This window comes from Aulonocara sp. 'chitande type north' Nkhata Bay, linkage group LG3 (assembly GCF_057382095.1).
Source record: "Aulonocara sp. 'chitande type north' Nkhata Bay isolate Kocher_YH1m ecotype deep benthic linkage group LG3, A_spYH_male_GT1.1, whole genome shotgun sequence".
In the NCBI taxonomy this organism is placed as follows: Eukaryota; Metazoa; Chordata; class Actinopteri; order Cichliformes; family Cichlidae; genus Aulonocara; species Aulonocara sp. 'chitande type north' Nkhata Bay.
Genome location: NC_141346.1, coordinates 37,475,210 through 37,743,604, shown reverse-complemented (window position 1 = coordinate 37,743,604; position 268,395 = coordinate 37,475,210). Strand labels below are relative to the sequence as shown.

General features: G+C 40.4%; 17 protein-coding genes and 1 non-coding gene across 22 annotated transcripts in view; 8 read left to right on the top strand and 10 right to left on the bottom strand.

Annotated features, from left to right (window-relative positions):
• LOC147335483 (protein mono-ADP-ribosyltransferase PARP14-like) overlaps positions 1-7,316 on the bottom strand; it is a 25,843-nt gene extending 18,527 nt beyond the window's left edge. Inside the window, exons 1-7 of the mRNA XM_086279494.1 lie at positions 7,239-7,316; positions 6,918-7,154; positions 6,333-6,557; positions 6,128-6,182; positions 5,819-5,965; positions 292-354; positions 35-211 (exon numbers count right to left, since the gene is read on the bottom strand). Of these exons, the coding sequence (XP_086135620.1) occupies positions 35-211; positions 292-354; positions 5,819-5,965; positions 6,128-6,182; positions 6,333-6,557; positions 6,918-7,154; positions 7,239-7,316 (982 nt within the window). The remainder of the gene's footprint in view (positions 1-34; positions 212-291; positions 355-5,818; positions 5,966-6,127; positions 6,183-6,332; positions 6,558-6,917; positions 7,155-7,238) is intronic.
• Positions 7,317-34,345: 27,029 nt separating this feature from the next.
• LOC147335482 (alpha-2-macroglobulin-like) lies at positions 34,346-69,806 on the bottom strand. The gene is made up of 37 exons (XM_086279481.1): positions 69,760-69,806; positions 64,205-64,290; positions 63,875-64,055; positions 63,542-63,698; positions 62,176-62,228; positions 61,808-61,828; positions 56,271-56,436; positions 56,095-56,179; positions 55,886-56,009; positions 54,942-55,056; positions 54,704-54,816; positions 54,453-54,620; positions 53,978-54,205; positions 53,405-53,468; positions 53,112-53,257; positions 45,884-46,033; positions 42,768-42,902; positions 42,335-42,425; positions 42,073-42,178; positions 41,517-41,742; positions 40,551-40,677; positions 40,267-40,388; positions 40,126-40,177; positions 38,995-39,078; positions 38,456-38,632; positions 38,294-38,369; positions 37,926-38,082; positions 37,760-37,834; positions 36,910-37,072; positions 36,650-36,837; positions 36,268-36,480; positions 35,385-35,506; positions 35,170-35,260; positions 35,002-35,070; positions 34,813-34,918; positions 34,611-34,652; positions 34,346-34,427 (listed from the first exon to the last, which is right to left on the bottom strand). The coding sequence occupies exons 2-37, from the start codon at positions 64,282-64,284 to the stop codon at positions 34,423-34,425; spliced, it is 4,278 nt and encodes a 1,425-aa protein (XP_086135607.1). The 5' UTR covers positions 64,285-64,290; positions 69,760-69,806; the 3' UTR covers positions 34,346-34,422.
• A 5,532-nt stretch (positions 69,807-75,338) lies between these two features.
• LOC147335481 (protein mono-ADP-ribosyltransferase PARP14-like) lies at positions 75,339-91,936 on the bottom strand. Of its 4 annotated transcripts, none has more exons than XM_086287506.1 (14): positions 91,765-91,936; positions 91,567-91,715; positions 86,467-87,981; positions 86,146-86,382; positions 85,591-85,815; positions 85,451-85,505; positions 85,142-85,288; positions 81,402-81,464; positions 81,132-81,317; positions 80,835-81,011; positions 80,108-80,722; positions 79,149-79,285; positions 77,911-78,091; positions 75,339-75,880 (listed from the first exon to the last, which is right to left on the bottom strand). In XM_086287506.1, exons 1-14 carry the CDS (start codon positions 91,934-91,936, stop codon positions 75,588-75,590), a joined length of 4,152 nt encoding a protein of 1,383 aa, XP_086143632.1. In that variant the 3' UTR covers positions 75,339-75,587. The 4 variants fall into 4 exon arrangements, with proteins under 4 accessions (XP_086143632.1, XP_086143633.1, XP_086143634.1 ...); XM_086287507.1 differs by having other exon boundaries at positions 80,108-80,749; positions 91,567-91,691; XM_086287508.1 differs by having other exon boundaries at positions 91,567-91,691.
• Positions 91,937-98,408: 6,472 nt separating this feature from the next.
• On the bottom strand, positions 98,409-112,267 carry LOC147335480 (protein mono-ADP-ribosyltransferase PARP14-like). The gene is made up of 14 exons (XM_086287505.1): positions 112,047-112,267; positions 111,829-111,953; positions 108,658-110,172; positions 108,337-108,573; positions 107,875-108,099; positions 107,670-107,724; positions 107,362-107,508; positions 106,621-106,683; positions 106,360-106,536; positions 106,052-106,228; positions 105,326-105,940; positions 104,120-104,256; positions 99,272-99,452; positions 98,409-98,829 (listed from the first exon to the last, which is right to left on the bottom strand). Exons 1-14 carry the CDS (start codon positions 112,216-112,218, stop codon positions 98,537-98,539), a joined length of 4,119 nt encoding a protein of 1,372 aa, XP_086143631.1. The 5' UTR covers positions 112,219-112,267; the 3' UTR covers positions 98,409-98,536.
• A 3,233-nt stretch (positions 112,268-115,500) lies between these two features.
• On the bottom strand, positions 115,501-122,256 carry LOC147335479 (uncharacterized). Its single transcript, XM_086279469.1, has 7 exons — positions 122,082-122,256; positions 118,993-120,066; positions 118,850-118,901; positions 117,734-118,282; positions 117,135-117,271; positions 116,871-117,051; positions 115,501-116,421 (listed from the first exon to the last, which is right to left on the bottom strand). The coding sequence occupies exons 2-7, from the start codon at positions 120,001-120,003 to the stop codon at positions 116,138-116,140; spliced, it is 2,214 nt and encodes a 737-aa protein (XP_086135595.1). The 5' UTR covers positions 120,004-120,066; positions 122,082-122,256; the 3' UTR covers positions 115,501-116,137.
• Positions 122,257-124,537: 2,281 nt separating this feature from the next.
• On the bottom strand, positions 124,538-133,784 carry LOC147335478 (uncharacterized). Its single transcript, XM_086279443.1, has 11 exons — positions 133,551-133,784; positions 133,161-133,288; positions 130,138-131,670; positions 129,811-130,047; positions 129,454-129,678; positions 128,865-128,919; positions 128,564-128,707; positions 125,846-125,908; positions 125,572-125,748; positions 125,312-125,494; positions 124,538-125,228 (listed from the first exon to the last, which is right to left on the bottom strand). The coding sequence occupies exons 1-11, from the start codon at positions 133,720-133,722 to the stop codon at positions 124,882-124,884; spliced, it is 3,264 nt and encodes a 1,087-aa protein (XP_086135569.1). The 5' UTR covers positions 133,723-133,784; the 3' UTR covers positions 124,538-124,881.
• Positions 133,785-134,875: 1,091 nt separating this feature from the next.
• LOC147335477 (uncharacterized) lies at positions 134,876-140,112 on the bottom strand. Its single transcript, XM_086279456.1, has 8 exons — positions 139,896-140,112; positions 139,670-139,782; positions 137,587-138,934; positions 137,360-137,494; positions 137,110-137,172; positions 136,830-137,006; positions 136,570-136,752; positions 134,876-136,481 (listed from the first exon to the last, which is right to left on the bottom strand). The coding sequence occupies exons 1-8, from the start codon at positions 140,065-140,067 to the stop codon at positions 136,258-136,260; spliced, it is 2,415 nt and encodes an 804-aa protein (XP_086135582.1). The 5' UTR covers positions 140,068-140,112; the 3' UTR covers positions 134,876-136,257.
• A 6,905-nt stretch (positions 140,113-147,017) lies between these two features.
• Positions 147,018-148,624, top strand: LOC147335476 (C-X-C motif chemokine 11-1-like). Its single transcript, XM_086287503.1, has 4 exons — positions 147,018-147,205; positions 147,364-147,469; positions 147,575-147,649; positions 147,997-148,624. The coding sequence occupies exons 1-4, from the start codon at positions 147,139-147,141 to the stop codon at positions 148,067-148,069; spliced, it is 321 nt and encodes a 106-aa protein (XP_086143629.1). The 5' UTR covers positions 147,018-147,138; the 3' UTR covers positions 148,070-148,624.
• Positions 148,625-150,929: 2,305 nt separating this feature from the next.
• On the top strand, positions 150,930-152,592 carry LOC147335475 (C-X-C motif chemokine 11-1-like). The gene is made up of 4 exons (XM_086287502.1): positions 150,930-151,116; positions 151,268-151,373; positions 151,479-151,553; positions 151,975-152,592. The coding sequence occupies exons 1-4, from the start codon at positions 151,050-151,052 to the stop codon at positions 152,054-152,056; spliced, it is 330 nt and encodes a 109-aa protein (XP_086143628.1). The 5' UTR covers positions 150,930-151,049; the 3' UTR covers positions 152,057-152,592.
• A 3,213-nt stretch (positions 152,593-155,805) lies between these two features.
• Positions 155,806-157,415, top strand: LOC147335474 (C-X-C motif chemokine 11-1-like). The gene is made up of 4 exons (XM_086287501.1): positions 155,806-155,992; positions 156,151-156,256; positions 156,362-156,436; positions 156,784-157,415. The coding sequence occupies exons 1-4, from the start codon at positions 155,926-155,928 to the stop codon at positions 156,854-156,856; spliced, it is 321 nt and encodes a 106-aa protein (XP_086143627.1). The 5' UTR covers positions 155,806-155,925; the 3' UTR covers positions 156,857-157,415.
• A 2,317-nt stretch (positions 157,416-159,732) lies between these two features.
• On the top strand, positions 159,733-161,275 carry LOC147335473 (C-X-C motif chemokine 11-1-like). Its single transcript, XM_086287500.1, has 4 exons — positions 159,733-159,907; positions 160,054-160,159; positions 160,265-160,339; positions 160,761-161,275. The coding sequence occupies exons 1-4, from the start codon at positions 159,841-159,843 to the stop codon at positions 160,840-160,842; spliced, it is 330 nt and encodes a 109-aa protein (XP_086143626.1). The 5' UTR covers positions 159,733-159,840; the 3' UTR covers positions 160,843-161,275.
• A 3,301-nt stretch (positions 161,276-164,576) lies between these two features.
• LOC147335472 (growth-regulated alpha protein-like) lies at positions 164,577-165,907 on the top strand. The gene is made up of 4 exons (XM_086287498.1): positions 164,577-164,766; positions 164,925-165,030; positions 165,136-165,210; positions 165,522-165,907. The coding sequence occupies exons 1-4, from the start codon at positions 164,700-164,702 to the stop codon at positions 165,592-165,594; spliced, it is 321 nt and encodes a 106-aa protein (XP_086143624.1). The 5' UTR covers positions 164,577-164,699; the 3' UTR covers positions 165,595-165,907.
• Positions 165,908-180,317: 14,410 nt separating this feature from the next.
• Positions 180,318-181,497, top strand: LOC147335471 (permeability factor 2-like). The gene is made up of 4 exons (XM_086287499.1): positions 180,318-180,384; positions 180,531-180,639; positions 180,745-180,819; positions 181,238-181,497. The coding sequence occupies exons 1-4, from the start codon at positions 180,318-180,320 to the stop codon at positions 181,317-181,319; spliced, it is 333 nt and encodes a 110-aa protein (XP_086143625.1). The 3' UTR covers positions 181,320-181,497.
• A 15,652-nt stretch (positions 181,498-197,149) lies between these two features.
• Positions 197,150-200,308, top strand: cxcl19 (chemokine (C-X-C motif) ligand 19). Its single transcript, XM_086287497.1, has 3 exons — positions 197,150-197,272; positions 198,371-198,506; positions 199,759-200,308. Exons 1-3 carry the CDS (start codon positions 197,221-197,223, stop codon positions 199,877-199,879), a joined length of 309 nt encoding a protein of 102 aa, XP_086143623.1. The 5' UTR covers positions 197,150-197,220; the 3' UTR covers positions 199,880-200,308.
• Positions 200,309-201,516: 1,208 nt separating this feature from the next.
• Positions 201,517-206,279, bottom strand: trmt10b (tRNA methyltransferase 10B). 2 transcript variants are annotated; one of them, XM_086279423.1, is made up of 9 exons: positions 206,237-206,279; positions 205,841-205,987; positions 204,652-204,760; positions 204,422-204,552; positions 204,160-204,312; positions 203,866-203,944; positions 202,848-202,915; positions 202,633-202,756; positions 201,517-202,547 (listed from the first exon to the last, which is right to left on the bottom strand). In XM_086279423.1, the coding sequence occupies exons 2-9, from the start codon at positions 205,982-205,984 to the stop codon at positions 202,423-202,425; spliced, it is 933 nt and encodes a 310-aa protein (XP_086135549.1). In that variant the 5' UTR covers positions 205,985-205,987; positions 206,237-206,279; the 3' UTR covers positions 201,517-202,422. The 2 variants fall into 2 exon arrangements, with proteins under 2 accessions (XP_086135549.1, XP_086135558.1); XM_086279432.1 differs by lacking the exon at positions 206,237-206,279 and adding an exon at positions 206,184-206,228.
• A 2,130-nt stretch (positions 206,280-208,409) lies between these two features.
• Positions 208,410-208,625, top strand: LOC147335468 (small nucleolar RNA U3). The gene has a single exon (XR_015128670.1). It is a non-coding gene; the product is annotated as a small nucleolar RNA U3 (small nucleolar RNA).
• Positions 208,626-211,427: 2,802 nt separating this feature from the next.
• Positions 211,428-217,316, bottom strand: LOC147335467 (Fc receptor-like protein 5). Its single transcript, XM_086279411.1, has 13 exons — positions 217,243-217,316; positions 216,730-216,762; positions 215,933-216,202; positions 215,564-215,833; positions 214,906-215,178; positions 214,014-214,280; positions 213,292-213,591; positions 212,882-213,139; positions 212,413-212,661; positions 212,131-212,238; positions 211,968-212,030; positions 211,758-211,808; positions 211,428-211,685 (listed from the first exon to the last, which is right to left on the bottom strand). Exons 1-13 carry the CDS (start codon positions 217,277-217,279, stop codon positions 211,594-211,596), a joined length of 2,271 nt encoding a protein of 756 aa, XP_086135537.1. The 5' UTR covers positions 217,280-217,316; the 3' UTR covers positions 211,428-211,593.
• A 10,379-nt stretch (positions 217,317-227,695) lies between these two features.
• On the bottom strand, positions 227,696-245,490 carry LOC147335466 (Fc receptor-like protein 5). Its single transcript, XM_086286075.1, has 14 exons — positions 245,472-245,490; positions 244,195-244,227; positions 241,937-242,203; positions 241,565-241,837; positions 240,975-241,247; positions 238,678-238,944; positions 233,075-233,365; positions 232,025-232,282; positions 231,522-231,770; positions 231,240-231,347; positions 231,074-231,139; positions 230,864-230,914; positions 230,726-230,791; positions 227,696-227,966 (listed from the first exon to the last, which is right to left on the bottom strand). The coding sequence occupies exons 1-14, from the start codon at positions 245,488-245,490 to the stop codon at positions 227,899-227,901; spliced, it is 2,289 nt and encodes a 762-aa protein (XP_086142201.1). The 3' UTR covers positions 227,696-227,898.
• Positions 245,491-268,395: the final 22,905 nt, after the last annotated feature.

Genomic DNA, 268,395 nt, shown 5'->3' with positions numbered 1-268,395 from the left:
CAGAATAAATAGAAATGCTAAACAAGATACTTACCAGCACACATGGCAGGAATTGCCACTGAACTGTAATTATACGATTCACAATAGTAAATAATATCACATACAAGTTGTTCAATGAGGACTTCATCCTGTTTTCCATGCATGTGAAAAATAGCTTTACAGGGGAAGTTTCCAGGCTGGGTCACATAAATGTCTCCTCGATTTACTTTTGCTACACAGAAAGTGGGAGAGGAATGATTAGTGAGAGGCAGATAAGATGAGAATTTAAGTAACTGCTTTTCTTTTTCTCACCTGCTTTTAGCTCGGCTTCCACCTCTGGTCCAGCTCTAGTTAAGATGTCTTTGCATACTCCATCTATAGAAGATGAGAAATCATAAAAATATACATTAAAGCATAGCTGGACTGGCCATCGGGCATTTTTCGGTAACGGTATAAACACTGAAAAGTGGTGGGTTGACCAGATGCTGGGAGATGTGTAAAAATAACTCAGTTGTTTGGTGGTGGCTATGGCGGAGCTGCCACAGATTCAGTAACATTAGCAAGTGGTGGAGGCCAGCAGGTGCAACACGCTGGCAGGTGGATGACGGAAAGGCAGGAGGAGCAGAGACCCGAGGCGCGAAGGAATAAATGATGTCACGACCATAACTAGACTGGCCATCGGGCATACCGGGCATTTGCTCGGTGGCCCGATGACAGTGTAAACAATGAAAGGTGGTGGATTGGCCAGATGCTGGCTGGTGTGTAAAAATAACTCAGTTGTTTGGTGGTGGCATCGTGGAGCTTCCACAGATTCAGTAACATTAACAAGTGGTGGAGGCCAGATGAGGGAGAGGGGAGGCAGGAGGAGGAGAGACCCAAGGCGGCCGCTGGTCCGAGTGTCAGGTGAACTGAACTTCAGGTAAGAAGTTATGACCTTCAGTCTATCTGGGTCAGATATAAACCAAGTTTAGGTGGAGTTTATTTTCGTTATGCTGACTTTTTACAGTCAGTTACAATAACTCGTACTGTGTACTAGCTAGCATGACGGAGTTTATATACAGCTGGGCGGGTGCTATGACGTTAATGATGTTGAACTTGTTTTATCTTATTTTATTTATAAGGTTAGTTATTAGAGTTTCCAACCGTCCCCTAAAAAATGGAATCGTCTGGTATTCAGAGAAGCTGAAGAAGAAGAGCTGCCTCTTCTTTTCTACTATTTCTACTTCAATCATGAAACTGATCAATGATCAGCTGATCGGCTTTTCTCTCGTTTGTTTATCGCCCACTTCGCGCCAGAAAGAGGAAACCGACAGATGTCACGCTAAACAACAGCAGCACTTTTAAGCTTGATCAGCTGTGGTTAGAATTTATTTAATATTACTTTCTAGTATCAGCTGATGTTTGCTGGAGCCACAGCTGTAAAAGCTGCTGGTCATGATGTCGGTTTGGTTATGTGGTGAGAGGGAAACATGAAGATGAAACCAGGAGATGTCCTTACTGAATCATCAGAGCTGAACAGGTGATGGAGAAACAGGTTTTCCTTTTAGGTGACATGAATGAGTTGAAGGGAAGTTATGAACTGTTTCTGAGAAATAACACCAGGATCCTTTTCTATGTAGCTGACACCTGGTAACTGTGCAGGGGCGGGTCTAGCAAAGTTTTGCCAGGGGGGCAGGTAGGGCATTAACAGGGAAAGGGGGGCACAAAGAAATACTTTTCTTTCTTATTCTCATTTGAAATATTTAGCTTTTAACAAATAATTATCTGAATCTTACAACAAACGTTTTCATCTGATGTAAACTGTATAGAAATCCATTATTGTACATACTAATTTTTTTTAAGGTCCTATCATAATTTCTTCAGAAGTAGCTAAGTACTGTATATGATGCCAGTATTTTCCCACATTTTCTAGATACTGTACCAGTACTGTGTCTAAAATGCCATCAAAAAGTCAATTAAGTTTTATTCTTTCTCACCAGTCTTTCTCCTTTCACTTTTTAAAGGTTAGAAAAAATATTTTGCCCTGCCATGGTGTTTTTGATGTGGCAAATGAATGGTTTATGAAAATATATCTAAATCTGTCATTAGTAATCAGTAATGATCATGTCTCACCTCTAGTCTTCTCTGTCTTAATTTCAGGTTTTCACCATGTGTTGTAGATAGTTCAGGAGGTTAACTCGACCAAGCAGTCTACTTTTGGGTACTGTTTAGAATACCAGAATAGGGAGGATGGTGTAGGTTTAAGTTTATTAGACTGATACATATATACCAACAAGACAGTGTATATCACTGTGACAACAGTATGTTTTCATTCAAAGGCTTTATGGTTTTTCCTATAATACCTGGTGGGCCGGTCTCTAGTCAAAATTCCCGGGCTGATTGTTTGTCCCAGTCCAGCCCTGCATTAAAGGACTTACAGTCTGTCAGTGACGGCAATTTTGTGAAGCTACATGCTAATCTTGTGCTACTTTTAGCATGCAAACACGGCTAATCAGCACCAGAACTGAGTTATTCTGAATCATATACAGTCAGGTCCATATACAGCGGCTTGCAAAAGTATTCGGCCCCCTTGAACTTTTCCACATTTTGTCACATTACAGCCACAAACATGAATCAATTTTATTGGAATTGCACGTGAAAGACCAACACAAAGTGGTGTACACATGTGAAGTGGAACGAAAATCATACATGATTCCAAACATTTTTTACAAATAAATAACTGAAAAGTGGGGTGTGAGTAATTATTCAGCCCCCTGAGTCAATACTTTGTAGAACCACCTTTTGCTGCAATTACAGCTGCCAGTCTTTTAGGCTATGTCTCTACCAGGTTTTCTTCCAGGATTGCCCTGTATTTGGCTCCATCCATCTTCCCATCAACTCTGACCAGCTTCCCTGTCCCTGCTGAAGAGAAGCACCCCCAGAGCATGATGCTGCCACCACCATATTTGACAGTGGGGATGGTGTGTTCAGAGTGATGTGCAGTGTTAGTTTTCCGCCACACATAGTGCTTTGCATTTTGGCCAAAACGTTCCATTTTGGTCTCATCTGACCAGAGCACCTTCTTCCACATGTTTCCTGGGTCCCCCACATGGTTTTTTAAATACTTGGTTGCAAATCTTTTGCAGTCAATTACAGCCTGAAATCTGGAACACATAGACATCACCAAACGCTGGGTTTCATCCCTGGTGATGCTCTGCCAGGCCTCTACTGCAACCGTCGTCAGTTCCTGCTTGTTCTTGGGGCATTTTCCCTTCTTCAGCGTTTTGTCTTCAGCAAGTGAAATGCATTCTCAATCGGATTCCGGTCAGGTGATTGACTTGGTCATTGCAAAACAGTCCACTTCTTTCCCTTCAAAAACTCTTTGGTTGCTTTTGCAGTATGCTTTGGGTCATTGTCCACCTGCACTGTAAAGCGCCGCCCAATGAGTTCTGAAGCATTTGGCTTAATATGAGCAGATAATATTGCCTGAAACACTTCAGAATTCATCGTGCTGCTTTTGTCAGCAGTCACATCATCAATAAACAAGAGAGCCAGTTCCACTGGCAGCTATACATGCCCACGCCATGACACTTCCACCACCATGCTTCACTGATGAGGTGGTATGCTTAGGATCATGCACAGTTCCTTTCCGTCTCCATACTCTTCTCTTCCCATCTCTCTGGTACAAGTTGATCTTGGTCTTGTCTGTCCATAGGATGTTGTTCCAGAACTGTGAAGGCTTTTTTAGATGTCATTTGGCACCTTAACCATTATCTGGCCTTCCTGTTTTGGGGCCTCACCAATGGTTTACATCTTGTGGTGAACCCTCTGTATTCACACTGGTGGAGTCTTCTCTTGATTGTTGACTTTGACACACATACACCTACCTTCTGGAGAGTGTTCTTGATCTGGCCAACTGTTGTGAAGGGTGTTTCCTTCACCAGGGAAAGGATTCTTCGGTCATCCACCACAGTTGTTTTCCGTGGTCTTCCGGGTCTTTTGGTGTTGCCCAGCGCACCGGCATGTTCCTTCTTTTTGAGAATGTTCCAAACAGTTGTTTTGGCCACGCCTAATGTTTTTGCTATCTATCTGATGGGTTTGTTTTGTTTGTTTCAGCCCAATGATGGGTTGCTTCACCAATAGTGACAGCTCTTTGGATCTCATCTTGACAGTTGACAGCAACAGATTCCAAATGTAAATAGCACACGTGAAAATGAACTCTGGACCTGTTATCTGCTCATTGTAATTGGGATAATGAGGGAATAACATACACCTGGCCACGGAACAGCTGAGAAGTCAATTGTCCCATTACACTGGTCCCTTAACAAGTGGGAGGCACATATGCAAACTGTTGTAATTCCTACACCGTTCACCTGATTTGGATGTAACTACCCTGAAATAAAAGTTGACAGTCTGCAGTCAAAGCACATCTTATCCCTTTCATTTGAAATCCATTGTGGTGGTGTATAGAGTCAAAAATGTTAGAATAGTGTTGATGTCCCAATATTTATGGACCTGACTGTACATACATACCTATTGCCATCTATTTTGTTAGCAACATGTAAGCCTTTGCTTCTGTAAAGTTTAGGGCAAGTTGCACAGCTGATTAACAAATACTTTTCTATTTGTTAGCATATAATAAAAGTCACAAATGCCAGTCTTATTGTAACATCAAAAGAAAAGCTGGGTCTCCAAAAAGTCTAAGATAATCTTATTAAAATGAAGGTCTGATGCCTATTGGTTAAATACTGATATATTTAATAAATGTATTTAATTTCAAGGACAAATTTGGATCATCTCTGTAAATAACAACAATAATTGGACAATGCATGCCACAGTTTTATTTTAAGTTCCATTTTGTGTCTCGGTTGGACATAGAGATTCTACCCATTTGATTTCTTAGTCCTGCTTCCTGCTTAGAATGACTCATCAACCCTATTTCTCGTAATCAATCCAAATGCATTTATGGGAAATGGTACTCAAAGGTAAGTCAAAGGCTAATCCCTGCCAAACCTGCTTGGCTGGAAATGAAACATGTCTGACACCACAGGCCATAAACCAGTTCACCTCTGTTCCCTGCCAGACTGTCACTGACATCTTATATTTGTTACAGTTTGATAATCTGAGTCCTGATTGCTTTCCATCACTTACGCCTAAGAGTTTTGCATTTTGTCATCCACTAAGCCTGTTCCTGCTGAATGTGTCTAATATGCACTATATTTCACTATGAGAAACTATAACCATGATCGGTACTAGATCCAAAAATCAAGAAATTATCTAGTTTTGCAGCTCCAGATGCATTAGAAATTCCATCCATCCATCCATCCATCCATTCACTTCCGCTTATCCTTTTCAGGGTCGCGGAGGGCGCTGGAGCCTATCCCAGCTGTCATAGGGCGAGAGGCGGGGTACACCCTGGACAGGTCGCCAGTCTGTCGCAAGGCTAACACACAGGGACAAACAACCATTCGCACTCACATTCATTTGCACATTCACACCTAGTGACAATTTGGGTTATCCAATTAACCTATCCCCACAAGCATTAGAAATTAGTGGCATAATTACTTATGTTGTTGGACCTTGACTCTCTATTCTTAGTCTTGCTTTTCATAAGTATATGATGAGGTTTTAGCTAATATAAGTGACCTGCTGATAATACTAGATGACAACTTGGATCTTCAAGGATTATATTCATATGGGCATTCCCATTTCTGTGCAGATATTCATGAACAGCTGTTTGTCTCTGCTATCCGCAGAGAGCTATTCCACTATTGTGGCTAAAAATAACCTTACAGTTACAATATGATCCTCCTGCTCACTCCACCTTCCTGCCTTTGTGTGCATCCTCACTTTTACCTACCAAGGTTAGAACTTTTGAAGTTGGTTGTGTTCACCACAGCATCTGTAGTCTCATTAATGATGTCACCAAATATCACATGTAATTTAACCCCACTCCCCACTGTGATGATGATGTCATCTAGGTCGCTGGTGAAGGACCTGAAGATTGCTGAGAGGAAGAAGACCACACATTAGATTTTGTCTGATATTTAATCTGATTCCTGAGGGTCCTAATGAAGATGGTAAAATATAACACTAGCTGAATGCTTTTTATCTGCTCACTATGCATTAGTGTCACATACTGAAGACAGTCTGAGTAGTGCAAGTTTACCTTGGCCTCCCTGGTTCATATTTAAGCTGAGCTGTCTGTAGACATCGTGGTAGCACTGTAGATAAAAACACAGAATAACACGATAAAGAATTGATGCATGGTCAGAACAGCCCTGTTTTTGTTTTTAAAAGTGCTTTATAAATTAAGTGATATAGTGTGATATGCATGTTACATATCAGATCAGGACATATCGATTGACACTGACCGCCTCAGAATCAGGGTAACCAGGTTTAATGACAATGTGGATGTTTGTAAGAGATCCAGAGGATGCAGATAATCCAAACTGGTGAATGATGTCAGTCAACACTTGAATGGCTTCTCTCAGCGGGTATTGTAAAACAATTCCTGGCCCAATGATCGGAATGGCCACTGAATCCAAATTCTGCTGTACACAAAGCTCCAGACACTTCTGCAGACCGTTACCAAGAGCCTGCAAATCAAAAGTTACATATTTTTAACTATGTTTTCAAACTGTTGGATTGCACACTGCAACTAACAGAGCACACATGGAAAACAGTGAGGCTGCACAAAAAAGTTGTATAAATCTTTCCTTGCATTGATCTAGTTTGAGCATTAATGCTTTTGCTTTGCAGTTAAATATTTTATTATCTTTTCTTTTGTCTGTGCTTCTACTTTTGCACACACAAACTTATATATCTGTTTTTTCCAGTTAATCCTTTCAAATATGCACCACTTTAAAGTGGATTTCTGTGGTTTTCTGAGGGTAAATTAAATATGAATTATGTTTTTTTCCATCACCAGAAGTGTTAATGAAAGTCCTTAATTTTACCTGAACACTCTTTCCTCTTACTCCGTCCCAAGGCAAGCACTCAATGAAGAAAATCTTGGAGCAGCCCAGAGATGGAGGTGCATCAACCATCTGAACATCACCAGGGGCGAGGGCACAACTGGCTAAGACTGAATCAAACTTTAACTTTAATACATTCCCAGCTTTGGCCAACAAACTTTTGCCAATATTTGTAGAAGTCAGCTGTTTGTTGAGCATGGGGACCACCAGAACATTTGCCTGCAGAAATAATATTGAATAACATGAATGTTAATATTTTATTTTGGGATTATGGGAAATAGAATTGAATGGAAATAATCAAACCTGTTCATTTTCTAAACTGCTGAGTTTGATCTTCAGGTTTGTTCTATTAATTGCAGAGTTTCCAACTGTGCTGTACATGCTGCTGCTGTAGATTAGAGATTAGATTAGATTAGTGGTGTATTGCTGAGTCTGCTGGTGTTTTGTGGTCTTTGCACATTTGGGATGGCTGCAGTTTGCTTCTCTCGGATAATGACGTGACAGGAACCCTCTATCAGCTCTTTAGTCACTTTACCCTCTTCCTGGAAGTACTGCTGAGCCCCTGGTCCATCTAGATAAGATAAGATAAGATAAGATAACCTTTATTAGTCCCACACGTGGGAAATTTGTTTTGTCACAGCAGGAAGTGGACAGTGCAAAAGTTATGAGGCAAAAATTAGAATACAATAAGAATAAATACAGTACACAACTGTACAGAATAGAATAAAATACTATATACAGTAGAATACAATAAAATAAATATACAATAAGATAAAAATAGAATACAAATACAAATACTATATACAACTGAGTAAAATACAACGATGACAGAAAGGATTATTGCACTTAGTATTATTGCATATGTATGGATGTGTGTGCTTGATCAGTCAAAGTGTCTACTATAACACTGTCTAGAGTTGATGTTAGGGCCTCCTTGGCCTCCTGAACATGACATCGAGGACCAGACACAAACACACAAGGATTTGGAAAATGTGAGGGTTGTAAGGTCACCTTGGTCTGCTTCATGCCAATCAAGTCTAGGATTTTATTAAAACAGTCGACCATTTCAGGATGAAGCAGATTGATGTTTTCTTGAGTTGAAACTTGATTCATCTGGAAATCATGAAGAACTTCATTGAGCTTGGCCATGTCTTCAGTTGGACTTTGGTTGTTCCAGTTCGCCTGGCGCCTGGCATGTAGCTGATGTCCACTCTGAACTCTCTTCATGTCCAAGTAACTTACAGAACATTTATAAAGCTCAGGTGTTCAAAACTACTTTGGCCAGTGTACATTTTACAAGTTGCATATAAGTATATATAGGGTTATATGAGGTAAAACAGCAAGTGGCACTTACATATCTAGTTCTCTACAGTTATATTTGTAATTTTATTGTGTTGCCCCTTTGACAAATAAGCAAACTGAATTAGTTAGTATCCTAAGTTAGTCAGTATCCTATGGGCGATCGTGGCTCAAGAGTTGGGAGTTCGCCTTGTAATCTTAAGGTTGCCGGTTCGAGCCCCGGCTTGGACAGTCTCGGTCATTGTGTCCTTGGGTAAGACACTTCACCCGTTGCCTCCTGGTGGTGGTCAGAGGGCCCGGTGGCGCCAGTGTCCGGCAGCCTTGCCTCTGTCAGTGCGCCCCAGGGTGGCTGTGGCTACAATGTAGCCTGCCATCACCAGTGTGTGAATGACTGGAAGTGTAAAGTGCTTTGAGGTCCTTAGGGACTAGTAAAGTGCTATACAAATACAGACCATTTACCATCTAAAGCAGAATTCAATGACTGGTAAATTATTTAAAACACAATGTTCAGGTTTTTAAAAATTTGTGTGATCAAACCACACAGACACACACTCTCTGGCCACTATATTAGGTATAGCTGCTCAAGCGCTCATTTATACACATGGATAATCAGCCAGTCACACGCCACTAGACATGGTCAGGATGACTTTCTGAAGTTCAAACTGAGCATCAGAATGAGGAAGAAATTTGGGCTGTTTTGAATATTTCAGATATATTTCTCCTGGGATTTTCCCACACAACCATCTCCAGGGATTACAGAGAACGGACTGAAAAAGAGAAAATATCCAATTCTCTGCATGTCATCTTAATGTGCTTTAAACTGATAGGAAGGGAACAGTAATTCAAATAACATTACAACATTACAATCAAAAAGTACAGTGAAGATTTAAAGCAGCACTTTCGTCTGGTACTAGCAAGGTGACCAGTGAGAGTGTTATCATTTGACTTGTTATCACCTGTGTTTTAAAAAACATTATCTTCGATGATGTGGACGTGGAGTAACACATGTGATATGATTTACTTGCTTTTCTACAAAGTATCTGCATGCTGTGCCATCCACATGACGAGTTTTTCAGGGAAGGCCTTTCTTATTTAAACAACATTAAACTTCACTCTGTATTTTCAACAACTCAAGTCAAGTGGCTTTAGTGTCATTTCAACCATGTGCAGTGGTCAGTACACAGTGAAGCAAGACAATCTTCCTTCAAGACCACGGTGCAACATATAACAGACAATCAACACAGCACTACATAAAGTGTACTTGTACAATAATTGCAAAAAACAAAAATAAATAAATAAACAGTGAGACAGAGTGAAAGAGGCCCGAGAACTGTCAACCAAAAGAGGGCACAGCAAACGTGGAACAAACATTTACCTCCAGAACTAAAGTGGTTGGTGTTTCCATTTCCCAAATGTTGTAAGAAGAGGAAGTAATACAACACTGACATTCTTCTAAAACAACAAACATATTCTCTAAACTTGTCCCTGATATCAAATTTAATGATTATATATATATTTTTTTTAAAAAGAGAGCGTTTTACTATTTAAAATGTATTCTTTGCAGTACTTGCAATGTCTTTCAAATATTTTAAAATCATCTGTTTCTGTCAATATTGTCCTCAGCTGTCCGACTTTTCCTGGAGGTTAACTAATTCCTCTTAAACTGGTTTGGCCACATTATTCTGGCGCTCAGTTTTTACTGTAACCAAAAGTCATGTTTGAAAGAGCAGTAAACTGTACCAGTGATTGGCTTGTCGATGGCTGGTCAGAGATCTGTGGTGAACTTGTCCGGCTCACGGTCAGCCGCACTTCTCCACTCGGAAGAGTGATGGTGTGAAACTTCCTCTGCAAAACTCTGTCTTGATCTGGAAAACATCCATAAACAGAGTCACTGAAATAGCCTGAATTTAAACACAAATCTGAAAACATATTTTACAAATAACTGACTGTCCTACCTTCTTTTTCCTTGAAACAGATTTTATAAACGCTTCCTCCGAGTTTTTCAAGATTTCCGCAGTCGCCACCCCCGGAGTCTCGCCTTTTCTGAAAGAATCTCCTCACCTTCTCCTTTTCTCCGTCTGTGAAGTCAATGTCTTAAAAAAAAGTGGATATGGATATTCATCCATTTTATCTGCAATTCTATACTAACATGAGAACAACTAACAATCCGTCTTTCTATCCGTCTAATCCGTCTTTGTGCCACTCTTTGAGTGCATTTTTACTTTTACTTTTAAAGTATTGCCTTCTCATGTTTACACGGCCACACCCAGTAATGGAAAGCATTTAATCAACATTTAATTGTCAGGAGATGTTCTTGGCTCACCTGTTGTGCAGGTACTTTACAAGGTGTTTCAGTTGTCAGAGTTTAACTCTAAATTATATTTATGTCTCAATATGGTTTTGAGAAATGCATTTCACTGGTAATTATGCTGAGAGCAAATTAGAGTTTGGACTTTGGATTGTATAGTTCATCTGATGTGATAGAAACTTTTCAAGAAATCTGAAACAACAAAAAAAATATTTCACAAGAACCCAACCATTCATCCATCTGCATGGGAGCTGGAGCCAATCCTAGCCATATGGCCAGAGGCAGGAAGACCCTGAGCAGGTCACCAGCCTGAGGCCTCCACAGGAAACCCACTAAATGTCAGTACTGAACCAGGGGCAGATCTAGAGAAATTTTCCTAGGGTGACATGGAAATCAAATGAGGTGGCAAAATCAAAGCCTTTAAAAAAAAAAACATATGTAGGTGTTACATATGGTTAAAATTATTCAAATGCAGTATGTATACATGTTTTCTATAACTAAAGTCTATAACTTAATTATTTTCTCTAGCCCACATAATTAAACATTTCAACTAAGCAAAAAATGTGAATTTTGATTTTATTTATGTAGCCCAATAACTATAAAATACAGAAAGCTACACAACATGGAGAATCTAATTGCTACATGCCTAATTTCACACAAAATATCAGAAATCTGCACTGTAATGAACAAAAATTTAAACCTAATTTTTCATGATTTGTTTGGTTAACCCTCTGAGGTCTAAAACATAATCGGCCATTTTTGACTACTTTTGATTTTACATTTGTATTTCACCTTCAAATTGTCTTTGTTTCCTTGCCTTGCTTGGTATCATTCTTTTTAGCACAATCTCATGTGTCTGAATTTACAATTATTTTTTCATTGATGTTGTCATGTTTCGGCTGTGTGGCAGGCAGGAGAGGACCCAAACGCAAACTCACAGGGACAGAACTTGAACTCAAAAGCACAGCTTTAACTGCTGGAAAAATAGAACACAGGCAATACAAAACTAAACTAAACTGGGGAAGCTAATCATAAAGCATACCGGGAGAATCACACACAGCATGAGGGAGACTACAACACTGACAAAGAGAAACACAGGGCTTAAATACACAGAGGGATAACGAGGGAATGAGACACAGAAGGAGAGCACAGCTGGGAGTAATCAGGCTGGACGAGACAAGGGAAGCAAAACTAGAAACACTCACATGAGACATGGACCTTCAAAGTAAAACAGGAAACACTGACTGAATTCTAAACATGCAAACTTAACAGCAACTGGGGAGACAGAACATAGGAACCTGAAACATGGTACAAAAACGTCACAGTGGACATAACATGGAACACAGGGAAGCCATATGACAAAGCCAAAGAACTAAACCTATGATAACCATAACAGACCTAGGGAAACAAGAAACAGTACAACAAAGGACTCAAAACATAAACCATAATATAAAAACACAAGATCTCTTCAAAATAAAATAGGAAACATAATGAGACGCAGACATGACAACCAGAACTTGACAACGTAAGACACAGACATGAAACACATGAAGAGCAGGGGAGACTTAACATGGGTTAGAAACACAAGGGGGAACTAATAAGCAAATGAACATAGGAGACCTAATGAGCTTAAACATACCATCAACATCAAAATTAACTAAAACTCAAAACACTGGGTCATAAGACCCAGGACCGTGACAGATATACTGTATTACAGTTGTTCTTAGTTGCTTTGTCCCTGTAAAGTGTGTCTAAAAGAGTCAGGAGATGTTGTGTATTGTATGGACCAGAAAGGGGAATATGGGTGAGGATGCACACATTGTAACATTCCCTCTGTGCTGGCCTGGGACATCAGTAGTTACTCTCTGTCCAATGCGATTTCTTCCACGCCCTTGGCCAGATTGAAACCTGCCTCATCAATGTATATGAATGTATGCAGTGGTTCCCTGGCTTCCAGCTCCAGTACACGCTTTAGAGAGAGAGACAGAGAGAGAGACAACAATGTAACAACTTTTCCTGTGTAACATAATGCATTTTGTATGTTCTGTGGATATATATACAGAATTGCTAGTCTACTGCATGAAACTACACAAAGTAAAACAGTTTACAGCGCTGAACATTCGAGTAGAAGACATGTTTTACCTGTACATACTGGTGACAGATCTCCTTCACTCTTTCACTGTTCTGTTCAAATGGCACTTTGTACAATTGTTTCATGCGCATTTCTTTTCTCTTGAGCACTCTGTCAATTGTTGCAATTGACACAGATCCAATATTGCCAAATACACTGTTATCCTCTATGACAGCAATTTTAATTTCTTTCAACTTTATTGCATTGTTTGCAATCACCATTGCACAAATGGCTTTGTCTTGCTGCGGGGTAAAAAGGGGCCCTCTTCCACCTCTGCAAGGTTGTCTTTCAATCCTTTGTGGTGCAGATTACAGTAAAAGTAATGTACACTGAACATGAGATATTATGAGATGTTGGATTACTGTCCAATACTATACATACCTGTTCCCCATACAAAATGTTTGAATGATTGAATTCACCGTGGTTGTTCCAACATTTGGTTGCACCCTCCGACCAGCCTCATCCATTGTGAGGCCGTAATTGACAACATGGTCAACAAGTGTTGCCCTAAGTTCATTGCCTATGTATTTGGCGTGTTCTCCCTCTTCCCCCTTAATTCATCAATTTTGTATGCAATGACTCAAGCAATGAAATGAAGACTATTAGTTTTATTTATTATTCAGCATCCAAAAGTATAGTTCATTTTGACTGACATGACATAAGCAAATGATAATGTTATAAACAGTGGCGTGTCCAGTGGGGTGGCCTGGGGGGGCACAGGCCAACCCCCCAACCAGACTGGCCACCCACCCCAAAGGCAAAACAATAAAATTCAATCAAATATCAAATGTCAGATTATGTTTTCACGGTGAAGCTCAGATATCCGAGTGTAAGTGAATGCAGCATCGGCTTCTGCGCTATGCGCATCACGTTAGCAAAGGTAGGAGAGCCAAGCACGAAAGACGGCAAGGCAGGAAACAATTTTTCGGTGAAAGAAAATGAGGACAGAATAAATGTCCCGGTAAGTAATATTAAGTTTGTTGAGTTTAGTAAACTTCGGTGAAATTAGAATACCAAGGAAAAAATAACACTTAACAAGTCGTAACATTGCTGTATGGAGCTGCAGATTTGGTTGCAGGTTAACATAGCTGGACCGGCCATCGGGCATACCGGACATATGCCCGGTGACTTATTTTTTTTTTGTAATGGCATGAACAATGAAAGGTGGTGGATTGGCCAGATGCAGGTCGATGTGTAAAAATAACTCAGTTGTTTGGTGGTGGCTATGGCGGGGCTTGCACAGAGGCCAGCAGGTGGATGAGGGAAGGGGAGGCAGGAGGAGAGCCCCGAGGCAGCCGCCAGTCCGAGTGTCAGGTGAACTGAACTTCAGGTAAGAAGTTATGACCTGCAGTCTATCTGGGTCAGATATGAACCAAGTTTAGGTGGAGTTTATTTTCATTGTGCTGACTTTTTACCGTCAGTTGGAATAACTCGTACTGCTTTCTAGCCAGTTTGACGGAGTTTTTATACAGCTGTTCGGTTGCTATGATGTTACTGATAGTGAACTTTATTTTATTCATAAGGTTAGTTAGTAGAGTTGCCAACGGCTCCTTAAAAAAATGGAATGGTCCCTCATTCAGAGAAAATATTACACGTTTCGTATTGAACCGAGAAGAGACGCAGTTTGTCCCGGACTTTCGCTATAATGAAAAAAAGACACAAAGCTGGATTTATTCTGTCTTTATGCTGCACAGCTGCCTCTTCTCTCATTCTCTACCCTCCCTCTCCTGTTTCTACTTCAATCATGAAACTGATCAATGATCAGCTGATCGGCTTTTCTCTCTTGTTTATTTATCGCCCACTTTGCACCAGAAACAGGAAACCGACAGATGTCGCGCTAAACAACAGCAGCACGTTTAAGCTTGATCAGCTGTTGTTAGAATGTATTTAATATTACTTTCTAGTATCAGCTGATGTTTGCTGGAGCAGCAGCTGTAAAGCTGCTGGTCATGATGTCGGTTTGGATATGTGGTGAGAGGGAAACATGAAGATGAAACCAGGAGATGTCCTTACTGAATCATCAGAGCTGAACAGGTGATGGAGAAACAGGTTTACCTTTTAGGTCACATGAATGAGTTGAAGTTATGAACTGTTTCTGAGAGACAAATAACACCAGGATGCTTTTCTATGTAGCTGACAGCTGGTAACTGTGCAGGGGCGGGTCTAGCAAAGTGTTGCCAGGGGGGCAGGTAGGGCATTAACAGGGAAAGGGGGGCACAAAGAAATACTTTTCTTTGTTATTGTCATTTGAAATATTTAGCTTTTATTAAATAATTATCTAAATCTTACAACCAAAGTTTTTATCTGACGTAAAATGTATAAAAATCATACATATACCAACAAGACAGTGTACATATGGAAAAGATATATAAATCTCATAAAGTTTGTATCTGTCTTGTGTGAAACTTGTATGAAAAGCATACAAGAGTAAAAACAGATGTAAGAGCCCTTGAAAGATTGTATAATGAATCTTGTATGTTTTGGATACTTACTAAAACAATATATGAAAGTAATGAGAAAGTGGCCACTTTCATGAGTAAATCATGTAAGTTTTTACTATTTCTTTTCCATATGGGCACTGTCACAACAGCATTTGTTTTCATTCAAAGTCTTTATGGCTTTAACACTTAAAGCCCCGGAGAGCAGCCGTTTGGGGAAGTTGTTTATTTTGGAGTCATACCAACCAAACCCAAGCAGCCTTCCAGACATATTTTGCATCCCTGTTATGTCTCTATGTCATCTATATTTGGTCATGCAGTATAGGATTGAGACATGATATGATCTTTTGGTTTTGCACTGCACGAATAAAGTGTTGCTTAAGAAGAGTTGAAGGTTACTACATGCACCCAGATGCAGGCCACTTTAGATTTATACTAAATATATTTAGTGTTTTATAGATTTGTCTTATTTTTATTATTATTATTATATTACTTAACCAGTTTTAGATCGGAGCACCAGGACCGCCAGCTCTGACTGGTACCTGATCCACAGACCACTGAACAATATGGACCCCATGGGTTAAGGTTCAGCCACCAACTGTACTACCCAGCCTGACTCCAGAGTAGGACCCAATTAACCATGCCCCAGGCGTGGTACGCTGGACCTGTGATTTATTATGCTGCATAGAGGTTGCCTGAATCACTTTGTCTGGCCCCTCACCCAGGATCTGCACGGGTGACCCTACCAGGGGCAGATTGCTCCTGACAACTTAGTTCCCAGGATCACTGGAGCGCACAAACACCTCAACCTTCATAAGGTGGCGGTTCGAGATCTGTTGTGATGAAGAGAGAGTTGAACGGAATTTACCGTCAGTCTACATTCCTACCCTTACCCTTAGTAATATAACTAGCAAAAAGTGTACACTTTTAGATTATATGATGACTACAGGTAAATCCTGAGTTTGAGCCACAGAGAAGCTACTTTTTTTAGCCAGGCAAACACACAAGAATGAATTCTGATTTAGTGTTGTACCACGACAATAAAATGCCTTTGCTGGAAATGGTAAGGTCTGAGAACAGTTCATTAAAGTGTGATTTACTCACAGGAATTACAGCTGTTTCTAGAAAGCATGCTGATTTCCTTTTTCAGTTCTCAGCCACTGGAAATACTTTATGGTTTCCTGCAAATCATTTTCACAGCTTGTTATTTCACACGTCAGACAGCCTCTTATTCGTTTTTCACATGCTCCAATGAGAAGCAAAAACTCGAGGGTGAGTTAATAAGAATCCGACAAGCTAAACATGGCAGCCCTTTGTTATTTACAAAGAAAAAAGTGTCACGTATCGGTGTGTGGCAGGCAGGAAATAGGACCCAAACGCAAACTCACGGGAAAACAGAACTGAACTCAAAATGCAGCTTTATTGCTGACAGGTGACAAACGATAACAGAGATACTAAACTGGGAAGAGCTAATTGTAACACATACCAGAAGAAAAGGGGAGCATCACACACAGCATGAGGGACGACGCAACACTGACTCAGAGAAACACAGGGTTTAAATACACTGGGAAGTAACGAGGGGAATGAGACACAGAAGGAGGGCACAGCTGGGAGAAATCAGGACTGACGAGACAAGCAAAGCAGGACACATTTACATAAGACACGGACCTTCAAAGTAAAACAGGAAGGATCACACAGAGACGCGAACTTGACACAGCAACTAAGAAACACAGAGACATAAACCATAAGAACAGAGGGGAACTCAAACATGCAGACACAGACTACACAGAACAGAGGGGACACAGAGAAACATGAAGGGCAAGGGATCGAAACTAGAAACCATAGAATAAATCACACACATAAGTACAATAATACAAAAACCACAAAAAACTAAAAACGCTGGGTCAGGAGACCCAGGACCGTGACAAAAAGAGCTTGCCTGGTACATATGCTTTTATATTTTCTACCCTGTGGTGCAGAAGCACACGCACACACGTGCTAAATGTGAACAAACCTTTTTTTTGTACATTTTTGGAACATGAACAGAGCATTGATGTTCTTTATTAATGTGACCAGAAAGTCATTAAAATGTATTATGTGGTATTTGTACTTATTCACAGTTTTGGAGGCGAGAGACGTGCTGAATGAGAGCCAGGTGTCACAGGCTGGGTCTCTGACCCAGTGCTCTGAGTTCATGTTTGTATTTGTCTCATTTTGTTATGTGATTAGTTTTTGTGTCATTTCCTATCTGTCTTTAGTTTGGGCAGTTATTGTTTATTGTTCCTCTGGTTTTCTATGTTTTGGGTTCTTGTATTATTCATCACGCATTAGGTTTGTTAAGTTTGTGTTGTCATGTCTAGTTTTAGTGTTTCCTGTTTTATTCTGACAGTGTCATGTGTTCTTTGTTCATTGTATTTAGCTTTCCTCTCCTGGTCCTGTCATTAGGTTTATGTCAGTCAGCTGTTCCCCCATGTGTCTCCACTTCCCCTGATCACCTCATGTATGTATTTAAGCCCTTTGTTTTCTGCATGCCATTGTTGAGGTGTCTGTTTATTTTGACCTTAGTCAGTTTTCCTCACCCTCAGTCATAGTTATGGTTTTCGTCTGTCAGTTCTACATTAGTCTTAGTCTTTGCCTGTTATTTTCCACCACAGTTATAGGTAGTGATGGCCAAATGAAGCTTTCCGAAGCACTGAAGCTTGTATTGAAAAACGGTTCATTACTCGAAGCTTTTCAACACAGTCCTCTCCGGTGACATCTGGTGGTGAAAATTTTGAAGAGCAGCTTGAATCTGCAAAATAAAACGGACTGCTCAATTATCACTGCTCACTCAAGAGTGGAGTTCTCTCTGATATTGGGCCACCGTTCCGTTGCTTTGAACATGTAATTGGTTTTGTTTTCTCGATTGGGGGGCTGAAAAAAATGTAATGCGTATTTGCGTAATACATTTTGATCAATAAACTTTCCCTATTTAAACATGCACTATGGTGGCCTTTCTTTGCTCATAACTCCTTGATGTTGGTAAATACAATAAGTGAGGAATATATATAATATACATATGATAATGCACAGCACATTATGGAGTATGCCCCTGCTGTGAAGTCCTGCCTCCATCTACTTGTCGTTTAATCACTGGACAGCTGGACAGGTTCATACAAAATATTAGATGAGGCCAATTGTCCTATACATATTTTTGACCTAGGGGTGGGATTGATTGTGAACTGGAAAGGGAAAATGCTTAGGAAGCTGAGTACGGCTGCATCGTCACTGATTTGTAGAATCATTTTGATTCGATACAGGATCCGATTCAATTTGATTGGAATCTGGAAAGTTTTGCCTCAGTCAGAAATATTACAAGTCTGATCATTTAACAGTATATATCCATAATTTCGTATCTATTAAAAGAAAGCTGACACATGTGAGACTTAATTAGAGATGTAAACAGAGAGTTATGAAACCTGCAGCTGCAGAAGCCAGCGAAGAAAAAAGAGGCAAACACAGCGCGGACCCGCCGACACATCAAAATCTGACTCTGACGCGTCGGGTCCGCGCTCTGTGTTCACGTTTGTATGCAGAATCCGTAAACCTGCTCCCAGTTACTGTTTTAGCTGCATGGTGTTTGACGACATGTTGTGAGGTTTAACCTGAGATGCTGGCGTTTCAGGCATAATAACGTTAATTTACAAATCGACACGGGATTTTAATGAATCAATATCACTTTATTCAATTTAGCATGGATTGTAATCAGTAAAGCGATAATCAAAACCCACCCCTAATCAAGAACTTGCAAAGTAAAAACATGATCAATGTAAGGTAGCCCTTTTGTTATTTACATTTAAAAAGAGGATTAGTGTTACTGTGCGCTGGCTGAGTCTGTTTCTTTTCTTAGAAATAGTTTCTCCTGCCCTGGAGAAAATCCACTTGCATGGAACAGAAGAGGCTGTGGAGTGCAGGAACTACACTGCAAGTTGGTAGATATGCAGGTATTCCTGGGTCCTGCAGACTATCACCTAAAAACAATAAACAAAATGATTTTCTAAACTGTGCAGCAATGTAATGTACGTATAGTGTCAAATACATTTTTGTAGTCTTCATTAGCTTTAATTCACATGGAAGTGTTCCTAAAGTCATATGCTGTAATGATATTTACATTATGAAAACATGATTTTGGACATTTCAAGTTTTTCACTTCGGCAGATAAAATAAATTGAGCAAAATCAACTCAAAATATTCCCACACGCCAGAACGTCCTCTCTTCCTCGCTGGCTCCATATCTGTCAGTGGAATGATCGCCTCGTCGCTATCTGTCACCATCAACACACTCCACGAATCCCGTGGATGATTCACTTCCTTATATCTGTTTGAATCAGGTACCGAAGCAGTTACGTGCGTAATGAAGCTTCGGACGTCACTGGTCACGTGACTTTTGCCAAACGAAGCAAGCCTCGACACAGTGCTTCTGAACCAGTGTGTTGTTTTTTTCGACACACGCTCCGGAGCGTCAGCTTCAAGCGGGCCATCACTAGTTATAGGTCTTAGTGTTTTGTTTCTTAGTGTTTTGACAGTTTGCTTTGGTTTCCTGGTTTTCCCTTGCCGTTATCATTAAAGGATCACTTTTCTGTTCAAACTTACAACTCATCGTCCTCATCTGCTTTTGGGTCCTGTTTCATCACACATCGGCGCACCCCGCCGTGACACCAGGAGCCATGTGACTTATGTTAAGGTATGTGCTACAGAACAGAATGATGAAAAAAGCCATTGTGGAAACTCTAAGACAGTAGTTAGAACTGTTTTTTTCCTCTTCTCCTCAGGTTGGCTTGTTTCCAGATTCTGATCCCTTAGAAAGACAGAAGACTCAGATGGTTCCCAGCTGTAGGAACCCCATCTTCTTACGAACCTTTTACTTGTAAGACTTTATCCAGATCCATTTTTGTGTTGGCAAAAACAAGCATGCCACTGTGGGATGTGTTTCACTGCTACAGATACACATGTGGTAAATGCAGACTACAGATACCATGGCAGTGCCAGGATTGTGAGTGACTGCTGAAAATGTTGAAATGTACTCACTCACTTTTTATTATTGAAAGAAACTCCATCCCGTGTCTGGTCCGTGGATCGGGTTTCCCCGAGGCGTGAGCGTCTATAAGCAGAGTTTTGTCTTTACCCTATAAGATTCAAAATGATTCTTAAGTAACACTCAGCAATATATTCTCAAGTAGCACTCAGATATGCCGTCAGCGGGTTAGTTACGACGTCAGGAGCAGTTAGGAGAACAAAATGATACAGAGACTGTTCAGGTTGCTTTCCCAAAATCAACTCAAAGTTTTATTCTTTTGTGCAGCGTTTTTATAGGCAGAAAGTTCGTGTGTCAACAAGTTTCAAGTTAAAACCATATAAGGAAGGTCCCCCAGCTCTGAAAGAGGCCTTCTACAATCGTATCTCAACATACCTCTGACAGGTCCGTTAAACACTAGACAGTTGGAATCCTTTGTTCTACAATTGCAGTAAGATGCACTCTCAAGGCCTATAAATCTTATACAGAGGTCTCCTACATCCGTGAGTTCTGACACAACCCAGATGGTCTACACTTAAACATCTTCTGCAAGGGAGTGATAAGTAAAAGAGTGATTTGGTGGTGTTTTCCCTCCAACCTTAGTATCTACTTTCACACCATAAAATCTTGAGTTGACAAAGCAAGAGAAAATGAGGTTAACATAAAGAGCCTTGTTGAGTCACAGAATCTTCTGTTCTAATATCATCAAAAAAAGTACCCAGTACATGCTCCCATAATACTAAAATATCTAACAATTATTATTTGTAAATATGTGTACAAATGGTTGGGGTTTTTTTGTACTGTTTTTATCAATAAATCTCAGCAACAAAGGACATACACACAATGTGTGTTGATTTCTCCCTAAGATGGCAAACTGAAACACTCCAAGTTGGTGACTTTTGGAGATTTATTTCCCTGGATGATTGAGAATGCATCAAGATGAAACACAAAAGGAAGTTCACAGCTTTTAGCAGCTCCCCCCACCCCCTCATTCACACACCCCCACTCCCCTCCCTCCAGAATTCCCAGGTAACAACCTAATATACATATGAATGACTAGACAATTTAGCTTCCACTTGGCTGAAGCTAAAGCCTAACTAAAAGCCATTTGGCTGGTAGGAGGGTTTTAAAGGTAGAAAAGCCAAATGGCTGCTCTCCGGGGCTTTAATTAATACCTGGTGGGTCGGTCTGTAGTCAAAATGCCCGATTTTCTGTCCCGGTCCAGCCCTGCAGGTTAATACTGGCAGTGTTACCATGCCAGCTGACTGTATTTCATCATCAGCCAGTGTTGTTCTTGATCAATATTACCAAAGTTTACCATAAGGCAGCATAGAAAGTATTTACTTGCTTTCAGGTTTTATTCAAATGTTAGTCATTTCAGTTGTTTCCCCACTTTTTTCCTGTTTCAAAATCAAACACCAGTTTGTGAGAAGATTATCTTCTTTTTTTAATAGGCAGAGAAAGTTTTACATTGGAACTGGCTAATTTGTCAATTGTTTGTTACAAATGTTCGTATTTTAATATTCAAAAATGTTTTTGCCCAAAACATATGTGCACTATATGTCAGTAAAAATACTATGCAAATATTGCCGTCCTTGAATGCTGAGTAAACACTGACAAAGCACTGATTGTATCTCTTGTACTTCATCGACGCAGTATCTAAAAACTTTGCACCGTAGTGGTTAAAATCTCATTCTAATAAGAGTTAAAAGTGCATTTGGTTATTAGGTTTACAGGATTATTGAATTATGGTGAATGGTTGGTAGAATTTTTTTTAAACATTATCTGCCAATTACATCTGCCACCCTTCTCCAAATCTGTGCCCCTACCTGGCCCCCCCAACAAAAATTTTCTAGACACGCCACTGGTTATAAAACGGCAGAGAATTGTGTCCTGGCAGTGCTTGTGGTCGTGAAGTGAAAACACACACGCAGTGACTCCATCCCAAACAGCTTCCTTAGTGGTAATACAGCTCCCGTGACTCCTAGTGACAAAACACACATACAACACAATGACTAAGCAATCTTTAGCATAAGGAAAGCTTTCACACAATAACACATCCGAGCAATACTACCGAGGTTCACACAATGATCCAACGCCGACTGAAGCCCGATCACACCGTTAAATAGACGGCCCCAAAGATGGCAGATAATAAGCCACAGCTGCGATCAACTGCAGGTGCGGCAGGTGCGGCAGGTTTCAGCGCGGGAACGTTTTCGGTAGTACTTGTCTCAACTTGGAGGTAAGCAAACCCGTCAAGAGAGAGAGAAAGCGAGGGAGCGAAATACAAACATCGACACAACGAGCAGGCAACCCAGCGGGGCTGTCAGACCATGACAATTTTCACATGAATGTCTGTTTACACTTACATAATTTGTCTTCATCTAATCTACAAATCTCTAATAAATTAATAAATTTTATAAATTTTATTTGGGACAGTGCATGTTAATGAACATACATGTAAAATAAGAATTTACATGAATGTAAACATACCAGATTATAGCCAAAGGCTAATTTCCATCTGTTGTCCAAAAACATATTAAAAATGGACATAATAATTCATGAAAAGTTCATAATTCATACATAATAAGAACTCCATCACCAAACTCACACATACAAACCATTCTATTCCCAAGTAAAACATTAAAAGTATACAACTTATACATGATCACACACTTGATTTGTCCGTAACCAGTTTTTAACCTGTGCCTTAAACAAGGTGAATGTAGAGCATTCTCTAATGAATTGAGGAAGACTGTTCCACCAATGGCCACCCTGGACAGAGAGGACGTTCTGCCCAAATGCTGTCTGTCTGTGGGGTATAAACAAGTGTCAGCGGGTTGTGGCTCGAGTGGTCCTGTCTAAGCTTTCTTTACGCCTAATGAACTCCTTTAGTGGTGGTGGAGACTTTATATATTAAGCACACTCTTTTACATTTCACTAAATTATTGAAGTTTGATAATTTATGTTTTTTTAACACATGACAGTGGTGATAGGAAGTCGATTTTTTGTCAAGTAATTTTAAACTTCTTTTATAAATATTTTCAATAATTTTAAGTGTTGTTGGACAAGCAAGTGACCAGGATGTCAAACAATAATCTAAATGAGAGATAATCATTGGGTAAAAATATGTTTTTGCAACATTCATATTTAATCAGCTTCTAAAGCTCAGAAGCCAATCTTTAGACTCCAATTAAAGTAAGCTTAGTTTATTATGCATTAAGAAAGAATGACATGGATTTTCCACATGTGGTTAGAATAACATTGTTGAAATGCTCATATTTTAGGTGTAAATTGACAGAATGACCAGAAGTGACCACACTTCTTACATAATTTATATGTTGAATTGTCTCGACATCAACAGTGATCTAAGCCTCTTTAAAAATATTTTTTCCTATTCAGTGCAAAGGGTGGGAAAATCTGCCTCTTCTATTTTCATCTCACTGTGCTGAATAAGCAGACAGACTGTACAGTGGCAGAAGTAGTTACACAAAGTTACACTTATATTGTCATGAACATCCAGTTTTCTTTTTCTCTTTAAATTTAAGTTCAGGATTTTAAGCACAGAGACTTTTCAAGATCGATTTATGTACTGTTTAATGTTGTGCAGTTGAGCAAATAATTACTTGTCCAGTTCTTCCTACAGAGTGACTATTTGATTGGCTGTTCAGTTAAAAGTAAGTTAGATAAGAAGATTCCTTTTATCAGGAAAAACAAAATGTTGTTCAACAGAAAATCGCAGCTTTTCAATTCAATCCAATTTTATTAATATATAGCACCATATCAAAACAGTCAAAACCTTATATTGCAAGGTAAAAATAATAACACAGAGATACACAGTAACCCCCAACAATCAGACAACCCTTATGAGCAAGCACTGAGAGCGTAACCGAGAGTGGGAAGGAAAAACTCCCTTTATAACAGGATGAAACCTTTCAGCAGAACCAGGCTCAGGGAGGAGCAGCCATCTGACATGACTGGTTGTATGTTTAAGGGCGGAAGAGAGGGGGGGAAAGACAGACTGTGGAAGAGCCAGAAATTATAATTAATGATTAAATAACAACAGTTTATAAACACATAGAGAGTGAAAAAGATGAGTGAAGAAGAAACATGCAGTGCATCATGGGACATCCCCAGTAGCAAAGCAAAGTAGGTCCCCTGACAAGAGAAAATAAAAGAGAAACATTTAAAGTTTTAGAATTATCAGACATATATATTACTTCTCCAGTTAGGTGCCCTTTTATGTTTGAATGATTCATAGATCCGTGTTAGGTGATTTAACTTCTGTTGAGGGGACTACCAGTGTGGAAATATTCTGTATGCAAGATAGATGTTGTTGCTCAAAGGTTAAAAGAGCCAGACATTGGGGGTATGAAATTATGTGTAGGCTAGTGGAACCGGGAAAGAGAATGAGACAAGTGCTGTGGATTGTATTATCACATATATACCAGTATACACTACATATGTAATAACAATCACTCATAAATTCTGTGCAATCATATATACTCATATATACTATGCACGCTTACTATGAAGTGTCTTATATAGTGAAGTTACTGTGTTAAACATTTAACCTGCATGTTCAAATTACATGACCCATATATTTAGGTCAACTATTCCTACCACTATATTAATGAAACGTTTGTGCCATTTGTTGTATGAACACATGCTGATCAATACTGTTTGAAAATGTAACAGTGAGGATCAGTAGGAAACCTTTGATAGTGGTATAGCCAACTGTGACTAGTCGAACATAGGGTTAATTCAGCTTGGCACTGCTAAAGTATGCACACAGGACCCCTTCGAGGCATGCAGCTGCATTTAATTGTACTGCTTAATGGTGTGTGCAGCCTTTTAGAGCAACAGAAGTACAACAGAAGCATGCAGCCGTTTAGATGGCTGTAAACCAAAGGCCTGCTGCCCTTTAAATGACTGTACGGTAAAAGCCCTTTGAATGTGTAACCAACTTTAATGATATAAAGGAGAATTAAAGTACAATAACTAGTGATGTGCGATACCACTGATTTCCTTTCCGATCCGATACCAAGTAATATTCAGGGTGGTATCGACGATACTGATCCGATACCGATACTTTGTACAAAAACGTATTTTATTTATTGTATCTCAAATTATAGCATCATAATGATTACAGGGCATCAGATTACTTGTTCTTATCACTTAATAATGCAGAGTTCATCATATAGAAATAAAAAACCTGAAGTTGTGCTATTTGAACACGTTGCCTGCCTGCAGCACTAAAGGACTCCGTGAGAGACGTCTGTCTCGCCCTAGCAGCACCTGTCCCTCTCCTTCTCTTCAGTTCGTCTCAACATACGCTCGTCATATTCTGTGATATGATTTACTCTGAGGTGTTTGACAAGGTTAGTGATGTTGCCACAACCATACATGCCAACCCTCCCGATTTTTCCGGGAGAATCCCGAATTTCAGTGCCCCTCCCGAAAATCTCCCGGAGCCACCATTCTCCCGAATTTCTCCCAGCTTTCTTTAGACCGCAAAGGCCTCAGGTGGAAGCAGCCTCTGAATTTGGACACCCCCGCTGTTTCCGGGCCAGCCAATAATAACGGTGACATTTAACGTATTTTGTCCGATAAATAAACCCTGTAAAATGTATTTATCCCCCCCCCCCCCCCACAACAGCCCTTTTGAATGTCTCCCAAATTCTGAGGTCTCAAGGTTGGGAAAGTATGGCCACAACACCTCACTCTTGGAGCACTTTTTTGCCACATGTATCGCAAACCACGTCTCAGCTGTTTGTGGAGGTAAAATACGTCCACACATGACGCTCAGCCATTGTTGTGAGTGCGCACGCCAAGGGGCTGCGAGACATTTATACAGCTGTATTTCACACATGACTATGAAAGACAGAAGAGGAAGTAGTTCCTTTGAATGTAGACAATCCGAATGTTATAGTTTCTTTCCACTGTGTTCCTGTTAATGATAAACTACAAATTTACTCTAAATTACTAAAATATCGATATTTTAATGTGAGAATCGATTCTAGAACATAAATGACTGGTATCGGAGGAATCGATATTTCAGGATCGATCCGCACATCACTAACAATAACTACTTGGGCTCGTAATAAGACCCTGGCCAGAATCAGAAGACACCAAATTCCTATGGAGCCAAAGTATTGAGCAGCAATAATGTCTCGGACACCATGTTAACTTTTGAGTAGTAGCCACTCTTGTATTGTTACAATGCATAAAAGATATGGTCCAATTTGTACAGGAAAAAGTATAAAATAAAACAGTGTGCACACTGCAACAAAATAAAAGTACTCGCTAGGGCCCTTTAAGAATTTAGAGTTATGTTGACAACAGCCAACTTGTGTATGTGTATCTCCTTCGTGGTGATTTGCCCTCAAAGGCTCGCCATCTATCTTGACCGGAATCTCATCCTGGTCCATGGACATTCCTGTCCTCTCCAAAAACCTGACCTATAACCCAACCCATAAAACATGCATTCTAATCAGTCCATCTTCAGATGCTTTGCTTAAAGTTTAAATGTAAAATCAAAAGGAAAGGTGAGTGGCTAGCAGTGTTGGTCAAGTTACTTGAAAAAAGTAATCAGTAACTAATTACTGATTACTTCCCCCAAAAAGTAATCCCGTTACTTTACTGATTACTTATTTTCAAAAGTAATTAATTACTTACTTAGTTACTTTTTAAAAACACGATTTACAACCTGAATAGATGATAAAGCGATAGATCTTTCAGCCCAATTCTACTTTTTCTACATAATCCATCATACAAAATGTAATCAAATGGAAAAGTCTCTTTTTCTAACTTGTTTTATCAGTTTTAATCTTTTAACTTTATGCATCCGGCAAAAATTTAATTATATGCAACATTCTCTGACTTGAATAAATTAGTTTAACATTTAAACCTATTTTCTATTTGCTCACTAGAGCCTCTGAGAACACATTGTTGTCATCGTTTTCCGGCAAATCATTTTCAGAGGTTTTTTGCTACTTAGGTTAAACATGATATATAAGTCACTTAGATAACTTAAAAATGTTATTGTTTGGCTTTTTTCAGTGTTTTATTTGTTCCTCAGTAAATCGGTTATAGTTTTCACACAGCTGAATAAACGCCAAACAGAAAACTGATTAAACAGAAGTGTGAGCTTATATTTTAGGGAGCAAAGATCAGATGGCTGAGTTTATTAAACTCCACTGAGACAATCTGCAAATTTTATTAAAAGTTTAATAAACAATTATCTTGTCTTTATTTTTAGTTAGCACGTACCTTAAACACTTAAAGCTGTAAGCTAATGATAGTTATATATATATATATATAAGGGTTATATAAGGGTAGATGCATGCTGGTGCAATAAGCTATACGTTTTATACCCAATGGATGATGATCTGATTAGTTGACTAATCGCAAAAATAATCGGTGACTAGTCGACTATCAAAATAATCATTTGTGGCAGCCCTAATCCAGAGCATCCCCACCCAACCCCCACACCTTTCTCACTTCCATTGCCACCAGGTGCCCCCTTTACATTGCTGTCTGCCCCCTCATATGCCCCAGGTTATTGGCATTTTCTTATCTAAACATTGGTGACTTGGAAACTTAAAGATTAAGAGAACAACATCTTTTTCTTTTTCCATCAAACATTTCTTTCAGCCATTTGTGCTTATCACTGCTACATGTGACTCATTTTTATGCAATAACTACAAAATACACAAATACAAGATTACATATTTTATATATTAAAGATACATGATTACACATACATAAAATGAACAAAGTTTCTATAGCAAAATTACAGAGTGTAAGAAAAAAATGTATTATTATGTTGTGCTTGTTTAAAAATAAAATGAAAATTGCACATACTTTCAAAACAATTTGGTTCTGGTCGATGGTGTCTCTCAAGATATCTCAAAATATCCCAAAATATCTCAAAGTGCAATGTTTCAAGTGGAACAAACAGGTGACTGTAGTAGCAATGCAAGGGGACCAGCAACACTGATCACTGCTGATACAAAGTGATGCCGGCCAGTAAAGCAGCTGGTCAGGACAGGCCTTAAAATCGGTTATTGGTCCACCTCTCCCTGTAATTGATTGATGGTCCATTGAAGAGCACCAGATACAGTTAGATTTGAAGAGTTTCAGTCAGGTTTCAGAGCTCAGCACAGCACAGAAACAGCTTTAGTGAAGGTTACAAATGATCTTCTTATGGCCTCTGATAGTGGACTCATCTCTGTGCTTGTCCTGCTAGACCTTAGTGCAGCGAATCTACAAAACAAAAGGAGAACAATGCCGGTCCGTACAAAGACAGACTCGACGAAAAGACAAAGAAAAGATACGAGGAAAAAATCAAAGGAGTGAAAGGGTCAGACCCTTACGAGCACACAGAGTGGACAAAAGACGTTAGCGTGCTGCCCAACTTTCACCACGCTCAGATTTATAATTACACAGTTCTTGGAGTGAGTGCATACACTCGTGAAGTTTACTAACTTCAGGTCACTGCAACAAGCCCAGGTACAGTTTACCGACGGATGGGTACAGGACCTTGAAATGCACCGTGTAGAACGAAAGACCATCGTACGAACAAAGGTAAGTTTACCAGTCTCACAAATCGTCGTCATAAATACAGATTCGTTAACCGTTTATTAATATAACCTTTGAGCTCAACGGTAATTAATTAGTAGTGGAAATAATTTCTGGTTCATTACAGAAATGTAGCAGTGACAATAATATTGTATGTTGTAATCGCACTGGACAATTAGTGATACAAAACAACTGTTTTATCCTGTGAATAAAAGTATATGTTTTTGTCAATGTACCATGGTAATAACAGAAGCGAAACACAATATTGTGTCAGGACAATTCACTATTTATGCACAATAAACACAATAAACAAAGGAGCATAGCGCGACAATTTCTGTTCAGCGCCAGACTTGCTTGTAACCTATATCACCAATTATGTTAAGAAAAATGACGTATTAACGACTAAAAACTCTGACCTTTGTGGGAATGCTTGGAGCAGACTAACATGTGAGCTGGAGTGTTCTGGGACGTTATATTTGGTATATCCAGACCATCCGTCGGCTCTTACTTCGGAAACATGGCTTAAAAAATTTCTCTTCAACGACGTAATCCGATAAAAAAAAACGATCTCTTTACCCGTCGGCTTCCCGTGGCTGTCATGTGACCGCCTATTGCAGTTAATAATACAACAGCTTCTTGCCATTTTTTGGGTTTCTTTTTATCGCTGTGTAACTGAGTTCAATTGAAAGCCTGCGTGCGCTAGTACCTCTTGCCACAAGTTCCCAGAATTTGCGGTTTTACCCCTGAATGACGTCACATTTTCAATCTTTATCCTGGTGGGCCGGTCTCTAGTCAAAATGCCCGGGCCGATTTTTTGTCCCAGTCCAGCCTTGTTCCCACATCATCATGAAAATGTTGTTCCAGGATCAACGTTGCAAGTGACCAATCAGAATGTTGTGACATCATACTTTTGCGACTTTGGGAAAAACCGCCGTAAAACAAAAAACTGTACTTAAGCTGCGAGAAACCGCCTCTGTCCGCCGATCAACGGACCCTGACCCTAACCCTTTAATAAACGGTAAGCAGAATTAATATTGTCCTTGCAACATTTGAATTTCATAAATGCACGAATGGCTTGGCGCGCAAAAGAATAACGTCACAAGAATGTGATTGGTCACTTGCAATGTTGAACCTGGAACAACATTTTCATGATGATGTGGGAACAACACCAACACGACGATATCAGATCATCCGAGACAAAATATACACAAGAGGGTGATTAGGAGAAATGGGACACATGGGGAACAACATAGCAGAAGTGAAGGAAACAAACAAGACAAGGGAAAAAAAACTAAATGTAATGCACATGAAATGATGGACTATCAAAATATAACAGAAAGTAACTAATACAAAGACTAGGACCTGGTTGCTATGGTTACTCAAGGGGGCAGCCTTGTTAATATCTTATACCCTTCATACCTTTGGTCAGTGCAGGAAGAATGCTTAACTGCAGCTATGAATATTTTCTTAAATCGATAAAACACTGCCATTGTTTATTCTAATTGTAATATTTTGTTTGGTAGGATGCTAGGTTGGCTAGCATCCTACCTGGTCTTTCACTATGCATATAAAACACTCTGATTCTTCAAAAGCTGATGTTCAACTATGTCAAAAGGAGGTCTAATTTAGGCTGGAATTCCACCTGTTTATTATATAATTCAATTTTTTTAATCCTTGGATTACATACTATTAATTTATTAATTGGATTATGTTTTTATTTTTTGTATTTATCAAAAAAGAGTTTTTTGCCCCCACAGAAAGACTTTGAATGTATCCCAAATTACCAGGCAACAGGTTTTTTTAAATTCTGGTTTGAGAATAGACTAATTTCTGGAAAGCTTGCTGGGCATAGGTTTGCACACTTTACCTCGACTACCTCCCTGAACAATAACTAAGTGAATGCTGCTCTCTCTCAGAATCCAAGAACATGTTGTAAAATGTTTATTCTTTTCTTTTTTCCACAATACTTGCAATCTTGTCGTTTCTTGTGTGTGTGTTACAAGTGTGTGTGCATATGTTCTCTGGTTAAATTTAATAAAAAATATCTCTGAGGAAAAAAAGAGTCTGAACTGTCAACTTTTGTCCTCTTCTTTATGTGACATTTAAAACTGCTGATAATGGGTTTTAAAGAAGCTCTTACACTCAGCTCCTATCAGTGTCACACTGTGTTTCTATTTGCTTTAGTCGTGTTTGGTCTTGATAATCTGTCTTTACGGGAAAAAGATTTGTTTTTCCTTTTGGGGGAAGGGAAGGGGTGCTGTTTTGAGGCATGTTTAAACATAATACCGTCCAAAGGTTTATAGATTATGGAAATTTAAAAAAAAAAAATCTGTTTTTTAGCATCTGATATTTTCTGACAAGAAATCAGAGACTTTTTTTTTTTATCAGTGAGCTCAACTGGTGCCCCTGAGAGTATCTCTAAATGAACAGTACAACAAACTGTGAAGCTGATAGGCTACAGCACCATAATAAATATAATCCTTAAAACCAATATGTCCACAGTGTTCTGCAGGGGTTAATCTGTGTGGTGTTTCTTGCTGTAGTTTCCAACTGTGAACTCCCATCAACTTATTTCTTCTGCACACAGATTTTATACTTATTCCTCCTTTCTCCCCCCTATCAATTGATGTGAGCCACACCCTGTTATCCTCTCTCTGTGACATTTCACCCATATTAACCAAAGCAGACGTAAAAGCAGTAAAACCAGTTGTTACATTTTTCATCCATCATTAGGCTATGGATTTACAATAGGGGGAATTAGATATACCATATGTCAAAAAACGATTTATGGCCCCTCTTTATGACAGGGGAAGTAATAAAGGCAGTAAGAAAAATTTATAACAGTCATAGTCTTTATGATATGTCATAAAGTATTAATAATTCATTAGTGATAATTGTGATAACGAGTGATAATTTATACTCACATGATTAAAATATGATGATGAATAATATGTTCAAAAGATGTATTATAAATTAAATATATGGAACAAAAATTATATTAGTGTTTTGTTGTCACTTTAAGCAAAGAAGATTTCTTTTTAGACAAAAAAAGTTACTTAGATATCTATTTTTGTTGGGGCTGTGCGCTTGTGTGTATGTGTGTATTGTTACGTTTATTTATCCAAAACAATGGTTTTATTGTCCATCCTATGTTTTTAAGTAAAGCATAGGAGTGTTATACACATGTCAGGTTACAACAGTTATGTTAGGGGAGTTGAAATCTATTTTAAGAAGATATACCAAAGATCACAGGATAGAAAAATATTCAAATGAGTTCTTCTTGTTTTATTGGAACAGTAAAGTACCACAACAAAGAATAAGTCCACCTATAAAAGAAAAATTATCACTGCTGACTGGGAGTTGTCTTCTTTTACGTGCAGACTCGGGTCAGGGCTGATAGTCTACTTGTGATATTTTCTTATTTAAACATTTGTAACTTAGAACCTTAAAGTTTAAAACCACAACATCTTTCTTTCAGCCATTTGTGCTTATCACTATATGTGACTCATTTCTATGCAATAACCAAAGTACACAAATACAATATAAAATATTTCAGTTATAAAAGATACATTGTATATATGTGTAATCGTGTATGCATGCAAAGTTCCTGTTACAAAATTACACAGTGTAAGAAAAATAAAATGTATTAGGATGTTGTGCTTTTTTAAAAATCTGTTTTTCTGAAAATGAAAATCGCACCTTTTCTTTTTTCACAGTGCCTGTATGCCTCTTCCAAAACTTTGTGCTATTCACCCCCAGATGCATGATTATCTGAGGCATGTCATCAGATGGCCACCTTCTTGTAATTCATAATGGTTTGTGCTCGCTGCTTTGCTTGGGCGTGCTGGATCAGATCCAGATGTAGAGTCAGTGCGGCAATAATGGCTCTATGTAGTTCATAAAAAATTTTCTCAAAAAGCGATGTTTCAAATGTAACAAACAGCTGAATGCGGTGTGAACGCAAGGGGACCAGCAACACTGCTGATATAAAGTGATGATGGTCGGTAAAGCAACTGGTCAGGACGTGTTTTTCTGGTGAGTCTGCAAAGCTGCCTTGGTTGATTTCAAAAAATTTGGCTGTAAATTTTGTTTTGATTCTCATTGGCCAAAGAGAGGGCCACCTCTCCCTGTAATTACTCTATTAAGGGAGGAGCTCCAGATGCGGCCATGGAATAGACTAGAGATTCCAGTAGATGAAAGTCAGGCAGGTGAAATCTTACGGTCTTGCTCTGAGCTCTCGCTTGAGGGGGATCCTAGCACCAGCAGCTAAATACTTCATAGATCATAAGTTTCCTAATTGGTAAAAAAGGGTAGAACCACCTCTCTTTAAGGTTCAGGAGGAGCTCCAGATGGCGTCCCAGGTAGCATCTCAAACCCTGAATCTTGGATCTTCTCAGGTACAGAGCTGCAGGGCTGTGAACATCCACGTCTCTCTCTCTCTCTCTCTCTCTCTGTGGCCTCACTCTGACTGTGATTTTCTTTTTTCAGATTAAATGAATACAAATAAACTTAATTAAAGACTTCCAATGGGACATACAGCCAATTCAGAATAACCTATTTTTCGTTTCACACTTTCATGCAACTTTTTTGCATGCAAAAACACACTATTATGAATTATTGTTACATATTCAATTTTTATACATATTTTGAACATATTTATCCTCATATTTCATCATATAATTATGAATTATTACTCAGTTATGAATTATTACATACATAAATTACTCAAATGACATAATTTCCAAAATAAAGCATTCAGACTGATTCTATTAAACATTTATGACATGTCATAAATCATTTGACTGGGGCCATACATCTCTTTTTGACACATTGTATAGCTAATCCTTCATTGGGTTTGACATTTCACACAGGACACCTCATGCAGCAGATTAGCACCTTTAAAATCCTTAAAATGAGCTACAGCCCAGAAAACTTTGGACTTCTATTTATCTGTGTACACAGAACCAGGGCTGGACTGGAATGCAAAAAAAGTTAAAACATATGCACATATTGGTGAAAATTCCTTAAAGCAGTAGTAAAGCTGAATAGTACATAAAAAAGATAAATAGAGTCATTTGTCACATAATCACATTTTCTGTTTAAAAGATGCATTACTTGGAATAATTTCACAAGATAGAGATTCTCACCTTACAAAGCAGTTTCTTCAGTGAGATACTCTTCTCTGCAACTCTATCAATGCTACCATTATCAAAAGCCACAAGTATGTCCTTTGTCCATCAACATACAGATGCGTTCAAGATGTTATGATCTGTAGTGAGAGTATGGAGCAGGTGGAAGTTTACACTGGAGAGAAGACGAATAAAAGTGAATAGAAGCGAGACAGAATATATCTGTGTGTGAATGAGAGGCAGGTTGGTGGAAGAGGAGGGATAGTGGATTCACTGGACAAAGGATGTTGAACATGGAGATGTTAGACAGACGGAAAAAAGAAAGACCAGAGAAGATTCATGGATGTAGTGAATGAAGACATGTGGAGGGTTAGTGTGACAAAATAGGATGGTAGAGTCAGGTTGAGATGGATAATATTTTTATACAGAAGAACTATTTGTAGATTAAAACAAAACATATGGAGGCATATTTGTGTTTAAAAAGCATCTTTATTAAAATGCAAGTTGAATAACTTGCGTGACAACCTCAGGACTGACTGCACATCTTTAAGCTGCAACAAAAGAATAAAACATGAGGATGCAATTGTGTTAAAATAATCAGTCAGGCCTAAAAAAGTACTGAATTAACTGTATTGTCAAATACTGTATTGTGTTGAGATTGAACAAATATTTTAAAAATAACTTCAATTCAATTTTGTGTGAAATGTGGTGTTCTCGCTATAACAGTTTGTTACCTGCAGCTGATGGGTAAATGTATTCAGTCTCAGCCTGGTCACCTGAGAGAGAAAACAAAGTGGAAAAATGTGACTTGCTGTGTTTTTACAACACGTTTAAATTTGATCCTTCAAATTCTGTTAACTGCTGTTTGTTGTACAGCTTCACTAAGGAGCAAAGTGTGTCAGTGTGCTGTTGCAGTGAAGTGAGTTAGAGTTGTACTTGGCTGGTAGTAGTCATAGATTTTGATCATGGCTGGTTTCAGGTTCTCCACTCGAAGTTCTTCGATGACTGTCAAGCTGTAGTTCATGGGCATGTCCTTTGGTAACTGAACAGATTTAAAAACAGGAGACACACTCTGTAACAATACAAACATCATCATCTGGTATCCCCACTGTGATTATCTCTCACCTCCTGTAAATACACCAGAACATGATCTTCTGTTTGTTCAACACGATCCACCAATGGGGCACCTTCGAGCTGTGAGGAGACAACAGTCTCCTTATTATTATTTTATCTCATCATAAACTGACACATGGTAGCAACATTTCTATTCAGCTAACAACTGCAACAACCCACCATCTTTAAAGACACTGCATTTGGGACAAATCCAGAGAGCATTTTGATATCCAGGATCACCATGTTGGTAGTATTCTCCTTTCCACTGTACCTGTGTTTGAACAGTTAAAAAGTGATTGCACTGATGTGTATCCATAGATGCCACATTTCCAACACTTATCCCACAGTGGTAAATAAAATTCCCCTAGCACATATCTAATCTGTTAAATACTTACAGGGATTTCATTGTCAGAGTGAGCTTGCGTCTGGATTCACTTGTTGCATCAACCCCTGATTTGACCTCCACGCTGAGAGTAGTGACATCAGTGGGACTCGGGATGTTGTAGTGAACAGAAATCTGCGAAATAGTCAACCAAAAGAGGTTTGCAGTTTATAATAATAGTAATAATAAGAAGAATAGAAATCTGTTTGTGGGTGTCACACCAAATTTTGATAATTCCCCACAGGACATTTAGTTGTTACAGTATATCTCAACTATATAAATGTTTTTATGTTTGTTTTGCATTTATGTTAAAAATATAGTGGCGTCACATTTTAGGGGACTGATTAAAGTTATGAAATTATTTTGGTGGTTGTGGCCAGAATATTATGTACACTAATTGTGGGCAGAAATGTCATGTTGATTTGGAGTTTCTTTCATCAAAATATTTAAAATTGAGATAAAGGCTTGGACATGAGAAGGGATCTGGAAATAGAACTGCTGGTTATTTACTTAAAATATGCCAGCTAAGATGGTGCAGGCATGTTTGCAGGATGCCTTTATGACACTACCCTCTGGAGATTTTCCAGGCAAATCCAACTGCGAGGATACACACAGTGTAGCTAGACCTTCCTGGAGATATTATACATATTATACATGTCATCTGGCCTTAGTGAAATCCATGATGAAGAACAACGACAACAACAACAAGAAAAAAAAATACATAGGAGGAAAAGGAATGTTTGAAATCATTTCCTTAGTGGGAAGCCACTGCATCCTGAATTTGGATAATTTGAGCAAATACATAGATGGATAAGCAAATGTGCTTTTCTGAGTGCAAACACATTTTTTCATCATACTTCTCTATTTGGAAAAAGGAACAAGCTGCTGTCACTGACCTGCACTGACACACATGCAGTGCCCTTCACCTCCAGGCTGTATTTTCCTGACACGCCCTGCATCGTCTCCTCCTGGTAGAGCAGTTTGTTGCCCGGATTTACATCAAATGTCAGCTGACTGCTGTCAGACTGAACTGTCACTGTGCTTGAACCCTCAGGACTGAACACCAGAGTGGAGTACAGAGCGAGAGCCTGAAGAGCCACCACTGTGTCCTACAAACAAAATCACAGCTACTACACATACTTACATATATATTTATATTTTGTATTTTACAGGACAGCAACAGCAAGTAAAATTTCAGCTTCTCTCAGATACGTTTTTATTTATCCCAGTGTATATGAACTCAAAGGTGAGATTTAAGCTGTTTGGGTGGTGTAGCACCTGAGTGGAGGAGAAGCCTCCATAGTAGTTCTGCTGGCCAGTCAGCCACCTAATAATGCCAGAGGCATAACCCAGGTCGTCAGCAGTTGTGGAGGCACTGAGTTTGGCCAACAGCACATAAGAACTGATTTCCACTGACAGGGAGGCTGATGTTTCTGCTGCTGTCTGAGACCAGTACAGGAAACCTCCTACAAACATACAATAAAAGTTACACTTATGGTAATAACACCTGAATGATTTCCTGTTAGATGGTGACTCACCTTCCCTCACTGCAACTGTGTCTAAGTGCTGCAAAAGGTGAGTGCGGGTCTCCGTGTCTCCTGCCAGGGTGAAGACATAGGCCAGCAGAGCTGTAGTGTAGGTGTTGCTGAGGTCATTGATGGACTCCCTGAGACAAGCCAAGCTATTATTCACCACAGGATCCTTTAAAACATCAAAAGAAGAGCCCTATGAAGACAAACTATTGACCCTGCCCAGGACAGGACATACGCTGCTACTCTCTTTTATTCAATTGCACAATACTATGTCACTTTTTAGAATCACCTGCACTGATAGCTAAGCTATTTATTTTTCAGGATATAGGTATATTGTTACTTTGTTAGATTTATTTGATATTATATTTTGCACTATCCTACTGTATATTACTGTATACTACTATTCTTATTGTATATATTGTATATCTTATTCCTCTGTTCCTTTGTCTCTCTTGCAGCATTGAGCATGTGTATGACAAAAGAATTTCCCTCAGGATAAATAAAGTTCTTCTTATCTTATCTTATCTTATCTTATCTTATCTTATCTTATCTTATCTTATCTTATCTTATCTTATCTTATCTTATATCACCAAAGTTGACCATTTCCTTTATGTAATTATTTGTTTAACTTCATTTTCATGACTGGAAATAGAAATAATGCTTTAACATATTTCCTTTTCACCTACAGACAGAAAGTATCGACTTAAGTGACTTAGAAATCTATCATAAAAATGTATTTTTAAAATGAGGGGAAAATGGATGTCAAAAGAAGAAAATGAAATAAACATATACAAGTCAGTGTTGTATTTTTTTTTTACATTGTACAAATTTGATTACATCACTCAAATTTACTCACATGTTGGGATATATTCATTTCCAAGAAAGCAGCAGTGATGTATGCACTGAGAGTCACTTCATCAGACACACCACCCTGGTGAGTGAAACCAAGTTATTTCTGTGTGCTGCCAGAATTTCTCTCCACACAGAATTAGTATCAGTGTCCAGCTAAAGTATAGACTTACCTTCATTCTGTTGTTGAAGAGTTTGCCTGACTTTTTAAAACAGCCATTTGTTTGTTGTTTATTTTCCAGCCATGTCTTAGATTCTTGAATGATTTTTGGATCAATGTAGACAAAAGACTGAGCTTTGGCAAAACTTCTCATCACAAAAGCAGTCAGCCTGACATAAAAAAGCACCCAAAAGAAAACTTCCTCATGTTTCGAAATTATATCAAAATGTGTCACAGTTATGCCATTATAATGTGAGTTGATTTTCTCCATGTCCAGAAATAAAATGATAATAGGATGGGAGATTTAAGGAGTAAATTTCACCAACAGGCTCAGTTTTGTTTCTGAGGCAAATGGAATATTAAGGTAATTATTATTTTCACCAAGTGTTTCCTGTTCCTCTTCCAAATGTGGTGTATGCGCCTTCATCACTTTTGTAGTTCAGCTGTCTTTGGTAACCTGTAACAACAGGAAAATGACTCTTAAATAGATATTCTATTCATAAACCTTTGATTTTAGTCTCACTATGAAACAAACACACTCGCCACTGGTCAGGAAGTTCGCAGCTTTTTCCATGATGGCTGGGGTGAGCTGCTGTGTGCCTTTCAGGTACTGGAGGATGTAGATGTTGGGGGCTAGAAGAGCCATGTTCTGCTCTCCACATCCATATGGCATCCGGAGCAGTCCATCCAAGTTCTTCAGAGCCCGGCCGAGGATGTCACCTGATCAGAGGCACTCAGTCACTGAGACAGAACATACAACGTTCGAACACTTTAACTGCAAATAGATTAAAACTAGTAAAGAAGCTAAATATTTAGAAAAATACAGCAGGTTATATAAAAACTGTATATACTAAATTATAATATTTTGCACTTTGTTATTGGAATGTAGTTTCTAAACTATTTTCTACACTACAAAACTGTTGGAGTGTCATTTAATAGCGTGTTTCAAAACTAGGCAAAAACAATGCCAGTCCAGTTGTATTTGTCTTTTATATTAATTCACTATTGATTGAAAAAATAAACTTCTTATATTTCTTTCTGGATTAATCTAAACTCATTTAATTAAAAATGATCAGGTTTACCCAGGACTGATACAAAAGTGCGGGCAGATCCTTCAATCATATTCTCAGGCAGCTGTATCTCAGTTTCCTCTGTCAGTGTGTTTCCTGTGTACAGACAAACAATCACCATACAGAGAGGAGCTTAATCAGAATGTCAGTACCAAAATAGTTTCAAATCAGCAGGTGGTCACAGCATCATGAACTGTAACAGGTCATATGAGAAATCAGACACCTATAATTAAACCTATAAGCACAAAAAATATTATTAAAACAATAACAACAACAACAACAACAATAAGAGTACTATGAGTGTGACCTAATATTTCCACACAGATGTGTCCAGACTGACTCTTACCAAGCGTGTCAAGTTTGTAACATAGTGTATATATGAGATATAACTATAAATATCTCATATATAGTTGAGATATACTGTAACAACTAAATGTCCTGTGGGGAATTATCAAAATTTGGTGTGACACCCACAAACACCCCTCAACAAAAACTCAAAACTGGAATGACTACGTGGCACACATCTTTAATGACTTTAAAAAACAAGACTTGGGTACACAAGAGATTGTGTCTAAATGTCGAGCCAGAATTATACCATTAGTTTGTTGATGACTACCAAAGGCATGTGGTCAAGGTGCAACTTGACAAGGGATATTTAGCTGTCATGGTTCTGGGTCATTTTGACCCAGTGTTTTTGTTATTGTGTATTGTGGTCTGTGTTTTAGGTACATTAGTAGTCTTAAGTTTAGTCTGTTTGTCCATTTAGTCTCGCTTTGTGTTGTTGTCATGTGTGTCCCTGTCTGTGTGTCTGTGTTTATGTGAGTTTGTGTGTCTGTGTGTGTGTTTTGTTTGCCCTCCTTGTGTTTCATTCCATCTTGTTTATCCATGTCCCCCTTTCTCTCATCCTCTTTGTCTCTTGTGCTCTCTCGCCCTCTCTTGTTTCCTCACTCACTCTCCTCTGACTTTCTCCCACTCCTGTGCCAAGCTCGTATGTCAGTCTTGCGTTCCTTTGTTTCCCGTTTTATTTTGACAGTCTCACGTTTCCATGTTCGGTGTGTTTAGTTTTGCATCCCCTGCGGCGTCATGTTTATTTGTGTCAGCTGTGTTCCCCGTGTATTTGGTTGGTGTATAAACCACACCAACCTTTTGGACAAAGCAGCCAGTTGGATGTCTTTGTCATCTCAGTCCCCTCAGCCTGAGAAAGAACAAGTTACAGTTTCACCTTCGTGAGAAAACAAGTTTTCAAATGCAGAATGTTTTTCATCTTGTGTTAATGGCACCAACCTTTACTATGAAGGATTTTGTGACCACATCAATGCGGCCTCTCTCTGGTACTCTCACAACCTCATTATCACATGAAACATGGGATGGCACTGCCTCAGCAGACACAGTCACATTCACAGCCCCTAAAAAAGGACAACAAACATCATTTTTCTCAACCCTGTAAAGTCTTGCACATTAAAATACTGTTAATTAGATAATCTCACTGATTTTGTAGATACTGAAAAGAGAAGGGGCATTGACTGAAAGGACATTTACACCGGTGTGGATAAAAACTTGATCCTTACCTAAAACTGTTGGAATCATGGTCCAGCTCACAGTCTTGCGCTCCTTAGCACACAAACAGGATGTGTACTGCTCACCGGAAAGAGGGGTGAGGGTATAATCTGAGGAAGGCGTAGAAAAGACTGTGACCTGCACAAAGAACAAAACAGTGGGTTGAGTTTCTAAGTCAAAGAGGAATTCAGTGTTTTCTTGTTACTCTGTGAGGACAGAATACTTTCAGCTATTGCCTCATTCACCAAGAGTCGCTTCACATGTTTTGATTTGGTATAATTTTGCACTGAATATCCTTCCTGATACTTGATGGGAAGTGTGTACACCACTAATGTCATGGTACTGGCTCTTCAACCCAGTTTTTTTTTTTAGTTATGCTCTGGAATTATTTATTTGTTTGAAAGACCTTGGACTGATGTTCAGAGTTTTTATTAGTTAGTTTTGCGTTCCGGATTAGACTTGTGTTTCTGTGTTATTTTTAGTTCTCACCTCTTGTTCAGTCGTGTTTGTTCCCCTTTTTGTCCAGTCTGTCATTATCTTGTGATAGTGTTTTTTGGTCTCTCTGGGTTCTGTCTCAATGGCTGTCTGTGTTCCTTATCTAATGTAGTTGATATGTCTATTTTTCTGCAGTCCCTCTGTTACTTCCTGTTTTATTTTGATAGTGTCTTGTCTCATGGGTATGATGTTGACTTTTGCTTCCTTTGTGTTATTAGTTTTGATTCAAGTCAGCTGTGTTTCCACGTGTCTCCACTTCCCTTAATCACCCTTCTATTCCCCACTGCATCGTCCTTCATTGTGGATGTATTCTATTAAATTAGTGAATTCCTATCCTGCCCAGTCAAATAAAGCTGAGATTTTGAGTTTTATTCTGTCTGATGAGTCCTGCATCAGGGGCCACTTCAAAACCATCTGCAAAGTCTATCAGCATGCTAACATTTGTTGACATTTGTAATTTTTGATATAGAAATATTGATCACCATGATGCAGCTGGTCAGGTAGCTGAAGACAGTTGCCTTCAGTTCAAAGTGCTCCCCACGGATGATGGAGTAGGGCATGGTGAGCTCGAGGAAGAACGGCTGGAAGACCTCAACTTCTTGACGAGGAGCCAAACCAAAACCCTGAGAGGACAAGCAGAAAGCCTCTGTCTCCCAGGTCGTGATGGTGTCAGGGACAGTGAGGGACACATCCTTTGATCCAGACTCTCTGAATCAGCAGATTCAAAATATGCACATTGTCAGGTGGTGATTACATAGATTAGCCAACAATGCAAATGACAGTGTAGCAGTCACCACGTTCATAGACATTTTATATATAAAATAGACTCACTATAGACAGATAGATAGACAGACAGACAGACAGACAGACAGACAGACAGACAGACAGACAGACAGACAGACAGACAGATAGATAGATAGATAGATAGATAGATAGATAGATAGATAGATAGATAGATAGATAGATAGATAGATAGATAGATAGATAGATAGATAGATAGATAGATAGATAGATAGATCTCCAAAAACTAATACATACCCAACTTCCACCAGGTCCCAAATCCAAGTCTCGGGGAAGAAAGCACGGACAGTTTTCATCGGTCCTTCTGATGGACCTAAAGATCCTCCAGAGTAACTTGAACCCACTTGTAATTTAGAATCATAAAAAAAAAGAAAAAAAAAAGAAAAATGAAAAATAAATACTTAATCAGAATGAATAAGAAGGTGTAACACACTGCTTTGATTTTGGGAACTTTTTTATGATTTGGAATTTGCAAAGCAAATCAAAACAAAAATATCACCTAAGGGCATGAACTCGTATTCTCTTCCCATGAAACTCAGACATGAAGGAATTTCGAGCAGCAGGTTTGTTGCCACCTTTAATCCTACTCTCTAGACACACAAACATCACAGAGTTAATTGCAGCTAAAGCCATGAAAAGCATTATATTTATCATCAGCTGATATGCTCTGGAGTTTTACTGTTAGCTGGATGCAAAATCTGCAGATGGAATGCTGTTGTAACTATACCAAGTTCACCAATGCTGCAGAGAAGGACTATTGTTTGTCATATATTACATAGTGTAGTAGAATATTATTTATTTATGCAACTATTAAGACTCACCTTATGTGGAACATTTGAAACAGTCAAGGTGCAAGGCCAACATCAAGAAGCTGGATCCGTGGATCCAGTGAAACACATAACACATGCTCATGGAAAATATTTATATATTACCTCAAAAGCAATGTAGGCTTCATTATCTCCTTTAGGTGAACTATATCTTCTTGTTCTCACTTTCAAGCATTTTCTTGGTTCTCGTAGCCGATATGAGAAAAAAGATGCTTTCATGACAGGCAGCAAGTTAAATATCTAAGAAAAAAAATGGTTCAAAGAAGTTCAAACAATTGAGAAAATCAGATTAAAGATCTATACTTATATGAACCACATATGTAGTATTTACAAATGATCAGATCACTATTCAATGTAAGGTTTATACCACAGCTGTCATAAATGAACAGGATTGGTAATTACCAAAATCAATTTTTATGGTTCTGTAATTCTCAGGACTGTGTGGAGAAGAGAGAGAGTGGACCCAAATGCAGACTACGGAGACAGAATTGAATTTTTAACAAACGTGAGCCTTTTATTCTTGGCTGTACAAATAACAAACAAAAAGCAAATGGAGATAGAGTTGAAACTAACAAGACCTAAACTGGGGGGAAAAAATAAGCACTAAGTACCTGGATGTGAAGAAAAATAACATGGAACGTGAAGCCCTAAGCCATTAAAACCAAGACCAGAAACGTGAGTGGCGAACAGAGAAACCGACAAGTGACAAAGGGAAGCTCAAATTATAACACACAGCAGGATGATCAGGGAAGTCGAAGCAGCTGGGGAACATATCAGACACACATCAGGAACTAATCAGACATAACAGGACAGGGGAAGCAAGAGACTGTCAAAATAAAACAGGAAGCACAACAAACATGGAGACGAACACTAAGACACGTAGGATTAAAGCTGTGACCGGGGGAGAAATAGACATGGGGACATAACTGACTGGGGGGACAGAGAGAGAACACAGATCACGAAGGAAAGAGTAACTAAGTGAGAGACGTGGAACACAGGGAAAACACAGAATAAGAAAATTAAAGACAAGAAACTATAAATATAACATAAGTGTCCTTCTACTAGTTTCCTTCTATTGAGCCACAATCGAGAGTGTGCTGGTCCACCCCATCTTTGTGTGGTACGCTTGTTGCACAATAGCCGATAAGAGACTCCAGAGGGTCACCAGAACTGCAGAGAAGGTGATCGGCTGACCACTCACCCCCCTGGATTCTATTGCCAGCTCTAGATGTCTCTCCAGAGCCAGGGCTATCTTAAAAGACCACCTCCATCCTAACCACCACCTCTTCAACATCCTGGTTCAGATCCATCAGATGCAAAACCAGCAGACTAAAGAACAGCTTCTACCCGTGGGCTGTCAGAACCATTAATGCAAATTAAGAGTGTGAACAGACTTCATTCTGTCGCTGCTTTTGACTCTGTTGTTGCCATTCCCTATGCAATATTTTGGTGTTTCCTTTTTCTGAGCAATATTTTGGCCCCTGTGCAATATTCTAGCAAATGTGCAATTACCACCCCATCCTTAATGACCACAGCCATTCCACTGTTATTTATTTATTATATTATATTATTGCCCTTGTACATAACCCCAAAAGGTTTCTGTAACTCATACACCGTGCATATAGTGTACTAATATTGCTGAACTTATATTGTTTTTCTTCTTTGAATATTGTTTTCTGTACTTTTGCACCTTTGTGGTCTTGCTACCTAATTTTGCCGTGCAAGAGCTGCACAATGACAATAAAAAAAAAGTTCTTCTAAGTTCTAAGCAGAAAACAACTAAGAGAACCAGAACCATGAATGACACTAAATATAAGAATATTAATAAAACCCAAAAACACATAAACACTGGGTCACAGTCCCAGGACCATGACAGTAATGGTTAATATACCAGTATGAACAAGCTCTTTAATCAAAATATTTTTAATGCTAAAATATAAATACTATTGTTATCTCTGAAAATACATTTAAAATTATCGTTATATACTTGAATTTCTGAACAGAAAAAAGCATTTTAAGTTGAGTTTGCCAGCTGAAATCTGGGTATAAAAATGTGAATTCAGTTTGTTATTTGACAGTGTTCCAAAATATTTATCTTTTTCCCCTTTTTATGACAGGTAGCCAAATAAATGTTTTAATCACTGTCTCAGGATGCTTTATAACAGAATAAGTGTTGAACTGTATTAATAGTTGTTTTATACAGTTTTATGCAGTATTATACAAAAAAGAAAACAAATAGAGAAAAATAGATAGAGAACAAAACCTCTAAATGACCAAAAAAGCCTATCTAGAAGCAAGATTTACAACTAGGCTGTGCAAGTTGCAAACACCTCCACGTGGTTATTTATCAAAAGTAAGATTTTAAAGACTTTTTTGTTCACCTGAAAGTTTATTTTATACCAACCATGCTTAAAGTTATACACAGGTCTTGGTTCAACACACCAGTAAACTGAATAGATGCTATGGTTACACAGCAAGGAACTGCCATGAGACAGGTTAAACAGTTGTGAACCTCATAGTTGATCTCATTCAGTTTTGATTGGCTCTTCAGATGCAGGAGAATCTCTGTCTTGGCAATTATAGAACTTCCCCACAAATTAAGATCCATGTTGCCTTCATATAATGTCTGCTACTTATGACACTAGAAGAGACTGAGGCTACTCCACACTAATGTGTTTTCGTTTGAAAACGCATTGTTTTCTCTGTTTTGGCCCCCCGTCCACACTGAAATGCTGCGCTTTCCTCTAGGAAAAACGCAGCGTTTTGAAAACGCTCTTGAAAACGCATACATTTAAAAACGCAGCTGTCCTGTCGCAGTGTGGACACACAAAAACGCAGACTTTCTAAAACGATGAAGTATTTTAGTCATGTGATGCAGTCATGTGACCAAATAAACAAAGATAGCGGAGTGCATTATACAGCGGTTGTTTTGATTGCTCTCAATTTTGACAGCCCTAAAAAAGATGAATATCAGTTTGTACATGCTCCAGATAGCTTTTCTTCAAATTCTTTAATTCTCACTTGCTTGTGCGCATGCGCAGGACTGGAATGTAAGCGTTTTCATCCATTTCAATGTGGACGCGCAACTGTGAAAACGACTGAAAACGCTAGTGTGGACGTGGTGCATTTTCAGATGAAAACGCCGTTTTCAAATGTATCCGGGCTAGTGTGGACGTAGCCTGAGAGTGAAGGATGTATAAGGTGGTTGAGACCACACTTACCTTATCTGCATCCAGAATATTCTCAGGCTCTTTGATGAGGACACTCTTGTCAATGGCACTTAAACCACACAAAGAGTGTGGAAGAGCCGTCACCTCCATGTTGGTTTTTTCTCCTGGGACAGTTGAGGAAGGTGTGAACTCCAATGACACCTGACACAGACAAAGCGTGTATTACGCCATCTAAACTTAAATGGTTTTAAAAGAACAAAAGTTCAAGCCTATATCACACAGAAACCATTCACTAGCTTTTATGTAGTTTTTGGAGTTCAGGTTTGATAATCACTGTGTCATTGTCTGGGTGAGCTCGAGTGTTTTTTCCTCTGTTTTTCTTGTGTTGCCCAGTATCTACCCTGGGGTGGCGTCCTCGTCATCTCACCTGATCTGCTCCCCTCATCCTCACTGCAATCAGTGAGATAGCATTTAAGACCAGGGTCCCCCATCTCTTCTCCACCTGTTTTCGAGCTAACCTCACGTTGGTAACAGGCCTTATCATTCTCCTTGTTAAAGGAGCATTTTCTGTTGCACATCCGCCACTCAGGATTAATCCTTCTACCGCTTCCGCCTGTCCTCCTGCCACCTTCTCTCTTGGCTCTCTAGAAAAGAAAGGTTGGAACCCTCTCACTAGCTCACCATTCTAGATGCACACCCAGCAATTCAAACCTGCCAAATAAGACTCTATTTCAGTATTAGTCACCTCTCCAGAAAAGCTTCCCTTGCCTTTTCTCTAACCATGCTCTCCCTCTTTTCAGTTTTGCTACATTCGGTTCCCTGCCAAGTATCCCTCCTTCGTGACACTATTTACTCATGTGTTTAAGCAAATAAAACCTGTGAAAACCTTATCGCTGTTTCCCATGCTTCTGGGTCCTCATCCATGTACTAACCTCCAGGCCCTTGTGACAGTACAATTAGCCTAATGAAAAATGGACCCAGAAGATCCAATACAGGCAGCGATCTCAAAGTAGGGTTCAATACTAGGTAATTATCAACAGTCAGTCCAATTCCTAGAAATACAATGCAAATCTATTGGTGACACTCAAGAAAAGATCATTGCCTCACTATTAGAACTCCAGCCCAGTTTGACTCCCAGCCAAACCACTTCCACGCACACTTCCACTCCTTTCCCCGCTTCCATAGAAACCTGCCCCAACTTTACCTGCCATTAACATTTCTCAGCCTGAGCCATTCACCAGGGTACAGGGTTGCTGTAAGGGTTTCCTGTTGCAATGCTCTTATGTTTTCTCAATCACCACACTCCATCTCTGACAACACCTCTGAGCTCTCGTAAGTGGTAGGCAAGCCGAGGGGTAAAGCATTGGTGTCACGGTCCTGAGTCTGTGGACTCAGTGTTTTTCTGTTTGTATTAGTTATCTTTGTTTTCATGATGTGTTTTGATTCTCTTGGGTTTGATTTCTGTCACTGTATCCCCTAGTTTAGTCCTCGTCTGTTCAGTTTCCTGTTTTACTTTGAAAGTCTGTGTACTATGTCAATGTGTTGAGTTTTGCCTCCCCTTGTCTTGTCATGTCTGATGAGTCCCAGCTGTGCTCTCCTCCTGTTTCACATTCCCTAATCACCTCAGTATGTATTTAAGCCCTGTGTTTTTCCCTGCCAGTTGTTGCGTCCTCCACGTTTGTTGTGTGTGTATCCATGGTCGTCTACCTTCAGCATCTCCTGTCTAGTTAGTTTAAGTTGTTGTTTATGTATCGTCCAAAGGTGACTCTCCAGCAAATAAAGCCGTCGTTTAAGTTAATGTTTTGTCTCCGAGTCCTGCACGTGGGTCCAGCCACCGACAGCCACACAACTCATCGTGACAGAAGGACGCAACCATAACATGGACCCAGCGGACTCAGCTCACCTCGAGAGAGAGGTGGACCTTGCTCGCATCCTCGGACTGATGACTCGCATTAGCCACGCCTCAGATTTGCAGACGTTCTCAGTCGGGCTGAATGCAATACAAACCATATTTGACAGAAATCCTCAACTGCGCAAGCTGTCTATTGCCTCGGAGTTCAGCCGTTCGCTGACCCAGGCTAAGGAGGCAGTCAAAGCCCGGGAGCTGGCCCAATTCACCCTCATCTCCTCATCCACACCACCTCAGTCACAGCGAGCAAGCCTTCTCATGCCGCCGCAGCGGGCGGAGCATTCTAAAGCCCCTCTGCAGCAGCTGAAGTCGCAGCATCGGACTCCTTCCTCCCTCACGTCTGGTTCCGACCACCCCTCACCTGCCTCATGCCTGGCAGGAATGTGGTCGGAGGATGAGGGACCAGTCACTGTTGCTCCGACACCCTCCGTTTTTTCTGTCGCTCCGGTTTCTAAGAGAAAGCGGCGTTCTCGTCGTCGCCGTCCCTCACCGCAACCCGAGTCCAGTTCTGAACTGCTGGACGTGGTGAGTGAACAGAACAGTTGTCACCCGGCTTCTTCCACACTGGGAATTCCCAGCTCTGAGCCGGCGAATTCGGAGTCGGTTAACTTTTTGACTGTTAACTCAGGGCCTGCAAAGACAGAAACTGATGATCCCAAGATGGCTGACTCTGAGGCTGTCTTTCGGGACTCTGAGCATTCTAATCTTCCCTCTTTTGTTTCTTCAAAGTTTGAGAATATTCAGGAATCAGATGACCTTATTTCAGAGTCAAAAGAGGTTATTTGTCCTGTAACTGAGAGTGGTGTTTCTGGGTTTCATTCTGAAAAGACTGGGGTTTCTGTTTTCGCTTCTCAGGCAGGTTATGTTGATTCCGAGCCACCTGTTTTTGGATCAGTTAACAGTGAGTTTCCAGATGTAGATTATATGTGTGAATCTGTTATGAAATTTTCTGACTTGGACAATCATGATCTCACTCGGGACATTAAAGATGCAGCTCAAAAGACTATTCCTCTTACTGCTAAACTAAACAGGGACAGTTCAATTTCCCAGCCACATTCCATCTATGCTGTGCAGGCTATACCTCATGAGGCTGTTGTTGGTGTTGCTTCACCCATGGTTTACGCAGCTCACCAGCCAGTTCATTCTGAGGCTTCCTATGATAAACCTCATGTTTCCATAACCTCCCCCGAGTTAAATTTCACAAGCCTGGAGTCTGCTTATTCAAAGACTGTTTGTGTTGCTCATTGTGAACTCTTCCAGACTATACGTCCTGTGACTGTCCAGGTTAAGACCAACCAGGTGTCATCTGCTGTTACCAAGCTGGCAAAAATACTTGGTTCGAACACTGCAGAAGTGGTTGCTCAAGTTAAAGTTTCGGTTCCACGATCATGTTTGTATGACTCTGTGCGCCGTGCTTTTCAGCCAGTAGCCCTGGACACTGTGTGTGCAACTTCCCAGGCTGCGTTTTGTAAGACTGTGTTTTATGTTGCTTCACACCCAGTTTCTTCAGATACCGCTTGTATAATTCCTCCAGCACCTGTGACTGCCCCTGAACGCGTTTTTTCTAAGACTGCTAACGTCAACCTGGACAACTTAAGAATAGCGGTTTTACCAAGGTCAGCCTGCCGCAAGTCTCGGTTTTCTAGAACCATGTCTGGTACCATAAACCTGGTTTTCCCAGTGACTGTTACAGCTCATCTGCTCTGCTCTCCGCGTCCGGTTCCAGTTCCCAGGCAGACTATGGCTCCGTTCATCCATGCACCTGTATCTGCTCCACGGGCGGGGATGGTGGGCGCCCGGTCGTTGCCTGTGCCTGTTCTGGTTCCCTGGGTGGGGGCAACTGAGACCCCGCTGACTCCTGCACCCGTTTCAGCTCCTCGGGTGGGAGCAGCGGCGGTCCAGCTAGCTGCTGCACCCACACCGGCCCCCAGGGGTACGGCAGCCAGAACACAGCTCTTCCCTGGCCCTGTATCTGTTCTTCAGGTGGCGGTGGCTGAGGTTCGACCAGGCCCAGTACCCGTCCCTGTTCCCCGGAGAGGAGTTGCTGAGAGTCGGTTACCCGCTCTGTTGCATGTTCAACTACCATCACTACACCCAGCACGACCATCATCGCGACCACCACTACAACTTCTGTTTCAGTCAACCGTCCAGTCTCACGTCATGTTAGCTGGGGGTTCAGGTGAACCCAACCAGCGTCCTGCCTCGTCTGCTGGGGGTTTAGGAGAACCCAGCCAGCCTCAAGTGTCGGCTGCTGGAGGGCCCGAGGAGCCCGTCCAGCCTCATGCCACGTCTGCTGGAGGGCCCGAGGAGCCCGTCCGGCCTCATGCCACGTCTGCTGGAGGGCCCGAGGAGCCTGTCCGGCCTCATGCCACGTCTGCTGGAGGGACCGAGGAGCCCGTCCGGCCTCATGCCACGTCTGCTGGAGGGTCCGAGGAGCCCGTCCAGCCCCACGCCTCGTTAGCTGGTGGTCCTGGAGGACCCAGCCAGCACATCTCCACATCACCTCCTGCAGCCGTCCCGCTGCCGTCAGGTTCCGCAGCCGTCCCGCTGCCGTCATCTTCGCCTGGTCCAGCCTCCGCATCCTCATCATCTTCGCCTGGTCCGGCCTCCGCATCCTCATCATCTTCGCCTGGTCCGGCCTCCGCATCCTCATCATCTTCGTCTGGTCCAACCTCCGTGTCTTCATCCACGTCTGGTCCAGCTTCAGCTCCGCCTTCGTCTGGTCCAGCTTCAGCTCCGCCCTCGTCTGGTCCTGCCTCGTCTGGTCCTGCCTCGTCTGGTCCTGCCTCGTCTGGTCCTGCGGTTGCCACGCCGCCGTCGGTGCCAGCTCGACCTGTTTCGCCTCGCCTCTGCCAGCCGTTTTCCAGGCCGCTAAGTTGGCATCATGGCCTTCGGGGACAGCCTCCGGAAGGAGTTCGTCGCCACCGCTGGCATCGCGGCCGCCCTCCGGACCTGCTCAGTGGCCACCACTGCCTTCCGAGTGGTCGGCCTCCAGAACTGTTTGCCCGTCGCCGCCGTTGCCGTGTGCACGGTCGACCCCCTGAACTGTTTCGGCTCTTGTGTTGTCGACTCCCGGACTTTGATATGGACTCGTGGATAGTCTTGTTTTGTGTTGACCTGTTTTTGGTTTGTTCTGGTCTCTTGTGCTCCTTGTTTTTTGTTTGAGGCGTGTTTGTCATCACATTCATTTTCATCCTGCTCTTATGATGAGTTTCAAGGGAAGATTAAAAGACCTTTGCCCACCCCATGTCTGAGGGCAGCGTAGCTTGGAGCTTGAAGTCAAGTTAGATGTAACATAGCTAAGTTTGTCATCGATTTCTGCATGGCAGCTGCCCAGGTGGGTTGGCCTGATCATGTGCTCCTGGGAATATTTATGAGTTAGCTTCTCATGATGAGCCCGCATCGTTCAAGGATTTGGTTTATTTCCTCCTCCCTCTCTTTCAGGATCGCCTGAGAGAGAGAAAAGGCTACGTAGCTGGCTATGTAATTGCACTTGCCTCTGTTCTACCCGATCCTCCCATTCTAGCCACAGTTTTAAACAATTTTTCCCATATTACTCATCAAACCAGACCAGTCTCCCAAATTACTTCTGGTGACTGTCCTTGGCTACCCTTGTCTAAAGAAACATAATCCCCATATTGAATGGTTACACAAATTACTAGCTGGAGCCTTTTTTTGCCTTGCTAACTGCCTCAATAATCACCTGCCGAACCTTCACCACCAGATCTGTCCTCAGTCCCCAAGGAGTATCATGACCTCCATGAAGTATTCCGTAAACATAAGGCACGTCCACTCCACAGACCCTATAATTGCACCATCAACCAGCCAACCTGACAACTTGTCCAAGCCAGAGAGAGAAGCCATGGATAAGTATATTCGAGAGTCCCATCATCTGCCCATCCTCTTCCCTGGTAGGTGCAGGCTTTTTCTTCATCACTAAGAAGGACAAGACCCAAAGTCCTTGTATTGACTACAGAAGTTTAAATGAGATTGCGATCAAAAGAAAATATCTTCTCCCGCTCATCAATTCAGCTTTTGAACCTGTTCATGGTGCCACCACTTTTTCTAAGTTAAATCTACACAATGACTATCATCTGGTCCCCCTTTGGTCACTCAAAGTATCTGGTCATGCCGTTTGGTCTCACTAAAATTCCCACAGTTTACCAAACATTAGTTAATGAGGTCCTGAGAAACTTCTTGAACATTTTTGTGTTTGTGTATTTAGACGACATCCTAACCTTTTCCAAGACTCTGGAGGAACATCTGGTCCAGATCAAATCTGTGCTGAAGCGCCTTCTCGAAACCGGTTATACGTCAAAGCGGAGAAAGGTGAGTTTCATTCATCTTCAGTCACTTTTCTTGGTTACATCCTGGCAGGAGGGCAGGTGAAGACCGACCCAGCAAAAGTCCAAGCTGTTAGGGAATGTCTCACTCCCACATCTCAAAAATAACGTTCTCAGATTCGTCAATTTTTACTGCTGCTTCATCTGGAATTACAGTCAGGTAGCAGAACCACTCACTCACCTCACCAAGATACCCTTCACCTGTACACAACAGGCCAAAACTGCATTCACCTGCATTCGCTAATACAGATGAATGCAGGTGTTCACCTGTGTTCATAGTAGAGGTTTATGCCTCCAGTACAGGAGCGGTTTAATTTCCTGGGATGTGGAGGAAACTATCCACTGTGCTCTGCTTGATGAACCTCTTTTTGCAGCCGGAGGTGGAGCTCGCCATTCCATGAGTCCAATATCTACATTGGCATGACATCTCGACTTGGACTCAGGAAGTGCTGCTCAAGGTTCTCGATTGACCACGCCACAATGCAGATCGATTGAGAACTCCGGCTCCCAGGTATACTCCGGGGCAAAAGCTATGGCAAATACCTCCCGCAAGCAGGCCCCACGCAGCATTGGTCCCTATGAAATCAAGGCCATCATCAGCCGAACGGCAATAAAGTTAAGGCTCCCTGCATTCATGCGCATAAATCCCATATTCCACGTGTCCCAAGTCAAGCTGGGGAACTCCAGCCCTCTGTTCACAGTTTTGCCATATTTGACGCCCTGCCAAGTATCCCTCCTTCGGTATTTATTCTTGTGTTTAGAACTTGTGAAAACCTTATCACTGTTTCCTGTGCTTGAATCTGCTCTTGGGTCCCTGTCCATGTACTGACCTCCAGGCACTTGTGACACACTCCCCACTCGATGTTTGCTAAAGCTGTGGCTTCCTTGTTGGGAGGGAGTCTGTTCCACTTTGATTGAAGTTTTTTGAGGGTTTTTTTCTTGTATGTCATGGTTTCATATAATTAAACTTAACTTACACTAATCAATATATCTAGTACAGCTTCACACAGTTTACACCAACACATACCTTGTGACTGAAGCATTTCTCAGTAGAGAAGTCAGCGCTGTGGGCAATCACATTCGTACTGGAAAGTACAGCATATGCTACAATCTGGACGACTGGTGCCATGTCAGTAGAAATTCTCAATTTAAAGGACACCTCACCCTCATTCACTGAAACAAACAAGCATACCAAAAATAGCTATAATATCAGTTTTATTTTAATAATCACCAAACTTTTTTTAAAAGGGTAACTGGATTTAATACCTGATATTACAAAAGAATTTCATGAACTCATGATTTGAGCCAGTCTTTACATACCTGACTGATCTTTAAATTTAATCTGTTTAAATCCTTGCATGACAATGGCTCCTCTGGACAACACCTGAAGAATATAGAAGAAAATGACATAAAATGTGTAATCCAGCTGTAACATTGTGCATTTTGCGTCTCTCCCAGCTTTAAGTCCTGCCGGGAGTTATTCAGAAACAGACAGTGCAGTCTGCTTGTGGTCTTGTATTTTGAAAATTGACTGGACTTTGGACAAATGACCGAACATCCTCCAGCTTCTGTCTCCAGTGGGGCAAAAGGCTCAGATGCCCCTTCTCCCCTTCATTGTTTGCATTTTTTTTTATCAAACTAGCAGCAGCAATCTGGCTATAGCAATTAAGGGAATAAAATGCAAGAATGTAGAACATAAAATTAGTCTTTATGCAGATGATGTGTTGCTTTTTCTTCAGCATTTACAAACCACTTTCTCTGAGGTGAATATATTAATAAACTCTTTCTGTTTCATTCGATAAACTGGTAGATTTTCAATTTTTTTTACCTTTCTTTTTTTTTCTTTTTTTTTTTTTTTTACTGTGGATGAACTTGTTACAAGCAATAACTCACCAGATATACCACATCCATGTAAACTGCAGTTTCCCTCACTATAGTGTACTGAATAGATATATCCTCTTCTGCATCGCAGGAAAGGGGTTTATCCTTCATCTTCAGCTTCAGCGAGCTGAATGTTTTTTCATCTTGAGAAGGAGGTTGGGATGTATACACTGTGTGAAATCCTAAATCATAAAAAGGAGTTCTATGGCTTTGGAAGTATAGGGTTGGTGTCAGGGCTGCCTGAATTGTAGAAAAGAAACATACATAATTTGATGAAGAAGAAAACACTGTGGAAGGTCACTGAAAGATGGGTTTTAGAAGCAAGCTAATGTAAAATAATCTTAACAGTTTCACTATAGTCACTAATTACTATTGTAGCACCTTGGACAAGCAACATCAGAAATCATATTAAGTCAATGAAAACATTGTCATGTAACTTACCAATGCTGACTTAAAAACTACTGTTTCAGTGTAATTATCTACTTACATGGAGTTTAATATCCTCATGAAAGTTATCTGTGCTGAATGAAAACTCAGCGACACCGTTGCTGTCAGTTGTTAGATTTTTTAGTAAGCGTTCTGACCAACGTTCTCCCACAAACAGGTACACAGGTGCTTTGGAAATGGGTGTATCATTGTAGTAAACTGCTTTAACCTGTTCAAACCACAATGTTTCATTACTAAAACCCACATTATTTACACTACATTCTAAATTACATAGCACAAATTTGAACTTACTTTTCCCTCCACATTTGATCCTGGTTCCCAAATCTTGGGAACATCAACAAAAGATGCTTTTCCAAGGACAAAAGAAATTCTTATTTTCATTTCTTGTTTGTGTGAAATGCCTGAATACGAAACCTCAATGTTAAAACAATGCACATGCCATATTTCCACAAAAGCACAATAACCTATAATTTAAAAAAAATGTAACAATTAAAATAAAATGAAAAATAACAACTGCAAGACTTTCCTGTTCCCTCCTCTTCCATTTTGGCAATGACATTCAGCTGATCTTTAAGGAATTTTTTGTTAATTTTGGTGAAGGTTGACATCTTGAACGTAACAGCTGCACAGCCTGTTCCATCAGCCTAGAAATTCCAAAACAATAAAATATAAATAATTTTAAAAAGGCTTACATCATACTTTTATCTCCTAAGACCCGAAGTCTTTCATGGCATGCATTTTTAATTTGTCTTTGCTATTTGGGCTGATTGGGACCTGATGAATGTAAAAACAAAGAATGATTTTGCTCTACAAGGGCCTGATATCCACATATAAGGATATTCATTTTAATTTCAATAGAACAGTGGCAGTATAATGTTGTTGTAAGTGAAAATCAGGCTCGTGTAGAGCAAAATTTAGTATTGTGGTCTAGACAACCCAAAATTTGATGTCAACATATGTGGACGCCAGGTTCTAGGAGGTTAAGCAGGTTGCAACAATTTGGACTTTGTTGCAGTCGCTTAAGCCAGTTGTAGCTCTACCAGTGTTACTAATGGAATAAATGACTTAAACTCATTATTTAATCAGTTAGCTTGTTAAGAGCTGACACACTGACACAAGCATCAGCCACAGAACATATTCATAACAGCAGAAAAAAAATGGAGTCAAAGCGATAGCTACAATTCAGCATTCATAAATAATGAGGGCACAACAGTGAATATTACTGAATCTGTAACCGGGTATTTTATAATACAGAATTAAAAATAAATGCTTTAAGGACACTAAAAATTATTTAATTGAAATTCAAGTTCAACTTGAAATTTTACTCATTATATTCTCGAAATTTGGAGATAGATAAGATAATGATAAAATACTGCATTAATTCCTGACATACAGAAACCTTCTGCATGGGCATGTGGTCTGCTTTTATCTGCACATTGTTTCAGGAGAAATTTGAGACTGGAACAACTGTACCCGTTTGGTCTCTGTGTGGCAGGGAGCCTCTGTCTTGTGTTTCTTAGCAGAGGAAATAGAGCGTTCAAGAAGTCGGCACATCGTAACTGTAATACTTCCTGGAACAGGCTGTCCAAATGTGTACCTATTAAAATAAAAACAAAAATAAAACAAAACTCCAATTTGTGAGGATCTAAATTGCCATTTGTCAAGAAAGGACTCCTACTTACTTTGCACATAATTTAATATCAACTTCTTCCTGGCCAATACTCACTTCTTCAGATACATTTACTGTTACGTCAAATTTGGGTAAAACTGGGGACAAAATATCAAAGTTAATATCTGCATTATATTAAGAATATTTAAAAACAGAATTTCAAAAGATCTTTTTAAAGACCTGACTTACCATACTTTTCCACCTTGAATTTGTGAACAAATTTATCTTCACCCACAGAGACAATTATTTTGTACGTTCCTTCATGGGCCTCAGAGTTCAAGGAGTATGAAAGCTGCAATATTTTATTATTGGATGTTTCATTTAACCACTGTCCAATCCTGTTTTTATTGGGATTCTGTTAAATACAAGAGAAGTACGTGTACAACTTAACCTTTTCAATTGTTTGCACTTGTCTGCATATTAAAGAATATGTTGGTGAACCCCAAAGGTTGTCTGGTGCATATATTGGTGTTTGTATTTCTGCTTATTGAGTGAAAAACAAACAAATGAAAGTCTAATAACCTGGTATAAGAGAGAACTGGACTACTGCATCTCATCTGGTCTCCAGTATAGGCAATATAAAGTTGTGATCAAAATGTTACATAAAGTTATCATAGGGAAAAATGTCATAGTGACTTTCGTTTTTTTTATTTATTATTATTATTTCTGTAGACTGTTATTTTTCCAGGTTGAGATGACTATACAGAAAAAATAAATTATTTTGTATTTTCTCTAATCGGTAGCCATCAAGATTCTTCTGGTATAATTCCAGGTGGATATTTAATAATAATACATTTTATTCATAAAGCGCCTTTCAAGACACCCAAGGACACTTAACAAACAACAAATAAACAACAATAAAACAAATAACAGAACAATGATCAAATGAAGAACAATAAAAACAAAAGCACAATATAAAATTAGCAAACAATTGATTCACAGTGAATATACAGATTTGAACAGATGGGTTTTGAGTTTAGATTTAAACCAATGTTTCTTATATCTGGGAGCAGAGCAGCTGCAAGCTCTGCTTCCCATGGTCGTGAGGCGGAAAGAAGGCACAGCAAGCTGGATAGAAGATGAGGATCGAAGTGAGCAGGCAGAAGAGGTAGTGCTTAACAGATCAGAAAGGTAAGCAGGAGCAAGGTTATGAGGGTGAGCAGAAGAAGTTTGTACACTATCCAGAATTTCACAGGGAGCCAGTGAAGTTCCTGAAGAACAGGGGTGATGTGCTGGTACGAGGAGGTTCTGGTAATAATGCGGACAGTGGAGTTTTGAACCAGTTAAAGCTTGTGGAGGGACTTTTGGAGGAGACCGTGTGAGAGAGAATTACAGTAGCAAAGCCGGGAGGTAACGAGACCATGGACAAGAATGGACAAAGACTGGTGGGAGAGAGAAGGACGTAATCTGCTGATGTTGCGTAGATGGAAATAGGCAGAACGATTGAGATTATTGATGTGAGATTTATAGGACAGGATGACACCAAGGCTCTTAACATGAGGTGAAGGGAAAACCTCTGGAGTCATCAGTAGTGAGTGAGAAATGATTTGCCTTCAAAAGGTTGGATTTAGTGCCAATAAGAAGGATTTCAGTTTTTTCCTCATTAAGCTTAAGAAAATTAGAGCTGAATCAGGATTTCAATTCAGATATGCATTCTGTAAGGGAAGAAGCTGGGAGGGAAGAACCAGGTCTGCAGGAGATATATAACTGGGCGTCATCAGCAAAACAGTGAAAGTGAAGATCAAATTCACAGAAAATGGTACCAAGAGGGAGGATGTATATTATGAAGACAAGAGGGCCTAAGACTAACCCTTGGGGTACACCAGATGTGACTGGCAATAGATTAGAATGGAATGATTTAATTTGAATAAACTGGGAGCGGTCAAGGAGATATGACTGAAATCAGGCTAGGGGTGTGTCAGAGATGCCAAGAGAGGAAAGTCTGCTCAGAAGGACGTAGTGAGAGTTTGTGTCGAAGGCTGAGCTCAGATCCAAAAGGATGAGAATGTTGAGAAGACCAGAGTCAGCTCCGATTACAAGATTATTAGTAACTTTAAGTAAAGGAGTTTGTAATCCAGTTCCTGAAATCATCCTAAACAAAAAGGAAAAACAAGTTATTTTACTACACACAGTATTGAATACTTTGAGGTAATTTTTAGTGCATTTCCACGTGTACTAGACGGCCTATGGTACAAGGTGGATTAAGCACATCTATTTTAATACTCCTATTTACAGACTGAGTTCTTGTGTTTACATGTTATTGAAATTAATTATTTGTATTTTGTTCAGATCTGATAAGCATTCATATTGCTCCATTTCTCAAGGGAGTAATATATTTATTTATTTGTGATTATATATACAGTGAGTTTATTTCTGATGGATGTGATGAATGTTTACCATAAAAGTGGCGACTATAGTTCCTGAATATTTGAAGCCTTGTGGAAAATCTTGAATCTTACTGAAGGTTACAACTGTGAATTTTGAAAATTGATACTGTGAACTTTGAACCTTGATATTTTAATGTTGTACAACATGCCTGAACTGATAATGATTGAACTGATGATAGCTGATCTGAACAGTAGTAACTGCAGCGTGACAGTACTGTAATTTGTGAGAGTTATTCTTAAATTGGTTGTGACATATATTTGGCCATTGTTTATAGGTCAGGTTTTTATATGGGACGAATCCAAGGACCAGTTCAGCGATTACAGATCCCAGAGTGTTCCAGTTTTCACTGGATGGCGAGCCAATCCCAGATCCTAGGGGACGATATACACATTGATGGACTACAATTCTCTGCTGTACAAGTAGTGCAGTAGGACAGACAATCACACACACGCACTTCTCATTGGATGGACTCTGTTGCAATGCACCCATTTGTCATGGGCCCCATCGGTACCATTTGGACTTTAAAGACTAATTCTTTACTTCTGCACAATTTTATTTTATTCTATTTTTTTGCTACTTTGGGGGGAAATTTTTATGTTGTAATTCTGTGTTGGTTACAAAAATCTCTTGAAAAAAATCTTAAAATGGCTTAAATTACTAAAGTTACTTTAAAGCCACACAACTGTGTTTTGTTTCTCTGTCATTCATGTACCAGAGCTCCAAGAGTCCTTCCTATTCTTCTGATACCAGCCCAAATTACTCATCACCTTGGTTATTATCCATTGGTACTGTATATAAACCCACATAAGTGCTGCAAGTTTCTATACTGTGACATGAGTGAAAACCAGATTGAAATCTCTTGTAGATATTATTATTAACCAGGTGTGAAAGAAGTTGAGCTGCACCGTTTTTTCAAGTATTTTAGAAATGGAGGTTAGATTAGAAGGAGGTTGTTAAAGTTGAATGATAGCAGAGATGAGTGGGAGTAGAGAAGAGAGGCAGGGTTTCAGGTCATTTATTTGACCATTCTTCTTAGCAGAATTGGTAGAATTAAGGTTGAAGTAAGACATTTTTAATAGAATTAAGAACAAGGCTTTCAGAAAGTAATGTAAGCCTGCCTTATCCATTCAGTTTTAGTTTGTGTTTGTGATCATTGTCTTGTTGGAGCAGTCAATTGTGTCCAAGTTTCAGCTGTCTAGCTATTCACTAAAGGTGAAGTTGAAGAATTTGGAGATACAATAAACCTCATTCATTATTTCATCTGGTTTGTGCAATGTACCAGTACCAGGAGAAGCAAAACAGGTGATGCTATCACTGCTACTTGACAGCTCGTACAGTGTTCTTTGGTTTGAAAGCTTAACTCCTCCAAACATACTTCTTGTCATTGTGACCAAACAGCTCAATCTGTGTGTCATCTGTGCATCAAACGTTTCCTGGAAATCCTAATTTTTTCTTTTCATTTAAGTGTGACAATTTGGGTCTTCTTCTGGAACTTGGCAAAGTGGTTATCCTCTTAAGCCCATACGCACCAGATAAGGGGGCAAAAGACAGGAGATAGGTTTGGCATTGGGGCTTAAGAGGTTATGTCATATGGTGTTGTGAAACAGACAGGATGGAGGACCCAAACCACAAACTCTCAGACAAAAACTAAACTCAAAAATTTATGAGTTTATTGCTGGACTTAAGCAATACAAAACAAAAACAAGAATGAACTAGAACCAAAGAAACAGACAGAGCACACAGCCAGGGAATGAGCAAGATTGTGACAAGAAACAGAGGGGAGATGCAGACATAAATACACACAAACGAAGGGCAAACGAAGGTGGGAACACAGCTAAACGTAATCTAACAAAAAAGACGGGAGGCAAAAGTGAACATGCTGAGACAGGAGACTATCAAAGTAAAACAGGAAGTACAAGAAACACACACTAAGATGCAGACTGAGTAAATGAAGCATATGCGCAAGTTCATCAAGGAAGATGGATGGTCTCACATCTATCTGCTTCCAGGTGCTGGGAATCTCGAGTTTTGTACTTCCACTTTCCCACGTTTCCAAGCTGTTTGTGTCATCACTGGTCTAGTCCAATCACCTTCTCCAGCCTTTTCCAGGCCAATCAGCATTCATAGCGCATACTTTAAATCTCACTGTGCATCTGTTTTTCTCCTTTGCAGATGCTGTTGTGCAATCCAATTCATCCCCATCCCCACCTCTCATCACTCAAGCTCCATTCAAGACACCTTCATCTCCACCAACAGCGTCTAAGCTCCGATTTATTCAGCAATAAATCATATTCATTCTTGCTAATAATCTGCCCTCACTGAAACACAGGCAACAGGTGGATTGAGAGAGACACGGAGACATGGCTGGGGAACAGGAAAAAACATGGACACGACTGGGAATTTGAGAGCGAGAGACAGAACTTAACACACCTAACCAGACATGAAAGACTGCACGGGGAGGCACAATAACAAAGGAGATGCTGGGGAGGAAACAGAGACAAGACCAAGAGAACCCTAAAGATAACTAGAAAACTAAAGCGACTTATGAACATAAATATAAACAGAGAGAAACTCCACAACTAACACAAGGAAAATGGAAAATGCTGGGGAAAAAAACCCAGGATCATGACAGATTATACAGTGATAATGATCCTGTGCAGATGCAGATTTTTGCTCACCTCAAGGCTTCATAATGGGATTTCACAAATTTAGAGACAACATCACAGCAGCTACAGACATCTTTGATGCTGTCTATGATTTTCAGCCTTTTGAAAAACCGATTCAATACTTGAGCTATTCTTACATTCTACTTATAATATAATGTTGTATAGCTTCCTAAACCTCCTGATCTTTTGGTATATTCTATTTCTTCCATGTAGTTCCCATCTTTCCCACCTTCATGTCACGCACTGAAATTGGAATGACTGTAGCCAATGAGTGCCCTCAGTGGACTAATGTTTGAAGCTATACTTTTAGTTTTCTGCTAAAGCACCATGTTCTTCTCTATCCAGCTTTGATATGTTATGGTGAAGGTTAGGCTCCCATTTAGCTGTTCTTCTACTTGTTTGTATTGTAATTATACAAAATAGTTTAATTATCAGTGCTGTGTGTTTAATGTAAAGGTGTAAGAAATAACCTGACACAATATATACTGTTTATATATCAACAAAATTGTCCCACGGTAAAACACTGATATCAGAATCAGCATATAAATTTCAGAGTTGCTGCACTTTGTTGTGCTGTTGGCTTTAAGGAACGTTTAGACCCTTAACAAATCTATTAGATTTACATGCTGAATGTAAAAAAGAAAAGAAAATGATGTGTGGATATTTTCTTACCTCGAGTTCAATGATGTTGCACTAAAAGGCAAAAAATCAAAACGAACAAAAGTGAGAAAATTGTTAGAGGAAATGATTTTCTCATACAGTGTCCTACCAATGTCTCTATCCAACTGCAGGCTTGGTAGAAATTCAAAAATATTAAACACGTAACACAATTGAACATAAAATGAATTTCAACAGTATGTGATTTTTTTATGTTATTTTGTATACTCCAAGTGTTTGCTTGTTAGAGTTATCACAGAATAAGTAAAAAACAAATTACTAAAGACAGACAATACATTGTACTATTGATTTGTTAGTGCAAGTTGACTGATAAACTCAGAGTGATAAAAGTCAAGGAGGAAAGGAGAGACAGAAACACTCACCAGCTGACTGACAGGTCTCAACTTGGGGTCCAGCGCAACAACCCTGAAATGCACTTTGGAAGAAGTTCAAAGATTTTACACCTTAATGAGTAATAAATCCTGACCAAGAAATGAAACTGAAACATTCTCCAACATCATTACTGCCAAATAAGCAGTAGTACTAACATCATTTTCTCTTTGCTTCTATTCGTAACAAGCTTTAAGTAAATTAAATGTGTATATATTTTATATTGTTCATCCTCATATCCTTTGTAGAGGAAAAGCGTGAAATGGACATGGTGGACTGCCATGTCTATACACGCCTTGTTGTGATATCAGGTTGCAGCAAAAGACTTTCATAAAGCCCGGAGAGCACTTTAAAAAAACACAGCAGATGAGAATCTGACTTCTCCGAAGCAAAATGTAAAGAAATGATAGCTGGCTTAAACGGTGTCAGAGTTTAAAGAACTTTATAGGATAAATCAGAATATTGAGTTGTAACCTAACAAAAAGGTCCATATTAATGTTAATGATGTATTTGCACCTTCAAACTGTACCAGACTTTCCTGACAGCTACAATAAGAGGATGCAAACTCATATTAGGATATGTTTGTGAACAAGGGGTATCTTTACAGAAATAACAAAAAGCCAAACTTCAGTCAGCTACAACTGTTATGTTTTGTCTGTAGTGCTTTAAGTCAGTCACTTTATAAACTGTTAAATACATTTAATAGGTATTTTTAAAAATAATTTATAGTTAATAAAAATCTGCATTGTGAAGCAGCATCCATGAATTTTTTCAAGGCTTCTGCATTTATCATAGAATCATAATGCTGAACAATTTAGAAAAACAGTTTGTAGCATACTTGTTCAGACTGAAGGCAGAAGGTGTTTTAAAAAAGCAGAACAGTTTAAAAGATTTAAATCTAAGTGTTTCAAAGACAATAATGTGTTTCAAAAGTGTTGGTGACACAGAGAGTGCTTGGATTGTGCAGCACTGCTGTATTTTTACACATTTTTATTTATCTATTTAATGTTTAGATTATTCTAAAAAGAAAACATGAATGAATGAATGTTTGCTGGAAATAGTTTCGGTGATTTGTACAAACATGGCCAGACTAACTTCAATTCACATTTTCAAAACTTGCTCAATAGTTTGTAATTATCATAGTTCAGCTTGACATGCTATCAAAATATCTGGAAATTATAGAAATAAACGTTTTTGTTTTTGAGTGAAAGAGACGTGTTCATGGTGGAAGTTAAATACACCCAGGAAAAGGGGGGGGGGGGGGGGGTCTCCCAGCAGCTGGGGGCAGCCATACTAAGAGGCTGAATCTGTATCAGAATAAGTCCATCTAGCTCTGATGGGTCATCAGCTCACTCTTACCTGTTTGTCCAGGGAGGTAGAGGGGTTTATCCGTCTGGATGAATGTCCTGGCCTTGTAGGCTTTGATCATGACTTTTCTCACTTCTTTTGAGTGAAATGTGTCTCCTCTTACCTCCACCTCAAAATCCAGAATCTTTTCTCCTTCCACTAAAGGAGCCTTTAAGAGAAGTGTTTGAGAGAATGAGGCGCATTATTTATTTATTCTTATTTATTTATAAGAATAAATAAATAATTGTATGCTGTGTTTAAAATACTTGACTGTATTCACCTGCAGTCTTTTTTTTTTATATTAGAAATTACCAAGTGAATCAAAACCCATCTTGGGGAGCTCACCTTAAACTGAGTACAAGTATGAAAATCTTCATTGGATGTATGTGTGAGCAGGGTTGTATTCTCCTCTCTGGACATCAAAGTGACAGTCATGACCACAGTCTCACTGGGCTGCAGAAGACTTGCACAGAATTTGGTCTCAGCTCCAGCTTCTATAACTGCAGGAATGGCCACCAGGTACTGCCTGCAGACACAGACAGATGAACGCTTAAAGCACTGACAAAGAAGGAAACCCCAAACCAGTGCTGGTGCAAACTTTAACTACAAATGTTACACACAAAGTCACAAAGCAAACAAATTCTATTTTTCTTTATAAAGAACACTTAAACTTACGGTTCAGCCACCGCTTGATCCACACACATCCAGCTCAGGAGGACACTCAGTGTCCATGTCAGAATTCTTGAACAGCCCATGACTCACTGCAAAGATTTTCAGAGTCAGCGTCTGTTAAATAGACACCCCCTCAACCCCCATGCCCCTCCCACTTAGCACAGATACCAACACCCATGACCAGCCCCTTCTGTTTGGTCTCCAGATATCTTAAAAGCACAAAAAGTTGATCATGCAAAAATTCTACAGGTCAAAAAATTCAAACAATTTTAAGATACTTAAGATGTAGTTTTTTTTTTTTATCCACAGACTTGTTTAGCACCAGGTGCTGTCTTCAAAATTAAAGCAAGTAGTAGTTTTTTTTAAGTTTTTAGTTTTCAAATGTGTATTCTATTCTATTTATGCTAACACTGGAGAGAGAGAAGAGTTATTTTTTGTAAGTATTGATGTTTTCCTAATATTTTACCAAAATCCAGGAAGGAAATGTGGTTGCAGTGAGTGAAGTGTTGTAACAACTACTGATCTGTAATGGCATTCTGAAATAACAGATAACATACATAACATACATATCACAGACGTGATACAGAGTAACACCATGCAGATGCTGACTGAGTATGAAACACAGGATGATCGCTGTGTTGTGAATTAGGGGGCAGGGTTTAATAAGAATATTTTCTTCTTCCTGCTCCTTTTCACACATGGTTGTAGTGTTTTTTGATAGAAAGTGTGGTTGGTTTGTTTGAATTGTTGTACCAAGTGTGAAATAAATAAATAAATGAAAAATGAAATGAAATGAAATTATGAAGAACGTGTCATAAATTAGTAGAAAGGTCACCCGAGCACAAAGCACTGTAAAGGTTCCACAAGTTTATTTACAGATTTAGGCAAGGGGGAACAGAAGCAGTCAACAGAGCAGGCATTTTTGGCTTTTGACTTCCAGTAGTGGCATGCACACATGTGAATAGACCTCACGGGTTCAGGTTTCGCGGCAAGATTTGCACAGAAACAGGTATTAATACAGGGCATTCATGCTGTTCTCCTAAGAATTTCATGGCTTGCTCATATTCACCTAGGGCAGGGGTCAGCAACCTTTTACACCCAAAGAGCCATTTGGACCCAGTTTCCACACAAAAGAAAACACTGGGAGCCGCAAATACTTGTTGACATCTAAAATGAAGATAACACTGTATATATTGCTTTTTACCTTTATGCTTTGTGTGAAAAACTAAGGTGTGTTGCTTATGAAATCCATGAAGTGCTACAGAGAAAATTATATTTTATTTAATAATAATAATGATAATTGATTGCATTTATATAGCGCTTTTCTAGGCACCCAAAGTGCTTTACAATTCCACTATTCATTCACTCTCACATTCACACACAGTTGTAGCCACAGCTGGCCTGGTGCAGACTGACAGAAGCGAGGCTGCCATATCGCGCCATCTCTGGCCTCTATTTATGTAATTAACACATTTTTAACGAAATATAACAAAAGGAAAGACACCCAGCTGAACTAAAATGATCCATGTAGCAAACAAAAACTGTTGTGAGCCGCCAGCCTTAACAATAAGTACTAATTAAGCACTTTCAATACATTAATTTCGTGACAATCGCCTTTGGGCTTTTGAAGCCTTGGCCTGGCTTTTAAAAAGTAATTGGAAAAAAAGTACCATGTTGCTAAAAAATAAAAAATAAAAAAAAGGGAAAATAGATATTTGCAAAATTCTGCCTAAATATGTATTTTACCTGGTTAATGTGTGTGGCGGGGCGTGGTCTGCAGCACCGCTCCAGGGGACTTAACGTCTGTGCTCTCTATGCTGTTGTTGGTGTGTGTCGGGCTGTGAGCTGAAAAGCTACAGCCGGCTGTATGCGTACAGCAACCGTGTGTGAAAAGTGGTCAATAAAGAGATGCTGAAAAGCGTGTTCATGGAAACATCGTCGGGTCTGCCGTGATGTGTTTACAATGGGACTTCTGCTCCTGAACCTCTGCGCACAGCGTCTGCAAATCGGGGCTGTGTGAAGTCACTTTCATCTTTACGCAGGACTGTAAGCTGTCATCTGTGAGCGGTGTTTGTTTTAACATAGTTCACGGAGGAGAATAGCTGCTGACATAATGTGGATCCGAAGATCCACAATTGGCCTACCTGGGGTTGAAAGTCTCGATAAATGCACGGCGTTTTGGCGGGTATGACGCTTATTTTGAGTGATGAAAAAATAATAGAATAATAATAAAATGGCACATGCTCTGACTTCTTTCCTCTGTTTAGGGGGACCAGGCAGGGCTGTCCTATGTCGCCGTTGCTATTTGCAATTGTAATTGAGCCCTTAGCCATATCGCTAAGATCAAACCCAGGTATCACCGGGGTTTCTAGAAATGGTATAGAACAAAGAGTCTCCTTATATGCAGATGACTTGCTTCTTTATATCTCAGAGCCAGCATCCTCATTCCCTTTGGTACTTTCAATACTTGAACAGTTTAGCCTTATTTCTGGCTATAAACTGAATCTTGCCAAGAGTGAACTGTTTCCCCTGAATGCTGCTGCACAGAAATATCAGTGCACAGCACTACCTTTTCGAGTTGTATCAGACAACTTCACATATTTAGGGGTTAAAATTACAAGTCATTTTCATGCTCTTTTCAAGCTTAATTTCGACCCACTTGTGGAGAAAGTTAGGCAGGATTTGGACAGATGGTCTCTACTCCATCTGTCTGTAGCAGGGCGCATAAATACAATTAAAATGAATATCCTCCCCAGATTTTCTTTTCTTTTTCAGTGTGTCCCTGTATTTATCCCAATTTCCTTTTTTGTTAAATTAGACAAGATTCTGTCTGGGTTTATCTGGAACAAAAAAACACCCAGAATACGCAAGACATATCTTCAAAGACCGAAAAAGATGGGGGGGATGGCTTTACCAAACTTTATGTTCTATTATTGGGCATGTAATATTCGTATTCTCAGGTATTGGCTACAGGGGGAAGACACGAATAATGCCCCGGCCTGGCTCAGTTTGGAGACTTCTTCCTGTGTCTCAGCCTCTTTACCAGCCCTGATTTATGCCCAAAAGCAGCCTTCGAGTACAGGCTCTTATACTAACTCTATTGTCAAAGTTACCTTGAAAATATGGTATCAATTTCGTCGTTATTTTAAGTTGACCTTTTTTCCCCTTCAATCACCCATCTTGAAAAATCCCTCTTTTCAGCCTTCGTTAGCTGATGGTGCTTTTTATTTGTGGGCCTCTTTGGGTATCAGGTCTTTTTCTGATCTGTACATTCAGAATACATTTGCCTCCTTTGAACAGCTCTCATTGAAATTTGGCCTTCCAAAAAGTCACTTTTTTCGCTATTTACAAATCCGGAGTTTTGTTAAGGAGAAATCCTCTCAGTTCCCATCTAGACCTTCTTATCATGACTTTGATAACCTTCTATTGCCTCCGCCCTCATTACAGGGCCTGATCTCCTGTTTGTATGGGAGAATATGTTCCTTTGGCAACTCTTCAATCTCGGCTATTAAATTGGCATGGGAGCAGGATCTGGGGTGTGTGATTCAGGATGACTCTTGGGATAAAATTCTTTACCGGGTCCATGGCTCCTCATTCTGTGCCAAACATGGGCTGATTCAATGTAAGATTCTGCACCGTGTACATTGGACTAAGGCCAGACTAGCTCAAATATACCCCAATCTTAGCCCTGACTGCGACCGTTGTCATCAAACACCTGCCTCTTTAATGCATATGTTTTGGTCATGTTCATCCCTCAAACAATACTGGATTAATATTTTCTTGATTTTATCTAAGATCATCCAGCTAACCCTCCAACCTGTGCCCTTAACTGCTTTGTTTGGGGTTCTTCCTGATTCAGTTGCCTTGCCGACGCCTCAAGCGGATCTGGTCGCATTTCTCACCTTATTGGCAAGACGCAGAATATTGCTATGTTGGAAGTCCCCTTCTGCCCCATCCTGGGAAATCTGGATCAGAGACGTTCTGCATTTTAGCAAACTCGAAAAGATTAAATTCACCCTGCGCGGGTCTACAGCCAAATTTTTTAAGACCTGGCAACCCTTTTTTGATCATGTTCAGACTTTGCGGTCTCGCAATGCTCCCAATTAGCCAGCTCAGACTCTATCATATTTTATTTTTTCTTATCTTATGTTCAAGTAAGAGGCCTAAGTTTAAGTATATGGATTCTATTGTGCCTGCGTTCTATGATGGTATTTATTTAACTACTTTATACATATTTCTTTTCTCTAACAGAATTGATTTATCCCTATAACTAAGCTGACCATTTATCATGTGTGGTTTTTTTTTTTTTTTTTGTTGTTTTGTTTGTGTGTTTTGGTCTTTATGTGTCTGTGTGGAGGTGGGGGTTTTGGATACTCTCCACATCTCCCTTGTACACTCAGGAACTGTTGTCTTGTACCGTAGGGTTTGTTACTAGTATTATTAGATTGGATTTTTTCCTTTTTCTGTTTGTGCACCCACTGGTACTGCTATAATTATGAGGTGGGAGTGTATGTCTTATATTGCTTTATGTTCTTTAAAAAGAAAACGGCATATTGTTCAATTTGTCTTTTGTAAAAGTCGATGCAAAAACTTTAATAAAAATATCGGGAAAAAAAATAAATAAATAAAAAAATAGAATATAATTTTATTTTTGTATTTCTAGAACTACAAGTTAAAAAAGAACTAACATAAATAAAATACACTTTAGCTAAATACTTCTAATTTATTTTCCCAAACCACGCGGAGCCGCACTATAAGGACTAAAGACGCGCATGTTGCTGACCCCTGAACTAGGGTGATGCCCTGCCTGGTGCTGGAAGAAGTGGTTGCTTATTTGGTATCTGTTACTGAAACCAAGGCTCAAAGGAGTCCAGGAGGGCAGGCAGGATGACTGCAGCTTGAATTCATCACTCCATAAGATGTGCTGTCACTAATTTTTGGTCCAGTTCTTGAGTAATTGGCATCCCTCAGCATTTGAAATTTGAACTTCCTTCTTTCTCCCTGTGACCTCCCTTGGACCTTGAGCTAGCAACACACTGTGTGACAAACTGCACACAAACAGTTTGTGTGTTTGCTGATGTTCGTTGAGCTGATAGAAGCATTGCATTTGAAATGATTTACCACATGTTACTCCCTTTGTGTTTGCTCGTCTTTAGTAGTGCTATCTAGATGCCGAAGTACCGCAGCTGCAACTTTTGGACATCAATGTTGTACAAAAAAATAAATAAACAAAAAAAAAATACCGTCCCACTTTAACCCCTGACTACAGCACCCAGTTTTGCCTCTTTTTATGCGACATCCGCTGACTGCCTTTCATGTCTTACTGTTTAGGCTCAAATCGGTTTGGTATTTGAAGGCCTACAGTGACATGAAATAATAACTCCCTCAAATATGTTAAACCAAAAGTAAGGAGTCTATTTTAAAAATGTAAGTAGAAATTAAAGACACTGGTTTAAAATGTAGGGAGTGAAATTAAAAAGCAGTCAAAAAACACAACTACTCAAGTAAAGTACAGATACCTGAAAATTCGACTTAAGTACTGCAACAAATTTTTGTACCTTGTTACTGTCCACCTCTGCTCAGGGGGCTGCCTTGTGAGTGTCTCATGCCATTTTTCTATTTACTCTTCTCTTCATACTTTTGGTCAGTGCAGAAAGAATGTTTAACTGCAGCTATCTGTTCATTCTGACTTTTGTAACATGTTGTTTGGCCTGGATACACTTCAACTGGTTGGATAGCGCCCTACAGGGTCTGTCACTATGCATATAAAATAAACTTTTACTTTTTCAAAAGCTGATGTTCAACTATGTCAAAAGGAGGTCAAATGCAGTCCAACTGTTTATTATATAATTTAGTTTTTTGTTTTGGTATTTAATCCTAGGCATACAGCTGATCTATTTCTTTGATTTCATTAGCTAACTAAAGTCATTTTGTGTTGGTGTTTTTAGTTTTTATTTATGTTTACCAAATAAGACATATTTTGCGCTCTTAGAAAGCCCTTTAATGTATCCCAAAGTACCTGGCGAGAGATTTTTTGTTTTGGTTTTTTCCACAATCCTTGCAATCTTGGCTTTTTCACTGTGCCTGTTATAAGTGTGTGTTCATATGTTTTCATTGGTTAAATTTAATTTTTAAAAAAATATCTCTCAGGAAAAAAAAGAGTGTGGATTGTTATCTTTTGCCCTCTTCTTTACATGAGATTTAAAACTATTGATAATGGGTTTTAAAGAAGCTCTAACACTCAGATCCTATCAGCCTCACACTGTGTTTCTATTTGCTTTAGTCTTATTTGGTCTTGATAATCTGTCTTCACGGGAAAAAGTTTTTTGTTTGCTTTTCATTTTGGGGGAGGGGAGGGGTGCATGTTTAAACATTGTACAGTCCAAAGTTTTATAGGTTATGGAAATTTAAAAAAAAAACAAAAAACATTTCTGTTATTTTTAACATCTGATATTTTATGACAAGAAATCAGAAACTTTTTGTCATTGAGCTAAACTGTTGCCCCAAAAAGCATCTCTGAATGAACAATACAACAAACTCTGAAGCTAATGGGCAACAGTAGTAGAAGGCCACACTGAGTGCCACGACACGAGGCTATAGTTTGCACAAGACTTGGACAACAGAAGAGAGTGAAAATGTTACCTGCAGAGCACAATCAGCTGTATCCTTCAGACAGTAGAGTTAGAATTTGATTTGGTATAGACAGAATGTAAGCATGGATCTTATGGAGGGCCAGGAGTGACAAAATTAATTAATTAATTACACCGTTAAATAATTAATTAAATGTGTGAATAATTCATTACAATTGGAATTAATTCCTGGTGATTTTAACATCTATGTTTGCTGTGAGACTGGAACAGTAGTACAGGGAGTGCAGAATTATTAGGCAAGTTGTATTTTTGAGGAATAATGTTATTATTGAACACCAACCATGTTCTCAATGAACCCAAAAAACTCATTAATATCAAAGCTGAATGTTTTTGGAAGTAGTTTTTAGTTTGTTTTTACTTTTAGCTATTTTAGGGGGATATCTGTGTGTGCAGGTGACTATTACTGTGCATAATTATTAGGCAACTTAACAAAAAACAAATATATACCCATTTCAATTATTTATTTTTACCAGTGAAACCAATATAACATCTCCACATTCACAAATATACATTTCTGACATTCAAAAACAAAACAAAAACAAATCAGCGACCAATATAGCCACCTTTCTTTGCAAGGACACTCAAAAGCCTGCCATCCATGGATTCTGTCAGTGTTTTGATCTGTTCACCATCAACATTGCGTGCAGCAGCAACCACAGCCTCCCAGACACTGTTCAGAGAGGTGTACTGTTTTCCCTCCTTGTAAATCTCACATTTGATGATGGACCACAGGTTCTCAATGGGGTTCAGATCAGATGAACAAGGAGGCCATGTCATTAGTTTTTCTTCTTTTATACCCTTTCTTGCCAGCCACGCTGTGGAGTACTTGGACGCGTGTGATGAAGCATTGTCCTGCATGAAAATCATGTTTTTCTTGAAGGATGCAGACTTCTTCCTGTACCACTGCTTGAAGAAGGTGTCTTCCAGAAACTGGCAGTATTCTGGGAGTTGAGCTTGACTCCATCCTCAACCCAAAAAGGCCCCACAAGCTCATCTTTGGTGATACCAGCCCAAACCAGTACTCCACCTCCACCTTGCTGGCGTCTGAGTCGGACTGGAGCTCTCTGCCCTTTACCAATCCAGCCACGGGCCCATCCATCTGGCCCATCAAGACTCACTCTCATTTCATCAGTCCATAAAACCTTAGAAAAACCAGTCTTGAGATATTTCTTGGCCCAGTCTTGACGTTTCAGCTTGTGTGTCTTGTTCAGTGGTGGTCGTCTTTCAGCCTTTCTTACCTTGGCCATGTCTCTGAGTATTGCACACCTTGTGCTTTTGGGCACTCCAGTGATGTTGCAGCTCTGAAATATGGCCAAACTGGTGGCAAGTGGCATCTTGGCAGCTGCACGCTTGACTTTTCTCAGTTCATGGGGAGTTATTTTGCGCCTTGGTTTTTCCACACGCTTCTTGCGACCCTGTTGACTATTTTGAATGAAACGCTTGATTGTTCGATGATCACGCTTCAGAAGCTTTGCGATTTTGAGACTGCTGCATCCCTCTGCAAGATATCTCACTATTTTTGACTTTTCTGAGCCTGTCAAGTCCTTCTTTTGACCCATTTTGCCAAAGGAAAGGACGTTGCCTAATAATTATGCACACCTGATATAGGGTGTTGATGTCATTAGACCACACCCCTTCTCATTACAGAGATGCACATCACCTAATATGCTTAATTGGTAGTAGGCTTTCGAGCCTATACAGCTTGGAGTAAGACAACATGCATGAAGAGGATGATGTGGACAAAATACTCATTTGCCTAATAATTCTGCACTCCCTGTATTGACACTTTTAATCTCACTCAGTGGGTGAGTGATCCAAGTCATGAAAAAGGTCACACACTCAATCTGGTGCTGTCATATGGTCTGGATGTTTGTATTATGGAAATCAAGCATTGTGGGATATCGGATCATTTCCCAGTGATGTTTAATATTGCAGTGTGTAATGCTGAGTTGAACAGCGAGGGACCTGAGTGTTAGTTGCACATGATAAATTCACTGACCGCTGCTCACTTTTCCTCTGCTTTTACTAACTCTGTCCTCTTTGATGCCAACCTTAGTGCAGAACTAGCGTCTTTGGGCATCCTATGTGACTGCTTATCAAAATATCAGAAGATTGTTAAAGCCACAAAATCTGCATTCCTGTCCAGCATAATTTCTAGCAAAGTCACAAGTCCCGAGTTCTTTTTAATAACTTACCTTCTGCATTCAGGGTGAAGTTCTTTGTAACGGGCACTGCATGTGAGCCTTTTCCCAGAGTCCCTGAGCACTGCCTGGAGGCAGAAAACACCTGACAGCGAGAAGGTCATGTCCTGACTTTTTTGTGGCTCAACAGAACACTGTGGTTCAGTGGCTTAGGATGTGGAGCGACTGGATCCTTGTTGTACCAAATTATCTCAACATCCTGAGGGTAGTAGCAGTTTGCTTCACACTTGTGAAGAGTGTTAACTGATAATTAAAAGATCAGGATGATCTCCAATTGATTCCAACTGATAACAAAATCAATTAAAACAATCAATATTCCAAAACAAACACAAAAACAAACACCAGTTAACTTTATAGCTGTTTCCTGATATCAGAAATCAATTTAAAGGGAAATCAGAATACAAAACCAATCAGCAGTTAATACTATAGGTATTACCTACAATATTATATGATTCCATCCATCCATCCATCCATTCGCTTCTACTTGTCCTTTTCAGGGTCGCGTGGGGCGCAGGAGCCTATCCCAGCTGTCATAGGGCGAGAAGCGGGGTACACCCTGGACAGGTCGCCAGTCTGTCGCAGGGCCAACACACAGGGACAAACAACCATTTGCGCTCACATTCACTCGCACATTCACACCTATGGGCAATTTGGATTAACCAATTAACCTATCCCCACTAACTGCATGTCTTTGGACGGTGGAGCCGGAGTGAACCCACGCAAACACGGGGAGAACATGCAAACTCCACACAGAAAGACCCCAGCCTGATGGTGCAATTGAACTCAGGACCTTTTTGCTGTGCAGTACCAGTGCTAACCACCGTGCCACCATGCCGCCCCAATTTATGACCATTATATGACTCATGTGGTTAAAACACTTGTACCCTCTGTTTGGGTACCTCAGTGTAACCTTTCACATGTTTTGGTTTCTGTCACTGCTGCAGCTCATGTGTGTCCCCAGAAACACTTTATCGTCACAATTTATTTATTTAATTTTAGTTCTTACAGTTTTTTTTCTATTTCTGATGTTTTTTGTGTGCTTTTGCCACATTATTTTTCTTTGCTGGTGTTTTCTTATATTGCAGTATGCATCCTACATCACATTAAAGACAAACCTGGTGGCACGCAGTCAGACGGCCTTTTTTTTTTTCGTTAGTTGCTTGATGCCCTATCCAGAAACTGTTATCTGTTATCATATACAAAGCTGGATTTTTACAATTCCTGTGTGTACTTCAGGTGTCTGGTAGTGAAGAGATGATAGCAACTGTGGAGTTTATAAACTCCTTCAGCTTTAACCTGGAGAACATCCACATTCGCATGGAAGGACCTGGGATGTTGGAGCCAAAGTCCAGGTATTACAGGTGAGTGATGATGAACAACTGTTTGTATAGCACATTTATATAGGCCTATATAAATGTGCTATACAAAAATGTGTTGTGTAGCTGCAGTTTTTCAGCTCTTTAGCTTCAGCACTGCTGATATTTCTTTCAAATGCTGCAGAGATAGCAATAAAATGAATAGCTAGTTGCTAGATTACATATTTTAAAAAGATTTGGCTTTTGAGTAAATGACAACAGGAGGTTTGACTTTATGATATATGGTAAAATTATCTTTTTGACCCTTTGACAACCTGAATAATCCTTAGCTCTAAAATAAGCACATTTAAATAAATTTAATTTCAAAGCTAAATTGTAATCATTTTTTGGCCACTAGGGGGGAGAATTACTTCCAAGAAAACATATCAAGCCACATTTAACTGTGTGACAAGAAAGATTATCATCCCGTTGGAGCTATTATCTCATCACTCATGTGTTTAACTCTCATTTTAACACAGTTAACATTTTAAACTCCTCTGGAGACAGTTTGCTATGTTCAACAGTTAGTTAATTATGAATTGAATATGTTTTTATATGTGTTTGCATAATGTTACCACAATTGTATTTACATTTCACAGTTTCTATTTGAGTGTTGATCACCCACCTCCTCTTATTTTTCTTTGTACAAGAAAGTGCCAGACAAGCATACAATAAATCTTCTGAAGATGTAAGATACAAATATCAACCAAATAAAAGAATAGAAATGCATAATCATGTGACGTGCCTTCAGTGTGTGTTTGTACATACATGTCATATTTCTTCATATTTCATATACTTCGTATATAAACAGCTTCTGTTGGCATAATTCTTACAGCTTTCAGAACAAGATTAAAATAACATATAATTTAACACCTAAGAAATTTAACACTGAAAAAATAAAGTCAACACTACATTAAATATAATTGCTTGTAGTATGAAAAGTGCATTGTCTTCTTGTAAGAGAAACCTACCACATAGGTACCCAACAGGGAAATTTAGTTTTGTGTGCAAAACTTCTTAAATATTTAGTGTAAACTATGATAAAGTTTCTGGGTCCTTTACAAATGTAACTTTTCCACACACTTCCAGTTACTACATAAATCTTTATGTAGTTAGAAATATAACTTTAATATTGTTCTTTTTGGACCTTCATTTTTCCACAGTAGAAAATACTTTTCCCTTAATCTCCTTTGAATGTGATGAGGTAGTCGGGGTATGCTTGGTTGTCATGGAACACAATATACATGGCAGGGTTATCAATTTTGTCCACTGCGCTATCGAAGCGGTTGTGAGGCTGCTGGCTGTTTCGGAGTGGAAGCACCTTCATGGTAGCTTGGCCCTGAGTGAAGACGCCTGTGAGGACTCGGGCGACGAACATTAACCGAGAACCATCAGCAGCTGGCTTGGAGTAGGTGGGCTGGTCTGAGTAGCTGGCGTTTACAGCAAAGTAGGTCCCATGACCGTGTACAGTTGCTGAATGTCGGAAGAAAAAAAAGGAAATTAGTAATAGGTTATCATAGATAAAACATGGTGACTTCCAACATATATTACGTAAGTATTGTAAGTTTGCATTTAATATCCTAAGAGTCCTGTTTGTGTCTATAAATGATGGTTAAATACAACCACATTCAAGACCATAAAATACTTGAAGCAGTCTGCAAATGATCAATCTGTCACCATGTAATGGTGGCAGGGACGTGCAGAGGGGGGGGGCTAGAGGGGCTTGAGCACCCGCCCCTTTCCTGATGAGTGCCCAAAGTGCCCTTTTGTTGAGGCAACTTTTAAATTTTATTTATTTATTTATTTATTTATTTTTATGTGTGTGTGCGTGCGGAGTCCTGTCTGTGCCCCTCAACAATAATATTTAACTATTAATCATAGTTTTGCTAAATAAAAGGATCTGGCTTGCATCAGTCACATGATCACATTTAACCAATGATCGCCCTCGACGGCAGAACGCGCTGGTTACGAGCCGGGAACGAGCTCACAAAGAGCACGCGCATTTTTTGCAGTCCGGAGCTGTAGGAGAAACACAAGTTAACTCAGAGACACAGACTGATGCGACAAACCCAGTAAGTAGGTGTACAGCGTACACTGTAGTGTGTAGCACACAGGAGTATTAGCTTATTACGTACACGTTGGTAAGCTGTCTTGTTGCAACTGACGAACTGAAACAAACGAGCGTGCTGTGTGTGCAACAGCGTGGCAAACATTACCTGTCCTTTTATTAACTGCACAAGTAGTGCTGGTCATAGCTGCTGGCTACCTGTGTAAGGCTGTCATGGGTCTGTAGCTCTGTCACCGTTTTAGGGAACATATTTAGTTTTAAAGTAAGTTTCTGGGAATTTCCTGCCTTTCTGGAGGGATTATATTTCACTAAAAAACGATCTAATATGCATGTCCACATAATAATAATTATAATTATAATATATTAAAAAAACACACGCTGTATTTTAAAGAACATACATTAAGAAGCAGATTATATTAGATTTATATTTTAAACAAGACAAAATTTGGATTTTACAGCAGTAAAATTATTGCATCTCTACAGTTTAAAAATGTAATAAGCTTTGCCCCTGCACAGAGTGGATAGTGAAACAAATGGAATCATCATAAATACATTATTTCATATTTATTACTTCCCCCTCCTCATTGCTTTATTATTGTAGCTCTAGTAATAAATAATAATGTAAGGATGCCCATAGTATATACAGTATTCTGAAGAAGGTCTAAAATGTCCCTGTGTGTGCGTGCATGTGTGTGTTTTATTTAGCTGGATTTAAAAAAATATTACTCATGATATAACATTGTGCAGACATGGCTGGTAAGGACATGAGGAGGAAACAGCAGGAGCTGTGTGAGGCTACTAAAGGCAGGGCTATAACATTTTTCTGTCATCATTTTATTATAGATTAAGTGCAGGAGTTGTTAGGTGTGGATAATTAGATTATAGTTTATTGCAATAGCAAGTTGTGCCTTGTTCTCAGATAGACAGCAAGTGGAGAGTGATATATGAAATGATGGGAAGGAAGGAAGAAGAGAAGCAAAGAGTGATTCACAGGCAGAGCCTAAATTATTTCTCAGTTTTTTGTTGCCTTATGGTTCCAAGCGCTGTCACCAATCTTTGCATTTTGTTATTATCTCATGACACTTGTTTAATCAGCTAACATCTCTCCTGTGGACTTTTTAATGTCTACAGTCTCAGATCAACACAGCCCTGCCCTTCCCATATTAGATTCTTGATGAATGTGTGTTGTTGTTATTCAGCATGGTTCAATGTGCCCCTTTTTCACTTTGAGCACCCGCCCCTTTAAACCTCTCTGCACGTCCCTGAATGGTGGACCAATATAGACACAATGTCAGAGTGATCAGAGCGGTAAAGACTTACATGTATATGTAAAACCTTGGTGTATAGGAGGTAATAATTTCTAAGACAAAGTCAACACTAGTGATTCGTTTTGAAGCAACAGAAAAATGTTGTCTTGTTCAGTAACAATTATCACCGTTTTGTCCAGCAAAACTCCTGTTGAATCCAGTTGTCATGATGGAGTGGCAGTTTTCCTGGGTCGTCCCGTGGTACAGAGGTTTCTCCGCTGCTCCTCCCTCGTGTGCGTTCTTATCAGAAATGTGCTTCTTCTGGGCTTCATAGGCGCGCCGCAGGTGAACGTTCTGCAAACGTTCAATCTGACAAGAGAGACCGAAGCCAAAGGATCAAAGAGATGCCAAACAAAGCAGTGTGGATATTAATTACATCTGATGGCTTAGTTCATGTCTTTATGGTGGTAACCATAAACTGAGGCATGTGTTTCAGGTATGAGAAGTTCAGATTACAGCAGTGAATAATTAATGACTTTCTTACTGCAAAACTGAAAACTTTAGAAACTTAAAAATTAAAATAAAAAACACACTTTAGAAACATGATATTTCTCAGGTAGGGAGTTTGAATTTTTCATAGCATTTCTGAGCAAATATATTGACATCGGTTCAATGGACCACAGAGATATGGTGGCCGGAAACTGCAAATATCCAACATAGATAGATAAATTGATTGATAAAATAAAATATAATGTATTTATTTTTTTAATGTGGCAATTAATTTGTTGACAGAATGTGACTGATTTCTGTTTCCTTTAATTTCCTGTTTTTCTTTTATGATTTCGATTTTTTATATACATTTACTGAATAAATATATTAAATCAATTCATGTCTTACATGTGGACACAAAAAGAAGAGCAGGTATGTGATGATGTTGCAGTTGCCATGGGTTACAAGACATCATTTCTTTACATAGGAAAAAATAGTTCCTAGGGAAAAATGTTTTCAATTTTTTTTTTTTAATATTCATTTATTATTTTTTTAATATTTATGCATTTTACAGGTTAGATAAAATAATAGGAAATTAAACACTATTTATTTATGTTTAAATAAAAATAAATAAATAGTATTTATAGTAAGTCAGTTAAAAATAAAAAATATCTATTTTTTACACCCTTTATGTTATCGAAATATGTAATTAATGACCACATGCACTGTTGATATAAAGTCTGGTGCAGTTAATATTTTAATTAGCTTCTTTCCCTGAATGTTAACATGTATCATGATAGCTGACCAGTTAAGCAGACCACATTACAGCCAGTAATGCTCACTAGTTTGCACTGTAACCACACAATCAACTTTTTCAGCTTGTATGCATGTACTTGTGTATATATGTACTTGTACTTGTGCAGGAAAAGCCACCCACCTTCATCACAGTTTTGGGGACAGTTCGTTTGAAAGCCTCCTTCACTGTGTGATACTCTGCAGAAGAAGTCTCCAGAGAAACCACCTTCATAGTCTCATTGGCAGCCATGGGGTCCCAGTACAGAGGGAAAGTAAAGTCTGAAAAAGACAACATGTTTGTTATATCTTATTAACTCAGGTAACTATTGGTTTGGCATAGGAATGCATTTCCTGTTTTCTGTGACTTTAGTGCTTGCTTTCTTTAACTGATGATAAGTTTGTTAAAGCCCTTTTCTATTCCCATTCTGTTTCTTCAGCTGTGTCTCTATGTTTATCTTCTGTCTCTCTGTCACACTTTCATGTTGTGAGTCTGTCATCTTTTACTTCCTGTTTTACTTTGGTGGTATTTCGTCTCTTGCGCTTCGTGTCCAGTTCTTTCCTCTGTCTCATCAATCTTCCCTTGCCCTTTGTTGTGTTCTCTCTCAGCTCTTTTCCTCTGTGCCTTGTGTTTTCTAAGAAGTTGAAAAAGTATTTTTTCTCCTCTGTTTCTTTGTATTTTTAAGAGCTTAGCAATAAAGCTGTCATTGACTTTTACACATTGCATAGATGTTTTAAAATTGGGATTTGGTTCAGTCCAGCCACATATCAGTCTTAACACTGTTTGCTATATTGGTGCCCTTCTGACGCCAATCTAACACTGCTTTGCAATGCAATTTGAAATCAGCAGATAAGGAGAGACTTTAATATTTCTGATATTGAAATTTTGACATTTCCTGTTTCAAAACTGTTTACTGTTACTGTCATTCCTCATAGTGACTTTTGCAACTATTTTTACAAGTACATTTTTTAATACTTTTTTAGTATAATTATTTCTTTCAAAACCTTAACATTTGTTTATTGAAGTTTATATTACTCTCAAGCATCAAACTCCAGTATCAGTCTGGCTCATTTTTGTAACATCTCTGAGAACTATCTACTCACCTGGAAGATTCTCAAGTCGTTTCAGCTTTGTCGTCTGTCTGCTCAGTGGTCGTGTGGCCACCATTGCCTGTACATCAACCTCCCATATAAGTCCCTGTGCATCTGTTATTCCTTCTGTTAATTCGTTTTTTTCCAATTGGTGATTAGCTGATTTGGGAAGTCTTTCCCAGTTACCGTGATTTGCCAGGATGCACCAAACCACTTTGTTGTAAAGATCCTCCTCCTCCCTCACTCTCACCTCTCTAGCAAGGTTCATGTACTGGCACTGATTCATTTTCTGCAGTACCCGGGTGACCCCGTCTTTTAGCCCGCTCACTGTTAGGGCGCCAGACTGATCAGTTTGCACAAATAAACCCTCAGCCTCCACAAGATCCTTCAGCTCCATCATGTCATCCTGGTTGAGGAGTTCCAGTTCCTCCTTTGAGAAGGTGTTACTGGAGCACTGCGTCTGATATTGATGCTTCAGCTTTTCCATGGCATCATCAATGTCGGATATGGAAAGACCCAGGAACGTGAAGACAGACTGCTGACTAGAAGAGCTGATTTGGAGACTGCTGAGGTATGCACTCACACTAGGAGCAGACTGTTGTTGCTGTTGTTGTTCTTGAAATGACACTGGAAGGTGGATCAAACAAATAAGTAAAATAATTTTTAATCTGCTTTTTATTTTAAAAATCACTACACTAAATAACCACACAAGATGGCACTTTGTGAATATTTCTGTCACCTCTGTTGATGACAGCTGGGGAATACATCTGCATCGCTTCCTCTTTAAAAGCCAAGAAGACATCGATCTTAATCAGGACGAGGCGGATGTCGGTGAGGCTGTTCATTGATGATGTAGAAGACTTGATCACTCGAAGGATGGCACCTGCCACAATAGTAGGGTCCAACTCGCCAGCACCTGCAGAAACACCACTTGCATTTAGGTGTGTGTGTGTGTGTGTGTGTGTGTGTGTGTGTGTGTGTGTGTGTGTGTGTGTGTGTAGCACAACAAGACTTGAATGCCAAACAAAATACGTACCAGCAAAGATGGCAGGAATTGCCACTGAGCTGTATTTATACGACTCACAATAGTAAATGACATTACACACAAGTTGGATGAAGTCCAAGTTGTAGACTTCATCCCTTTGTCCACATACATGAAAAATAGCTTTACAGGGGAAATTTCCAGACTGGGTCACAAATATTTTTCCTCGTTCCACGTATGCTGCACAGAAAGTGACAAAATAAGCATGAGTGAGAGGCAGATAAGTAAGATGAGAAGATAAGTAGCAACTTCTCTATTTCTCACCTGCTTTCAGTTCTGCTTCCACCTCTGGTCCAGCTACAGTTAAGATATCTTTGCATACCCCATCTGTAGAAGAAGAAGAGAAAAAGAATAAAAAAAATACTGAATAATTAAATCTGGACCTGCTAACTGCCCTACATGTATTTTTACAAGGGGTGGGATTTTAATGCATTGATTGCAATTAGTTAATTAGAAAAAAATTTAACGCGTTAAAAAAAGCGCTTTTAATCACACTTTGCATTCCAAGCAAAGGGGAACTTTTGTCAATGCTCGTTTCCCTGGTATACCGATTACACTAGTGATGGTAAATTTGATTCTTTTTACTGAATCGAGTTTTGATGAGTCACTCACCAAAGTGAATCGGTTTTTTGAGTCATTTGATTCACTGAGTCAGTTGACTAGAGAGTGCAAAAAATGTACATTTTCACTCAAAGTTAATTTGTTTCTCTTTTCATGTAAATCCTACTGCTAAGATGAATGATTCTAAAAAAAACAACAACTATTTTATAGAGCAAAAAAGAGCAAAAACATTTCTAAAATTAAGCAATTTCCTATCAAAACTGCTTAATAAACATTTATTTTTTTTATTTGTATTTTATTAGTATTTTCCATAAATGTGTCAAATATATATTTTCTCATCTAAATGTCCTCTGAGCTGTGAGCCAGGGGGCGGTAATGTGCCTTAACATTGGTTGCCAACCAAGAAGAAGAAGAAGCTGTGAGCCAGGAGGGAGGGGGTGAGTGAGTGAGTGAGTGAGTGAGTGAGTGATTCGCTTACGCTTACGATTCAGCACAGGAAGGGAGGGTGTTAGCATGTTAGTAGAGCGATGCTACTGTGAACCGAGGAGCTATTTTCTTGATGTGAGCTTCCACTCAGGGTTTTTTCTTTCAGTTCAGAGCAGAAATGCTTTTGTTAAGAAACTGGCTGTTGTTTCCCCCCCCCCCCCCCCCACAATTTTAATTATAAGCTAGATATATTTCTACTAATGGAATTAGTTTTCTAACAGCAACAGGGATGAGTCAGTGAGTCAGTTGGGCTTGTGAATCATGATTTACGAGTCAGTAAAGTGATTCTCGAGTATTGAACGATTCGTTCACGAATCGAACATCACTAGATTACACTGATGCACACATCAGAGGTAAAAAGAATCAGAATAAAGTGACTTGCTGTGACTGAGCGGAGGCAAATTTAATTTCAAAAGACTACCTGACGGAAGCCTTGATAAAAGCATGGTTTTATGCAAACTGTGCAAAAAGGAGTTTGCGTACCATGAAGCACTTCAACTTTACGGCACCATCTAATTGCAAAACATGTTGCAGCAAGCACGAAACTGTGGGAGCTGTTAGCTCTAGCAGTTCGAGTACCAACAAAAGATATCGGCAGCCCAAATGTGATGAAATGACTGGCTTAAGGACCAAAATTAGCAAGTCATCATTGGACAACAATGCCCATAAATCTCTGCTTTGCATTTTGTCATCCACCAAACCTGTTCCGAGTGAATTTGCCTGGTCAGCACTTGCACAAAAATATTAAACTACAACCATGATAGGTACGAGATGTAAAATACAAGTAAGTATTTGATCTTAAAATAAGTGGCCTGCTGATAATACTAGATGAAAACTTGGATGGTAAAAATAGTAAATGGCCTGTATTTATATAGCGCTTTACTAGTCCCTAAGGACCCCAAAGTGCTTTACACATCCAGTCATCCACCAATCCACACACACACTGGTGATGACAAGCTACATTGTAGCCCACAGCCACCCTGGGGTGCACTGACAGAGGCGAGGCTGCCGGACACTGGCGCCACCGGACCACCACCAGTAGGCAACGGGTCAAGTGTCTTGCCCAAGGACACGATGATCGAGAATGTCGGAGCCAGGGCTCGAACCAGCAACCTTCTGATTACAAGGCGAACTCCCAACTCTTGAGCCACGATCGCCCGTAATATGTTCAAAGATCATGTTTAAAAAGACATCCCCATTTCTGAGCAAACATTCATGAACATGTGTTTACCTTTGAAATTCGTAGAGAGCTATGCCACCATTGTGGCTAAAAAAAATAATGTCACAGTTACAACATGATCCTCCTGCTCACTATGCTATGTACAGTGGGGCAAAAAAGTATTTAGTCAGCCACCGATTGTGCAAGTTCCCCCACTTAAAATGATGACAGAGGTCAGTAATTTGCACCAGAGGTACACTTCAACTGTGAGAGACAGAATGTGAAAAAAAAATTCATGAATTCACATGGTAGGATTTGTAAAGAATTTATTCGTAAATCAGGGTGGAAAATAAGTATTTGGTCACCTCAAACAAGGAAAATCTCTGGCTCGCACAGACCTGTAACGTCTTCTGTAAGAAGCTTTTCTGTCCCCCACTCGTTACCTGTATGAATGGCACCTGTTTGAACTCATCATCTGTATAAAAGACACCTGTCCACAGCCTCAAACAGTCAGACTCCAAACTCCGCCATGGCCAAGACCAAAGAGCTTTCGAAGGACACCAGGAAAAGTATTGTAGACCTGCACCAGACTGGGAAGAGTGAATCTACAATAGGCAAGCAGCTTGGTGTGAAAAAATCAACTGTGGGAGCAATCATCAGAAAATGGAAGACATACAAGACCACTGATAATCTCCCTCGATCTGGGGCTCCACGCAAGATCTCATCCCGTGGGGTCAAAATGATCATGAGAACGGTGAGCAAAGATCCCAGAACCACACGGGGGGACCTGGTGAATGACCTGCAGAGAGCTGGGACCAAAGTAACAAAGGTCACCATCAGTAACACACTACAACGGCAGGGAATCAAATCCCGCAGTGCCAGACGTGTTCCGCTGCTGAAGCCAGTGCATGTCCAGGCCCGTCTGAAGTTTGCCAGAGAGCACATGGATGATACAGCAGAGGACTGGGAGAATGTCATGTGGTCAGATGAAACCAAAGTAGAACTTTTTGGTATAAACTCAACTCATCGTGTTTGGAGGACGAAGAATACTGAGTTGCATCCCAAGAACACCATACCTACTGTGAAGCATGGGGGTGGAAACATCATGCTATGGGGCTGTTTTTCTGCCAAGGGGACAGGACGACTGATCCGTGTTAAGGACAGAATGAATGGGGCCATGTATCGTGAGATTTTGAGCCAACACCTCCTTCCATCAGTGAGAACTTTGAAGATGAAACGAGGCTGGGTCTTCCAACATGACAATGATCCAAAACACACCGCCCGGGCAACAAAGGAGTGGCTCCGTAAGAAGCATTTGAAAGTCCTGGAGTGGCCTAGCCAGTCTCCAGACCTCAACCCCATAGAAAATCTGTGGCGGGAGTTGAAAGTCCGTGTTGCTCGGCGACAGCCCCAAAACATCACTGCTCTCGAGAAGATCTGCATGGAGGAATGGGCCAAAATACCAGCTACTGTGTGTGCAAACCTGGTAAAGACCTATAGTAAACGTTTGACCTCTGTTATTGCCAACAAAGGTTATGTTACAAAGTATTGAGTTGTATTTTTGTTATTGACCAAATACTTATTTTCCACCCTGATTTACGAATAAATTCTTTACAAATCCTACCATGTGGATTCATGGATTTTTTTTTTCACATTCTGTCTCTCACAGTTGAAGTGTACCTCTGGTGCAAATTACTGACCTCTGTCATCATTTTAAGTGGGGGAACTTGCACAATCAGTGGCTGACTAAATACTTTTTTGCCCCACTGTACTTGTGTGCATCCTCAGTTTCACTTACCAAGGATAAAATTTTGGAAGTCTGTTGTGTTCACTACAACATCTGTAGTTTCATTGGTTATGTCACCAAACACAACATGTAGTTTAACCCCACTTTCCACTGTCATGGTTATGTCATCCAAGTCACTGGTGAGGGACCTGAAGATTGCTTAGAGGAAGAACACCACACATTAGCTATTGTTTGATATTTAATCTGATAACTGAGGGTACTAATGAAGATGGTAAAATATGGCACAGGCTGAATGCTTTTTATCTGCTCACTATGCATTAATGTCACATAATAAAGACAGTCTGAGTAGTGCTAGTTTACCTTGGCCTCCCTGGTTCATATTTAAGCTGAGCTGTCTGTAGACATCGTGGTAGCACTGTAGATAAAAATACAGAATAACACGATAAAGAATTGATGCCTGCATGTTACATATCAGATACAGGCCATCAAGTAAGGGTTACCTCCTCAGAATCAGGGTAACCAGGTTTAATGACAATGTGGATGTTTGTAAGAGATCCAGAAGATGCAGATAATCCAAACTGGTGAATGATGTCAGTCAACACTTGAATAGCTTCTCTCAGCGGGTATTGTAAAACAATTCCTGGCCCAATGATTGGAATGGCCACTGAACCAAAATTCTGCCGTACACAAAGCTCCAGACACTTCTGCAGACCGTTACCAAGAGCCTGCAAATCAAAAGTTACATATTTTTAACTATGTTTTCAAACTTAACTCTTGGATTGTACACTGCAACTGAGCACACAAGGAAAACCTTGAGGCTCCACAAAAAACTTAAATTTGTTTGCATAAGTCCTGGCTTGGAGTTTGTGGTATATAACATCAAGTTATTCCAACCTTTCAACTATACACAGCAATGATATTTATTTAATTTCATAAAACTTTACTATTCCCAAAGGAAATTCATTGATGCATTTCATTGGTTTTCTGAAGGTAAATTAAATATGAATAAGCTCTTATCCATCTCTAGAAGTGTTAATAAAAGTCCTTAATTTTACCTGAACGCTCTTTCCTCTTACTCCGTCCCAAGGCAAGCACTCAATGAAGAAAATCTTGGAGCAGCCCAGAGATGGAGGTGCATCAACCAGCTGAACATCACCAGGGGTGATGGCACAACTGGCTAAGACTGAATCAAACTTTAACTTTAATACATTCCCAGCTTTGGCCAACAAACTTTTGCCAATATTTGTAGAAGTCAGCTGCTTGTTGAGCATGGGGACCACCAGAACATCCACCTGCAGAAATAATATTGAATAACATGAATGTTGATATTTTATTTTGAGACTATGGGAAATAGAATTGAATGGAAATAATCAAACCTGTTCATTTTCTAAACTGCTGAGTTTGATCTTCAGGTTTGTTCTGTTGATTGCAGAGTTTCCAACTGTGCTGTACATGCTGCTGCTGTAGCTGAGAGATCTAGGTGTGTCGCTGAGTCTGCTGGTGTTTCGTGGTCTTTGCACGTTTGGGATGGCTGCAGTTTGCTTCTCTCGGATAATGACGTGACAGGAACCCTCTATCAGCTCTTTAGTCACTTTACCCTCTTCCTGGAAGTACTGCTGAGCCCCTGGTCCATCTAGAGTCAAAGTGTCTACTACAACACTGTCTAGAGTTGATGTTAGGGCCTCCTTGGCCTCCTGAACATGACATCGAGGACCAGACACAAACACACAAGGATTTGGAAAATGTGAGGCTTGTAAGGTCACCTTGGTCTGCTTCATGCCAATCAAGTCTAGGATTTTATTAAAACAGTAGACAGTGTCATGATGAAGCAGATTGATGGTTTCTTGAGTTGAAACTTGATTCAACTGGAAGTCATGAAGAACTTCATTGAGCTTGGCCACATTTTCACTGTAGCCCACCAGTTGGACGTTGGTTGTTGAGGTTCCCCTGGCGCCTGGCATGTAGCTGATGTCCACTCTGAACTCTCTACTGTTGGCCTCGTTTTTGGCTTTTGTCAGAATTTCTTTCAACCTGTTGAGATCTATTGCACCCTGCAGCTGTACAGTGGTCACTTTAAAGTCTCTCATTACTGCTGCCTCGGCCTCATTCAGAGCATCAGAGGACAAACTGGACAGAACCAGATCTGCACCCACCTCAAAGAAAACAGGGTTTCTGAGGCTCTGCAGGAAGCGAGTTTGGTATTTTGGGATGGCATCACTGGTCTTCATGAAGGTTAGCAGAGCTGTAGGGAACTTAACGCTCTTCTCCTTTATGTTCTTAATCAGTTCAACCAGTTTTGCAGCTCCTGACTGCACCTCTTTGTCAGGGCCCTCCAAAGTGATCATGGCACTACCTCTGATGATTGTAACCTCTGGACAATTAGCACGCATTTCTCGATTGAAGTCTTCTTCTATGAGCTTGAACTTCTTCTCCACAATTGGCACTTCCTTTTTGGTGGGTAGGCTTTTTTCCAGAATTGCAATCTTCTCCTTCATGGCATCAACCTCTCCTACAACCACAGCATAGCCACTCTCTGTGTAAACTTTGATATCATCTGTCTTAAAGGCCGAGTCCTGCAGTACTATTTTCACCTGTTTTGGCTCAAGCACATGATAGCAGTTGTAGCTCTCAGTTAGCTGGACGAAGGCCTGATTCACCTGATACTCCCATTTCTCTGCAGCACCACCTAATCCTCCTCCTGGACCCTTGTCAACCTCCCCTCTAACCAAAACCTCCTCTTCATCGAAATTTAGCTCCACTGTGCAGCCGATTGACGACAGTTGTTTTTCGAAAAATGTGTATGCTTTACAGTTGTCTCTCAGGAAAAACAGCAGGAAAACATCTATTCTGAAAGTCTTCTCAAGACCATTTATGTTTGGGTTTGTAGAGCTCTGAAAGAAGAGAAGAAATCAAACAAATCTGTCAATTAATGCTATAAGATAGACTACTTATCATGAACAATTGGAGTGTACCACATAGGCCTGGGTAGTAAATCAAAAACGAATCATAACCTTCATTCAAAAACTCTAATCAACGTACATTAAAAAAAAAAGTTGATTTCACAGCAGTTTTCAGTTGTACTGATTCATAGAGTCCTTTCTGTTATGTAAATAAAAACACATAAAATTAATATTTCTCTGTATATGTTTTTTTTGTTGTTGTTATGTCTGACTATGACACTGTGTTAGAACAGAAATATGCTACAGTCGAGTTTCTAAAACAGTTTCGATATTGTGTACAATGTAAATGAAAGCAGAATACAATGGTTTGTGAATCAGTTAAAACATGATGTTGAGGTTTTTTTGTTTTTTTTTAATCTGTTTGCTAGCAGCAGTGTCCATGGATTCCACAAAGAATTTAAAATTTTGTTTACTGGCCAGACTCCTTCAAGCTGATAGGAAGGAAACAGTAACTCAAATAACATCACAACATTACAATCCAAAATTAACAACAAAGATTTAAAAGAAACAGCACTGAAGTCTTACTTGGTACTATCAAAGTGTACCTAATAAAATGTCCAGTGAGAGTGTTACCATCTGGCTTTTTATGACCTATGTTTTTAAAAAAAAACACTATCTTTGATTGTATGGAGGTGGAGTAACATACATGGCATTGGTTACTTGCTTGTCTCGTCTTGTCAATTACAGTCAATTGTGCCTCCCTTATGTGTGTAGTTTCCTCGTTCCCCTCTGTGCATTTACAGTGTGTGTTCTCTTGTGTTCGTTACTGGATCGTCTACGTTATTTCCAGTGATAGGAATAACGTTACTAACACCGTTACATTTTTTCAGTAACGAGTAAACTAGTTACTATTTCTATCGTTACAATGCCGTTACCATTACTAACAGAAAAGTGCGGTGCAGTGCGTTACTATTTTTCCACAAACAGGCGGTCGAAGATGTGTTCAGCAGACAATCACTTTTTGGCACAACACCTGGAGCTAAGGGGCAATCACATGAGTGCTGCTGTTTGACTGAGGAAGAATAAAGTAGTCGTGGTAAGCCAGTCACATGACCACTTCAAGATGACAAAGCAACAAGGTGATATATACTGGTTTTTAAATTGTGTTGATAGGCCAGTAAAACCAGAGTCATGATAAACAATATATACGCTGCGTTTTTTCCTGAATAGTTTTGTCACATTTACTGTCTAAGGACAGTGCTAGCAAGCACTCTCTGCTTATGAGTAGAGATGGCACAATACCACTTTTTTATATCCGATACCGATATCATAAATTTGGATATCGGCCGATACCGATATGAATCCGATTGTCACGGGTTGCCGGGGCAAGCCGTGTGTGAATTATTAACGGACCCAAGATGCAGACTGCTTAAGTCGTGAGCGAGCTTTATTAACAAAAGGGTGAAACAAACAGGAACGAGGTGGACGAAAACCAAAACTTAAGAGTAACCTACACTGGGAAAAGCTAAGCAAAAACAAACATGAAACCTTGAGACATGAACCAGAGATGTGGGGAGAAGGCACTGGAAAATGGCATAGGAACATGAAACGTGAAAAAAGGAGAGTACAGAAACCCAGAATAAACAAAACCACAGAATAATAATAAACTAAAACATAAACACGGAGTCACAGACTCCGGACCATGACGCCAATATAGTGTGTTTTTTAATAAATAAAACTGTTTTTTAATATCTTGCTGCATTTTGTATAAGTTCAAACCTGAAAAAAAACACTAAAGCTATTCTGTTATACCTGTATGCAAAAAATACACTGCACCCAAAATATTTCATAGTTCAGCAATACTGATCAATCTAATAAACTTAAACCTACTCAATCCTTCTTATTCTGGTATTTTAAAGAGTAAGCAACCTAACTAATAGGGTTGCAAACTCCCAGCAAAAAAATATATAAAATAGGGAACCACCCCCCACCTAATGATGCTTAATCGACGTAATCAACTTTAATTTGATGCAGTGTGGAAAAAAATGCACAGAAATCAATTATTTTTCAAGAATAATTAAATAGATTCAACATCTTTCTTCAACAGAAGTGCAGACTGCACAGATGGTATCTTCCCAAAGGAAAAAGTACTATAGCTTACTAGGGTATATTAGACTTAACAACTATATACAATAATGGACTTCTATACTTTTTACATCAGATTAAAATTTGGGTGTAAGATTCAGATAATTATTTATTAAAAGCTAGACATTTTAAATGAGAACAAGAAAGAAAAGTATGTCTTTGTGCCCCCTTTCCCTGTTCATGCCCTATCGGCCCCCCTGGCTAAACTTTGCTAGATCCGCCCCTGCACAGTTACCAGCCGTCAGCTAGTAGATCCTGGTGTACAAAGTAATTACTTTGTACACCAGGATCTTTTTTTATAAAAAAAAAAAAAAAATTCTAACAACTGCTTATCAAGCTTAAACGTGCTGCTGTTGTTCAGCTGCTGGTTTTCTCTTTCTGGCGCGAATTGGGCGACAAACAAACAAGAGAGACAGACTCGCGACAGAAAAGCCGATCAGCTGATCACTAATCAGTTTCACGCTGAAGTAGCAGCAGGAGAGGGAGGGAGAGAGAAGAGGCAGTCGCTCCATATATCAGTCAAGCTTACCGTGGGAATGCTTTACAAACATTTAGATGGACTTACACACTTGCTTTACTTCTCTCTGGGATAACTTTCTCGGAGATGAAATGCCGGTTTGGTAGCGAGGCTCCGACTGCTCAACCAGACCGCAGACGGGTCTGGCACACAGCCCCTCTATCACGTGATGCATACTGCTCCGACGTGCTATGGTTATGAGCCGAGTTATGCCATGTTGCAAGTTTTGTGAGGTGCTTTTTGATATTTAATGGATGGATTACATTTTTTGTTTCTCCGATCCAGTAAGTTAAGTCAGTATTGGACTGATACCGATACATAATATCAGATCGGTCCATCTCTACTCTCAACACACTCAATCGAATGTCAGCAGCTGAATAAGAGTTTGTTTTATATTCATAGTGACAAATCGGGTAAGATGCTAGCCAGCCAGTTAAGGGGCTTCCAGGCAGGTTGAGAGATCAAGATCAAATTTAGTCTGCAGCTCCATGCATTTATATATATATATATATATATATATATATATATTCACGAATTCCAGGGAATTTACATCTGCCAGGAGAGTTAAATTAAAACACCAGTGTCGTCTGGATTGAAGGACGTCTGGAAAACTCATTGATAACACAACAGGGGTATGGTCTGATGTTACTATGGCCTGGTATTCACAGGATTGGACCCATGGAGTCAACCGATTATTGATGAGAAAATAATCCATCCTAGAATAAGTGTGGTGTACCTGTGAAAAAACGAGTACTCTCCTCTGTGGGGGTGTAAATAGTGCCAAACATCAGACAGTTAGATAAAAAAAAAAGGTTAACTCACTACTCTTAAACTGATTCGGCAACATTATCCGGCTCTGACGCTGAGTTTTTACTGTAACCAAAAGTCATGTTTGAAAGAGCAGTAAACTGTACCAGTGATTGGCTTGGCATTGGCTGGTCAGAGGTCTGTGGTGAACTTGTCCGGCTCACGGTCAGCCGCACTTGTCCACTAGGAAGAGTGATGGTGTGAAACTTCCTCTGCAAAACTCTGTCTTGATCTAAAACGAGCATAAACAGAGTCACTGAAACACAAATATAGGAATACATTTTACAAATAACCGACTGTCCTACCTTCTTTTTCCTTAAAACATATTTTATAAACGTTTCCTCCGAGTTTTTCAAGATTTCCACAGTCGCCACCCCCGGACTCTCGCCTTTTCTGAAAGTATCTCCTCACTTTCTCCTTCTCTCTGTCTGTAAAGTCAGTGGCTTCAAAAAACAGTGGATACGGATATTCATCCATTTTATCTGCAATTCTACACTAACATGAGAACTTTAAGCCCGTCAAACATTTGGCCGCTCTGAGTGCCCGTTTTTCTTTCAGTTTCACTTTTAAAGTATCACATCCTCATGTTTACACTCCCACACCCAGCAATGGGAAAAGTGCACATTTAATTCTCAGGGGATTTTTTCAGCTCACCTGCTCTGCAGGTATTTTACAAGGTGTTTCAGCTGTCAGAGTATAACTCTAAATCAGCGGTCACCGGTACCGGTCCGTGAGTCGTTTGGTACCGGGCAGCGTTATTTTGTTATCGTTTTTATCGTTAACTCGGTTTTCCTGGGTCTTTTCACGTGTGTTTAAATCTTCCTTTTTTCGGTACCGGTACTAGTTTTATTTTGTTGTATTTATCCGCGACACCTTAAAGTCCGTGAAAATGGGCATAAACCGGTCCGTGGCGCAAAAAAGGTTGGGGACCGCTGCTCTAAATCATATTTATGTCTTAATATGGTTTTGAGAAAGACATTTTACCAGTAATTATGTGAGGTCTGACATTAACTCAAGCTCGAGCTGTTTTCATATTTTCATCTGAAAACATCACACTAAAATCTACAGATATGACTTTTACTAAGAAGGAGGTAAATAAGCTCAGGAGATTTGTGGCAGTGACTGATTCATGTGATGAGGTCCTTTATGGACAGATGTCATGCCATGAACAATAGCATACATTACAATGATTCTTTAAACAATGGAGAAGAAGCATCAGTTTGTGAAGATCATATTGCTGAACAAATTATATAAACATCTTAGATTTTTCTTTCTCAAATAGTTTATTGTAAGAACAAACACAGTATATCTAAAAAATCACCAGGCAAAAAAGCATTACTGATTTAATACATTTTAAAAACACTTTTAAAATTTCGTAAAGCTACAGCTACTAAACAAAGTCAAAATTCCTTGTTATTAACTGCTGAGGAAATTACACATCTTTCATTTTAGTATTAAACACTGCATTTATATTTGTGATCCTATAAATCACCAAATGTTTTAATTTTCACATGAATGTCTGTTTACAGTTACAGATTTTGTCTTGATCTCCAACAGTGATCTTCCACATTCTCACATGTAGTTTCAAGCAGTAATCTAGAAATATCTAAAGCTCAGAACCAAATCTTTAGTGTCCAACTGAAGTTACCATAAAATTAAAGTTAGCTTAGTTTATTGTGCATTAAGAAATAATTACATGGTTTTTCAACATATGGTTAGAATAACATTATTGAAACGGTCATATTTTACGTGCAAATTGAGAGAAAGTGACCACACATAAATTTTATGTTGAACTGTCTCGAAATCACAATATGTCCTTCCCATTCAGCAGCCCTGCCTATTAAGGGGTGGGAAAATCCACCTCTTCTATTTTCATCTCAAGCTGCTGAGTAAGGACCCAGACTGCGCTGTGGCAGAAGCAGTTACACAAAGTAAAACTTGTGCTATCATGAGAAACCACTTTTCTTTGAATTTACGTTCAGGAATTTAAGCACAGAGACTTTTGAAGGTGGATTTATTTGCTGTTTAATGTTGTGTAGTTGAGCAGCTAATTATCCATTTTTTCCTACAGAGTGACTATTTGATTGGCTGCTCAGCCATGTGCTGTGACTGGTTGAATAGTTAATGGTGGAAGAGAGGAAAAACAGACACACTGTGGAAGAGCCAGAAATTCTAATTAACAATTAAATACACAGTAGTTTATAAACACACAGAGAGTGAAAAACATGAGTGAAAAAGAAACATAAAGTGCATCATGGGAAGGATTGAGGGGTCATCTGCACTAAACATATGCTTTATCAAAAATGGAAGTTTTAAGCCTAATTTAATCTTAACCCACACTACTTTTAAATATCCTAAGAACCAAAAGTAAGCCTGCAGTCTGAGAGCAAAGTGCTCTGTTGGGGTGATACAGTATTATGAGGTCTTTAACATAAGATGGGGCCTGACTGTTCAGAACACTGATGGTAAATCGGTGTTGAAAATGTATTAGCTGTATAGGAAATATTCCCCATGATGAAGCACTAACAGAAGATTATGAGGTAATCTGGATAAGCCTTATGTTAGAGTGGATTGTTAAATGTTGTCATTTTTATGCTTACCATCCATCTCTACATTGTTTAACTGTGGGATGAAAGGAATTCTACTGTCCTTCCCCCCAGATTCTCGAGGTTCTAGGTGGGGGGCTGTAGTCTTTTATTACAGACACATCCTTGTGCTTTTTGATGTAAGCTTCCTGCGTTTACGACCCTTTGGTCAGCAGGAGGTCTGACACACACACACACACACACATTCTTACAGAAGTTCACACATATACATATAATGCCTTGTCTTAGAACCATGTGGGCGTGGCTTTGTTCTGATGTTTTTTGTGTGAACTGTCTCTCAATAAAAAGGCAGCAGGAGGAGGTCAGAGTCGAGGTCTTTCTCGTGGTGGACACAGGCCTCCCTTGCGCAAGTGATCGATCGATCGATTGTCTTGTTTTCTTCATGATGAATAAGTCTCTAGAATTATTACCATTGAAAATAATAAACATGCTTGGATTTGTTATTCCGTCCACCAAACTGTCATAACGTTCATCAGGCTGATTGGTGCAAGGCAGAGGCACCTTTATGCTGCTGTTGCCCTGAGTGTAAATACCATTGATGGCTTACAAACACTGTCTGAGAACCATCAGCACCTGGTTTTGAATACCCAGGGCTGGACGAGTAGCTGGCATTTATAGCAAAGTAGGTCTGACCATATACAGTTACTGAAAACAGAAAATAAAAGATTTTGGAATTACCAGACATGTACAGTATTTTCCGCACTATAAGGCTCACTTGAAATCCTTAGATTTTTTCAAAAAGCAACAGTGCACCTTATAATTCTGACATAAACGGTAGTAACCAGACCGAAAAGCAGCGCACATTTCGGTGCTTTATTTCGGTGCTTTTTTTTCCTGAGCTGTGATACACTTCTAGCCAATCATTTTACGTTTCCGAGGATAGTAGGCGGGGCCAGGTACGTACGTTCTGTTAGAGCAGAGCTACAGATTAAAAATGCCCAAGGCGAAGCGGTCAAAAGTCTGGCTGTACTTCACAGCAAAATATGCAAACTCAGCAGCCTGCAACAAGTGCTTTAAGCTGATACTGTGATGCTGTCAAAGGAGGTAACACCAAGAATCCGATTAAACAGCTGGCGACGCATAGCGTTTTTTTTAAAAGCCGAGAAATGCGCCGTATTTGATAGCTTGCTGCGAGACCTCACACTGTGCACGTCGGGTGGGTTGCCAGTTATCGGACCCGGAGCAACATCCCCCAAAAACCCGAAGAGGAGAGTCCTGGCCCCTAGCCCTGCCAGTGTAGCAGAAATGATGACGGATGATGATGGCAGCAGCAGCCATTCTTCTCTGCATGAGTAGCTTCATGTTGTTCGTGTGTAATTTACGTTGAGCAGGCTAACCACGTTATTACATTAATGCATGTAAGGTGAACTAGCAAACATCATCATAGCTATATGCGGCTGTCCTCTTGTTTGATGGCAGATACTCCCTTCACCCTGGCCAAAAAGGCTAAAATGACCAAAGAAAAAGTGGGAAACAGCTAAACATGAGAGGTTTTTGGATAAAGTTTGTGTTTTTTCCATTGTTTAAGCACTGCTTCCAGCCAAGAGTGATGCCATATATGCCACATAGCTGCAGAAAAGGCACACATTGTTATCTTTTTACAAAAAAAACCAGCTGAACATGAGAGGTTTTTGGACCAATTTTGTGTTCTCCATTCTTTAAGCACCGGTTCGAGCACCGTTTGAGCACCGGCACCGTTTCAAAAGTACCGATTTGGCACCGGTATCGGATAAAACCTAAACGATACCCATCCCTACTTATAATCGCCTTATGTATGAATTCTGGTTGTGCTTACTGACCTCAAACCGATTTTATGTGGTACACGGCACTTAAAAAACTGTCAAAAAATGTTTTAGTACGACTTTAGTAAGCTACAAAGCCGCACGCCACTTGATGGATTGTCGGAGCATTACAGCTACCGTAGGCAGGTGCCTCACGGAGTAATCTGGGTCCTAAATTCAGTCCCCTTCAGGACCCAAAGTCAAATGACAATGTGACATTTTCTAACCCCCTATCTTCTACCACTGATAGTGTTCTACAGTCCAGAACAGTCCATTTTGCAAGAGAATTTGTGAGTTTGTTCGGTGTTGACTTACTAATTTTGGTCCTGAAACCAGTCATTTCATCAAGTTTGGGCTGCCGACACCTTTAGTTGGTACTCAAACTGGAACTGCTAGCACTAATAGCTCCCACAGTTTCTGTGCTCGCTGCAACATGTTTTCAGAGTCAAAGTCAAAGTAAACTTTATTGTCATCTCTGCTATATACAGTACAGTATATAGAGAACTGGAGACGACGAGGCTCCAGTTCCATTCAGTGCAAAAGAATAGCAATAAATATAGAGAGTAAGAATAAATATACACTTTCAGACTGAGGTAAGAGGAGTAAATATACACTTTGAAGTAAAAAAGGCTAATAATATTCTAAAATTTACATTACATTACATCTGCATTTAGATAGTAACATAAGGTTAAAGTGCTTGTATGCAAACTCCTTTTTGCACAGTTTGCACAAAACCACACTTTTATCAAGGCTTCCGCCTGCCATTCTTTTGAAATTAAATTAGCCTTTGACCAGTCCTAGCAACGCGCTTTACTCTGATTCTGGGGGTGTCCAAAACCATGGGCTGCATCCTCCTGAGGACGCATTTGTAGGCCAATTACGTCCCAGCCAGGTGACGAAGGCTGTCTAAAACCATAGACTCCTCCAAATGCAGCAGACAAATGCATCCTCCTTTTCCCCAGATTTGGAGGATGAGTCTGGTGTATCCTTCGTGGCCCACCATATCCCAGAATTCATAGCGCGGCCCAGCCCAGCTACTTAGTTTTAATATTACTCTTATTACGCTTTCTGGGTCACAAAATAAACTTTTAATATATTTTCAGGCGAGAATGTAGCTGTGTAGTCTTCAAATATCTGCTCGGTTTATCAAGACATCGCATATTTGCAAAAGTGCTCCGACGTTGTTGGAGACGTCTGTTACCCACCAGCTCGATAGCCAGCCGGGAGCTCGAGGGTCACTAGAGCCGTCGAGAACGGCACATCATTTTCAGATCACCGCAGTCTTTCGCTACTCAGGTAAAACGTAATATATAAGTCACTTAGATTACCTAAAAATGTTACTGTTTGGCTTTTTCAGTGTTTTATTTGTTTGTGAGTAAATCGGTTTGGCTGAGATTAAAGTTATTAGATTAGATTAGATTAAATAAAACTTTATTAATCCCTCGGGTGGGTTCCTCCTTAGTTTTCACACAGCTGAAACGAAGAAAACTGAATAAACAGAAGTGTGAGATGGTCAAGAATTTACTCCAGTGCCCTGTTATATTTTAGATAGCAAGGAGCAGACGGCTGAGTTTATTAAACTCCACCGAGACAGCAGTGACGCAAATCTGAAGGCTAGACCATCCAATTTCACAGCCGTTTACTTCCAGCCTACCCGACCTTCTAAAGACCCGGCCCACATAGACCGCAATGGCCGGGTCCTCGGGAGGATGCAGCCTATGGTTTTGGGCACGCCATCTTTTTAGCTCTGATGTGTGCATCAGTGTAATCGGTATACCAGGAAATTGTGCATTGACAAAATTTCTTGTTTGATTGGAATGCAAAGTGCGTTTAAATGCGTTATTTTTTTTTCAAATTAATTAATCGCAATTAACAAGGAACTGACCTGCCAGCCCATTGTTCCTTCATTGGTGGTAGTTTCAGTCATTATGCAAATGCACTGTTTATAAGGGTTGGGGAAACCTGCAGTCAGCTGAGACTGAAGAAGTCACTTGGATGCGTGACGAAACGTTTCTCCCACTAAAAATGCTACATCCAAATGAACAGAATCAACTTTTTGGGATTTACTTACCTGGATGATTGAGATGTTTGCATAATGCGACCAAAATTCAATTAAAATTATACAGTTTCTATTTGAATGTTGATCACCCACCTCCTCTAATTTTTCTTTGTACTAAAAAGGACCAGACAAGCATACAGTAAATCTTGTGAAGATGTAAGATACAAATATCAATCAAATAAAAGATTAAAAACTGCATAATTGTGTGACATGCCTTTAGTGTGTATGTATGTACGTGTCATATTTCTTCATATTTCATATACTTCATATATAAGCAGCTTCTGTTGGCATAATTCTTACAGCTTTCAGAACTAGATTATGATAAGATATCCTTTAACACTTAAGAAATAAACTCGTGCTTGCATTAAATATAATTGCTTGTAGTATGAAAAGTGCATTGTCTTCTTGTAAGAGAAACCTACCACATAGGTACCCAACAGGGAAATTTAGTTTTGTGTGCAAAACTTCTTAAATATTTAGTGTAAACTATGATAAAGTTTCTGGGTCCTTTACAAATGTAACTTTTCCACACACTTCCAGTTACTACATAAATCTTTATGTAGTTAGAAATATAACTTTAATATTGTTCTTTTTGGACCTTCATATTTCCACAGTAGAAAATACTTTTCCCTTAATCTCCTTTGAATGTGATGAGGTAGTCGGGGTATGCTTGGTTGTCATGGAACACAATATACATGGCAGGGTTATCAATTTTGTCCACTGCGCTATCGAAGCGGTTGTGAGGCTGCTGGCTGTTTCGGAGTGGAAGCACCTTCATGGTAGCTTGGCCCTGAGTGAAGACGCCTGTGAGGACTCGGGCGACGAACATTAACCGAGAACCATCAGCAGCTGGCTTGGAGTAGGTGGGCTGGGCTGAGTAGCTGGCGTTTACAGCAAAGTAGGTCCCATGACCGTATGCAGTTGCTGAATGTAGGAAGAAAAAAAAGGAATTAGTAATAGGTTATCATATGAGGCGACTTTTGTTGTGATTTGGTGCTATATAAATAAAATTGAATTGAATTGATTTGAATTGATAAAACATGGTGACTTCCAACATATATTACGTAAGTATTGTAAGTCTTGCATTTAATATCCTAAGAGTCCTGTTTGTGTCTATAAATGATGGTTAAATACAACCACATTCAAGACCATAAAATACTTGAAGCAGTCTGCAAATGATCAATCTGTCACCATGTAATGGTGGACCAATATAGACACAATGTCAGAGTGATCAGAGCGGTAAAGACTTACATGTATATGTAAAACCCTGGTGTATAGGAGGTAATAATTTCTAAGACAAAGTCAACATTAGTGATTCGTTTTGAAGCAACAGAAAAATGTTGTCTTGTTCAGTAACAATTATCACCGTTTTGTCCAGCAAAACTCCTGTTGAATCCAGTTGTCATGATGGAGTGGCAGTTTTCCTGGGTCGTCCCGTGGTACAGAGGTTTCTCCGCTGCTCCTCCCTCGTGTGCGTTCTTATCAGAAATGTGCTTCTTCTGGGCTTCATAGGCGCGCCGCAGGTGAACGTTCTGCAAACGTTCAATCTGACAAGAGAGACCGAAGCCAAAGGATCAAAGAGATGCCAAACAAAGCAGTGTGGATATTAATTACATCTGATGGCTTAGTTCATGTCTTTATGGTGGTAACCATAAACTGAGGCATGTGTTTCAGGTATGAGAAGTTTAGATTACAGCAGTTAATAATTAATGACTTTCGTACTGCAAAACTAAAAACTTTAGAAACTTAAAAATTAAAAACACTTTAGAAACATGATATTTCTCAGGTAGGGAGTTTGAATTTTTCATAGCATTTCTGAGCAAATATATTGACATCGGTTCAATGGACCACAGAGATATGGTGGCCGGAAACTGCAAATATCCAACATAGATAGATAAATTGATTGATAAAATAAAATATAATGTATTTATTTTTTTAATGTGGCAATTAATTTGTTGACAGAATGTGACTGATTTCTGTTTTCTTTAATTTCCTGTATTTCTCTTTTTTCATTTTGATTTTAATATATAAATTTACTAAATAAATTAATTAAATCCAATCATGTTTTACGTGTGGACACAAAAGGATCAAAATCACTTTTATTGTTTTTATGTGCAGGTACACTGGTATAGACCCTGCGAGTTAAATTCTTGTGTGCAAGCTTCACAAGCAACAGATGTGTGCAAAATACAATAACATAAGAACCAAGAGAATTATAAGAATGGGAATCTGAGAATTATAAGAATAAATATATGTACAAATATAAGAATGTATGCGCATTACTCAATATGTATACCAAATATGTATGTATACATATATGTGTGTGTGTGTCTGTGTGTGTGTATACATATATATAAAATTAAATAAAGTAAAATATACAAAATTTACAGAGGTTAGTAGGAAATTCAAATTCAAATTTTATTTGTCACGTACACAGTCATACACAGTACGATATGTAGTGAAATGCTTGGACAACTGCTCGTGACCTAAAGAGAACAAAAAAGGAAAAGGCTATGAATAAGATAGGAAATAAATATGAAAAATTAAAAAGGGTAAATTTAACTAGGAAGGAATAAAATATAAATTAAGGTTAAAAATGAAATAACTGTACAACACAAATTAGAATGAAGGGTAAATTTAACTGGGAAGAATAAGATAAAGATAAATATATAAATTAAAGTTGAAAATAAAATAACTGTACAACAAAATACACAATATAGAACTATATAAGAATGTATGAAGAAATCTAAATATAAATAAATATATACACAATAACAGCAGCTGTACAAGTATTAACCGGAAATGAAGAATATAGTGACCAGTGTTGTGCAAAAAAAAACAATGTGTGCAAAAACAATGTCCAGAAAGTCCAGTGTGTGTGTAAGAACCATATGTGTGGGTCAGTACTGTGTGGTGGTGTGATTGAGAGACCGTATCGCCTGCGGGAAGAAGCTCCTCCTCAGTCTCTCTGTGTTGGTCTTCAGGGAGCGGAATCGCTTTCCTGACCTCAACAGAGAGAACAGTCTGTTGTTGGGATGGCTGAGGTCCTTCACGATCTTCCTGGCCTTGGTCCAGCACCGCCTGCTGTAGATTGAGTGCAGGTCAGGGAGCTCGGAGCGGATGGTGCGCTCAGCTGACCGCACAACCCTCTGTAGAGCTCGTCTGTCCTGCATGGTGCTGTTCCCGAACCAGGTTAAGATGTTTCCCGCCAGGATGCTCTCTATGGTGCACGAGTAAAAGTTCCTGAGCACCTTGGAGGGCAGTTGGAAGTCTCTCAAGCGTCTGAGGTGGTAGAGACGCTGACGGGCCTTTTTCACCACGGTGTTGATGTGACAGGACCATGACAGGTCCTGCGTGATGTGAACTCCGAGGTATTTGAAGCTGTCCACTCTCTCCACTGGGCACTCGTTGATGACGGGGGTCTGGTAGTTCCTCTCCTGCTTAGTGCTGAAGTCCACTATCAGCTCCTTTGTCTTACTGACGTTTAGAAGGAGGTTGTTCCTCTGGCACCAGTTCTCCAGATTCCTAATCTCCTTCAGGTAGGCCGTCTCGTTGTTATCAGAGATCAGGCCCACCACGACGGTGTCGTCAGCAAACTTGATGATGGTGGTGGAGCTGGTAGTGGCCACACAGTCATATGTGTACAAAGAGTACAGCAGGGGGCTCAGAACACACCCCTGGGGGGCTCCAGTGCTGAGAGTGGTGGAGGCTGAGACATGTCCGCCCATCCTTACTGCCTGTGGTCTGCCAGTTAGGAAGTTGGAGATCCACTGACACATAGATGAGCTGAGTCCCAGATGCTCCAGCTTGGTGGTGAGTGTGGAGGGAATTATGGTGTTAAATGCAGAGCTGTAGTCTATGAAGAGCATTTTAACATAATTCCCCCTTCTAGTGTCCAAGTGAGTGAGTGATGTGTGGAGGAGATGAGAGATGGCATCGTCTGTGGAACGATTTGGACGGTAAGCGAACTGTAGTGGGTCCAGTGTGTCTGGTAGTGAAGAAATGATGAAGTCTCTGACCAGGTGTTCAAAGCACTTCATCACTACTGAGGTGAGGGCTACAGGGCGATAGTCATTGAGAGAAGCAGGGTGGGGTTTCTTCGGGACAGGAACAATGATGGACTCTTTGAAGCATGTGGGGATCACCGACTGAGATAAAGAGATGTTGAATATCTCAGTGAACACAGGAGCTAGCTGGTATGCGCAGTCTCTTAGGATACGACCTGGGATGCCGTTTGGTCCTGCTGCTTTCCTGGTGTTCACTCTCTTGAAGGCTCTCCTTACTTCATGCTCGGAGACGAGCACGTTTCCGGTGCTGGCAGTATTTTCCTGTCTGCAGCCGTTAGCGCCGCTAACACTAGCATCGTTGGAGTCCTTAGCTGCAGCCTCGAAGCGAGCATAGAAAGTGTTCAGCTCGTCTGCCAGAGTCACGGCCGCGTTCGTCATACCGGTTGTTGGTGCTTTATAGTCTGTTATTGTCCTTAGTCCCCGCCACAGGCTCCTAGAGTCACTCTGTTGGAGTTGTGACTCTAGTTTCCTCCCGTAGCGCTGCTTCGCCTCTTTCACCGCCCTCCGCACGTTATATGACGCGGCTTTGTACGGGTCCATGTCCCCCGTCATGAGTCCCGTGTTGTAGGCAGCGGTGCGGGATCTCAGAGCGTCGCGGATGGTTTTATCCACCCACGGCTTCTGGTTGGGAAACGTTGTGATAGTCTTTGTCTCCACGGTATCATCCGCTAGTTTCCCGATGAATCCCACAACCGCTTCCGTAAACACGTTGACGTCATCGTCGGAGCTGTTTCTGAACATGCCCCAGTCTGCGTCATCGAGTGCGTCCTGTAACGCGGCCACCGATTGATCCGTCCAGCGCGCGACCTTCCTCTGAACCGGAACTTCCTGTTTCAGCCTTTGTTTGTATTTTGGCATGAGGAAGATGGCGGCGTGATCAGATTTGCCAAACGGGGGGCGGGATTGTGCCTTGTAGCCGTCCTTGACCGTAGTGTAGCAGTGGTCCAGTGTCCTTTCACCCCTGGTGGGGCAGGTGATGTGTTGATAAAAGTTCGGCGCTGCGCGTTTGAGGTTGGCGCTATTAAAGTCCCCCGTCACAATAAGCGCAGCGTCCCGGTGTTGTGTCTGGTGCTGTGTGAGTGCCTCATGCAGCTCGCATAAGGCGGTGACCGTGTCCGCTTGTGGTGGAATATAAACGGCACTTACAATGACCGATGTAAATTCCCGAGGTAGATAAAAAGGACGACACATGATGGACAGTAGTTCCAGATTTGTGTGCAGGAGCGTGTGAGAGGAACAACGTTCGCACTGTTGCACCGAGTCCCGTGTCCTGTCCATGCGGTGAACCGAGAAGAACTCGGCCGGCTGGATGGCGTGGTCCGGCACCGCTGGGTTCAGCCATGTCTCGGTGAAGCAGAGGAGATTGCAGTCCCGAATGTCTCTCTGGAACTTTATCCTGGCCCTGAGGTCGTCAAGCTTGTTCTCCAGTGACTGGACGTTGGCGAGCAGGATGCTAGGCAGAGGTGTGCGGTGTGCACGAGCTCTCAGCCTGTTCCTGACGCCGGCTCGCTTCCCTCTAGGCCGCCGCCGCTTCCCTTTGTTCTCCCTCGAGATCTCACTCGGCCAGCTCGGATCCGGAGTTAAAAACTTCGAATTGTGAGTACATTGTATACCAATAGAAACAAAAGTGTCACTGTCATACCTAATGTACCCAATGGTGATGATTTTGCCGATTTAGAAACGCTGAAAACTAACTTAAAAAACAAAGACAAAGAAAAAGTGGTCGGAGCAGTCGTGACGGCAGCCGACCTCACCGGCGCCATCTTTATTTGAGAGCAGGTATGTGATGATGCTGCAGTTGCCCCGGGTTACAGGACATTCTTTCTTCATATAGGAAAAAGAAATTCCAATGGAAAAATATTTTTACCATTTTTAGATTAAAAAAAAAGAAATACCTTTTTGTTACACCTTTTATATTACCAAAAAATGTAAATAATGACCACATGCACTGCTGATATAAAGTCTGGTGCACTTAATACAATCCCTGAATGTTAACATGTATCATGATAGCTGACCAGTTAAGCAGACCACATTACAGTCAGTAATGCTCACCAGTTTGCACTGTAATGCCACAATCAACTTTTTCAGCTTGTATGCATGTACTTGTGTATGTATGTACTTGTACTTGTGCAGGAAAAGCCACCCACCTTCATCACAGTTTTGGGGACAGTTCGTTTGAAAGCCTCCTTTACTGTGTGATACTCTGCAGAAGAAGTCTCCAGAGAAACCACCTTCATAGTCTCATTGGCAGCCATGGGGTCCCAGTACAGAGGGAAAGTAAAGTCTGAAAAAGACAACATGTTTGTTATATTTTATTAAGTCAGGTAATGTAGTATACACAAGAGAAGACACAGAAGAAACTGTTTTGTTTTGTTGTTGTTGTTTTTTTTTTTGTAGGATGGCGCATGAAAAGAACAAAAACAGAACTTGTAAGTTTAGGCTTAGACACAGGGTTTTGGCTTCTGTGGGACACTTAAGTATTTCTCTAACTGTGTATTCTTGTTTGTCCTTGTTTTTTTCTCCTGTTCCAAAGTTTTTTCGGTTCATTGTGTGTTTTGGTTTTGGCATTGGACTTAGCTTAGCTCCTTAGTCTTTTGAATTTCCTGTTTTCTGTGACTTTAGTGCTTGCTTTCTTTAACTGATGATAAGTTTGTTAAAGCCCTTTTCTATTCCGATTCTGTTCCTTCAGCTGTGTCTCTATGTTTATCTTCTGTCTCTCTGTCACACTTTCATGTTGTGAGTCTGTCATCTTTTACTTCCTGTTTTACTTTGGTGGTATTTCGTCTCTTGCGCTTCGTGTCCAGTTCTTTCCTCTGTCTCATCAATCTTCCCTTGCCCTTTGTTGTGTTCTCTCTCAGCTCTTTTCCTCTGTGCCTTGTGTTTTCTAAGAAGTTGAAAAAGTATTTTTTCTCCTCTGTTTCTTTGTATTTTTAAGAGCTTAGCAATAAAGCTGTCATTGACTTTTACACATTGCATAGATGTTTTAAAATTGGGATTTGGTTCAGTCCAGCCACATATCAGTCTTAACACTGTTTGCTATATTGGTGCCCTTCTGACACCAATCTAACACTGCTTTGCAATGCAATTTGAAATCAGCAGATAAGGAGAGACTTTAATATTTCTGATATTGAAATTTTGACATTTCCTGTTTCAAAACTGTTTACTGTTACTGTCATTCCTCATAGTGACTTTTGCAACTATTTTTACAAGTACATTTTTTAATACTTTTTTAGTAGAATTATTTCTTTCAAAACCTTAACATTTGTTTATTGAAGTTTATATTACTCTCAAGCATCAAACTCCAGTATCAGTCAGGCTCATTTTTGTAACATCTCTGAGAACTATCTACTCACCTGGAAGATTCTCAAGTCGTTTCAGCTTTGTCGTCTGTCTGCTCAGTGGTCGTGTGGCCACCATTGCCTGTACATCAACCTCCCATATAAGTCCCTGTGCATCTGTTATTCCTTCTGTTAATTCGTTTTTTTCCAATTGGTGATTAGCTGATTTGGGAAGTCTTTCCCAGTTACCATTATTTGCCAGGATGCACCAAACCACTTTGTTGTAAACATCCTCCTCCTCCCTCACTCTCACCTCTCTAGTGAGGGTCATGTACTGACACTGACTCATTTTCTGCATCACCCAGGTGACCCCGTCTTTTAGCCCGCTCACTGTTAGGGCGCCAGACTGATCAGTTTGCATGAATAGACCTTCAGACTCCACCAGATCCTTCAGCTCCATCATGTCATCCCGGTTGAGGAGTTCCAGTTCCTCCTTTGAGAAGGTTTTACTGGAGCACTGTGTCTGATATTGATGCTTCAACTTTTCCATGGCATCGTCAATGTCCGTTCTGGAAAGACCCAGAAATGTGAAGACAGACTGCTGACTTGTGGAGCTGATTTGGAGACTGCTGAGGTATGCACTCACACTAGGAGCAGACTGTTGTTGCTGTTGTTGTTCTTGAAATGACACTGGAAGGTGGATCAAACAAATAAGTAAAATAATTTTTAATCTGCTTTTATTTTAAAAATCACTACACTAAATAACCACACAAGATGGCACTTTGTGAATATTTCTGTCACCTCTGTTGATGACAGCTGGGGAATACATCTGCATCGCTTCCTCTTTAAAAGCCAAGAAGACATCGATCTTAATCAGGACGAGGCGGATATCGGTGAGGCTGTTCATAGATGATGTAGAAGACTTGATCCCTTGAAGAATAGTTCCTGCCACAACAGCAGGGTCCAACTCACCAGCACCTGGAAAAACACCACTTGCATTTAGGGGTGCGTGTGTGTGTGTGTGTGTGTGTGTGTGTGTGTGTGTGTGTGTGTGTGTGTGTGTGTGTGTAGCACAATAAATTCTTAGAATGCCAAAAAAAAATACTTACCAGCACAAATGGCCGGAATTGCCACAGAGCTGTATTTATACCATTCACAATAGTAAATGATATCACACACAAGTTGTTCAATAAGGGCTTCATCTCTTTGTCCACATACATGAAAAATAGCTTTACAGGGGAAGTTTCCAGACTGGGTCACATAAATTTCTCCTCGGTCCACTTTTGCTGCACAGAAAGTGACACAGGAAGCATGAGTGAGAGTCAGATAAGTAAGATAAGAAGATAAATAGCTGCTTCTCTTTTTCTCACCTGCTTTCAGTTCAGTTTCCACCTGTGGTCCAGCTACAGTTAAGATGTCTTTGCATACCCCATCTTAGAAGGAGAAGAAAAAGAATAAAAAATTAATGAATACATAAATCTGGACCTAGTAACAACCTTAGATGTATTTTTTACATTAGTTTCATTGCAATCATTCAAATAGCTGTGGACAAATCTCAATCAATTTCAACTACTCTAAGACAGATGCATGCAGTGTAATATCAGACATTCTACCCATTTGATTTCTTAGTTTTGATTCCTCTGACAGTGACTCAAGCCACATGATCTGTTTCTATTTCACAATCAATCTACAAGTATTTATAGGAAATGCTGCTGAATTTGCCTGATCTGCACTTGGACAAAAAATGTGAAACTACAACCATGATAGGTACGAGATATAAAATACAAAATGTAAACTAGTAGTTAGTTTTGCAGCCACATGCACATTAAATGTAAAGTATAAGTAACTGACTAATTACTTACATTGTGGGACCATGACTACTTGTGCTCATTTCATGATGTGCCAGTTCATAAGTATATGCCAAATGAAAACTTCAATCTTCAAAGATTACATTCAAATATACATCCCCATTTCTGAGCAAATATTCATAAATAGCTGTCTGCCTTTGGCATCCACAGAGAGCTATGCTACCATTGTGGTTAAAAATAACTTTACAGTTACAGGGTGAACATCCTGCTCACTACGCCTTCCTGCCTTTGTGTTTCACCTACCAAGGTTAAAATTTTGGAAGTCTGTTGTGTTCACCACAGCATCTGTAGTCTCATTAGTGATGTCACCAAACACCACATGTAGTTTAACTCCACTTTCCAGTATCATGACAATGTCATCTAGGTCACTGGTGAGGGACCTGAAGATTGCTGAGATGAAGAACACCACACATTAGATTTTGTCTGAAATTTATTCTGATACTGAGGGTGCTGATGAAGATGGTAAAATATGACACTGGCTGAATGGTTTTTATCTGCTCACTATGCATTAATGTCACATACTGAAGACAGTATGAGTAGTGCTAGTTTACCTTGGCCTCCCTGGTTCATATTTAAGCTGAGCTGTTTGTAGACATCGTGGTAGCACTGTAGATAAAAACACAGAATAACACGATAAAGAATTGATGCATGGTCAGAACAGCCCTGTTTTTGTTTTTAAAAGTGCTTTATAAATTAAGTGATATAGTATGATATGCATGTTACATGTGAGATCAGGACATATTGATTGACACTGACCGCCTCAGAATCAGGGTAGCCAGGTTTAATCACAATGTGGATGTTTGTAAGAGATCCAGAAGATGCAGATAATCCAAACTGCTGAATGATGTCGGTCAACACTTGAATAGCTTCTCTCAGCGGGTATTGTAAAACAATTCCTGGCCCAATGATTGGAATGGCCACTGAACCCAAATTCAGCTGTGCACAGAGCTCCAGACACCTCTTCAGACCGTTACCAAGAGCCTGCAAATCAAAAGTTATATATTTTTAAACTATGATACAGTTAGATTTCATTCTATAAGTTTGTGACATATAACATCAAGTTATTCCAAACTACTATACACAGACTATACACAGAAATGGTACTTTATTTAATTTCATGAAACTTTACCAATCCCAAAGGAAATTCATTCATGTACTTCTAAAGGTAAATGAATTTGATCTTTTCCATCACTATAAGTATTATGTCCTCAATTTTACCTGAACACTCTTTCCTCTTACTCCGTCCCAAGGCAAGCACTCAATGAAGAAAATCTTGGAGCAGCCCAGAGATGGAGGTGCATCAACCAGCTGAACATCACCAGGGGCGAGGGCACAACTGGCTAAGACTGAATCAAACTTTAACTTTAATATATTCCCAGCTTTGGCCAACAAACTGTTGCCAATATTTGTAGAAGTCAGCTGCTTGTTGAGCATGGGGACCACCAGAACATCCGCCTGCAGAAATAATATTGAATAACATGAATGTTGATATTTTATTTTGGGATTATGGGAAATAGAATTGAATGGAAATAATCAAACCTGTTCATTTTCTAAACTGCTGAGTTTGATCTTCAGGTTTGTTCTGTTGATTGCAGAGTTTCCAACGGTGCTGTACATGCTGCTGCTGTAGCTGAGAGATCTAGGTGTGTCGCTGAGTCTGCTGGTGTTTCGTGGTCTTTGCACGTTTGGGGTGGCTGCAGTTTGTTTATCTCGGATAATGACGTGACAGGAACCCTCTATCAGCTCTTTAGTCACTTTACCCTCTTCCTGGAAGTACTGCTGAGCCCCTGGTCCATCTAGAGTCAAAGTGTCTACTACAACACTGTCTAGAGTTGATGTTAGGGCCTCCTTGGCCTCCTGAACATGACATCGAGGACCAGACACAAACACACAAGGATTTGGAAAATGTGAGGCTTGTAAGGTCACCTTGGTCTGCTTCATGCCAATCAAGTCTAAGATTTTATTAAAACAGTAGACAGTGTCATGATGAAGCAGATTGATGGTTTCTTGAGTTGAAACTTGATTCAACTGGAAGTCATGAAGAACTTCATTGAGCTTGGCCACATTTTCACTGTAGCCCACCAGTTGGACGTTGGTTGTTGAGGTTCCCCTGGCGCCTGGCATGTAGCTGATGTCCACTCTGAACTCTCTACTGTTTGCCTCGTTCTTGGCTTTCGTCAGAATTTCTTTCAACCTGTTGAGATCTATTGCACCCTGCAGCTGTACAGTGGTCACTTTAAAGTCTCTCATTACTGCTGCCTCGGCCTCATTCAGAGCATCAGAGGACAAACTGGACAGAACCAGATCTGCACCCACCTCAAAGAAAACAGGGTTTCTGAACCTTTGCTGGAAGCGAGTTTGGTATTTTGGGATGGCATCACTGGTCTTCATGAAGGTTAGCAGAGCTGTAGGGAACTTAACGCTCTTCTCCTTTATGTTCTTAATTAGTTCAACCAGTTTTGCAGCTCCTGACTGCACCTCTTTGTCAGGGCCCTCCAAAGTGATCATGGCACTACCTCTGATGATTGTAACCTCTGGACAATTAGCACGCATTTCTCGATTGAAGTCTTCTTCTATGAGCTTGAACTTCTTCTCCACAATTGGCACTTCCTTTTTGGTGGGTAGGCTTTTTTCCAGAATTGCAATCTTCTCCTTCATGGCATCAACCTCTCCTACAACCACAGCATAGCCACTCTCTGTGTAAACTTTGATATCATCTGTCTTAAAGGCTGAGTCCTGCAGTACCATTTTCATCTGTTTTGGCTCAAGTACATGAAAACAGTTGTAGGTCTCGGTGAGCTGAACGAAGACCTGATCCACCTGATACTCCCATTTCTCTGCAGCACCACCAAAACCTCCTCCTGGACCCTTGTCAACCTCCCCTCTAACCAAAACCTCCTCTTCATCAAAATTTAGCTCCACTGTGCAGCCGATTGACGACAGTTGTTTTTCAAAAAATTTGTATGCTTTACAGTTGTCTCTCAGGAAAAACATCAGGAAAACATCTATCCTGAAAGTCTTCTCAAGACCCTTTATGTTTGGGTTTGTTGAGGTCTAAAAGACGGAAAGAAATCAAACAAATCTGTGAGTTTATGCTATAAGATATGCTACTTATTGTGTACCACATAGGTCTGGGCAGTAAGTCAAAAATGAATCATAACCCTCTTTCAAAACCTCTAATTGACGTTATCTTTGCCATGTCATGTATTTTATTTCTTTTCTCTTTATACTTATTAATACTTCACCCATTATGTACTATCTCTGCTATGTCCAGTCTGTGGCATGACAACCATCATAGAGGAAACTTGAAACGCCGAGCCCAATGCCCAATTGACTTTAGTAAACACAACATCAATCAAAAAGAAGAAAACTATGAGAAAATACCAAAAATATCTCAGCTTTAGTGGTTCAGCATATTTACAGCACAAACCTAGTTTGTGTGTCATTGCGTTCAATTAATCATGATTTTTATTTAAAGTCATATCGCACAGCCCTAGCACCTCAACATCCATCCAACATCCAAACACCATTTTAATCACCACCTCTTAAAAAAAGACAAGTATAAGTATTTGTTTCCTAAATAAACTCGTTTCACAAAAAACTGGATTTCACAGCAGTTGCCAGTGGTACAGATTCATACAGTCCTATGTAGATAAAACAGATTGACATTAACATTAATATTTCTGTTAATATGTTTTTGTTTTTCTTTGTTATGTCTGACTATGACACTGTCTTATAACAGAAATACACCACAACCCTGTTTCTAAAACAATTAGGCTATTGTGTACAATGTAAATGAAAGCAGAATGAAATAATTTGTGAATCATTTAAAACATGATGTTTTTTGTTTTGTTTTGTTTTTTATCTGTGTGCTAGTTTAGTGGCCAGACTGCTTCGAGCTGATAGGAAAGAAAAAGTAACTCAAATGACAACTCATTACAATCAAAAACTAACAGCAAAGATATAAAGCAGTACTGAAGTCTTACTTGGTACTATCAAGGTGAAAGTAAAGTGTCCCATGAGTGTATCACCATCTTGCTTGTTGTCACCCATGTTCTGAAAAGCATTATCTTTGATGGTATGGAGGTGGAGTGACATACATGGCATGGGTTACTTACTTGTCTACAAAGGCTTTAATGCAAAAGCATGCTGTGCTATCCACATGATGTATTTTTCAGGGAAGGGCTTCCTTATTTAAACACTAAACTACACTTATATTTTAAACTTTGTATCAAAAGTGAGACTCATAAGTTAAAGAAGCCTGAGAACTGTCAGCCACTGAAAACATCTGAGGCATAATAATAACGATGAATAACAAAGATGGCACAGCAAAAGTGGAGCAAACATATACTTCCAAAACTAAAGTGGCTGGTGTGTCTATTGCCCAAATGTTGTAAGAAGAGGAAGTGATACATCACTGATATTCTTCTAAAACAACAAACACATTCTGTAAATTTGTCCTTGACATCGAATTTAATGATCGTGTAGTTTTTAAAAGAGAGAGTTTTACTATTTAGAATGTATTCTTTGCAGTACTTGCAATGTGTTTTAACTATTTTACAATCATCTGTTTTTGTCAATATTGTCCTCAGCGGTCCAACTTTCCCTGGAGGCTAACTCCTCTAAAACTGGTTTCGCAACATTATCCGGCTCTGACGCTGAGTTTTTACTGTAACCAAAAGTCATGTTTGAAAGAGCAGTAAACTGTACCAGTGATTGGCTTGGCGTTGGCTGGTCAGAGGTCTGTTGCGAATTTGTCCTGCTCACGGTCAGCCGCACTTCTCCACTCGGAAGAGTGATGGTGTGAAACTTCCTCTGCAAAACTCTCTCTTGATCTGTAAAACATCCATAAACAGAGTCACTGAAACAGCCTGCAATTAAACACAAATCCCCCAAAAAAATATTTTACAAATAATCGACTGTCCTACCTTCTTTTTCCTTGAAACAGATTTTATAAACGCTTCCTCCGAGTTTTTCTACATTTCCGCAGTCGCCACCCCCGGAGTCTCGCCTTTTCTGAAAGTATCTCCTCACTTTCTCCTTCTCTCTGTCTGTAAAGTCAGTGGCTTCAAAAAACAGTGGATACGGATATTCATCCATTTTATCTGCAATTCTACACTAACACGAGAACTTTCAGCCCGTCTAAAACTTGGTTGTACCGCTCTGTGAGTGCCTGTTTTTGTTTCACTTTCACTTTTCAAGTATCGCATCCTCATACTTAAACTCATACACCCAGCAATGCAAAAAGTCCGCATTTAATTTTCAGGGGCTTTTCAGCTCACCTACCTACTCTGCAGGTACTTTACAGGGTGTTTCAGCTGTCAGAGTATAACTCTAAATCATATTTATGTCTTAACATGGTTTTGGGAAAGACATTTTACCAGTAATTATGTGAGCTCTGTCATTAACTCAAGCTTTAAAACATCAAAGAGAATTCTACAGATATGGCTTTTACCAGAGGTGGGACCAAGTCATTGTTTTGCAAGTCTCAAGTAAGTCTCAAGTCTTTATCCTCAAGTCTCAAGTCAAGTCTCAAGTAATGTCAGGCAAGTCAGAGTCGAGTCTCAAGTCACTGGTGTAAAAGTCCGAGTCAAGTCACAAGTCTGAAACTTTGAATTTCAAGTCCTTTCGAGTCTTTAAAAAAAAAAAACAACGAAAAAATAATGTTGCAGTTATATGCTAAATGTAAATATTAGACCATGTAATTTTAAAATCTGTGTTTTTCTCAACACATGACAAAATAGTTAACTTAGAAAATATACACAAATTGTGAAATTGCACCTCTTTAAAATGCAGCTCAATTAAACCTAGCTCCAAGAATAATTTTCACCGACAGTTCTGAGATAAGCTGCATGTCATTCTTGGATGCGGTTGTAGGACCGGCTTTAAAATCGCATGACAAAAATATCATACATATTAAAAAAACTGTATCACCAACGTAGCCTGGACAACATTTGCTAGTTAGATGAAGTCAGCTATCTCATCTTAGCATATTTATATGCATATTTATAATCATACGGTTCTTGGAGTGAGCGCATACGATCATGAAGTTTAGTAACTTCAGGTCACTGCAACAAGCCCAGGTACAGTTTACCGACGGATGGGTGCAGGACCTTGAAATGCACCGTGTAGAAAGTAAAGACCATCGTACGTATCATAAGTTTACCAGTCTCACAAATCGTCGTCATAAATACACATTCGTTAACCGTTTATTAATAGGACCTTTGAGCTCAACGGTAATTAATTAGTAGTGGAAATAATTTCTGGTAGCATCACAGAAATGTAGCAGTGACAATAATACTGTATGCTGTAATCGTACTGGGCAATTAGTGATACAAAAAACCTGTTTTATCCTGTGAATAAAAGTATATGTTTTTGTCAATGTACCATAATAACAGAGGCGAAACACAATATTGTGTCAGGACAATTCACTATTTATGCACAATAAATAAAGGAGCATAGCGCGACAATTTCTGTTCAGCGCCAGACTTGCTTGTAACCTATATCACCAGTTATGTTATGAAAATGACGTATTAACTACTAAAAAACACTGACCTTTGTGTAAATGCTTGGAGCAGACTAACCTGTGAGCTGGAGGGTTCTGGGACGTTATATTTGACCTTTGAATGGCTGCAATCCAGGCCACCCGTCGCCTCTTTGTTACTTCGGAAACATGGCTTGAACAATTTCTCTTCAACGACGTAATCCGATAACAACCGATCTCTTTACCCGTCGGCTTCCCATGGCTGTCATGCGACCGGCTATTGCAGTTAATAATACAACAGCTTCTTGTGTTTCTTTTTATCGCTGTATAACTGATTTTAATTGAAAGCCTGCGTGCGCTAGTACCGCTTGCCACGAGTTCCCAGAATCCTTTGCGGTTCTACCCGTGAATGACGTCACATTTTCAATCTCTATATAATATGCATGTTAAATTTTGTATTTGGGGTAAAATATCAAGTCTTTTCAAGTAAACCGGTTCAAGTCCAATTCAAGTCCCAAGTCATTGGTGTAAAAGTCCAAGTCAAGTCACAAGTCTTAGAACATTTTTTCAAGTCAAGTCTAAAGTCATAAAATTAATGACTCGAGTCTGACTCGAGTCCAAGTCATGTGACTCGAGTCCACACCTCTGGCTTTTACTAAGAAGGAGGTAAATAAGCTCAGGAGATTTGTGGCAGTGACTGATTCATGTGATGAGGTCCTTTATGGGCAGATGTCATGCAGTGAACAATAGCATACATTACATTGATTCTTTAAACAAGGGTGTAGGAGCCATTTTTGGGTTAATACCTTATGTGGCCGCTAGAGGTCACCTTTTTCTGTTTTGTTCATGTAAAGGTATTTAAGGTAGACGCACGTAATCGGCGTCAGGTGTGTCATTAATTGTAAGAAGGCAAACAGTTTGAGACCGCTGCGCTGTTATGTTAAGATGATATGGGAATAAAGACCAAAAAGGACACGATAAGAAGTACTGGAGTTATTGGACTGTTTACTTAATTCATATGTACCAGTGACATCGCGTCACCCCCGTTAACGACCACCTCAGTCGCTTCAACCGTAGGCTTAGCCTCTACAATTAGAGAAGTGGCATCAGTTTGTTAAGATCAAATTGCTGAACAAATTATATAAATATGTTAGATTTTTCATTCTCAAAGAGTTTATTTTAAGAGCAAACAGTATATGTAAAAATTCACAGGGCAAAAAAAGCATTGTTGATTTAATACATTTTAAAAACACTTAAATTTTCATAAAGCTACAGCTACTAAACAAACTCCAAATCTTTTATTATTCACTGCTGAGGAAATTAAACATCTTTCACTTTAGTGTGAAACACTACAGTTACTTTTGTGCTCATTTTGGTAAGTCATCAGTTACAGATTTGTCTTGGTCTTCCACAGTGTTCTTCCACATTCTCACATGTAGCTTCAAGTGGTAATCTACAAATATCTAAAGCTCAGAATCCAAACTTTAGAGTCCAATTGAAGTTAGCTTAGTTTATTATGCATGAACAAATAATGACACAGTTTTTCAACATATGGTTTGAATAACATTATTGAAATGCTCATATTTTAGATGTAAATTAACAGAAAGACCAGAGACCTGACATAAATTATAATTTGAACTGTCTCGACATCAACAGTGATCTGTGCCTCTTTAAATATGTCCTTCCCATTCAAAGGTGCTTCAGCAGGCCCGCCTACAAGGGCTGGGAAAATCCAGACTGCGCTGTGGCAGAAGTAGTAACACAAAGTTACACTTGGCCTGTCTTGAGCAGCCAGTTTTCTTTAAATTTAAGTTCAGGAATTTAAGCACAGAGACTTTTGAAGATGGATTTATTTGCTATTTAATGTTGTGTGGTTGAGCGACTAATTACTTCTCCAGTTTTTCCACAGAGTGACTATTTCATTGGCTGTTCAGTTAATAGTGAGTTGTATAAGAAGATAATAAGAATAACAATAAGAAGATTCCTTTTATCAGAAGAGTCAAAATGTTGTTCAACACAAAACAGCAGCCATGTTGCAAAGCAAGCTGCTGTCTGCACTCACTGTTTAATTTAATTCAATTCAGTTCAGTTCAATTCAATTCAATTCAGTTTTATTCATATATAACACCAAATCACAAAGGTCGACACTTCACATCGTAAAATAAAGACAATAATAATGCAGATATAAAGAAAAACACACAAACATCAGACAAGTGCTATGAGCAAGTGCTGACAATGCTGACCGAGAGTGGGAAGGAAAAACTAAAGCGTAACTAAAGGAGGATTGAGGGTTATCTGCACTAAACATATGCTTTACCAAAAATTGAGGTTTTAAGCCTAATCTTAACCCACACTATTTTAAATATCCCAAGAACCAAAAGTAAGCCTGCAGTCTGAGAGCAAAGTGCTCTATAGAGGTGATACGGTACTATGAGGTCTTTAACATAAGATGGGGCCTGACTATTCAAGTTACTGATGGTAATGCTGTGTTGAAAATGTATTAGCTGTATAGGAAATGTTCCCCATGATGAAGCACTAACAGAAGGTAATGAGGTAATCTGGATATGCCTGGTTATCATTGAAAATAATAAACATGCTTGGATTTGCTATTTGGTCCACCAAACAATCATAACGGTCATCGGGCTGATTGCTGCGAGGCGGAGGCACCTTCATGCTGCTGTTGCCCTGAGTGTAAACACCAGTGAGGACTCGGGCCACAAATACTCTCTGAGAACCATCAGCAGCTGGCATTGAATAGCCGGGGTTGGCTGAATAGCTGCCATTGACAGCAAAGTAGGTCCCCTGACCAAATAAGGTTGCTGAAAACAGAAAATAAAAGAGAGACATTTAAAGTTTTGGAATTATCAGACATTTATATCACTTCTCAGGTTAGATGTCTTTTTTACGTTTGAAAAATTCAAAGATCTTGTTAGGTGGTTTAAAAAACACAACACAATCCTCTGAAAATGGTCAGGTACAAGGACTGTAAATTTGTGAAAAAGCAAATGTCTGGAAAACAACCCTAAATATTACAAGAAAAAATGGCTGCTTGGAAGCAAAATATAAAAACATGAAGGGTAGGTCAAAACATTTGCAGAGCACTGTAATGTTCTGTATTAGAAAATAAAAAAAGAATATCAACAAAATAAAGCAACAGTGACATCAAATGTTATAACATTATTATAGGATATTTTCTATGCACTGGTGTTCTATAAACAGAATCAGGTGATCATACTGATTAAAGTTGATTGGATCAAAGGATAATTACCATGTTTCCCAGAAAAACTCCTGTTGAATCCATTTCTTATGATGGACTCACAGCTGTCCTGACTCGTCCCGTGATATAGAAGCCTTTCACGTGCTCCCCCTTCCTGTCTGTTCTTTTCAGAAAGCTTCTTCTTTTGCACTTCGTAGCTTTGCCGCAAATGGACATTCTGCAAGCGTTCAATCTAACACAAAAGAACAAAATGTTCAGCTGTTCAAGTTTCCTGTTCAACACAGTTAACTTAGATTTCTGGTAAAAACCACCCACTTTCAATATATTCTTCTGAACTGTTTGCGTGAAGGCCGCCTTTACTTTGAGGTACTCTGAAGAGGAAGGCTCCAATGCAACCACTTTTAGATTTTCACCACTAGCCATATTGTCCCAGTACAAAGGAAGAGTAAAGTCTGGAAAAAGTTAGACCAGTTAACCAAAGAAGATTAAAAAAAAATGTTTCTAAAATTATTGTTTCCAAAGACAAACAAATCAAGACAAAATCCATACTGAAACTGTCATAAATCCTGAGTGCAGCGCAATCAGACATAATCTCACAGAGGGCTTCCAGAAAAGGTAAAAAACGAAGGCGTATATTTTGTGCACTACATAAACTGACCATATGGAGTAACAAAGGGCTTGCTTTGCTCACATGAACACTTTTTAAAATAGTGATCGGGGAAATTAAGATGAACTTTAAAAATAAAGAAATGCATAGACAAAAGGAAATCATGATTAAAAATATGTCAAGGAGCTCTAGCTCAGATCATAAATCCCATTAAAGTATTTTATCACCACTCTAATGTTTGTAAGTCTTTTGACATTTAAGATGTGCTAATTAGGACTCGACAGCTTTTCCAGACCACTCTTCTCACCTGAGTGATTCTCCAGTCGTTTTAGCTTGGTTTTTCTAGCTAACCGACTTCTGGCTTCCATCTTCTGCAGATCCACGCTCCACATGTTTCCGTGTGTGTCCACTATCTCTTTCTTGATATCATGCTCTAGGTTATAATTATCTGTTTTGGGGAGCCTTTCCCAGCTACCATCATATCCCAGGATGCACCACGCCACACAATGGTACAAATTATCCTCCTCCCTAACTCTGACTTCTCTCCGTAGACGAGCAGCAGCGTGAAGCATCTGTATCAGCTCGGTGACCCCATCTTTTAACCCGCTGACTACCAAGCCTCCATCTCCACTCTGGTCCTGCTGTACATGCAAACCCTGGGCCTCCACTAGCTTCTGTAGATCCTTTATTTCATCCTGGGTGAAGTCTGCCAACTCCTCCTTTGTCATTTTTTTTGTGGAGCAGTGAGCCTGGTACAAATCTTTTACCTTCTTCATTGCATCATGGACACTCTTTTTACCAAGGCCCAGGAACAGGAAGATGGACCGCTGATGAGTAGTACAGAGGACACTTAGGTCTGTGTTAAAACAAGTCAAGCACTGATAGGTTATAAAAACACATCAACAGGATTCTGATAAACAGGAACTTGATGTTAACATTCATCAAACTACTTGTGTTACAACAAAAGGAAACATCTGTATTATTTGGTGTTTAAATAAAACATCTACTGCAAAAATATAACTGAATAGTCTTCATGAACTTGTCCTTGAATAGTTCCCCTTTTCAATTGCATCTATGCATTTTAAGAGTTTTATGCTGGCCTGTTTGTATACCTCCCTCATTTTTAACTCCTAGCCCGTTTTTGAACTTTGTATTTGTCCCTTTTTGTTAGTCTCATGTATAATTTCTAAATAAAAAGCTATACTCAAGCAAACTTGGACTGCCTCTTTGTTCTGCTGTTAGGTCAACTGGCTCTTTTAGTCAGTATGTTTTGCTGATAGCACTTTGCATCTTTATTTTGACTGTTGAGCTCCTGCAGATTACAGTATTTATACTTTTACTTATCTAAATAACCTTTATGCTTCCATTTGTTTTGTGCTTTACATCTACCTTAGTTTACTTAACTCAATAGCTGTTGGTATACCTTGGTTTTCCCGTTTCATGCTCAAGTTGTTTTTGTAGGAGGCACCGTAAACCTGCAAATACAAATGCATGCAGTAAACACCATCTTTTTATGACATGTGTTGTTATCGAACTGTTAATAGAATAAAATAGAAATAATCTAACCTGTTGAACCAAACTGCTAACATCAACATATGGGATTGTTGTGGTATCCAGAGTCCTCATGGACCTTCCAGTAATCAAAGTTTGGGGTGTGATAGTAAGTGACTTGCTGGCATATGCTTTTGTGCTCACATTTGGGGTGACTACAGTTTGCTTTTCTTGGATGATGACACAACAGGAGTCCTCTACCAGCTCTTTACTCACTTTACCCTGAGTCTTGAAGTACCGCTGAGCCCCTGCTCCATCCAGACCCAAAGTTTCTATTGTCAGACTGGTTAGAGCTGACGTTAGGGCCTGTTTGGCCTCCTGAACCTGGCATCGGGGTCCAGATAGAGACACATGTGGATTTGGAACATGTGAGGCTCTTAAAGGAACCTTGGTCTGTTTCATGCCAGTCAGGTCTAAGATTTTATGAAAACAGTCAACCATTTCAGGATGAAGCAGAGAGATTTTTTCTTTAGTTGTAACTTGATTCAACTGGAAGTCGTGAAGAACATCAGTGAGCTTGCTCACATTTTCACTGTAGCCCACCAGTCTTACTTTGGTTGTGGCAGATCCATTAGATCCTGGGACAAAGCTGATATCCACTTTGAGCTCATGAACGTTCTCTTTGTTCTTGGCTTTCATCAGGACTTCTTTCATCCTGTCAAGATCTGGAGATACCGCTGCATTTCCCTGCAGCTTCACAATCTCCACACTCAGATCGTTCACCACAGCTGCCAGAGCCTCATCCAGGTCAGCAGAGGACAAACTGGACAGAACCAGATCTGATCCCACTTCTATGAAAACAGGATGTCTAAAGTTTTGAAAGAGAGTCTGGTACTTGGAGATGGCACGGCTGGATTTGATAAAAGTCCTCAAATCTGCTGGGAGCTTGACTCTCTTTTTTGATATTTGCCTTATTAGTTCCTCAAGTTTAGTAGCTCCTAGCTGCTCCTCCTCGTCACTGCTTTCCAAGAACATTGTGTTCCTTTTCCCTCCCATGATTGAAGCCTCTGGCCAATGAGTGCACATGACTCAGTGAAACTCTTCTTCCAGTTTGAACTGCTTCTCCTTCAAGAAATCTTTAGTAAAAATCTGGTGGAAAAAAAGTACTGGATTTCAGAAATGTAATGTACAAAGAATAAATTTACATTTCTGTAAATCTGTCAAGTGCTATCTAGTCAAAATGAACATCCATTGGTTTTAATTTTGAACTCCAGTATGAACACAAATCCCCCAACCTGAGGATCACCACAACACAACCCAACAGAGCTACACCTTAGTTCACAGATTCACTTTGTCTAGGCTTTATTTCTGAGATTTCACACAACCCAGGATTCAAATCATGAATACATAATGGGCTTGGATTTACATCATTTTGAATGAAATGTGCTCTATTTGGAAGCAGCAGGGCCCCCTCCCCTTTCGACAGGTTGTGTGTGAGACTTTAAATCATTAAACTGTAAAATATACATTTTAAATTGTTATTGATCTCTTTACCCCTGGTCCTAAAGTGTGTATTTATTTTCTTACTCTTCTTATATTTGTTGTTTGTTTACTTGCACTGCTGTAACTGGAGCCTTGTGGTCTTGTCTCTCTACTGGACTGTATGTAGCGGAGATGACAATAAAGTTTACTTTGACTTCAGCAGCGAGCAGGCGCACCGAGGGCTCTCGCACTCGCGTATAGAATTTCGAAAAAACATCGGTGCAAATTATAAGTCTGTATCATAATGTCTGGTGTTTTCGTGTTTGTTGTTTTGTTTTTATTTTATTTTGCGAGTTGGTTATTAGATGCTGCTCCCGCATCCCCGCCCTCTCCTCCCTGTGCCGCAAGCAGCAGGCGCACCTCGCAAACAGAGGGCGCCCTTACTCCCAGCAAATGGGCGATAGAAAACCGATCGGTGCCTATGACATTCCCAATATGCGCTGGCTGATATCGGGGCAGCGTGAGTACGAGCAATTTTTTTTTTTTTTTTTTTTTTTTTTGCCGATGCCCGTGAATCCGCCCCCCACCACGATGCCGCACCGGACAACCGTCCGTGTGCTGAATGTGCTGTTATTATGTGTGTAAATTATTTTTAAATATATCAGCATACATTACAAAATTTAAAGGTCGGTGTTACATTGTTGGTTACCGGTGGCTGATGGTTGACGTGAGGATTTAATATTTTGAAGAAAATTAGTCTGACAGTTACTTTGATCAGGCTCTTTACACGGAAGTGTGTTTGGTTTTACACTTTATAAAGGAAGTGCAAAACCAAACAACCCTCCCCTTTTGTAGAGCGGAAACAAGTCCAAGTTAAAGCTAGACTGAAACTGCAAAGCATTTTGCTGACTGTGGTACTGGCAGTGACTGGTTATAACCACAAATCATGAAATACCATGAACTTTATCTTCTGTTTGTTTTTCTGTCTTTGGATGTGGACGATCCCTTTACCTTCACTTTACATTCACCTTTATTGGGCCACCCTTCTTAATCTTTAAATTCTGGTGTTTTCAGTCTCATTGCCACAGGTGTATAAAATCAAGCGCCTAGCCATGAAGTCTGCCTTTACAAACATTTTTGAAAGAAATTGTTCTTGTGTCATTGTAAAAAGGACATGGAAGTGAGCATGGCGTTGTGACAGGATGTCACCACGGCAACAGGTTAGTTTATGAAATAACCTGCTGGGATGGTGTCTATCCAACCCAGCAGGATAGACCCGTTTCCCAAATGTAGTTTTTATCCGGTGGGGGAACTACCAGAAAGAAACGCAAGTGTAGCCATAGTAAAACCTTGGGAACTACTACTTTGTTTTTGTTATTGCATGGTGTAGATATGGAAGTGACAAAGAATGATTGTAAGTAGATCATAAATGAGCTATGTTTATTGTTATTCATTGAGGTAATTAGAGAAATTACATAAAAATAGAATATATTTATCCTTCACATGATGCCTAATCTCTTACATTTACTTTGTGAAAGAAAGTTTCTACTCTTTTTACTGACCTCTCAGCATTAGTTTCATGTCTGACACTGTCCCCCATAAACATGACCCAGATTGTTTGTTGGCTAGTTCAGACAGAGTTTTTACACATAACACAATTTAAGCACACTGGGATTCCTTACCTTCTTTTCCACTAATTCCATATTCAAATCCCTCAGAAGGCCAACTTCTTATTTTGATGTTTTCTCTCCCTTTGATCTGATTATAAAGTACAATAATGGCATTTTACCTACAATACCTACAATATCTACAATATGTTTTATACAAGTCCTCTATATCTTACGTCTCCATAGACCACATTCCTGAGAAAGCATTAATCTCCCAGGGTTTTTTTTTCTGTTTCGCTTTCCTGTAAGTCCCTGTAACCTCCATTGGAATGTCACAATCACAGACACACCTAGATATGAAAATAGGTCACTGTGTTTCATATGGTGAATTTCCTTGTTTGTCCTGCTGGGATGGTAACATTTAGGGAACTTGCTAGAGTAGAAGTATCTTTATTACGAGCAATGCTGGAGCGGGTACTGTTTTTAACTTGTCTGTCTGTCACGGACCCGGCTCTGGAGGACTCGGGGTCCGTGAGCAGTGGTTATTATTATTATTATTATTATTATTATTATTATTATTATTATTATTATTATTATCATTATTATTATTATTATTATTTGGGGTCTGTGTCGTCTACTGTTCTGTCCACGTTTGTATGTAGAGTGTGTGTGCGTGTGTCTGCTTCTCTCTCTCTCCCCCTGGTCCTCGGGGCTGTTTACGGAAGTGCGCACCGTGGGAAAGGCGTGACCTGGCGACTGTCGTCATCGGGAGTACCGATGTAGACAGAGGTATTTAACCGGGACTCGCGGCGACAGTCGACGTGGGATTATTACTCCTGACTGGTATAGTCTGTGTGAGACGTGTGTTCTTGGTAGTCGGCTAGCGTGTCTATTTCACTGTAAATAAAGTGCACTGTGGCATCGCAGAGTCCTGCGTTTTGGGTCCTACTTTCCTCGTCCCCACGGTCTATGTTGCTGAGTAAAATGTGCTTGTGGAGAAATCTACTGTTGAGGAAATTACCAGACAGATATTAAATACTTCATTTCAAACACTGACATGACAATAGAAACTCTGATTTTGAAGGGGCGTGGTCTTACTTACCAAATAGTCATGAATAAATGTTGTACTTGTATCAGTATGCCTGTGAAAAATTCTCAAGGCAGGTTTGAGTGTTTGTAAAGAAGGCAGCTGGACTTCTTTTTGGTTCATGAAGAAGTACCTCTTGTACAAGAGGCTTCTTTAGCTCTCTGAAATACATACACTTTAAGAAACACTTAAAACATGTGATTCTCCAAACCATCATTAAATCAGAGGAGAAAAAATATGCTCCTCTCTTTGAAGTCACAGTCTTCATATATGACTGTGAAGTCATATATGAAGTCACATATATGACTTCATATATGTGACTTCATATATGAAGTCATATATGTGACTTCATTATATATGAAGTCACAGTCTGTTACGGGAGTGATGAGTAAGAGAACCCAGACGCGGATCGCTCGTTAAGATTGAACAGTGTCTTTATTTACAGTGAAGCAAATCCAAAGTAATCCATAGTGCTAAGTCCCTTCCGTGCTCCCCTCGTGTGTCCATACAACTTTCGTAAACAGTGACGTCTCTCCTCTCGTATCTCCGTCTCACTCGTAGCCTGGAAAAAAGGCAAACAGATGCGGTTAGCCTCCCTCCGCTATCAAACGTTTGTCTAACACTCGCTGAATTCGAGTCACTACCCGGCTTGGTGGAATACTCCAGCGCTGTCTGTCACTCAGCCACATCATTAAATAGTTCTGTCACAATGGTGGATGATTGGCAGCAGCTGGCGAGGAATCAGTTGCAGGTGGGACCACTCAGAGTGGCGGAACTTCCGGGTCGGACATCTCCCGTTGCTACGCAACCGCGTAACAACTACAACGGAGACAAAAACAGAGCGGGAGAACAAACACACACACAGGTCGCCGGTCGGGGCACCGTCGAACCTGACACAGTCATATATAATGTTTTTAAAAGAGATCTGAAGTCTGCTGATTATCTATTCTGCTATCTATTTATCTATTTAAATGATTATTATTGCTATTACTACACGAAGTACCTGTTAAATATGGCAATGACAGACTTTAAAAACAACTTTACAACTTTAAAAAGTTGCAAAGTCGTCTTCTGTAACAGCAATGTGAGGCCACTTTTCCACACAAGCCCTCATGGGTATTTATGTTTTTTGATGATGTTGTTTTTACACATTTAACAGCTGTAACTCTATCGGTTGTAAAGCAGACATAAGTTAGGATCTGAACATTTCAATTCATGCATTGAGATTTCAAACAACACAAAAAGAAAAAAGAAGGCTAAACTGAAGCAATAAATAAGTTGTGCAACAATACTGCAGTAATGTTGCTGTGTTAGCAGACCATCCACTAGATGTCATACTGAGACTAGAAATTGCATCAATACTGTTAACAATAACATAGCAGCTGTGAATTTGTCAAAAAAAAAAACAGAAAGTAAATTCATGCAGGAGTGTTAATATCCCAGGAAGGATGTTTATTCTTGCTTTGATTTGCAGACATGCTCACAAATTCAAAAACCTTGGCATTTACATTTGCTGTAATCACAAACTTACAAATAAATGTTGTGGCTGGTTATTTTTTTCTGTGCTCAGCAGAACAGAGTGCATTTCACACATTTCTGTTGGTGCTAAGCTACTTGAGGTATTCAAGAAACTCAGATCACTATAAACAAACGTATGGGTGTGTTTTTGTTTTGTTTTGTTTCTTTTACCAAAACCTAATATCTATCTGTATTTTATTACACACCTCTTCTGTCTCACAGATATGTAAGAAAAAAAGTGGATTTTCAGTATTTTGCTTGACTAAATATTTACGTAGCAGATTTTCTAATCACTTGCATCACCTGATGGACTCCATCTTTCAGCCCACTCACAGTCCAGCAGCCTGGATTAAAATGGTCTTCCAATACATACACACCCAGGACCTCAGTCAACTGCTTTAAGTGGTTCACATCATCTTGAGTGAGGCCTGCAAGTTCATCCTGCCTGAAGATTTGCGTAGTGCACTCAGCCTGATACAGACTTTTGAGATTTGCAATGGCATTGTCAACATTTTTTCTGCATAGTCCGACAATCATGAAGGTGTAATGTTGAACTCTGGAGCTGGTAGAAAGGATGCTTGGGTCTATGTTCATAACTGGGGTGGCTTGTGCAACAACTGTAAAACAGATGATTTATAATCAGTCACAAATAGCTCAAAAATGAAAAAGGTGCCTCATGAGGAAGAGGAACAGCTGTTACCTGTGTTGATAACAGCAGATGGAAACATCTGCATTGCTCGCTTTTTAAATGCCAGGAAAACACTGAACTTGTTGAGGACAAGGCGAATGTTGGTGAGACATTGGAGAGGACGGAAAGTTGCACCAGTCTTAACCCCTTGGAGGATGGCATATGCAACGTGGTTGGGGTCCAAACCACCAGATCCTGGACAGCCATTCAAATAAAATATTTAGATGTTTTCTGTTCACTTATGCATCTTTAATGTCTTGCCCACTACTCACCAGCACAGATGGCAGGAATGGCCACAGACCTGTATCCAGAAGACTCACAAGTTTGAATGATAGAAAGCAGCTGTTTCTCAATGAGACTCACATTTTTTTCTCCACACACATGTAAAATAGCTTTACATGGGAACCCTCCAGGTGAGGTTGTTAAAATATCTCCCTTCTTTACTTTTGCTACACGGACACAACAAAAACATGATTAAGATACTGCAAACTGTGTGCCAGAAATATATTGCAATTTTAAATGTGTATCTTCAGCCATTCTTCTCACCATTTCTGAGTTCAGCCTCAACCTGAGGTCCAGCCATAGTTAAGATTTCTTGGCATACACCACCTGTAGATCAATAATAATAACTTTTACATTTTTTTTTACTACTTTCTACATTAGATACATACTGAAGATATCAAATATATGAAGCAAGATATGTGGAATTATGTAGCAAAGAAAACATTGATGAAATAACTCATAAAAATCATATCTTATATTTTAGATTCCTCAAAGTAGCTACTCTTTGCTTTGTTGACAGCGCTGCAAAGCAAGAAACACAAGGAATGGACATTAGACCAAAGGAAATCTGTGCTTTTGTCTGATGAGTCCAAATTTGAGATCTTTGGTTCCACCTGCTGTGTCTTTGTGTGACTCAGAAAAGGTGAAATGATGGTCTCTACATGCATGGTTCCATGAAGCGTGGAGAAGGAGGTGTAACGCTGTGGGGGTGCTTTGATGGTGACACTGTTAGGGATTTATTTAAAAACTGAAGGCACACTGAACCAGCATGGCTACCACAGCACCCTGCAGCGACATGCCATGCCATCGGTTACACACCTCCAGGCTGTGTAAGTGATATCTGACCAAGAAGGAAAATGATGGAGTGCTGCTGCAGATGGCCTGGCCTCCACAGTCACCTGACATAAACCCAATCAAGTTGGTTTGGGATCAGATGGACTGCAGAGTGAGGGGGGGAAAGAGTCATCAAGCTCTCAGCATCTCTGGGAACTCCTTTAAGACTGATTAAAAACCATCTTAGGGGACTACCTCATGAAGCCCATCGACAGAATGCCAAGAGTGTGCAAAGCAGTAATCAAAGCAAGGGGTGGCTATTTTGAAGAATCTAAATTATAAAACATGTTTTGAGTTATTTCACCATGTTTTTACTGCATAATCCCATGTATTCATTCATAGTTTTGATGCCTTCGGTGAGAATCTACAGTATAAATAGTCATAAAGATAAAGATAAACCATTAAATGAGTAGGTGTGTCCAAACTTTTGTCTGGTACCAACTGTGGAATGGAGCAATCTTCTGCCACCTTCTCTACATGGATGATATCAAGGTTCACTGAATGGGACATCGATTCACTGATCCACACCACCAGGATATACAGCAATGACATCAGAATGTCATTCGGACTGGAGAAAAGTAGTCGGATGGTAATGAAGAGAAGAAAGGAAGTCAGAACGGAGGGGATCGCACTACCAGAAGTAAACATTGCAGACATAGAGGACAGCTACAAGTACTTGGGAATCCCACAGGCAAATGGGAACCACAAAGAGGCCGATAGGAACGCTGCAACTGACAAGTACCCGCAGAGAAAAGCAAGTCCTGAGGAATCAGCTAAATGGCAAGAACAAGATCCCGATTATCAAAACCTACACCCTTCCCTGCTGGGATAATAAGCTGGCCTATGGAGGACATAGAAGCCTCTGGAAGGAAGGAAGGCAGGAGGGAGAAGGCAAGGGACTAGTTGTTGTCCGAACCATGGTCCAGGATGAGACAAGAAACTTCCATGAGTACATCAGGAAGATGGCCCCAACTGACTGTGTGCTCAGTGAATACCTCAAGCAGTAGAAACCCAAGAATGAGGAGCAAGAAAAGGAGGCATCATGGAAGGACAAGCCCCTGCACGGTATGTAGCACCAGCAGATAGAGGAAATAGCTGACATCCAGAATTCCTACCAATGGCTAGATAAAGCTTGACTAAAAGATAGCACAGAGGCACTAATCATGGCAGCACAGGAACAAGTACATAAGTAATAAGGAATCCAGGCTAAGGAATAAGTACAGGAATTAGTATAAGATCGATAGAGGCTGGGGTCTACCACATCAGGCAAAACCCCAGGTGCAGGCTGTGCAAAAATGCCCCTGAGACAAAATGAGGTCAAAATGGAAGACTCCCCATAGGGGGTTGAGAAAGACTGTGCTAAGATCCTGTGGGACTTCCAGATACAGATGGACAAACTGGAAATGGCAAACCAACTGGACATAGTGGTGGTGGACAAGCAGTGGAAGATGGCCATCTTCCACCACGTAGCAACACAACATCAGGAAGAAGGAACACGAAAAGCTGAAGAAGTTCCAAGAAATAAAGAAGATGTGGAGGGTACACTTAACAGTGGTCCAGTGGTAAACAGAGCACTTGGTGCAGTGGCCTCCAAGCTAGGCGAGTGGCTCCAGCAGATCCAAGGAACAACATCCGAGATCTCTGTCCAGAAGAGCGCAGTCCTAGGAGCAGCAAAGTTGCTACATAGGACCCTCAAGCTCTCAGGCCTCTGGTAAAGGAGCCAAGCATGAAGGATAAAGACCACCAACCGGGGCTAGAGGGGATTTTTTTTTCAAAGTATGTATAAAACCTAATTTGCCCTAAACATCCTACAGGTCAATGGAAATGTATTAGGTTTAGAGTTGGTTTTATTTTAGCCATGTGCTAAATGCATTTACAAACTGGAAAGTGATAAATCTGAAATTAAGCCTCACTTGTTTTGGCATTAAAGTTGGTATTATCTGTAAAAGGCTTTCTTATTTTAAATACATTTTGAAATTCTATCAAAAGGGGAGAGCCAACAGAACCCAAAAACATATCTCTATTTTTCACCCTAGCTAGGCCACCAAGGACATGGATATTAGATGGTTTACCAGCATAAGGCTAAAGTGCATTTTCCCAGGAAACATGATTGAAACCCAACAGTTGATTAGATTCAAAAGCTCTCACCTTGAAAATTTGTGAAGTCAGTTGAGTTCACCACAACATCTGTAGTCTCATTAACAATGTCACCAAAAACCACTTCTAGTTCAACCCCACCTCGGACTTTCACAGTTATGCCAGTTAGGTCACTCTTGAGGGACTTGAAGGTGGCTGAAAAGACGAACACGACAACAAGATTCACATTTCTGATATCAACCTCCATGTCACTTGTTGAACCGTGGAAACAGTTAAATATTTGTTAAAAACACAACATTTCAAAGGTAGATTTTTGTCTGAATCAAAACAGTTCAACCAGCTCTGGTTTTACCTTGACCGCTCTGCTTGATCTTCAAGCTCAGCTGTCTGTAGACCTCATGGTAGCACTGTAGATACATGTTTGGTTTAAGCACCACCTTTCCAGAAATGTTTCTACAAACAATGCACAGTACTTAAAACTAAGAACAAACGCAAACTTGCCCTTACTTTGGTAACAAGTCCTGAGATTCTCTGGTTCTAACTAATGTTAAATGACATATCCTCTGTGTTGTGATCATTATCATCTGTGCTTTATGTTGCAATATTTACAAGAAAAACACAATAAACAGATGATCATACGTGAGAAAGAGCTCGGAGATGGCAGAAGGGAGATGCTCCCTTTTAACAGAGATACAGCCTTAGCAGAAACATGCTTATGTACTGTAATTGCATTCATTTTTACTCCAGTAGCTCGGGTGGTACTGTCTAACACCTTCATTCCTACCCATATTACTATCACTCTCAGCAGGGAGTAATATGTATTTAATACAATGTAATATAGTAATACTATGACCTGCTACTGCAGTAACTGATAGTGGAAAATAAAAATTTTAAAAAAGGGTTGCTGTATACAGCTATCGAAAAAGATCAAACTCTGTCACCTCCTCAGAGTCTTGATAGTCTGGTTTAATGACAATATAGATGTTGTGAAGGGATTCACATGACCCAGATAATCCAAACTGGTCAATGCTGTCAGTCAGCACTTGAATGGCTTCTTTCTGGGGATATTTCAGAACTACCCCGGGTCCAATGATTGGAAAGGCAATTGAACACCAGCCTTCCTCTACACAGAGTTCCAAACACCTTTTTAGCCCAATAGCAAGTGTCTGCAAAGGAGAAAACAGGAAAAACTTGTCTATGCGTTGGTCTCAGGGGTAAGGAGATTTACCATTTCCATTTACTGGTTTATGACTGTGTTTTTCTTACATGTTTATGAATTTACTGTGTTTTTACTTTACCTGCATGCTGAGGCCATCAACTCCATCCCATGGCAGACACTCAATGAAGAAGATCTTAGAGCAGCTCAGAGCCGGAGGTGCATCAACCACCATAACATTACCAGCAGAAAGGGTCCACTTCCGAGCTATCAGATGAAAGACCTTCTGCAATGGATTTCCTGCTTTTTTCAGTAGACATTTACCAACTTTAGTGGAAGTAAGCTTTTTGGATACCATGGGGGCCACCACCACATTCACCTGTAGAAATTATGTGAAATAATACTAACATGTGGGACACATGCTGCTTGAATAGAAATTGTGAAATTGTTTAGAATATATTTGTTTAACCTGTTCATCTTCCAAAGTGCTAAGCTTGATCTCCAGGTTTGTTTTGTTAACAGCTGTTGTGTTTGGTGTACTTCTGGCAGTGTTGCTTTCCAGTCTGTCTGGGTTGGAGCTGATGACGTTAATGTATAGTGGCTCTGGGTAAAGATCAGACACACTTGTGGTACTTTGAGAATAGACTTCTTGTTGTTCCCTGATGATGACCTGACAGGATCTCTCTAACAGCTCTTTGTTTTGTCTGCCTTCTTCCTGGAAGTACAATTGCACCCCCGGTCCATTTAACACCACCGTATCAGTTGACAGCTGCGCTAGACTCGTGGCTAAGTCTGTCTGAACTTTCTGAACCAGAGAACGAGGACCCTTCACCAGCACACAGGGATGTGGAACATGTGAGGCTTCCAAGGTCACATTAGATTGCTTCATGCCAATCAGGTCTAACAATTTATCGAAGCAGTCAACCAGTTCAGGATGTGACAAGTTTACCACTTCTTGAATATCAACTTCATTCTTTTGGAAACCATGAAGGACCTCATTGAGCTTGTTAACATCCTCACTGTAGCCCACCAGTCGTACTTTAGTTATTGCAGTTCCAGTAACTCCTGGCATGAAGCTCACATCCACTCTGAGCTCACTAATGTTTGCTTCTTTCTTCGCTTTCATCAGGATTTCCTTCACTCTGTCTAAATCTGGAGGTACTGCTGCAGCCCCCTGCAGTTTTACAGTGGCCACTTTGAGCTCTCTCATCACTGCTGCCTCAGCCTCATTCAGAGCATCAGAGGACAAACTGGACAGAACCACATCTGAACCCACCTCAAAGAAAACAGGGTTTCTGAGGCTCTGCTGGAAACGAGCTTGGTATTTGGAGATGGCTCCACTGGTTTTGATGAAGGTTAGCAGAGCTGTGGGGAACTTGACTCTTTTTTCCTTTATGTTCTTAATCAGTTCATCTAGTTTTGCAGCTCCTGACTGCACATCTGTGTCAGGGCCCTCCAAAGTGATTGTGGCACTACCTCTGACGACTTTAACATCTGGATAGTTAGCGAACATTTCTCGATTGAACTCTTCTTCTATACGCCTGTACTGCTTCTCCACAATTGGCAGCTCTTTTTTGGTGTATTGAATGTTTTCCAGATCTGCAATCTTCTCCTTCACAGCATGGACCTCTCCCACAACCACAGCATAGCCATTCTCATTGTACACTTTGATGTCATCTATCTTGAGGGAGGAGTCTTGCAGCAGCATCTTGATCTTTTTTGGCTCAAATACATGATAGCAGAGATAGTTCTCATTGAAACGGCTGAAAATCTGATCCAGCTGTAGCTCCTGTTTCTCTGCAGGGCATCCTGGCTGACTCTGACTGTCACCTCTAACTACAACATTTTCATCATCAAATTTTAATTCCACCGTGCAGCCGATATAAGAGAGCTGCTTCTGGAGAATTTTTAATGCCTTGGGTTTATCTCTTAGATAATACAGGAGGAAAATATCTACGTTAAATGTCCTCTCGAGATGTTTTGTGATCACTTTTGTTGGTGCCTGAGAAAGAACCAAAAAAAAGCACATTTATCACGTTATGCTTGAAAACCAATAAGAATTCTACATTTAAAAAATACATAAACATTAAACATAAGAGATAATAAAAAATAAAAATAAAAATAAAAAACATAAGAGATAAGCTTACATGGACTGAGTGTTATTGACCAAATTGGTTGTTCTTTTTCAAATGTCTATCCAAGTTATAGGTGAATGTAAGTTATCTTAGTTTATAGAAGGCTTCCACTTTCTAAAATGCTTTGGTTCTGGTAAAATAGAGTCTGCAGTATCACTAATTGTGAAAGTTTAGGCCAATGATTAAAAGCAGTTTGGTCAGTAGCAGATGACAGGTTTTTTGTTGTTTTTTGGCAGTTTTATTTTATTTTTGTTATTTATTTCCATTTTTACAAATCAACAAGTCAACATATGTGGATACTAACTGTACTAAGTACAATTAGTACAAATATTGCTGATTTACAGAAAATTTCCTGCGCAATAGTCTCTGATAGGAAGGCAAAAATAACTCAAATAATTTGTCACAACTAAAGTATGCAAAAGAGCATCTCCGAATACACAACACGTCACTTGAAGCAGATGGGGTAAACCAGCAGGAGACTGCACCGAGTGCCACTCCTGTCAGCTAAGAGCAGGAAACTGACACGATATGTGAAGGCAAATTGCATGGATTGTTTATGTGAGGACCGAAACGCAGAGCACAGACGGGAACTGGAATTTAACTGAAAGCGTGCCATTTATTTAGGCAGATATCCTGAACGAGAAAAACATAAATTATAAACTAAACAGAGGATCAATCGCCTGAACTGGGGAAATTAAGAAAACAAGACAATTACCCATTACTAGAAAAGCCGGGTTAAACCTCGTAAACTTGGGAAGGAACACAGAAGAGCCATGGGGGAAAAAACAGACACGACAATAAAGGTTGAGGGAAAACACAATATATATAGACAGGAGGTTTCCAGGGGAAGTGGAAACACACGGGGAACAAAACTGATACAAACGAACATGACACCAGGAAGCAAAACTAAACACACTGCACAAAGACCATGTCAAAATAAAATGGGAAAAAGGCAGACTAGGACACTCTGACTTAACAAGGGAACAGGGCAGTGAGAATGGGAGACGAGATGTGGACATAACTAAGGAGCACATACAGAGGACAAGATGGGCTGGGGAGAACACCGAGAGGAGCACAGAGGACAAAGACTCAAGGGAACCTAATAAAATGTAACTAAACTGATCATAAATAAACTCAGAGATGTAATCAGAGTACATGTTTCCCAGCTGATTCATTATCTTAGTGTTGGATAAAACTGCATTTCTATTAATCAGACATGGCGCATGTTTGGATTTCGCTTTGGGTGCCTTTTTTGAATGCCTGCACCTTTCAGGAATCCACCCAAACTGGTCAGGTCAGATTACCTGACAGTACATAGTGCAAGGTTTCCTTAGGAAAAAGGAAAAAGAAAACTTACCTGTGACTGACTGGTCGCTGACTGATTGAGGGTCTGTGGAGGTAAACTTGCTTGGCTCACTGTTAAATACTGTTTTCCACCAGAAATAGAGATGGCATGAAACTTTCTCAGCAAAACCCGCTCCTGAACTGTCAAAACAGCTAAATTCAGTCACCACATGTCACGGACAAAATCTCACATTTAAAAATGTAACTGCAAGAATGAAAGAAACAAAGAATCGCAAGTAACTTAGGGCAGCATATTGTTCTTTAGCTTTTTTAGCTCTTCTAATATTCAGTTAAGATGGTGAACATCATATGCAGGCCTGTGAATATGGACATGGTCACAGAGGTATTAGCATGAGTTTAAACTGTTTACACATATTCTTGTTTACATAAATAAAAAAAATACCTTCTTTGTCCTTGAAACAGATTTTATAGGTGTTGCCTTCAACCTCTGCAGGAATTCCACACTCACCACCTCCAGAGTCTTCTCCTCTCTGAAAGTATCTCCAGATATCCTGAATATCATTGCCAGAGAGACCTTTGACTTCAAAAAACAGGGGATGTGTGTATTTATCCATTTTCCCTAATATTCTAAACTAAAAGGAGACACTTGGATACAGTTAACTCCCTTTTGTGTCACTGCTCTGTGTGAAAATGCGCACTGAAACCCTTTTTCATCGTCTACTTTCAGTAAAGTTCCTCCTCCTTTCATTTACAAGTAGACACACCTAATGTTAACCTTAAAGGGTATTTTACAGTTTTTCTTGTTGTGCAAGTATGTGTCTTTTCTTTTTCAAATTATGCTGAAAACACTGAACATCAAAACGTGATGTTAATAATGACGCCTGACTATTGTGATGATTTGTGTTTGTCTAATGAGGAGCTTATTGATTTTATCTATCTATCTATCTATCTATCTATCTATCTATCTATCTATCTATCTATCTATCTATCTATCTATCTATCTATCTATCTATCTATCTATCTATCTATCTATCTATCTATCTATCTATCTATCTATCTATCTATCTATCCATCCACAGTCCTCACAGCCTACTGAAACACACTACATCTGAGCTCCATGAATATCAAAATCACTCAGCATAAGACATCTTGCTTGATGTCTTATGTTATTCAGATCAGAAACAGAAGCTCTGACAATGTCAGCATTTTAAAGCTATACCATGAATATTGTGCAGTGCTTTCACCCACATTTTGAGGTTGTAACTGTATTTTGCGGTGCATTTCCTTGTTTACAGTTTTTCTCAGTTGCTTTGGTGCTTTTCTCACATCACTATTAACATTTGCACAGCAGTTAGTGTATTTCTCAAAACGTTTGGTGCAAACTGCAAAACCTAGTGGATAAGCTGCAAAAGCAGGTCACTTGCTCAAAATCAATAATCCATTCCTCAAAAGCAAGTATTCATGTCAATGAAACTGTCGGTGTTATCAAAGTGAGAAGTCTTGACACCATCTTTATGAACAAGATAGTCAAATGGCTTTGTCATGTTTTCATTATGACAGTTCACAGTATTCTCTCTGTGTTTTCCAATGCAAAAAAGGTCAGAATTCGGTGACACTACCTGAAAAAGCTCAAGACAGCACTATACACTTTTTGTACAGCCAAGTACAGTAAAATCTACAGAAAAGTTAGACATTCCTGTAGTTAGGGAAGTAAGTGAGTACAAGACACTGAATATGTATGTTTCACATTTTTACTGTGTAGGCTGTTTGTAATTCTACAACATTGTGCAAAAGAAAAATACTCTACAGTCACTTATTTAGAATAAACATAAGAAACACCCTTTTGGTAGAGCTGTGCACAAATCTGAACAATATAACAGTACATATTGTAACTGAACATACGTAAATCATTCTGACCACATATTAAAGAACAAAAGAGAAAGAAAAATAAAGGATTACCTGTTATTAAACCCCGATTCTTTTGTCCCCATGATAGAACAGAGAAAACCGACTCATAGTGTGTTAAAACATTTATATTTCTTTTTATTCAATCATCTTCCGGAAGAGAGAGACCCCTGCACAGCCCAAATGCCAGTTGCAGGATCTCTAACATTAGAATCATAAACTGTGTCTCATATAGGTATTATTTTGGTACTTTACACGTCACACAGTGTTCTGAAGGCAGGACTGTGATGCAGTTTTCTGCCTCGCCACTAGAGGGCGCGGCCGTTTTGTGAGTAATGTTTGACTGGGATGGAAAATGGTGTTCATGAAGGCAGTGTGAATCACAAGTTATGCTCGGGAGCAGTTTATGTGGGTTCAATGAGAGTGTGCGTCCATAAGACTGGTGAGTTACAGGATATTTCTTGTGTAAGAAGGATAGCCTGTATGTTTTCTTGCTCTGGACGTCCTCTGTTTGTACATTTTCTATAAGCTAAGTTATCGCTAAGCTAAGCTAAGCTAAGTTCGCCTAGGCCAAACTGAGTTCAGTTTGAGTTGGTGATTTGTTATGTGTATTGCCTTCTTTAGTTGGCATCATAAGTGAGTGGGGCACAAGAGTTAAGTGATGGGAAGATGTTTATTTTCTTTGTTGTCAAATATGGTTCAGACTATAAGTAAAAGCCGCCAGCTTAGTATTAGGGCCTATAAGACAAGTATGTGGCTGTAATATGTTATATGGTGATTATTGTTGTCTATAATTTGATTGTAATTTGTGTTCTATTTTCCATTCTGTTTGTAGAACCACACACATACCCACACCCACGCTAAATCTGCCATTAAAGAGCTGAACGATCATCCCCTGTCCTCGTTATTTTCTGGAGGGTCATAGTGGCACTTGACCTGTGCACACCCTGCGATCACCACCACAACTGAACCTCATATCAGAAATCATCATAACACACAGTTTCGATACAAAATTCCTTATATGGCAAAGTTCCTCTTTTCTGTCTGGCTTCCTGTATTTATTAATATGCTTGTATAGCTCTACACTAACTTCCTGTTTTTCAGTCTGGCTGAGCACTTAGTTTATGAGTCAAAAGTGACCTTGCTTTGCAAACCTTCATTATTAAAGTACAATATAATAATATAATAATAAACAATATAATAAGAAAATAATTACATGACACTGTCCAACAACCCAGAGAAGCCTACATTAAAAAACAGTCCCAAGAATAACTTTTCTCCTCCTGCTGGGTTTGTGTTGACTGCAGGGGTTGATACACTCTCCCGAGCATTGCAATGGCATCATCAACATTTTTTCTGCACAGACCTACAATCAAGAAAGCAGACTGCTGGGCAGTAGAGCTGATATGAGAGATCCTTGGGTCGTTCATTACTTGAATATTAAAGCATTGCAGGGCATAAGCTGACACTGTAAAGTGGTTAAAACAACAGTAAGTAAGCTTTAAATAAAATCAAAGGACAGTGGTATTATCAAAGAAAAGTTGACTTTGCATTACCTGAGTTGATCACAGCAAAGGGAAACATCTGCATTGCTTTCTTTTTAAATGCCAGGAACACAGTGAGCTTGTTGAGTACAAGGCGAATGTTGGTGAGACGCTGGAGAGGATGGGATGAGGCAGCAGTCTTAACCCCTTGGAGGATGGCATGTGCCACAGAATCGGGGTCCAATCCACCAGATCCTGGACAACCATTCAAACAAAACTCCATAACTAACTTTGTTGTTTTATGCATCTTTAATGACTCCCACACTACTCACCAGCACAGATGGCAGGAACAGCCAAAGACTTGTAATCAGAAGACTCACAAAGTTGAATGATGCGACGAAGCAGCTGCTCGATGGCAACTGTATCTTTTTCTCCACACACGTGTAAAATGGCTTTACAAGGGAACATGCCAGGCTGGGTTTCCAAAATCTCTCCACTGTTCACATTTCCTGCATGGATGCGATAAAGACACATGAGATGATACGAATTGTTAGAAATGATTTACGATGTAAATATAAATTTGGAAATATTTCTCAGAATCATTCTTCTCACTGTTTATTAGTGCAGCCTCAACCTGAGGCCCAGCCTTTCTTAAGATGTCTTTGCACACTCCATCTGTACATAAATAATAATAATAATAATAATAACCATCACTGAAATTGTTGTAATGCAAATGGACTGTAAAGGCCAGTCAGTGCTCCTACAATATCCTCTTTAATACACAATGGGTCTTGTCTAATTTATCGTGCTTGGATGGTGTTCAGCAATGAGTAACTTTTGTTTACTCATGACAGTACTTAACCTGTCTGAAAGTCTTTGAAGTCTGTTGTGTTCACCACAGCATCTGTAGTCTCATTAGTGATGTCACCAAACACCACTTGTAGTTTAACTCTGCCTTTCAGAGTTATGGTGATGTCAGCAAGGTCACTCGTGGGCGCTGAGAGGAAGAAGAGCAGATTAAGTTTAATATTTGCCTCATGTTGTTGCTGTATTGTTATCTTTAGTACAAATTTGATGTAGTTCCAGTACTTTGAAGATGTTGTTTTTCTCTGATGAGGACCTGACAGGATCTCTCCACCAGTTCTGTGTTTTGTCTGCCATCTCCCTGAAAGTACCACTGCACCGCCAGTTCATTTAACACCACTGTATCAGTTGACAGCTGCGCTAGACTCGTGGCTAAGTCTGTTCGAACTTTCTGAACCAGAGAACGAGGACCCTTCACCAGCACACAGGGATGTGGAACATGTGAGGCTTCCAAGGTCACATTAGATTGCTTCATACCGATCAGGCCTAATACTTTATCAAAGCAGTCAACCAGTTCAGGATGTGGCAGTTTCATTTCTTCAGTCGTAACCTTATTTATCTGGAAGTCACGAAGGACCTCATTGAGCTTGTTAACATCCTCACTGTAGCCCACCAGTCGTACTTTGGTCATTGCAGTTCCTCTGGCTCCTGGAATGAAGCTCACATCCACTCTGAGCTCACTAATGTTTGCTTCTTTCTTCGCTTTCATCAGGATTTCCTTCACTCTGTCTAAATCTGGAGGTACTGCTGCAGCTCCCTGCAGCTCTATAATATCCGATTTAAGGTCTCTCATCACTGCTGCCTCGGCCTCATTCAGAGCATCAGAGGACAAACTGGACAGAACCAGATCTGAACCCACCTCAAAGAAAACAGGGTTTCTGAGGCTCTGCTGGAAACGAGCTTGGTATTTGGAGATGGCTCCACTGGTTTTGATGAAGGTTAGCAGAGCTGTGGGGAACTTGACTCTTTTTTCCTTTATGTTCTTAATCAGTTCATCTAGTTTTGCAGCTCCTGACTGCACATCTGTGTCAGGGCCCTCCAAAGTGATTGTGGCACTACCTCTGACGACTTTAACATCTGGATAGTTAGCGAACATTTCTCGATTGAACTCTTCTTCTACGAGCTTGAACAATTTCTCTACAAGTGGCAGCTCTTTTTTGGTGGGTAGGCTTTTTTTCAGAATTGCAATCTTCTCCTTCACAACATCAACCTCTCCCACAACCACAGCATAGCCACTCTCTGTGTAAACTTTGATATCATCTGTCTTAAAGGCCGAGTCCTGCAGTACCATTTTCACTTGTTTTGGTTTGACCACATGATAGCAGAGGTAGGTGTCGATGAGACTGGTGAAGACCCAAGCCAGCTGTTGCTCCACTTTCTCTGCAGAGCATCCTCCTGGCCCTTTCCTCATGTCCTCTCTAACTACAGCCTTCTCCTCCTCAAAATTAAACTCCACCGTGCAGCCGACTGAAGATAGCTGCTTTTTCAGAATTTTGAATGCTTTGAGGTTGTCTCTCAGGTAATAAAGCAGGAAAATATCCAAGGAGAAAGTCTTCTGAAGACCTTTAGCTGTCTACAAAAGAAAAATAATTTTAGACAAATAGAAACAGTACAGCTCCAGCCCCCACCCCCAACAGCACTGATACGGTTAAGCTGAAGAGAATAGATGTATGGATCAGTGGATAAACCATTTTAAGTAACAATAGGCATGCATATCTAATTAAAGTGCCTCATGCCTGAGTAACTCATAGAGCATTCAAAACGCAGGTGTTCAAAACTGGTTTGGCTGGTCAGACGGTGACTTTGTTTGCTTTGGTTTGTTTTGTATGTTTTGCCATTATTCAAACAGCAGAAGGTTACTGAGCTCAGAGTTAGAAAAAATAACTGCTTATAAAGTGAATTTAAAATTATGACATTTTTGACTGCATAGGAAAGCAATGCTTGACTTCTGTTGCCTCCCAAATAAGAGTACACTCACACACACACACACACACACACTGAATAAATGCAGTGTAAATGTTACAACTGTTGCATATAAGTATTAGGTTAATATGAGGTAAAACAGTAACCAAGACTTACACATTTAGTTCTCTACAATTATTTTGGTCATTGTATTTTGTTGTCCTCTTGACAAATAAGCAAACTGAATGTGTGGCGCACTGTTAGTACCCTACTCACTTGGCAGCCCCTATGCAAATGTAGTATTGCAAAAGAAAACCAGTGTTGTTTTCTTTTTTAATGGTTGGGGTTTGTCAAACACCTGTCATTATTATTATGAAAGTAAAAGCAGTAATAAGTGTAACCGCACCTGTGGGAGATTTGCAGATCCATGGCTAGGACTAGATTCACTCAATGTTATATTTAAATCTCGACCATTAAAATTGATGGTGTGTGTGTTTCTTCTCAAAACATGCTCTTGATCTAAAGTATATCAGAAAAACAAAGTTCAGCTGTTATGGGAATGCACATATCTAAACTGTAAATTTGGGCTCTAATCTACTTGTAATGCATTTGAACCCAGCAGGGCTTCTTACCTTCTTTTTCCTTAAAACAGATCCGGTAGGTTTTATCTCCGACCTTTTCTATCATCCCACAGTCACCTCCCCCAGAATGTCTTTTTTTCTGAAAGTATCTCCTGATCTTCTCCTTCTCACTGTCTGTGAGCTCCTCAGCTTCAAAGAACACTGGGTGCAGACATTCATCCATTTTGCTTCAAATCCTGATCTGGAGAAGCTTTCAATGTCTTTCAAACTAGCTCCACAGTGAAAAGTGCTCTCACCTTTGATTTGCATTTGCACTTCACCATACCAACAAAGGGTGTTTTTCATTATGAACACACCCAGTGTGATCGCTGACAGCTGATCCGCTCTAACTGGGACATTTCCTGTAAAGGTGTATTTATAGATCAGAACTATTAAGGGAACACTCCTGAGCTTGAAATATTTAAGTTGGAAATCTTTACTGACTTACTCTCGGTGATTTGTTGAGAACAAAAATGATCCAACTCTAATCCAAACACACATCAGTGGAAACAAAAAGCATGAAGCGTTTGAGTGTTGAATTAAAAAATGTTTCTTTAATATTTTGTCAGTATAGCATAAGATTATTTATTTGACCTGTATGAAAAGCTACACTTTGCACTTTATCTTTGGTGAAGTTTTTATTAATGTTACAGCACATGATAGAGGTCATGACAGAGGCAAAGAAAGTGAAAATGATCCATAACAAGTCTGACCAAGATACTGCTTCAGCGCAGGTGTTCAACTTAAAATCATTTTATACAACAGGAAAAAAAACATTCTTACTAAATAAAAACTTCAAAAGCTGACATTACCGCTACAAACCAACAGATGTCCTACAGAGACAAAAAAACTCTTTGTCCTTTCTTATGTTTTACTTTCATTTTCTGGAACACACCCCGTGACGTATGTTAACCTTTACGGGCATTTCAAAGTTTGTCTTCTTATCCATGCACATAAAATTCTGTTCATTTTGAAATGATACCGAAAACATAGTTGCGACCATCTTAATATGATGTTGATTATGATATATAATCTTTTTTTTTTCACCTGTAGTTTTTTAATGACAGAGAAAAAACACTCTGCTGATGCACAATGAGAACAATGAAGCCTTTAATCCACCAACGCAATGAACTCTACTGTGATTAATAGGCTTGTAAAACTTGTCTGTGTGATAATAAACAGAATGTATACAGTTATTTGCACAAATCATAAACATGTTGATTTTTTTATTTGTCACACAAATAGGTGATTTCATGTCTCCCAACTTGCCATGAAGTTTTAACGTTCGACGTAACAGAGTAAGCATGGTAGTGGTAGAAATTAGAGAGTGTTAATCTTACAATCTTCAGGTTTTACACACTTACATACACACACGCAGTTACTGTCCTTCTATTTAGAAAGGCAGAGGCGTCACGATGTGATTATTTTACGTGTAGTTGTTTTTTTTCCTGTGTAATATATTCAACATTGCTATCAATACATTTTTCAATCCCTCTGCAAAATGGATTCAAAAACATAAACAACTGTTGGATACTGTTTGTCCGTGATTTGTACAGGGGAGCAAATTGTGGCAGGATCAGCCTGATGTATCCCGCTGTAACTTTACTGTATAAAGAGCTAACATCTCCAAAATGTCAGGAGTAGTTAGTCATTATAACACGTGTTTGTGAACTAAAAATAAAAGAATGTGGGATACTGTTTGTCCGTGATTTGAAGAACCCAGCCCATGCTCCCGACGAAGGGAAACCAATTCTACAGGGGAGACCTACCTCGCACTTGTGCAGGTGAAGCCAAAGGGAAGATATGCTTCACCATATTTTCTAGTCTTTGGCTCAGCAATGCTTCATCTCCTGATTTGTGTTTGTGGAGGCGCCCCGTTCTAGCAGTGTCCAAGCTTTGGGTTTTTTTTGTTTTGTTTTTTCCTTTTCATACCGTGGCCCCCGCGCAATGGCTCTGCGCCCCCCCCCCCCCCCCCCCCCTCCAGGGGGCGGGCCCCAAACTTTGGGAAGGTCTGGACTATGCTATGTGAGTGTCTCAAAATTATAGCAGTAACCAATGTGAGCATACAGTGGGGCAAAAAAGTATTTAGTCAGCCACCGATTGTGCAAGTTCCCCCACCTAAAATGATGACAGAGGTCAGTAATTTGCACCAGAGGTACACTTCAACTGTGAGAGACAGAATGTGAAAAAAAAATCCATGAATTCACATGGTAGGATTTGTAAAGAATTTATTCGTAAATCAGGGTGGAAAATAAGTATTTGGTCAATAACAAAAATACAACTCAATACTTTGTAACATAACCTTTGTTGGCAATAACAGAGGTCAAACGTTTACTATAGGTCTTTACCAGGTTTGCACACACAGTAGCTGGTATTTTGGCCCATTCCTCCATGCAGATCTTCTCGAGAGCAGTGATGTTTTTCGGGCTGTCGCCGAGCAACACGGACTTTCAACTCCCGCCACAGATTTTCTATGGGGTTGAGGTCTGGAGACTGGCTAGGCCACTCCAGGACTTTCAAATGCTTCTTACGGAGCCACTCCTTTGTTGCCCGGGCGGTGTGTTTTGGATCATTGTTGGAAGACCCAGCCTCGTTTCATCTTCAAAGTTCTCACTGATGGAAGGAGGTTTTGGCTCAAAATCTCACGATACATGGCCCCATTCATTCTGTCCTTAACACGGATCAGTCGTCCTGTCCCCTTGGCAGAAAAACAGCCCCATAGCATGATGTTTCCACCCCCATGCTTCACAGTAGGTATGGTGTTCTTGGGATGCAACTCAGTATTCTTCTTCCTCCAAACACGACGAGTTGAGTTTATACCAAAAAGTTCTACTTTGGTTTCATCTGACCACATGACATTCTCCCAATCCTCTGCTGTATCATCCATGTGCTCTCTGGCAAACTTCAGACGGGCCTGGACATGCACTGGCTTCAGCAGCGGAACACGTCTGGCACTGCGGGATTTGATTCCCTGCCGTTGTAGTGTGTTACTGATGGTGACCTTTGTTACTTTGGTCCCAGCTCTCTGCAGGTCATTCACCAGGTCCCCCCGTGTGGTTCTGGGATCTTTGCTCACCGTTCTCATGATCATTTTGACCCCACGGGATGAGATCTTGCGTGGAGCCCCAGATCGAGGGAGATTATCAGTGGTCTTGTATGTCTTCCATTTTCTGATGATTGCTCCCACAGTTGATTTTTTCACACCAAGCTGCTTGCCTATTGTAGATTCACTCTTCCCAGTCTGGTGCAGGTCTACAATACTTTTCCTGGTGTCCTTCGAAAGCTCTTTGGTCTTGGCCATGGCGGAGTTTGGAGTCTGACTGTTTGAGGCTGTGGACAGGTGTCTTTTATACAGATGATGAGTTCAAACAGGTGCCATTCATACAGGTAACGAGTGGGGGACAGAAAAGCTTCTTACAGAAGACGTTACAGGTCTGTGAGAGCCAGAGATTTTCCATGTTTGAGGTGACCAAATACTTATTTTCCACCCTAATTTACGAATCAATTCTTTACAAATCCTACCATGTGAATTCATGGATTTTTTTTTTCACATTCTGTCTCTCACAGTTGAAGTGTACCTCTGGTGCAAATTACTGACCTCTGTCATCATTTTAAGTGGGGGAACTTGCACAATCGGTGGCTGACTAAATACTTTTTTGCCCCACTGTATGGTGAATGTTGAGAATGAATGACAGTCATGATCATAAGTTTATTCTTCACTTCTTAAGCTGCTGGAGATTTCAGAAATGTAAAGTGTGTGTTGTTAATGCTACACTCAATTAGATGGATACTGGTTAAACATGTGCTTTCCCGTATGAAATTCCTTCTGTCCTAATCTCACCTCCTCTTCCTTGGAATCTACCAGAGGTTTCAACTTTCACTTCCTTTTTAGGGCCTTCCTTCAGAGTCAGCGTATTACATCAAGAATAAACTTTACATTTTAATGGCAAGGCAAGGCAACGCATTAAGCATCTACACAAAAGGGAGAGTGATGATGCATACACTGTTAGAAAGTCTGCAGATGTTTGCATCCACTTATTTTTAAAATAAAATGGGTGGATTTTTGTCTTCACTGGTTCACTGGTAACTGTTCAATAGAGTGTATAGTTGGTGGATGAATTACAAGTGGGAAATCTGTGAAAACAAAGAAGACGGCGTCTAAAGACAGCATCATGGAGCAGCCAGAAACTACCAACACTGTGGTACAGAGCATCTAGAGAAACCACAGCTGTCAAAAGACAACTATTACACCGGTCAGAGGGCCCGGTGGCGCCAGTGTCCGGCAGCCTTGCCTCTGTCAGTGCGCCCCAGGGCAGCTGTGGCTACAATGTAGCTTGCCATCGCCCGCCAGTGTGTGTGTGAATGGGTGAATGACTGAATGTAGTGTGAAGCGCTTTGGGGTCCTTAGGGACTAGAAAAGCGCTATACAAATGCAGGCCATTTACCATTATGTTTTATCATGCACAGTCTGCTCAAACATATTTATTGCAGGCAAGTTTAAACGACACTAGTAGGCACTCAAAGACAACAAATGGCTGCTGCAGTTTTTTCTCTTTTACTGTACACACACACACACACACACACACACACACACAAGACAAAAAAACAACCAAACCAAAGCTTATAGTCCAACCTAAAGATGAACGTGACTTTGTACAGCTTGATCACATGATGCTTCAGAGTCCAAACATGCTTCACTTTGTCTTACACTCTCTCTCTCTTTCATGCACATATGCGTTCATGATTATTCCTAGGAAATTTCAGCCTGTAAAAATGACAGGATTACAGCTCCAAAGAAAGAAAAAAACAGTATTTTTTTTGGATTGAAGGGCTTTGATATAAAAGCACTTGTTAACAAATGCAAGTGAGCCAAATTGATGTTCATCACATAAATGTGTAGACATAGCACAGGCAGACAGAGATGGACTATTTCCAATGTAGCTGCCTTTGTGTCTAAGTGCTGGAATTAAGTGTGGTGCAATATGACTGACCCACGTGAAAAATCTGGTATGGGAAAATAATCCCTGGAAATCTTCTTTATGTTCCTACAAGGATTTTAGGCTTGATACTAACAAAAGGAGAGTAGAAAAAGAAAAATATACAAGGCAAAAAGGGATCACCACTCTGAAGGTTGGGGCTTGTTTGGATCAGTCACAGGGAAGATATTTTTAGCTTAACTGTCATCCAAACAATGACTTTCTGGACAAGTTTGTTCAATTATAAAATATCTGAAAATATCATAAATTATATCAATGATCTAACTGAGAATGTTCACCAGTAGCATTATGCTTCATCAACATAGCACAAACTAAAACATTATTATTGTTTCAGCCTGAGATAGAGTGGTAAGACCAGAGAACCAGAGGAAACACAGCACAGCAAAGTATGAGTTAAAGATAATGTGTCTTTAGGTTGACATTAGTTATAACCCTCTGCACTTCAAGTATGCCGGTTACCGGAAAAACCTTTATCGTTGCAAATCACAGACAATCTTTATGGTTTACTTGGATTACTAAAGAGGAATGCAGTGTGGGGGTGACAGTCATGACAAAGCTCACTTTTCACTAGTAAGAAAGCAAGAAAGAGATTACAGTTGCAACACTTGGTGTTGATCCAATTCTTAGTTTTATCTGAGCCACAATAGCAGTTCCAGAGTACTGCTGACTGAAAGCCAGCTGTGATGCAAGATATCTGTGAAAACTATATTCTAACTGAAAGCCAGCAGTATTTTCACCAGAATCTTTATTTGGATCCCACAATTCAGGTGTTAAAGAGGGTCACCGAATATGTGTTAATGATCAGACTGTACCATTCTGAGGCCATGCGATTCAACAAAGGCATCTGCATTAGAGCAGAGTCCATATAAAGACGGAGGGATGGAGCAGTCAACTTTGTGATTTTCCATAAAACTGCAAAAAGGTCATCAAAGTGTGTTTGGTGGACTCTCCTGTGCTAATGTGCCCTGACAAAAGCAGGATTTGAGAATGAGCTCTGGAGATTCAGCGGGAAACAAATCAGACAATGATGCCTTTGCTCTGGATGTCTGCATCACAGCCCAGTTACTCGTCTTTGTATGAGGAATAACAAAAGACTATGAAGGAACTGGCAGTAGTGCCAGTCAGTGATAGGGACTACAGTAGGAAGTGATTTGTTCTTGAAGGTAACTCCATGCTTAGCTAAGGCTTAACCTGCAATGGGATACACTGGCAGGTTTTACAACCTATGGATGTCCAAATCTGACCAGGAAGAATGCCAGACTTCACAAAAGGCCCAGTTTCTTATGTGGCCCATTGGAAAAATTCATTGCTCACCATTGGATTGGAGCCCCCACACCCCCAAGAAAATATTATGTCAATATGTTTAGAAAGAAATAATATTTAGATAAGGCATATTCCTCTGGGGACTCAGTACATCACATCCTTACAATGATGAAAGTGCACACTCTGCTTATAAACATGCTGATTTCAAAAGGATAGAAACACAGTGCAGATTTACTGTGTTTATGCAAAGATACACAAGTACATCTCCAAAGAATGGATGAAAAAAATGCCTTTTTAGTAGAGTTCTAAGGAGGACATGTTATGCTCTAACATTCCCTTTCTTTTTATTTACTGTAAATCTCAGGAAAAGACAAATGCTGTTTATCGTAAGGAGCACTGTAAGTAAACTTTGAGGAGAGTGCAACAGAAAGAGTAAAAGATTAGGCATCAGCGCTTCTGCTGTCCAAACTGTTGATATTAGACTGATCGTTGAGAGAGATTTCACTTCTCTGGAAGTAGCTCAGCAACATAGAAGTTCATTTATTCTCAAGACTCACACATTAGTGACTGGAGTTAGTTCAAACATGAAAAGGGAAGTCTGACGTCAGTTTCAGCGAATACAAGCAACACCTGAAGGCAGGCATGTCTCAACATAAAGAAGTCACAGACAAAGTCCTTACAATTAGGTGAATGTAGAAAGTTTAAATGCCAAAGAATTGCGACAGCAGGATTTACAGTGTGGGAGAACGCAAATCAAAAAAACAATTTTTTATTGCAGCCACTTCTTAGGAAGACATCCTTGGCCGGGGTCCACGTACCTGTGAGTGTATATAAGGAGGTTCAGAGATGATGAACCTCACAGCCCTGCACACTCAGGCAGCTCGAGAAGTGAAGGAGACCCACAGCAGCAGAGATCCTTCATATCTGAGAAGAACAAATCAGTTGAAGACTGAGCCTTCAGTAGATCCTCCACTCAATAATTTAAAAGCTTTAAGATGAAGACAAGTGTTGCCATCCAGTGCATCGTTCTCCTGGCCTGCATGGCCCTTTGCACTTCACATGGTAAGTGTGTTTCATCAGATTATGGAAAACTTTGTTGTATTTGTGCAGTTTGAGAGAAGCTAAGTTATGCTAACAAATCAATTTAGATATATTTATGTTTAAGTAAAATATGAAACTGCAGCAGTTTAACCTTAATTATCACTTTCTACCTTTTCCAGTTATTCCAAGGTGCCGGTGTTTGAACACCAGTAAGTCTGTAAGAGGTCCCATCACTGAAGTTAAGGTGGATGAGCCTCGTCCATACTGCAACAGGAGAGAAGTCATGTAAGTGCCCACAGTGACAGGAGCACATTATTAATAAGAGCTCAGTCATTAATAAGGATTGTTTATAAAGTGGTTTTAAATCAAAGCTTTCTTTACATGTTACAGAGTCACACTGAAGGATGGGAGTGAACGGTGTCTCGATCCTCAGTCTAAATTCACCATAATGCTGCTAGAAAAACTGTAAGTCACACAGATGTTTTTTTTCTTTCATTCGCTGTTATTCAGCTAAATGTGAGTTAAATGTTATAGAGGAAGTCAGTGAAGTTAAAACAGGAACATCAACTCACTTTGGAGCATCAGTGCGAGGCTCTGCACATCAGTGATTAAAAATCAGAATCAGCATACTTTATTAAACCCTAAGGAAATTGTGTGGGTTAGAGTTTCTCTTGTATGGTAACACAACACTGATGGTTTTACTGATGGTTGTAGAGCAGCAGTTTAAAGCTCAGGGTAAAAATGCATGACTTGATCTCTTCACTACCACTGGAGCTTCAAGGTCTCATCTCTGTGATACGTTGTCTTTGCAGGAATCAGATGAAAAATACGACCATCAGCCCTCAAACAACCACATCACCAGCCGCAGTGCCAGAATCATCATGATCCACTTTGCATGTTTAGCACTGGTACAACATGTGTCGATCAAGAAGGAGCAGCACAGCTCGGGTTCTCATCACAAAATATAAATGCAAAGTAGACAGTGACAGCTACAACTGACAGCAAGTTGTAAACAGATTTAATATCAGATGTAAAATATTTATTATCCAAGTTCTCAGTCATTTTTTTCCGGAGACAATCAGGGACGGGCGTTGGAAATCTTATCATTCAGCCTGTCTTCTGATTGAATTTCTGATTAATAAGCTTTTTTTTTTTAAAGTATGTTTTTTGAGTTTTGTGTCAGACAGCAGTGCTCTTATTCAGTGCACATGCAGACGTGATGTGTGTGATAAATGTGAGCAGTGGTTATAGGTTAATGTGTAATTTATCTATTATTAAAGGGTTTGTAAACAATTAAAGAAGTGAACTTTTGTGGATACAGCATGTTTATGTACCATGTTTATTTTTAATGCTGAAAAGTTCCTCAAAATAAATAATAAATCTGGCGTTTGTTAAAAAAAATTACATCTTTTCACTTTATTATAACTAACAACTCACCAGTTTACCACCACTTAAGACACAGTCAGCAAAAAGAGAACAAAAACAAACAAAACAAAAGGAGAGGCCGAATCTAAATATCAATATGTTTGGCATTAAACCTGGTTTCACTTCAAACTATGAGCATCAACTGAAAGAAAAAAAGGTTCCATGTCATTAAACTGCTTTGCTTTTATCTCTGAGCTGTGAAAGAGATTGAGTCATGAGTGGTGATGTGTTACAGCATCACTCACAGTAGATCAAGACAGCAGATTGGATGTAAGCATGTGTAAAAACACAGATATGCTTAAAAAGGAAAAAGTTTCTTTCTTCTGTAATTTGTACAAATTACAGATCAAGATCAGCGTTATGTAGGACACTCACTGGCCATTTTATTAGGTACACCTCTCTAGTACTGAGCCCACTCTTGCTTTGGACTTCCTGTTTCCTTCATATCAGCTTGAAGCCTCTGGTCGTTTTCTGGCATCAGAACTCCCGCTCACTGGAAATTTCTTCTTTTTCTGCCCTTTCTCTGTAAACCACAGAGGTGGTTGTGTGGGAAGAAATCTGTAAATAAAAGTTTACAAAGAAGTCCCCTTTATAATTCCTGGACTGCAACTAAAAAGATGATAAACCTGAAATATCTAAATTATGACTGTTTTATGCAACTAATGCAACCATTTCACAGACTTGCTTGTTTTTTTAAAAAGCTTTATACACTTACACACTTTGCAAAACAAAATATGATCACGTTTAAATTGTGTAATTTCATTTGTAGTGAAGCATTTCTGGGATAGGCTCCAACCACCCCACCCCGCCTGCAACCCTGACAACATTAAGTGGAGGATAATGAATGGATGGCATTTCTGAGTGGACTTGTTGTGGTTAAGCATATGCAGCTCCAGAGTTTGACCATTTTTTGTGCATTTTTGTAAAATTCCTTTGAACTTTGTTTTCTGTTGTAACTTTTTCAGGCCCTCTTGTAACTCATTGTTTATTTTGCATATGATGAAACACTTTCATCCCATATCTGCAGAACTGCCATTCCTCACTAAAAGGAAGTAAAAAAATTTGAACTAACGCCTAAAAGATGGCGTCAGCTTTTTCTGCAGACAAGATGAATGTACTTTTTGTCTAACTGAATAGTTTGTGTTTATTATCTCGGAAGAGGGCCAAATTAAAACAAAACAAAACAACAAAAAACATTATCATATAGTTTCAATACTGTTCACTTACCTCTGCCAAACAGTGACTGTATAAAGACTCGACCTGCATGGTTAGCTGTGTGATTGCAGAGGAATGTGCTGGGTGTCTGCCCGAAGGGAAATATCTCACTCTGCTCTTGAGATAACAGAGGTCAATGCTGTCACTATACCTGGTTTTGAGCCAGTTGTCGGTGTTACTCGTCATTACTCACATGAACTCCAGAGTAGTACTGTTGGCTCCAAGCCAGCAATAGTGCTGGAAAGTTACTCAAAACATCCAGAGCTTTTATTTGAATTCCACAGCCCTCCTTCAGCAGGTAATTCAGGTCCCAAACATGAACCCATCATACAAGAACAAAACCTCAGCACTGACAGGAATTAGTCTAGACGCAGGTGGTGAAGAAGGAGGCTTGGATGGAGCTCTGAGTGACCAGCATGAAGAGAGAGATGGGAAGTAGGTGGGCTGAGTGAATGAGAGTCAGAAAGGCAGAATAACACAAGAGAGCTGAGATATAAAGTACGCTGAACGGGAGCTGATTGACTCGAAGAAGTTGGTCAAGAAGATGATTGTACTAGAGCTGTGATGTCAGCAGTGTGGTAAAGTGGATGCGTTGTAAAGGACAGACTAGCAGCCGAACACCCAGGAAAGCAGGCAGATCACTGATTACAGATCTTCCTTAGTGAACTTGCACATAGGATTCATTACAACTTCCAGCCTGAGAGACTGAACTTTAGAAATATACACTGTTTGGTCTTCTTGTAGACCAACTCTGCATGTGAAGTACAGATGGTATTAAGTCCCAGAGCCCAGATAAAGGAAGATCTTGACAACCTGTCCCTCCAGCCTTCAAGGTCCACTGCAACACAGCTGTATGGTCTCGCTGAAGGTCACGTTTGAACAACTTTCCTTGGAATTGAATATTTGTAAACTCAAATGTGACGCAATGAGGAGCTGTTAACAGGAATTGAAAGTACAACACAGCCACTGGATTTCTGCTGTGAGAGGACAGGAAACAGATTTTTTGCAGCCACTTCTTAGGAAGACATCCTTGGCCAGAGTCCACCCAGCTGTGGGTGTATATAAGGAGTTCAGAGATGATGAACCTCACAGTCCTGCACACTCAGGCAGCTCGAGAAGTGAAGGAGACGCACAGCAGCAGAGATCCTTCATATCTGAGAAGAACAAACCAGTTGAAGCCTGAGCCTTCAGTAGATCCTCCACTCAATACTTGAAAAGCTTTAAGATGAAGACAAGTGTTGCCATCCAGTGCATCGTTCTCCTGGCCTGCATGGCCCTTTGCACTTCACATGGTAAGTGTGTTTCTATGGAAAACTTTGGTGTATCTGTGCATCTTGAGAGGAGCTGAATTATGAAAACAAATCAATCTAAATATATTTATGTTTAAGTAAAATATGAAACTGCAGCAGTTTAACATTAATTATCACATTCTATGTTTTCCAGTTGTTCCAAGGTGCCGGTGTTTGAAGCCCAGTAAGTCTGTAAGAGGTCCCATCACTGAAGTTACGGTTCATGAGCCTCGTCCATACTGCAACAGGAGAGAAGTCATGTAAGTGCCCACAGTGACAGGAGCACATTATTAATAAGAGCTCAGTCATTAATAAGGATTGTTTATAAAGTGGTTTTAAATCAAAGCTTTCTTTACATGTTACAGAGTCACACTGAAGAATGGGAGTGAACGGTGTCTCGATCCTCAGTCTAAATTCACCAAAGACCTACTGAAAGAACTGTAAGTCACACAGATGTTTTTTTTTCTTTCATTCACTGTTATTCAAATTAATGTGAGTTAAATGTTAGAGAGGAAGTCAGTGAAGTTAAAACAGGAACATCAACAGTCACTTTGGAGCATCGTGCGAGGCTCTGCACATCAGTGATTAAAAATACTGATGGTTTTAGAGTAATAGTTCAAAGCTCAGGATGAAAACTGCTTCTGGGTCACAGGACAAATCTGATGGATGAACAATTAACAAGCTACAATAATTGAATGTCTTTATCGTGTTTTTGCTGGTAAAATTCAGGATCGTCATTCTCATAATTTAGAAGGTGAAGAAGTTAAGAGAGAAATCACTGCTTGAGTGTTATGAGTTATGAATCTGTTCACTATCACTGGAGCTTCAAGGTCTCACGTCTGTGATTTGTTGTCTTCACAGGAGGCAGAAGAAAAGTCAGCATAAGACGACCGTCAGCCCCCAAACAACCACATCATCAGCCACAGTGTCAAACTCATTATGATGCACTTTGCATGTTTATTACTGTTACACAAAAGAAACCAGACATCACTTAATGAGAAGAAGGAGCAGCCGAGATCCGGTGCAGATTTGTCCACCACATCCCACCGTGGTTGATGGGACTGAAATCTGGTGACTCTGGAGGTCATTTACATGCAGTCATCTCACTGTCATGTTCAGGACACCAGCTTGAGTTGTGAGATATGGCTCATTATACTGCAGGAAGTAGCCATCAGAAGATGTGTACACTGTGGTCATAAAGGGATGGACATGGAAACAGTAAACAGTGAACATTGTTCAGCTGTTGGACTGGATACATGTTTAAGTATTTGGGATTTTTTAATTTTTTTTTAATGCACTTATCATCAAGAGTGGCTCCTCCAGCTGATTTTAAACCAAAGCTCTCCAAACCAGCTGATATGAGAGATCCACTTGAGCTCGCTTCATAGTTCACCCCTCTGTTTTCCTTCCCTCGAGTGCAGCCTTTGTGTTTTGTGTTTTATTTCATTTCATCGTTGGTCTGTTCTGGATTATTTTTATAACGTGTATATTTTTGGATTCTCAGTGACTGAAATAAAGGTTGTTTTCTGTTTGCTTCACTTTCTTGCCTTTGAGTCCAGTATCTGGGTTCTTAACCTTGCACATAGTGACACAATCTCCTCTTTCATATCTAAAACAACCAATTCTGAGATTTTAAGAACATTTTGCTCTCTAAAAATGAGGCTTGATCGTCAGTGTTCAGTGTCAACACTGTGAACTGTTTACTATGATAATTTTGCAGTTTGCTTTAAAAATTTAGCTTAAACACGATGCAAGAACATGATACACATGTGTGACTCAAACAGCTTCATCATGAACTCGAGATCACTGAATCTGAATCCTGCATGAAAAGGTGTGTCGGGTTCTGAAGACATAACCATTAATCTTGTAAGAAGTGAGGGGATAAAACATCACTCTTCCACATTTAGCTGGTGAAAACTGTTTTGTGCCAAGACTAAATTTATTAGCCTTGATTTTGTGTTTAAGTCACTGCTTCCTGTAAGTAGTTGAACATGGGAATAATAATAATAATAACACATTTCCAAACTCCAGATGTGAAAAAGTTATCTGAGGTTTGGGAACTGGGAGCTGAGCCTGTCGTGGGTTTCTGCCAGGAGTGAATGAGACCTTTACAGGGAAACCCTCGGTCAAGGTTTAAATCTAAAATACAAACTCTCCAATCAGTTATGTGTTGATACATTTTATTAAGATTATATTTCACCCAAAATATATTTTAGTTAGCAATAGACAGAAAATAGAAATCTAGAAAACCAGTGGTCATCACACGTACAGTAAAGACATCACTAAAACCATTTAAACGAACACTTTGTGGTGAAACTCTCCTGAAGTAAATGTCGACATCTGGATATTTGGTTCTGAAAACGCACAGATGCTGAACTTTAACTGGAAGCTCTACTTGGATACTTTCCAGCACCATCCTCGAGGGTCACATGCAAATATGTTGATATAGGCTACTGAAGTAAAAAGCTGCGTTTCTCAGCTGCAGAGTTACACTGAAAGGATACATATTTAGGCTAGTTAGTGCCCAGTGACAGATTAATAAAATACTAGAAAATTCATTCAATTCAATTTTATTTACCAGCAAGCACCAAAAACATTGGCAACAAAGTGCTTTATATTGTAATGTAAGAGTAAAGAGAAAACTCCAACAATCAGATAACCACCTATGAGCAAGTACTTGGTGACAGTGGGAAGGAAAAACTCCCTTTTAACAGAAAGAAACCTCTGACAGAAGCAGGCTCAGAGGAGGAAGACAGGACAAAGACACGCTGTGAAAGAGAGCCACAGACTAATAATAACTAGTGACTAAATACAATAAAAAGTGAAGAAGTAGCACTCAGTGCATCATAGAAAGCACCCAGCAGCCTAGACCTCTTGCAGCATAACCAATTGGGCTGGGATTTCTAGAACCGATTCCATTACGATTCAATTTTGATTCAGACAGAAATGTTGTAATTCTTCATTTATCAGTACTGACAGTTGTGAGACTTCATCAGAGGTGTAAACATCACAGCAGATGCCATTCTGTCAAAGTAACAGAGGATGAAACACAGAAAAACATGAAGGAAATTTCTTGGCTTGTCTTTTTATAGCAGTTAACCTTAAAAATACTCTGCAGTAGATCAAAAACAGAAGAAAACCATGAACCAACATATGAACATTACCTGATGCTGCCGAAGTGAAGCAGAGCAAAGTTACAGAGGTTTTATTAGAGACACAGCCAAGGGTTTTGCAATTTCTCAGAATTTTAAAAAGTTTACACTTCTCTGGTATTGAACAGCAGAAATTAGATTTTCTTGTAGGAAGTCATATAAAAACAACAGCAGGAGACTGCGCTGTAAACAACGGTAGACTGGTGCGTAATACGCAAATCCAAATGTGCAAAACTGATATTCACCACAGTAATGCTGATGTCTGTCACAACACAGTAGACGGATAAGACAAACACATAGGGACTTGTTATTATTTCCAGTGTAGCTGCTAATGTCTGCAAGTGCTGGAATTGAGCATGACTCACACTGATTTCATCACAAGAATAAGATTAGATCTAAAACCCATCTAGCCCAGGGACTAGCTGACTGTGACTGACTTCCCATATCATTCACACAACATCGTCTGGTGTTTTCTCGCTGAGGGCAGGAAACTGAAAGAGAAACAGCCTCACCCACCAGACTGACAAGAGGCTGAACTCGCTCCCCTCTTCACAAAAAAAGACTGAGTTGTAATAAGCACACACACCAGCACCAGTCCCTTTACTACATTGCTACTGCTACTATTTCATACATTTCAGAGGCGTCCAAATAGGCTACATGTCTTCATGCAAGGTATCTGTCAAAATACCTGAATATACCTGTCCAGTGGAAGCACGTTGAAGGAGTGGAGAAGCGAGTGTGAAACATTCTTAATGACGAAGTCTGCCTTGGTTTCTGCTGTGATTGGTGACCTTATTAATCTGAGAATTTCAGTATTTTTAAAAGTGATGGAGACATTTTTCCTTGCATTCCCACACCCTTACAGATTTACTCATTAACAGATTTACTGCATTTACTAAGTGCAATGATACACGTGCACATCTGCAAACAATGAATAGAAAATGATCTTTTCAGCTGTGTTTAAAGGAACTTCCCATTTTCTTTCTTTTTATCATTTTATTTATTTATTTTATTTATTGGAAAGTGTTCAAACACTTTTATCATAAAGAGAAGTGTAAGTAAACTTTAAGCAGAGTGCATCAGAAACAGTAAAATATTAGTCATATCATATCATATCATAATTTGAGCTGTCTAAATTATTAATATTAGACTGATCATATAAAGACTTTATTGCATTTCACCTCTGTAAGTAGATCAGAGATACAAAATATCCTTTGTCAGCAAAACTCACATGTGAGTGATTGGAGTGAGTCCAAAATGAGTGAAATGTGACGTCAATTTCAACAGATACAAACGACACCTGAAGGCAGGCAGGTCTCAACATCAACCAGTGGCACAGGAAATCTTTGCGAGTAAGTGAACGTATAAAGTTTAAATGCCAAAGGATTGCGACAGCAGGATTTCCACTGTGGGAGGACAGACATCGGAAAGTATTTTTTTCAGCCACTTCTTAGGAAGACATCCTTGGCCAGAGTCCACGTACCTGTGAGTGTATATAAGGAGGTTCAGAGATGATGAACCTCACAGTCCTGCACACTCAGGCAGCTCGAGAAGTGAAGGAGACGCACAGCAGCAGAGATCCTTCATATCTGAGAAGAACAAATCAGTTGAAGACTGAGCCTTCAGTAGATCCTTCACTCAATAATTTAAAAGCTTTAAGATGAAGACAAGTGTTGCCATCCAGTGCATCGTTCTCCTGGCCTGCATGGCCCTTTGCACTTCACATGGTAAGTGTGTTTCATCAGATTATGGAAAACTTTGTTGTATTTGTGCAGTTTGAGAGAAGCTAAGTTATGCTAACAAATCAATTTAGATATATTTATGTTTAAGTAAAATATGAAACTGCAGCAGTTTAACATTAATTATCACTTTCTACCTTTTCCAGTTATTCCAAGGTGCCGGTGTTTGAACACCAGTAAGTCTGTAAGAGGTCCCATCACTGAAGTTAAGGTGGATGAGCCTCGTCCATACTGCAACAGGAGAGAAGTCATGTAAGTGCCCACAGTGACAGGAGCACATTATTAATAAGAGCTCAGTCATTAATAAGGATTGTTTATAAAGTGGTTTTAAATCAAAGCTTTCTTTACATGTTACAGAGTCACACTGAAGGATGGGAGTGAACGGTGTCTCGATCCTCAGTCTAAATTCACCATAATGCTGCTAGAAAAACTGTAAGTCACACAGATGTTTTTTTTCTTTCATTCGCTGTTATTCAGCTAAATGTGAGTTAAATGTTATAGAGGAAGTCAGTGAAGTTAAAACAGGAACATCAACTCACTTTGGAGCATCAGTGCGAGGCTCTGCACATCAGTGATTAAAAATCAGAATCAGCATACTTTATTAAACCCTAAGGAAATTGTGTGGGTTAGAGTTTCTCTTGTATGGTAACACAACACTGATGGTTTTACTGATGGTTGTAGAGCAGCAGTTTAAAGCTCAGGGTAAAAATGCATGACTTGATCTCTTCACTACCACTGGAGCTTCAAGGTCTCATCTCTGTGATACGTTGTCTTTGCAGGAATCAGATGAAAAATACGACCATCAGCCCTCAAACAACCACATCACCAGCCGCAGTGCCAGAATCATCATGATCCACTTTGCATGTTTAGCGCTGGTACAACATGTGTCGATCAAGAAGGAGCAGCACAGCTCGGGTTCTCATCACAAAATATAAATGCAAAGTAGACAGTGACAACTACAACTGACAGCAAGTTGTAAACAGATTTAATATCAGATGTAAAATATTTATTATTCAAGTTCTCAGTCATTTTTTTCCGGAGACAATCAGGGACGGGCGTTGGAAATCTTATCATTCAGCCTGTCTTCAGATTGAATTTCTGATTAATAAGCATATATTTTATTTAAAAAGTATGTTTTTTGAGTTTTGTGTCAGACAGCAGTGCTCTTATTCAGTGCACATGCAGACGTGATGTGTGTGATAAATGTGAGCAGTGGTTATAGGTTAATGTGTAATTTATCTATTATTAAAGGGTTTGTAAACAATTAAAGAAGTGAACTTTTGTGGATACAGCATGTTTATGTACCATGTTTATTTTTAATGCTGAAAAGTTCCTCAAAATAAATAATAAATCTGGCGTTTGTTAAAAAAAATTACATCTTTTCACTTTATTATAACTAACAACTCACCAGTTTACCACCACTTAAGACACAGTCAGCAAAAAGAGAACAAAAACAAACAAAACAAAAGGAGAGGCCGAATCTAAATATCAATATGTTTGGCATTAAACCTGGTTTCACTTCAAACTATGAGCATCAACTGAAAGAAAAAAAGGTTCCAAGTCATTAAACTGCTTTGCTTTTATCTCTGAGCTGTGAAAGAGATTGAGTCATGAGCGGTGATGTGTTACAGCATCGCTCACAGTAGATCAAGACAGCAGATTGGATGTAAGCATGTGTAAAAACACAGATATGCTTAAAAAGGAAAAAGTTTCTTTCTTCTGTAATTTGTACAAATTACAGATCAAGATCAGCGTTATGTAGGACACTCACTGGCCATTTTATTAGGTACACCCCTCTAGTACTGAGCCCACTCTTGCTTTGGACTTCCTGTTTCCTTCATATCAGCTTGAAGCCTCTGGTCGTTTTCTGGCATCAGAACTCCCGCTCACTGGAAATTTCTTCTTTTTCTGCCCTTTCTCTGTAAACCACAGAGGTGGTTGTGTGGGAAGAAATCTGTAAATAAAAGTTTATAAAGAAGTCCCCTTTATAATTCCTGGACTGCAACTAAAAAGATGATAAACCTGAAATATCTAAATTATGACTGTTTTATGCAACTAATGCAACCATTTCACAGACTTGCTTGTTTTTTTAAAAAGCTTTATACACTTACACACTTTGCAAAACAAAATATGATCACGTTTAAATTGTGTAATTTCATTTGTAGTGAAGCATTTCTGGGATAGGCTCCAACCACCCCACCCCGCCTGCAACCCTGACAACATTAAGTGGAGGATAATGAATGGATGGCATTTCTGAGTGGACTTGTTGTGGTTAAGCATATGCAGCTCCAGAGTTTGACCATTTTTTGTGCATTTTTGTAAAATTCCTTTGAACTTTGTTTTCTGTTGTAACTTTTCCAGGCCCTCTTGTAACTCATTGTTTATTTTGCATATGATGAAACACTTTCATCCCATATCTGCAGAACTGCCATTCCTCACTAAAAGGAAGTAAAAAAATTTGAACTAACGCCTAAAAGATGGCGTCAGCTTTTTCTGCAGACAAGATGAATGTACTTTTTGTCTAACTGAATAGTTTGTGTTTATTATCTCGGAAGAGGGCCAAATTAAAACAAAACAAAACAACAAAAAACATTATCATATAGTTTCAATACTGTTCACTTACCTCTGCCAAACAGTGACTGTATAAAGACTCGACCTGCATGGTTAGCTGTGTGATTGCAGAGGAATGTGCTGGGTGTCTGCCAGAAGGGAAATATCTCACTCTGCTCTTGAGATAACAGAGGTCAATGCTGTCACTATACCTGGTTTTGAGCCAGTTGCCGGTGTTACTCATCATTACTCACATGAACTCCAGAGTAGTACTGTTGGCTTCAAGCCAGCAATAGTGCTGGAAAGTTACTCAAAACATCCAGAGCTTTTATTTGAATTCCACAGCCCTCCTTCAGCAGGTAATTCAGGTCCCAAACATGAACCCATCATACAAGAACAAAACCTCAGCACTGACAGGAATTAGTCTAGACGCAGGTGGTGAAGAAGGAGGCTTGGATGGAGCTCTGAGTGACCAGCATGAAGAGAGAGATGGGAAGTAGGTGGGCTGAGTGAATGAGAGTCAGAAAGGCAGAATAACACAAGAGAGCTGAGATATAAAGTACGCTGAACGGGAGCTGATTGACTCGAAGAAGTTGGTCAAGAAGATGATTGTACTAGAGCTGTGATGTCAGCAGTGTGGTAAAGTGGATGCGTTGTAAAGGACAGACTAGCAGCCGAACACCCAGGAAAGCAGGCAGATCACTGATTACAGATCTTCCTTAGTGAACTTGCACATAGGATTCATTACAACTTCCAGCCTGAGAGACTGAACTTTAGAAATATACACTGTTTGGTCTTCTTGTAGACCAACTCTGCATGTGAAGTACAGATGGTATTAAGTCCCAGAGCCCAGATAAAGGAAGATCTTGACAACCTGTCCCTCCAGCCTTCAAGGTCCACTGCAACACAGCTGTATGGTCTCGCTGAAGGTCACGTTTGAACAACTTTCCTTGGAATTGAATATTTGTAAACTCAAATGTGACGCAATGAGGAGCTGTTAACAGGAATTGAAAGTACAACACAGCCACTGGATTTCTGCTGTGAGAGGACAGGAAACAGATTTTTTGCAGCCACTTCTTAGGAAGACATCCTTGGCCAGAGTCCACGTAGCTGTGAGTGTATATAAGGAGTTCAGAGATGATGAACCTCACAGTCCTGCACACTCAGGCAGCTCGAGAAGTGAAGGAGACCCACAGCAGCAGAGATCCTTCATATCTGAGAAGAACAAACCAGTTGAAGCCTGAGCCTTCAGTAGATCCTCCACTCAATACTTGAAAAGCTTTAAGATGAAGACAAGTGTTGCCATCCAGTGCATCGTTCTCCTGGCCTGCATGGCCCTTTGCACTTCACATGGTAAGTGTGTTTTTATGGAAAACTTTGGTGTATCTGTGCATCTTGAGAGGAGCTTTAATTTAAATTTAATTTAAATATAGTTATGTTTAAGTAAAATATGAAACTGCAGCAGTTTAACCTTAATTATCACTTTCTACCTTTTCCAGTTATTCCAAGGTGCCGGTGTTTGAAGCCCAGTAAGTCTGTAAGAGGTCCCATCACTGAAGTTACGGTTCATGAGCCTCGTCCATACTGCAACAGGAGAGAAGTCATGTAAGTGCCCACAGTGACAGGAGCACATTATTAATAAGAGCTCAGTCATTAATAAGGATTGTTTATAAAGTGGTTTTAAATCAAAGCTTTCTTTACATGTTACAGAGTCACACTGAAGAATGGGAGTGAACGGTGTCTCGATCCTGAGTCTAAATTCACCAAAGACCTACTGAAAGAACTGTAAGTCACACAGATGTTTTTTTTTCTTTCATTCACTGTTATTCAAATTAATGTGAGTTAAATGTTAGAGAGAAAGTCAGTGAAGTTAAAACAGGAACATCAACAGTCACTTTGGAGCATCGTGCGAGGCTCTGCACATCAGTGATTAAAAATACTGATGGTTTTAGAGTAATAGTTCAAAGCTCAGGATGAAAACTGCTTCTGGGTCACAGGACAAATCTGATGGATGAACAATTAACAAGCTACAATAATTGAACGGCTTTATCGTGTTTTTGCTGGTAAAATTCAGGATCGTCATTCTCATAATTTAGAAGGTGAAGAAGTTAAGAGAGAAATCACTGCTTGAGTGTTATGAGTTATGAATCTGTTCACTATCACTGGAGCTTCAAGGTCTCACGTCTGTGATTTGTTGTCTTCACAGGAGGCAGAAGAAAAGTCAGCATAAGACGACCGTCAGCCCCCAAACAACCACATCATCAGCCACAGTGTCAAACTCATTATGATGCACTTTGCATGTTTATTACTGTTACACAAAAGAAACCAGACATCATTCAATGAGAAGAAGGAGCAGCCGAGATCCGGTGCAGGTTTGTCCACCACATCCCACCGTGGTTGATGGGACTGAAATCTGGTGACTCTGGAGGTCATTTACATGCAGTCATCTCACTGTCATGTTCAGGACACCAGCTTGAGTTGTGAGATATGGCTCATTATACTGCAGGAAGTAGCCATCAGAAGATGTGTACACTGTGGTCATAAAGGGATGGACATGGAAACAGTAAACAGTGAACATTGTTCAGCTGTTGGACTGGATACATGTTTAAGTATTTGGGATTTTTTAATCTTTTTTTAATGCACTTATCATCAAGAGTGGCTCCTCTGATTTTAAACCAAAGCTCTCCAAACCAGCTGATATGAGAGATCCACTTGAGCTCGCTTCATAGTTCACCCCTCTGTTTTCCTTCCCTCGAGTGCAGCCTTTGTGTTTTATTTCATTTCATCGTTGGTCTGTTCTGGATTATTTTTATAACGTGTATATTTTTGGATTCTCAGTGACTGAAATAAAGGTTGTTTTCTGTTTGCTTCACTTTCTTGCCTTTGAGTCCAGTATCTGGGTCCTTAACCTTGCACATAGTGACACAATCTCCTCTTTCATATCTAAAACAACCAATTCTGAGATTTTAAGAACATTTTGCTCTCTAAAAATGAGGCTTGATCGTCAGTGTTCAGTGTCAACACTGTGAACTGTTTACTATGATAATTTTGCAGTTTGCTTTAAAAATTTTGCTTAAACACGATGCAAGAACATGATACACATGTGTGACTCAAACAGCTTCATCATGAACTCGAGATCACTGAATCTGAATCCTGCATGAAAAGGTGTGTCGGGTTCTGAAGACATAACCATTAATCTTGTAAGAAGTGAGGGGATAAAACATCACTCTTCCACATTTAGCTGGTGAAAACTGTTTTGTGCCAAGACTAAATTTATTAGCCTTGATTTTGTGTTTAAGTCACTGCTTCCTGTAAGGAGTTGAACATGGGAATAATAATAATAACACATTTCCAAACTCCAGATGTGAAAAAGTTATCTGAGGTTTGGGAACTGGGAGCTGAGCCTGTCGTGGGTTTCTGCCAGGAGTGAATGAGACCTTTACAGGGAAACCCTCGGTCAAGGTTTAAATCTAAAATACAAACTCTCCAATCAGTTATGTGTTGATACATTTTATTAAGATTATATTTCACCCAACATATATTTTAGTTAGCAATAGACAGAAAATAGAAATCTAGAAAACCAGTGGTCATCACATGTACAGTAAAGACATCACTAAAACCATTTAAACGATCACTTTGTGGTGAAACTCTCCTGAAGTAAATGTCGACATCTGGATATTTGGTTCTGAAAATGTTGCACAGATGCTGAACTTTAACTGGAAGCTCTACTTGGATACTTTCCAGCACCATCCTCGAGGGTCACATGCAAATATGTTGATATAGGCTACTGAAGTAAAAAGCTGCGTTTCTCAGCTGCAGAGTTACACTGAAAGGATACATATTTAGGCTAGTTAGTGCCAAGTGACACATTAATAAAATACTAGAAAATTCATTCAATTCAATTTTATTTACCAGCAAGCACCAAAAACATTGGCAACAAAGTGCTTTATATTGTAATGTAAGGGTAAAGAGAAAACTCCAACAATCAGATAACCACCTATGAGCAAGTACTTGGTGACAGTGGGAAGGAAAAACTCCCTTTTAACAGAAAGAAACCTCTGACAGAAGCAGGCTCAGAGGAGGAAGACAGGACAAAGACACGCTGTGAAAGAGAGCCACAGACTAATAATAACTAGTGACTAAATACAATAAAAAGTGAAGAAGTAGCACTCAGTGCATCATAGAAAGCACCCAGCAGCCTAGACCTCTTGCAGCATAACCAATTGGGCTGGGATTTCTAGAACCGATTCCATTACGATTCAATTTTGATTCAGACAGAAATGTTGTAATTCTTCATTTATCAGTACTGACAGTTGTGAGACTTCATCAGAGGTGTAAACATCACAGCAGATGCCATTCTGTCAAAGTAACAGAGGATGAAACACAGAAAAACATGAAGGAAATTTCTTGGCTTGTCTTTTTATAGCAGTTAACCTTAAAAATACTCTGCAGTAGATCAAAAACAGAAGAAAACCATGAACCAACATATGAACATTACCTGATGCTGCCGAAGTGAAGCAGAGCAAAGTTACAGAGGTTTTATTAGAGACACAGCCAAGGGTTTTGCAATTTCTCAGAATTTTAAAAAGTTTACACTTCTCTGGTATTGAACAGCAGAAATTAGATTTTCTTGTAGGAAGTCATATAAAAACAACAGCAGGAGACTGCGCTGTAAACAACGGTAGACTGGTGCGTAATACGCAAATCCAAATGTGCAAAACTGATATTCACCACAGTAATGCTGATGTCTGTCACAACACAGTAGATGGATAAGACAAACACATAGGGACTTGTTATTATTTCCAGTGTAGCTGCTAATGTCTGCAAGTGCTGGAATTGAGCATGACTCACACTGATTTCATCACAAGAATAAGATTAGATCTAAAACCCATCTAGCCCAGGGACTAGCTGACTGTGACTGACTTCCCATATCATTCACACAACATCGTCTGGTGTTTTCTCGCTGAGGGCAGGAAACTGAAGGAGAAACAGCCTCACCCACCAGACTGACAAGAGGCTGAACTCGCTCCCCTCTTCACAAAAAAAGACTGAGTTGTAATAAGCACACACACCAGCACCAGTCCCTTTACTACATTGCTACTGCTACTATTTCATACATTTCAGAGGCGTCCAAATAGGCTACATGTCTTCATGCAAGGTATCTGTCAAAATACCTGAATATACCTGTCCAGTGGAAGCACGTTGAAGGAGTGGAGAAGCGAGTGTGAAACATTCTTAATGACGAAGTCTGCCTTGGTTTCTGCTGTGATTGGTGACCTTATTAATCTGAGAATTTCAGTATTTTTAAAAGTGATGGAGACATTTTTCCTTGCATTCCCACACCCTTACAGATTTACTCATTAACAGATTTACTGCATTTACTAAGTGCAATGATACACGTGCACATCTGCAAACAATGAATAGAAAATGATCTTTTCAGCTGTGTTTAAAGGAACTTCCCATTTTCTTTCTTTTTATCATTTTATTTATTTATTTTATTTATTGGAAAGTGTTCAAACACTTTTATCATAAAGAGAAGTGTAAGTAAACTTTAAGCAGAGTGCATCAGAAACAGTAAAATATTAGTCATATCATATCATATCATAATTTGAGCTGTCTAAATTATTAATATTAGACTGATCATATAAAGACTTTATTGCATTTCACCTCTGTAAGTAGATCAGAGATACAAAATATCCTTTATCAGCAAAACTCACATGTGAGTGATTGGAGTGAGTCCAAAACAAGTGAACTGTGACATCAATTTCAACAGATACAAACGACACCTGAAGGCAGGCATGTCTCAACATCAACCAGTGGCACAGGAAATCTTTGCGAGTAAGTGAACGTATAAAGTTTAAATGCCAAAGGATTGCGACAGCAGGATTTCCACTGTGGGAGGACAGACATCGGAAAGTATTTTTTTCAGCCACTTCTTAGGAAGACATCCTTGGCCAGAGTCCACGTAGCTGTAAGTGTATATAAGGAGTTCAGAGATGATGAACCTCACAGCCCTGCACACTCAGGCAGCTCGAGAAGTGAAGGAGACGCACAGCAGCAGAGATCCTTCATATCTGAGAAGAACAAATCAGTTGAAGACTGAACCTTCAGTAGATCCTCCACTCAATAATTTAAAAGCTTTAAGATGAAGACAAGTGTTGCCATCCAGTGCATCGTTCTCCTGGCCTGCATGGCCCTTTGCACTTCATTAAGTAAGTGTGTTTTATCAGATTATGGAAAACTTTGGTGTATTTGTGCATCTTGAGTGGAGCTGAATTATGAAAACAAATCTATTTAAATGTATTTATGTTTAAGTAAAATATGAAACTGCAGCAGTTTAACATTAATTATCACTTTCTACCTTTTCCAGTTATTCCAAGGTGCCGGTGTTTGAAGACCAGTAAGTTTGTAAGAGGTCCCATCACTGAAGTTAAGGTGGATGAGCCTCGTCAATACTGCAACAGGAGAGAAGTCATGTAAGTGCCCACAGTGACAGGAGCACATTATTAATAAGAGCTCAGTCATTAATAAGGATTGTTTATAAAGTGTTTTTATATCAAAGCTTTCTTTACATGTTACAGAGTCACACTGAAGGATGGGAGTGAACGGTGTCTCGATCCTGAGTCTAAATTCACCATAATGCTGCTAGAAAAACTGTAAGTCACACAGATGTTTTTTCTTTCATTCACTGGTGTTCAACTTAATGTGAGTTAAATGTTAGAGAGAAAGTCAGTGAAGTTAAAACAGGAACATCAACAGTCACTTTGGAGCATCAGTGCGAGGCTCTGCACATCAGTGATTAAAAATACTGATGGTTTTACAGAAGCAGTTTTTTTCAAATCAAGATCCTTTTGTTATTCAGAAAGTAAATAAGACAAAAAAGTTGGTTGATTTTGTTGTTAAAGCTTTAAAAGTTGTGATTTTTTTTGCAACCCAGCCTCATCTCTCTGATATGTTGTTTTCACAGGAATCAGATGAAAAATACAACAGTCAGCCCTCAAACAACGACAGCATCGGCTGCAGTGCCAGAATCATCATGATGCACTTTGCATGTTTAGTGCTGTTACAACATGTGTGGATTAAGAAGAAGGAGCAGCACAGCTCTCGTTCTCATCACAAAATATAAATGCATTTAATTCCTCAGCCTGTCTTCAGGCTTAAGTTGTGATTACTAAGCATATGCACATTTATATATCTGCATCTATATATATTTATTTTTGTAAAGTATGTAACACAAACATTAATTTATTTGTGCTATTTTAACATTTTCACAGGTGAATTTAATGTACATTTGTACCATGTTTGTCTCTTTGATTCTGAAATGTACAACAGTGACTCCAAAACCGACTCAATAAATCTCTAAGTTGTTGAATAAGTTACATCTTTTCACTTTATTATAACGACTAATTAATGTTTTAATTGTAAGGAGCCAGAGGAAATATTAGACAAACAGGAACATACAAAGAGGGAAAGGTGCAACCAGCACAACAACAACATAAAATAAAATAAAAAAACGAAACAAATTGAATGAAACATTGCCTTTAAAATCTCAAAAGTAAGCAGCTGCTTCAGTTTAAACAGGACTTGTTTGAAATTACCAACACAAGAGTGCTGCGTCTTTGATAGAGTTTCTAGCAGGATAACAAAGTGTGTGTTATAACACAGTATGTGTTATCCTGCACACACCCAATTACACCACCAGCAGCCTGGTTTAGGGATCACACAATAATCTTTGTAAATACTCTTTACCAAAAAGGGAAATGTTTTCTTAATGACATTTTTAGTTACCAGGTATTACCAATTACGAGGTATTCCTAACAAAAAAGCAGAAAACTGTTTACATATTTAATGCAGGACATAGGATCTGATTATCTTATGATTATCATATCAAGAGTTGTTCATATTGCTCCAGGAGTATAGAAGTCACATGGTCTAATGTCCAGGGCTTTTATTGTGAAAGATAAGCAGAAGCAGAAGTGTTACCTGCACACTTTGCCCAAAGAAATGTTTGAAATTATAAATAATTTACTAAATTCTTCATATCATTTACAAATCCATCAGTATCTGTCCGACCTGCTGCACCCATACACACAGTGTCAGGTGCTACGGTCCTCAGCCATGGGTCTGCTTTCTGTCAGTCACACCAACCTCCAAAGCTTTTAGTGTTTCATCTCCACCCTCTGGAGTCATCTCAACTATTAGTAGTAATAATAGTAGTAGTAGTATTGTGGTGGGGCGTGGTCTGTGGCGCGGCTGCGGGGCCACCTGAGCGGCACCCGCAATCACGCCTCGCCAGCTTAAAACAGACTGAACTGTGTCCTGGCTGTTGTTGGTGGTGTATGGGCGGCTGGGAGCTGGAAAGCTGCAGATGTGAGTATTGCTGTGAACAGCAACCGCAACGAAGAAAAGTGTTAACAAGTGCTGAAAAGTGCAAACATGAGGTCGGGTCTGTTGTGCATTATTGTTGTTAGTAGTAGTATCAGTAGTACCAGCTTACAGCGTGGGCCAAATTGGTGAACAACCAAACGAGAAATTTAAATAAAAACTAAGAATATAAAATTACTCTTAAACAGACTGAACTTTAGACAGAAACAGCACTACAGCTGAATAACAGAAGTGGTTGATGGGGATTAGTTTAAAATAGGCTGGAGTGCTCTGAAGCAGCTGTCCAATTAAAGTGACCAGGATATGTTCTTCAATGCACATATTAAACAAATATGTAGGACCGCTTTCTTCCATTTGTGTAGTATCTCTAAAATTTGAAATATCCTGTCTCAGAGTGATGCTGAAAAACTAGTTCATGCATTTATTACTTCTAGGCTGCCCGACTATAATTCATTATTATCAGGATGTCCTTCTGTTAATCCAAAATGTTGCAGCAAGAGCACTGACAGGGGCTAGACAGAGGGAGCATATTTCTCCTATGTTGGCTTGGAGTCAGGAGGCAGACATTGTCTCTACTTTTAGGATTAAGCTTAAAACTTTCCTTTTTGATAAAGCATAGTTAGGGCTGTACAGGTCGCTCTAAATCCTCTCACTCATGCTGCAATAGGTCTTGGCTGCTGGGGAATTCCCATGATGCATTGAGTGTTTCTTTATCAGTCACCTTTCTCAGTCACTGTGTTATACACCTCTCTGCATATAATTATTAGTTATTATTAATCTCTGGCTCTCTTCCACGGCATATCTTTTGTCCCCTCTTCCTCCCCTCACACCAGCCGGTTGAGGCAGATTGCCGCTCCTCCATGAGCCACAGTGCTTGCTCATGTGGGGGTCATATGATTATCAGGGTTTTTCTCTGCTTTCTTTGTATTATTATAGGGTCTTTACCTTACAGTATAAAGGAAACTATTGTTGTGATTTGGCACCGTATAAATAAAATTGAATTAGACTGATTATTTTCAGTAGTGACAGAGACTTTTTTTTCTTGCATTCTCAATTCCTGTTGTGAGTTTTAGTTTCCCTCTTAATAGTGGTGAATTTTCAAAAACAGTTCAATGAGTCACAGGTATGCAGCTGTTAAAACTGTCCTGTCTTTTAGCCTCCTCAGAGCCTCCTTAGATATGATCTATACATTAAATATGCATGAAAGAAACAAATCTCCATCCATACAAACAACGGATTTTAAGCTACACTGAACCTCTGAGAGAATTTTTATCTCTTACAAAAATATCTATGGTTTTAGAGCAGCAGTTCAAAGCTGAGGGTAAAGACGTATGACTTGATCTGTTCACTACCACTGGAGCAAAGTCTCATGATATGTTGTGTGTAATTCATCTAACATTTAAAGGGTTTGTAAACAATGGATACAGCATGTTTATGTACCATGTTTATTTTTAATGCTGGAAAATCCCTCTGGAGGTAGTTTTTAAAATGTTATATATTTTCACTTTATTATAACTCACCAGTTTACCACCACTTTATACACAGTCAACAAAAAGAGAACAAAAACAAACAAAACAAAAAAAGAGGGTGAATCCAAAAATCCCAAAGTTTGCCATTAAACCTGGTTTCACTTCAAACTATGAGCATCAACTCAAAAAAAATGTTCCAAGTCATTTAACTGCTTTGCTTTTATCTCTGATGTAACGGTAACTCAATCACATATTAACAGCTACTCCAGTTTAAACAAGATATTCTTGCTATTACTGAGGCAGGAATGCAGAGAATTTTATTTTAACAGATTTTCTGTCTTCCTCAGTACTTCCTCTCTTGGATAATTAAAAGCTTATCCTATGAAAGAGACTGATTCATGAGCAGTGATGTGTTACAGCATCACCGAGAGTAGATCAACAAAGCAGATGTAAGCATGTGCAAAACCACAGTGTCATGCGGCGGCTGTGTGAAGGCAAGAGAGGACCCAAATGCACAGCTCTAGACACACAGGGATGAACTCAAAGGCAGGTCTTTATTAACAGGAACATAAGAAGTCATACAAAAACTATACTGGGAGCAACTAAAGCTGAGGCGCTGGGAAGACACGGTAAATGCACACAACCTAGAGGGACGACGCAACACAGAACAAAGGGACACTCTGACATAAATACACAGAAGGTAACGAGGGAAGTGGGAACACACGGGGAACACAGCTGAAGACAATTACTCATGACCGGGCAGGGAGGACACGAAACTGAAAATACTGACACCAAGATGTGGACCTTAAACACAACACAGTACATAGAGAAGAGCACAGAGAGAGAGGCAGAGAACAAGGATGAATACACGAGGGGATGAGGAGAACACAGAACACAAAGGACGGGAACACGGTACCAGAACAAACACCAAAGTAACAGCATGGATAAAGGGGGGATCCAAATACCAAATCAAACAATCCAATGAACATAAGGAACGAAATACAAAACCACAGGAAAACTAAGAACACTGGGTCAAAATGACCCAGGACCATGACACACAGCTGCGCTTCAAAAAGAAAAGGTTTCTTTCCAGTGTTTTATAAAAATCATTGTCAGCCCACATTTGTACAAATTACAGATCAAGATCAGCTTTATGTAGGACAGCGGTCCCCAACCCCCGGACCTCGGACCGGTACCGGTCCGTGAGTCGTTTGGTACCGGGCCGCGAGAATTGAGGCTCAGGTGTGAAATGTATGGTTTTCAGGGTTTTTATCGGTTTTCAGCGTTATTTTGTTATCGTTTTTATCGTTAACTCTGTTTTCCTGGGTCTTTTCACGTGTGTTATGAATAAATCTTCTTTTTTTCGGTACCGGTACTAGTTTTATTTTTGTTGTATTTATCCGCGACACCTTAAAGGCCGGTCCGTGAAAATATTGTCGGGCATAAAGCGGTCCGTGGCGCAAAAAAGGTTGGAGACCGCTTATGTAGGACACTCACTGGCCATTTTATTAGGTACACCTCTCTAATACTGAGCTGCGCCCACTCTTGCTTTGGACTTCCTGTTTCCTTCATATCAGCTTGTAGCACTCTGGTCGTTTTCTGGCATCAGAACTCCCGCTCACTGGAAATGTATTATTTTTCTGACCATTCCCTGTTAACCATAGAGGTGGTTGCGCGGGAAAATCCCAGTAAATAAATGGTTTCTAAAATTCTCAGACCAGTCTGGGACCAACAACCATCCCACATTCAAAGTAACTTAAATCATATTTTCGTCTCTATTCTGATCCTTATTATGATGATAATTCTTTTCATTTCTGCAGTAACGTTTTCTTTCTCTTCTTTTCTCTTTCCATTAAAGTCAGTTTCTTGTTTTGCACCACACTCAGTTTTCTCTTGTCAACACAAATCTGTAAATAGGTTTATAAAGAAATCCTTCTCCACCTCTCTGGTGGGGAAGGAGCCTGAGTTAGTGCGTGAGGTTGAGAGGTACCGGCTAGATATAGTCGGGCTCACCTCCACACATGGCTTGGGCTCTGGAACCAGTCTCCTGGAGAGGGGCTGGACTCTGTCTCAGTCTGGAGTTGCCCCTGGTGAGAGGCGGCGGGCTGGGGTGGGTATTCTAATATCCCCTCGGCTTGCTGCCGGTACGTTGGGGTTTTTCCCGGTGGACGAGAGGGTTTGTTCCCTGCGCCTTAGGGTCGGGGAACGGGTCCTGACTGTCATCTGCGCTTATGCGCCGAGTGGCAGTTCAGAGTACCCAGCCTTCTTAGAGTCCCTGGGGGGGGGGTGCTGGAGGGTGCTCCACCTGGAGACTCTGTTGTCCTGCTGGGAGACTTCAATGCTCACGTGGGTAACGACAGTGAGACCTGGAGGGGCGTGATTGGGAGGAACGGCCTCCCTGATCTGAACCCGAGCGGTGCTTTGTTATTGGACTTCTGTGCTAATCACAGTTTGGCCATAACGAACACCCTGTTCGAACATAAGAGTGTCCATAAGTGCACGTGGCACCAGGACGCTCTAGGCCGTAGGTCGATGATCGATTTTGTAATCGTATCAGCAGACCTGCGACCATATGTTCTGGACACTCGGGTAAAGAGAGGGGCTGAGCTGTCAACTGATCACCACCTGGTGGTGAGTTGGATCAGGTGGCGGGGGAGGACGCTGGACAGACCTGGTGCACCTAAACGCGTAGTGAGGGTGTGCTGGGAACGTCTAGCAGAGGCCCCAGTCCGCGAGATCTTCAACGCACACCTCCGGCAGAGCTTCAACAGCATTCCGAGGGAGACTGGGGACATTGAGTCCGAATGGACCATGTTCAGCGTCTCCATTGCCGAAGCTGCTGCATTGAGCTGCGGCCGCAAGGTGGTTGGTGCCTGCCGTGGTGGTAATCCCCGAACCAAATGGTGGACACCAGAGGTGAAGGGAGCCACCAGGCTGAAGAAGGAGTCCTATCGGGCTTGGTTAGCCTGTGGGACTCCGGAGGCAGTGGACAGGTATCGACAGGCCAAGCGGAATGTGGCTCGGGCAGTGGCTGAAGCAAAAACTCGGGTGTGGGAGGAGTTCGGAGAGGCCATGGAAAAAGACTTTCGGACTGCCTCGAAGAGATTCTGGCAAACCGTCAGGCGTCTCAGGAGGGGAAAGCGGTGCTCTACCTGCACTGTGTATAGTGCTGGCGGAGCGCTGCTGACATCGACTGAGAAAATTGTCAGGCGGTGGAAGGAATACTTCGAGGACCTCCTTAATCCTACTGACACGTCTTCCGAGGAGGAAGCAGAGTCTGGGGATGAGGGGAATGACCCGCCAATTTCCGGGGGCGAGGTCACTGAGGCAGTTAAACAACTCCTTGGTGGCAGAGCCCCTGGTGTTGATGAGGTCCGCCCCGAGTTCCTGAAGGCTCTGGACGTTGTAGGGCTGTCCTGGTTGACACGCCTCTGCAATGTTGCGTGGAGATCAGGGGCAGTACCTGTGGAATGGCAGACCGGGGTGGTGGTCCCCATCTTTAAGAAGGGGGACCGGAGGGTGTGTTCCAACTACAGGGGGATCACACTCCTCAGCCTCCCTGGGAAAGTCTATGCCAGGGTGCTGGAAAGGAGAGTTCGTCCGCTAGTCGAACCTCGGATACAGGAGGAACAATGCGGTTTTCGTCCTGGTCGCGGAACACTGGACCAGCTCTTTATCCTCTCCAGGATACTTGAGGGTGCATGGGAGTTTGCCCAACCAGTCTACATGTGTTTTGTGGACTTGGAGAAGGCATTCGACCGTGTCCCTCGGGGTGTCCTGTGGGAGGTGTTGCGGGAGTATGGGGTGTCTGGCCCATTGCTACGGGCCATTCGATCCCTATACAACCGTTGCAAGAGCTTGGTTCGCATTGCCGGCAATAAGGCGGACTCGTTCCCGGTGGGTGATGGGCTCCGCCAGGGCTGCCCTTTGTCTCCGGTTCTGTTCATAATTTTTATGGACAGGATTTCTAGGCGCAGCCAAGTGGCGGAGGGCTTTCGCTTCGGTGGCCTCAGAATCTCATCTCTGATTTTTGCAGATGATGTGGTTCTGTTGGCTTCATCGGGTGAAGGCCTCCAGCTCGCACTGGAACGGTTCGCAGCCGAGTGTGAAGCAGCGGGAATGAGGATCAGCACCTCCAAATCTGAGGCCATGGTTCTCAGCCGGAAAAGGGTGGAGTGCCCACTCCGGGTCGGGGATGAGTTCCTGCCCCAAGTGGAGGAGTTCAAGTATCTCGGGGTCTTGTTCGCGAGTGATGGGAGAAGGGAGCCGGAGATCGACAGACGGATTGGGGCTGCGGCTGCAGTAATGCGGACGCTGCACCGGTCCGTCGTGGTGAAGAGGGAGCTGAGTGTAAAAGCGAAGCTCTCAATTTACCAGTCGATCTACGTCCCTACCCTCACCTATGGCCACGAGCTGTGGGTAGTGACCGAAAGAACGAGATCGCGGATACAAGCGGCGGAAATGAGCTTCCTCCGAAGGGTGGCTGGCCTCTCCCTTAGAGATAGGGTGAGAAGTTCGGCCATCCGGGAGGGGCTCAGAGTAGAGCAGCTGCTGCTCCACATCGAAAGGAGCCAGCTGAGGTGGTTCGGGCATCTGACAAGGATGCCCCCTGGGCGCCTCCTGGGTGAGGTGTTCCAGGCATGTCCCACCGGGAGGAGGCCCCGGGGCAGACCCAGGACACGCTGGAGAGATTATATCTCTCGGCTGGCCTGGGAACGCCTTGGTGTTCCCCCGGATGAGCTGGAGGAGGTGGCTGGGGAGAGGGAGGTCTGGGCCTCTTTGCTTAGGCTGCTGCCCCCGCGACCCGGCCCCGGATAAAGCGGATGAAGATGGATGGATGGAAGAAATCCTACTTTACTGTAACTGGACTGCAACTAAAAAGATGATAAACATGCAACATATAATTCATGCAACTAATGCAACCATTTCACAGACTTTATTTTTTTATACGCTTTTCTATAGTCAGCTGCATATTTCAGCTTCATTAGTAGATTTTAGGCAATTCATTGACAAAAGAAAAACTAAAACCTGAGATGAGACTTTATTAATGTTAGAAGGTGCTATAACAATCGCACCTTCTAACATCAGGGACTTTTAATGTGAAAGGTAAAGACAAGAAGGTGTTTTATTTACACACTTTGCGCAAATAAAATATGATCACGTTTAAATTGTGTAATTTCAGTTGCAGTGAAGCATTTCCAGGACAGGCTCCAGCCACCCCACCCCAACTGCGACCCCGACAACATTAAGTGGAAGACACAGAATGGATGGCATTTCTGAGTGAAGTGTATTAAATTTGCTTACACATCTATTCATTAGCAGCCAACCTGTTCTGATTAAACATGCAACTCCAGAGCCAACAAACTGACAGCGATTCATCTTCTGCAGAGCATGTGTGCAAAATTTCAGTTGGCAGCAAATGTTTCAAACAATCACAAGCTTGATTTATCTTGAGAGACGAGGATTAGCGGATAAGCGACGTCGAGCATTTCTGGTGCTCAGTTTGCTTGTTCGGAGGTGCATTTTTCTTCCCTGTCCCTGCTGGATTTTGCAAGACCTGGACTTATGAGATCGTGTTACCTTAGGAGTGTTCATCCAGACTCTCCGGTTATTCGGCCCTCTGCCCCAGCAGCAAGTGGTATCTATTATCGTCACAGATCGAACCCGCAGTTTCTACATCCCCTAAAACGGGTCAGTTTCGGTAATGGTTTGACTTATTCCTCATTGAGCATGGCGCTTCTCAATGCCCGATCTATGACAAATAAAATGTTCTTGTTGAACGATCTTATTCTTTCCAAAAAGCTGGATTTTTTATTTTTAACTGAAACCTGGCAGCGTGATGGTGACTATTCTTCCCTTATCGAACTTTGCACGGGCGGGTACTCCTTCATCAGTCGGCCGCGGCATTTTGGTCATGGAGGAGGTCTGGCTGTGGTGTGTCGAAACTGGTTTCACTGTCGCTCATTAATGGTTGAAAATTTTTCATCGTTTGAACTACAGCTGGTTAAAATTGGAATTAAAGATCCATGTTACTGTGCTGTAGTGTATCATCCACCTGGACCTAACAGTCCATTTTTAAAGGAGTTCAGTGACTTTTTGTCTTCCATCTTGAAGTTGTCCAGATTGTTAATAATTGGGGATTTTAATATACACATTGATGATGACCTCTGACCTCTTTGCCAGAAGTTTTCTTAGCATCATGGACTCGTTTTATTTCACACAGCATGTGTCTGGCCCCAGTCACACCTAGATAGATAGATAGATAGATAGATAGATAGATAGATAGATAGATAGATAGATAGATAGATAGATAGATAGATAGATAGATAGATAGATAGATAGATAGATAGATAGATAGATAGATAGATAGATAGATAGATAGATAGATAGATAGATAGATAGATAGATAGATAGATAGATAGATAGATAGATAGATAGATAGATAATGGATTGCATTTATATAGCGCTTTTCGAGACCCTCAAAGCGCTTTTACAATTCCACTATTCATTCACTCTCACATTCACACACTGGTGGAGACAAGTTATCGACAGACAGACGGACGGACGGATATTTTGACCAATTTCCCTGCACTACTGCCTGCTTGGAGTCAACAGTACTACTCTGGAGTTCATGTGAGTAATGTGAGTAACACCGGCAACTGGCTCAAAACCAGCATTGTGACAGTATTGGCCTGTGTTATCTCATGAGCAGAGTGAGCCGTATCCCTGCTGGCAGACACCCAGCACATTCCTCTGTATTTCCCTGGCAAACCATGCAGATAGAGTCTTTATACAGTCAGCGTTTGGCAGAGGTAAGTGAAAAATATTTAAACAAAATAATCATTTTTTTCTTAATTTGGCCCTAATACTCCTTCCTAGATAATAAACAAAAACTATTCAGTCAGAAAGAAAAAAATGTACATTGCTCTTGTCGGCAGAAAACGCTGACACTCTTTTACACTTTAGTTTAAAAATATTACTTCCTTTTAGTAGGAATGGATTGTTCTGAAGACGTGTGGTGAAAGTGTTTCATCATATGCAAAGTAAACAATGACTTACAAGAGCGCCTGGAAAAGTTACCACAGAAATCAAAAATGAAAACAAAATATGGTGTCACGGTGGTTAGCACTGTTGCCTCACAGCAAGAAGATCCTGAGTTCAGTTCTACCATCAGGCCGGGGTCTTTCTGTGTGGAGTTTGGATGCTTGCGTGGGTTCATTTCAGGTTCCTCCAAAAGTCCAAAGACATGCAGTTAGTGGGGCTAGGGGCTAATTGGAAACTCTAAATTGCCCATACGGTTGTCTATGTCGTGTGGATTTTTTTTGGTGGTGTTTTTTTTACACTTCTCCCATTCCTGGTGAACATTCGATGGATTCACAGCATCATCCAAGAAATGTACAGCTAGGATTTTGGAGCACTGCACAGGAGCGTGATTGTGAATACTGTCAAAAACAGTGGTGCCAGTGGTGGCTCCATAAGTTAAGCATACATGCTGGAAAATGATTCTTATAAACACCAGCACAAACTCCCTGACAAACCCCACTCTTTGAAACAATAAAAACAAAAGCAAATAAGAGTAAAACACTGGTGATGATGGTGAACTGACAAAGTCTCTTGTAGACTGGAAAGAACAAAGTCAGCTTTCCTGATTAACTAATGTTTAATAAGGTGAGATAAATCCCACTATGCTAGAACTTCACCAACAGACCAACAACAAAATGAGTCAGAGAAGCACACAGACCGGATGATCCATGCAGGACTGACACTGCCTCCATCTAACAACAGCCGCTCACTGCAGGTAAACAGGCTGTCTGAAGTGGCCCATGAGCTGAAAGTGCATAATCAGAATTTCCCTTTATACTATTAGCTGTCAGGTTCACTACTTATTATACTGTGGCCTGTAAGCAACAGCAGCAAGTCTGGTAATGGACGTGCAATAAAGGGGATGTATGCTGTCTAACAAGACGGCTGATCAGTTAGTTTCACTAACTTATCTACACAAGGCAAGAGATTTAATTTTGTTTTCACACATAACTAAATCTGTCTTTTAGCTAAAAATGATCATGATTCATCCTATAAGTGCTCATGGATCTAAATCAGTGGTCCCCAACCCCCGGGCCTCGGACCGGTACCAGTCCGTGAGTCGTTTGGTACCGGGCCGCGAGAGTTGAGGCTCTGGTGTGAAATGTATGGTTTTTAGGGTTTTTATCGGTTTTCAGCGTTATTTTGTTATCGTTTTTATCATTAACTCTGTTTTCCTGGGTCTTTTCACGTGTGGTATGAATAAATCTTCTTTTTTTCGGTAGTTTTATTTTGTTGTATTTATCCGCGACACCATAAAGGCCGGTCCGTGAAAATATTGTCAGGCATAAACCGGTCCGTGGCGCAAAAAAGGTTGGAGACCGCTGATCTATATTAACTCATATTGTATTCTGTGTACTATACTCTGTCATGGTTCGGCTGTGTGGCAGGCAGGATGTAGGACCCAAATGCAGGACTCCAAGATGGGAATTTTAACTGAAAGAGGGGCACAGAGGAAAAACACACAGCAGAGCGACCACATGAAGGTTAACAAAGCGACAACAAGCAGGGGAAGAGTGAGGATTAAAATACATAGACATAATGAGAAAAAAAAAGCTAATCTAGACATAATGCGCACAGGACAGGGGCTATCAAAATAAAACTGGAAGCATGACATTCTTCAGCGCGCAGACTAGACACTAAGACTTGGAAATACAGCCCAGACCGTGACATACTCACCTGCATTTCACTTTCTCCTTATCATCTAATGGAAAATCACTTACATCTGCCAAATACTGACTGTATAAAGACTCTGCCTGCATTGTTAGCTGGATGACTGCAGAGGAATGTGCTGGGTGTCTGCCAGCAAGGAAATGATTCACTCTGCTTGCGAAAAATCACAGAGGTCAATGCTGTCAGCATAGCTGGTTTTGAGCCAGTTGCCGGTTACTCGTCATTACTCACATTAATTCCAGAGTAGTAGTGTTGGCTCCAAGCCAGCAGTAGTGTTAGGAAATTGGTCAAAATATCCAGACCTTTTATTTCAATCCCACAATCCCCCTCCAACAGGTAATTCAGGTCCCACATATGAACCCATCAGAACCTCAGCACTGACAGGAATGAGTCTAGACGCAGGTGGTGGTGAAGGTGGAGGCTTGGATGGAGCTCTGAGTGACCAGCATGAAGTGAGAGATGGGAAGTAGGTGGGCTGAGTGAATGAGAGTCAGAAAGGCAGAATAACACAAGAGAGCTGAGATATAAAGTACGCTGAACGGGGGCTGACTGGCTCGAAGAAGTTGGTCAAGAAGATGATTGTACTAGAGCTGTGATGTCAGCAGTGTGGTAAAGTGGATGCGTTGTAAAGGACAGACTAGCAGCCGAACACCTACGAAAGCAGGCAGATCACTGATTACAGATCTCCCTTAGTGAACTTGCACATGATTGATTACAACTTGCAGCCTGAGAGACTGAACTTTAGATACAAGATAAGTGACTAAGGAGGACAGGTTTATGTGCATTACTTTAAAACTGGTTGCCGTGGCCGGAGATGCTCTGAAGCCGCTGTCTAATAAAGATGCCTCCAGGGAGAAAAAACATGAGTGTGAAGCATCTTTATTGGAGGCAGCAGTATTTTTTTGTTGGTTTCTCATTGCTTTTTGTGAACTGTCAATTTCTCCACTTATACCAGGATGCAGTGTTGGCAGTTTTATATAACCCGGGTATACAGCCATGTAATTATTCTGTCTTTCATAAAGAGGCTTCATAAGAAAAATACACTGTTTGGTCTTTTTGTAGACCAACTCTGCATGTGAAGTACAGATTGTCCCAGAGTCCCAGAGCCCAGGTACAAGAACATCTTGACTATCTGCCCCTCCCTTCAAGGTCCACTGCAACACAGCTGTATGGTCTCGCTGAAGGTCAAGGTTGAACAACTTTCCTTGGATCTGGATATTTGTAAACTCAAATGTGATGCAATGAGGAGCTGCTAACAGGAATTGAAAGTACAACACAGCCACTGGATTTCTACTGTGAGAGGACAGGAAACAGATTTTTGCAGCCACTTCTTAGGAAGAAATCCTTCGCAAGAGTCCACCCAGCTGTGAGTGTATATAATGAGGTTCAGAGATGATGAACCTCACAGTCCTGCACACTCAGGCAGCTCGAGAAGTGAAGGAGACGCACAGCAGCAGAGATCCTTCATATCTGAGAAGAACAAACCAGTTGAAGACTGAGCCTTCAGTAGATCCTTCACTCTGTTACGTTTCGGTGTGTCAGTGTTTTGTTTTTGCGTGACTGTTATGTATTTCCTGCTTTACTTTGAAAGTCTGTGTTATTTTAGTGTGTTCAGTTTACGTTTCCTTGTCTCGTCAGGTCTAATTTGCCCCAGCTGTGTTTCCCTCCTGTGGTCCATTCCCTGATTGCTCCTTCTATGTATTTAAGCCTTGTGTTTCAGTATGTCATGGTCGCGATCTCCCCCCGTGTTGTAAATAGTTTGGTGTTTTTGTTGTAAATAAATAGTCTGTTGTAAATAGTTGTGAATGGGTTTGTTAATATTTTCGTTTGAGACACCTTCGTTTTGGGATTTTGGTGGAGGGCCTTCGTGGTTTTATTTTCCTTTATTTTTACTTTTTTCGTGTTGCACCCCGGTTGCCTAGGCCGGGGTGTAACATATGGGGGCTCGTCCGATCGCTGGGGGGTCCGAGGGAGGGACTGCTTCGGCCGTCTGTCTTCGCTGGAGGGTCCGAGGGCCGCTTCGGCCGTCCGCCGTTGCTGGAGGGTCCGAGGGAGGTCCACTCCAGCCTTCGTCGTCTGCTGGAGGGTCAGGGGGACCGCTCCAGCCTCCCTCGGTTTCATCTGCCTCCGCTGGAGGGTCCGTGGGACCGCTTCAGTCTTCGTTTGCCTTCGCTGGGGGGTCCGAGGGACCGCCCCAGCCTTCGTCGTCTGCTGGAGGGTCCGTGGGACCGCTCCAGCCTTCATCAGCCTTCGTCCGTCTTCGCTGGAGGGTCCGTTGGAGGGACCGCTTCAGCCTTCGTTTGTCTTCGCTGGAGGGTCCGAGGCACCGCTCCAGCCTTCGTCGTCTGCTGGAGGGTCAGTGGGACCGCTCCAGCCTTCATCAGCCTTCGTCCGTCTTCGCTGGAGGGTCCGTTGGAGGGACCGCTTCAGCCTTCGTCCGCCTTCGCTGGAGGGTCCGAGGCACCGCTCCGGCCTTCGTCTGCCTTCGCTGGAGGGTCCGAGGCACCGCTTCAGTCTTCGTTTGTCTTCGCTGGAGGGTCCGAGGCACCGCTCCAGCCTTCGTCTGCCTTCGCTGGAGGGTCCGTGGGACCGCTCCAGACTTCATCCGTCTTCGCTGGAGGGTCCGTGGGACCGCTCCAGCCTCCACCAGCCTTCATCCGGTTTTGATCAAACATTTCACTTGGGGTTACATGTTTGATTTTTGGGTAGGGGGAAATGTTACGTTTCGGTGTGTCAGTGTTTTGTTTTTGCGTGACTGTTATGTATTTCCTGCTTTACTTTGAAAGTCTGTGTTATTTTAGTGTGTTCAGTTTACGTTTCCTTGTCTCGTCAGGTCTAATTTGCCCCAGCTGTGTTTCCCTCCTGTGGTCCATTCCCTGATTGCTCCTTCTATGTATTTAAGCCTTGTGTTTCAGTATGTCATGGTCGCGATCTCCCCCCGTGTTGTAAATAGTTTGGTGTTTTTGTTGTAAATAAATAGTCTGTTGTAAATAGTTGTGAATGGGTTTGTTAATATTTTCGTTTGAGACACCTTCGTTTTGGGATTTTGGTGGAGGGCCTTCGTGGTTTTATTTTCCTTTATTTTTACTTTTTTCGTGTTGCACTCCGGTTGCCTAGGCCGGGGTGTAACAACTCAATAATTTAAAAGCTTTAAAATGAAGACAAGTGTTGCCATCCAGTGCATCGTTCTCCTGGCCTGCATGGCCCTTTGCACTTCACATTGTAAGTGTGTTTTTATGGAAAACCTTGGTGTATCTGTGCATCTTGAGTGGAGCTTTAATTTAAATTTAATTTAAATATAGTTATGTTTAAGTAAAATATGAAACTGCAGCAGTTTAACCTTATTTATCACTTTCTACCTTTTCCAGTTATTCCAAGGTGCCGGTGTTTGAAGCCCAGTAAGTCTGTAAAGATCGCTCTCATCACTCAACTCAAGCTGGATGAGCCTCGTCCATACTGCAACAGGAGAGAAGTCATGTAAGTGCCCACAGTGACAGGAGCACATTATTAATAAGAGCTCAGTCATTAATAAGGATTGTTTATAAAGTGGTTTTAAATCAAAGCTTTCTTTACATGTTACAGTGTCACACTGAAGGATGGGAGTGAACGGTGTCTCGATCCTCAGTCTAAATTCACCATAATGCTGCTAGAAAAACTGTAAGTCACACAGATGTTTTTTCTTTCATTCACTGGTGTTCAACTTAATGTGAGTTAAATGTTATAGAGGAAGTCAGTGAAGTTAAAACAGGAACATCAACAGTCACTTTGGAGCATCGTGCGAGGCTCTGCACATCAGTGATTAAAAATACTGATGGTTTTAGAGTAATAGTTCAAAGCTCAGGATGAAAACTGCTTCTGGGTCACAGGACAAATCTGATGGATGAACAATTAACAAGCTACAATAATTGAACGTCTTTATCGTGTTTTTGCTGGTAAAATTCAGGATCGTCATTCTCATAATTTAGAAGGTGAAGAAGTTAAGAGAGAAATCACTGCTTGAGTGTTATGAGTTATGAATCTGTTCACTATCACTGGAGCTTCAAGGTCTCACGTCTGTGATTTGCTGTCTTCACAGGAGGCAGAAGAAAAGTCAGCATAAGACGACCGTCAGCCCCCAAACAACCACATCATCAGCCACAGTGTCAAACTCATTATGATGCACTTTGCATGTTTATTACTGTTACACAAAAGAAACCAGACATCACTTAATGAGAAGAAGAAGCAGCCGAGATCCGGTGCAGGTTTGTCCACCACATCCCACCGTGGTCTATGGGACTGAAATCTGGTGACTCTGGAGGTCATTTACATGCAGTCATCTCACTGTCATGTTCAGGACACCAGCTTGAGTTGTGAGATATGGTTCATTGGGCGACCGTGGCTCAGGGGGTTGGGACTCGCATCTGTAACCGGAAGGTCGCCGGTTTGATCCCTGGGCTCTCTGTCCTGGTCGTTGTGTCCTTGGGCAAGACACTTTACCCTACTTGCCTACTGGTGTTGGCCAGAGGGGCCGATGGCGCGATATGGCAGCCTCGCTTCTGTCAGTCTTCCCCAGGGCAGCTGTGGCTACAACTGTAGCTGCCTCCACCAGTGTATGAATGTGAGAGTGAATGAATAGTGGTATTGTAAAGCGCTTTGGGTGCCTAGAAAAGCGCTATATAAATCCAATCCATTATTATTATTATACTGCAGGAAGTAGCCTTCAGAAGATGTGTACACTGTGGTCATAAAGGGATGGACATGGAAACAGTAAACAGTGACCATTGTTCAGCTGTTGGACTGGATACATGTTTAAGTATTTGGGATTTTTTATTCTTTTTTTAATGCACTTATCATCAAGAGTGGCTCCTCCAGCTGATTTTAAACCAAAGCTCTCCAAACCAGCTGATATGAGAGATCCACTTGAGCTCGCTTCATAGTTCACCCCTCTGTTTTCCTTCCCTCGAGTGCAGCCTTTGTGTTTTGTGTTTTATTTCATTTCATCGTTGGTCTGTTCTGGATTATTTTTATAACGTGTATATTTTTGGATCCTCAGTGACTGAAATAAAGGTTGTTTTCTGTTTGCTTCACTTTCTTGCCTTTGAGTCCAGTATCTGGGTCCTTAACCTTGCACATAGTGACAGAATCTCCTCTTTCATATCTAAAACAACCAATTCTGAGATTTTAAGAACACTGAACATTTTGCTCTCTAAAAATGAGGCTTGATCGTCAGTGTTCAGTGTCAACACTGTGAACTGTTTACTATGATAATTTTGCAGTTTGCTTTAAAAATTTAGCTTAAACACGATGCAAGAACATGATACACATGTGTGACTCAAACAGCTTCATCATGAACTCGAAATCACTGAATCTGAATCCTGCATGAAAAGGTGTGTCGGGTTCTGAAGACATAACCATTAATCTTGTAAGAAGTGAGGGGATAAAACATCACTCCTTCACATTTAGCTGGTGAAAACTGTTTTGTGCCAAGACTAAATTTATTAGCCTTGATTTTGTGTTTAAGTCACTGCTTCCTGTAAGGAGTTGAACATGGGAATAATAATAATAACACATTTCCAAACTCCAGATGTGAAAAAGTTATCTGAGGTTTGGGAACTGGGAGCTGAGCCTGTCGTGGGTTTCTGCCAGGAGTGAATGAGACCTTTACAGGGGGACCCTCAGTCAAGGTTTAAATCTAAAATACAAACTCTCCAATCAGTTATGTGTTGATACATTTTATTAAGATTATATTTCACCCAACATATATTTTAGATAGCAATAGACAGAACTCTAGTTAGTCACACGTACAGTAAAGACATCACCAAAAGCATTAAAAATGAGCTCCACTTGGATACTTTCCAGCACCATCCTCAGTGGTCACATGTGAATATTTTGGGCAATACAATCAGGTAAAAAGCTGCATTTCTCAAATGCAGAGTTGCAATGAAGGATACATATTTAGGCTAGTTAGTGCCCAGTGACAGATTAATTAATAAAATACTAAAAAAATTCATTCAGTTCAATTTTATTTACCAGCACCAAATCACAACAACATTGGCAACAAAGTGCTTTATATTGTAAGGTAAAGACAAGAATACAGAGAAAACTCCAACGGATAATCACTTATGAGCAAGTACTTGGTGACAGTGGGAAGGAAAAACTCCCTTTTAACAGAAAGAAACCTCTGACAGAACCAGGCTCAGAGGAGGAAGACAGGACAAAGACACGCTGTGTGGAAGAGAGCTACAGATTAATAATAACTACACTGTTAGCCTTTGCAGTAATTTCCATAGCTTAGTACTGCAAAATCAACAGTAAAAAACTCTAAAGGATGTTAGCAGTTTAGTACTTTAATTTGCATGTAATTGTGGGAAAATTCCCTGAGATTACATTATTTTTACGGTAACTCACTGTACTCATGGAAACAGCTGTAAAATACATCAAATGTAACAATTGGTGATGTTACTGAGATTATACTATTACACCATCCGGATTTCTGTTGTTTTCTACTGTAGATCTAAGAGTAATTACTTAAATCCTCATTCAGAGTGTATTACTATAAAATGCGATTCACTGTGAAAGTAGTATAACATATAAACTACAATATACAGCATAGATTTTAACTTAAGGAGTAAGTTGCAGCCACACTAAAATTTAATTCCTTGAACTGAATGGAACCTCATATATTAATAAATGTATTTGTTTATTCAAACAATGTGAAACATTATTAATACTATTAATTAATAGTATACTTGTAAGGTTAGTATTGTGATAGAGTCGAGTATATTTAATTATACTCTTGTAGACATTATGACATTATGCTAGTACAATTATGGTGAACAAAAAGTACATCCAAAAGTTAATTTCAAGAATACTGTTATGTACTAAAACGGGGGCCAATATAGTCCCAAGAAGCATTATTAGTATACGTACTAGGTAAGGTATACTTAGGAAATATAATTGAAGTATACTTATTTTTGTATGGCCAGCAACAAAAACGAATGGCTACATTTAGAGTAATGTTTAAAAATGGCTTCATTTAGCAGGGTGTTCCTTTTTTCTCTTCTTATTCTTTCTTATACTGGACCTTCATTTGTTTTGTATAAGGTGATACTTTTTAAGACGCCTCTGCCTAACTACAGTGAACTAACCTAATAATATGCTCTGGTCGTCATTTTACACAAGTTAAGGTGTCACATCCATGAAACCTACACCACTAACCAGCATCAGTCCTACAACTTCACTCTCAAAATTAATAAATCCTGGGACAAGCAGAAACTGTATTTTTAGCGGTGCATTTTGTTGCAGGCCAGACTGCTATTAAATGCTCTCCTAAAGAAATAATTCCTTTGTAGCACCACTTCGTCTTGGTTCAGAAGAGATGTCCTGGATATACACGATAATGTAACACGGGTGTTTATGTTTGTTCACGTTTAGCACGTTGGGTTGTGTTTTTAAAGCGATTGTTACATTTTTAAAGTTTTGTAATGCGACAGGTGCGATAGCCGACACCACACCTTCACCTGACGTACAACGTGACGTATGACGCACACGTCGGGTATGCACTTTCTAAACAACAATGGGGATAGAAAATATTGCTCGAGTGGTTAATGCTCCTTTCGCTGGTTGCCAACCACCATTAAATAACAACAAGAAGAAAATATTGATCTGCTTCTCTTAGTTTTGCACGTTTAATTCAATTCAATTCAATTCAATTCAATTTTATTTATATAGCGCCAAATCACAACAAAAGTCGCCTCAAGGCGACGCAATTCAGACTCAAACAAAGCTGCAAAGCAGGAGAACAACATGACCATCAACTATTCTGTGCCACAGATCCAGTTCGCTGCAGCACAGAGTGATGATGAGATCGTTAACATGTGCAACTTAGAAGTAGTCAGAAGTAACTGGATGTTCAATCGGGTTAAATGCAAGGTTGAATGGATTATATCTGAAGATCATATGCTATTCGTGATAACTCTGCTAGACTCCAAATTGCTTCTCGTCCATGCGGGAGTATCTCAAAATTAAATGAAACCACTTTTTCCCTAACACGGACTGACATGGGACACATTAAAGTTGGATTGACACCAGCTAATCAGTCTGAAGGTAAGTGTTTTTTTCACTTATTCGAGAGAAGTCCGAAATGCGTTCTTATTACTGTTTGTTTTGACTTTCAAGTTACCCTACCAGGATATTTTCATTCAAATGCTAAGACAAAATGTCAATATCTATGAATGTGGAGACTCAAAAGACTAGTTAGGTTATGAGACTTGATAGAAAACTTGGACGTTTGCAACAGGTGAATCGGTGAACTACCGAGGTTGCGCCCAAATGCTTAAAGCTGTTAGCTGGTCAGTGTTTTCAGGTGTGCTTGTACTACCTGTACGGTGCGGAGTGCTGACTAAGTCACGTTAAACCCATTAAAGAGTCGAGCTCAAATATCTTTTCATTTTTGTGCACTGCTCTCTTGTCGGCACACATTTTCTGCCTTTTGTGAATAATTTTGATCATGTAAAAACTGGGAATTGGTCCCTATTGACAAGACTCTTATTCTTTTATTTTTTGCATTGCATATGTCATTTAGGAAAGGTAATTGGTCACTGAACTTTTTGCAACTATGTGTATTTCTAAATTTTGTGGCTTCAGTGCACGCAAATTTATATTGTTCAGTTTGCATGTTAAAAGCCTGCCAAGCACCCCAAGGCTGATTATGCTTGGTCAGAAGTCATTTATGAAATAGAGCTGATTAGACCGTATTAAAATTTCTGTTTGGCACAGGAGCTTTTCTTTGACACAGGTATCCAGTCTCTGTTTTGTTAGCTCAAATTTCTGTAATTTCCTTTATAAACCAAGGTTTTTGGACATGTGTCTCAGTGAATCCAGCAAAGTAACAATATCAAATTTCACATTACATATTACTGATCAACATGGTAGTCTAGCTACACCAACAGCAGAAATACTGAAGTCAATACTATAAAGTTTAACAGCAGCACAAACTATAAACTCCAAAATAACCATACAGTTGATTCATCTCCGGTAATTTAATTGGGCTGACTCTTTGTTAGGTGTGTTTCATGTGCAGAATAATTCCCAATTATGTACAATTATAATATGTTAAAATGGACTTATGTACATAAGGCCATTAATAATTAACTGTACATAGCTATTTGCTTTATGACTATCTAGACAGTGTGAAGAAGTGAAGTATTGAAATTATTTTATGTTGCATAATGACAACATGTTGCCATACATTTAAGGACAAAGTTCAATGACCGCCACCTGCTGGATGGTGAGTGCAGAGGGGCGTGTAATCTTCTTTGGTTCATTCTATGTATTGAACCTGGAATACCAGGAGTCAGCGTGTGCAGGTTTTTTGTAAGGATAAACCCTGAAGAGGGAACAAAATGTACCTCCAAGTGTGGGACAAGCAGAAGGACTGGGACCACTGTGAAGCGAAAGGTTGTTCACATTAACCCTCATGTCACAACTTTCCTCCAGCGGCTTACTGAATTTGAGTGGAGAACTTCAAATTAGGTAACTGTTTTTGCCATTTTTAGTGAATTTCTTGTATAATTTAAGTGACCAATGTGTTGTTACCCATGTCTCCACAGATGATCCATGGCCCATGCTTTCTGGACATTTACACAAGACGAGCAACAATGAAGACAAGCTCTCTTGCCATCTTGCAAGACGCTGTCTCTGTCCAATAGGTTTTTTGAGTGCAACAGTTTTGATTTTTTTTCCTTCTTTTACCCGTTTGTTAAAAATTATTTCAGCTACTTACACTTTAATTGTCACATGTATTGGCTCACCCTACAAATCAATGAACTCAGTCCACAAAGCAAGATCAGGGTTCAGTGCAGGTCACTCAAGTTCCTTCACACCACACACGCTCATCCATGTCCTTGTGGACCCTGTTTTGTGCATTGATTTGGTGGTGTGAGCCAGTATTTTGGACAAAGTGTATATAAAGGCAGAAGTGTGGGGCTTGATATTATATTCATTACAATTCAGTTTATTTGTATGGTGCCAACAAAATGAATGCCAAGGCACTTCACACTGTAGGTTTAAGACCCTACAAAATATAACTAAGAAAACCCAACACCTGAGCATATGTTGTCTGCCATGATATGGATATTGCATCATATCGTTATTGTTTGTACAACCATCTGAGAAAATAATGGATTACATGGTTTAGTAAAAACAAGTGCTTCCTCAATGAAAATATGTTTTCAGTTCTTTTCAGTTTTTGATTTTGGAAATGTGTATTTCAGCAGGGAAAAATCAGAACTGAAATAAAGTGGTGTGAAGCACATGAATTATATTTTGTGTGTGCGTGTCTATCTATCCATCCATCCAATTTCTTTGGAACCCTCCAGTCTCTTACAGTATGTTACTGTTAACTGAAATTACGGTCAATTCCGACCTGTTAAACAGTAAATGGCCGCCTGTTGGGACACGGTATCCTCTAGCAGAGATGAATATTTTTGGTACTGATGATGCGTGATAATGGTAAGTTACTGGTTAATATATTGCAGTTTATTACCTTGCAGCGGGCTTACAGTGACATACCGTGAATAAACGGTAGTATACCAATTTCTTAATCACAGTATGATGTTACTTTGTTGATGTAATTTATGACATAGCGACATAACGGTATCTCACTGGCGTCACTGTCACCAGTGAGATACCGTAAAAAAGGCTACGGTGCGTTACCATAATTTGTCCAAGAGTATTATACCACACCAGCAAAAAACGGTATCATCCTGCAGAACGGTAAGCTACCGTAACACGGCGTCACGGTATGACGCTGGCAACAGTGACGCCAGTATGTTACCGTAAAGTGGCGATGAAAAGTCTAACAGTGTAGTGACTACATACAGAGAGGTGTGTAGAAACACAAAAACATAGAAAGCACCCAGCAGCCAGGACCTACTGCAGCATAACCAATTGGGCTGGGATTTCTAGAACCGATTCCATTCTGATTCAATTTTGATTCAGACAGAAATATTGTAATTCTTCATTTATCAGTACTGACAGTTGTGAGACTTCATCAGAGGTGTAAACATCACAGCAGATGCCATTCTGTCAAAGTAACTGAGGATAAAACACAGAAAAACATGAAGGAGATTTTCTTGGCTTGTCTTTTTATAGCAGATAACCTAAAAAATACTCTGCAGTAGATCAAAAACAGAAGAAAACCATGAACCAACATATGAACATTACCTGATGCTGCTGAAGTGAAGCAGTGCAAAGTTACAGAGGTTTTATTAGAGACACAGCTAAGGGTTTTGCAATTTCTCATAATTTTAAAAAGTTAAAATTTCTTCGGTATTGAACAGCAGAAATTAGACTTTCTTGTAGGAAGTCATTTAAAAAAAACAGCAGCAGACTGCGCTGTAAACAACGGTAGACTGGTGCGTAATAAGCAAACAAATAATGCAGAAAAAAAGAGATTTGAGATGGGAAACTGTTCTTGAAGTTCACTGAGAGAGAGAGAGAGAGAGAGAGAGAGAGAGAGAGCTGTGCAGGAAGTGTGGCTTTTATCGTGGTGGGAGCAAAACAGCAAAGGTCAGAGGGAATAAATGGCAATTTTTATCAAATGTGAAGCGTAGTTTTGATCTTCTTTTGTTGCTGGTTCAGTGAATTTTGATCGGAGAGAGACAAAACCTGCAGCTTCAGAATCTGTGAGCTGTCGGCTTTCAGCGCCGACAGCATGTCTGTGTACGTGCCGTCGGGTGAAAGAGGCCAACATCTCACAGATCCTGATGCGTCGGGTCTGCGCTTAGTGTTTACGTCTTTGTGTGGAATCCGTTTATCTGCTGTCATTTACTGTTTTAGCTGGGTGTTGAAATAGTTTGTGAGGTTTAACCTGAGATTCTGGCAAAATATATTTACATTTACAAATTCATTCAGGATTTAATGAATTGATATAGCTTTATTCAAGCTAAAATCGATTTTAATCAGAAAATCGATTATTGAAACCCACTCTAGTAACCAAGCGGGGATTCAGGGTCACTTCCTTATTGCCTTCATTTTCCAGCTGAAGACATCGCCACCTTGCTCACTGAAGCTTAGAAACTTCAGTGAACATCAAAAATGTGTCACAGATGTCACAAGCAGTCACCACAAGGTTGGTGACACAGACAAACTACCTCTATGGCTCGCTTGGGAGACTAAAGAGGAATGCGGCAGATGTCTATCAATAGGGAAGGTAATTACAGTTGAAACCTCCAGCTTACAGTTTTCAGTCTTACTGGAACCACAATATCTGACAGCAGTTCCACAGTAGCTACTGCTGACTCCAAGTCAGCAGTAGCTACAAGTCATAATTTAAGTATTATTAGAAGTGAAGGAGACATTTTTCTTGCATTCCCTTACAGATTTACTCATTGACAGATTTACTGCATTTACTAAGTGTAGTGATACACGTGCACATCTGCAAACAATGAATAGAAAATGACCTTTTCAGCTGTGTTTAAAGGAACTTCCCATTTTCTTTCTTTTTATCATTTTATTTATTGGAAAGTGTTCAAACAATTTTATCATAAAGAGAAGTGTAAGTAAACTTTAAGCAGAGTGCACCAGAAACAGTAAAATATTAGGCATATCATATCATATCATATCTGAAATTGAGATCTCTAAATTATTCATATTACACTGATCATATAAAGACTTATGTGGTACATAATGCTTAGCCTTCAAAATAAGATGCAGTTGGTAGAAGCTATTTGACTACAGAGGACACTTGTTTGTCCAATTTGAAAGAGCTGTCCAGCAGCACACCTAGTGGAAGGCACGAGAGCCAGAGATTAATAATAACTGCTCATGCACTGCTTCCTAGAGTGCATGAGAGAAGTCAAGGAATGGCTTTTGGGCAATTCTCTTATCTTAAATGAAAAGAAAACCGAAATTGTGGTATTTGACAGTCATTTCCCCCGGGGCCAGCTAGTTGATACCTTTGGATCCCTCACCACTTTTCTCTCTGACACTGTTAGTAATCTGCACGATCTGATATCGTCATGTTGGTGTTGTTCCAGCATCAACATTGCAAGTGACCAATCAGAATGTTGTAACGTCATACTTTTGCGACTTCGGGAAAAACCGCCGTAAAACCAAAAACTGCACTTAAGCTGCGAGAAACCGTGTGTCTTTTGTCCTGTCTTCCTCCCCTCGCCCCAAGGTTGAGGCAAATTGCCGCTCCTCCCTGAGCCTGGTTCTGCGGAATAAATCTGTGATTTTCAAAGACTTTTTTTTTTCTTGCATTCTCAATGATTCATGCTTTCGTTTCCCTCTAACTGTGGTGAATTTTAAAAAACAGTTTAATGAGTCACAGGTATGCAGCTGTGAAAAGTGCCCTGTCTTTTACCTCCTTGGCCTGATCATGTTAAAAGATTATGGCATTTCACTTCTCTGGAAGTAGATCAGCAATGCAAAAGATCCTTTATCAATGAGTGAACTGTGACATCAATTTCAACAGATACAAATGACACCTGAAGTCAGGCATGTCTCAACATAAACCAGTCGCACAGGAAATCCTTATGAGTAAATGAAGGTAGAAAGTTTAAATGCCAAAGGACTGCAACAGCAGGATTTCCACTGTGGGAGGACGGGAATAACGAAAAAAAAAAATTCAGCCACTTCTTACATCCTTGACCAGGGTCAATCTAAATATATTTATGTTTAAGTAAAATATGAAACTGCAGCAGTTTAACATTAATTATATTTTTCTACCTTTTCCAGTTATTCCAAGGTGCCAGTGTTTGAAGACCAGTAAGTCAATAAGGATCGCTCTCATCGCTTAACTCAAGGTGGACAAGCCTCGTCCATACTGCGACAGGAGAGAAGTCATGTAAATAGCCACAGTGACAGGAGAACGTTATTAATAAGAGCTCAGTCATTAATAGGGATTGTTCATAAAGTGGTTTTAAATTGTTAAATATAAATTTAAAGTCATATATTATAGTGCCATACTGAAGAATGGGAGTGAACGGTGCCTCGCAGGCTCCAAAGTGACTGCTCAGGTGTAATTACTGATGTGCAGAGCCTCGCACAGGCTCTGCACATCAGTAATTACACCTGCATGGAAGAAATATATTTAATGTAAATCTCCATCCAAACAAACAGCAGGTTTTAAGCTACACTCTGAGAAAATTTTTATTTCTTACAAAAATACTGATGGTTTTAGAGCAGTGGTTCAAAGCTGAGGGTGAAAACATATGACTTGTTCACTACCACTGGAGCTTTAAGGTCTCATCTCTCTGATATGTTGTTTTTACAGGAATTGGAGAGAAAATATGATCATCAGCCCCCAAACAACCACAGCATCAGGCACAGTGACAGAATCATCATGATCCACTTTGCATGTTTAGCACTGTACACTAGGGCTGCCACAAAAGATTATTTTGATAGTCGACTAGTCAGATCATGCATCCATGGGCGTAAAACGTGCAGCTTATTGCACCAGCAGCATCTGCTCTTATATAACTATCATTAGCTTACAGCTTGAAGTGTTTAAGGTATGTGATAACTAAAAATAAAGACAAGATGATAGTTTTTTTAAACTTTTAATGAAATTTGCAGATTGTTTTGGTGAAGTTTAATAAACTCAGCCGTCTGCTCCTTGCTACCTAAAATATAACAGGACACCGGAGTAAATTCTCGACCAGCTCACACTTCTGTTCAATCAGTTTTCTGTTTGACGTTTATTCAGCTGTGTGAAAACTGTAACTTTAATCTCAGCCAAACCGATTTACTCAGAAACAAATAAAACACAAAAAAAAGGCCAAACAATAACAGTTTTAAGTTATCTAAGTGACTTATATATATTTACCCTGAGTAGTGAAAGACGGCGGTGGGTTTGAAAACGATTTGCCGGGAGTCCGGTCTTCACACCGGCTCTAGTGAGCCTTGCCCCCGGCTAGCTATCGAGCTAGTGGAGCGCTTTTGAATATATGTGGTGTCTTGATAAACTGAGCAGATATTTGAGGTTTACACAGCTACAATCTCGCCTGAAAATATGTTAAATGTTTATTTTGTGACCCAGAAAGAATAATAAGAGTAATATTAAAACTAAGTAGCTGCCGCCATTGTTGGAAACTGGAATTGGCTGGGCCGCGCTATGAATTCTGGGATAGGTTGGGCCACGAAGGATACACCCGACCTGTCCTCCAAATCTGGGGAAATGAAGAACGCATTTTTCGGACGCGTTTCAGGGAGTCTTCGAATTTGTATGTCGCTTTAATGTAATCGGCCTACAAATGCGGCCTCTGAAGGATGCAGCCCCTGAATTTTTGTTCACAGCTACGATACCGGACACAGCTTCATCTTTTTCGGGGTTTAACGGCAGCTGGCATCCTTGTTCATGCAGTGCTGCCATCTTCCGTTTCAGTCCGTTATTACACTCTTAAATCCTACTACTTATTCCTGCGTCTTTTGGGATCTTGCAAAGCTTCAAACGACACGACGATTTTGATAGTCGACATAATCGTGACTAGTCGACCAATCGTGGCAGCCCTAGTTACAACATGTGTCAATCAAGAAGAAGGAGCAGCACAGCTCTGGTTCTCATCACAAAACATAAATGCAAAGTAGACAGTGGCAGCTACAACTGACAGCAAGATCTAAACAGATTAATGTCAGATGTAAAATATTTATTATCCAAGTTCTCAGTCAGAACTGAGTGTTTTTTTTTCTCTTTCAAAGCTGTCACTTTGAATGAGACTGATTAATGAGATTTGATGACTTACATCTGTCACCATTTTTCATTGTGGGTCAGCTGTTTCACAGTAGAGATCTGCTGCAAGCATGTGATTGCCTGTCACCACTACACTTAAAATGAAACTTTTTTGCCAGTATTTTTGTAAATTCTTGTCACATCACACCTATAGGTTGTGTTCAGCTCGGTAGCAGTGTTATGTAAAAGTGCAGGTTATATACTCACCAACCACTTTGTTAGTTACACCTTGTTATCAAAGGTTTGGACCCTCTTTTGTCTTCAGGTCAGTCTTACTGCAATTCTTTGTGGCACAGTTTCAACAAGGTGTAATGTTGCTCCCACATCTATTCATTGGTAGCCAACTTGTTCTGATTAAACATGCAACTCCAGACAGCAATTCATCTTCAGCAGAGCATGTGTGCCAAATTTCAGTTAGCAACAAGTGTCCTTCAAATAAAAGTCAAACAATCAGTAGAACCAGCATAATTTATAATCATTTATAATCATGCTCCACCTATACTCCAGATACCCACGGTGTGCCTCAAGGTTCTGTGCTCGGACCCCTACTCTTCACCATCCACATGCTCCACCTTGGTGATGCTCACTGTTGTCTCTGCTTTCCTCAGTACAAAACACTCTACACAGCTAACCACACAATCCTGAGTGAAATCAAACATGGATGTCATCTAACCTACTCAAGCTCAACAATAAGAGCTCTTGGTTGTGGCCCCCAAAGCTGTGCTCTAGAAGATCTGAGATCTGCTCATTAACGTAGACGATTGCCCCATCTCACCATCTTCAGAGGTTTACAGTTTACTCCACACTTTCATTGCAGGTTCATATCATATCTGTCACCAAAGCAGCTTTTTTTTCCTGTTAATGAATGTCTCTTGACTTTGTCCATCACTCACCGGGTCATGTTAAGGATTTCCTGCAAAGCCCCGGAGAGGCTCCAGTATGCCCAGACCTCAGCTTACCTTCAAATCCCCCAATGCCCTGGCCCCTCAGTACCTGTCTAACCTGCTGCACCCATACACACAGTCCTGGACACTATGATCCTCGGCCTTGGGTCTGTTGTCTGTCCCTCACATCAGCCCCCAGACCTCCAAGCCTTCAATGTGCTTTTTGTTCATTTATATACTTTTGTAAAGTATCCCTGGGTTTCTTGAAAGGCACTATACAAATCTAAGTTATTATTATTAGTGTTAGTACTAGAATCTTCCCACGTGGGCCAAGTAGGTGAGCAAACACATGCTTTCATCTGCAGAGCTCTGCCATTAATAATCAGCCTGTCTTTTTCATCACTGTGTCATTTAAGATAAATGAAACAGAAGATTAGCTAAAATAATAACTCACCACATATTCTCTCTGTTTGCATGCTGATTAAAACAAATGATCTTAAACTCATTTTTATACAACACTCAGAGTTTTCATCATCTTTATTTACTGTAGTCACTGTAAGCCACAGCAATAAGTCCCATTCTAACAATATGCCCACAGAGAAAGAGAAAAAATTCCCACTGACTTTGTTTTTAAATGATGGCAAGTTTACCAAGTCATCCCGTAATGCATCATTTAATATGTTGAAGTCATGTGACTTGTGCTTGACCTATTATCATCCCACATTTACAATATTACCCAAACCTCTGCACGCAATTAATCATAAGGGAGACATATTTCATAACACAAACAAAAAAGACAGTGTCAGCTTTTTCTAATGACATGATGAATGTGGTTTAATTCTGACTAAATATTTCATATATGTATTATCCTTGTGTCAAAGCTACATGATGTCATGAACATTCATTTTTATATGGGTTAATCAGTCGAATAATTATTGCCTGTATGACATTTGAGATTTCAATTTAAAATGTTCTTTTAAATTATATATTGTTATAATTACACAAAATGTGTTCTAAACCCCAAACTGTTCCTGGTATACCTGACCTTTAGGACCCCCAGGCCTGTAGTTTTCTTCATTATCAGTTAGAGCCACTCCTCATCCTTTTCTTCTTCTTTTTTGGTGCAGCCCTATAAAATTGGGGTGCTACTGTGGCCTCTCCCCTTTGATATCGACTTTTCCCCAGTGGGAAAAGTCGATATCATTTCCTTTCCAACACTAATTATATCTTTATCCACCCTGATGTTTCTGATTGTGTGTTTTAGTTCATTATTGTCATTATTACGCCTGTCTTTACTAGATGCTGTGAATATGTGGTACATGTTTGCCACATATGTGTATAGGCACTGCTAATGCTAGCATGAACTCATAATTCTTGCTAGCTTAGAAGTTGTAGTGGGTTGAGTTAACCCTCGTCCCACCTATTGATTTTTGGCTATAGGAGCTGGAGTGGGCAAGTTATTTAGGTCTTTCTTTTTACCTTTCATTGTCAGACAAAATGCACAAACACACCAGTTACACAAATACAACAACAAAAAGTAGTTGTCAAAATTGAAAAAAAGAAAAAAAAAAATGCGAGTTAAACACAAAAGAATTACAGCTCCTCAACAAGCTGAACATAATCAACACATTACACACTCTTAGCATTCTTAACTTATTCTTACCACATCCTGTAATATTAGCAGAGTTGTATTAATAGCAGCCTGACAAACAACAAAATATAAACTTTTCTGTTAGCTCTGGTTTTGGTCGCCACCAGACGTAGAATGGAGTTTTATCTGTTTGCAGTGAGACTGAACCAAATCACACACACAAAAACAGCCCCTTGTATCAAAACAAAGAGCTGAAGGAGGCTAGAATATTACATTAAACCCATCTGACTGCTAAATTGGTCATAATAATGTGTTAGATTAATGCTATGCTCTTAGACTCTGTACTGTCTAAAGTACTGCTGCTTTTTTTGTACCTTATAGATAGCGAGCTTAAATTTCTGGTGTCCATGTAATTTTGCACCTTAATGTACAGGTGCATTAATGGCCTGTTAAAAAGAGATGCTAGATAGACTTACACTTGATACACTTGATATTTTATGTATTACAGCTGCATCTGACCCAGCTGAGGTCTACCAGTTAGCCTGCACTGTTTTTACAAAGGTTTCCATTAATGGTCAAATACTTTGTTTAGCTATAGTGAAAAAGCTGTAAAATGCTTAATTTTAAAACAGTACATTGTGGTGCAATGTGAAACCAGAGCACAGGGTATAAAAATGGAAGAAAATTGGTACTTTTAACTTAAATAAACTTTAAAACTTTACATTTTAAACCTATATGATCTCTCTTGGCCCTCAAAAATGACCACAGAGAGATCCCGAGGTCTAGCATCTGTGTAGCTACACCTGTATACATAGAAACTGACTTTTCCTGGAGTCACAGTTTCACTGTTTCAAGAATTATATGAGTTACGCCTTTCACACTGAAAACATACATATACATAAACAACATAGTGTCTACTGTGCACTGACTCAGCCGTACATCTGCTCCTAAAGGTCAAAGGTCACTCTTTTGAGTATTCCAGTGTTCACGTTTCAGACAGTGAGGACAGATAGTTTCAGAGAGACGTGAAGGAGGCCATCTTTGTCTGCTCTACCTAAACAACAGTCTGCCACCTACAATCCAGTCTTGAGTTCCCTTCTCAGGCGTTTCGACCCGCACTCACACCTCGCCTCAGGTGACCTCAGTAGGTCACATGTTAGGACGCCGCAAGGTCTCACGGTTGTTTCAATGGTTGGCCCTGGTGACGGTGAGAACCTATGCCTTTTTTCACACTTGGGCACATGAGATGACTCACATGATCATTAGTGACTCAACCACCCATAGAACCAGGACAAATGGGGATGTTTGTGAAACTTGTATTTGTAGAAGGACTAGACCTGCATCACAGTTTCAGTTGTACTACGGCTGCATAAACTACGATAAACTGAGATTGTTTACAAAACTGTGTCTGCTGATCTTTTTCCTCTTTCAGTGTGAGAAGGGGGATCACAGAGTTTACACAGAGTGTTGTGCTTCTGCAGAATTGTGACAAACAGAAGGGACTCGCAGCCTTTTCCTGGACACCCAGACATACATGTCCCAACTGTGTGGTTCATTTCTGGGACTGCTGACCGCAGCAAGCATGGTGTCTAACCTCAGTCGGGCCTCTGATCGTCCCCTGAACCCACCGTCCCATGACTGCCTTCTGCTGCACATGTGAACGCAACAAAATGAAACCAACGTGCACACTCACACATACCTCTCTGTGTGTGTGTTTTTCAAAATTAATTGCAGAAGTTCACAACAATCACATGATTAGATGTATGTATAAATATTAGAGTGCAGATGCATGAAAACAGTTACAACAGCTGGAATACATCAGTCTGTGTTCAACAACAGAGCAAGCAGCCGCGTCAGCAAGAAACAAGATGAAACTCTGCGTACTGATTGTGTTTGGGACCCTGCTCGTCCTCAGCCACGGTAAGAACTGGATCACTACACAGTAAGAAGTTTCTGTGTGAATAAACATTTCTGTTCTCTGGAAAGCGTAACGTGACCTTAATGTTTAGAAATTAAATTTGCTGGTGGAAACAGAAATAGGGAGAATATTTTTCCACATCTCTGCACGAAAAGGGGAATTCATTTGCAAATACTGCATGACAAGAACAAAAAACAAACAAAAAAAGATTCATTGCTTACTAGAAATGTTCAAATCCACAAATACTTTTCTATAGTCATTTAAAATAAAATGCTAATTTAATGGATTTCACAGGTAGGATAGTTAAAAAGATTTAAAGTGCACAAAAATGTGTACATTTCCCTCTATTTGAAAGAGTGTTTTGGAATTATTATTATTTTTTATTGACTTAAAAAAAAGAATACAAATGGATTAAAACTTTAACTAATGGAAAACCTTACTGAGCGTTTTACGGGCCCTTTTTTGTCCATGTGACTTTTCTAAGTGGTGTCACATTTCAGCGTGATCGTGACCAGACTGTTTCACCATCTATTACGGTACGTCTTTCAGTTCTTCAGTAAGAATGGAGAACATCTTTGTGCGAGTATTTTACAAACAGGAAGATGACTGGAAGAGCAAAAAAAAAGGGAAGAGCTTTTCTTAAGAATGTCAAAACACCAACTTGGGAGGAGATGACGAAACGTGCCGTTGGAAAGCTTTCCAGTCACTGAGTTGTAGTTGTGTGTGTGTGTGTGTGTGTGTGTGTGTGTGTGTGTGTGTGTGTGTGTGTGTGTGTGTGTGTGTGTGTGTGTGTTACACTGACTGCCAAGCGAACTTTGGCACAGGCTGGCTTTGCTTCTTCCCAGCATGACTTCCTCCCCCGAGTTTCAATGAAACATCATTATGTAAAGCGGACGACTCATCTTGTTTAGAGCTGCTTTGGATTTTCTTTGACACTGGAGAATAATACAAGCTGTAAAACAAACATCACCCTGAAAACATTCACATGACCTTTGAAGTAAACGCAAGCTTGATTGATGTCTTCAAGTTTATATTCAAGTTCACGGGAGGTGAGAAAGGAAAGATAAAGCTGTTTGCTGTCAAATGTGTGCTAACGACAGGGATGCCGCCAATCAGCCGTGACTACAACACCCACTGCCGGTGCCTGCAGGTGGAGTCGAGGATCATCCCTCCAGACACCCTGAGGAGCATCAAGCTGTTCCCTGAGGGGCCTCACTGCCCGGACACAGAAGTCATGTAAGTCAGCCTGTCACAATCACCCTTTAAATAAAGGCTTATTATAAAAATAGGATTAGGTGTCTCACATAATCCAATTTAGATTTAGATGCTTTTAACAAAGGAAATAATTTATAAAAAAGTATTTTTTGGAACATTTGGTCCCCAGTATTTTAAACAATCTTGATTAAGTCTTGTATAAACACTGTAAACTGTATATAATTCATGGATTGATTTAAATGAATACAAATAAATACAAAAGGAAACTTATTTGAGCTCGATCTGGCAAATCTCTTACATTTTTGCTTAAAAGTTTAAAAAGATTTGTGCCAATTAAGATTTCTGTAAATTATAAATTATGTGCATTTTGATCTTCTGTCACTTTTAATCTCTTTCCCCGATTTAAGGGACATTATTTACATTTTTTCATGTTGCATCACTTTTTTAATCCAACTCGATCTTCCAGCCAAACTGGGAGTATCATCGCTCTTAAACACAATTCCAAATGTAACCTTAAAAATAATACCATAGCATATTGTTTTTTAAGCCAAATTACTCAATTAATTAAATAATTAACTAGAAACTTATTTTATGGAAAACACTGAAGGCCTTTTTTTAAAAGCTGGCAGCAGTATTATTTGTTGAAACATGTTTAATGATGCTCATACAAACAGAGCATTGATAACATCGTTAATCAAACTGCCTGACGGGTACTTGGCTGGAATTAAACTCTGGGATCTGCTTACACAGATCTGATTTTCTCTCCATGAAGTTCCAGTAAGCCCTCTTGGAACTGTTTCCCAACACTTTTTACATTTTTGTATAACTTCACAGTGAGTTCACATGAAAACACTGAGGTTTGTCCACATCACAGTTTTGCAAATATCTGCGGAGATCAGCTCCACACAGAGTTTGTGTTTTCAGTCAACAGGTTCACTCTCATTTCTCTGATTGCACCATGTTGTCTTTAATCACCTGAGTGTTCAGTCTCAGTGACGATTTTATCGATAGCTGGTTTGATTACTGTAATCTGTGAACTGCACATGGATTTTCACTTGAAATTGTTATAATTCCCTCGACGTTTAATATGTTCTTTTTGGTTCTTTTAATTCCTGGTAACTGTCTTGTGATTGCAGTTTGACGATTTTGTGGGGGAAATAATTTAAATAAAGTGAATCAGATGCTGGCTGGCAGATCCAAAGCATCACAGAGAGGTTTGCACTGAGCACTACTTACCTTTAAGCACTGACTGACTGTAATTCTCTTTAATCAGAGCTGGACTGGCAAACGGAGCAAAGGTTTGTCTGAACCCTCATTCTGCCTGGGTGAAGAAGCTGATCAACTTCTTTCTGGAGAAGCAGCAGACGGGAATGACCTCCAAGAAACGGGCATAAATCCTGCAGTTGTCTGCAGCTACCTGACCACTGAGCCATGACTGAAGCCATTATTTAACCCACTTTGGCTTTTTCTTTTTCTTTTTTTTTTTGCTACTTTATTTTATTTCTACTGATTGTTTATTTCTGAATATTTTACACCAATATATGGAACAACACTGATTTTAGAAAAAGAAAAGCTTCCTGTTTTCAGGGTGTTAAAGGAAAAAAACCCACCAGTCAAGTGATTGTATGAGCAGATCTTGCATGTAGCATTAAATATGTAGCACTGTAATACGTAACACTTCCTTTTTTCTACTTCCTTTGGTGAATCTTGTTGATCAGCAGCAACAAATGATTTAATGCTAAAGAAACACTCAGATCAATGCAGTTATTGCATAATGAAAATTAAGTTGCTGCAAAGAAAATAAAAATGTTTGAAAACTAAAATGTGTTTATTGTTTATTCCAGCAGCCAACTCATGTTTGGCCACATAAAACATCAATATTGTTAATATGTTTATTATGGTATTTTTTTTTAACATGTCAGCATATTATCACTGAAAAACTTGTGACATTCTTGATGCAATGACGCTTCAACTTTCCACATCAGCTCTTTTTTATGAATGCATCACTGTTTTAGCCGTTTGGCACTCTTAATATCAGATTTCAGAAAACTTCACTTTCAGAAGAAACATCTGAACAGCATTTAAGCATTAAAACTCTAAACATACATTATTATGTACAGTATATCTGACCCATCGGGGTCATTAGCACCAAATAAAGTTTAGTTGAAGTAAAAGATTGTGTTGATCCACAAGAAGAGCGATGCACCAAAACCCACACACATTAACATTTACATAATATAAAAGCAAAACTTCAGATGTGAGAGGACTGTTGCATCCTCAAAACTGATATTTTAAAAAAAAAGATTTTGAATGTGATTCAAGTCAGATCCTTCTTTCTTCACGATTCCTGCCACCTTAATGAACAGTGGAATTGTAAAGCGCTTTGGGTGCCTTGAAAAGCGCTATATAAATGCACTCATTATTATTATTATTATTATTAACAACATTCCCAGCTCCAGCCCCACTGAAGTATTCCCACAGCGTAACACTTCCACCATCGTGTTTCACTGTGCAGACGGTCTTCTTTGTGTTGCATGCCTCTCACTTCTTCCAAACATAAGCAGTGTGGCCAGAGAGTCCCAGCTTTTACTCATCTGACCAAAGGACGCCTAATCTTTCTCCACGTTGTCCTTAGCACACTCCAGCCTGGCTTAAAAGCATCTCCTCTGTAAGCTCTCACTGCATTCCTGTGCAATGATTGTCTTCTTTGAGGCTACACTTTGTAGCTTTGAAATCTTTCACTTCCTGCATCTATTATTTAGGCAGACAGAGGAGATACCCCTAACATAGTGCTGTGAGCACATTAGCCTCAGACCAGCTGTTAAAACCTGTCTGTTTGTTTGTTTGCTTGCAAGGGGAAGCCAATCAAAGAAAGTCTGTTTTATAAGAATAGATTAACTGAGAGTCTGCACCAAGGACCAGTATAAGGTGATTCAGGATATTTTGAACCGTGAATCATGCAAAGCTACCCTGGAGCTGGAGATTAGCAACAGAGGTCCATTTTAAATATGCATTATATAAAATTTGGGTATTTGTTTTTTTAATTAACTCATCCTATGTTAGCTAGAACGGAGTCCGGCCTATTTAACCACTAAAACTGTTTTTTCTTTTCATAAGTTCTGTTTGATAATAATGTGCTTCAGCGATCGTGGCTCAAGAGTTGGGAGTTCGCCTTGTAATCAGAAGGTTGCTGGTTCGAGCCCCAGCTCGGACAGTCTCGGTCGTTGTGTCTTTGGGCAAGACACTTCACCCGTTGCCTACTGGTGGTGGTCCGGTGGCGCCAGTGTCCGGCAGCCTCGCCTCTGTCAGTGCACCCCAGGGCGGCTGTGGCTACAATGTAGCTTGTCATCACCAGTGTGTGAATGTGTGTGTGAATGGGTGGATGACAGGTTGTGTAAAGCGCTTTGGCGTCCTTAGGGACTAGTAAAGCGCTATACAAATACAGGCCATTTTTTATGCTTTTTTGTAAAACTGCAAATTGAAAGTGCAAGTGTGTATTAACTCTGTTTATACACATGAAGTTTAAAAAATACAATGTCTATAGAGACATTCATATAAAGCAAGATTTTCAGTGCAAAACACTTCACTCTTGGTCCATTTTAAGAAATGTAATCATCTTTCTATATACATATAAATTATACTCATAATGCTGCTGTTCACAGAAGCTGAAGTTGGAGAATAACAAATAAAGGCACTATGAAGACTCTAGAAAAACAGTAAAACAGTCAAAAATGCTCTTGCATGTGGTCCCTGCAGTCACTTTAAAGCTAATAAACATCTGTCAGTGTTAAAATGACTGAACAGCAGCGTGCTGTCCTCTTTAACCAGTCACAGCTCCCACCACCAGCATGAAGAGTCTTCCTCTAACAATGTCCTTTCACAGGAGTTTCAGTAGTTGATATGAAATTAAATGAAGTCCTTATTCTACAAGATGAGTCTATGTTGCAGGAGGAAGCGGCGAATCGCCTGCTGCAACCACGTAACCCTTCCCTGGAGGAAACCACGTCTGCAGGGCTTCCATCCAGCTGCCGGTGTCGCAGAAAGTCAACAAGATGTCAAACACTGCGGACACAGGAAAACTTTATTACCCAAAGCAGGTGGTAAAGACCTTTCAGTGTCCTCTGGACAAAACAAAATATTTGCTTGCCTTGATTAACAGCCAGGATCTTTGAGTGGAAATTCTTCACGTTGTCTTTTTTCACCATGTACTCGTCTATAGGCAGCCTCGCTGTGCGGACGCTCAGCTCTCCGGCTCTGGACAGGCTCAACTTCTGCAGAGGAGAAAATAAACCTACTGGATATAATACTTACAGTCCTACTCTATGCGATGTCTGTGTTAGGATCAGTTTTACAGAAAAATACCTTCTGGATGCTTTCATCCACCAGACCACCGAGGACGTAAACCTTGTCAGCATCCACGGATTCCAACGCTGAAAACAAAGGAGGAAAAAAAAAATACCTTAATGAATGTCAGCAAATTATATAACGTACATGAGCTCACTGGCCACTGCATTAGGTACATCTTCCTAGTACTGGGTCGAACCCTCTTTTCTTTCCTTTTAATTCTTCATGGCACAGATTCAACAAGGTGCTGATAACATTACTCAGAGGTTTTGGTCCATATTGACATGAGAGCATCGCACAGATGCTGCAGATTTGTCTGCTGCACATCAACAATCTGAATCTCTTGTTCCACCACATCCCAAAGATGCTCTACTGAGATGTGGGGACTGCAGGGGTCATTTAGGTTCAGCAAACTCGTGTTCAAGAAACCAGGTTGAGATGTTTTGAACTTTGTGGACGCGGCCATCAGAGGATGGCACACTGTGGTCATAAAGGGTTGGACGTGGATGGCATCAGTACTCAGGCAGGCTGTGGTGATTAAATGATGCTCAGTTTGTACTAAGGGGCTCAAAGTGTGCCAAGAAAATATTCCCCACATTATTACACCATTACTGCACTGCCTTGTATGAACAGTTTGCATTTCAGCAGGTCGTCTTCACCATGTCTGAATTAATAAATGCGCTGAGTTACAGCGATGTGATTGGGTGATTCGATATTTGTGTAAAAGAGCAGTTGAACAGGTGTGCCTAATAAAGCGGCCACTGAGTGTACATCTTGTGCAATATTTTTGTTTCTCTGTAAATATTTTATTTATCTATTGTTAGTGTTTTAATGCTGTGTTCTACTAATCTCATCTTATTAAAGTTCCACATAACGAGAAACTAATTTTGAAAATAATATTAATGAAATGCTAAACAGGAGCGGGACAAGCAGCAGCAAACATGACAGCCAAATGGCGCCACCTGCTGGACAAATGATGCATTTCAAGAGCAAAACAAAGACATAAATGAAATCTAATCTAATTTATTTTTCACACCTTCTTCAGCATCTGGAGTGAGGTAGACAACCGATGCTGGAGGAAACAGGTCCAGACAGCTTCCGTCTGTTATATCCATCTGAACAAAACAAACACAGGAGACATGAGCACCTGCTCATAAAACACTGAGGCAATTTTGGTTAAAACATTTTGAGAAACCTAAACTCAAAAGTGTCCTTTAATGAGTGAATTACAGTCCTATAAATGCTTACATGCAAATTGTTTTAAAGATTTGCTGAAGGGTTTGTTCACTTAAAATCCTTTTAACTGTAAAAACAAACTTATATATATCACCGTGTAGTTGAGGAAGCCGTCATTCATTCGCACGCACTCTCTGTAGAGACGGCTGTCCTCTCTCAGCTCTGTCAGAAACAGGTGAAACGGTCGGGTCGCCTTCTTATTCGACCCGTAGAGCCGCCTCAGCTGGCCTGCCAGTCGGCTTATCTCCTGAAACACAAAACGTGCACTGCTGCATTGAATAAACACCACCTTCTTAAATGAAAGGAGTTTTTTTGGTAAGCTGAAAACGTTGTAAGGTTTTTCATTGTCCACTGACCTTATCAGACATGCAGTCTGTCATACTGAGGTCGACGCAGAGCTTGAGCCCCGTGGACCGAGCCTCAGCTAGACGCTCTTTAGTGATCGCCTTCATGACCCGCTTGGTAAACTGACGCTCTGTGCTAGCACCTGAATGTCAAAGAACACACAGGAAAGGGACAGATGCTGTGATGTCACCAGCTGGAGACTTTCAGTTCCTCCTTAAGCTTCTCTTTGTTTTCTCTTTACCGGACTCCAGCTCACGATTCATCTTCCTCCTCAGCTTCTCCTCCTTCCTCCTGCTCTTCTTCGCAGCCACTTGCTTCTCCCAGTGCCGCTGCTTCCTCAGGACATTCCTCTGTTCATTAACCAGACAAATAACTGTGAGCACAGCAATAATCCTCTCGAGCGTCAAGATATCAGAGGCACTGTTGGAAATCTCACCCTGTTCCTGTCATCCTCCTCTGTCACAGCAACCCTCTACATGTCCTCCTCCACTACATCCCTGAATCTTCTCTGAGGTCCTCCTCTTTTCTTCCTGCCTGGTAGCTTCATCTTCAACATCCCTTGTCCAATACATCAACCATTCCTGCTCTGCACATGTCTCTAACTTCACCTCTAAAATGCTCAACCTGAGTTGTCCCTCTGACGTCTCTTTATGTCAGTGCCACTGCCTCCAAACCATCATCGCTACCAGACCAGTAATCCACTTAAACTACAGGAAACCAGATTTACTTATAAATGTTGTCATTGTCTTTAATCCTGACATTAATCTGCAGTACATCATCAAATTAAGCGTACAAGCACGTGGTCCCACACCTGGGTGTACAAATTAAAGAGGATCATCAGGTCATCTCATATCATGTTGACCTCAAACCTTTATTTAGCAGTTTTCACACCCCTGGATAAAAAAGTGTAATTTAAAAATTAAGTAATTTAGTGATATCTGCAATTCAGATGATGAAAAAAGCCTCAACTGTTTCAAAATGTTAATAATAGCATATAAAGCTCTGCGTGGCCGAGCCGCAGACCCGCTGAGACCTTGATCCTCTGATCGGTGCTTCCTATGTGCTCCCTGCTCTCATTTTAAAACCAGAGGTGATCACGCTTTTCAAGCTGTAGCTCCTAAACACTGGAACAGCCGTCAGTTCAGCAGAATCTGTGGTTTGTTTTAACAAGATTGCTGAAAACTCATTTTTATAGGTTTGTTTTTCTTTAATCATTGTCCCATTATTTGGGGGTTTCTGTTCCTCTAGTGTGTGTGTGGAAGTGTGAATACAGGAACTGTAAGACCATATGTTTGATTATGTGTTTTTATTATGGGCCATGCTGACTGATCTTAATGTGTGCTTCCATCCAAACTGTGACGCACTGTGAGCCCTTTAAATGTGCTACACTAATAAAGTCACTATCATTAGTATTATCACTGTGCACTCACAGAACAGGGCAGGTCTTCTCTCCCGGGCTTGGGGTCCACAGCATCTGTCTCCACGTCGATGTGAAGCAGATCCATGAGCTCTGAAGTTCCATTCAGCTGCACTTCACTCGTTTCCGGTTTAGCATGAGCCATCCCAGCAGGCATGCCCTGCAAACACACACAAAAGAAACTTGACGCTCTTCTTTAAATGTCCACGCATTTCTCATGTTCTGTGGTTCATCTTGAGGTAGCTGCAGACTTTGAAACAGAGTCCGTGTGTGTGTGTGTGTGGAGACATTTCAGGAATTCCGTGTTTGTGTTGCTGTTTAAACCAAACTATAAACATAAACAGAAATTACTCAACGACACATTAACAGCAACACTGCAGGTTCAACAGAGAGAGAGCAGCGAACATGCCTGAGCCGGGAGATGAGTCGCCTCACAGCCTCCAGTTACTGAACATGTGAGCGGCGCAGTTGAATGACGTAAGCGTAAACAATATGGAAGAGGCGGGTCAACATGATAAAAAAAAATAGGATTAATGCACTGTAACTCTTTATTGATCGGTCCAGAGCAACATAAACCCATTATTTGTTATTTTTTATGGTTTTATATTATATTTAAAAAACGTGGACAAAAACCAGGATTACTGTCAAATAGTTTGCTTTTACACTAAACAGCCAGTAGAGGGCGGTGTCACTTAATATGAAATGAATGCTGACGGATGGACGGACCCTTCATTTTGCTCTTTCACAGCATTCAATCCAGCACGTTTCTATCAAGAGTGTCTGCCTCATATCACAGTCTTTATATTTATCTTGTTTAGCTCCTTATTCTATTAGATTCAGGTTTTCTTACAGAGGACTCTACTATTTTATTTAAATCGCTTTATGTTCAGCTCCTTAATTTTATACTATTTTAAATGTTTAACCCTTGTTTATGCTGTGTTTTATTTTACTGAGCTGTTCTTCTACGTTTAAGCGTTGTTTGCTATAGGTCAGCTTTAATGTTGTGGCTCCTATAATGCAGGACTTCCCCAGCTTTGTGATGAAAACCACTTGTGCCAAGATTTTTACAATGATGCTGTGTAATAGTTCCCGCAGTTCAGTTTCCTGGGATTGTTAGCCTGCTGGCCTGTCGATCCCACTCGCAGTTCAGATTATTTAAATCTATGTGCCTGAGGAGGAAATTAGTGGACATGGATTACTTTTACTCTTATTGGACAAAAAGAAAAACTGCTACAGGACAGAAACATCTGCATTATGCTGCTAACACAACAGTCTCTTTGCGAGCAGCTGCACAGACAGCATGCTAACACTAATGTTAGTCAAGAAGAATGGTAAGTATGCGAAAATGTGTTTCAAGTCATTTTATGGGGAAACACAAACGTAATTCTAACGAGTTGTACGACGAATTACTTTCTCCTAGAGTAATTAGGTAATGCACTGCATTACTTTTAAGAGAAGTGTTCTATGCATTATGTGTAACACATTACTTTTTTGAATAATTACCCCACCACTGATCACAGCAAAGCGGTATAAATTAAGCTTGTGTTTACTTTTACTTCACGTCCTAATCAAGCAAAAATCCTGCAATTTATGTGTTTCATTACCCGCAGACTCAGTTTACACCTTAGTATGGATGGTTAATCAAATAAATATTTTATTGTTGCATCTGTTTACTTGTGGCATGGGGAAGGTTAATAATTTGGCGATTTTCATGAAGCAGTGGAGTAGCAGAAAACCCACTCTAAACATCAAAATCTTGTTATTGAACATGTAATATAGCTCCATGTGAGCTTTGCTGAAATGTAGGAAGTTACATGACTTTAATTGTTTTTACTTAATTAGCAGTTTAAGCTATTGCTGATTAATGGTGGCTTGTAATCAAACGTCATCCCTCTCTGCTTGTGTTTACCTGACAGCTGCCACAGACAGATCCAAAGAGACTAGAGACTTTCTGAAAGGATAATGAATAACTCTAAGCTTTTGTTATGAAGAGTACATTTCCATATCTGTAATTACTGTTGTTCTGGCACACAAAAAAAAAGAAAATGCAAAACACTTGTCAAGATAGGAACAGGTTTACAGTCCTGTTTGTAGTCGGAAGACAAAAACAGGCGCACAGGTGACCTTTGCTAACAAATTGTTTTTATCATAAAAGTTTTTAACAAAAATATTTTTCTCATTTTATCTCTTTCTGTGTTACAACATGTATCGGCAGCATCCAGCCTTAGTGTGTGTTAAACAGATTGTTCCAAACCACGGCTCTAAATATGCGGATCAATCCTCTGTTATTGTTAGCATCCGAGGCTAACACGCGGCATGCGGCATCTCAGCAGCCAATGACAGACGTAGAGGAGGGGCATACCATCAGAGAGCATTGTGGGTACTCCAAAAGTAATTATTTATGTCACTTCAGAGCTCGCAGACGAGTACTGTTCGGTGTTAATACACCGAACAGTACTCGTTCGGTGTCACAACTACGATACGTGACCCAGTAAACATAAGCAGCACACACTGCTGTTAGCACCGTGACAGAGATGGACAGGGCCGTCATAGTAGTAGCTGGGTCGGGGCGCTTGTTCGTTAAGACTATACTTTCAGGGATCATTTCTATAGTTTCTAACTTGAGAAATGTGTTTCTAAAGTGTGTGGTCTCGCTAACCACGATGATGAGTTGGTGATACTCCTCCTTGAGCGCGAAGCGGGCCGAGAGACTTGATTTAATTCACATGCTCTTTGCTTTTGATGACCGTTCACTGTTTCTTCGGAAACAGCGATGGGAGGAGTATGATCAGAGTGGTTACGAAATGCTGTTAAAAAGAAGTTGTTAATTCTATTGGTTGCATAGTCAGCAAAAGCTATGTAAGTGTGTTGAACTACTCGATTTTGAGTCACACCAAAAACCTCAAAGCATGTCTGTTATGCGTAGGTGTTGTGCGTCCTAAAACGTTTTTAATACTGCTTGGATAAATCTTGATACCAAAGTCTTAATACTTTGAATTTACAAAAGCTAACAGTGAAGTAGATTTGTTATTTTAGATTGTTTTCATGTGTTTTTACTGTGATATATGTTATGTAATTTATATAGATATGTATATACTGTCCATATATTACTTTATGCTTTAATTTTATATTTTAATAATTGCACCTACTCAAAGATTTAGATTTATCTTAAAAAAAAATGTATGTTATTTGGGGCCCCCTTCAGGTGGCATAAAGAGAGGAAATGATGTGCATTTCACTCCATGTTAGTCATTACTTAAATGTATGGAGTGTCAAGAGTGCCAACATTAATGAATAAATGCATCATTCAAAATGTTAATTAAATTTTCATTAAGTAATTAAAAATATCAGTTAATTTTATTAAAAATATATTTCAATATTTAATTAACTTGGTTTAGTTCCTGTGATGCATTGAAGCATGAAATAATTAGAAATGGTCTTTACAGCTCGGACTGTAACATTGATCGGTTACCCTGCACAGTGAGTCAAGACAGGTCGACATTAAAAAAAAAACGGATCAGTTCTCAGTGAGGTTTTTTTCTTTTTTTCTTTTTAATGATTTAATAAATTTTGGCATTTCTTCATAAAATCAGCATGATGGATCTAATAACTATCGTTTAGCTTGACTGAGTTGTGTAATAGCTGGTTTTCCTTCTTCATTATCTGACAGTTTATTTATTTACTCAGGTGATGTGAGTGAAGTATTCTCTGTGTACATCAAATGCAAGTTATTTGTGAAGTTTAAAGTAGGTTTGGAATACAAGTAGCAGCTCTGTTCTAATTCTTTATCATCTGCCTTGTAGTCCTGTGTCCTTCATTTTCACAGAATACATTGCGTTATTGTGAAAAATTCATCCTAAAAATATGCACGAAGAAAGAAAAAAGATAACAGTCAGCATGAAGCGAGCAGATCCTGATTTTACTAAACCAATAAAGGACGAAACTGAGATTTTGGGTTCATGATGGGACCACGCCTGAGGCGGCAGAGAAATCATTTCAGAGAGCCAGTGGTGAGCCGTTCTGTGACATGACAAGAATCAAATGTTCCACCATGCAGAATGAACATTTTGATTGCATCACCACTAGACAACATTGCAATTGGTCAGATGTGTTTAAAAGCATCCGAAACATCAGAAAAATTGAACTTGATCTGAAAAAATGAAAGCCCCTAAGTCGCTGGATGCAAAATAATTTTCTCTCTCTCTCTTTTTAACAATGTAAGAGTGTTGAGTTATTATACTGAATCACTCACAAACACTTAAAATAGAAACACTGACACAAGCTTTGCATTTAACTGTCATTAATAACTTTCACAAAGTGTAAAAACAAAGTTGCATCAAAGTTTGAATGAAATTGTTTCCATACTGTTTATTTGTATTTAAACATTACACTGAAAACAACAATAAACTAGCAGAGCCCCATTTTCAACAATATATTTTAGATGTTTAGCAGTAATGTGCTACCCCAGTACACGCTAGAAAGCCTTTTAGTCTGGATGTTATTAGTATGTATGCAATAAGAGAGGAAGGCCAAAAAATGCCTTCAGTTCACTGATAGTTTTACAAAAGCAGAAACACTTAAACAGATGTTAAGAGGTCGAGTCACAATCATTGTTTTGTATACAAAATCTTCTCCTTTTCACTCAAAGTGACTTTAAATACAAAAAATAAAAACAGCTAAAGAGCTGCTGTTAAAACTTCCATAAGGAGACATCATTTCAAGGAAATAAACGTATTGTATTGGTGATTAGACCCTGATGGCCCATCACAGCAGAACAGAACAGGACCTCCTGGAGTCTAGATGCTGGTGGCGGAGATGAAGATGGAGGCTTGGATGGAGCCTGAGTAACATGGGTAAGGCGGAGATGGAGCTGGGTTGCACGAGGGCAAATGTAAGGGAGAATAACACATGAGCAGTGAGGTTTAAAGACTGTGGAATGAAGGCTGATTGCCCTGAACAGACTGGCAGAAAGATGATTGGACAACACCAGTGATGTCACATTGAGCTTGACAACATGGGAAAGTGGAAGTGATGTAAAACAGACACTGTTTTGGCTTCCCTTCACTGGCTTCCTGTTAAATCCAGAATTGAATTCAAAATCCTGCTCCTCACATACAAGGTCTTAAATAATCAGGCCCCATCTTATCTTAATGACCTTGTAGTACCATATCACCCTATTAGAGCACTTCGCTCTCGCTCTGCAGGCCTACTTGTTGTTCCTAGAGTATTTAAAAGTAGAATGGGAGGCAGAGCCTTCAGTTTTCAGGCCCCTCTTCTGTGGAACCAGCTTCCAGTTTGGATTCGGGAGACAGACACTATCTCTACTTTTAAGATTAGGCTTAAAACTTTCCTTTTTGCTAAAGCATATAGTTAGGGCTGGACCAGGTGACCCTGGATCCTCCCTTAGTTATGCTGCAATAGATGTAGGCTGCCGGGGGATTCCCATGATGCATTGAGTTTTTCCTTTCCAGTCACCTTTCTCACTCACTATGTATTAATAGACCTCTCTGCATTGAATCATATCTGTTATTAACCTCTGTCTCTCTTCCACAGCATGTCTTTATCCTGTTTTCCTTCTCTCACCCCAACCGGTCGCAGCAGATGGCCGCCCCTCAATGGATTGGATTGACATTATTGTAGTCAGAGGTCTGCTCTGCGTTGCCTTGTTGACATGATCAAATGAAAGCATTTCAAAACAAACACCACCATATGTCCACAAATGCATTTATTATCAGTGAGAATAATTACCAATATATATTTTGCATTTCAAATCTCACATTTTGTGCACTCACTTGTCTTGTTAATGACTCTGAGCTGAATCACTGATGTGACATTGATGTAATCACCTTCTGCTGGACCTGAAATAATAATTTTAATCACTTTCATGTATAATCATCCAGTTTCTATATTAATGAAAGTGTATACTTTACCATTTTCAGTGTTTTCACATCTTCTGACTGTCTCATAGACAGAACGAACACCTGCAGGTCAGAGAAAATCAGTCACCTCATGTCTGTGATACTAATTTAAACACAAATATTCTTGCAAATAACATTTATATGAAAAGCTGCAGCAGATGTAATAAGTACAGTCTTGTTGCAAATAGGATCAGAATATTTGGAACTACGTGAAAAACTAACCATGAAGAAGAGAGGATGGTTGCTGCTGACCATCCTGATTGAGCGTCTGCTCATTAGCAGTACCTTATTAAAAATGTAGGGGAAAAAAGACATTTGAACCTCATGATGCATTTGCGTCTTTGAATGATAAAGAGTTTGTAGTAAGTAAAGGAAAAGGTCTCACTGTTGGTTCTTCTGCAGCGATACAACAAGAGCAGGAGAATAATAATGAGAGCGACTCCACAAACCAGTCCAACAATCAACCACACAGGAGACGAAGAGCTGTCAGCTCCTGACACAGTTACAATAAACAATAATTAATTATTGATAAATTATAATTATATAAATAAATACTTTTATGAAATGGAGCAAGGTGACTGCGAGACTTAAATCAGACAATCTAATGTTCATTCTCAGTCATCAGACGTGTTTAGAAAACTCCATCAAATGTTTTGATCCTGCTCACCTTTAACTGACATCCAGCTCTGTGCTGACTCTCTTCCTGAGTACTGACACTTGTAGAAACCTTCATCAGACTTTGACACTGCAGAGATCTTCAGCTCCCCTCGGGGATCATTTTCAATAAGTTTGTCATTGTGATAGAAAAACACATTGGAAAGTATTTGTTGTGTTCTCAAACTGCAGCTCAGACTAACAGAAGCTCCCTCAGTCACAGGATGAACAGGACTCACCAGGATAGGACCATTACCATCATCTGTGACACAATCACACACAATTGTTTCTGTCACATCAGCTGGTGCACACTTTGAGAAAGAGCTGACAGACAATACAAATGTACAAATGCTTTTCATCATGAAGATCTGATCTTGTATTTTTCTCCAGATAAAATGACTTCACATACAGCAAAGCTGGGACAAATGTTCATGTGACGTCTAAATCATTCAGATCCAAGAAGTAAATGTATAATAACATACTCTGTACAGTGATGTTGACTGCACTGCTGAACTCTCCTGATCCAGACTCACACCAGTACACTGCAGTATCTGACTTTGATGTGTTGATGTCACATGTGGATCCAGTCATTCTCCTACAGTCAGAGAGTCGGCCGTCCTCAGAGAACTTCCTCACTCTCCACTCAGTGAAGTTTCCCTCACAGGTCAGTGAGACAGAGTCAGAGGTGAAGTGTTGCACTCTGTCAGGACTCACTGTGAGAGACGCTGCTGAATGAACATCTGGAAACAACATGCAGTGAAGAGACAAAACTCACAGATGTTAGGATTAAAATATGAAACAGATATTGATGAGCTCAGTCTTGTTGAAAACATCTTGAATAAAAGTTACAACATAATCTCACTTCATTGAAAGGACAGAGAATCAAACTGACCTGCAGACCAGACAAACTTTGGCTGACTGTGATCAGTGTGATACTCTGGGTCTCCTCTTCCAGCTCTGCACACATATCCTGCTGTGTGTGTCTGTCCATGAATGATGTAGGAGTCCTGTGCAGTCCCACTGCCATCAGGTAGCAGCTCATAACTGGAGGATTTCTCTGATAGATCAGGAACAGCTTTATACCAGTAGAAGCTCCATCCTGCAGACGGATGTTCAACCTCACAGTTCAGAGTTACTGAGGCTCCAGGACTCAGCCATGATGGAGACACAGTGAGGACAGGACGGGGTTCATCTGTTCAACAAAGATTTTCTCTCAATGTTTCGTCTCTTAACTCTGAATTCAATGTCACTAAAATGTTGACTCACAAATATTTATGATGAACTTTAAGAGTGAGACTATCTAAACATGTCAAATATCTCAACATGTACTAATAAAAACACATTTTTATTTTAGAACATAAATTTGAATGAATCCAACAAATTTAAAGACCTGGGTGGAAAAAAGTGATTCATGTTCTAAAACCTCAATGGTGAAGCTCATTTGATCAACAATATAATATGTTATAAATTCTGTGATTACCTAGTTCAAATGCTGTAATTAATTTGAAGCATAACTGAGTTTATTGATCAGTGATCAAAATGTACTGGGTTTTTTGTATTTATATTTTTTATGTATCAAATTTGTGTCAAAATAATCTGGATGAAAGATCTTACATGACACAGTCAGTGTGATGATATCACTCCACTCTGAGAAGAAATAGTCCCTTCTGCCCCGGCAGCTGTATCCTCCACTGTCAGACTCAGTAGCTCTGATGATTCTGTATTCATTGGATGTTGGAGGTGTGTTTAACTTGGCTGCTCTCCATTCATACGCCCACTGAGCTCCTTCACCTCCCTGAATCTCACATCTGACAGTGACTGTCTCACCGCTGTATATCTGAGGCCAGGATGGCTGCAGGGTCACAGTGGGCTTACTGGGAACTGTTCACAGAAAAATATCCAGTTAGACACAAATACAAACATAAAAACTCTGCTGTTTATAACATGAAAGTAAAGTGAGAAAAAAAATAGCGGATTCACAGTTTAAAGACTGAACAACAAAACAAAGTCATAACATTTCATAGCTTTCAAACTGTAACACAACATTTTTAGTAAAACGTACAAGTATTTACTTGTACAGTTATCATCTTTTATTGATATTCCTGAGTTGTATTGATATCCATTTCACAAAGACGTCAAAATCAGTGTGGTAAAAAAAACAAATATAAAACTTTTGATTGTTAAAGTTTTTTGTCTTCAATCTAGAAAAAACACAAAGAAAGCCTGCAGCCACTGGCATATAAATATCCTGTTGCTAATGTATTTTTTATAGTTGATAGTAAAGGTTTTTTTGTAAAGATCCAATAAATTGATGAAAGGCTTGTAATGATTTTTTTCTCTGATAACCAGATGGGCTCTTTCAGAGTGCACACTTTGTCACAATGAAACTAAAGTTCTTCTATTTTCTCATTTCCACCTCTCCAAGTCAGAAAACAAACCGAAGAACAGCACAGATCACATAACTTGATCTGTCTCAGTCTGGTAGAAATAAAATAATTAGACTCACGAGTTTCTGTAACTGTGACGTCACTGCTGTCCTCTGTGTAGTAAACTGGATCTCCTCTCCCTCCTCTGCAGTGGTACAGACCTCCTTGTGAGACACTAATAACTCTGTTTGCTTCATTTCCTCTCATGAGCTGAGCTTTAGAAGAGACTGAATCACGTCTGAACCAGTCAAACTTCCAGCCAGCAGAGCCCTCCACAGAGCAGCTCAGTGTCACACTGCCCCCTGCTGGTATGATTGAACTTTGTGCTGTCAGTGTGGCTCTGGGTTTACTTGCTGTTGATGTTACAGGAAAAAGTTAAACAGATTGTTACTTGATTATTAAAGAAGAAAAATGTTACAGTAATGAAAAAAATCACTAGATAATATAGTTACTAGAATCAAATATGAAACAATTATTCTGCAAATAATGAATACAGACTATTTGCCAACTGGAAAAATAAATAGATAAAAAATCAAAATGAATAGGCCAGCATCCAATAAAACGAGGCTATATTGTAGTCTGCAGTTCATTAAAGTCATTAGGTGAAAAACAATGTGTGTGTTGGTTGTGACTAGGGCTAACCCACCCCTAGTTGTGACATCAGACTCTTTGACTAAAACCTGAAACCTCTGAGGATTTAATAAAACAGATAATATGAATGAAAGATCTTCAACTTACTTGAAACTGTCAGTGTGACTGAATCACTCCACTCTGTTTCATGCTGTGAACTTTTCATTCTGCCCTTACAGCGATAGTTTCCACTGTTGGATGATGAAGCAGAAATAATCCTGTATTCATTTTGATTTGGAGGTTTTATGGTGCTGTTTGTTTCCCACTCATAATCCCACTCAGTGTCTCCTCCATGGATCTCACATCTGACAGTGATCGTCTCTCCTCTGTATATCTCAGACCAGTTTGGATACAGAGTCACAACAGGTCTGATTGGGACTGTTAATGTTCAAGAAAGTACAATAAAAACACGTGAATGTCAAAAGGTTCAGTTACCGTTAGATGTAGTGCTTTGTGGGAAGTTACATTTAAACTCACCAGTTGTGTCAATCCTGACTGGCTGGCTCCACTCTAAGTAGTAAGCTTCTCTTCCTCCTGTGCACCAGTAGAGTCCTCCCTGTGAGACTCTGATTTGCTTATTTGATAGAAAAACTCCATCCTGTGGACTCAGAGGTTCACCATACTTCTTTTTGTACCAGTAGTATTTCCATCCAGATGATGATGATGGGTTCACAGAGCAGGTCAGGGTCACACTGCCCCCTACTGGAACAGCTGTGTTATCAGCTCTCAGTTTGGCCTTTGGTTTTGCTGCAGTTCAGTTTAAAATGAGAACATAAAAGTAAATGACTGAATCCAAACAATTTAAAGAGTTCAGCATGAAGCAAAACAAAAGAGTCGTGGTCAAAAGTCATGCTGGCATGATTTCGGTGTTTGCTGTCACAGTAGCCTTCACTTTCTCTCCTGTAATTCAAAGATCAAAAGTATAAAATTGCTGCTCTGAATGTTTGATGCAAACTTAAATAATGTGAATCATTCAATTCAACACACTGAAGCTCTACAGAGACTTTGGAGTGACGTGTTAGACAGCTTCTAATCAAAGGGGTATGAAGGTAACAAACTCTATGCTGAGCTCAGAGCAGCATATTTCATATTGGTGTTTCCTTTAATCTTTCATTTGTCATCTATGTGTACAGGGACAGAGATTAATAATAACTGATTATTGAATTATTATTAAATTATTGAACAGGGAGCAGGAGAAATATACTCTCCTTTTGGTAAATACAAGTAAAGAGCAACACATATGGTATAAATGGTAAGAAGAAACAATTTCTCACCTGCAGCATTTCCACGGAGGATTGTGCTGAGCACTAAAACAATGAATTAAATTACATCAGATATTAGACAACTGACAATCAGAAGGTGCAAAACAATCTTTGATCTCACAGAAGAAGTTATAAATTCCAGGCACAGCAAGAAATCTTACTGGATCTGAAAAAAAGCATTTCACACAATTAACCATGAAATATTAGTACTCATAAATACATTCGATTGGGACACTTCTTTTTTTGAACATTTGTTTTATTTGCTGATGACACACATATCGTGTACCCGGTTGTAAATTGCAGAAACCTTTGAACCAGATCACTTCAGAAATTAACAAAATAAAACATTGTTTGATCCATCCATCTTCCACAGGGCTGAACCATTGGGGCAGCAACCTAAGCAGAGGCTAGCTAATTTCACGTTTTAAGAATACACTGTTTATAGATAAAATGTAATTGTCACCGGTGAGAAACATTTTCCTTCATCACTGCCATTCAAACAGTAAAGGTGTGTATTGTACTCACAGAATAACCCCAGCAAACAGAGCAAAGAGTGCCCCATCCTCACGTCCAGGCCTGCACGCTGATCTGGATCTAATCGCAAAGGCTTCAACTTTGCCTTGATAAAGAGAAGCTGCACTTCATGTAGATAAGACCAGAGTTTATATTCAGCTCCTCCTTCTATCACCTCTCTGTGCTTCCTTCCCGTTTCCACCAACCTCAAACAGCTCCTGTAGCTTTGACCACAGCAGCTGCTTGACGTGTTCACATTTCCTGTCCACTGCAAACATTTACCTTGTTGCCCCCCTCTGAAAAACCATTACCGTAATTTGTAAATTAGTTGAAAAATACATTTTTAAATAATTAAAAAAGAGCCAAATGTAACAAATGCAATACAACTTTAAAGTCATATATGGTATTTATAATGTAATATTTGCTTTTAAACAAATCATTCAGAATGACTGAATCAGTAATGACTGATTGATCCTGCAGGTGTACTTCAAATAAGTTTTAGTTCTTCACAGATCTTCTCGTCTCTATTTCAGTGGTAAAGCTTTTCTAACTTATCAGAGCTCATAGGCATCTGATTTTCTCCTTTGGAGTCTGTATTCTCTTTAAACACCTTTTAATTAATTTGTTTTTCCTTTTGATTGTTTATCAGAGGAATTATGTTGAAATTCTTCTTTCAGTCTGCATAAAAACATGTTTATGCATTTTATTTGAGTCACAGCTCAAATATTCCCATGCAGTTCTATAATTAAAAGGCTCCTCTGACCTCAGAATAGATGTGTGAATGTTCTCACCCTGTGGTGCAATTATAGTTTTAAGTCTGGCCCCAGAAAAAGGAAATGACTCACTGTGCAGTTGAACTGAAGGTAAAGACCTGTATGTTTCACAAACTCAAATATGAAAGAGATTATTAAAATTTTCTTTTGTCGTACTTCCTGACTTCAGTGCTTATGTGGTAAATGACAGTGTGGCCTGGACAGATGTGATTGGGACACATTAGGCTAAAGGTTGAGGCTTCATTCTGCACTTTTACTGTCAGATCTCCAACCATGTGTTCTGGACTCTCTGGTAAAGACAGAACACTTTAGCCTGGCGTGGTCTTAAAGATTACTAAGTGGTCACTTATCCCATGTAAACTAACACCCATTTGGAACAATCCAGATATTTATCAGAAAACAAATAAAATGAAAAAGTAAGTTCTTCACGGTACGTTGCCTCTTCACCACTGACACTACTTCTTCTAGTGTAGCGTCAGCTACCGATGCGTACAGGACCGAGCGCCCTCTGCTGGCGGAACTTATACAACAGTAAAACTTACATTGCAGTGGCCTTACTAAAAGAAAATGTATCTGAGCATCAAATAAAATGGGGGGCTACTATTTTCATGTCTCTGTCTTTAACATAGTGCCACATTCTTTTTTTTTTTCAATCAGTGTTGAATAATAAGATTGTGGAATGCACGCCACACACATACACAGTTTGATGCTGAGAGATGTCACGTTTATTTCTGACTTTTATGAAACAGTTCACAGTCTAATCAGCACCGGTATCAGCTTTTTCAAGCAACCCTTCTCTCCTCTCACTAAAAAGGGAAAAGAGAACTGTTATCAGTCCAAGCATCACTAGCTGTGTTCTCACGGCACCGCTGCGTTGAGCTCACTGCACCACTCCTGCCCTGCAGCTGAGCCAGGGAAGACACCTCTGGAACATAGATGTTCTAACTTTCCAGAGTGCTTTCTTATAGAATAATAAAGAATTTCTCCAGAATAAATGTTGATCTTCTAAATTTCTGACATGCCATTCCCTCTCCAGCGTACAAGTTATCTGCTTTAAGGTACAGTGGTGCAAAAGTGGGTGCAAGTTCCCCCACTTAAAATGATGACAGAGGTCAGTAATTTGCACCAGAGGTACACTTCAACTGTGAGAGACAGAATGTGAAAAAAAAAATCCATGAATTCACATGGTAGGATTTGTAAAGAATTTATTCGTAAATCAGGGTGGAAAATAAGTATTTGGTCACCTCAAACAAGGAAAATCTCTGGCTCTCACAGACCTGTAACGTCTTCTGTAAGAAGCTTTTCTGTCCCCCACTCGTTACCTGTATGAATGGCACCTGTTTGAACTCATCATCTGTATAAAAGACACCTGTCCACAGCCTCAAACAGTCAGACTCCAAACTCCGCCATGGCCAAGACCAAAGAGCTTTCGAAGGACACCAGGAAAAGTATTGTAGACCTGCACCAGACTGGGAAGAGTGAATCTACAATAGGCAAGCAGCTTGGTGTGAAAAAATCAACTGTGGGAGCAATCATCAGAAAATGGAAGACATACAAGACCACTGATAATCTCCCTCCATCTGGGGCTCCACGCAAGATCTCATCCCGTGGGGTCAAAATGATCATGAGAACGGTGAGCAAAGATCCCAGAACCACACGGGGGGACCTGGTGAATGACCTGCAGAGAGCTGGGACCAAAGTAACAAAGGTCACCATCAGTAACACACTACAACGGCAGGGAATCAAATCCCGCAGTGCCAGACGTGTTCCGCTGCTGAAGCCAGTGCATGTCCAGGCCCGTCTGAAGTTTGCCAGAGAGCACATGGATGATACAGCAGAGGATTGGGAGAATGTCATGTGGTCAGATGAAACCAAAGTAGAACTTTTTGGTATAAACTCAACTCGTCGTGTTTGGAGGAAGAAGAATACTGAGTTGCATCCCAAGAACACCATACCTACTGTGAAGCATGGGGGTGGAAACATCATGCTATGGGGCTGTTTTTCTGCCAAGGGGACAGGACGACTGATCCGTGTTAAGGACAGAATGAATGGGGCCATGTATCGTGAGATTTTGAGCCAAAACCTCCTTCCATCAGTGAGAACTTTGAAGATGAAACGAGGCTGGGTCTTCCAACATGACAATGATCCAAAACACACCGCCCGGGCAACAAAGGAGTGGCTCCGTAAGAAGCATTTGAAAGTCCTGGAGTGGCCTAGCCAGTCTCCAGACCTCAACCCCATAGAAAATCTGTGGCGGGAGTTGAAAGTCCGTGTTGCTCGGCGACAGCCCCAAAACATCACTGCTCTCGAGAAGATCTGCATGGAGGAATGGGCCAAAATACCAGCTACTGTGTGTGCAAACCTGGTAAAGACCTATAGTAAACGTTTGACCTCTGTTATTGCCAACAAAGGTTATGTTACAAAGTATTGAGTTGTATTTTTGTTATTGACTAAATACTTATTTTCCACCCTGATTTACGAATAAATTCTTTACAAATCCTACCATGTGAATTCATGGATTTTTTTTCACATTCTGTCTCTCACAGTTGAAGTGTACCTCTGGTGCAAATTACTGACCTCTGTCATCATTTTAGGTGGGGGAACTTGCACAATCGGTGGCTGACTAAATACTTTTTTGCCCCACTGTACGTGTTTGAGTATTATACTAGGGAATCAAGTACTTTTGATTTGAGGCTCTGTTTTTCAGGGGACCTACAGGATTCAGAGCTGTGCGTAGTGACCATGTAACACTAGATAATCAACTGCTGTGTGAGTAGAGTTTTGGTAGCTGTTCTGGACTGTATCGCCATATGGCAGCGGTCCCCAACCCCCGGGCCTCGGACCGGTACCGGTCCGTGAGTCGTTTGGTACCGGGCCTCAAGAGTTGAGGCTCAGGTGTGAAATGTATGGTTTTCAGGGTTTTTATCGGTTTTCAGCGTTATTTTGTTATCGTTTTGATCGTTAACTCGGTTTTCCTGGGTCTTTTCACGTGTGTTATGAATAAATCTTATTTTTTTCGGTACCGGTACTAGTTTTATTTTGTTGTATTTATCCGCGACACATTAAAAGGCTGGTCCACGAAAATATCGTCGGGCATAAACCGGTCCGTGGCGCAAAAAAGGTTGGAGACCGCTGCCATATGGTACTGAAGAAGGTAACAGGGAAGTAAATCCTGCTCCAATCAGGTCTCATCTTATCTTAATGACCTTGTAGTACCATATCACCCTATTAGAGCACTTCGCTCTCGCTCTGCAGGCCTACTTGTTGTTCCTAGAGTATTTAAAAGTAGAAAGAGAGGAAGAGCCTTCAGTTTTCAGGCCCCTCTTCTGTGGAACCAGCTTCCAGTTTGGATTCGGGAGACAGACACTATCTCTACTTTTAAGATTAGGCTTAAAACTTTCCTTTTTGCTAAAGCATATAGTTAGGGCTGGACCAGGTGACCCTGAATCCTCCCTTAGTTATGCTGCAATAGACATAGGCTGCCGGGGGATTCCCATGATGCATTGAGTTTTTCATTTCCAGTCACCTTTCTCACTCACTATGTATTAACAGACCTCTCTGCATTGAATCATATCTGTTATTAACCTCTGTCTCTCTTCCACAGCATGTCTTTATCTCGTCTTCCTTCTCTCACCCCAACCAGTCGCAGCAGATGGCCGCCCCTCCCTGAGCCTTATTCTGCCAGAGGTTTCTTCCTGTTAAAAGGGAGTTTTTCCTTCCCACTGTCGCCAAAGTGCTTGCTCATAGGGGGTCATATGATTTTTGGGTTTTTTCTCTGTGTGTATTATTGTAGGGTGTACCTTACAATGTAAAGCCCATTGAGGCGACTGTTGTTTTGAGTTGGTGCTATATAAATAAAATTGAATTGAATTAATTATGTCCTTAAATTTCTTTACAGCACTTTCAGAAAGACTGTAATGGAACATATTCCCCACTGCTGTGTAATCAGTTATTCTAAATGTACATTTAGAGAAAAGAGAGTTTTCAGGGAATACTAATAAATCTTCCATTTCTATGCCATATACCAGAACAAGATCCAGAGTATGATTAAAGTGGCTGGTGGGATCTTTTACATTTTGAGAAAAATAAGTTGAGTCTAGTAATATATTAAATGCAGAGTTGAGGCTGTTGTTTCCTTTGTCTGAACTGAGCACTAAATCAGACACCAAGTCTGATAAATCAGAGAGAAACTCTGAGGAAGGGCCAGGTGGATGACAGATAACAACAAATAAAACTGTTTTGGAATTTTCCAATTAAGGTGGACAAAGGTAACAGTCGGGCTTTGTTAACTTTGTCTAGGTCATTAGTTACTTTTGTAATAAGTTAGTGTGCAGGATTGATCTGAGTTCTGACAAGCAGCACAAGCCAAAATTGTTTTGGCAAAGTTACATACCGATTCAATGTCAGTTTTAGTGACCTTTGATTGGCATAACTGGGTGTCATTCTGCCAACATGAGTTATGGAGCATGATTAGTTTTTGGGACTCCAGAGGCAGGTGACAGGTACTGGCAAGTCAAGCGAAGTGTAACCTTGGCAGTAGCTGAAACAAAAGGCCGGGCAATGAGACCATGGAGTCAGACTTTCAGTCAGCCTTGAAGTGAGTCTGGCAAACTGTCAAGTACCTCAGGAGGGGAAAATAGCTTTTTGCTCACAGTGTACATGGTAGAAATGGGGCGCTGTAGATCTCTTCTCATGATAAAGTCAGGCAGTCAAGGAATTATTCAATCTCAGTGACACCATATTAAGATTAAACCATCACTGGGGAATAAAGAAGTGAAGTACCTGAAGGCCCCATTATACCCACCGTAATGATTGCTTCACTCACCGCTGTAACGTTAGCCATAATGGGACCATTATGACTGCTATGTTTCCTGTGTCGCAGTTTCGCACACTGAATTTACATCCTGTGTTGCATTCCACAATCTGTATGTCACTTCAGGTGGCTGTGCACCTGTCATTTTTTGTAACCTGGTGCGTTGTGCTGCAGCTGCTGCAACTGGGTTGAAAACATGAGTCATATTCCAGGACAGAAGCTCAGAGAGATACAGATGTACAGAGGGAGATGTTGGAACAGTTTGTAAACTTGTGAGTTTGTGTCAAAAACTTTGCAAAAAAACATAGCGGCTTCTGGTTTTTAATTCTCTTCTTCCTATATTACTGTGTATTTTCCATAATAGGTGTGAGTGGCACACCTATCATTTAGAAGAATACTGGAGCTGCTTACTGCGCCTTAACGGCAGGTATAAATAGAAGTGACTGTGTGGCAAGACCTCTGAGATTTTCTTTAAGTTTCTCAAGGTTCTGGATGTTGTGGCTGACAGACCTACACAACATTATGTGGGCATCGGGCACCATTATGACCACTTGCCTAATATTGGGTTGGTCCCTCTTTTGCAGCCAAAACAGCCCTAATATATCAAGGCATAAACTCCACTGGACCTCAGAAGGTTTGCTGTGGTTTCTGAAAACAAGATGTTATCAACAGATCCTTTAAGTCCTGTAACCTGGGGCCCGTTCTTCGTACGTCGCTTACTACATCCAAGATCAAATGACACATCCAAGACCAAATCATCGCGCTAACCGTGAGCTCGCTAATCCAGTTCTCCGAACACACCTGCTGTTGACGATTAGTACAGCTGGATGAAGTAATGTGAGATCACTGGGTGTCGTAAAAGGGGCTACGCATCGATAGTAGAAACATTGATCGGCAACCCTCTGATTGGTCGGCGAAAATGTCGAAGGAGCGCGCTCAGTATTTTTCGGCAGAAGAGCAAGAACCCTTGAGTGCGGGATTTCAGGAGTTTCAGAGTTTAATTAAAACGCAAGGGAACACTGCAAAGGCTGCAAAAGCAAGGAGAGAGGGCTGGCAGAAAGTTGCTGACAAATTAAACTCCTAAGTAATTTAATAATAACAATAATAATGGAGTGGATTTATATAGCGCTTTTCAAGGCACCCAAAGTGCTTTACAATGCCACTATTCAGTCACTCTCACATTCACACACTGGTGGAGGCAGCTACGGTTGTAGCCACAGCTGCCCTGGGGCAGACTGACAGAAGCCAGGCTGCCATATCGCGCCATCGGCCCCTCTGGCCAACACCAGTAGGCGGTAGGGTAAATTTATTATATTACACTATATTATATTATATTATATTATATTATATTATATTATATTATATTATATTATATTATATTATATTATATCCTCTTTCACATTAGAGCCACAACAGGACCCACTAGAACATGGGAACAAGTAAAAGTGAAATATAAGAATATTCTACAGAATGGTAATATTTATCACTTATACTGCTTTTCGTCTCTTGGAAAGAGACCCTGAAATAATCTGTTTGTTTGTTCATAACAGCAACCAAGAAAAGGGCAGAGCAAAAAAAGACAGGTGGTGGTCCTGCACCCCCTCATCAACAAGTTGGTTAAGTAAATAATATCCTCACGGGAATATCGATATCTCTCTATGAGCACACTGTCGCGCTGAGCTAAAGGATCCTGTCTATCCCGCAATATACGCTGAATTCTGAAAACTCTCCTTATCAATCTTGCACCTTCCGCAATGGGTGGCTCGCGTATACGGACAGGACATGGCTGCGACAGGCTTCCCAAATCCACCTTCGCTTTTATAGCCGTGGTCTCTCATCTTGATTACACAAAGTAATTTACAATTACTACTCTGAAATATGAATTACATCTGTAATAATCACATACATGTAATAGAATGTTAATAGTACATTTCCCTTTTTTAGGAAATGACCTGTATGTATCTGTATGGAATCAATAAATGGATCAGGTGCTGCATTATGTTTAGTTACATTGATGTTTTTTATTTATGGTGAAACAGTGATGGAATATCGCTGTTGCTTTCGTATAAATGAAGCGGACATACCTGCGTGGCCGCGATCTAATCCTGTTTACATAAAGTAAACCTGCTCCCGAGCAGGTTTACGCTTACGGCTCTGTTGCTATGGCAGCAAGTCCCAGATGAGCTTCGGGGAACCGAGCGATCCAAGATCACGCGAAATCTTCAACAATCAAATCCAGCTAACCTACTTAGCGAGGTACGAAGAACGGGCCCCTGGAATTTGGAGGCCAAGTCAAGTTTTCTTCTCTAATATATTCCACCCACTAGGAGGTGCCATGATGAATAGTTATTCAGTGTTATTTACACAGCTGATTGGTATATAGCGCACACATATTTCAGTATAAGTACATATTTTGAACATATAAATGGTATGAATGAATAGGAATATGTTAAAATAATGTAGAGGAGGAAGCCTTTAATAGTCAGTTTGACGGGGCCTGCAGAATTTAGGTTAGGTGGCCTGAATGCCTCACCAGACATTACACCTTTGGTTCTATACTTTACATCTTTCATTGTCCTTATCTGGTCTTTAAGTCTAACGTTATTTACCGTTTCTGGGTCCAAACTCCACTTCAGGTCCCAAAGTCAACCCAACACTGGAAAATCTGTCCATTCTATCAGCTATCAGGGCTAAACTGCAAGGCATCACACATGTAGCTTCAATTGTTCTTCCTCGTTTTAGTTCTGAAGGCTGATGAAAGAAAAACATATGAGATCATTGTTATTTTAAAGTGCTGAGATGGTACAGATAAGCCCTAGTGCTCTAATCACTATCTGCTGTTGTTTTCACTGATTAGTTTTTATTAAACCAACTTAGGTGCAAACTCAGGTGTGACTTACAGATTCATTACATTATCATATTAATGTACTTCTACCTTAAATTATGTTTATGCTACATCATTGTGACGTTGGTTACATCTCTTCCACCAAAAAAACAACCACGATGTAGTTTTTTTCCTTTCAAATACAAATTCAAAATGAGAGTTCACTGTCTTGAAGGCCATCACTGCCCTGCCATAATGCTAGCTGAGCTACACTGGCGCAGCCTTTGACCAGCTGGTTGGACTCTACAAATTGACATTATCATCACAGGCAAAAAAAACATTTCTGTAACACGCAGACAAACGGATGCATTAGTATCAATAAGACATAAATGATTTAATGTGTTATCTGTCAAACATGCTTGAACATTTATAGCATTTCCATGCAGAGGCTCTTAAAGGAAGCTTATTTTCAGCATGACAAATAAGCTTTTCAAACCACAGGCTACATTTCCTCTTTTCTACGTGGCCCAGTTAGAAATCATGAGATCTCTCAGTGATAAAAATGAGCCTGCTGGAGAATAGATGATGAACACAACCAGAAGAACAAAGATATTATTCTGTATTGTCATCTTTGTACTTTGATATTTTACTATTACTTGAATAAAACATAATCACTGTATTTCTTTGCAGGTCTATATTTTTCTAAAATAGCCTCCTGTGAAGCGCAACAGATTAAAAAAAATTATTTTTAGCGTGAATCTTTTTAGTAAAGCGACCTACTACCGATCATTCCCCACCAATCAGTTTTACCTCTAAATTGGTTTTATTTGCATTTATTTATTAATTTATATGTAGACTTCATCAGATAGGTGCATCAGACACACAAAGAATGTGGGTAAAGAGGACGAAAGATTTGATGACATCAGATGAAATGAGCACTTCACTCATGAGAAGAGGCTGAGGGAAAGTTTAAAAACAGCCAACACTTGTGTCTTTTTCTGAAACAGCAAAGATCCTGCACAACATTTGCTTAACTGTATCCAACACACATGACACACACATTTTTAAAGGGGTAGGTTGAGGTACTAAAGAAAAACAGTGATGCATTTTTTTTTTTTTTTTAAATGAGCTCATTAATTCAGCGCTCTCATAGTGTACAAAACTCAGCCTTAAGGCTGAAGGACAGGTCTCTGTACAGCACTGTCAAAGCCAACCTTAGGAGTGGCATCAAAAGCCCCTGTTCCTTTAGTACCTACTCGGATCAAATCTCCACAGCTTGGACTGTCCAGTTTTTCATTACAATCAGGTACTACCGAATGTGCATAGCCTTTGTCATACTAATGCATCATAGCATCCCATGATGTAATTAGTATGTGACATGAATGCTACAACAAAGGTTGATGTCGAGGCAAGGATATAGCTGCTGCTCTGTCTGTAGTGTTTTGTCAGACTCGGGGGCCACAGTGCTGTTTTTTTTGTCATAATTTCCCTCTTTGCCAGGTTTCAGAAATGGTGCTTTTGATTTTTGTGAATGAAACGCTTTCATCACTCATCCAGTGATGCCACTGAATAGCCAATCGGTGGCATGTAATCTGAGGACATCACATTTTAAGTACCTGCTCAGATAGCTTGGAACCCCAGCTGAAAAGGGATAAATAGGCCAAGGAAGCCTACAGGGGTGCATATTGACTCACTATGCACAAATCAGCATTACACAAAAGTACAGACTGGACCTCCCCAGTAAAAAAGCTGCTTAGCATAACGTCAGAGCAGTTGTCACTTCCCATTATGTCGATCGCTTTAGTTCATTTTGGAGGGTTGTAAGCTGTTTTAAATGACATGAGTGCCTTTAAATGATGCTTTTTCGGTGGATTCATGCGCAACACTGAACAGCTGAAACATGTACTCTCAGTCTGACACACAACAACACACTTTATTTATATCACACTTTTATTAACAGAGTTACAAAGTGCTTTACAGAAAGAATTTATACATATTAAACATCAAGTAAAATGGTTAAAAACATAAAAACAGATCTACAGTACATTAAATTCCATTAAAATTATTATATAATGGTAGTGAAACAAGCAAAACACACTGCGCGATCCTTTCTGAAGGAAATATAAACTCAGGCTATCAGGATCATTGCTTTGAATTCAAAATATTCTCCTTTTCACTCAAAGTGACTTTGAGTTTTTAAGAGACTTTAAAGAGGAAAAAAAGAAAAGAAAAACAGCTAAAGAGCTGCTGTTAAGATTTTAGAGCTGAGGCTGAACTTGTATTGACATATTGTAGTAAGAGGTCTCCTCTGGGTCACCACGTTGCCCTGTTGAGGTGATCAAATGAAAGCATTTCAAAACAAACACCATCTGTTTTGTCCACAAATGCCTTTATTATCAGTGAGAATAATTGCCAATGTATATTTTGCAGACCGTTGTGGGAACAGTTTACCCTGCCCGGTATAGGGCTACCGGGGTCCCGCCCTCGAGCCAGGCCCGGGGAGGGTGCACGAGGGCGAGCATCTGGTGACCCGGCCGGGCACAGCCCGAAAAAGGGACAAGGGCCCATTTTCCCACAGGCCAACTACCTACAGGGGGCACAGTAGGGGTCGGGTGCAATGTGAGCCGGGCGGCGATCATGAGCGGAGGTCGTGGCGGACCGATCCCCGGCTACGAAGAGTGGCAATTAGGACATGGAATGTCACCTCTCTGGTGGGGAAGGAGCCTGAGTTAGTGCGTGAGATTGAGAGGTATCGGCTAGATAAAGTCGGGCTTACCTCAACGCATGGCTTGGGCACTGGAACAAGCCTCCTGGAGAGGGGCTGGACTCTGTCTCAGTCTGGAGTTGCCCCTGGCGAGAGGCGGCAGGCTTGGGTGGGTATCTTGGTATCCCCACAGATTGCTGCTGGTATGTTGGGGTTTCTCCCAGTGGACAAGAGGGTTTGTTCCCTGCGCCTTAGGGTCAGGGAACAGGTCCTGACCGTCATCTGTGCTTATGCGCCGAGTGGCGGTTCAGAGTACCCAGCCTGTTGTCCTACTGGGAGACTTCAATGCTCATGTGGGCAATGACAGTGAGACCTGGAGGGGCGTAACTGGGAGGAACAGCCTCCCGCATCTGAACCCGAGCGGTGTTTTGTTATTGGACTTCTGTGCAAACCACAGTTTGGTTATAACGAACACCATGTTCGAACATAAGTGCACGTGGCACCAGGACTCTCTAGGCCACAGGTCGATGATTGATTTTGTAATTGTATCACCAGACCTGAGACCATATGTTTACTTAGGTAAAGAGAGGGGCTGAGCTGTCATAACCACCTAGTGGTGAGTTGGATCAGGTGGCAGGGGAGGACGCTGGACAAACCTGGCGTGCCCAAACGTACAGTGAGGGTGTGCTGGGAACGTCTAGCAGAGGCCCCGGTCCGCGAGATCTTCAACTTACACCTCCGGCAGAGATTCAACAGCATTCCGAGGGAGACTGGGGACATTGAGTCCAAATGGACCACGTTCAGCACCTCTATTGCGGAAGCAGCTGCACTGAGCTGCGGCCGCAACGTAGTTGGTGCCTGTCGTGGTGGTAATCCCTGTCCAAATGGTGGACACAAGAGGTGAGGGGAGCCACCAAGCTGAAGTCCTACCGGGCTTGGTTAGACTGTGGTACTCCGGAGGCAGCTGATAGGTACCGACAGGCCAAGCGGAACACGGTGCGGGCAGTGGCTGAAGCAAAAACTTGGGTGTGGGAGGAGTTCGGAGAGGCCATGGAAAAAGACTTTTGGACTGCCTCGAAGAGATTCTGGCAAACCGTCAGGCGACTCAGGAGGCGGTCCTCTACCTGCACTGTGTATAGTGCAGGTGGAGTGCTGCTGACTTCGACTAAAAAAATTGTCAGGCGGTGGAAGGAATACTTCGAGGACCTCCTCAATCCCACTGGCACGTCCTCTGAGACGGAAGCACAGTCTGGGGGCAAAGGGGATGACCCGCCAATCTCTAGGGGCGAGGTCACTGAGGCAGTTAAACAACTGCTTGGTGGCAGAGCCTCCGGGGTGGACAAGGTCTGCCCCGAGTTCCTGAAGGCTCTGGATGTTGTAGGGCTGTCTTGGTAGACATGCCTCTACAATGTTGCCCTCAAGGATACTTGAAGGTGCATGGGAGTTTCCCCAACCAGTCTACATGTGTTTTGTGGACTTGGAGAAAGCATTCAACTGTGCCCTTCAGGGGGTCCTGTGGGGGGTGCTCCGGGAGTATGGGGTGTCTGGCCCATTGCTATGGGCCATTCAGTCCTTATACAACCGTTGCAAGAGCTTGGTCCGCATAGCCGGCAATAAGGCGGACTCGTTCCTGGTGGGTGATGGGCACCGCCAGGGCTGCCCTTTGTCACCGATTCTGTTCATAATTTTTATAGATAGAATTTCTAGGCATAGCCAAGTGGCAGAAGGCTTTAACTTGGGTGGTCTCAGGATCTCATCTCTGATTTTTGCAGATGATGTGGTTTTGTTGGCTTCTTCGTGTGATGGCCTCCAGCTCGCCTTGGAACGGTTCACAGCCGAGTGTGAAGCGGTGGGAATGACAATCAGCACCTCCAAATCTGAGGCCATGGTCCTCAGCCAGAAAAGGGTGGAGTGCCCACTCCAGGTCGGGGACGAGTTCCTGCCCCTAGTGGAGGAGTTAAAGTATCTCGCCGCTGCACCTCCACATCGAAAGGATCCAGTTCAGGTGGTTTGGGCATCTGACAAGGATGCCTCCTGGGTGAGGTTTTCCGGGCATGTCCAACTGGGAGGAGGCCCAGAACATGCTCCTCCACATTGAAGGGAGCCAGTTCAGGTGGTTCGGGCATCTGACAAGGATGCCTCCTGGGTGAGGTTTTCTGGGCATGTCCCACTGGGAGGAGGCCTAGGACACGCTGGAGAGATTATATCTCTCGGCTGGCCTCGGAACACCTTGGTGTTCGCCCGAACAAGGTGGCTGGAGAGAGGGAGGTCTGGGCTTCTCTGTTTGGGCTGCTGTCCCCGCGACCCGACCACGGATAAGCGGAAGAAATTGGATGGATGGATACAATTTGTATTTCAAATCTCACATTTTGTACACTCACTTTTCTTGTTAATGACTTTGAGCTGAATCACTGATGTGACATTGGTGTAATCCCCTTCTGCTGGACCTGAAATAATAATTTTAATCACTTTCATGTTAAACACAGCTATTGTATAATCATCCAGCTTGTATACTTTACCATTTTCAGTGTTTCCACATCTTCTGACTGCCTCATAGACAGAACGAACACCTGCAGGTCAGAGAAAATCAGTCACCTCATGTCTGTGATACTAATTTAAACACAAATATTCTTGCAAATAACATTTATATTAAAAGCTGCAGACGGTGTAATAAGTACAGTCTTGTTGCAGATAGCGTCACAATATTTGAAACTACGTGAAAAACTAACCATGAAGAAGAGAGGAGGATGGTTGCTGCTGACCATCCTGATTGAGCGTCTGCTCATTAGCAGTACCTTATTAAAAATGTAGGGGAAAAAAGACATTTGAACCTCATGATGCATTTGTGTCTTTGAATGATAAAGAGTTTGTAGTAAGTAAAGGAAAAGGTCTCACTGTTGGTCATTCTGCAGCGATACAACAAGAGCAGGAGAATAATAATGAGAGAGACTCCACAAACCAGTCCAACAATCAACCACACAGGAGATGAAGAGCTGTCAGCTCCTGACACAGTTACAATAAACAATAATTAATTATTGATAAATTATAATTATATAAATAAATACTTTTATGAAATGGAGCCAGGTGACTGCGAGACTTAAATCAGACAATCTAATGTTCATTCTCAGTCATCAGACGTGTTTAGAAAACTCCATCAAATGTTTTGATCCTGCTCACCTTTAACTGACATCCAGCTCTGTGCTGACTCTCTTCCTGAGTACTGACACTTGTAGAAACCTTCATCAGACTTTGACACTGCAGAGATCTTCAGCTCCCCTCGGGGATCATTTTGAAGAAGTTTGTCATTGTGATAGAAAAACACATTGGAAAGTATTTTTTGTGTTCTCAAACTGCAGGTCAGACTAACAGAAGCTCCCTCAGTCACAGGATGAACAGGACTCACCAGGATTGGACCATTACCATCATCTGTGAAACAATCACACATATTGTTCCAGTCACATCAGCTGGTGCACACTTTGAGAAAAAGCTGACAGACAATAATAAGAACAGATTGTACAAATGCTTTTCATCATGAAGATCTGATCTTGGATATTTAAAATCTACGGTATGTGTCATATTTGTTTTACCACATAATTACTCCACATACAGCAAAGCTGGGACAAATGTTCATTTGATGTCTAAATCATTCAGATCCATGAAGTAAATGTATAATAACATACTCTGCACAGTGATGTTGACTGCACTGCTGAACTCTCCTGATCCAGACTCACACCAGTACACTGCAGTATCTGACTTTGATGTGTTGATGTCACATGTGGATCCAGTCATTCTCCTACAGTCAGAGAGTCGGCCGTCCTCAGAGAACTTCCTCACTCTCCACTCAGTGAAGTTTCCCTCACAGGTCAGTGAGACAGAGTCAGAGGTGAAGTGTTGCACTCTGTCAGGACTCACTGTGAGAGACGCTGCTGAATGAACATCTGGAAACAACATGCAGTGAAGAGACAAAGCTCACAGATGTTAGCATTCAAAATATCACAGTAAAAATACTACTTTATCTTCTGAAGATCAGTGAAAATATTTTAATTAAGGTATTTGGTCAGTCAATCAGTGTTTACACATTAAAAAATCTCATAGTTGTTAAAGCAACAATAACTTTATACATACAATAATACAACATTAAATGAAGTCACTTGCACTGAACCATCTGGGTCTCTCAGTAATAATCTCGGGCATCATTAGAAGCTACTTGAAGTTTTTGTAAACCTGCTTTCCTGTAGTTTGTCCACAGTGTGCAGTACACAGAGGTGTACAGTATGCGCTACACAAATCTTCACACTATCCGAATGCACTAAATCTGTGTAAGAGAGTGTTTGCTTTTGTTTACATCATTCAGCCAACAAATGTCTTCATCATCTGTCATGTGATCTGTACTAAGATGTCCAACATATGTAAATGGACTGATTCTTATATAGCGCTTTTCGACTCTCATGGAGTACTCAAAGCGCTCTATACAACATACCTCATTCACCCAATCACACCCATTCTCACAAGCACTTTATCTATACATAGTGCTTTCTAAGTACATTCACACTCCGATGGATGCATTGGAGAGCAAGTTGGGGTTAGTATCTTGCCCAAAGATACTTGACATGCAGACTGGAGGAGCCAGGGATCGAACCACCAACCTTCCAATCAGTAGGTGTCCAGCTCTACCTCCTGAGCTACAGCCACCCTGTGACGTTATTACAGATCAAAGATTACAAACTGACCTGCAGACCAGACAAACTTTGGTTGACTGTGATCAGTGTGATACTCTGGGTCTCCTCTTCCAGCTCTGCACACATATCCTGCTGTGTGTGTCTGTCCATGAATGATGTAGGAGTCCTGTGCAGTCCCACTGCCATCAGGTAGCAGCTCATAACTGGAGGATTTCTCTGATAGATCAGGAACAGCTTTATACCAGTAGAAGCTCCATCCTGCAGACGGATGTTCAACCTCACAGTTCAGAGTTACCGAGGCTCCAGGACTCAGCCATGATGGAGACACAGTGAGGACAGGATCTGTTCAACAAAGATTTTCTCTCAATGTTTCGTCTCTTAACTCTGAATTCAATGTCACAAAAAATATTGACTCACAATTGGAGATTGAGTATCAGAATTTCAGGAGTGAAACCATGCCTCCAAACAGGCTCCTTCCAGCTCTCATCTATATAGGTTCCCCCAGTTCCACAAGCGGTTCATTCTCATTTACGTTCCCCACACTCCCTCCCCTTTTCAATTCAACTCCTTTGCTTCTATTTAGTACATGGGGATCTGTCATGCCCGGGAAACGCCGGGACTGGCATTTATTCATTTGTTCGGCAACATAATACCCTATAAATTCTATGAATGCATAGTTCAAATGCTATAATAAGACCATTTGAATTTTGAAGCATAATTTGAAGCAAAACAAATTTTTTTGATCAGTAATAAGAATGTAACCCAGTTAATTCTGTATTGATGTTTTGGGGGGGGGGGGGGGGGGGGGGGTATATTTATATTTTTATGATTTTTTTATTTAAATGTATTATAACTATACTTTATTTTTATAAGAAGGATACAATTAGGACTGTACATCAAAACAAAGTCACAATATATTAATTTATAACTTTCAAACTGTAACTGTAAGAGTTTTAGTAAAATGTGCGGTATTTACTTTTACATAACAGTGTCCAAAAAAAGAAGGCCATATTGTCGATTGCAGTTCATCCATCCATCCATCTTCATCCGCTTTATCCGAGGCCGGGTCGCGGGGGCAGCAGCAAAAGCAAAGAGGCCCAGACCTCCCTCTCCCCAGCCACCTCCTCCAGCTTATCCGGGGGAATACCAAGGCGTTCCCAGGCCAGCCGAGAGATATAATCTCTCCAGCGTGTCCTGGGTCTGCCCCGGGGCCTCCTCCCGGTGGGACATGCCCGGAACACCTCACCCAGGAGGCGCCCAGGGGGCATCCTTGTCAGATGCCCGAACCACCTCAGCTGGTTCCTTTCGATGTGGAGCAGCAGCTGCTCTACTCTGAGCCCCTCCCGGATGGCCGAACTTCTCACCCTATCTCTAAGGGAGAGGCCAGCCACCCTTCGGAGGAAGCTCATTTCTGCCGCTTGTATCCGCAATCTCGTTCTTTCGGTCACTACCCACAGCTCGTGGCCATAGGTGAGGGTAGGGACGTAGATCGACCGGTAAATTGAGAGCTTCGCTTTTACACTCAGCTCCCTCTTCACCACAACGGACCGGTGCAGCGTCCGCATTACTGCAGCTGCAGCCCCAATCCGTCTGTCGATCTCCGGCTCCCTTCTCCCATCACTCGCGAACAAGACCCCGAGATACTTTAACTCCTCCACTTGGGGCAGGAACTCGTCCCCGACCCGGAGTGGGCACTCCACCCTTTTCCAGCTGAGAACCATGGCCTCAGATTTGGAGGTGCTGATCCTCATTCCCGCTGCTTCACACTCGGCTGCGAACCGTTCCAGTGCGAGCTGGAGGCCCTCACCCGATGAAGCCAACAGAACCACATCATCCGCAAAAATCAGAGATGAGATTCTGAGGCCACCAAAGCGAAAGCCCTCCGCCACTTGGCTGCGCCTAGAAATCCTGTCCATAAAAATTATGAACAGAACCGGAGACAAAGGGCAGCCCTGGCGGAGCCCATCACCCACCGGGAACGAGTCCGCCTTATTGCCGGCAATGCGAACCAAGCTCTTGCAACGGTTGTATAGGGATCGAATGGCCCGTAGCAATGGGCCAAACACCCCATACTCCCGCAACACCTCCCACAGGACACCCCGAGGGACACGGTCGAATGCCTTCTCCAAGTCCACAAAACACATGTAGACTGGTTGGGCAAACTCCCATGCACCCTCAAGTATCCTCGAGAGAATAAAGAGCTGGTCCAGTGTTCCGCGACCAGGACAAAAACCGCATTGTTCCTCCTGTATCCGAGGTTCGACTAGCGGACGAACTCTCCTTTCCAGCACCCTGGCATAGACTTTCCCCGGGAGGCTGAGGAGTGTGATCCCCCTGTAGTTGGAACACACCCTCCGATCCCCCTTCTTAAAGATGGGGACCACCACCCCGGTCTGCCAGTCCACAGGTACTGCCCCTGATCTCCACGCAACATTGCAGAGGCGTGTCAAACAGGACAGCCCTACAACGTCCAGAGCCTTCAGGAACTCGGGGCGGACCTCATCAACACCAGGGGCTCTGCCACCAAGGAGTTGTTTAACTGCCTCAGTGACCTCGCCCCCGGAAATTGGCGGGTCATTCCCCTCATCCCCAGACTCTGCTTCCTCCTCGGAAGACGTGTCAGTGGGATTAAGGAGGTCCTCGAAGTATTCCTTCCACCGCCTGACAATTTTCTCAGTCGACGTCAGCAGCGCTCCGCCAGCACTATACACAGTGCAGGTAGAGCACCGCTTTCCCCTCCTGAGACGCCTGACGGTTTGCCAGAATCTCTTCGAGGCAGTCCGAAAGTCTTTTTCCATGGCCTCTCCGAACTCCTCCCACACCCGAGTTTTTGCTTCAGCCACTGCCCGAGCTGCATTCCGCTTGGCCTGTCGATACCTGTCGGCTGCCTCCGGAGTCCCACAGGCTAACCAAGCCCGATAGGACTCCTTCTTCAGCCTGGTGGCTCCCTTCACCTCTGGTGTCCACCATTTGGTTCGGGGATTACCACCACGGCAGGCACCAACCACCTTGTGGCCGCAGCTCAATGCAGCAGCTTCGGCAATGGAGACACTGAACATGGTCCATTCGGACTCAATGTCCCCAGTCTCCCTCGGAATGCTGTTGAAGCTCTGCCAGAGGTGTGCGTTGAAGATCTCGTGGACTGGGGCCTCTGCTAGACATTCCCAGCACACCCTCACTACGCGTTTAGGTGCACCAGGTCTGTCCAGCGTCCTCCCCCGCCACCTGATCCAACTCACCACCAGGTGGTGATCAGTTGACAGCTCAGCCCCTATCTTTACCCGAGTGTCCAGAACATACGGTCGCAGGTCTTTGATACGATTACAAAATCGATCATCGACCTACGGCCTAGAGCGTCCTGGTGCCACGTGCACTTATGGACACTCTTATGTTCGAACAGGGTGTTCGTTATGGCCAAACTGTGATTAGCACAGAAGTCCAATAACAAAGCACCGCTCAGGTTCAGATCAGGGAGGCCGTTCCTCCCAATCACGCCCCTGCCACTCGGCACATAAGCGCAGCTGACAGTCAGGACCCATTCCCCGACCCTAAGGCGCAGGGAACAAACCCTCTCGTCCACCGGGAAAAACCCCAATATACCGGCAGCAAGCCGAGGGGATATTAGAATACCCACCCCAGCCCGCCGCCTCTCACCAGGGGCAACTCCAGACTGAGACAGAGTCCAGCCCCTCTCCAGGAGACTGGTTCCAGAGCCCAAGCCATGCGTAGAGGTGAGCCCGACTATATCTAGCCGGTACCTCTCAACCTCACGCACTAACTCAGGCTCCTTCCCCACCAGAGAGGTGACATTCCATGTCCCTATTGCCAGTCTTGGCAGCCGGGGGTCAGTCCGCCAGGGCCTCCGCTCCTGGCCGCCACCTGGCACACAATGCACCCGACCCCTATGGCACCTCCTGCGGGTGGTGGGCCTGCGGGAGGATGGGCCCATGTCTCCTCTTCGGGCTGTGCCACCAGACGCTCGCCCTCGGGCACCCTTCCCGGGTCTGGCTCCAGGGCGGGGCCCCGGTAACCCTATCCCGGGCAGGGTAAACTGTTCCCTCGATATACTTTTCATAAGGGTCTTCTTTGTCTGGTCCCTCACCCAGGACCAATTTGCCATGGGAGACCCTACCAGGGGGCAAAAGCCCCCAGACAACATAGCCCCTGGGATCCCTGGGACACACAAACCCCTCCACCACGATAAGGTAGCGATTCAAGGATTGCAGTTCAGACTTCATTAAAGCCCCTTTTCCATTAGTACCTACTTGGATGTTAGTACATAACCACTAGGGGTGCAACAATACTCGTATCAACCCGTTCGATACAGTGCTTTCGTTTCAGTACCCATATGTATCGAACAATACAACATTTTTTATTTATTTATTTTATTTATTCTTTTCTTCTGACGATGTTGTCTGTGTTGAGAGCTCAGTGGATCTGCATTCGACTACTCCGCCTAGGCTGCACTGTCGAGTGCAGATCCACTGAGCGCAGCACAAACTAGCAAGACAGAAGTTAAGCTCGTTGCAACATGGCAACTGCCTCAATGCTACCCGAAACTGAACCTCCCCCACCCTCATTCAGATCTGGCGTTTGGAACTATCATGGTTTTCATGTGAAGCATGACCCTGATGGTAAGCGAGTCATGGACAAAAGTAAAACAGTATGTCGGATGTGCCACGCAATGCTCAATTTGTGGGAACTAGTGCGTTAGCGCAGTTAGCTTGTTAACATGTTGACGCCGTCCAGCCCCATGCACGGGGCGATCCGTGGTAGCTTGTTAACGGAGATTTGCCGCGTTATGGTGTTAATGTCATTTTAACAAGATTAACGCTGACAGCACTACTGGGAACACAACGAATATGACTGCACATTTACGCCGACAGCATCCTAGTGCAAAGACAAGTGGAAGCAGACAAAAACAACAAGCACGCATGCTGCAAACTTTACCCAAGTCATTTAGACAGCCGTTAGCACATGATTCTCCTTATGGGGACCTGATATATTTAATATGCTGCTGAGAGTATAGCCCAGAAGAAGTGTATAGTATAGCTTTTATTTTGGAAAGAGCCATTTCTCTGTAATAAACTCTCTTTTCCAAAGATGAGTGATTTCTCGATCAGATAGATTTTTTTTTATTTTGTTGTTTCAGCAACATTCAATTTAAAAACTGTACTTTTGAGTTAAAATATATATTTATAATTTTAATAAATGATAAATTAAAAAGGCATGAACATTTTTTGTATCGAAAAAATATCGAACCGTGACACCAAAGTATTGAACCGAACTGTGAATTTTGTGTATCGTTGCACCCCTAATAACCACGCAAGTTAGGTAGTACTAGATCGTAGTGGAAAACCAGTCGATCCGAGTTGAGTCGTGGCAATCCATGGCAAGTCAATCTGAGAAGGTACTAATGGAAAAGGGGCTTAAGTGAAAAAGCAGTGTGTGTTGCTCATGAGACCAGACTCTTTAAGCCAGACCTGAAACCTCTAAGATTCATTTCAAAAACAGATAACATGCTAAAAGAAACTGAAGCAACTGCATCATATGTTGGTGCAACAACTAGTACTGCACATGTGCAATAAAAATAATAAAAAAATAAAGAAGAGCTGTCAATGGATTTAGCTTTTGATGAAACATCTCCAACTTACATGATACAGTCAGTGTGATGATTTTACTCCACTGTGTTAAGAAATATCCCATTCTGCCCCGGCAGCTGTATTCTCCACCATCAGACTCAGTAACTGTGATGATTCTGTATTCATTGGATGTTGGAGGTGTGTTTAACTTGTTTTGTCTCCATTCATACGTCCACTGAGCTCCTTCACCTCCCTGAATCTCACATCTGACAGTGACTGTCTCACCGCTGTATATCTGAGGCCAGGATGGCTGCAGGGTCACAGTGGGCTTACTGGGAACTGTTCACATAAGAATGATCCAGTTAGGAGACAAACAGAAACATAAAAACTCTGCCATTATTAACATAAGATTAGAGTGACTGCAAAACAGTTGATTCACAGACAAAATGTTTAAACATGAAAACAAAGTCACAACATTACAATTTCTGTAACTGTAACACAACATTTTTTGTAAAATGTACAAGTATATACTTTGTACATGCGAGGGCTATCAGGCCCGCTATGTAGGGGTGTAGGAATGTACAAGTTGACGACTGAGAGATGGATCTGGGTCCATGACACCCCCAGTGCAATTAACCCTGGCACCAACAACTATAAAAATGTCTTCACCTGTCTGGCTGATGCAGGTATGGAAGAGGGGCTCCAGGGTTCCAGTTCAAGAAACGGTGGCTGCCTAGAGCACACTGTGCTGTCAGACATTAACACAGCCTAGCACAATTTCCCTCTAATTGTCTATACCCAACCAGATAGTCAGGGTGCCCCTAACACAGAGTAACGTGGGTTATAAACATCAAACAGTTATTTTTTAAAGAACGTGAAACTTTAATTTGTTCTGCTGGCCCCTTTAAATCTCAACCATCCATCAGTCACCATGGGCTCTGAAGATCATGACAGGCACGAAACAAAAATACAAAAAAAAAAGACATCATGACAGTTAAAAGAAAAGATAGGTTCAATAAATTGGACAGGCGATGGTGTTCCCACTGTTGTAAAACCCTTGCTTATGCTAGCTCAGAGGAAGAGAGTTCCACAACCTGCTCTGTTTCCCTTACTCAGCCTTGCATGCTGTATAACAAGTAGGCCCTGATCCCGTGACCTCAGGGACCTGCTAGAGACATAGGGCTGTTACCACAAGGTTCCTGATAGATGATTTAACAAATGTCGAAAGGGACCAAGAGCATTCATGATCTTACAGAGAAATCTGTCAGATACGGCTACAAAGCACAACGGCAGTGGTCCCCGAGTCTGACGGAAAGCCATAGACCGAGCAGCAGGTATATTCTTGCCTCAATGTCCACCTTTCTTGTAGCATCCATGTTGCAGCATGCTTGGACACGTTGCTTTTTTTTTTTTTTTTTTTTTTTTTTTTGCCTGTCCCATTTGGTTCTTTAGCCATCAGAATTGTTGTCTGAAGACCAACAAGGATACCCAATGGATTTACTTTGCCAAATGGATCATCGTGGTATTGCCGTATTGGTCCATTTGGTCGATCTTTGTTTTTATTATTTATTATTGGACACGTTGCTATGACGACAACCACAACCAGGTTAGGGAGTACTAGATTTTTATGGAAAACCAATCAGTCGAGTTGTGGCGTTCCATGGTGATTCGATCCGAGTAGGTACTAATGGAAAAGGGGCTTTTGTCTCTGGGTGACAGAGGTTATGAAAAGGCGGCACGTTCACATACAGCTGAATGAAGTAGGGTGTTGTTCACTTTGTTCTCTGCGTCAGGTTCGTAGAATGTGCCCAAACTCAGGCCAGCAACGGGCAACACAAAGGTACGTTTTTAGATTTCGCCTGCCTTACCCAGACAGGACACTTGAGGCAATATATAGCAGACTCGACACGTTGCACACACGCGCCCATATATACAGTTAACATCTTTTATTGATATTCTTGTGTTGGAATAAGTCTGCTTTGCATAATATGAACTTGGAGGTTAACAAGCAAATCAGTGTGGGTAAACTGAACGTTAATGAGTTTAATAAAAATGAACATATAAAACTTTAGATTGTCAGTCTAGAAACATACATGAAGAGAGCCTGCAGCCATGTGAATATTATGCTGCTCATTTATTTTCTTAATAGTTGATGCTAAAATGATTCAAATAAACTGAAGGCTTGTAATGATTTTTTTCTCTGAGAACCACAAGGGCTCTTTCAGAGTGCACACTTTGTCACAATGACACTGAAGTTCTTCTATTTTCTCATTTCCACCTCTCCAAGTCGGAAAAAGAAACAGACAAACAGCAGAGATCACATAACTTGATCTGTCTCAGTTTGGCAGAAATAAAATAATTAAACTCACTGTTTTGCATAACTGTGTCGTCACTGCTGTCCTCTGTGTAGTAAACTGGATCTCCTCTCCCTCCTCTGCAGTGGTACAGACCTCCTTGTGAGACACTAATAACTCTGTTTGCTTCATTTCCTCTCATGAGCTGAGCTTTAGAAGAGACTGAATCACGTCTGAACCAGTCAAACTTCCAGCCAGCAGAGCCCTCCACAGAGCAGCTCAGTGTCACACTGCCCCCTGCTGGTATGATTGAACTTTGTGCTGTCAGTGTGGCTCTGGGTTTACTTGCTGTTGATGTTACAGGAAAAGAAAAACATTGTCACATGATTCAAGAAGAAAAGTGTTACAATAATGATCAAGCTTATAAAAACCTCACTAGATAATTTAGCTACTAGCACCAAATACGAAACAATTATCCTGCAAGTGATGAAGGAAAATTATTTGTCAAATGGTAAAAACTAAACAAATAAATAAATACAAAATTAAATAAAAGTCATCAGGTGAAAAGAATGAAGTGTGTGTTAGTTGTGACATCCATCTCTTTAACTAAAACCTGAAACCTCTGAGGATTTGATAAAACAGTTATTAAAAGATCTTCGACTCACTTGAAACTGTCAGTGTGACTGAATCACTCCACTCTGTGGTTTCATGCTGTGAACTTTTCATTCTGCCCTTACAGCGATAGTTTCCACTGTTGGATGATGAAGCAGATCTAATCCTGTATTCATTTTGATTTGGAGCTTTTATCATGCTGTTTGCTTCCCACTCATAATCCCACTCAGTGTCTCCTCCATGGATCTCACATCTGACAGTGATCGTCTCTCCTCTGTATATCTCAGACCAGTTTGGATACAGAGCCACAACAGGTCTGATTGGGACTGTTAATGTTCAAGAAAGTACAATGAAAACACATTATTATGAAAAAGTTTAGCCATCATCTTATGTAGTGCTTTGTAGGAAGTTAAATTTAAATTTACCAATAGTGTCAATCCTGACGAACTGGCTATACTCTGAGTATCTTCTACTTTTCCCTCTGCACCAGTAGAGTCCTCCCTCTGAGACGCTGATTTGGTCATTTGACAGAACAATTGCATCCCGTAGTCTTACAGGTACACCATACTTCTCTTTGTACCAGTAGTATTTCCATCCAGATGATGATGATGGGTTCACAGAGCAGGTCAGGGTCACACTGCCCCCTACTGGAACAGCTGTGTTATCAGCTCTCAGTTTGGCCTTTGGTTTATCTGCAGTTCAGTTTAGAAAAAGAACATAAAAGTAAATGGCTGAATCCAGACAATTTAAAGAGGTCCTGTGCTGGCCCATGTGTGGATTACCTCTGCCAAACCTGATCCGGGCCACCAAAGGGCCGTCATTCTTTGCACCAGTCAATCAGAAGTGCCAGCTTGATGCTGGATCAGGGGAAGACCTGTTTTCTATGGGCCTGGGCCACATAAACCAAACCACAATTGGGCCAGATATGCCATCACATAGACCAGGGGTCGGCAACCTGAGGCTCCGGAGCCGCTATAGTCCATATAGTCCATATAGTGCGGCTCCGCGTGGTTTGGGAAAATAAATTAGAAGTATTTAGCAGAAGTGTATTTTTTTATGTTAGTTCTTTTTTTCTCTTTTTTTTTAACTTGTAGTTCTTAATTGTAAGATTATTGTGATATTGAAATAGAAAAATAAAATTATATTTTATTATTTTTTCATCGCTCAAAATAAGCGTCATACCCGCTGAAACGACATGCATTTATCGAGACTTTCAACCCCAGGTAGGCCAATTATGGATCTTCGGATCCACATTATGTCAGCAGCTCCACCGTGAACTATGTTAAAAACAAACACCGCTCACGCCTCACAGATGACAGCTTACAGTCCTGCGTAAAGATGAAAGCCCCGATTTGCAGACGCTGTGCGCAGAGGTTCAGGAGCAGAAGTCCCATTGTAAACATACCACGGCAGACCCTGCGATGTTTCCATGAACACGCTTTTCAGCATCTCTTTCTTGATCACTTTTCACACACGGTTGCTGTACACATACAGCCGGCTGTAGCTTTTCAGCTCACAGCCCGACACACACCAACAACAGCATAGAGAGCACAGACGTTAAGGCGGCGAGGCGTGATTGCGGGTGCCGCTCAGGTGCGTCCTCCTCCCCTGCAGCAGCGCTTCAGACCACGCCCCGCCACACACATTAACCAGGTAAAATACATATTTAGGCAGAATTTTGCAAATATCTATTTTCTTTTTTTTTTTTGCAGCATAGTGCTTTTTTTCCAATTATTTTTTAAAAGTCAGGTCAAGGCTCCAAAAGCCCAAAGGTGATATAAGGCTGGCGGCTCACAACAGTTTTTGTTTGCTACATGGATCATTTTAGTTCAGCTGGGTGTCTTTCCTTTTGTTATATTTCTTTAAGAGTTCAAAATGTGTTCATTACATAAATAACATGTAAGTTTCTCTGTAGCACTTCATGGATTTCACAAGCAACACACCTTAGTCGTTCACACAAAGCATAAAGGTAAAAAAACAATATATACAGTGTTATCTTCATTTTAGATGTCAACAAGTATTTGCGGCTCCCACTGTTTTCGTTTACGTGGAAACCGGGTCCAAATGGCTCTTTGGGTCTTAAAGGTTGCTGACCCCTTACATGGCCTGGCCCATATCTGGATGACATACATCTTATCATGCCAGAAGTCAACCAGCAGTGCCGGCTTGATACCAGATCCGGGCCAGACCTGCCTGCTATGTGGGTATGCTTTATTAAAAAGGAAAGTTTTAAGGCTAATGTTAAAAGTAGAGATAGTGTCTGTCTCCTGCATCCAAACTTTGAGCTGGTTCCACAGAAAAGGGGCTGAAGGCTCTGCCTCCCATTCTGCTTTTAAATACTCTAGGAACCACAAATAAACCAGCAGTCTGAGAATGAAGAGGTCTTTTGGGGTGATTCGGTACTATAAGGTCTCTAATATAAGGTGTGAGAAGACTGGTTTTAGAGTCGATTTTGGATTTAACCGGGAGTCAGTGAAGAGAAGCCAGTATAGGAGAAATGTGCTCTTTTTGCTAGTCCCTGCCTGTATCACTCGCTGCAGAATTTTCATCCACTGAAAGTTTTTAAGGGAGTAATCACCTTGGATTTATCCAAGAAGCCAGAATGGGAGAAGTATGCTCTCTTTTAGTTTTCAAGTTCAGACAACATATATGATACAAATGGGAAGAAAGAAAAATTCCTCACCTTGAGCGTTTCCATGGATGACTGTACTGAGCACTAAAATAATGGAAGAAATCAGATATTATTTAACTGACAATCCGAAGATGCAGCACAACCTTTGATAACGTAGAATACATTCCAGAGACAGTAAGAGATTTAAGGTTGGGGTGTTTTTGATCTGAAAAAAGCATTTGACACAATTAACCATGAAATATCATAAAACTGACAGGTAACAGGCAACAAATGGTAAAGATGGGAGAGTAGAAATGAAAATGTTTTTACATTGTTTGTGGAGTCCCACAAGGGCTAGTGTTGGGACCAAAACTATTTCTTATGTATATAAATGATATTTGCAAAATGTCAGATTTTTTTTCTATTTGTTTTATTTGCTGATGACCAGTGTTGGGAAAGTTACCTTAAATTGGTAACTTAATTACATTACTAGTTACTTCTATCAAAAGTAACTCAGTTACTTCAAGTTACTCGTTACTTTAAAAGTAACTAGTTACTCAGGAAAGTAACTTTGGTTTTACTCAGAATTCTCTTGTTAACGTGTTGCTTCCGTAACTTGATAGCCAGCAAGATTGTCTTCTAGCACTGTGCCACCTACCAATAGAAAGGAAAAAATCATGTGCATTGTCAGGTTTATATAGTGGATTGTCATTTATGCTTAGAAATATTTACTTATTTATGCTTAGAAGTGTATAGTTGATTGCATATTGAAAGAATGTCTCATCTTAAGAGGTCTGTAACAACTCTGTGTAGCATGAAGAGGGGAGTGCGTTCACTCCTCTTCAGAGTGTTCTGGCATAGATGACACACTTCCTAGGAGAGGTCGTACCTTCTCTTGCTGATATATGGTATAGCAAACATACGTATATCTGTTTGAGTGTAAGAGCCAGGAGTCTAGCGTTTCAGATGGACCGCTAGACTCCTGGCACCAGCTTTGGGGAGTCTTGAGTCTTGACCCCCCATACACACACACATACTACACGACACACAGACAAGGTATTCTTTGTCTGCATGTATACCTATATGAAATGTCATATGTTAATGAACTTGTGCATATTCATGTAACCACAATAAAAGGAGCGCTACAGGGAACCTGGCTGAGAGTCAAGATCAAGTGGGCGGAACGACATCTGGCTCCAGTCGGGTCTCCCTCGTGCACGAGCAATACAAAGAACTTTGCCTACTTGTGTCTTGCTTTGCTGTGTAGTAAATTGTCTCGTTCCAGCAGTGGCCCTGTGCTAGACAGACCCATCATGCATATTTCCACGAGAGAAATCCCACGCCTCGACCGTCGTTGACCGCCGCCATGATTTTAGCCTACGCCACAACGTCACGTGCGCTTTTTACATCCAACACAAAAACTGCAGTCGTGGTGCTTTTGATTGTACTCAGAACTCAGAAATTCTGCCTTCCGAGTAGGAAGATGTAGGCAACACCAGACTGCAGATGAGCTGCTTATAGGGCTGGACTGGGACAGAAAATCGGCCCAGGCATTTTGACTAGAGACCGGCCCACCATTATAGGAAAAATCATAAAGCCTTTGAATGAAAATAAACACTGTTGTGACAGTGATGTTCACTGTTTTGATGGTATATATGCATCAATCTATCAATCATTTGTTGTAAGATTCAGATAATTATTTGTTAAAAGCTAGACATTTTAAATGAGAATAAGAAAGAAAAGTACTACTTTGTGCCCCCCTCTCCCTGTTAATGCCCCACCTGCCACCCTGGCAAAACTTTGCTAGACCCGCCCCTGCACAGTTACCAGCTATCAGCTACATTTAAAAAAAAAAAAGGATCCTGGTGTTATTTGTCTCTCAGAAACAGTTTAGAACTTATGTCAGGGTTATATTGTTGATTGTCATTTATGCTTAGAGTTTTATAATCAATGTCATGTTGGTAGAGGTTTGATCCTTGGGAGTCTGCAAAGACTTTGTTTGCATTCCAGAGTGTTCTGGGATTCACACCCACATCCTGGGAGCATGGGAGAGGTCGTACCTTCTCTCATTGTTTTGTGGTAGGATAAACATATCTATGTCTGTTTTAGTCTAAGTGCCTTTTGTTTAGATGAACTGCTGGACTTCCAGACCAGCAGGTCGTTTATGGGGTCACATTCTGACCCCCCCCCCACACACACACACACATACTTACACAACGCACAGGCAAGGTACTCTTTGTTTGTATGTATCCACAGTATTTCTGATTTCGCGCCATTACCCCGATTCATAGCGGAAGCCGGTTTTTTACTTCCGCTTGCGCTGTTGTTGACAGTTGCGGGGTTACACCTTCACTGTTGATAAAGATTTCTCTCACTGCAGTTTGTTTTACCTGGAGTAAATGGCGACACATCGAAGGTGGATACACAGTAGAGATGTTTTAAAAAGCAGCGAGGACAGTTCAGTTGCAGTGCCTCACCCGTCACTTCTCACGGAGTGGGTAGATGACATGAAACTATGGCCCGATGTTAGCTACATCGACATTATTAATTACCTTGTATTTTCCGAAGGCGTTGATGGCGAGGAATTACGTAATTACAAGAGCACCGAGGCGTATAATTACCTGCACAGCAACAAAATTGATAAAGTACTGCTCAACAAACAAGGCGACTTTATTTTTCTTAAAGCAGCTGTAGAGCCGAGCCAGAGTATTAATCAAGCGAAACACTTAGCATGGGTAATGCTAAGAGAAAGCGGAGTAGTGGAGACAGTCGGCTGTTCCTGTATCGCCGGATTAGGGAGATCATGTAGCCATGCGGCTGCTATTCTGTGGAAGGTATATCACTTATCTGGATATCACAATGTTTAAATCACTGAAACAGAAACACTGGACTGGTCAAAGGCTGTGATTAAGGAGTCACGCTACTGCCATCTAGCCAAGTATTACGTGGAGCACTGTTTACATGTGAAAGCCACTCGTTAACTTTGTGTGGGCTGTATGCTGTACAATCACATGAAGATAAAATATAAAAAAAATAAAAGACTGAACATTAAGGTCAAATTTACAAGACAAGAAAAACTATAGTTATAAGAAGTGACACAGAGTAGTATAATACATGTTTGTTTATATATATGTATATTTGTACACACACACTACTTTGAAAAAAATTAGACTGTGGATGTATATTTCTGCATCAAAAAGTAACTGACTATTAATATGAAATGGATAATATGGGTGACTTTGCCAGTGTTTATATCTGTTTTGGATATGATTCAGGTGTATTGACCCAGGGTCATATCTATAACATGCAGGACACCAACCGTGTACTTCTTTTGTTAGTGTAAACTTCCTCGTTATGTTAAATCTTGAGTATTGACAGTGAGAAAAAACTATTAATGTTTGTTACAGGTGCAGAATGCTGCGATCAGTGGAAAGACAGGGGAAAGAACCTTGAACCTAAACGTCTAAGCCAGATAAACTTCAGACATCACAGGGCAGAGCAGCAGTACGATGTGAACTCCCGGACTGCAGTGACACAATCTCTCCCTAACACACCATATCACCTTACACATCAAGACTTTATTGACAGTGTTAGCAAAGCACCAGTGAAGCCACTTTTCCTCCTCAAGAACACATTAATTGGAAAGTGTTACAATGCCTCGCCATCTGCAGGTCCTCACCGCAACAGTAAAGTTGATGAGCAATTTTTTCAGCCACACCAAGCACACAGTTACAAACTAAGCTGTAATCCATGCAGGGCATTCTACCAGGCATACATTCAAGTTTCTGAAGAGCAAGCAGAACAATTACAAGAAGAAACAAAAGAGCAAAGTGCATCTGATTTGTGGCACAACTGCAGGAAAATCAGACTTACAGCAAGCTCCGCTAAAAAAGTTCCAGTACGTGCCACCACAAAAAATGACAAATTTTTATCTGAGCACATGTACCCTTCCTTTCGTGGGAATTATGAAACAAACTATGGTAAAGAAAATGAAGTTAAAGCTTGTCATCAGCTGAAAGAACAGGGTATGAACATCCTTCACATGGGTAGTGTTATCAGCATCCAGGAGCCATGGCTCTCTGCGAGTCCTGACGGGGTCATTGACTCAGATGTGCTTCTAGAAATAAAATGTCCTGTGCAGACTTATCCTTCACTCACGGAGCAGCTTACCCAGAAATGCAGCGATATCAAACTGGTAGATGGAGAACTGCAGCTGCAGAAAACTGGCAGCAGAGGCTATTACATGCAAGTGCAACTTACAATGTTTTGCACAGGGCTCAAGACTGCCACACTTGTGATCTGGACACCTACTGAGCATGTTTCATTTACAGTGCAATATGATGAAGCATTTGTAAAGGAACAAGTAAAACGCTTGAGAGGGTTTTACTTCTCATATTTCTTACCTCGACTTGTAGAGGAGTATGCAGCAGGACGGTTTCAGTTAAATGAGAGATACTTGAAGATAATGGGCAAGCTTTAATACATGTTACAACTATAAATGGGACAGTCAGACACCAACATGTCTGCAGAGTTTGGTCTCTGTCTTGTGAATGAAAGGAGACATTCAATATGAAATCTGTTAAATATTTCAATACAACTAAAATGTACGTAGTTGTAACATATGGTGGGAAATGAATGACAAACTGACAACATTAAATGTTGTGAATAGTTCTGTATTTCTGTAATCTTCCAACACAAAAAAATGTCAAGAATGCACAACTAATTATTGTAGATTTGAGAAAAACATTTTTTTTTCATTTAAGAAATTTATCACATTGTGGTTGAATAAAAAAGTAATAATTGTTCAATTGATTGATTGCAATTGTTTTATATATACACATACATACATACATACATACATACATACATACGCACACACACACTGTATCACATAACCTTTCATCTAGAACACAAGATAAAAAAGTGAGACCTGGAATTATTTACTCTCTACATATATGTACATCAAATTTTAAAATAATTACATTACACTATGCAACTTTATGTCCTGAGTAACCATCTTAATATCCCCGAGTCCACAATTGTTCATAACATACACAATTATTGTGTATCACGAATGAGATCCTCTCTTAAGTTCACTAGAGCAGCACATATTCTCAGTATCTTGTCTACTTTAGGAGCCATGCTTATAGGAACAATTTGTGAAAGTATTTTGTAGACTTTCAAGCGTCTGATTGCTCTTTCAACATGGATTCTTACATTTGCAATCCGACGTGTGTATGTTACCTGTTCCTCAGTTAGCTGTCTACGTTTTTTTGTGAAAGCGGGTATTACTAATCTAACTTTTCTCTCAAAGAGTAAGTCTTTAATTGTAAAACCTCTATCTGCCATGACTTCATCACCAGGTTTTAGGTATGTTAATATTCCAGAGTCCATTGTGATAAATTTGTCACTACATCGGCCGCCATATGCCGCAGACACAAACATGATTAGTCCACATGGTGCAACAGCAACCAAATATTTGACTGTGTTGTGTGAATAATAATGGCTGTATGATTCCCCTCTTGAGCCCAGATTTCTGGGTTTCTGTAAAAGGGTCTCACTGCAGTCTATAATGCATGTGCTATTTGGAAAGTTCTTCTTGAAGGCTTCAGGCATAGTTGCTTGAATAGTTTCTTTTGGCAGCCATGGAATTAATGGTCGGAGAACTTCCTCCAGCTTGTCTAACCAGTGTGAGATGATCTTGCTGGCCATGCTTTGTGATATATGAAACTGGCGGCTTAGGTCACCTATTACACGGTTACTCTTTAATTTCATAAGTGTCATGAGGACTTGATCTCGGACAGGCATGGTAAATTCATTGTTGTCATATCCTTCCAGTGTCGACACAAGTGTGTTAAATGTTTCTAAGGCTATCCCAGTGTACAGCAAAGCGTCTGCATCATTTTGAAGAATGAAATATGCAACTTCATCACACTGAGTCATCTTGTCCTGCACATCTTTTCTGCGAGACCTGTTGCAGTATTGATGGTCTTGTTGCGAAGGATCCTCCCACTGTGTGTGGACTGAGTGCAGATGTGGCTCAGGGGGTTGTGTGGAGATGCTGGCCTGGTCTAATTCCACTGAACGTAACACTGTGGAGTCTGAATAAGACAAAAATATGATGTACAGTCAAACTGTTAGCATAAGAGAAACTGTAAAGTGTCACTTAGCTTATTATATTTGAGTGAAATTTCTCATTCTACATTTTTTCACACAAATGCAAAATCATAAATGTCAACATAAAATGTTCCTAAGTCCCCTAAAAATTTGTCACAATTTTATTCAATTAATGTGATTAGATTTTATTTTACATTCTAAAAAAAGTCACAACTGTTGGTATTTTTGCAAAGGTTGCCTTTAACTTTTTTACTTGAGTTTTCTCGACTTGAAAAAACATGTTCTTTATAAACACAAACCTAAGACTTTTACAGCCCTTGGAGCTAATCTTTTGGCATTATTATTATTATTATAAACTTTCGTTAAAATTTAGACTTTGCTGCTAATAACCAGCTAGTGCTGATACTAACGCCATTCACCATAGGCTATTATTTAGTAAAAGTAAAGAATTGCGTGTTTAAAATGCGAAACGGTGGCAAACCACATTTACACTTTCACTTACCGGGTACAGATTCTGTGTTTTTGTTCGTATTACTGGAAGCTGTCACACTCAAAGTGGTCCGAGTGAGCCTTCTTCTTTTCTTCGGTGGGGGTCGGTCATAGCCCAGATAAAGCTCCGGGTCGGGGTGTAGCTCTGTGGGCTTTTTATCGATAAAATGAAAGGAGCAAACATAAACTCTCTTTGGAGGGTGTTTGAGTCTTAAAGCTGCCAGCCACGCCAGTTTCCGATCCTCCTTCCGCGGCATAGAGTGCAGTGCGTAGGGCGGTGGGCACGGACAGGCCTTTCTAAGTTGTTGATGCTCAAGGCAAAATGTTTCTAATGCGTTTTTCAGTTTTCTTGAATTATTGTGGCAGCCGACGACAGCACACGTTGAACCCGAGCTCATCTTCGAACAGGTAAAGCCACTTATTACCGCACAAAGTAACTGATTTTGTTGTTAGCAACGACTGAACGCTGGGTCTCGCTTTGAGTAACCGGAAGTATAAAACCGGGCAACGGAAGTAGTGGTCTGTCATGGCAGCCTACGTACGCTCTTACAGAAACCTGTGGCTACGTCATATGTTAATGGACCTATGTATATTCCTGTAACCTCAATAAAAGAGCAGTGTTACGAGGGAGCAGACGAGAGCAACTGGGGTCAAGCGAAGGGACGGCGTTTGTCCAGTTGGTCTTCCTCGTATACGAGAAACATAAAGAATTTTGCCTGCTTGGTGTTCAATGCTTTTTGCTGTGTAGTAGAATTGTCTTGAACGTTCCAGCGAATAGGTTTATGCTACGAACCTATCAACTTCCCTTCAACTCATTCATGTCACCTAAAAGGTAAACCTGTTTCTCCATCACCTGTTCAGCTCTGATGATTCAGTAAGGACATCTCCTGGTTTCTTCATGTTTCCCTCTCACCAGATATCCAAACCGATATCATGACCAGCAGCTTTTACAGCTGTGGCTCCAGCAAAGATCAGCTGATACTAGAAATTGACATTGAATAAATTCTAACAACAGCTGATCAACCTTAAAAGTGATGCTGTTGTTTAACGCGACCTCTGCTGGTTTCCTCTTTCTGGCGCAAAGTGGGCAATAAACAAACAAGAGAGAAAAGCTGATCAGCTGATCATTGATCAGTTTCATGATTGAAGTAGAAACAGGAGAGAATGAGAGAAGAAGAGGCAGCTGTGCAGCAAATACACAGAATAACTCCAGCTTTGTGTCTTTTTCATTGTAGCTGAAGTCCAGGACAAACTGTGCTCCTTTTCAGCTCAATACGAAACGCGTAATATTTTCTCTGAATACGAGACGATTTTTTAGGGAACGGTTGGCAACTCTAATAATTAACCTTATGAACAAAATAAAGTTCAACATCAGTAACATCATAGCACCACCCAGCTGTATAGAAACCCCGTCATGCTAGCTAGCGCGCAGTACGAAAAAGTCAGCACAACGAAAATAAACTCCACCTAAACTTGGTTTATATCTGACCCAGATAGACTGCAGGTCATAACTTCTTACCTGAAGTTCAGTTCACCTGACACTCGGATGGGCGGCCGCCTCGAGTGTCTCCTCCTGCCTCCCCTTTCCCTCATCCACCTGCTGGCCTCCACCACTTGCTAATGTTACTGAATCTGTGGAAGCTCCGCGAGAGCCACCACACGAAGTAACAAATAACGACCCTATCTAAATCCCAGTAACGATTAATGCGTTCCTAATTTTGGCATAATAACTAGTTACCGTGCTCGTTACCACAATAATAACGTAGTTACTGTAACGCGTTACTTAATAACGCGTTAGTCCCAACACTGCTGATGACACAAATATCTTGCACCTTAATCACTTTAGAAATGAACAAAAAAAATGGTTTGCTCCATCCGTTTTCTTCTTCTTTTCAGTAGCTGGGTCATGGGCACAGTAGCATAAACAGAGAAGCCCAGACCAACCTCTCCCTAGCCTTATCCTTCAGCTAATCTGGGGGAGCATGGAGGTATTCGCAGGCCACCTGAGAGATGCAATCTCTCCAGTGAGTCCTGGGTCTGCCCCGAGACCTCCTTTCACCAGGAGGAGGCTCTGGGGCAGATGTAAATGTAGATGGCAATAATTGCTGGCGTAAATAAATTATTGCTAAATTGATATAAGACCAAATTCATGGTATTCTGTACTTGTGTCACAGCTGTCCCCTCAATTTTAATAGCACTTTGGTGTTCACACAGTGACATTAACTATTTAGTTACTATTAGTTACTCAGCTGTACCAATACACGCATCCAACAGACCACTTTTCACATGGACAAGGAGTGGAGTAGTTGGGTCTTCTCACACCTCTATTGTTTGGGAAGGAAACAATGGGGGTTTCCTTCCCAAAAATGGGAAGGAATTGTTTGGTGTCAAACACCCCAGCCCCAGGCCAGGTGTGGGTGGCCTGGGGCTGGGGTCGGCTAGTGATCTACAGTTGACTGCACTCCATGAGCGTCTGGCATGAGCGTCTGAAGGCAGGACAGTCCTGGTCCCCAAGGACCCCCAGGACATGTCCCATCCAACTACTGACCAATAACCTGCCACAGTACCACATGGAAGCTCCTGTCAGGCATCATAGCAGCGAAGATGAACAGGAATATGGCTGAATATATGAGCAGGGCACAAAAAAGAATTTGCAGGAATACCAGAGGAGCAAAACACCAGCTACTGGTAGACAGAGCAGTCACCCAAGACTGCAAGACCAGGCTCACCAACCTTCAAGAAAGCCTGTCACTCGATGCCCCACACCTGGATCCTGGAATGCTTAGAAGTACACAAGATTAACAGGACCCTAAGAGCCTTCGTCGGCACTCTATTTACAGTCTATTTACACCTGGGAGGAACACTGGTTTGAGTGAGGCGTCAAGGAGGCCATTTACGTGAAAAGGGAAGGGTGCAAGATACTAGCAGGCAGGGCATATATGGAACGTAAAACAGGGATGTTTCTGCATTAATGCGAATCAGTAAATACCAATATTAAGCTGCCATGTTGAAAATAAAATCAGAAAATTTTTAAATAATGCTACAACACAATTCTTGCCCAGTAGCCTTTTTATATCCAACACTGTTTCTTTTTATTATTTTTTTTATAGAGTTATCATTTGACAATGCACATATGCAGTAGTCATATTAATCATACTACATGTTATTATTATTATTTCATTTGATTTTTTCATTGTTGTTGTTCTTATTACTAGCACGGGTGCTGCACTGAACATAGTGTAACACTGACACAGGTATGAGGTAATATAACATCAAAAACAAGCAAAGGCAGATATCAAAAAGTTTAAAGCAACCATAACAGCAGCAAATGTAATGTGTGAAGTCTAGTTCACCTATCAGCAAAGGGAACTAGAGACCAAGATGCCAATGTATCAACAAATAGGATAGTTAGGTTAGTTAACTCAGCTCAGCTAAATTCACCAAAAAACTGTTGCAGCACAGTTCCTTTTAATTTACACTTCCTGAATCTCCTCTTTGAGTGTGGACAAATGTTGTCTCACACTGCAGCTAATCTCAACCACCACAAGGGCATGTGACTTAATTTTTCTATCCAATAGGAAGTGTAAATTGACAGTTCAAGCGAATCAGACCACAGGTTCAATCGGAAAATTGCTCAGGATAGGGAGGCAATCAGGTGAAGAGGTGGTAAATCAGAATTGCAAACATAAACCTCAAGCAGTTATGTTTGTATCTGGCAACAAATATCTGTAGGTTCTGTATTTTTTTGCGCTTTGTCTGCATCTTTTTTCTGTTATAAAGATAGCTGAGACTTGTTGGAGTCTCATTAAGCAATTTATGAAAAAAAGTAGAAAAAATATTGTTTTATTGAGGATTTTGTTACATTTTTGTACACAAAGGTGTCAAGATCATCAACGCAGTATGGATGACATGTATGAGTAAAAGACACCAGATTTCATAAATTTGACTCAAAAAGAGATTTCCTCCAGAAATCCATGCCACAAGCTATATCACAGCTAAAATGATCACCAAATCGAAAAAAAAAAAAGTTGGAAAAAATGTACAAAAGGGTTAAAGCAGGGATACACTGTCACCATTCACACAGAGAAGGTGTGTATTGTACTCACAGAATAACCCCAGCAAACAGAGGAAAGAGTGCCCCATCCTCACGTCCAGCCCTGCAAGCTGATCTGCATCTAATCTCAAAGTGTTCGACTTTGCATTGATAATAAATGCATAAAACCAGTTTTTATTCAGCTCCTCCTTCTGTCACCTCTCTGTGCTTCTTTCCCTTATACACCAACCTTAAACAGCCCCTATAGCTTTCACCACAGAAGTTGTGTGACGTGTTCACATTTCCTGTCCACTGCAAGCATTTAAGCTTCTCTCCTGTTTTGTGTTCCTACCTTTCTCTGTGATAGAGAGGCGCTCTCTTAGTTAGGTGACACACTTTGCAGGTCATAGTTCTGAATAGTTTGATTGTGATCCTGCTGGAATTTCCATCTTCTCAGCCCAGCTAGTGTTTTGTGTATTCATAATTATTCATGTTGTCATAGATGTAATCTACACAAAAAAATCTTTGCCACACTCTGCGTATCAGCATTATGAATCAACTCCGAGCCCTGTGCTGGATCCTATGTGAACAAATGTTAAACTTGCAGCCTTTTGCTTTTCTATTTTTTCTTCTTATCTTTCTGTAAAAGTGTTATCCAATCACCTTTTCACTGTTTGAGGGTGCTTAGGCCGTTGCCCTGCCTGCCTTGTCAGACGTTCAACCTTATTTTTATGTCTTTCATTGTCTTTATAATCTGTCTGTGATGTCAGCTATCAGGGCTAAAGCATATTATCTGGGAGGCTGTGCACACTGAGCTTCATTTATGTTACATCTTTGTAATGTTAGTTGAACTTTTTCAACAAAAAAAACAACAAAAACTTTATTAATTTCACTCACAGTAGAACCTTCATCCAAACTAAAATTAAAATCTAGTCTTTGTGGTGTTAGATCAGCAGCATCTCCATCACTTTCCTCCTGTGTGAGCATGGCCTCTGCTGTTTTACAGCTTTGTTCATTGTACAGCAGTTTAAAAGTAGAGACATTTCATAACAGCCAGGCTCAGTCGACATCTCACTGTGATCTTGTTTTTGTGAACTGGTGCACAATTGATAACTGAACAACGTTGACTGTGCGTGTGAGTCCAGCAGACAGGTTGGAGTCACACTGATGTCATCATTACCGGTGTAAGAACCATTTCTGTAACACCAGCCAATAAGATAAATGAGTGTTATGAGTGGCATTATTGCTATTATTCCATTATGGGTAAAAAACAAGCAAACCCAAAAACCAAGATATCTGGTAACCTGAAGACGTCAGACTCAAACAAACCACAGGCGGAATTTCCTGTTTTCTAGGTTACCTACTAGTAGGTAAAAATAAGCCTGTCAGCAAACAGACTGTGGCAAACATTAGTCTTTCAGACAAAATTAGTCATTGACTGCTCAGAAGAACAAATATTTTATTCTGTAATGTTATGTTTTCAGTGTGACCTTTTAATGCCTAAATTGCTTCTTGAATAAAATATAATCACTGTATTCCTTTGTAGGTCCGAATTTATTGGAATTCTATTTCACGATTTTAAGTTTTACATCCACTATAAACTATACTAAATTACGGTGGCCCCTAGAGACAAAGCACGTACAAACTCCAAAACACTTGCAAAATCCAAAACACTTGCAAACTAAAAAACACATGCAAACTCCAAAACACGTACAAACTCCAAAACACTTTGTTAGGTATTTTAGTACCATGGGAGCATTTACTGGATATTGTTTTATAGTGACATTATGCAGGAAAACTCTGTCATTCAATAAGGCCCCTTTGTTTTAGTTATTTTTCTCTTTGACCCAAGAATTGATGTGTGAGAATCACAGGCTGGTACAAGGTTGAAATATCACAGAGATCACTCCCTCAGCTACATTAGTTTCTTAATCTTTTAGGAGACGTCTGTTAAAGGCCAAATGGTTTGTTTAAGATTTCACTAATGTAAGAACTCTTTGTTTTGTGCCTTGAAAATATGTCGCTGAGATAATCACAATTGTAGCTGAACTGATAAACTACACAAAGGATACTTCTTTGCTCACAAGGCAGGAAGACGTTTCCTTATTTGGTCTGTACCGGTTTGAACTGAGAATCTGCTGACACACGAACCTTTTTCCTCTATATAAACTGTTGTATGATGAATAAACCTTTGAGTCACTTTGGGAAGACAATCTAAAGCAGTCTCTGTTTTCTTGTTCTCCCAAGCTGCTCCCGAGCTCGTACTAACACGCTGAATGGCATGCTTGAATATTGCTTGAGAATATATTTGACTGTGTTACAGACTAAGGGACATTCTCTGCTGATAGGTGAAGGTACATTCTCTGCTGATAGACGTCCACGCCTCGAAGGAAGTCGATCCACGGATTAGGCCTTGGAAACCGTTTCCTTCACACTTGCAAACTAAAAAACACATGCAAACTCCAAAACACGTACAAACTCCAAAACACGTACAAACTCCAAAACACTTGCAAAATCCAAAACACTTGCAAACTCCAAAACACATGCAAACTCCAAAACACGTACAAACTCCAAAACACTTGCAAACTCCAAAACACTTGCAAACTAAAAAACACTTGCAAAATCCAAAACACATGCAAAGTCCAAAACACATGCAAACTCCAAAACACGTACAAACTCCAAAACACTTGCAAACTCAAAAACACTTGCAAATTCCAAAACACAACGGAAGTGCTCCAGGACGCTAGGGGCAGTGTTGAGCTTTTGTTACCTAGTAACTACACAAGCCAGGAAGTGCCAATGACCGGATTTGGGGTTTGCAGCCTTAAAGGCCGCATTTTAAGGCCGATTACGTCACAGCGACAAGAGAAGGCTTTCCCAATTCAAAGGCTGCTCGAAATGCGGCCCTCAAATGCGTCCTTAATTTCCCTGAATTTTAAGGATGGGTCGGTGTAGCCTTCATGGCCCAACATATCCCAGACTTCATAGTGTGGTGGTGGTGTGGATAATTTTGCCGAAAAAAAACGGTGGAAGCGGAGCGGAGGAAGAGTAAACTTTCAGAAGTAATTACTGAATATTATGTCACTTATTTATGCGCAAATATTTTTTTAATGAAGAACATTAAACCATTATTGTTGGCCACATGTCGGGAAAGTTATGTGACATTAGCGATGTCTGTACTTTCAGAATTAACTTGGTTTTAAAGCCTTTACTTTAAAAAAATAGATATATAGTCGACCTTAATCTTACAGAGATTGTGATGATTTTGTGGATAATTAAAGTCAGTCATATATCCACAAACACAACAAGCTGAAGTCAGTGATGCTGCTCGGTTTGCAGTCCTGAATATCACGGCACAAGCAGGATTCACTGCACTGTTAATGTTAGCTATTTTACATTGCTGCCTCTGTTCGGTGGTGTCGAGCCAAACGGACTTTAACGTGTGTTTGAACGAGCTGACGGTTCACTCATTAAGCTGAAAGAAAGATGCTTTAATCACAGGAGTCACACATAGGGCTGAACGATATATCGCATTTGCGATAATATCGCGACATGATCAAGTGCAATTTTCTAACCGCAAAGGCTGCGATTATACTCTGGACATGTCCAAATTCATGGGCTGCATCCTCCTGAGGCCGCATTTGTAGACCGATTACGTCACAGCGACGCGCCGAGGGCTGTCCAAATTCGTAGACTCCTCCAAATGCAGCCGACAAATGCGTCCTCCTTTTCCCCGAATTTGAAGGATGGGTCGGGTGTGTCCTTCGTGGCCTACCATATCCCAGAATTCATAGCGCGGCCCAGCCAAACTCCAGTTTCCAACAATGGCGGCCGCTACTAAGTTTTAAAATTACTCTTACTAATCTTTCTGGGTCACAAAATAAACTTTTAACATATTTTCAGGGGAGAAAGTAGCTGTGTAAACATCAAATATCTGCTCAGTTTATCAAGATATCCCATATTTGCAAAAGTGCTTCGACGTTTTCAGAGACGTCTTCTACCCACCAGCTCGATAGCTAGCCGGGAGCTCGAGGGTTACTGATGCCGCCGAGAACGGCACAACTCCCGGCACATCATGTTCAGATCACCGCGGACTTTCGCTGCTCGGGTTAAACGTAATATATAATTCACTTAGACAACCTAAAAATGTTATTGTTTGGCTTTTTTCAGTGTTTTGTTTGTTCGTGAGTAAATCGGTTTGGCTGAGATTAAAGTTATTAGATTAGATAAAATAAAACTTTATTAATCCCCCGGGTGGGTTCCTCCTTGGTTTTCACACAGCTGACTAAACGTCAAACAGAAAACTGATTAAACAGAAGTGTGAGACGGTCGAGAGTTTACTCCAGTGTCTGGTTATATTTTAGATAGCAAGAAGCAGACGGCCGAGTTTATTAAACTCCACCGAGACAGCGGTGACGCAGATCAGAAGGCTAGACCGTCCAATTTCACAGCCTTTAAATTTTAAAGGCGTGTTTGTGTGTGTGTTTATACAATTGCTATTATGTTTGCACTTTATGTGTAATGTTACTGACTGCAGAGATCAGTAAGATGTGTGTATTTTTTATTTATTCGTTTTATTTATTTAATATTATTTTTTAATTGAATGACTGTCTAGTAGTTCACAGATGTCGAAAAACTGAGTGTGGTAAAGCCACTGATTTTGTTTATGTATATTTCTGCAATCTGCACATTGTACTGACTTTCATTTTAATGTTTACACCAGGGTTCCTTGTCAGCACTTTATGCTCAGATGTTTGTAAGCTAAAAATAAACTATTGTGTATGTTCAAATATACTGTTGTGATTGAAGAAGTTAAATAAAAATGTCAGTCATCAATTCATGCATCACCTCATGTCATCATAACAGAGGTCTGTCTTCCAGGAAAGAACAGTTTAAAATTAATGTAATATAGTATTGGCCATACTATAAGATGTATTGCTTGTCTTTGTTTAATAATACAGAAGACAAAGACCTTAAAAAATAATTGCATATCGCATCGCAATCGCAATATTGGGGCAAAAGAATCGCAATTAGATTATTTTCCATAATCGTTCAGCCCTAGTCACACATGTGTCCACTGCACCATCTGGGAACTCTTCTTGTTTCGTAATAACACAAACACTAAATCCTCCTTCTTTTGTGCTGTTTTGTAGCAGTGTATACACCTGAGACTGTCACCTGTCTGTCTGTCCTGCACTCTCTCTCTTTTTCTTTCTCTCTGATTGTGGAATAAAAGTATGAACATGTGTTTATAAGTTACACTTATGTTTGAATCCTGCAGCTTATCACACATTTGATTTCCATGTGTGACAACTGCAAGTGTCCAGAGTGAGGACAGACTGAGGGACCCACTGCTGCACATCATCTGTGAGGCTTTGCACCCCTGATGATCCACCAGGACAAACTCAACAGTGTGTGAGGAAGAGGAGGAGGAAGAGCCAGCAGCAGCTGACAGATGGAGAGAATAGACAGACTGTTCCCTGTTTGTGAAGGACTGCTAGGAAAGTTTAACATAACTAATTGTCTGTCCTGAATCAGTCTTATTAGGTAATGTTCAAATAATTTGATCATTCCAGTGTTTTCAGTGTGGGAGAAAGTACTCAGGGCCTTCAAGTTACACACTATGAAAGGAAGCAACAAGTTCAATGTTCAGAAAAATAAAGTTTGTATCAGCAGCAGAATGGAGCTAAAAATAAATGTTTGTTTCAGTTCTATGAAGCTTTGAGTATTTTGGATTAGTAGTGTTTGTTGCATCATATTGCTGTAATTGTTTATATGCTTTATATATTCTGAGGTAAGTTGATCTATAGTGTTACATCATATTCTATAAGGATGTTATGTGTTTGTATACTTTCTGCCCAGTTTGGCAGCCAGGTATCCCAGAATGCACTTCAACAATCAGGGATTTTCCAGGCTCTAAATCTAATCTGTTTTAATTTTATTAACAAAATTGTCCATTTCCTGTTGTTTCTGTCCATTTGATAAACAAATAATTACCTCGTGCTTGAAATAAAAGGTCACATACAACTAGCATTCTTACTGCAAAGTTTGTAGTTTGTACGTGTTTTGGAGTTTGCATGTGTTTTGGAGTTTGTACGTGTTTTGGAGTTTGCATGTGTTTTTTAGTTTGCAAGTGTTTTGGATTTTGCAAGTGTTTTGGAGTTTGTACGTGTTTTGGAGTTTGCATGTGTTTTTTAGTTTGCAAGTGTTTTGGAGTTTGCAAGTGTTTTGGAGTTTGTACGTGCTTTGTCTCTAGGGGCCACCGTACATGCTGCCAACAGTGGGATACAAGTGGTGGAGAAAAAGAGGATTAAGATCCAAGGGGGAGTCATACCCCGTGCATATGGAATGTGTAACGACATGGAGAGATTGTCTCGATATGACAGGGCTAAAGCATATACTACATCAGTTAGAGCAGTGGTTCTTAAGGTACCGAACCCCACCAGTTTCTTCTGTGGAACCAGCTTCCAGTTTGGATTCGGGAGACAGACACTATCTCTACTTTTAAGATTAGGCTTAAAACTTTCCTTTTTGCTAAAGCATATAGTTAGGGCTGGACCAGGTGACCCTGAATCCTCCCTTAGTTATGCTGCAATAGACGTAGGCTGCTGGGGGATTCCCATGATGCATTGAGTTTTTCCTTTACAGTCACCTTTCTCGCTCACTATGTGTTAATAGACCTCTCTGCATTGAATCATATCTGTTATTAACCTCTGTCTCTCTTCCACAGCATGTCTTTTATCCTGTCTTCCTTCTCTCACCCCAACCGGTCGCAGCAGATGGCCGCCCCTCCCTGAGCCTGGTTCTGCCGGAGGTTTCTTCCTGTTAAAAGGGAGTTTTTCCTTCCCACTGTTGCCAAAGTGCTTGCTCATAGGGGGTCATATGATTGTTGGGTTTTTCTCTGTATCTATGAAGCGCCTTGAGGCGACTTATGTTGTGATTTGGTGCTATATAAATAAAATTGAATTGAATATGCGCATTCACTGAACCCTCTTTAGTGAAAAATAAAATATGATTTTTTTTTTCAAATTCAAGACATAGATATGTTTTTTTACTGGTGCACAAAATTATCCGTGCATGTCACGGCGGAGGCTCTGCCGAACCCCTGAGACCAACTCACCGAACCCCTAGGGTTTGATCGAACGCAGGTTAAGAACCACTGAGTTCGAGTATGTCACAGGATTTTCACCTCAAGATACAAACAAGTATCTGTTTTTTAGTAAGGTGAATCACTTTGCAAAAGGAGACGTTAATTCAAGCTTGTAGAAACCTTCATCAGACTCTGACACTGCAGAGATCTTCAGCTCCCCTCGGGGATCATTTTGAATAAGTTTGTCATTGTGATAGAAAAACACATTGGAAAGTATTTTTTGTGTTGTGTGTTGTGTCTATCTGTTTTCACCCCCGTGTCCTGCATACTTAAATATCACAGTGATAATGATTGCTACTACTCCAGTATGTCAGATCATATAAACATGTGGTATGTACATGTTTATATGATCTTACTTTTGCTTAATAAGTTCAAATAAGTTATGTGCTAAATATTAAACTTTTTTCTGAAACCACAGGCTTAATTTCCTCTTTTCTTGGTTGTCTAGCCAGAAATCATGAAGTCAGTCATGTAGATAAAAATAAGCGTGTGGGAGAATAGACGTAACCAACAAAGGCCTTTCACACAAATAAGAGTTGCAGGCTTCTCCGACGTTATTCTGCGTTGTCATCTTTGCAGTTTGAGCTTTTGTTATTTCTTTGCAGGTGTGAATTTATTGGAATTTAATGCAGTGTTTCACATCCATTAAAATATACAACATTTTCCATTTGCAAAGTGATTTATTCAAAGACACAAATACGGGTCATAAACAGCCTGCACGGTGCTCAGCAGCTCTGCTTTCAGATCTGAAGATGTTGAGTTTGACTGTACACTGTGTGTTTAGACACATGATGGCAGTGCTGCAGAGTAAAAAGGCAGAACGAAGGCTGCAAACACACAAAATTCAGTTATTTGACCATTCAGTTTTTTTCAAACACTTTCGTGAACTGAATTATTGCTGAGAAAATGAGACCAAAAAACCCCACTAATAGCAGTAAGCGGCTGTGAAGAGCTGGACATGTCAAAATTCAAAGGATGTGCACTTCTTCCTCTTCCTCATCAGCACCTGGGTTTAAATCTGGGACTCTCCACCATTTGACCCTAGAACTGAAGAAGCTTATTGGATGAGAGGTGAAACGTCTTCAAGCAACTTAAAGAAGTCCAGACGCTTTTCTTTACAAGCTCCTTAGACAACTATTATAAAGGTGCATTTCCATTCCTACCCTGCTGGAATGGAAATACAACACTCAAAAACACAGCAGCAGGAGACAGAGAGGTTCCCACAAAGAGTCCTTACACTTGATTTTCCCCAACACAGTAATACTGCTTGTCTTTCGGCCCTGGAGTTTGCTTTCCCTTAAAAATTTCAAACATGTTGTCACACCACCACTGATAATAAAACCTCTAAAGTTCCCTCTTGGTCCTGTATCTTAGTTTAAAGATTTCTCCAGCTCCTCTGCATCGACTACATTTTAATAAAACATATTCAGTTGGTTCCTTCCCTGAACACTTTTCACACAGCCGTGCATAACACTTTCCACCTACAAGCTACAAAGTGAGTTTAATCCTGTGTGACCTTTTCTTAATTTTCTTAATGTGATTCATTCCCTTCTTTTTCTCCTTGTTGTCTTCACTTGTGCCACTTTTCCTTGAATTCTGGATGTGTCTTCCTTTTGCCCCTTTTACCCTTGTGTCCCACCTATGTTGCCATTTCTTTTTAAAATTGTAATTCTGTTAGTACTTTTAATTCCAGTAATGTATCCAGTACATGTCACTTTCTGACATCTCTGTAGGGATTCAATCATTTATATGTAGAATCAGGATTTCAGGCACAACAGTGTGTGTAAATCTAGCAAAATCTAAGGATGCGTAGCAGGATGATGTGACAATAAGCTTTATCTGTTCATGTGCAGTGAAATCAACGGCAGAAAATTGAGCATTTACTTGATATGTATGATTATTTGATGATCAAGAAACTGTATACTTGAATAAATCATGCAACAGTTTAGTTTAAAAAAAAAAAGTTTAGCAAAATTAATTTTACTACAACACTGATGACTTTCCTTTGGCTCTAGCTAGTAAAGTTGTTTTTTTGTTTTTTGTTTTAATTAAATGGACAGAAATAAAAGAAAACATACTATTACCTATTACAAAACATAGTAATCATACTCAGTCAGAGCCCTTTGAATAAAGCTTACTCAACAGCTCTGAGTGATGGTGGACTCCGACCCAGTGACGAGGCGTCACTGTCTAGAGGCTGGTGCAGTGTGGAGGTGGAGGTGGGGAACTGGGGCAGCCAGGTATCCCAGAATGCACTTCAACAATCAGGGATTTTCCAGGCTCTAAATCTAATCTGTTTTAATTTTATTAACAAAATTGTCCATTTCCTGTTGTTTCTGTCCATTTGATAAACAAATAATTACCTCGTGCTTGAAATAAAAGGTCACATACAACTAGGATTCTTACTGCAAAACATATTTGAAATGTACTAACTTTGCATGAAAATTCTCAGGAGTTTAGTGTAAGATAATCTGATTAGTTTGCAGTACTGTGCTAATTACCCTAAGTATGTTGGGGGTCACTGTTAGGTTACATGAAGTGTATCAGACATCAGATTAAATTAAAGTTGTTGATGCTGATCAGATTCAGACACTGACTTCCACCTTTACATTTTCCAGGGGTTAGAGGTCAGCCAAGACAAGTCACGTAACATCTGATAGCTTGTTTAATCCAGTTAGCTAAATCCACAAAAAGCATCAGCTGATCACAGCCTGTACACAGAAAAATCTACTGGAGCTCACAACAGAAATTATTGTGACTCATTTCTAAGTGATTCTTTCCACCACACGGCGCCACTGCAACCAATCTGAGTCCCACTTTAACCCCTGACTCATTTTTCTGTTTAGATGTGGAGCCAAAGTCACCCATCTACAATGCAGGCAACATCAAGCTAGTTATTATTATTCCCTTTATTCTCTTGTTTTCTACAAAGCTGACGTTCAAACCAAATACATTCATTAGTAAGAATTTAACTTAAGATAAGATAAGATAGAACTTTATTAATCCCTCGGGTGGGTTCCTCTGGGAAATTCGACTTCCAAAAAAAGCACAGCAACGACCGAAGTTACAGTTACAGAACTGTTATATATATATATACACACACACACACACACACACACATATATAAATACAGAGACAAATATAAATAAAATATACAAAGGGGATAAATAGAATAAATAGGAATAAAAAATAAAAATACAAGTGAATTGCACATTTCAAGTATTGAGTCTACTTGAAATAATGACTGATATCCCCAGTATTAATATAATTGTATCATGGCATTAATATGACAAGAGGTCAAGAAAGCTTGGCATAATTAAAGAAATAATTAAAAAAAAATTTAAGCCAATATAAATGTCCTACAAAGAGTTACTTTTACTTTAATACTTTAAGTAGATTTCAGAGCCTGTACGTTTTCACTTTTACCAGAGGTTTTTTGTTTTTTTGTTAAAGTATGTGTACTTCTACTTGTATGGGACTAATGTGTGTACTTTTGCCACCTGTGGTGAACAGACTTTCAGAGCTTGGCAAGTTGGAGCTACATTATCTTCTGTTTAGCACCACAGAGGAATTTACTGGGGAAGCACATCCTTTGCAGAGATTATTAATAATAATAATATTGCTATATTACATTTTAAAATATTTTAAGGCAGTAGTAAGATTTTTGTAACTGTGTGTTTATTGAGTTTTAAACTTTACACTGACACCAAGATTAAACAAAACAAAACCAACATAGCAGAACAAAACAAAACAGACAAAACAAAACAAACAGACTGGCAACCCGGCTCATGAATACAGAGAAATCAATGGAAAATCCAGACATTTTGATTATGAGATACGATTAGCAATACATATATGTGTATTGCAGTGATCTGCTTGCATTATACCAGGGCCCGTGAGAAAATAGCAGAAATATCCAAACCGACATAAATAATAAATGGGTCCCATATTTTATGAAACCTTTTGTCCCTACTATGTAGCCTGCATGTTAGCCATTGAGTCTTAGATGGGGCCGTGTCCGTGATCTAGTTCAAGAGGACACATTTCCTTGCACAGAATGTTAACAGTGCATAGAGCTGCTTTCCAAACTTCCCCCTGATTTTGTCGTTTGCCACTCCAAGTAGCATACACAGTGGATTGCATTCAGTGTCAGTGGTGAAGATCTTATCCAATTCACACTTTATGAGAAACCAGAATTGTTGTATTTTCCGGCAGGACCATAGACAGTGCGTGAGGTTGCCCACCTCTATTTTACATTTAGGGCACAGCGGAGAAAGGTCTGAATTGTATTTATGGCATTGAGAAGGTGATATGTGAGCTCTGTGTAGGATTTAAATTTGGATTGCCTTAACTTTATTACAGACGCTCAGAGATTTAGCATTCTCCCATACCTCGTTACTGATCTCTATATGTAATTCCTTTTCCCAAGTGCTCTTCAAATAGGTTGTGTCAGTGACCCCAAATTCTGTTAACAGGCCATAACAAATTTTTATAGAAGTTCTAAGATTTGGCTGAAATATCTGCTTTTCACATTTAGAGACGGTTTGATTAGTGAGTATTGTTGTAGCCCTCTGTATATGCTCCCTCACTTGTAAATATCTAAAGAAGTCATGCCTATGAATGTTGTATTTATTGATTAGCTGGTAAAAGCACATAAGGTTAGACCCGTCCATTAAGTCAGAAAAGGTAGAAATACCATTCGCAGCCCAATTCCGAAAGCTGGGGTCAGTGGTCCCAGGCAAAAAAAGAGGATAATCGGATAAGGGAGTGAAAAGAGATGTTAAGTGAGACCTTCCTTCTAGTTTTTGAGCCATTCGCCAAGCTTTAACAGTAGATAATGTGAGTGGGTTGCTACAGAACATTGTTAAGGTCTTAAGTTTCCCCACAAAAAGCAAACTTTGCAAACGGAAGTTAGACATAGAGCTCTCAATATCCAACCAGACAGGAGTATACCCAGTCGGCAGCTATACGCATGGGTGCTCAGCTGATACTTCCTTATATCTGGAAAATCAAGGCCCCCTTTTGAGGATGGAAAACATAACGTGGATATTTTAAGACGAGGTTTCCTCCCTGCCCAAACAAAGGAGCTAAACCAGCCATTTAGAGTTAGGATAGTTTTATGTGGGAAAAGGGTCGGAACCATCTGTATTGGGTAAAGTAGCCTGGGTAGAATATTCATTTCAGAAGACCGAGCCAGGATAACGGTAAGGACTTCCATCTCTCCAGATCTAATTTGGCCTGCTCAAATAGGGGGGTAAAGTTACTTTTATACATCTGTTCAAAGGCAAGTGTGACCCTAATCCCCAGATACGTAAAGCCCTGTGGGGACCAAGTGAAGGGAGATGGAGAAGGGGACCGTGGTTTTTGTTTCAGACTGCCCAATGGCATCGCTTCTGATTTATTGAAATTAATTTTCTAGTCTGAGATTTCACTAAACTTAATAATAGTTTCAACCGGTGAGGGGACTGATGTTTCCGGCCGAGTCAACAAAACAAGTACATCATCAGCATACAAAGTAATCTTATGCTGTCTTTGTCCTACAGATAGACCATGTATCTCCGCCTGAACTCGTACTGCCTCTGCCAATGGCTCTATGGCTAGGGCAAAGAGCAAAGGGGAGAGGGGGCAGCCTTGTCTGGTTCCCTTCAGTATCCGGAAGTTGGAGGACTGCACCCCGTTTGTGAGGACTGCAGAGCAGGGATTGTTATAAAGTAACTTAATCCAGTTTATAAAGTTTCCACTGAAACCGAATTGGTGTAGTGTAAAAAACAGGTAAGACTATTCAACACGGTCAAATGCCTTCTCGGCATCAAGGGAAATTACCACACCAGGCAGAGATTTTTGTTGGAAGAACTGGATCATATTCAACAACCTACGCATGTTATTATATGAATTGTGCCCTTTAATGAAAGCCGTTTGGTCCTCATTAATAAGCGAGGGGAGTAAAAGTTCCAGACGTTTTGCTAATATCTTGGAGAGGATTTTCAGATCCACATTCAACAAAGAGATTGGCCTGTAGGAGGCACAATCTTCAGGTAGCTTACCTTTTTTAAGTATAAGGGATATATTGGCTTCCCTTAAAGAATTGGGCAAGAGACCCTTTTTAAAGGAGTCATTGTACATGTTCAGCAGCGGGCCAGCTAAAATTTCTCTGAATTCTTTATAAAACTCGGCACATAGTCCGTCTAGTACTGCTACTTTGCCAGCCTTCAGCTCTTTAATGGCATCTGTTTTGATATGGGAGAGTCCAATTTGAGGTTCTGGTCTCCAGACACCCTGGGAAGGTTAAGAGGGGCAAAAAATACATCCAATAGGTCTGCTGTATTAGTCTGAATTTGTGGTTTATAAAGGTCTTCATAGAAATTTCTAAATATATTATTAATACCGGTGTTGTCAAAAAACTGTTTACCATTTACATCTTGGATTTGCCTAGCAAATCTAATTTTAGTCTCTGCATCTTTTGTCAGTAGACAGTCTAATGCCG

Coding starts and splice junctions, on each gene's coding strand:
- LOC147335482 (XM_086279481.1), bottom strand. CDS start 64,284: ATGGGCTGTTCAAGAATTCTGACATGGACACTGAGTGTCCTCCTGAGC. Junction 62,229..63,541: donor CTACCTCCCTGGACAAACAG/GTAAGAGTGAGC, acceptor CTTCTTCCAAAG/TGCATTTCAGGGTTGTTGCG. Junction 53,469..53,977: donor ACATGGATGTGGTATATCTG/GTGAGTTATTGC, acceptor TATATTCTTCAG/GTGTTGTCCAGAGGAGCCAT.
- LOC147335481 (XM_086287507.1), bottom strand. CDS start 91,936: ATGGATGAATATCCGTATCCACTGTTTTTTGAAGCCACTGACTTTACA. Junction 86,383..86,466: donor GCAGTTTAGAAAATGAACAG/GTTTGATTATTT, acceptor TTATTTCTGCAG/GTGGATGTTCTGGTGGTCCC. Junction 75,881..77,910: donor GAGTTTTGCTGGACAAAACG/GTGATAATTGTT, acceptor TCCGACATTCAG/CAACTGTACACGGTCATGGG.
- LOC147335480 (XM_086287505.1), bottom strand. CDS start 112,218: ATGGATGAATATCCGTATCCACTGTTTTTTGAAGCCACTGACTTTACA. Junction 110,173..111,828: donor CAACGCCAAGCCAATCACTG/GTACAGTTTACT, acceptor TCCGTCTTTTAG/ACCTCAACAAACCCAAACAT. Junction 108,100..108,336: donor TAAGAGGAAAGAGTGTTCAG/GTAAAATTGAGG, acceptor TTTGATTTGCAG/GCTCTTGGTAACGGTCTGAA.
- LOC147335479 (XM_086279469.1), bottom strand. CDS start 120,003: ATGTGCACTCATTGGCCAGAGGCTTCAATCATGGGAGGGAAAAGGAAC. Junction 118,902..118,992: donor TTAGCAGTTTGGTTCAACAG/GTTAGATTATTT, acceptor TTGTATTTGCAG/GTTTACGGTGCCTCCTACAA. Junction 116,422..116,870: donor GAGTTTTTCTGGGAAACATG/GTAATTATCCTT, acceptor TTCTGTTTTCAG/CAACCTTATTTGGTCAGGGG.
- LOC147335478 (XM_086279443.1), bottom strand. CDS start 133,722: ATGGATAAATACACACATCCCCTGTTTTTTGAAGTCAAAGGTCTCTCT. Junction 130,048..130,137: donor GCACTTTGGAAGATGAACAG/GTTAAACAAATA, acceptor TAATTTCTACAG/GTGAATGTGGTGGTGGCCCC. Junction 128,708..128,864: donor GATCAAGCAGAGCGGTCAAG/GTAAAACCAGAG, acceptor TCGTCTTTTCAG/CCACCTTCAAGTCCCTCAAG.
- LOC147335477 (XM_086279456.1), bottom strand. CDS start 140,067: ATGGATGAATGTCTGCACCCAGTGTTCTTTGAAGCTGAGGAGCTCACA. Junction 137,173..137,359: donor CTTCAAAGACTTTCAGACAG/GTTAAGTACTGT, acceptor ATTTATGTACAG/ATGGAGTGTGCAAAGACATC. Junction 136,482..136,569: donor CTTTGCTGTGATCAACTCAG/GTAATGCAAAGT, acceptor ACCACTTTACAG/TGTCAGCTTATGCCCTGCAA.
- LOC147335476 (XM_086287503.1), top strand. CDS start 147,139: ATGAAGACAAGTGTTGCCATCCAGTGCATCGTTCTCCTGGCCTGCATG. Junction 147,470..147,574: donor TGCAACAGGAGAGAAGTCAT/GTAAGTGCCCAC, acceptor TACATGTTACAG/AGTCACACTGAAGGATGGGA. Junction 147,650..147,996: donor ATAATGCTGCTAGAAAAACT/GTAAGTCACACA, acceptor TTGTCTTTGCAG/GAATCAGATGAAAAATACGA.
- LOC147335475 (XM_086287502.1), top strand. CDS start 151,050: ATGAAGACAAGTGTTGCCATCCAGTGCATCGTTCTCCTGGCCTGCATG. Junction 151,117..151,267: donor GGCCCTTTGCACTTCACATG/GTAAGTGTGTTT, acceptor TATGTTTTCCAG/TTGTTCCAAGGTGCCGGTGT. Junction 151,554..151,974: donor AAAGACCTACTGAAAGAACT/GTAAGTCACACA, acceptor TTGTCTTCACAG/GAGGCAGAAGAAAAGTCAGC.
- LOC147335474 (XM_086287501.1), top strand. CDS start 155,926: ATGAAGACAAGTGTTGCCATCCAGTGCATCGTTCTCCTGGCCTGCATG. Junction 155,993..156,150: donor GGCCCTTTGCACTTCACATG/GTAAGTGTGTTT, acceptor TACCTTTTCCAG/TTATTCCAAGGTGCCGGTGT. Junction 156,437..156,783: donor ATAATGCTGCTAGAAAAACT/GTAAGTCACACA, acceptor TTGTCTTTGCAG/GAATCAGATGAAAAATACGA.
- LOC147335473 (XM_086287500.1), top strand. CDS start 159,841: ATGAAGACAAGTGTTGCCATCCAGTGCATCGTTCTCCTGGCCTGCATG. Junction 159,908..160,053: donor GGCCCTTTGCACTTCACATG/GTAAGTGTGTTT, acceptor TACCTTTTCCAG/TTATTCCAAGGTGCCGGTGT. Junction 160,160..160,264: donor TGCAACAGGAGAGAAGTCAT/GTAAGTGCCCAC, acceptor TACATGTTACAG/AGTCACACTGAAGAATGGGA.
- LOC147335472 (XM_086287498.1), top strand. CDS start 164,700: ATGAAGACAAGTGTTGCCATCCAGTGCATCGTTCTCCTGGCCTGCATG. Junction 164,767..164,924: donor GGCCCTTTGCACTTCATTAA/GTAAGTGTGTTT, acceptor TACCTTTTCCAG/TTATTCCAAGGTGCCGGTGT. Junction 165,031..165,135: donor TGCAACAGGAGAGAAGTCAT/GTAAGTGCCCAC, acceptor TACATGTTACAG/AGTCACACTGAAGGATGGGA.
- LOC147335471 (XM_086287499.1), top strand. CDS start 180,318: ATGAAGACAAGTGTTGCCATCCAGTGCATCGTTCTCCTGGCCTGCATG. Junction 180,385..180,530: donor GGCCCTTTGCACTTCACATT/GTAAGTGTGTTT, acceptor TACCTTTTCCAG/TTATTCCAAGGTGCCGGTGT. Junction 180,640..180,744: donor TGCAACAGGAGAGAAGTCAT/GTAAGTGCCCAC, acceptor TACATGTTACAG/TGTCACACTGAAGGATGGGA.
- cxcl19 (XM_086287497.1), top strand. CDS start 197,221: ATGAAACTCTGCGTACTGATTGTGTTTGGGACCCTGCTCGTCCTCAGC. Junction 197,273..198,370: donor CCTGCTCGTCCTCAGCCACG/GTAAGAACTGGA, acceptor TGCTAACGACAG/GGATGCCGCCAATCAGCCGT. Junction 198,507..199,758: donor TGCCCGGACACAGAAGTCAT/GTAAGTCAGCCT, acceptor CTCTTTAATCAG/AGCTGGACTGGCAAACGGAG.
- trmt10b (XM_086279423.1), bottom strand. CDS start 205,984: ATGCCTGCTGGGATGGCTCATGCTAAACCGGAAACGAGTGAAGTGCAG. Junction 204,761..205,840: donor GAGAAGACCTGCCCTGTTCT/GTGAGTGCACAG, acceptor GTTAATGAACAG/AGGAATGTCCTGAGGAAGCA. Junction 204,313..204,421: donor CAGACTGCATGTCTGATAAG/GTCAGTGGACAA, acceptor TTTGTGTTTCAG/GAGATAAGCCGACTGGCAGG.
- LOC147335467 (XM_086279411.1), bottom strand. CDS start 217,279: ATGGGGCACTCTTTGCTCTGTTTGCTGGGGTTATTCT. Junction 214,281..214,905: donor CGTCACAGTTACAGAAACTC/GTGAGTCTAATT, acceptor TTCTGTGAACAG/TTCCCAGTAAGCCCACTGTG. Junction 211,809..211,967: donor ACCATCCTCTCTTCTTCATG/GTTAGTTTTTCA, acceptor TCTGACCTGCAG/GTGTTCGTTCTGTCTATGAG.
- LOC147335466 (XM_086286075.1), bottom strand. Junction 241,838..241,936: donor CGTCAGGATTGACACTATTG/GTAAATTTAAAT, acceptor GAACATTAACAG/TCCCAATCAGACCTGTTGTG. Junction 232,283..233,074: donor AAAGTTTGTCTGGTCTGCAG/GTCAGTTTGTAA, acceptor TGTTGTTTCCAG/ATGTTCATTCAGCAGCGTCT.